The following is a 288,358-nucleotide window of genomic DNA, read 5'->3' as shown; positions in this document are numbered from 1 at the left end:
CATTCGTTGGGGTAAATTTCAAGAGGAGTCATGTCTTCTATAAACTTTTAGGAGTACACGAGTCTCCTATGTATCTCTGGAAATGCTAGGCATTGCTTGAGGAAAGCAAGCAAGCCTCCTTCACATTCCTAGGAGTAACCAAAGCCTCGTCATATTCTATAGAGGATCTTATGTCTTACGCATTTCAAGGGGGGAACAGATTCCTACCACACACTTTTAGTACTGCACATGCCTTTCTAGATTCTGACCAGCCGCTCTGTCTCAATGAAGAGATTTAAGCAGGTGGTTGAAGAAGACTTGGGCCACATGATGGAACGCGTATATGCAGAGGCGCCGACGTAAAGGAAACATTGAAGGGGCTGAATGTTGCTGGTCGTCCCGTATATACGTGACTTGAGTGCGTACGCAGGAGGAGGAAGATACATTGCATTGTTTTTTCAGAAATTATTGGGAGTGTGGGAGGCGCTCTCTCTCTCTCTCTCTCTCTCTCTCTCTGAGCCCTTTGCGAAATTTATTACGAAGGCTCAAATTGCCTCAGCCCCTAGGTTCCGGCGCCTATGCGTGTATGTGCTGTGAATCTAATGTGAAGTTTTGTACTTGTGTTATGCATATTATAGTGCTACTATCTGCCACAAATTTTTCAAATTATGAGTGAAGTGTGATGATTGAATAACTGTACAGTTTTAGGCCGGTTGCTCTCTTCGGCGAGACTCTCTAATGGGGAGATTGGCTCGCATTCGCGCCTCGAAGTTGGGAACCACAGAAAAAACCACTTTTGTCCACCACCAGACCAATCGAGATACCCTAGGGCAGCGGTTCTCAATCTTTTCTGATTCGCGGAGCCTTTTCCAGTACATAATTTTTATATCGGAGCCCTGTTTGACTCGAGGAGCCCTTTTTTGTATATAATTATTATGGCGGAACCCCGTAGGCCTCTTTTTTTCATTTATATCTGTCAAATTTACTTATTTATTTTATTTTCCTTGAGTCACCGCGGAGCCTCTGGAAAGTACACACGGAGCACCGGTTGAGAACCGCTGCCCTAGGGGATATAAACCGGTTCGTCTCAGCTACTTCTGTCCAAACCAAATCAAACCATTCCACCACTTTTGTCCCATCAAGTTCTTTGGTTTATTGTGTAGGGGCCATGGGCTTCATCGATATATCACATGTGGCCACCGCAGTGTGAACAATCGAAGACACCTGTCTGAATCTGAATTACAATTGAATGTAAAATCAGCAACTAATTAATCAATTCTCATCTTAAATTACTATACACTTAATTTTCTACAATATATCTCTACTATAATCTCCACTTAAGTTTTCGACGATCATCAATGAATGCCTATATCATATGCAGCACAATTCTTCAGCCCCCCCCCCCACACCATCGAACAGATGGAAATCTGCATGACTGTAGTAGCGTCGTCACCCACCGCTAGTGACAGCCACTACGAAGTCACCGATCAATGAATGATCGGGACTAAATGGGCATCGGGTGAAGGAAGGAACATCCATTCCATGGATTCATGAACGTCCTTCTCTCTATGTCCCAATCCTTTTCCGGTTGTCCATTTGTAAAAACCCCTTTGCTTTATATTTCACTCCTGTACTTCGGGGAGCCCCCCCCCCCCTCCTATTCATTGGGAAGAGAACCCTTTACTTCCTACCAGAATGGTGTTTTAATAGAGAAAAGGACGGCCATCCGGAAGTTCCGAACTGAAAGGAACTGAGTCAACAGGACAGCTTCATCTCCTAGTACTGTACTTGTGGTCTTCAGTCTTCTCGATGGTCATTGACAGCATGGAGGGCATATTGATTCCTATGATAAATTTAATGAATAAATTTCCTATAAGGCTCCTTACATGCGGATGCGGTCGGGATCCGTATGCCTGTTCACACGAGCACATATTTTTGGGCGTTTCTCCCGCATCTTTAGACTCATTTTGTTTTTCCCCAGTGAACGCTGTACGTGGATTTTATATAGTATTAAACTTTTTTCAAAGTTTTATTTTATTATTTAATAACAAAATTGTGAAGTATGGACGAAAAAGGAAAGTTCTCTACTAGTACTAAAAATATTCTTAAAATATTTTAATATAAATTTCTGGCAGGCATTACACATGCGCGCTAATGTTTTTCAATAAAATGTTTCTTCTCAAAACTAAGTTTTTTGTTCAATAAGGAACATTTTTTCAAACATCACTCATTCAAATGTCTTGATACCCTGTGTGTCATAGTGTCTCAACACTGTGTGTCATAGTGTCTCAACACTGTGTGTCATAGTGTCTCAACACTATGGTGTTACATACCGTAAACTGGGGTGACTTTGCGCAGCACCTCCTAGAGATAGAAGACCTTTGCACTGTTTGCAATTAATGTCATTCAGACTACTTATCAAGTTTGCCACATTTTGAAACGCAGCATCCTATTTCGTTTCTTCTTATTTTGGAGTGGAATCTTCCTGATTGGCTCACAAATACCGCATAATGATTGGATGTGGGGGCATAAAAATCGCCAATTTTGAGCCCGATCATTTCTTTTCCTCACAGCGATGATACTGGCACGAGCAGGGAATTTTTTCCCCCTGAATATTCTGAGGGAAAATGGACTACTTACTGACGTCACAAGCTGAGTGCGGAGGTCTTATATCTCTAGGAGGTGCTGCTTTGCGCTGACGATTCACGGATTTTAGGACGCAAGCGCTTCCTGGGAGCGTATGGATAAACAACCGGTTTCAAGAATTTTCATGCTGATTCAAGAGTTGTAGGTGACTCACCGACAGCATTTATTGCATCATCTGCTGTCAGCTGTTGTCTAGAGAATTATTTTTTAGGTTATGATTTACACGAAATTTTTCAAGTGCGTGTAAACCTCTCCTTGTGCAGACAGTGTGTGCTTTGTGGAGCACTAGGTAATTTAATTTTCCTATGTAGAAGTTACTAACGATAAGAAATACCTATTTGAATTGTAAAAATACTACTACTACTAAACCAGGCATGCATCCATATTCCTCTGCGGAACCTCTAACGAATTGGTACATGTTGGAATGTGTGTGTGTGTATGTATAGTGAACCTTCCGTGAAGTTTGTCTCTGGTAATACTCGTTATGAGCACGCGTTTTCTCATTCAAATTAATTCAGAATTACCAAAAATTTTACAAGAAGAATCAGAAAAATTCAAGGAATTTGTTGTTTAGCTCGAGAGATTGCTCTGACATCTGAATTATTTAATATTCAGGATTTCCCAACGAACACATACATCGTAATGCATAAAGAGTGTGTGCGTCCTTCTATACACAGGCGACGATTTACGATGAAACATTACAATTTCTCTTCAGAACTGATACACATATAAAAAAAAATTTATGTTTGAACAATTTCTGGATTCCGATCCAGCCTACAACAATCACATAAAGCTAAACAAAGAACTTTTGTCTATGGTACAGATAACACATAAAATTACCTAGACCAGCGGTTCTCAACTTTTTTGAGAACCGCTGCGGAGCCCTTTTTAGTAAAAAAATTCCATGGCGGAGCCCCGTAGGCCCATTTCTTAGTTGTTCATCGAAGTTACTGATTTATTTTTACAATTTAAAAATATTTATAATTTTTTTTTTAATTTTACTGTTTTTTTTATTTTTCCCAAGCGGCCGCGGAGCCCCTGGAGAGTGCACAAGGAGCTCCAAGGGCTCCACGGAGCACCGGTCAAGAACCGCTGATCTAGACAAAACGACTAGTCTGGACTATAATACCTATGCACATGAGAAATACAATTTCGAATACACTTATGTCAACGAAGGGAAAAGTGTGCCACGACTTTTCCACCGTGACAGCAGGGTATGACAAAGCTCGGGGCCCCACCTGTCACACAGCCCTAAGGGCGGCTCTGCACAAACACGGCTGCTGGGTCAATAAGCCTACCCAGTTAATATCTTAATAAAAATGCTGGTAGCATTCCCCCAAATCAATCGGTCTTTGTCAATTATTTTCCCCAAAGCGGTCATCTTCGCAAAAATTGTAGCAAAAACTATCAAAAGCAAGTAAAGTGTTAAATTCCAACCAAAAAAAACTTGTTCAAAGCAAGTAAAAATGCCAATTGTTTTAAAACGAAATAGCCAAAGGCAAGTAAAGTTATAAATTACAGCCAAAAAATTTTTTTCAAGGGCATGTGAAATTGCCAATTGCAGCAGAATAACAAAAACTATCAAAAGCAAAGTTGTCAATGGCAGCCATAAAATGGCTGTAATTAAAATTATGCTGTTGGCCAATTTTTTTTTGGCTCAGCGAAAAAAAAATTGTCAGTGGTAGGTAGAGTTGTCAATGACAGCCAAAAAAAATTATCAGAGCAAGTAAATAGTTGTTAATTGCAGCCGCGAAAATGTATTAAGGGCAAGTAAAAATGCCAATTGCAGACAAAAAAAATTTCATTGTTAGTGAAAAGTACCAATGGTAGCCAAAAAAAATTCAAAATTTTACCCATGTCTAAAAACTATCTACTGATGCCAGAAATAGCCGTTGGCAATAAGAATGAACGACCAGAAAAAAAAAGCGGGCCGTTCCGCCCAGAAGGTGGAATTGAACCACTCTACCCCTACATAGTTACGAATTTAAAGCCCGCACACTGGACCATCAGAGCTCATTTGTGCAGCGAGCCTAAATTTGTGCCGTTTTAATGCACCAGGCACGGCCCTGGGGCCTCAGGGGAAGAGGGCCCTCACAGGAATCAGAACCGGCTGAAATTTTCGAAAATTCGTCAGGTAGGCCCTCTGGAAAATCACTTATCCCGGGGACCCACGATGCTCTTAAGACGGCCCTGTGGCCTAAACAGTGCCGTCTTAACGCATGGGCCCACCCGGGCGCGGCCCGGGGGCCTCAAGAGAAGAGGGGCCTCACAAAAATGAAGTCCAGTTGAAATTTTCTAGGATTTACCAGATAGGGCCTCCGAAAAACCACTTGGCCCGGGGGCCCATGATACTCTTAAGACGGCCCTGGGCCTAAATGAAACTTATATACATCACACCTATTTCGATATTTATAATTAATTTTTAAATTGCATCTTGCAATTCATCTTTTCAAATTTTTTCCCCAAATTTCCATTAAAACAATGGATTAAATTATCAATAAACTTATTGCGACGTAAAACTGAGAAATGTTCAATTACGCGAAAAGGAAATTTCTTTCTCTTTACATATGCTGCCATCTGTTCCATATTTATACAACGAATAATAGTATTAAGTGCCTTTATCTGATGCTGCCATCTATGTGCGATTCCCATAAACGAAAAGAATTAAAAATTATTATTATTTTTAAATTTATGTTTATCGTAGTTTTGGTCTGCGCCCATTGGGGTGTTTACGTTTTAATAATAATAATAATTCAGGGGGAAGCTTGTGGTATGGCGGTACTTACCAGAGGCATACACCGGGGGGAGAAAAAGGTAACAAGGGGGCTCTTATCTCCCCTTCCCTATCTAGAAGATAAAAAGTTAAAATATATTTAATTATATTATTATATTATTTGCAGTGTTCACAGGGCCACAACTGCGGGGGAGGGGTACAGGCGGGTCTCGTGCCTCGGGTGCTGGACCAGAGAGGGCGCAAATTTTATTCTCAAATCTCTCCTTCAACATCGCAAGGAGGCGCCAAAATGGCCCCGGGTGACCAAGCATTTAGTTGGGCCCTGGCAGTGTTTCCCGAAGTAGGCAAAAGAACGGCTTGGACGGAGGTTTAGGGGATAGAAGCTACGGGTGTAGCATTGGACCCTATGGGTTCTCTTAAGATGGGGCGATGAGACGAAAAAAAATGCTGAAGAAGGCGGCGATGAACAAAAAGTTTGTAAAACATTCTAAAAAGAAAATTCAAATATTTATTTATACAATATCGTTAGGCCGAGGCCTATGCAAGGGAATGCGGTGGTGAAGTTTGACAGAGGAGACGATTGATGTTACAAAGGAAAACAGAAACTGTTGCACAATCAACAATGTTTGATGTGAGGTTGTTACAATCGGTTATTGTTCGAGGAAAGGAACTAAATTTGAAACAATCTGTGGGCAAAAGAAAAAAAAATTAATGCTATTTTAATAAATTTCTGTGAATTCAAATGTTTTTTGAAGGTTAGTAATCCAATAAACAAAACTTCTGTGGAAGAAAATCCTTGTGGCTGCCCGGAGCGGGTCCGGGGCGTTGTGTCAGTGGCATAGACGGCGATATACTTGAAAGTCTGCGGGGGGGGGGGGGAATGATGATTGCGGCGGGAGGCAGCATCATGATATCAATTCATATGTTCGGAAAAATATTAAGAATGAGATCAAGCCAATCCACATTTGACACGGGGGGTGGAGGGATGATGTTCCATGCCCATCCCCCGTATCTCCACTAATGTTCGGGAGGGAGAGCTATTTGTTGTGTAGGTTCGCGTTGGACTCTTTTACTTTACAGGGACAGACAAAATTTCTCCATATTATTCGGCTCTTGGGAAGGGCCAAAGCCCTCTTCTCGATCATCGCTTATACCATGATGCTTATATTTTAAAGATGTATTTTTTTAAGATTTGCAGTGCTCAGAGCCGCCGCTATGGTTTCCAACATGCACCAGTTTGTTTTAAGCTCCGCAGAGGAATATGGACGAGTTGCATGTCATATAGGTACCGAAACCTAGAGGCTGAGGCCATTTGAGCCCCTCCAAAAAATTTTGTAAGGGGGCTGAGCACCCCCAATAATTTCTGAAAAAAAAACAATGCAATGCACCTTCCCTTTCCTGCATACGTGCTTAAGTCCCGTATATAAAAAAGGGGGGGGGGGACCAGCAACTTTCAGTCTCTCCCCCCCCCCCATAATGTTTACTTCATGTTGGCGCCTCTGTGAGTGGTTTACTGGTACAACTACTAGTGTTCAGGGTCTGTCCCTTATAAGTTCGGTAACTGAGGAAAGTACGAAATCCTCCCCGTATATAATATTGAGGCAGAGGCGTACGTAGGGAGGAAAAGGAAAGGGTATATGGCCTATGCCTGAAATACAAAAACCAGCTAATTTTAGCGAAATGAAATATTGTGACCCTGTTTAATGCCTCGTTTGGCCATACTTGAAACAGACTTTGGCGATGATTACACTGAAGGGACATATACATTTTTTTTATTCAGAAATGATTAGCCCTTAGAAATTAGCTAACATCATCGTGCAGAATTAAATTTTAAAGTAATTAAATTCCTCCAAATAATTCAGAATGGTTGCGGCAAGCATATTGCTATGACATGTAAACAATAGATGGCGCACATGTCTCTAATGACATTTGCTACTACTTTCGATTTGGACTTCCGCTGAACGTAGACGGAAAGAAAACTAGCCTAATGCGATTGGGAGAATTTCCTCCTCCCCGTACACTGCTGCGCCTTTCTAGGAGCTACAAGAACACTCGAGAAATTTCTCTGAGCTTATAAAAAGGGATACTATGTAGTACGACAGAAGCAAGGATAATAGAGAGAATCTACAAGAAGCCAGTTGTGATTGAACTTTGCGAGAAAGGTGTTCGTTCTCTGATTAGCTTGTAAATACTTGTAAATAGCTGTTCTGTGAATAAATCTGTGTTTGTCCGTCGAACCACTTCTTGTTTTGCAATCTCGAAGTCTTGTGGAAATTGTCCGGAGCAATTTGGTGTTAGAAGTGGGATAATACAAGGACTTGAATGTTGAAAACACGAGGGATGGAGATGGACGAGATACAACAACAGCTGAATCAGCTGATGTCTGTGATAGGCCAGATGAAATCAGGCATCGAAGAGAAGATCCAATCAACGAGCTCATCCATCAAAGATGATGTCACCAACTCCATTGCCGCTGTCAATGTCTCCATCACTGACGTGAAAGAAGATTTCACGAACTCTATTGCTGAAGTCAGAGAAGATGTCGCAGGCGTAAAGGGAAGACATCGCTATTGCTGGAGAAAAGAGCGCCACTGCCATCGCTGAAGTAAAACAAGAGCTTTCACAGGAGATGAACTCAGGCGTATAGCCGTGCTTTTTTGGAATTTTGGGTATATCCACCGTCGATTATTCAATTGCAATAATGGCCTGTTGATTATCGCTTCTCTGGTGGATTCATCGAAGGACGTCGTCCCTGTCAATATTAGCGTAACTAGTCAATATTAGCGACATGTCGAAGGAGGTTCGGAAGGGCGAAGAGATCGCTGTGTCCCCGTCACGTGTGTGGTTCGTGACTCGTCGGGAAATCAACCAGAGGACTCCGGAAGTTTGTTCAAGAACCTGATACGAGTCGCCCAGCTGGATCCTGACCAGAGAAGAAATGCTCAGTCGACAATAGAAAAATTCCGAGATGTTTTCTCTACGTCATCAGCTGATCTTGGCCGAACCAGCTTGGCGCAACATAACATCGACACTGGGACCATTCACCAATAAAACAACATCCTAGAAGACTGCTGATGACGTAGAGAAAACATCTCGGAATTTTTCGATTGTCGACCGTTTGCCAAGCAAGAAGAAGTTGGTAAACTGTTACAGGAGATGCAAGTCAACAACATCATCAAGCCATCAACGAGTCCATGGGCATCGCCGATCGTGCTGATGAGAAAGAATGACGGTTCCACACCATTCTGTGTCGACTATAGAAGATTGAACGACGTCACCAAGAAAGACAGTTATCCGGTGCCAAGGATCGATGACACTCTTGACACGCTTTCCGTACATCAGTGGTTCTCTACCCTGGCCCTAAAGAATGGATATTGGCAAGTGGAAATACACCGGGACGATCGAGAAAAGACGGCCTTTACGACCGGACAAGAACTGTGGCAGTTCAAGGTAAAGCCGTTCGGCCTGTGCAACGCCCCAACTAGTTTCGAACGACTGATGAAGACCGTTTTACATGGACTGTCTTACGAATCGTGTCTCGTGTACTTTGACGACATAATCATTGTGGGGAGGACATACTCGGAACATCTAGAGAATTTGAGCAAAGTCCTTCAGAAGCTGAGAGATGCCAAGTAGAAATTGAGCTCGAAAAAGTGTCGTCTGTTTAGACACGAAGTCACCTACTTGGGTCACATCATCTCCCGAGAATGAATAAAGACAGATCCACAGAAGACCAAAGCCGTAGAAAACTGGAAGCGACCATAGAACGTGCACGAGCTTTGGGGCTTTGCCCATATTACCGGAAATTTGTCCAAGGCTTCTCTAAGATAACGAGATCCCTCCACCGTCTCACTGAAGCCAAGCCAAAATTCCTGTTGACTGACGAGTGTGAAAGGGCTATTACGTCTTTGAAACAAGCCCATCGTCTCCAATATTGGCGTTCCCACGAACGGAGAGAGAGAGACGCAAGTAACAACGGGATTGTGGAGCTGTTCGATCGCAAGAACTGGACGGCAAAGAACACGTCATTGCCTACTTGAGCAAGAGTTTGTCCAATCCCGAAAGGAATTATTGCGTCACGGGGAAAGAGATGCTTGCAACCATCAAAGCCGACAAGCATTTCTATCACTATCTCTACCATCCGAAATTTCTCCTTCTCACGGATCACGCCTCCTTGTTCCTGCTGGCCTACTGAACTGCCGTCCACGAGAGCACTGGATTCTCACCAGCATAGATGCTGATGCGACGAGATCTTCGACTGCCTGCTGTTTGGGCGACCACCAGCAGATGATCCTCATCCACATGAATAATACATCCAGGAACTCCAGGAGCGCCTCAAGGATGTACATCGATTCGCCAGAGACAGGATCAAAATTGGCTCCGAAAAGATGAAGAACCGTTACGATGCGAAGGCCACGTCTCATGACTTCAAGGAAGGAGACCTCGTCTCAGTGATGGGGTCACCTCTTCCAGCAAAATTTCCCTTCTGACTAAATTTTTCCCCACGCATTCCGAAAAATGTGCTGCCATCTAGTGGGAAAAATACGTAATCAAGTATTTTACAATAGAAAAGTGTGGCGCTGCATTTATTTTTTTCAAAAAATTCTTTTGTTTGATATGAACTCGCAAAATTTCCCACAAATGCAACGAAATTTTCCACTTCGTCAAATTTTGGTCAATTTTTCCCACGAATATGGGAAATGTCCCATGAGACCATCACTGCCTCGTCTGGCTCTGGAACCCGAAGCGCCGGAAAGGACTGTGCCCGAAACTTCAGTTGTCATGGTGTTGTGAAGTCTCCTACCTTCCCCGCCAACAAGCCTACGTGCCATCGCCAAGAGGCTGTGTTGGCGCAAATAAAAAACCTGTTCTGAAGAACGAGCATGAAGAAAAAGGGAATAATACAAGTTTTTCGGTCTTCTGGCAGGTTCCTACAGCGATCGAGCGAGGTCGTCTTTACCTCGGCTCTGGTAATTGAGACGATGTACAGTGATAAGGGGAACCATGCTCTATAATCCTAAAATGTAAAACCAGGCATAACGCTACCGTAAATACAGGAAATAAAATATGGAAGTGGGTGAACATCCGATATTCACACAAAGGGACTGAATTATCTCAAAAAATGAGATTCCAAAAAAAATGTTTATATCAAAAGTAGTCGTTACTGAGAAATCCATGTCCAAAATGTAGGTCACTCATAAAATATGATTTCATTCCATTGTCGAATCATCCACAGGTTCCCATTGTTGTTGAAACATGAAACAACAATGTCTATATTCAAATAATAGATCTAAGAATTCAATCAAACTGTTGGGAAAAAACAACAATAACGCATAAGTATATAAAAATGGGGGAAAATCTTCTGAAAATTCAGATTGAATTTAATTTTCTCCGAATGAATTTGAAATGGGAGGGCAGATTGAAATTGAAAGTAAATCAAAATTAAAAGCAAATTGAAATCCTAGTTCTAAGAGGCTTTCATGCGGCTAACTTTATGTACAACCAACTGGGTTGATTGCCAACAACAATTAACCAAGAGGGTATCTTGGTCAATTCTAAGGCGAAAAAAAAGCGGCGTGGTTTGTGGGCTGGCACCTTAGAATGGCTCAATTTGACTGGTTTACGTGAGATTCTGTTAACTAGGAAAGTGGGTGGGCTTGGGATAGCGTGGAAACTATTTCAGAACCAAACCAGCGCGACTCTCACGTCGGTTTTGCATTGTTAGTTGTAGTAACGCAGTTGCATTTAAAATCGTGCTCTAACATGAAAAGTAAATTGGATAGAGTTGTTGGAGATCAGAGGCGGGTGTGGGAAGGCCATCCCACAACTCTCATCTCAAGTTGGGCGCACGTGACAAGAGTCTGAGGACGTGGTCGTGGGATTTTTTTAAGGTGATTCGAGTCAGTAACAAAACAACAACTTTTCATGTTAAAGTAGATCTTGTGCAATTGTTTAAAATAAATAGTCAAAATAAAATAAAAAAAAAATTAGAATTTAATTTGGGAGGGACTTGTTTTCATATTCATAATGGACATTCATATAAAGATTTTCCCCATAAAATCGGGTGACCAAAAAAAAACATCCTAACTGAAAAATTTGACGTAGATGTAGTTTGGTTTCTTAGATTTGTCAAAGAGTCGGATTTTTTTTAATACCCGGAAAAAAAAATTAACTAAGCGCCATATACGACAAAAGCATGCAAAATATCGCGTGAGAGAGAAAACCCTTTACACTGCTACTATATTTTGGTTGTTCTAAAAGATCTGAAAGAAGATGGAAATCAACAACTAGCTTATGGAAAACATTCTTTGTAATAGTGTTTCAGAATTGTATTTTACTGTGTGTGTTTGAAAGACTGCGAGATGTTGACGTTAGTGAAGTAGTTCTACGTGTACAATGAATTGGCTGCAGAAGCGTTACTAAAAATTTAGAAAGAAAAATTAAATCGAGGAATGGTCGGGTGCAATAACTGACTCGGGCTCGAAAAGATAAAACAATGATTTGATGAAATTGGTGGCTCTCCTATCCTTTGGAAGTCCACTTGATTTTTTTTTTGAATGGAAACCCGGCACGCGACTAATGGGAAAATGAACAAAGAGAAGTGAAACGGCGGATCACTCAATGCCCGATTTAACCGATGTTAGGGCCCGGTTCTGGGTCGCAGCTCGGCGATAGTAAAACATTTACTTAGAGCAGGGATCTTCAACACATGGCCAGTGTGCTAAATGTGGCCGTCCGAGCGATTTTCTGTGGTCCGCTGACAATTTTTAGGAAATGGCTACTTTACATAGAAAAACTAATAAATTCCAAAAAAAAAAAAAAAAAAAAAACCCTTTAAAGAGGTCTGGCCACTGAAAATATCTATTGTTCTATTTAAAACTGTGAGATACTTTCCAACTTCAATAGTAACGGTATGTGCTTCATACATTAAAAAGACTGTCAGAGAATCTGGAGCCAAAACACTTTTTTTTGAAGCCTATGTTTTCATTTTGGCTGCATATTTTGAGAGGCCAAATTCGGCATTCAAAAGTTATACATATTTACGGAACTTGCAACAATGCTTAAGAACACCTTAGTCAAAGAAACAATTTTAGAATAACTGAAAAAATGATTTCATAATTTATGAAAAATCTATAACTAAGTCAGAAATAGTAACAGAATTACTGAAATGAATAAATGCAGAATTATGTTGAGTAATTACAGGATTGTAAAGAGTGATTTGAGATAGATAAATATCATCTTCTTGTCGCATTGCCTTGATAAATTCAAAAAAAAAAAAGGTACGCTGATAAAAAATTAAAATTAGAAAATGGGAAAAGTGGAGACCAAATTCCCTGTAGCACGGGATCCGACTGGTGTTCCCTCGAGAAATTTCTCTGAGCTTATAAAAAGGGATACTATGTAGTACGACAGAAGCAAGGATAATAGAGAGACTACAAGAAGCCAGTTGTGATTGAACTTTGCGAGAAAGGTGTTCGTTCTCTGATTAGCTTGTAAATACTTGTAAATAGCTGTTCTGTGAATAAATCTGTGTTTGTCCGTCGAACCACTTCTTGTTTTGCAATCTCGAAGTCTTGTGGAAATTGTCCGGAGCAATTTGGTGTTAGAAGTGGGATAATACAAGGACTTGAATGTTGAAAACACGAGGGATGGAGATGGACGAGATACAACAACAGCTGAATCAGCTGATGTCTGTGATAGGACAGATGAAATCAGGCATCGAAGAGAAGATCCAATCAACGAGCTCATCCATCAAAGATGATGTCACCAACTCCATTGCCGCTGTCAATGTCTCCATCACTGACGTGAAAGAAGATTTCACGAACTCTATTGCTGAAGTCAGAGAAGATGTCGCAGGCGTAAAGGGAAGACATCGCTATTGCTGGAGAAAAGAGCGCCACTGCCATCGCTGAAGTAAAACAAGAGCTTTCACAGGAGATGAACTCAGGCGTATAGCCGTGCTTTTTTGGAATTTTGGGTATATCCACCGTCGATTATTCAATTGCAATAATGGCCTGTTGATTATCGCTTCTCTGGTGGATTCATCGAAGGACGTCGTCCCTGTCAATATTAGCGTAACTAGTCAATATTAGCGACATGTCGAAGGAGGTTCGGAAGGGCGAAGAGATCGATGTGTCCCCGTCACGTGTGTGGTTCGTGACTCGTCGGGAAATCAACCAGAGGACTCCGGAAGTTTGTTCAAGAACCTGATACGAGTCGCCCAGCTGGATCCTGACCAGAGAAGAAATGCTCAGTCGACAATAGAAAAATTCCGAGATGTTTTCTCTACGTCATCAGCTGATCTTGGCCGAACCAGCTTGGCGCAACATAACATCGACACTGGGACCATTCACCAATAAAACAACATCCTAGAAGACTGCTGATGACGTAGAGAAAACATCTCGGAATTTTTCGATTGTCGACCGTTTGCCAAGCAAGAAGAAGTTGGTAAACTGTTACAGGAGATGCAAGTCAACAACATCATCAAGCCATCAACGAGTCCATGGGCATCGCCGATCGTGCTGATGAGAAAGAATGACGGTTCCACACCATTCTGTGTCGACTATAGAAGATTGAACGACGTCACCAAGAAAGACAGTTATCCGGTGCCAAGGATCGATGACACTCTTGACACGCTTTCCGTACATCAGTGGTTCTCTACCCTGGCCCTAAAGAATGGATATTGGCAAGTGGAAATACACCGGGACGATCGAGAAAAGACGGCCTTTACGACCGGACAAGAACTGTGGCAGTTCAAGGTAAAGCCGTTCGGCCTGTGCAACGCCCCAACTAGTTTCGAACGACTGATGAAGACCGTTTTACATGGACTGTCTTACGAATCGTGTCTCGTGTACTTTGACGACATAATCATTGTGGGGAGGACATACTCGGAACATCTAGAGAATTTGAGCAAAGTCCTTCAGAAGCTGAGAGATGCCAAGTAGAAATTGAGCTCGAAAAAGTGTCGTCTGTTTAGACACGAAGTCACCTACTTGGGTCACATCATCTCCCGAGAATGAATAAAGACAGATCCACAGAAGACCAAAGCCGTAGAAAACTGGAAGCGACCATAGAACGTGCACGAGCTTTGGGGCTTTGCCCATATTACCGGAAATTTGTCCAAGGCTTCTCTAAGATAACGAGATCCCTCCACCGTCTCACTGAAGCCAAGCCAAAATTCCTGTTGACTGACGAGTGTGAAAGGGCTATTACGTCTTTGAAACAAGCCCATCGTCTCCAATATTGGCGTTCCCACGAACGGAGAGAGAGAGACGCAAGTAACAACGGGATTGTGGAGCTGTTCGATCGCAAGAACTGGACGGCAAAGAACACGTCATTGCCTACTTGAGCAAGAGTTTGTCCAATCCCGAAAGGAATTATTGCGTCACGGGGAAAGAGATGCTTGCAACCATCAAAGCCGACAAGCATTTCTATCACTATCTCTACCATCCGAAATTTCTCCTTCTCACGGATCACGCCTCCTTGTTCCTGCTGGCCTACTGAACTGCCGTCCACGAGAGCACTGGATTCTCACCAGCATAGATGCTGATGCGACGAGATCTTCGACTGCCTGCTGTTTGGGCGACCACCAGCAGATGATCCTCATCCACATGAATAATACATCCAGGAACTCCAGGAGCGCCTCAAGGATGTACATCGATTCGCCAGAGACAGGATCAAAATTGGCTCCGAAAAGATGAAGAACCGTTACGATGCGAAGGCCACGTCTCATGACTTCAAGGAAGGAGACCTCGTCTCAGTGATGGGGTCACCTCTTCCAGCAAAATTTCCCTTCTGACTAAATTTTTCCCCACGCATTCCGAAAAATGTGCTGCCATCTAGTGGGAAAAATACGTAATCAAGTATTTTACAATAGAAAAGTGTGGCGCTGCATTTATTTTTTTCAAAAAATTCTTTTGTTTGATATGAACTCGCAAAATTTCCCACAAATGCAACGAAATTTTCCACTTCGTCAAATTTTGGTCAATTTTTCCCACGAATATGGGAAATGTCCCATGAGACCATCACTGCCTCGTCTGGCTCTGGAACCCGAAGCGCCGGAAAGGACTGTGCCCGAAACTTCAGTTGTCATGGTGTTGTGAAGTCTCCTACCTTCCCCGCCAACAAGCCTACGTGCCATCGCCAAGAGGCTGTGTTGGCGCAAATAAAAAACCTGTTCTGAAGAACGAGCATGAAGAAAAAGGGAATAATACAAGTTTTTCGGTCTTCTGGCAGGTTCCTACAGCGATCGAGCGAGGTCGTCTTTACCTCGGCTCTGGTAATTGAGACGATGTACAGTGATAAGGGGAACCATGCTCTATAATCCTAAAATGTAAAACCAGGCATAACGCTACCGTAAATACAGGAAATAAAATATGGAAGTGGGTGAACATCCGATATTCACACAAAGGGACTGAATTATCTCAAAAAATGAGATTCCAAAAAAAATGTTTATATCAAAAGTAGTCGTTACTGAGAAATCCATGTCCAAAATGTAGGTCACTCATAAAATATGATTTCATTCCATTGTCGAATCATCCACAGGTTCCCATTGTTGTTGAAACATGAAACAACAATGTCTATATTCAAATAATAGATCTAAGAATTCAATCAAACTGTTGGGAAAAAACAACAATAACGCATAAGTATATAAAAATGGGGGAAAATCTTCTGAAAATTCAGATTGAATTTAATTTTCTCCGAATGAATTTGAAATGGGAGGGCAGATTGAAATTGAAAGTAAATCAAAATTAAAAGCAAATTGAAATCCTAGTTCTAAGAGGCTTTCATGCGGCTAACTTTATGTACAACCAACTGGGTTGATTGCCAACAACAATTAACCAAGAGGGTATCTTGGTCAATTCTAAGGCGAAAAAAAAGCGGCGTGGTTTGTGGGCTGGCACCTTAGAATGGCTCAATTTGACTGGTTTACGTGAGATTCTGTTAACTAGGAAAGTGGGTGGGCTTGGGATAGCGTGGAAACTATTTCAGAACCAAACCAGCGCGACTCTCACGTCGGTTTTGCATTGTTAGTTGTAGTAACGCAGTTGCATTTAAAATCGTGCTCTAACATGAAAAGTAAATTGGATAGAGTTGTTGGAGATCAGAGGCGGGTGTGGGAAGGCCATCCCACAACTCTCATCTCAAGTTGGGCGCACGTGACAAGAGTCTGAGGACGTGGTCGTGGGATTTTTTTAAGGTGATTCGAGTCAGTAACAAAACAACAACTTTTCATGTTAAAGTAGATCTTGTGCAATTGTTTAAAATAAATAGTCAAAATAAAATAAAAAAAAAATTAGAATTTAATTTGGGAGGGACTTGTTTTCATATTCATAATGGACATTCATATAAAGATTTTCCCCATAAAATCGGGTGACCAAAAAAAAACATCCTAACTGAAAAATTTGACGTAGATGTAGTTTGGTTTCTTAGATTTGTCAAAGAGTCGGATTTTTTTTAATACCCGGAAAAAAAAATTAACTAAGCGCCATATACGACAAAAGCATGCAAAATATCGCGTGAGAGAGAAAACCCTTTACACTGCTACTATATTTTGGTTGTTCTAAAAGATCTGAAAGAAGATGGAAATCAACAACTAGCTTATGGAAAACATTCTTTGTAATAGTGTTTCAGAATTGTATTTTACTGTGTGTGTTTGAAAGACTGCGAGATGTTGACGTTAGTGAAGTAGTTCTACGTGTACAATGAATTGGCTGCAGAAGCGTTACTAAAAATTTAGAAAGAAAAATTAAATCGAGGAATGGTCGGGTGCAATAACTGACTCGGGCTCGAAAAGATAAAACAATGATTTGATGAAATTGGTGGCTCTCCTATCCTTTGGAAGTCCACTTGATTTTTTTTTTGAATGGAAACCCGGCACGCGACTAATGGGAAAATGAACAAAGAGAAGTGAAACGGCGGATCACTCAATGCCCGATTTAACCGATGTTAGGGCCCGGTTCTGGGTCGCAGCTCGGCGATAGTAAAACATTTACTTAGAGCAGGGATCTTCAACACATGGCCAGTGTGCTAAATGTGGCCGTCCGAGCGATTTTCTGTGGTCCGCTGACAATTTTTAGGAAATGGCTACTTTACATAGAAAAACTAATAAATTCCAAAAAAAAAAAAAAAAAAAAACCCTTTAAAGAGGTCTGGCCACTGAAAATATCTATTGTTCTATTTAAAACTGTGAGATACTTTCCAACTTCAATAGTAACGGTATGTGCTTCATACATTAAAAAGACTGTCAGAGAATCTGGAGCCAAAACACTTTTTTTTGAAGCCTATGTTTTCATTTTGGCTGCATATTTTGAGAGGCCAAATTCGGCATTCAAAAGTTATACATATTTACGGAACTTGCAACAATGCTTAAGAACACCTTAGTCAAAGAAACAATTTTAGAATAACTGAAAAAATGATTTCATAATTTATGAAAAATCTATAACTAAGTCAGAAATAGTAACAGAATTACTGAAATGAATAAATGCAGAATTATGTTGAGTAATTACAGGATTGTAAAGAGTGATTTGAGATAGATAAATATCATCTTCTTGTCGCATTGCCTTGATAAATTCAAAAAAAAAAAAGGTACGCTGATAAAAAATTAAAATTAGAAAATGGGAAAAGTGGAGACCAAATTCCCTGTAGCACGGGATCCGACTGGTGTTCCCTCGAGAAATTTCTCTGAGCTTATAAAAAGGGATACTATGTAGTACGACAGAAGCAAGGATAATAGAGAGACTACAAGAAGCCAGTTGTGATTGAACTTTGCGAGAAAGGTGTTCGTTCTCTGATTAGCTTGTAAATACTTGTAAATAGCTGTTCTGTGAATAAATCTGTGTTTGTCCGTCGAACCACTTCTTGTTTTGCAATCTCGAAGTCTTGTGGAAATTGTCCGGAGCAATTTGGTGTTAGAAGTGGGATAATACAAGGACTTGAATGTTGAAAACACGAGGGATGGAGATGGACGAGATACAACAACAGCTGAATCAGCTGATGTCTGTGATAGGACAGATGAAATCAGGCATCGAAGAGAAGATCCAATCAACGAGCTCATCCATCAAAGATGATGTCACCAACTCCATTGCCGCTGTCAATGTCTCCATCACTGACGTGAAAGAAGATTTCACGAACTCTATTGCTGAAGTCAGAGAAGATGTCGCAGGCGTAAAGGGAAGACATCGCTATTGCTGGAGAAAAGAGCGCCACTGCCATCGCTGAAGTAAAACAAGAGCTTTCACAGGAGATGAACTCAGGCGTATAGCCGTGCTTTTTTGGAATTTTGGGTATATCCACCGTCGATTATTCAATTGCAATAATGGCCTGTTGATTATCGCTTCTCTGGTGGATTCATCGAAGGACGTCGTCCCTGTCAATATTAGCGTAACTAGTCAATATTAGCGACATGTCGAAGGAGGTTCGGAAGGGCGAAGAGATCGATGTGTCCCCGTCACGTGTGTGGTTCGTGACTCGTCGGGAAATCAACCAGAGGACTCCGGAAGTTTGTTCAAGAACCTGATACGAGTCGCCCAGCTGGATCCTGACCAGAGAAGAAATGCTCAGTCGACAATAGAAAAATTCCGAGATGTTTTCTCTACGTCATCAGCTGATCTTGGCCGAACCAGCTTGGCGCAACATAACATCGACACTGGGACCATTCACCAATAAAACAACATCCTAGAAGACTGCTGATGACGTAGAGAAAACATCTCGGAATTTTTCGATTGTCGACCGTTTGCCAAGCAAGAAGAAGTTGGTAAACTGTTACAGGAGATGCAAGTCAACAACATCATCAAGCCATCAACGAGTCCATGGGCATCGCCGATCGTGCTGATGAGAAAGAATGACGGTTCCACACCATTCTGTGTCGACTATAGAAGATTGAACGACGTCACCAAGAAAGACAGTTATCCGGTGCCAAGGATCGATGACACTCTTGACACGCTTTCCGTACATCAGTGGTTCTCTACCCTGGCCCTAAAGAATGGATATTGGCAAGTGGAAATACACCGGGACGATCGAGAAAAGACGGCCTTTACGACCGGACAAGAACTGTGGCAGTTCAAGGTAAAGCCGTTCGGCCTGTGCAACGCCCCAACTAGTTTCGAACGACTGATGAAGACCGTTTTACATGGACTGTCTTACGAATCGTGTCTCGTGTACTTTGACGACATAATCATTGTGGGGAGGACATACTCGGAACATCTAGAGAATTTGAGCAAAGTCCTTCAGAAGCTGAGAGATGCCAAGTAGAAATTGAGCTCGAAAAAGTGTCGTCTGTTTAGACACGAAGTCACCTACTTGGGTCACATCATCTCCCGAGAATGAATAAAGACAGATCCACAGAAGACCAAAGCCGTAGAAAACTGGAAGCGACCATAGAACGTGCACGAGCTTTGGGGCTTTGCCCATATTACCGGAAATTTGTCCAAGGCTTCTCTAAGATAACGAGATCCCTCCACCGTCTCACTGAAGCCAAGCCAAAATTCCTGTTGACTGACGAGTGTGAAAGGGCTATTACGTCTTTGAAACAAGCCCATCGTCTCCAATATTGGCGTTCCCACGAACGGAGAGAGAGAGACGCAAGTAACAACGGGATTGTGGAGCTGTTCGATCGCAAGAACTGGACGGCAAAGAACACGTCATTGCCTACTTGAGCAAGAGTTTGTCCAATCCCGAAAGGAATTATTGCGTCACGGGGAAAGAGATGCTTGCAACCATCAAAGCCGACAAGCATTTCTATCACTATCTCTACCATCCGAAATTTCTCCTTCTCACGGATCACGCCTCCTTGTTCCTGCTGGCCTACTGAACTGCCGTCCACGAGAGCACTGGATTCTCACCAGCATAGATGCTGATGCGACGAGATCTTCGACTGCCTGCTGTTTGGGCGACCACCAGCAGATGATCCTCATCCACATGAATAATACATCCAGGAACTCCAGGAGCGCCTCAAGGATGTACATCGATTCGCCAGAGACAGGATCAAAATTGGCTCCGAAAAGATGAAGAACCGTTACGATGCGAAGGCCATGTCTCATGACTTCAAGGAAGGAGACCTCGTCTCAGTGATGGGGTCACCTCTTCCAGCAAAATTTCCCTTCTGACTAAATTTTTCCCCCACGCATTCCGAAAAATGTGCTGCCATCTAGTGGGAAAAATACGTAATCAAGTATTTTACAATAGAAAAGTGTGGCGCTGCATTTATTTTTATTTTTTTCAAAAAATTCTTTTGTTTGATATGAACTCGCAAAATTTCCCACAAATGCAACGAAATTTTCCACTTCGTCAAATTTTGGTCAATTTTTCCCACGAATATGGGAAATGTCCCATGAGACCATCACTGCCTCGTCTGGCTCTGGAACCCGAAGCGCCGGAAAGGACTGTGCCCGAAACTTCAGATGTCATGGTGTTGTGAAGTCTCCTACCTTCCCCGCCAACAAGCCTACGTGCCATCGCCAAGAGGCTGTGTTGGCGCAAATAAAAAACCGGTTCTGAAGAACGAACATGAAGAAAAAGGGAATAATACAAGTTTTTCGGTCTTCTGGCAGGTTCCTACAGCGATCGAGCGAGGTCGTCTTTACCTCGGCTCTGGTAATTGAGACGATGTACAGTGATAAGGGGAACCATGCTCTATAATCCTAAAATGTAAAACCAGGCATAACGCTACCGTAAATACAGGAAATAAAATATGGAACTGGGTGAACATCCCATATTCACACAAAGGGACTGAATTATCTCAGAAAATGAGATTCCAAAAAAAATGTTTATATCAAAAGTAGTCGTTACTGAGAAATCCATGTCCAAAATGTAGGTCACTCATAAAATATGATTTCATTCCATTGTCGAATCATCCACAGGTTCCCATTGTTGTTGAAACATGAAACAACAATGTCTATATTCAAATAATAGATCTAAGAATTCAATCAAACTGTTGGGAAAAAACAACAATAACGCATAAGTATATAAAAATGGGGGAAAATCTTCTGAAAATTCAGATTGAATTTAATTTTCTCCGAATGAATTTGAAATGGGAGGGCAGATTGAAATTGAAAGTAAATCAAAATTAAAAGCAAATTGAAATCCTAGTTCTAAGAGGCTTTCATGCGGCTAACTTTATGTACAACCAACTGGGTTGATTGCCAACAACAATTAACCAAGAGGGTATCTTGGTCAATTCTAAGGCGAAAAAAAAGCGGCGTGGTTTGTGGGCTGGCACCTTAGAATGGCTCAATTTGACTGGTTTACGTGAGATTCTGTTAACTAGGAAAGTGGGTGGGCTTGGGATAGCGTGGAAACTATTTCAGAACCAAACCAGCGCGACTCTCACGTCGGTTTTGCATTGTTAGTTGTAGTAACGCAGTTGCATTTAAAATCGTGCTCTAACATGAAAAGTAAATTGGATAGAGTTGTTGGAGATCAGAGGCGGGTGTGGGAAGGCCATCCCACAACTCTCATCTCAAGTTGGGCGCACGTGACAAGAGTCTGAGGACGTGGTCGTGGGATTTTTTTAAGGTGATTCGAGTCAGTAACAAAACAACAACTTTTCATGTTAAAGTAGATCTTGTGCAATTGTTTAAAATAAATAGTCAAAATAAAATAAAAAAAAAAATTAGAATTTAATTTGGGAGGGACTTGTTTTCATATTCATAATGGACATTCATATAAAGATTTTCCCCATAAAATCGGGTGACCAAAAAAAAATATCCTAACTGAAAAATTTGACGTAGATGTAGTTTGGTTTCTTAGATTTGTCAAAGAGTCGGATTTTTTTTAATACCCGGAAAAAAAATTAACTAAACGCCATATACGACAAAAGCATGCAAAATATCGCGTGAGAGAGAAAACCCTTTACACTGCTACTATATTTTGGTTGTTCTAAAAGATCTGAAAGAAGATGGAAATCAACAACTAGCTTATGGAAAACATTCTTTGTAATAGTGTTTCAGAATTGTATTTTACTGTGTGTGTTTGAAAGACTGCGAGACGTTGACGTTTGTGAAGTAGTTCTACGTGTACAATGAATTGGCTGCAGAAGCGTTACTAAAAATTTAGAAAGAAAAATTAAATCGAGGAATGGTCGGGTGCAATAACTGACTCGGGCTCGAAAAGATAAAACAATGATTTGATGAAATTGGTGGCTCTCCTATCCTTTGGAAGTCCACTTGATTTTTTTTTTGAATGGAAACCCGGCACGCGACTAATGGGAAAATGAACAAAGAGAAGTGAAACGGCGGATCACTCAATGCCCGATTTAACCGATGTTAGGGCCCGGTTCTGGGTCGCAGCTCGGCGATAGTAAAACATTTACTTAGAGCAGGGATCTTCAACACATGGCCAGTGTGCTAAATGTGGCCGTCCGAGCTATTTTCTGTGGTCCGCTGACAATTTTTAGGAAATGGCTACTTTACATAGAAAAACTAATAAATTCCAAAAAAAAAAAAAAAAAAAACACCTTTAAAGAGGTCTGGCCACTGAAAATATGTATTGTTCTTATTTAAAACTGTGAGATACTTTCCAACTTCAATAGTAACGGTATGTGCTTCATACATTAAAAAGACTGTCAGAGAATCTGGAGCCAAAACACTTTTTTTTGAAGCCTATGTTTTCATTTTGGCTGCATATTTTGAGAGGCCAAATTCGGCATTCAAAAGTTATACATATTTACAGAACTTACAACAATGCTTAAGAACACCTTAGTCAAAGAAATAATTTTAGAATAACTGAAAAAATGATTTCATAATTTATGAAAAATCTATAACTAAGTCAGAAATAGTAACAGAATTACTGAAATGAATAAATGCAGAATTATGTTGAGTAATTACAGGATTGTAAAGAGTGATTTGAGATAGATAAATATCATCTTCTTGTCGCATTGCCTTGATAAATTCAAAAAAAAAAAAAGGTACGCTGATAAAAAATTAAAATTAGAAAATGGGAAAAGTGGAGACCAAATTCCCTGTAGCACGGGATTCCGACTGGTGTTCCCTCGAGAAATTTCTCTGAGCTTATAAAAAGGGATACTATGTAGTACGACAGAAGCAAGGATAATAGAGAGAATCTACAAGAAGCCAGTTGTGATTCAACTTTGCGAGAAAGGTGTTCGTTCTCTGATTAGCTTGTAAATACTTGTAAATAGCTGTTCTGTGAATAAATCTGTGTTTGTCCGTCGAACCACTTCTTGTTTTGCAATCTCGAAGTCTTGTGGAAATTGTCCGGAGCAATTTGGTGTTAGAAGTGGGATAATTCAAGGACTTGAATGTTGAAAACACGAGGGATGGAGATGGAAGAGATACAACAACAGCTGAATCAGCTGATGTCTGTGATAGGCCAGATGAAATCAGGCATCGAAGAGAAGATCCAATCAACGAGCTCATCCATCAAAGATGATGTCACCAACTCCATTGCCGCTGTCAATGTCTCCATCACTGACGTGAAAGAAGATTTCACGAACTCTATTGCTGAAGTCAGAGAAGATGTCGCCGGCGTAAAGGGAAGACATCGCTATTGCTGGAGAAAAGAGCGCCACTGCCATCGCTGAAGTAAAACAAGAGCTTTCACAGGAGATGAACTCCGTCACTTAGAGGGTGAGCGTGGTGGAGGGAGCAATGAACGCGGTCGACGTCGAAGCGAATACCAGATCTGGAAAAGAAAATTCAAGAGCCGATGTTCTCCGCGGGCGCTCAACAGGTCCTGCCAGCCATTGCTGACGTCACCCGACCTAACATCAAGCCCTCGACGTATGACGGGAGGACATCGTGGTTGATTTACAAGACCCAGTTCCAGATTATCGCCTCTGCGAACGGATGGAACTGTATACTCAAGACCTTTCAGCTAGCCGCCGCACTCTGAGGTGATGCTGCCGAGGTTCCACAGACGCTCGCAGCCGAGGACCTAACTAGTTATGCAGCCCTGACAAATGCGCTCGAACATGGGATTTCTCGCATGGCATGGAAAGATGGAGGTTCGGCGAAAATTACCTCAAGGACTTCCACACGCTGTAACTGAAGACCAGGGAGCAGAAAGCTCGCGAGACATTACAAGAGCTGGCTATGGCTCTCGCAGCTGGCATATCCCGATTGTCCGCCGGACATCAAAGACGGATTGACGTTCGTCGATTCCGTCAAGGTCCCCGACATCCAGCAGGCGCTGCGTCTGGGCGGGTACAAGGACGTGAAAAGTGCCCTCGTCTACGCCATGAAGTTCGACGCAGCCCATCAACTTCGAGACGAGAGCGGCGAGTGGTGCGCGGCACAGTTGCAGAGGACGCTACGACAGACATCATCAAAGAGTTGAAAGAACTTGTGAAAAGTGCCAAAAATGACCCGAGAAAATCGGAAGGACAAGACCCTGGTCTGCTGGTGATGTCATGAGGAAGGCCACCTACAAATGTCCAATGGCAGTTCCCAAGAGAGAGGACACTTCCCGAAGCTTCGAGCCGTTAAACTGAAACGCGGCCATCTCGCGGGGCGGAGGTCGTTGCAAGGAGGAGATGCCCCATCAAGTCATATCTCACAGCTGAGTGGCGGAGCCCATGGAATATACGTTGAAGGTGAAACTGACGTGTTTCCTTGCCGGATGGTCATCGACACCGGAGCCAATGTGAGCATCGTCTGGACCGATGTGGCTCAAAAATTCCTACAACGACTCCTTTCTTTCAAGCCGAGCACAACTCAGGTCTATCTATGGACCATCTGTAGGAAGCTGTTGAGCAGCCGCTGAAAAGGAAGAAATGTAACGTGACTTTGTGCTCGAGCGAACGAGCGATTTGTAAGAACGTCAAGCTTTAAAAAAAAGAAAGTATGAGAAGTAGTATGGCAGAGATTGAATTAAGGGATGGTAGAGGACAGTAGTCGTATTTAGGCTACGCTTGTTAATGTTCTGAATTCGAATAAAGTCTGGTTCTTTTGAAAACGTTAGTAAAATCCCGGAATACTTGAATTGAAGCCGCGGCCATTTTCCTTAGGAGCCAACAGATTTATCAGAAGCGGGATTCGAAACCGGACTGCGATAGAAGAAAATGTCATTTCTCGTGAGAGGACGAAAGAAAGACTTGGAGATGCTGGCATTGGAGTTAGGAGAGAAGCCGTCTTCAGATGACAGAGTCGCCGATCTGAAGAATCTCATCGTCATGTCCAAGAACTATGAAGAGGACTTTGTTAGAGGACTCCTCGAACAGATCATCGAAACCCGTCAAGAAGAAGCCGAAGCTCTGCGACGGAAAGAAGAAGCCGAAGCTCTGCGACAGAAAGAAGAAGCCGAAGCTCTGCGACGGAAAGAAGAAGCTCTGCGACAGAAGAAAGAAGATGAAGCTCAGCGACAGGAACGAGAGGCCGAGCGGCAGTTCGAACTGGAGCGTCTTCGGATAACATGTGCGGCGTCGCGAAATATCGATGATGACACCGAAAGTCATCGCATCGTACCGTGTGATTTGACCAAGAAGATACAGAAGTTCGACGCGGATAACGGGGATTTGAGTCTGTATTTACAGTACTTCGAATGCCAGGCCGAACTTGCGAGAGTACCAGAGGAACAATGGGTTACTAGCTTATTAGTGTTACTGCCTTACGAAGTGTCCGAATTCGTGATCCGTGAACCCAAAGAGAGGATTAACGACTATGGTTTCGTCAAGGGACTGTTGCTGAATCGATTCAAGCTGACGACAGAGAAGATACGGCAAAAGTTTATCCAGCACTCCCGACGTCTGAAGTCTACTTGGAAGGACTTTGGATATGAATTGAATGTCTTCTTCTCCGAGTGGCTATCTCTTCTGAATGTTACCGAGTTTGAATCATTGAAGAAACTGATCGTCACAGAACAGATGAAATCGCGGGTACCGACGAAAATTCGTGAACATTTCATCGATCAGTGGTCTAGTTTTGTGAACCCTGATGAATTAGCGAAGAAGCTCGATGAATACGAAGTCGTGAGATCCGAGATCGAGGATGTAAAAAGTCACAAGTTCACCGGGACTGATGAACGAAGATCCGGATTTTGGGATGACCAAAGGGTAGATGCTCACCGAAGAACCGTTGCTCAGGATCGAATTGTGCACGTGGATCCAAGGAGAGACATGATGATGGGAACGACTTTGAACCGGAACAATCGACCTCGTATGAGTGAAGTTCGTGACGGCGAGGGACAACGTGTCAGGCCAACGGTTCCGAGAGAAAATAAGCGGCAGGAATGGGAGCCCAGATGTTTTTCGTGTGGATACCTGGGTCATGTGTCGCGTGATTGTCCAAGAAAGAAGAATTTAACATGCCGCCTGTGTGGTGTGGCCGGTCATATTCAAAAGCACTGTGATCAGACTACAACGAAGAAAGTCAACTTGGCAGCAAATGGTTGTGCTGATTGTTACGAAGGAAACTGCATCAAAAATGCTAGGATCAATGATGGGCGTCTCATCTCATGTTTGATCGACACTGGAAGTAGTGTGACATTGTTGAAGAAGTCCGTAGCGGAGGATATGAAGCTCAAGTATGTGCCGAAATCAGAAGAATTATTCGGTTATGGAGATCTGGTGAAGCCATCAGCAGTTGCACTTGGGAAACTTAACGTGGATTTGGAAGTGGATGGTGCAAAGTCAGCTGTGGATGTGTTGGTCGTCGATGATAATGCACAGTCGTATGATTTGATAGTTGGACGGAACTATCTGATGTCGCCGGAAATTGAGTTTGCCGGGAGTGGAGGAAGACTGCGCGTGTGGCACGCAAGTGAGTTGCCATGTGTTCGAGATGTCGGAGTCGAGGAGAAAAGGATAGAGCTGATGACCATGAATCCAGAAGAAGTTGACGGTGCAACGATGGAGGTCATCGATGCCAGAACAGAAGATGTGGAGGACGGACTGGTGCTGATGAAAGGAAGCCAAGGAAATACTGATGTCTTGCTAGAAGTCGTGAAGGGGAAAACGAAGGTTCCTATTTTGAATTTAGGGAAACATGTTGTGAAGTTTGGTGAAGGACAGTGTATCGGTCGTGCGTCAATCGTTGTTGATAAACTGAGCATGAAGGAATTAGAAGAATCTGATGAAGCTGTAGGAAACCCCGAAGTCAGAAACTCTTTTGTGTGTGATGAGCTACGTGAAAACTTGGATGTTCTGGTGGATGAAGAAGTGAGTCCTTCGACTGATTGCTGCGTGAGTGAGGTCGTCATAGGATCGAGGGACATTGAAGTAATCTGTGAGGATGATATCATTTCAAGTGTGGCCTTGAAGGATGAACTGTGTGATGAATTACAGTCTCGCGATAAGAAATTTGCTAATGTGGGTACTACGTGTGAGGGACGAGGACGTAAGAGAAGAGGAATTCGTTTAGATGAGATAAAGTTCGACGATTCAACTGAGAAAGAAGAAAAGCGTGAAGTTTGGTCATTGGTGAATGAGTATAGAGATGTTTTTGCATTGTCCATTGAGGAACTTGGGTGTACATCGTTGACTAAGATGGACATTAAGGAAGTGGAAGGCAGCAAACCTATTTGTGCACCGCCGTATAGAACAAGTTTGTCTGAGAGGACGGCAATCAGCGATATCGTGAAAGAATGGAAAGATAATGGTATAGTTACAGAAACTAGGTCACCGTATGCTAGTCCAGTATTATTGGTGAAGAAAAAGACAGGTGAAAACCGATTAGTTGTGGACTACCGTCGATTGAATAATCAGACAGTGAAAGACAAATTCCCATTGCCACGAATCGATGATTTACTGGAAAATTTGGCTGGGTGTAAAGTTTTTACGACGTTGGATCTAGCTCATGGATACTTGCAGATACCGCTAACGGAGGAAGCGAAGTTGAAAACAGCATTCATCACTCCAGATGAAACAGGACAGTTTGAACGTATGATATTCGGGTTAGCAAATGCACCAGCAGAGTTTCAAAGACTGATGTGTCAAATGTTGGGTCCACTCATGAACACTAAGGTCTTATGCTATCTCGATGATATCTTGATACCAGCGAAGGATTGGACAGATATGATGGAGCGAATTAGAGAAGTGTTTGAAAGACTGAGAACAGCCGGATTGACGCTGAAGTTGACAAAATGTGAATTCGGGAAAAGAGAACTGGAGTTCTTAGGATTCGTTGTCAATGCAGAAGGCATTCAGCCAGGTTCGAGGAAGTTGAAAGCTGTCAAAGACTTTCCGATTCCCGGTAACGTTCATTAACTACGTAGATTTCTAGGATTGACTAGTTATTTTAGAAGATTCATAAAAAACTATGCACAGAAAGCTGATCCATTGACACGATTGACTCGAAAGAACGAAGAGTTTACTTGGAAAGAGGAACAGACAAGAGCTTTTGAAGAACTGAAGTATGCGTTGATCTGCCAACCCATACTATCACACTATGATGCGAGAGCGGAAACCGAAGTCCATTGTGACGCGAGCTCAATTGGGTTAGCGGGAATGTTGTTGCAGAAAGGGACGAACGGCAAGTGGCATCTAGTATATTGTGTGAGCAAGAAGACCACTGAAACTGAGAGTAAATATCACTCGAGTAAATTGGAATTGATGGCGATTGTTTGGACGTTGGATAGATTGCGACAATTCTTAATTGGGATCAAGTTCACTATCGTCACTGATTGTCAAGCTTTGGTCTACATGAATACAAAGAAATGCATGAATCCACAGATAACCAGATGGTTTGATCTAATTCAAGAATATGACTTCGAGGTGAAACATCGATCAGGATCAAAAATGGCACATATAGACGCACTTAGTAGAGCACCTATTGCAGAGTCAAAAGATACTCTAGACTCATTTATCGATCAGAAATTAGAGATATGCTTAACTCTCACTGAGGAAGATCAAATCCTAATGATCCAGCATACAGATGAAGAACTGAAGAAAAAGATAGAAATATTACAGAAAAACGATACGGACCGGAACAAGGAGGAAAAACAATTAGTTCTTGGGTACGAGCTGAAGAATAACCGACTCTTCAGGAAGGTGGACGATAAAGAAAAATTGAAACTACTGTATGTAATTCCGAAGTGCATGCGGAAAGGTACTGTAATCAAATTTCATGATCTTATGGGGCATTTCGCCACAGACAGAACAGTTGGGAAGATCAAGGAAATGTACTGGTTCCCATACATGAAACGCTATGTAAAACGTCATATAGCTATGTGTCTGGAATGTTTGGTCGATAAGTTACCGGCAGGTAAGCAACAGGGATTGCTGCACGCAATCGAACCCGGAAAAAGACCGTTTGCAGTGATACATATGGATCATCTGGGACCTTTTGTCAAAAGTTCGAAGAGAAATCAGGAGCTACTAGTGATCATTGACAACCTTACCAGATTCGTACGATTATTTCCAGTTAGAAATACTTCAACTACTTGTGTAATGAAATCGGTCGACATCTTTGTGAATGACTTTGGACTACCGGACCGAATTATAAGCGATCGTGGTTCTTGTTTTACGTCACAGCAGTTTGAAAAGTACTGCAAGGATAACGGAATTCACCATACGCTCAATTCAACGAAACACCCTAGAGCAAATGGGATGGTCGAAAGAGCAAATAGGACTATATTGTCGTCGATAACTACAGGTATGGAGAGCAGAGACCATAAGGACTGGGACGTGAAAATCAAGTTGGTAGAACGAAATCTGAACAACTTTGTGAACAAGTCATCTGGTAAGACACCATTTGAGATGTTGCATGGATATTCTCCAAGATTCAATGATGGAATGTTGAGACGGTTAGCAGATGAGGAGAATAACTCGTGGATGGATCCAGAGGAAGTAAGAAAAGAAGCTCGAGATATAATCGTGGAGAATCAAAGAAAAATGAAGAGCACCTTCGATAAGCGCAGATGTGCTACAATAGTGTTCGAACCAGGCGAGGTTGTTGTTATGAAGAAAAATCCGAGAGCCATGGGGCAACCGACGAAGACTCAACCGAAGTATAGAGGACCGATGACTGTCACTGCTGTATTACCGAATGACACGTATCGGGTGACTGAATTGGAATCAACAGTGAAAGGTCATCTGTACACGACAACAGCGCACGTGAGCCAACTAAAAGCTTGGAGGTGTGAGTCTGAGTCCGATGATGAAGACATTTCAGTGCAAGAAAAAGATGAGCCAGTGTTACCAAGACGTAATCCGAAGAGGTCGACATGTAAAGACCAGTACTGTGGGGCAATCGGGACGATTGCAGGTCAGGATTGCCGAGTGTAGGAAGCTGTTGAGCAGCCGCTGAAAAGGAAGAAATGTAACGTGACTTTGTGCTCGAGCGAACGAGCGATTTGTAAGAACGTCAAGCTTTAAAAAAAAGAAAGTATGAGAAGTAGTATGGCAGAGATTGAATTAAGGGATGGTAGAGGACAGTAGTCGTATTTAGGCTACGCTTGTTAATGTTCTGAATTCGAATAAAGTCTGGTTCTTTTGAAAACGTTAGTAAAATCCCGGAATACTTGAATTGAAGCCGCGGCCATTTTCCTTAGGAGCCAACACATCTATGGACGATTTACTACCTAAATCGTGTGTGTACCTAGCAGTCTGAATGTGTATGTTACGCTGTTGTGGGCGCGACGTTGTTCAGTAGGCTCGCTCACATTTAGAATATAGCGATTGTTAATTATTTACATGTTTTATTTACAATTTATATAACTATTACAAACTCAACAGCGGGAGCGTGTGGCAGACGTAAGGATATGCCGAATGTAAACAAAAACAATGATAGTCGGCTTTGACTACATAAAAATACACGTGTTGCCACACTGACATAAATAATAATAATAAAAAAGAATGATAATAAACAGTTGAAGAAGGGTCGCTACATGACCCCCTCCCAGTCGAGAGGATCATAGGCTCTCGACGAATTATAAGTTGAAACGCACTTTCTTTCCGGAACGCAGTTCCATTTCTTTTTGGCCTGAGGGTACAGTCTTCCGTGGGATCGAAATTATGTCCTTTGGCTTCATTAAGAAGGCAGGTTTCAGTCTGTCAACACTTATAGTAGTGACACGGTCCGGGAACTGCAATGTGAAATGTCTATCACCTCTGCTGATGACCGCGTAAGGGCCATCATAAGGCGGCCGCAAAGTAGGCTTAACTGCGTCACATCGCACAAAAACATGAGAACAGTCATCTAGAGCTGGATGCCAGAAGATTTTGTGCGAGCCATGTGTGGTTGTAGGAACTGGACGAATTTGCGACATAGTGTTGCGAAGGGTTTCCACAAATTCATCGGGCGGAACATCGTTGGAGAGCTGGAAAAACTCCCCAGGTAAGCGAAGTGGCGTCCCATAGACGAGTTCTGCTGACGAAGCTCCGATGTCCTCCTTTACACACGAGCGGATACCTAGAAGAACGCTAGGAAGCATGTTGGTCCAGTGGTCAGTTTCGAGGCAGCGTAACGCTGTCTTCAGGTCACGATGAAAACGTTCAACACAACCATTTGCGGCCGGATGATATGGTGTGGTACGAATTCTGTTAATACCAAGAATTGTAGCAAGGGCTCGAAACAAGGAACTTTCAAACTGTCGACCTTGATCACTGGTGATGGTTTCAGGGGTACCGAAACGGCTGATCCAACCTGAAAAGAAACATCTTGCAACAGTTTCTGCTGTCATGTCCTCCATGGGAATAACTTCCGGCCATCGAGTGAAACGATCCACTATTGTTAGGCAGTACCGGAATCCACGGGATGGTGGGAGTGGTCCCACAATATCTATGTGTAGATGTCCAAAACGTTTATCACACAACGGGAATTTTCCAAGTGGCGCTTTGGTGTGTTTGATGATTTTAGATTTTTGGCATGAAAGACAAGTCTTGCACCATTCTGTGCAGTCTTTCTTCATCTCTTTCCAAACGAAACGACTGCAGAGCAAGTTTTCAGTAGCTCGTTTACCAGGATGATTCAAGTTGTGGACAGTGCTGAATGCTTGAAGTCTGAATGGTTCAGGAATGTAAGGTCTAACCTTTCCAGTTGAAACGTCGCATAAAATTTCAATTTCGCTGTTGATCAGCATGGGTTTGAACTCTAAGCTAGTAGAAGTGCGAAGTTGTTCCAACTCTTCATCTTCCCTTTGAGCTTTGGCAATTTCCTTATAATCGAGAGGAGAAGGAAATTCGATCGAACTGATACGGGAAAAAGCGTCAGCAACAACATTTTCAACACCAGATATATGACGAATATCGGTGGAGTATTGCGATATAAAGTCCAGATACCTTATCTGCCTGGCTGAGTTGTTCTTACTGATGTGACTGAAGGCATAGGACAATGGTTTATGGTCACTAAAAATTATAAAGTGCCGTCCTTCTAATAGGTATAAAAAATGCTTTATAGCAGCGTATATGGCTAATAGTTCTCTGTCGAAAGCACTGTAGTTCTGCTCAGATTTTGACAATTTACGAGAGAAAAATGCGATGGGTTGCCAGTCATTTCCAACTCGTTGTTGTAGGGCACCTCCAATCGCATAGTCGGATCCATCGACCATCAGAGCCAACGCAGAATTTTGCTGTGGATATGACAAAAGGGTTATATTAGCCAAATCAGTCTTGCAATTTTCAAAAGCGATTTTGGATTCTTCAGTCCATTGAATGAGACGTTTATCGTGCCTTTTGCTATCTTTAAGGTACGCGTTGAGCAAAATTTGCTTTTTCGCGGCGTTTGGAATGAAGCGTCTGTAAAAATTAAGCATTCCGAGAAATCGGCGCAGCTCTTGAATGGTCTGCGGTTGTGGATAGTTCAGGATAGCTTCAACTTTCTTTTCCAATGGTTTGATACCGTGCTCATTTACAGTATGTCCTAAAAATGCTACTTCAGATTTTCCGAAAATGCACTTATCAATATTCAAGACAATTCCGAATTCGGAGAATTTCTCGAAAATGCATCGTAAGTGAACGAGATGTTCCTCGGGAGACGTCGAAGCGATGAGTACATCATCCAAGTAAGGAAAACAAAAGTCAAATTCTTGAAGTACAGAGTTCATGAACCTTTGTAGTGTTTGACCGGCATTGCACAAACCGAAAGGCATGTAAAGAAACTCGTACAGTCCGAATGGAGTGATGACTGCCGTCTTCTCAATGTGTGCTGGCTGTACAGGAATCTGGTAGTAGGCTTTAACCAAGTCAAGGGTACTAAATATCGTTTTTCCAGCGAGAAAATTAGCAAAGTCATGCACGTGTGGAATTGGGTAGCGGTCGGGTTTCGTTCTGGCATTTAACATGCGATAATCCCCGCAACAACGCCATCCTCCATCTGCTTTCGCAACCATATGCAAAGGGCTGGCCCAATTGCTTTTGGAGGGCCGACACCAACCTTGACTTTCCATGTAAGCGAATTCGCGTTTAGCGATAGTAAGCTTGTCTTGCGCCAAACGTCTGGCCTTGGCAAACACAGGTGGGCCTGTCGTCTCGATAAAATGAGTAACGTTATGTTTAACGGACTTGGTCGAGAAATTTATCTTAGTCAGTTCGGGAAATTTGGATAACAGCTTATGATAATCAGTAGTATCATGCATAGCAAATGTCACACCAGTGGAAGGTACTTCTGCCTTGGATCCGGATATGGACATTTTTGAATCGTGTGAAACTAATCGACATTTGTTCATGTCAACCAAAAAGCTGTATCGACTAAGAAAATCAGCGCCTAGGATTGGCTTATTGATTGAGGCCACAACAAATTTCCAAACGAAATTCTTATGCAGACCAAAGTCCAAGTTCAGTATCTTAGTACCAAATGTAGGAATTTGAGTGCCATTAGCAGCAGTTAACTGAAATGAATTGGTTTTGTTTGACAATTCAGATTTTTCAGCGGGTAACACAGATACCGATGCTCCAGTATCAACAAGGAAGTGCAATCCGTTTTTACGATCATACACAAATAGGCGACTTGCAATATTAGCATTTTCGCTGTGCGCCCCCAACGAATGCTCTACTCGTTTTTTGAGCGCTTGTAAGAGCAGGGCGCTGTGCACTTGTGCGCTTTTTCTCTGAATTTCCTGTGGTACCAGCATATTTGAGATGTTTGTCCCGCTGGGAGAGATTGGCGAGACCTAGATCGCGAACGATAACGAAAACGCTGACCATGAGGTTTAGTTTCTAATCTAGACAGGCGAGTGCAGATCTGATCTAATCTGGTATCGATTGGACACGGTTGGACTGAACTGACTTCCGTGGGCTTGGTAACGTCCAATATGCCGTCTGCCATCTCCGCAAGCTTCGGCAAGTCGTCAGTGCTTACGGCTAATATCTGCTGAACAGCTACTGGCAATTGTTGTAACCACAAGGTTTTCAAAATTTTATCATCAAAATGCTTGCCAGCTAAATCGCGCATCTCCAAGAGCAAACGTGACGGGCGCTTGTCACCCAAAACTAGGCCTTGCAAAAGAGCCTTTAACTTAGAAGATTCGGAATCGGCATACTGGGATATCAACCGCTCTTTCAGGGCATCATAGCTATTTTGAGTCGGTGGATTCATTAAGATATCCGAAATGGCCGAGAGTTCCTGCTGATCTAAACTAGTAACTACATAGTTAAATTTCGTCGAGTCAGCGATAATTCTGGAGAGCAAAAATTGCGATTCGATCTGTTTGAACCATAATTCAGGGCGATTTCGCCAGAACGGAGGCATTTTTACCGCGACTGGGTTGATTTCCATCGATTCGGGTTGAGTCGTTGACATCGTGGCGCTTGCGACACAAATCAAGAAAAGTTCAAAAAGAGCCTACCGTATGCTTGACAACATCTTCAGAAGGTGAGATGACCGCATCTGTTTTCATCGGAAACCGTAAAACGCCGGTAGCCGAAAACGCAAGTTCACGGTCGTAGCACAAACAACGTGGTCGGGAAAGGGAAACAGCAACTTGCATCTCACATGTTCAAAAAAAAAACAGGTCACCACTGTTACGCTGTTGTGGGCGCGACGTTGTTCAGTAGGCTCGCTCACATTTAGAATATAGCGATTGTTAATTATTTACATGTTTTATTTACAATTTATATAACTATTACAAACTCAACAGCGGGAGCGTGTGGCAGACGTAAGGATATGCCGAATGTAAACAAAAACAATGATAGTCGGCTTTGACTACATAAAAATACACATGTTGCCACACTGACATAAATAATAATAATAAAAAAGAATGATAATAAACAGTTGAAGAAGGGTCGCTACATGTATGTAGTGTTGTGTTGGATTTTTCAGTGCTGCCATCTATATTTCAGACGTGAAGTGAGTGATATGTTATGATTGAATTACATTTGCGCTGTTTGTAGGTCTGTTGCTCTCTGTGGCGAGACTTTGTAAATGGGAGATCGAGCCTTGAAGTTGGGAACCACAAAAAACCAACTTCAGCCGACCACCACTCAGGTGACGGTGGGGTTCGAACCCGGGACTTCGCGACGCCAGTCTGTCACCATGACCACTCGACCACCACAGCGGCACAATGACTCCTATACGTGGCACCTTCACTGACGATACAGACCGTTACTGGTAAAAAGGTGACCGTGCATGGGAAGATGGAAGCCTCGGTGAAATTGGCTGTTCGGGACTTCATGATTCTGCCAAGAATGGAGAACAAGCCAACGAGGGAAGACGCGTGGTCCAGGACCTGGCCTGGCCACGGAGGAGGGCTCACCCGAGCCAACAAGAAAAGACGCGTGGGCCAGGACCATGCCACGGTGGAGGCTCCCCGAGCCAACAAGCCAATGAGGGAAAACGTGGTTCAGGACCTGGCGCTTGGCCACGGAGAAAAACAAAGGGCTCAAGCTCAATAAAGCTAAAAAAGACATCAGAAGAGCTCATCGGAATAAATTGTATAATAGAAATATTTAAATCTGTATATTATTATTTTTTTTTAATATTGTGTTTTTATATTCAATGTTCATGTATTTTACATTTTTATATGCATAATAAAGCACCCGACATCGCCCAGCCCCCCTCATCCGGGGCAATGGCTAAAATTGACAATGGTCGATAGAGCCTGGGCGGTGCACGGAATGAAATTAAAATGCCAAGAATGGAGAGCATCATCCATGGCACAGCTGGGACGACCCGGGACTTTCAGCTTGGACGACCCGGGACTCTCAGCTTGGACTGGTGGATTTTCCAAGCGAAAACAATAATGGCTTAGAAATGAATTACCTTTTTGGTTTGACAAGAGTCTTGTCTACAACAGCGAGTAACTCCCGCTATAAGGAGTTTTTCAATACTCTCTTTCTTCTTTGTTTCTGCTACTGATGAAGGAACTTCATATAGTTCCGAAAGGCGTATAACCGTGCTTTTTTGGAATTTTGGGTATATCCACCGTCGATTATTCAATAGCAATAATGACCTGTTGATTATGGATTCTCTGGTGGATTGTTTATTTTGTCGTTTGAAGATTTTACATTTCTTAAATAATAACTAAAATGTTATGTGAATAAATTTCACGCGTAGTTCAAAAAATGCGACAGACTAAAAGTTTATTCAGTTCAAATATTTATTCATATCAAGATATCGATCGCATGCTCGATAAGTTTATACATTTGTCTGGAATTTAAATTAATTCCTTTTATCGTCGGTGTGTTATTGACAAAAACACGAATGTCATAAATTGCATTACATTTCGTGAAAAAAACACCATCACCAAGAGGTTGGGAACGAGAACAGTTTTCTCTAAATTTGAAGCTGGGGTCGTCGTACACATTCAATGCAAGGCTAGATAAAGTGATAATCACGATGAACTCCAACGATGATCCCGATCAAGGCTTTCCCGGTCTCTTCGCGGCTAAAAAATTTTTTCTGGGCCGTCACAGCGCTATCCTTTGGCACGTCTTGCATAACTCTGTACTTATCACGATCTCCACTGGAAGTGACAAATGCTAGCGGGATTTCAGCAATTAATATGCTTCATTATGAAAAATCGACGTCATCTTTCTAGTGTTAAACTGTATTTACGTTGAATTGGGTATGAAAACCGTGTCTCCGACATGTCTCAATGAATAAAATTTTCATAACTTAAGAAAATATTCATTTCCTGCCGTTTTATGAAATATCAATGTTTCTCACATTTCTGCTGAAAAGATTTGTAATGTTTATCAATCCGGGAGGTTACTACGGCTTACGTACTATAAAATATTATATCTGTATGTTTATTCGAGTTTTTTTTTTCATGAATTTTATGTTCCTTAGCAGACATTGTTACCACGAGAGGCGTGTTTTTTTCGAATAGTGATGAGAATAAGAAAAGGCTAAAAATAAACTACGGTATCCGATATGATGGGTGCCAACTAAAGAGTGGACACGACATTTTAACTTTTATTCTTTCTCGCACCAATTTTCTCAGAAGAATCAATAAAATAATAATACTTTTATAAAAAAAAAGGGATAAATAACGTGAAAAAATTTTAAAACTCATAAAAATTGATAAAAATGTTAAAACTCATAAAAATTTTAAAAATGTTAAAACTAAGAAAAATGTTAAAAATCTTAAAACTCAGAAAAATGATAAATCTTAAAACTCAGAAAAATGATAAAAATGTTAAAACTGATAAAAATGATTCAAAAAAAATAATCCACAATGAATTTTTAGCCAGCAAGACTTCAAAATGAAAGTCCTTTTTTACTGTTTCTAAATCGCATGTTATATCGTGACTTAGAACGTGACCTACGTGAGTGACACTTATTACTTTCAAAGGGCACGCTTAGAATGATCAACTGAACACATTATTCCTCCCTAACTATTCAGTGTGAATCCATTGTTTCTTTCATAAAAGTTCTCACAGTGAATGCTTTCCAAAATCAGTTTTTGGTTTCCAATCTTTAATTCCGACATATTCAATTTCTCGAGATGAACGAATTCTCAGCTGTTTTCTCTCATTCACACAATTTACTATCTTTTACTAATTTTAACATATTCTATTCCAAATGAAATTAAATTTATTATTTTTATCTATACAGAAAAAAATTGAATTATGAGAAACATGTATACCATCTAGAGAAAAATGCCTGTACCGACGATTAAAAAAATTACATTGTTATTAAGGGATAAATGAAATATTTACAAAATTAACAAAAAAAATATAAAAAAACACAAGACAAAGTTACTGATGTCAAATAAAAAACAAACACAGAAAAAACACATACAAACACAATATATAAGGGAAAATTCTTAATTTATGTTGAAAAATGCAAGAGAAACACGACAATTTTACGTTCACATAAAATTCCAAGATTTAACGAAATGAAATGATTTTTTCAGCTGTTGTCGTAAAGTACTCCGGATATCACCTTCCGATAGTTTGGTGCTCAATAGCTCTGATAGTTTGGTTCAGAAGGTGCTTCCGAAAGCACCTTCTGAGTTTGTGACGTTGTGTGATTTTTTTGATTTGCTTAAAGTCCTAGCGTCCCGCCCCTCGGGGCATACGCTGGAGTTCTGACGATCAAAGTTACACCTGCATTCCCGCTCATTTAGGGTAAAAGTAAAATTTCCCAAAAATTGGTTCGATTCAGATCAGTTATTTTTGCTACCATCCGCTCTTCTTCATTTCGCCGCCCCTGCCCAGTTCTCCCACCTCCAGCTTGTCTTCTTCCTTCCCTATATCACTTTATTTGAAAAATGTACATATATATCTATACACACACACATATACGTTATAATATACAAAGTCATGTATGTAGAAAGTGCGTGTACCCGAAACCTGAAACCTTGATTGGTGGAATCGGGCTGCCAACTATAATTTTATATGGTGCATACCCCCTGGATCGTGACCCTGCCTGTCCGAGACAGTAGTGCAATTTATGTCCTATAGTATTATGTAGAAAAGAAAGAAATATTATAGAAAAGAAATCTAAATTACACAGCATTTTTTTTTCAAAAAGGAGTCACATCAGGGCCAATAGTGTGTGGTTAGAACCACTATAATGAAAATACACTAGAAATTTTGTACATTGTACATCACAAGGAAAAATAATAGAAAAATACATAATATTTGGATACAAAATACGAGGAAAAGAAAGAAAAATTATATGAAACTACATACAGAATTGAGTTTGATTAAAACAAAATAACATACAGTACTTACTTATTTACAAGACTACTTGTTTACAATACTTACTTATGGGAAGTATTGTAACTTCCCATAGTTGAAGTATAAGGGATTTTTCATTATCACGATTCTGCTTTTTCATTATCAGTATGTACTAATCCATTGAGGCCATGGATTGAAGACATTCTGTTGGCCTTAGGTGTGCAGAATTCGGAATGAATCATCTTCACAGATTGCTTCTTCAATGAAGTTCACGAATCTTTGACTTTTTAAATCAGAAATTTAAAAAGTGAAAAAAATATCTTGAAAATGTCTAAAATTGCTCCGGAATTCAGAAAAAAAAATGCCCTAACAGTGAAAAAAAGCAGAAAAATGCAAAAGATGCAAAAAATGTAAATGTCATTGGGGCCCTGTTGATAACCCTAACTAAACGTATATCATTATAGCTTAGGGTTATCATACATCCTCCTTTAAGAGGGAATGTCCTTCTTTCTTTATATCTTTTCAAGCGCCCTCCTACGTTTTAGAAAATTCGCCCTTTTGTCCTCCTTTTAAGGTTTCCTGAATTATTTTTATTTCTTTTCTAAGGAAAAAGCCACAAAAAATTCCCACTCAGACACCAGGGCCGTCTTAAGGGCATCATGGGATCCCTGGCCAAGTGATTTTTCTGAGGCCCCTGCCTGGCCAATTTTCGAAAATTTCAACCGGTCCCGTTATTGTCAGGCTCCCCTTCTCTTGAGACCCCCGGGCCATTTCCTTGCATTAAGATACACACACACACACACGGCACTGTCTAAAACATATATCTCTTCACTGACATGAATGTTTTTGTGGTTTTTTTTTCCGCCGACGCCTGACCGATAGCAGGGCCGTTTTAAGAGCATCATAGGCCCCAGATCAAGTGATTTTTTTTGTTGAGGCCCCCGAGCAGTGGGACCTCGGGTGGGCCCACACGTTAAGACGGCATTGCCGATAGCCATAGAAATTCCGTGAATATTTTTCTGGTTTTGCATTTTTCAGCTGTTCTAGTTGAAAATTATTGTTGTAGCTGGTTTTATTAGTATAGTGGCGCCAACTGTTGCATAAATTAGGAAAAGTGACGTTATTGAAGGTGCACTAAGGCAGTGGTTCTCAACCTTTCGATGCCCGAGGCCCGGGCCGGTTAATTTCTTCCCTGTCACACACACACACACACACACACTACTAATGGGGAATAAATGGGGGGAAATGAGACAGTGTATCATTTACTGCCCAGTTTGACTGATGTCGGGGCCCAGCTCCGGGCCGCGGCCCAGTAATTGAGTTGAATTGAATTGAGCCGCGGCCCCGCTGTTGAGAAATACTGCACTAAGGTGTCTTCCACTCTCAGTTTTCGAATCTTATAACAAGAGACCGGATAATACGATAATACATATGTGCATATACATTCGCATATTTTGACTTTTTTTTAGGCATTAATGCATATACAGTCGAATCCCGTTATAACAAACACCAAGAGACCGGAGGAATCACTTCGTTAAAACGAAATTTCGTTATAAAGGAATTCCAGGTTACACAGCATTGTTCCTATGTAAACTTATTTGGGGGATTAGAAAAGTGTTCGTTAAAACGAGATTTTCGTTATAACGGTATTCGTTAAAACGGGATTCGGCTGTAAAAATTTAGTGAACTAATACATATTTACAAAGTATTTTACGAATATTAACCGTTTTATTGTAAGGTCATTTCTAGAGATATGTCAAAGTGTCAAATTTTTTTTTAGAAATAGTGTCAAAATTCATTTGTAACTGCTATTTTCGTTATTGAGCAACTGCAACAAAATGCCTGAATAAAAAATATGTAGAAGTTATTTTCATATGCGGTATATACGTATATATGCATATTTTGACAATTTCAATGCATATTTTGACAATTTCAATGCATATTTTGACAATTTCAATGCATATTTTGACAATTTCAATGCATATTTTGACAATTTCAATGCATATTTTGACATTTTAAGTGCACATTTCGGCACTATAAGTACTTATTTTTGCAATTTCAAGTGAATATTTTTGAATTTTTTAAGTGCATAATTGCATATTTTTAGTGCATATAATCCGAGCTCTCTACTTACGTTACAACCCTATAGCTCAGTGTTTCCCAAAGTGGGCAATATCTCCCCCTGGTGGGCGATGGAGAGGTCCAGGGGGGGGGGCGACAGAAGCTACAAGTGTAACACAGGATCCCAAGGGCGTAGCGGGGGGGGGGGAACCAGAAATGTGAGAAAATGACCGAAAAAAGGGAAAAAGATGGCCAAATCCATTGTTCTGTCACTTTGGTCCCCCCCCCCCCCAAAATGAAAGTGGTCCCCCACCCCCGAACGAAATTTCTGGCTACGCCCCTGCAGGATCCTATGGGTTTTCTTGAGTTGGGGGCGATGAGAGAAAAAAATTTCTGAAGAAGGGGGCGATGGGGGACAAAAAGTTTGGGAAGCTATGCTATAGCTTTACTAACAAAAATCTGATTAATACATACAATACATGAGAGTGCTGCCATCTGCTTTTTATTGGATGATACTGGAAAAAGTAGAAGGTTTTTTTTCCGTATTTCATGTTGATGCTGCCATCTAATGTTTTTTTTATGAAATTACAGATTTCATTTTTTTTTTAAAATCCTGCACTGAGATTGCAAAATTTCAATTTTTTTTTAAATTTAAATTTCACGATGACAAATTTGTAAACAATATTTTGCCAGCATGTGATACCGTAGCTTTTCGACTGATAAAACAAGGTTCCTTAGGATGGGGTTTTTCGCGGGCCCGGCTAGATTTTTCACACAGAACCCTCCTCTATATTAAATTTATATTGTGAAAAACAAAAAATGACGAAAACCGTATCAGGACCCCGGGCTGCAGCTCTGTCAGTCCCACTCATGTGAGGGGTCATGTCCATAAGCGACCCCCCACCTTATGATATTTTGTATAGTACAATAAATTTTGAAAGTAAGTAGGATATATGTAGGCTGTTTATTTCCGGCTAAGTACGGGACTACCATAGCATGACTTTGACTAAGGGGACCCATGATGTTGAGACGGTCCTGAATAGAACTCGGATTAGCGGGGAGCTCAATAAATTCTTGGCGAGTGGTCTGGAGACCAATCTTATTTGCAAAATTTTCATTCAGTATAAATTCACTGAAAAAAATCAATTCAATACGTATAAAGGATCTTGCTTCTAGATGTGGGTCGAAGACTCTGGGTAAGACAGGGGAGCCACGAGAAAAAAAATATGCTTCAAAGGGGGCCCACGGGCAAAACAAGGTTAAGAAACGCTGGTCTAACGCAGTGATTCCCAACGTAGGCGTTAACGCTCCCTGGGGGGGAGATGGAATGTTCCAAGGGGCGGAAGAAGCTACGAGTGTAACATGGGATCCTATGGGTTAGATTGCGGTGGGGAGGGCGGTGGAAGAAAAAAATTTCTGAAGAAGTGGGCGATGTGTGGGACAAAAGTGGTTGGGAAAAATAAAACGCAAAAACGCACTAGCGCGTTTCGAAACGCCCGCTCCGCAAACGTTGAAACGGCATTCCTGTTGAAATTTACCGGGAGAAAATGATCACCATGCATGCAAATGTAATCTGGGGGAGAAGAAGAAACTGTATGCAAATCTGCGTCAGCCCTGTGAAGTTATTCCGGTGCGTGCAACACCGTTCTATAATTACAGTTGTAGCGTACGGGATAATAGCGCACTTTGGTAATACTGAAAATTGTAATTTATTAAAATTATTTTTTCATCATTAAAATGATCTTGTGATTCATAAAAATTGTGTTTTTAACGTATACGTTATTCTTGTGTTTTCCCCTCGTATTCTTGGTTTTACTGTGTTGCGCCCTGTAGCCCGTTTACTTTTCATTCCAGACCATGCATTCTTTGATGAAAATTGTTTGTTTTTGTTTGTACAACCACCTCTTAAAGTTTTCTCCCATCTTTTCCGAATCGCCCTGTATATACAGGGTGCATAGGTAACAGGGCTTACGCTATTTTACTGGCGAACTGTTGGTCCTAGAGGCATACTTCCAATTAGAAAAAGTATTCAAATAACGTGTAGTACTCAGATATGGCATTCATGTTGCAAGGGCTAAAAAAGTTGGTAAAATGAGAAAATTGACTTTTCATATAGACACCCTGTCCTCTTATACCGAATAAAAATAGTTGTTGCCGTGTCTCTCCCGATGCCAAAAAAAATGTTACGCTTTTAAGTGCATTATTCACCGAGATATTTCAATTCCAAAATCGAGAAAAGACAGGAAAGAAGACAAAAATAACGTAAAATGCATTGTCTATGCAGACCGTTCTTTCCCAACTTTCCCCAATTTTTGAAATCAAATATCTCAGCGAATATTGAACTTATAAACGTGGCTAAAAGAGACTGCGCAACAACTTTCTATTATGGTTTTTGGGAACAAGATGTCCATATAAAACGGTGGTTTCCAACCGGGGATACGGAAGAACATTTTTGGGGGTGCGAGATGGATACAAAACTACAATACTGATTTTTCAGGAAAATTAAAATGATGATGATAATTGAATTTTTTAATTCCTAAAAAAAATATTAATCATACCAATGCTTTGACGTATCATCTTCTGACGTGTGCTCGCATGAATTTTGCTTTGCAAAAGTTTATTTTCCGATTAGTGATCGTACTTGTTTTCCATTTCGGTTGAGAGAAAATAGCATTATTTTGCTTAAAATATTGCGTGGCTCGTTTACATTGGTACCTCTTGTTATAATCATGTTTTGTTTAGATTTGATACTGTCGTGAACACATGCGACTGAGGAGGAATATCAAAAAATTCAGTCAAGTGTCAAAGAAGATTAATTTATAAGTGCGGCTGTGTGTGTGGAATCAATACAAGTAAAGAACTATTCAATAAATAATTTTTCCCAAACGTCAAAAAAATGCTAAAAAATAGCAAGATTTCGTGAATAGCATATCTGAGTACTGCAAGTTATTTGGAAACTTTTTCCAATTGGAAGTATTCCTCCAGGATCAACGGTTTGCCAGTGAAGTGTCATACGTAATACATATAAACACATAAATTTTTATCAACTCTGAAATTGCTTTCCCCATTAAGTATGAATCTTCTTTGAGAGATTGTTAAAATATTTTTCATTAATTCCGAAAATATTTATTTCAACAATTATGAAATAATAATAATAATAATACGAAATAATTTCTAAAACTTATTTTGGAAATATTTTTCATTGATATTCTGAAAATATTTTTCCCCATTTACCGTTTAACTTGATACTGTTTCCTTACGAACAGTGGCGTATTTACGGGGTGGGGGGCAGCTTAGCGTGCTATAGCCCAGGGTGTCAAGTTATGAGGTACGGCCAACTTTAGGAATGAGTGGCTAAGAAAATTGGTACATAACGGGGGAAGGACGGCAGAATTTTGTAACCATGAATCCGCTTTTGCCCGGAGAGACTAGGTCAGTGAGTGACTTAGAGAGTTTGTAAGCATGTGAAGTAAACAAAAGAGTAGGGCAAGCAATGAGTGAGTAAAAAAGTGACCTGGAGCGTGGGCAAGCATGTGAATGATAAAAGTGTGCGAACATGAGAGTGGCCTTGAGAATGTGTGAGCTTGAGAGTGATTGAAGTGAGTATGAGTATGGGAGCATGACAGTACAGTACGCAAGCATGTGAGTTACCAAAAGAAGGACTTGGAGACACGGGAATATTTACAGGCGGGAGGCTAAATAAGCTATAGCACAGGGTAGCGATTTCGAAGAACGAGTGGTCAAGAAAATTTAACTAGAATGCGAGAAGGGCGGCAAAACCGTAAATACGCCTCTGCTTACGAAACCGTTGAACTCATAATCAACCGAATAATCACTAAAAAAAAAAAAAAGTTCCTCATGTAACATCACACGCTTTACTCACGAATCTCACGCAACATTTATTAACGACCCACGTCGCATCTTATTTCAATCATGTTGCTCTACACATGATCACACTCTTATCTCTTTTTTCGGTACCTTCCAAAAGAGATAACACACGACAGAAATAATAATAATAATAATAATAATAATAATCTGAAATTCAATTCCTTATGATGCCACTCACACTTAAAGAAAAATAGCATCGGAACGTGAAATTCATTCCGACATCATGTATCTCCATAGATTAGAAAACCTCCATAAGGAATCGCGATACTGTGCGATACGCAGTACGTACATAGTATGTTAGTATCCTATGTATTTACAAGGTTCGTCTTATCTGTGTAACATTCAAGAGTAGAAAAATAAAATAATACATATCAAGGAAAAAGAAAAAGATGTCTTCATAACTCAGATAAGAAAGTTTCCTTTCTTTTTCTTTCGGTTGGCTTTAAGACGGATACGGGGTTTTCTTATTATTTGGTGTGTTCTGTGCGTAAATGTCCGTTACTTCTACGATTCTTCAAGGTCAAATTTATTACATTTTTTTTTCCCCTTGATGTCATTTCCAACGGAAGAGACACGTAACATGTGATCTGCTTTCTTATATTTCATTTTATTATTATTATTATTATTTTTGAATTGCTTCTTGGTGGTATGTTGTAGTGAAAATTTATGACCGATCAGACAAATTGCTTGTCGTGTCGTGGGAATAAATAGGAGAGGAAATAAAAGGGGAGCAATGGACGGTTGTGTGCTCTATGTTTTTATGTCGTGCATGACGTCATTGGATTGAAAGTGACGTGTCACGTGATGGAAGAACGGAAAGAGATAGAGAAAATCGATAGGAATTAATCGATTGGAATCACGCGTTTATTTGAGATTTCATTGAGTGGTGACTAAGGTGAAGATATACGGCAGACTTTAGTGATCGATGAGCTGAGGTTCCGTGATTTAGAGACCACAAATGTGTCTTCAGAAGAATCTTTCCTGGCACGGAGTTGATGCTTGAACTTATGGAAGATAGATGGCGTCCCGAAAACGAATGAGGTGGCTTGGACATCGACTGCAAAGAGACAGTCTGCCCAACTCAAAAATGTGCACTGAATGAAGTTGTGTGTTGCCTTTGTATTAACAGGACGTGTCCTTAGATACCGGGATAATAGGATAGAAGGACTTGTTATAAATTTCCATTATCGAGGGAATAAAATTTAAAGAAAATAAGGTGGGGGTGGGGAATGGACGTTATATTTTTTTGTCATGACGTCATTGATTGAAAGGGATTTGTCACGTGATGGAAGATTGGAGAGAGAGCGAAAAATCGAAATTCGATTCGAATCATGCAGTTAATTTCGATTTGTGGGAAGTGGTAACTCAGTCTGAGGGGTCGTTCAAGTATTATGTCAGCAAATTTTTAGCTATTTTTGACCTCCCCCATGTCAGCGAAAGTCAGCAAAACTCTGACCCCCCGTCAGCGAAATTTCGTCATCAACTCTGCCTTCTAACGCATATTGGTGAGATCAGAGACGTACGTGGGGGAAGATGCATGGGGGCTCGTGCCCCCCCCCCCCCCGAAGATTAGAGAAAAAAAGTTTTTTTTTTAAAAAATTAAGATTTCTTAAGAAAATATCTTTATATGTTATTATAATCAATATCTATTAATTTCAATGCTATTTGAAGGCAAAGAACCCAAAATTTATCTTTAAGAAATTCATTGCGACCCACCCTCTAAGCCATACATGGTAAATCCTTTTCCCGCGGACCACATGTGGCTCTAGGTGTTATCTGATGTGGCCTACCCCCTCAACCCTAATTTTGTAAAAATGAACTACGCGGCACATTTGCAGATCCGCTTAAGTGACCCGTGGCACAATTCCAGAGCATTTAAGCGGCCAGTGGCACATTCACAGATGACTTGAGTGACCCGTGACACAGTTACAAAAAACTTATGCTATCCATAGCATATTTAGGGATCCCTTGAGTGACATGTGGCACAGTTTTAGAGCACTTGAGCGGCAACCAGTGCCGTTCCACATCACTTAAGTTACCCGTGGCCCAGATTAGTTAAGTGATCCGCGGCATAATTACGGATCACTTGAAGGATGCGTGACACGGTTCCAGATGACAGATATCACTGAAGTGACTCTGTAAGGTACTTATCACAGCGGGATTGTTAGACCGAGTAAGATGACTTTAAGGATATTTCATATTTCCATAAAGGGTGTTTGATGACGTAAGCATTATCCAACCCCCCCCCCCCCATCTTGTCACCAAAAATCAGCAAACTGGAACCTCCCCTCATTGATGCTGACGTAATACTTGAATGACCCCTAAGACATAGAACCGAATTTAGCAATGGATGTTCTGAAGTTCCGTGAGATTTAAAGACCGACTTTTGTAGAATCTTCACTCTGGCTGAACTTGTGGAAGAGTGAAGCATAGAGGAAGGACTTGCGTCCTTCGTCTATGCTTGTTGCCGTTCGTTGACGCGTTCTTGATGAATACGCCGAATCTCCATCCTTGTCTCTCAGCGTCTTCAGTGATTTGTCATGCAGAGAACTGGCAGGCCTTTCTTTCTTTCTAAATACTTAGTTGAATTAGCTAGACCATAGTTTCCCAAACTTTTCGTTCAATCAAAAATTATTAGAAATTTTTTTCTCTCATCGCCCCCCAACTGAACCGAACCCATAGGATCCCATGTTAAATCCGTAACTTCTATCGCCCCCCCCCGCACCATTCCATCGCCCACCAGGCGACGATATTGCCCACTTTGGGAAACACTGAGCTAGACGCTGGACTTTTATAGGGCTACTCAATGCTTTATTTTTCCATAGATAAGCTTGTTGTGGCTGCAAGACCTTAGGGAGAGCGTAGGATTTGGGGGATCTGGTCCACCCCGGAATGTGAGAAAATGACTGAAATAAGTAGAAAAGATGGCCAAATCTATTATTGTACCACTTTGCCCCCCCCCCAACGAAATGTCTGGCTACGGGACATTGTACGGGCTGTGTGGTTGTACTTTGCCAAAATGGAATTGTTGAGTTTTGGGCATTCCGTCACGTGGTGAAGCAGCTATATATACACTAGCTGCTTCATCATCTACAGCTTACTATGGAGCGAAGAGGTACAAGTTACAAGAATTGCGACTAGGAAGAAAAAAATGCATATAGGGCAGGATGTCCGCACATAGTAAAAGAGGAGGATAGAGAAAGTGGCCGGAGGGGTTCTGAAATTTAAGGGTGTGATGATGATGATGATCCTTCTGCATAAGAGGGAAGGGGGAAAAGGGCGAAATGGACCAACCAGCAGAAAGCGCGTAGGATGAGAACAAAACATGTTTGTTTTACACCGCTCGTACTCGAGAAGCAGGGGGAAAAAAGAAACAGGCAACTAGACAAGGTGCGCGATTTGAACAAACCTATTTGTTTTCACCTGGATCTGCTGATTGGTCCATTTTTTCCTTTTTTTCCCCTTTCCTTCTTCTGTGGAAGGATAATCATCACCACACCCTTAAATTTCAGAACCCCTCCTGCCATTTTCTCTCTCACTCTCCTCCCCCCTCCACTTCTACTATGTGCGGACCTTACTTCCCCCACCCCTTTGCATTTTTTTCTTCCTAGTTCCAATTCTTGTGACTCGTAACCTTTCGCTTCACTGTGAGCGCAGCCAAAACCCGAGGCTCATCCCCCCCCCACCAGTGAATTTCCATGTTCTCATTAATCTCCCCACCAAGTTTGGTGTTATTCTACTAGTGAGATCAAGATACAGGCGGCTCACAGCAGTGGCAGTTCAACACAAACACACTGCATGTAAAGTAGCTATATGCACATTTCAATTCAGTCGCAAAATTTACCTCAAGCAATTTAAATAAATTGATTTTTAGTTTCGACTTGATGTTAATTAGGTCATTAACCGGTTATATCAGCTATAAATAATTGTTATAACAGAGACGGATGCAAAAGACACTCTTTTTTTATGTATGAGTGAATTATATCGTATGAAATAGTCGCGACGTTGTCTGACGGAACATTTTGTCCGCAGACATCAAGACGGAGACATTTTGGCTCGATCGATATGTTTAATCAGTTTCCTTTTTTTTACCCTTTTTACTCAAAGTTGGCATAACATACTGGAATTCCAGAGAGAAGATGAGATCAGCCATGATTCTCGATAAGATATGCTGATCTTACGAAACCTTAATTCTGTGGTGTTTGGTCAGAACATGATATCTCCAAAAAATGGCTTTTTGATCTAAAAGTAAGTGTTGCTAATTATAACTAATTAGAAATGAGATAAATGCACAAATACGTGCGTACGACTAAACAAAATGTATGATATTTTCATTTGTATTTGTGCGTATGCTTTAATTTTGATTTTTAAGTGGCAATGAAACTGCTTCTTATACCTCAAAACTGTGATTTTGATCAAACACCACAGATAAGAGCTTGAAAGGAATTAGATCTGGAAGAATCGGTAATTTCACCGGTATTAATTATAAAAATGATGTACTTAAAAAAACGGTACGTAAAAGGGCTTTATATGAAGAATGTCTAAAAGAACTAATTCTATGGTTGAGTCTGAAGTTGAAATTAAGTGTTATAAGATATCAGCAAAAGAAAAAGTTCACTGATAAAAATTGCGAGAAATATAAAAATTTACAAATTTTTACTGCCTCTAATCAAAAAAACGTCAAATTATAATACTTCTTACTGTTTGTATTGTATCAAAAAAGTTTTATTACGTGAGATTTGGGTGCAAATTCGAGGAGATATATCAGTGATTTTTTTTTTTCATTTTTTCAGTAAAAATATAATGGTCAAAATTTATCAGGACTTTAAGGTGGTGGATTTTTACCCAAATATTACGGGGGTAAATATTTTCTCTGTGTGGATACACTATAATTTTGTGTCGTTCCATAAAAATTAATACGTTGCAGTATATTTTAAACGAAATTTCAAGGCCCTTAGAGGTCGGGGGTTCTTGAAAATTTTATGCGTTCGTACTGAGAATGATTTCTGCAGGGTAAATGCACGTTTCTCCTTATTCCGTAAATGTAGAGAACATATATTTGCTGATTAACCAAAAAACATTTGACCCCCCCCCCCCTTCCCCCATCTAATCGTAGAAGCATTTAGGTAGTCGGCTTTGTCCAGGAATTCCCGGAACAAAAATCTGGACTCGTGCCTCTGAGAATGAAATTCAAAAATCTGAGAAAAGTTGGGAAATCAAAGCGTGAATGAGGGAAAGGAGCGTTTTCCGTCAGTTTTTACTGCTGTTTCATTACTTTTCTCCAACTTTTGAATTAAAAAATACCTCAGCGAATATTGCACTTAGAAACATGGAAGCTTTTATGTTGGCCTCAGGAGATACATCAACCACTGCCAATTCATGATCGTCATCATTAAGACATTCTCAAAGCATAATAATATATTACGTTATAAAAAAATATCTAAATGAAGTAAAGTATAATCAGATGGGATCATCCATAACTTTAACCGATGCTCCGCTGGTCTAAGGCCGGGATTATACTACAAAAGTTTGATAAAATCTCTTTTGTAAAACTTGAAAAATTCAACCAATAAAGCTCATAGGTTACATTCAAGCAAATGCGATCGATAATCTTATTGTTTGAATTTTTTAAATTTTATAAAAGAACTTTTAGAAAACTAATATAGTGTAATCCCGGCCTAATGCATATCACGAATTACAATATTTATTTTAACGTACAATACATTTCACGGATCCTTGAGAAAGTGTAGAATTGGAAAAATAAACTAGAATTTTGTCAACTGAAAGAAAGAAATTGATCAAGAACTGAAGGAAGGGGCTTTCTTTTTCGTCACACATTTGATTTCGCTACAGGAGGGCCATTGCAAAAGCAGCTCCACACGTCCATGGATCACAGCGAATAACTACGGACTGATTGCGACATTAAGTACGGAAATGCTTATCAACTAGGGAGTGGGGAGAGAACACCTTCAAGCCTCTTACATAGTCTTGTAGCCTGATAGCGATAACTTACGGGGGGAAAAATTAAGTTTGCTTAAAGTTTAGCTCCAGAATGCGCACGAAAACATTCGACGGGGAAAATATATATATATATATATATATATATATATATATATAAAATATCGTTATTTGAAGTACCGATAACAAAAAACTAATTTTTCCCCATGTTATGCAAAAATAATAACAGTAGGCCTACCTGAATGATAACATTATCCGTGTTTCTAATAACATTCATTGTTTATAGTGGCGTATTTCCACAGGGACTTAGCGGGCTATATATAGCCCAGGGCTGCAAGTTCGGAGAGGCGGCAAATTTGAAGAAGATCGAGTTGCCAAGAAAATTATTATCATGGGAGTAGCGCCGCAAAATTTTCAAATACTACCATAAATCCGTCTCTTTCCAGACATCGAGTGACCGAACGAGTGACCTGGAGAGTTTGCAAGCATTGTGAGTGAACAAAAGAATGTGAGTGCATGTGAATGATGAAAAGAGTGACCTAAAATGTGTGTTAGCATCTGAATGCTGAAAAGAGTGACCTAAAATGCGTGTTAGCATCTGAATGCTGAAAAGAGTGACCTAAAATGTGTGTTAGCATCTGAATGCTGAAAAGAGTGACCTAAAATGTGTGTTAGCATCTGAATGCTGAAAAGAGTGATCTATAGATGGCGTGTTAGCACCTGAATGATGAAAAGTGTGACCTAGATAGTGTGTGAGCATATAAATGAAGAAAAGCGTGACCTAGAAAGCGAGGAACCGGGTCACTTAACGACCAAAAGAGTGACCTAGTGAGTGTGAGTATGAGAAAACCCAGAGAGCGTGTGAGTATAAGAGTGACATATAGATTAAAGAACCATGTGATTGATCAAAAGAGTGACCTAGAGAAATGTGAGTATGAGAAAACCCAGAGAGCGTGTGAGTATAAGAGTGACATATAGATTAAAGAACCAAGTCAATAAGTGACCAAAAGAATGATCTAGAGAGTGTGCAAGCATGTGAGCGACCAAAAGAGTAGTCTAGGGAGTTTAAGAGCATGCGAATAATCAAAAGAGTAATGATCACCTAGAGCAAGTGCAAGCTTGTGAGTGACCAAAACAATACGCAAGCATGCGAGTGACCAAAACAGTAGGGCGCGGTAGCCCAGGTCGATAAGATACTCGCCTAAAGTACCAAAGGATGTGCAGAGGTGTCGCGAATTCAATACCCGGTTCGTCCTTGTCAGAAAACTTTCCTGACACAGGGGTACAACAGAAACGGCGACATGACCGCAGAAAAAATAAAAAAATTCCTATTGCAGGAAGTCCCCCCATCCAGGGTTTAGCGCACCAACCCCCTCGACGAGCATAAAAAACAAGCCTGCCGTTCGGAATCGGCAATAGATTGTAGGTCGTGTGTGTCAATTAGCCCTCGTGTGCAGAAAATGACCGTGGTGCGACAAAAATGACCAAAACAGTATGCAAGCGACCAAGAAACTACGCAAACATGCGAGTGACCAATAGAGCGCGCAAGCAGGCGAGTGACCAATAGAGAAGACGGACGTATTAACAGTGGTGGGGGCCAAGCGGGTTGAAATTCGAGGAATGAGTGGGGTCAAAAAAAAAAAAAAATGGACAAAGATGGCAAAATTTGCTTAGCCCGTAATGCGATTAAAACCACAAACACGCTTTTGATTATAATGACACTTATATTATAATGAACTTCTGGTCTTTTCATCATGAAAAAAAAAAGAAACATAATAGAAAATAAAGGAAAATATATATAACTCGTATTTATTTATTTAGTTTATCAATGTCTCTCTTTTCTCTGTTAGTATGTATGCATCGTGTGCCAATCACGATTTTCCTCTTAAGTGTTACGCATTTTTGTTCTATTTTACGATCAAAGGGCTTTGTTCGAGAGACCAGCCTTTTAATGAAGGAAAAAAAAAACATAAAATAAACACTTTGCTCGCTCAGCGTGTGCAAAAGACAATGCTCTACAGCAAAAGAGAACGTGTTGTGAAGTGACTGCGTGTAAAAAAAAAAAAGGCTATATCTCTGTTTTTTTCCATACGTGTATTTTGTTAAGATAAGGCCTCTCAGCCTAAAAGCCGTCAGTTACTTCTCAAAACGGAAGGTGTTACATCTGTCACCATTTTAAGAGCATGTGTTTTTTTTTTTTTCTCCTTCTTAATTTTATTTAGCTCCAGATAAGGATCTGAGTCCTTGTTTGAGGTATGCTAAGAATCTAGAATATCGCTGGTTTTTTTTTGAAACGGTTTCATCTGAGAGCAGTAACTTATTACGTCAGCGAAATCTTTAAGGGATGTGTCCACGGGACTAAATAATAATATTTCGGGACCCCTCCGTTTTTGATCGGCTGTGCCGTGATGTATGGGAGGGATTCTTGAACTGTAGTCTGTTAATGTTTCTCGACCAGGAGCCGTACGGCCCTCTTTAACTCCTGAGATACTTCTGAGGAGGGAGACGTCTGAAAATGTAGTTGAAGGGGAGCCACGACGGGTTGCTTGGGAGGGGCACAAAGCGCCATGGGGGAAAAAAATTCAGAAATGAAGAAATGAACCTACAAATTAAATATGATGGGGGGAAAACTGTGATACTTTCAGAATTAAGCCCATATAGCCAGGGCCGTCTTAAACGCATGTGCTCTCTCGGACAAAATCCGGGGCCTTGAGGGAGCAGGGGGAGCTTCACGATAATGAGAGTTTCGACAACTTTTTCCTCTAGAGTAAGTATTAGAGTAAGTAAATTTGTATACAGATACTCCCACCAAGGGAAGAGGGGTCCCTGACGCTGCTAAAATGGCCCTTCATAGAACCATGGAAATATGGATCTATCCAGGCATGACCCTGAGATTGATGTCAATGATTGATCCAACATGATGAGATCTGGTAGCGTGATTTGCTAGAGTAACTAAATACAATCAAGCGATTTTTTTCAGTTAAGTAAGAGGCTCTAGACCCATTTTGCCCGAGTGTCCGTAGAGGTGGAAGAGCATTACATAGAACACACCGCCAAAAAAAAAAAAAAATCCCATCGCACAGGGGTTGACCTTGCTCATGAAATTTTTACTTCAATATTAATTTGCTCAAAAATAAAAAAAATCAATAATAAGAAGGGCCTCGGTAATTGGGTGAGAGCGTGGGAATAAGAGAAGGGGGACCACGAGAAAACGATATGATCCAAAATGGGCCATGGCGAAAAAAGGTTCAGAAACACTTCTTAGAGTCCCGTGTCTTTCTTAGGAGTTCCTGTAGAGGAGTTTATCCCCCAGCTGCCCTTGAGGTGTGCGACAACTGCGATCGCACAGTGCCTCACGATTTGAGGGGCTCGTACTCGACTACTACGCGTGCAAATTTTTCTTCTGTAATAACAAACAAGGTGGCCGCTCCCCTGCTATGAAAAATATTACAAAAGTCAATGAAGAGCTATGCAAGACCTCTTCATAACGTAAACACAGACTGAAAATTCGTCCGCGCAGAAGAGGGTCAGATAATAATAGGGCTTTCCAAATCGCGGACACCATTGGAGCTATAAAATCCAGTACACTTATATATAACAAATCTTAAAATACCAATAACTTTCATGTGCTCTTAAAGAATTTTCAATTAAATCCCCGAAGATTAATTTTTCTCAAAATTAACTTCAGTGCATCTACTAACACGAAAAGGGCGCCATTAAGTGTAGGGCCCGTCTTAGAACCATCATACCCCCCGCCCTCTCAACAAAGTGATTTTTCCGGAGGTCTCCTTACCTGGCTAGAAGTAAAAGCTTACTAATTCACACGCATTCGGAAATTTTTGAAAGTCGGGTGTACGTTAGACATTGTAAGTATGCAGTCCTAAGAACTGCTAATTCAGTGTAGCTTTTTATAGCGAACATGATGAGAAACACAATGCATGAATGAAGCATTAGAAGGTATACTCATAGAAATTTAAAAGCAACTTCAATTTCGACAATAGTTAATGCCGTTATCAAACTTGGACCGGGAATAATAGCATTTATGATGAAACGTTCGGTGTTATACGTGATACTTGGTTTTTCGGTTTGGCCTTAACATTGGCACATCTGCACCTGATAAAAAATCAACCACTAAGTAGTTTGTCCAGATCTAGATTTCTCTTGGAAATCGATCGCTTCCCTTACAAGAACGAGATATCTCGTCGTAGGATAGATGGAGGAGAAATAAATATAAAAGTTCTTATTCTTCTCTTCCTCTCTCATCATTGCGGGGTTCCGTTCGTTGACAGTAGAACGGAATTTAATTTTTTTTTTTTTAAATTTGTACCTAAGCATTAAGCATTATTACTAATTATCCTTTCTTCCCTTGTTCTCTTGTTAGCGATGTGCAAATATATATGTTTTGAAGTGAAAATCGTGTGTGTGTGTATGTGTGCGTGCGTGCGTGTGTGCGTGCGTGTGTGTGTGTGCGCGTGCGTGCGATGTAAGAGACGATTTAACACGTTCCAACAAACATATTTTTAAAAACTCTCACACATCCACATACTTTCAAAGAAATTTAACCAATACTTACAGTGGCTCTCAAACTTTGGTCTCCCGTGGCTCCCTTGTCCAATTCCTGGTTCATCTGTGGTTCTCCTGAATAGTTTAGTAGGTATTTTAACACTTATAAAAGAACTACTTCCAAGCCTAAATAATCATTATCACACAAATCAATATCTCTGGCTCACCACGACGCCCCCTGGAGCCGCGACACACAGTTTGGGAAACTTTGCAACACTTAGAGTTAAAGGGAAAAAAATAAAATCAAAATATCTACTTTTTTTTTTTTTCATGAATGTTGTGAATAAGTTGAAAATTTTAATTCCTAAGAAATATTTAGAAATTAAAACAAAAATATTTAGTATTTACAAACTACACGAAGTTGCTAGTTTTATAGCCAAATATAAACGGACTTATCAGAACATTGAAACGAAAGCCAAGTGGGACGTAAAATGAGAATTAGAAGCTCATTAATCTCGTTTGTACCTTACGTAAGGGCACACACGAATATCGAAACTCACGAAGTGTTTTTAATTTCCTGTGAATATTTCTCCTATATATTGCTTTGGATTTCATTTACTTAGTGTTATATGCAAAAACAGTTTTTCTCCGATTTCTCGTCCGATTCCAGTTAATTACTCAGTCACAACTCTTGCGTTTGAGCTCAAAACAGTAAGAGGATGAAGCTGACTTGCCCCTTAGGGGTGTAAAACAGGTACGTTCGCACCGGGCCCCATGGTTTGGGCTCTCCTCGCACCCTCACTTACAGTAAAGTGAAAAAATATGCACATATTCTGTATACATGAAATGTATATTTTCAATTCTAGGATTTTTATCTCTGATTCGGTGCTGTTTTTCTCATCAAATCTGAATTTTTATCTCTCTCATTATGATTTTTTTCCTTTCATTAATTATGAATTTCAATAAATTCTGGGGTCATTTTTTCTGAATTTTTAATAATTGTGTGATTTTTTTTTTCATCAATTCTAAATTTTTATATCTATCATCCTGTGTTTTCTTTCTGTATTTTATTATGTATGTCACGAGAATAGATCCTAATTTTTATAAATGAAAATCACCGATTGTTCATACTTTGCAATTAAATTAACTTCTATGAACTTGCTGTGGTGCCACCTTTTCCAGCAATGATACAAATTTTTCATCCGCATCATGTGATCATTTTTACGAAATCTAATGGCTAATAAGACCAGGAAATAAGCCGGTATAAAGGAATAGATAAACAGATTCATGTTGCGTTAGATGAGATTCAAATTCAAAACTCTGAAAGTTGATATGCTAACCACGCTTTTCAGCCGACTCTAAAACTACTAAGACATTTTTTTTGGACTGAAGTTCAATGACTGATATTTCACCACCGAGTCTGTTACCACTTTGTCAAAGCACTGTTAATTTATGCCCAGGGATGGGCTGATTAAGCCGTGCCCGTAGATTAATGATGGGAGATCCTTTTCCCTATTCAAAAAACCTTTTTCCCACTTGAAGCTCGGATAACCCGAGAAAAAGGGCGGTGGTTTGGTCGTTTGGCGCGATTCTTCAAATCTTGGCGATTCCATATCAGCATGAGAAACTGACGTCTCAAATAAAGGTTGGCGAATTCCCTGGGAGCCGCGAAGCCCACTTTGAGAAACACTGTTCTACAGGGTCTTCTTTTGTAGCAGTTTCCCTGTATATTTCATCGAGAAAAATTCAGTAAGTAGAGATGCGGGATCAATCACCAGAGAAGTTGCCCAAAATGCTATAATTTTGTTATTTTGAGTATTAGATGATCAATATTCATTTTTATTTCTTTCAATTGAAAATCGAATGGCATAATTTAACATCAAATATCCAATTTCAAAGTTTTTTTCCCCCATGCATAGGGCAAATTAATTATGACAGGATCCCATAGTATGAAATCTATTCCGAAAAGCTATGCTCTTACCATGATTTAGTTGGAAGATTGCAATAATTTGGAAACTGAGTTCAGTATTATTTACACCACGCTCCCCATGGTCAAATTATATCGTACGTTAACTGCTGAATTCATCGAGAAATGTATGGTGATGATGCAAAAGCTGACGAGATCCACATGCTACTCCAGAATTCATTACTTTAAAAATATGAAAGCAGCTCGTCTCGAAAATGACCATATGAATAACATTAACAGCGGCATATTTCGGTCGTGACCCGACATCACGTGACCACAGTCTTGGCTTGATTGTTTGTTTTATTTAGTTTCTAAAGAGGGATTAAGAATGTTTCAATGCCAGATATAAAATATTTTGCCAAAATATGACCCAAATTTCAAACAGATTTTTTCTATTTACTCCCGTTATATTGAAAGTTTTGAATGAACGTTTTTCGAAATTTGGGGAAAAAAAGATGAAATATAAGAGAGAAATAAAAATTCCTTTATATATTTTTCCCACCACGCCCTAATTATAATATCGATATTTTAGCCGTGGTCAGTTTTTTTGGCACGATAATATCTCATTTACTCAGCAGACCGAAATCGGGGATTTTAAGTGCCGTATTTGATATATCGCATGTTATCAACCCAATAATTATGTTGATGATGGAGGAAATTATAGCCTTCTATGGGTGTTTAGTTTTTCGATAACATCAATATAATTTCTACATGCGTATTATTATATATGCTATTTCGGAATTACATACAAAAATATTTCAAGTTTTTTGAAAATAAACTCGCTTGCAGAGATATTTTCACACGTATAGAAATGTACATACTGTATTTGTTTCTGTATAAACGGGTTTGAGTTTCCATAAGGACACTACATCTTGGTCAATATGAAACATTTAAAAGTTATTCAAAACGTTCTACCGCCTCGCCTCTGCAGGCAATAGAAATTAATTGATACGACAGTTTGAAAAATATAGAAATTATGTTGACAATGGTTTGCTTGTAAAAATACAGTCGGATCCCGTTATAACGAACTCCAAGAGACCAGAGAAATCACTCCGTTATAACGAAATATCGTCATAAATTAATTCTAAATTTTCTCATTGTTTTTATGTAAACTTGTCTGGGCTTTGGAAAAGTGTTTTTTAAAACGTGTTTTTTTTTCGCTATAACGGTGTTCGTTTAAACGGGATTCGACTGTAATAATAAATTCATGGATGGTGAAATTTGGAAAATTACAAAACTAATTGTGCAATGAATTAGGATAGAAAATATGTTCGGTACTAATTATTGTTTCATGATTTTTTTCCCATTATTATTATTATTATTGATTATATTGATCGATAGTTACAGATACATTGTTGCTTTGCTTTTTTACTAATTCCGTTCAATTAAGTTTTGACGTTGATGCCAGATCTTATTTTTGTCAATTCTAAAATATATTAAAACCTAATTTTAATTTTATTTTTTACTTATTTTAGATTAGGTAATAAATTGTTTTAATCAATTTTTTTCTATCTTTCTTTAGTTCAATTTGATTTTTTAGTTTTAAAATTTATTAATTAGTTTTTCAATTCAAAAATCTTGATTCCTTTAAGTTGCAAAATTTAAAATTTCTGATTTCGAAATTTTCTTATTTTCTATATATCTATAACTTTCTATTTTTCATTTACTAATTTTCATTCTATTTCCCATTTTCAGAGTTAGTTTCCGTACGTTTTTGTAAACATTTTCATTTTCATGAATTAAATTTTTTTTCATTTTTATGAATTCAAAATTTTTTATTTTTATGAATTCAATTTTTTTTTATTTTTATGAATTCAATTTTTTTTCATTTTTATGAATTCAATTTTTTTTCATTTTTATGAATTCAATTTTTTTTCATTTTTATGAATTCAATTTTTTTTCATTTTTATGAATTCAATTTATTTTTAATTTTTATGAATTAAATTTATTTTCATTCTTATATGTATTTGAATTTTTTATTTTCTCAATTTTTTTTCATTTCTGAATTTTATTTCTTCAATCTCGAACTTTCTAACTTTTCTACATTCCATTTAATTTAAATCTAATTTAAATTTAAATTTTACCCAAACATTTTTTTTTTAGTTTCTGAATTTATTTTTTTTTCCATTTCTATTTCCATTATTTTTTCATTTTTGAATTCGATTTTTTAAATCTCTAAAATATTTTTTTAAAATTTCTAAATTTAAAATTTTTAATTTCCAAACTTAATTTTTTGAATTTCTAAATTTTTATTTTTCTGTTTTCCAATTAATTTTTATTTATTATTTTTCCTTTAAATTTAGTATTATTTATGTATTTAATTTTAAAATTACTGTTTTTTTTGTTAGTTCCTCAATTTTTTTTTTCTGTTTCGAAATTTAATTATTTTCAATCTCTTAATTTGTATATGCTAACTAGGGTTTGTGAAGCGAATGAATCGGTTGGTGAGATTTTAATTTTCAATTTTCAATATACTGTATTCAAGTTTCAGTTCCTTACTTTTCAATTTTTTCAAGATCATTTTTAAAATATTTCAAAAATTTTAGAAGTCTTAAATTTTATTTCTTTCTAAAACTATTTCGACTTTTCGAGTGGAGTCTTGGTCAGATTATTCAAGGCTGTATGCTGTTTGAGGTGAGCCCTTGATAAAAAAGAGCATTTCGTGATTTTCGCTCGTCCGTTCATAGATGGCGCTAATCGCTGATCATCTTATCAAGAGGAGGGGGATAAGGAGTTCTTTTTTGCGTAAAGGCCTATGGAGGTTGAAATTTATTCCCGCCACACAGAGAGAGAAGTGAAAGAGAGTTGTGATCAGTTCAACTCTTTTTCTCGAGCAGTTTCAGTGTCCAGGCTAATATCATTTTTTTTTGTCCCGTCAAAGTCTTCACAACTTGATTGGCTAGATGAAAGAATGATCCTCTCGACAGCTACTGGAGCTATCATTTAATACGACTCCGTATTTCTGCTCGTAAATTTTTCCAGTGTGTTTGTCACAAACGATAATAATATATATATATATTTAATACTGGTGTGACTAATTACATTTATTACGGAAATGACAATGTCAAAAGTCAATGTCTCGTTTCGACTACGTTCACTTGGATTCCATGAATGTTTTTTCTGAATATTATTGGATCATATTAAGGGATATTATCGACTGAATTTCAGGTAAGTTCAATTTTTTTTTCATTTACTAAAAAAATTGAATTTTTCTAAATTTTACCTTACCGGAATTTTGTATGATTGTTTTATGGTTTTGTTTAGTTTGACGGTTTTTAGTTCTGATGAAATTAAATTAAGATATTTTCTCTCTCTCTCTCCCCCATTGAATGATTTAAATAGTGACTAGAAAATTTCCTATTTAAGAAATTCAGCTTATTTACGTAAAAATCATTCATGTGAAGTTTTTGTTAAAGCTACTACAACATTCGTCATTTATTTGATCTATTTGTGTGATTGATGTCGCATATTTATAAAGTGCCCGATTTGGCTATGGGGGGCGGGGGCAGTTACTAAATTAAAATTAATATCCTTAAATTTAGGGTGTTAATTCCCCACTCAGTGTTATCATTGGGAAATCGGGCCAAGCGTGTTTGGTGTTGTTTAGGTACTTTTTTCATTTTATTAAAATTTCATTTAATTCAGATTTCAATAAAAATTTGTACGAAGTTGATTCCAATCAACCGATTATAACCAATACGAATCATCGAAAATTAACCCTATAAGCCCTTCACGGGAAATCGATGTTTACCCCGCGAGAGACGGATGATGTTGAAGGAATAATAGCTGTAAAAAAAGCACATGGCGGTGTTTACGATGTCAGACATGCAATTCAGTACAGATAAAGTACGGTATTCATTAATTAGTGCCACTAGTGCTTAATTATTCAACTTATTAAGGACTTATCAACGATATCATGTTTTACGTCACTAATGATCGCATCAATGGCAATTTATATTAATATGCAAACTGGAAAAAATAGTAATTTTTTTTCTGAAGTGTTCACGTTCATTGCCGGGACTAAGGCATAAGCACTCAACCCATGGCCGTCTTAAGAGCATCATGGGCCCCCCCCCCGGGCCAAGTGATTTTTTTGAGGCCCTGCAAGGCAAATTCTCAAATTCCAACCAGATTTAATTTTTATGAAACCCCCTCTTACCTAGAGGCCCCCCGGCTGTGCCCGGGTGGGCTCATGCCTTAAGACGGCACTGCCCATGGCTCGCAGTTCATATGTGGCTTTTGGAGTCATCTGATGGGGCCCGTGACCTCAAATCTATTTTTGTAAAAATTAACGAAGAGGGACATTCACAGATTACTTAAGTGTCTGTGGAACATTACAGATCCCACTGGTATCCTCAGTTCCAGAACACTCAAGTGGCTCACGGCACATTTACAGATCACTTAACCCTTTAAGTGGTGTATGAAATTTTCCTGATCCGTATAACTTTCGCATTGGAAATAAAAGCGCGTTAAGAACACGAGATTTTTCGGAGTGACCAAAATAAAGCAGGTCAAGTTTCACGAGATATCTCGGGATTGCCGCTGTAAGGGTTAGCGACCCTCAACACCTTCCCAGATCGCATCAGTAAACTGCGGCACAGTTCCAGATCCCTTTTTAAGTGACTTGAGGTGCAGTTGCACATATGTTCCACATTGCCACATATACTCGCGGCGCAGTGCCAGATCATTCAACTATCACATCCCCAGATCATTAAAAGGACTGGAAGCATATTTAAAGACCACTAGTGGCCCGCGGCATAGATCACTTTAGCGGCCCGCCACATATTTATAGATCACTTAAGTGATTTGCGGTGCAGTTTCACACACACGTCACTTAAGTGACCCGCGTCAAATCTACAGATCACTAACGTGGCTCGCGGCGCATCAGATCAATTAAGTGGCCCATAGCATATCACCTAATTGGCCCGTCACACGTTCTCAAACCAATGAAGTGGCCCGCCCTCTCCCGAAGGTAAAGCACTATCGGACTAACGAAATGTCCGACAACTTTCGACCGCGGATGAATCCGAAACGAACTGATGTATTTGAAAGGCTGAAACGTGGGAAATTCCACCGCAATTTACAACCAAACGGGATGAGTATGGGAAAAGGCACCACGGCGCTTAGTTAACTCGACGATTTATTTGACGGGGAGACCATCTTAAAATCTCTTATTTATGGTGCAGTTTAACTGAAGAAAATTAAGTCGTTTCTATGCTTATAGCCCGCGTTTATTAGGACATTATATTGCCATGATTTATGCGCTCAGTTAACGGGCGCGAATTTTATTATTCTCCCTATGAAGGATTTATTCCTCGATGACCTTGTTGAAAATGAGTTTCCCAGTTGAGTCGAGATATTTCATTTCTTAGTCGAGTACATCCATTTTTTACCCTACATTGTATGTACTTTGACTTTATTATACCGTAGTGAAGTGAACCATAAGAAATTATTCATCAGGTTATTTGAAATCGATTCAATACTGTCGCATTCAGTTAGCAGCGACTTCTCCAATTACATAGTCAAACTTGTTTATCACTACGGCTTGGATATAGATCTATTTCCAATAGAGTAATTGTTCCTAAACTGTGGCACGCGTACCCCTGTGGGCATAGGCGTACCTAGGATTTTCTCACGGGAGAATTCCATCTTTTCTTTCCGAAGGGATGCCTTTTTTACGTTCTTCTTGCTGTGTAAAAAAGTAAATAAATGAATATGATATCTCTCTCTCGTGGTGGAGCTTGCGTACGCCAGTACCTGTGGGTATGACATAGACCAGGGGTTCTCAAACTGTACGACTCCAACCTTCATTGGGAAGCAGTGTCCCTGACAAAGGTTTTTCGAAGAGGCTCTCTTTGTTAAACGGCCCTGGGCAGCCGCGGATAAGCGTTGATTAGGGGAAGGGGCGCAGCGGATGGGAAAAGTTTGAGAATCCCTGGCATCGCGAAAAATAATCGGTAATGGTGGAAAAAATTAATAACGCGAAAAAGTTAGTTACTGAATTGAAAAATGTTCAAGGGTTCACTTAAGCTTCCTATGTATTTCTATGTATGCGCAAGGCTCCAAGGTATTTCTGGAAGAATGCATGCTTTTTTAAAATTTCTGTGGGGTTATGTAACTCCTCTTACGCATTTCTAGGACACGCATTTGTTTTACCATAAAAGTGTGCTAACCGCTCTCCAGAGAATAAATAACACTATTCCCGGACTACCGTTAAACCTCGTGTTTAACGTCGATGAAATGCAATGACTTCGAACAGAACGAAATATTTTCAGTACTTTTGAACTATTACTGTATTCTCCCTAATAATTCTTGCAATTGGAGCTCAAAGTTTGTCGGCCTTTTCTTGTGATAACTACGGGAATAAATATGGGATTCTCACGGTTGAATTACCATAGGATTCGCCGCAACTAAACACTTTGCCAGCAGGCCCGTCCTTTGGAGGGCGGGGGGGGGGGGCCGTTGCCCCCTTGTCTTTTGAAAATACACTAAAAATGGTGTGTGTATACATATATTGAGTAAGTGTTCTTTGCCCCCCCCCCCGGAAAAAGTGGAAATGACCGCCCTGTTTGCTAGCCATTTAGGTACCTCTGTGATATAGAAGGAGCAGTTAAAGGGTGAATTCGGCGCCCCTTCAGTCCAGTGCCTGGGGGGCCAATCCCTCCCCCTTGTTGTGGCCCTGATGTATGATAGTTATTCAAATGGGCATCAGCAAAATTCTTGAAGCTGTGGATCCCTATCCTATTTCTTTTTCGGTATCCATAGTAAAATCCAGGAATCGAATTCCAACATTCTTTTTTTCAGAACATTCGTTATCTCTTCAAGCTTTATCTTTTATAGGAAGGGATTTCTGAAATTCAGATCAGATGCGTTTTTAAGGAATAGAGCCCTTGTTTTTTTTTGCATATAGAATTCAGAACGAATTATCGATGAATTGATGTTTTGAAATGCATTGTTTAGTTTCTAACGAGGGAGCATTCCTTGATCCCAGATCTACGGACCACAATTTGAGAATCTTTAAATTAGATTCGAGTATGGCTTGATGCACTTGTCATCGGAAGAGAAGCAGTTCGAAATACAAATTATTATCCTTTTTAGACACAAATGATATATATGAGGTGCTAAAGTTGCGTAATATATTTTAATATACAGGGCGTACCATAAATTCGTAAATAGCTTAAAAATTCCTAAGAATTGAAGGAATCTGTATATTTGCATGCGGTTTGTGAAAAAGTTCTCACGAAAATGGATGATTTTTTACAGAAAAATTTTTTTTGTCGATAGAGGGTCATTGAAACCAGTTCGGTAAGAGTGACGTAACCTGAATTTTTCTTCAATCAATTCTGAGTCCGAAACGTTCGTAAAGCATCAGCTGGCGATTCGTGGCTGAGGTACAACAATTCCACCAATAATGTTTCATCAACCAATGTTAGAATGACAATGGAAACCTTACGTAATCGCAGCTGGAAAATTCAGAAATGAGATGCCAATCGTACACCCTGTATCTTATAGGACTCCGATTATTATATTTCCAGCGATTTCTTTCGAGAAGTACCCTCTATCGACAAAAGTTTGAAGCAATTTTTTTTCTTTCACCCAAAAAAATACCATTTGCTGAGAGTAACGTCAACCGCATTCCAATATACAGGTTCCTTTAGTTCTTATGAATTTCAAACTATGCATTTACGAATTTATGAGACACTGTATTTGCAAGATATTAGCATGAAAATTTTCTTGAATTTCACATGTATTTGATTCTTAATTTAAAATGTTTCAAACTAGCAATATCAATGGACGTGACAATTGTGACCCATAAAGCTCTTTCCATTTAAGAATATTAATCTGATATCCAGTTTTATCTGTAACTACAGTGGCTTTAATATATTGGGCTTGTCAGACTGAAACCGATTAAGAGAGGCTCCCAATGGGATTCATTTTATGACAGAGTCCTAAAAATCCATAATGCACTTCAACGCTTCCTTATGGTTTAGTAGTAAAGAAAAAGGTGGCGGAAAATTAGAGCGATTCTCATTTCCTTGATTCAGAGTTAAATGTACCGAAATATTGATAAGACTGTCCGTAATTGACCATTAATGACAAAGATGTGGAAATGGGTTTAAAAGGAATGCGCTATTACGTATACTGACGCTAATGTCTAAGAGAAATTAAGATTTTTTTTTCTGCATTTTTTTTTTCTCATGATTTGGTGATTTTTTTGAGTCGAGAAATAATTATAAATCAAACCTAACCTAAATCGAATAAATTTAGATAATTTTTTTATCTAAGAAAAATATTAGTTTTGGGCGATTTATTTTTATGGCCATATTGTATCAATGATTAAATTAATTTTTTTATGATTTTTTTTAAACTTCAGAGAAAAATGCTCTCAAATTAGAAGTCGGAAATATATATATATACAGAATATGTATCGATAGTTACGATACCGTATTTTTTTTAATCCGATCTCTCTTTTGAATCAGCACTATTAAAAGGAAAAGGTTGAGAGGCATATTTTTGCAGAAACTTAAATAATTTCTAACCATTAAGGATTATTTTGAGTTTGCAACTGGCAGCAAATTTGTATCGATAAAAATGATGCAATAAATATAGTAATTAATACTACTTTTCCTCAATAAACATTGAACGCTAAAATAATCAAATTTTTTTACAATAAATAATCAACAGTGATTTACTACAATAAATAATCAACAGTGATTTACTACAATAAATAATCAACAGTGATTTACTACAATAAATAATCAACAGTGATTTACTACAATAAATTATCAACAGTGATTTACTACAATAAATAATCAACAGTGATTTACTACAATAAATAATCAACAGTGATTTACTACAATAAATAATCAACAGTGATTTACTACAATAAATAATCAAGTGATTTACTACAATAAATAATCAACAGTGATTTACTACAATAAATAATCAACAGTGATTTACTACAATAAATAATCAACAGTGATTTACTATAGTAAATGCCACAGGTTTTCCGAAAAAAAAAAATCGATAACTACTTTTTCTACAATGAATAATCGCATTGCTTTTCTCATTGAATAATCGCATTGCTTTTCTCATTGAATAATCGCATTGGTTCTTTTTTAATAATCGCATTGGTTTTTTTTTTAAATAATCGCATTGGTTTTTTTTTAAATAATCGACATTACTTTCCTAAAAAATTCATCTACATTTTTTTTTCTTTAAAAAATATTGTTACTGTTTTTTTAAAATAAACGGTCAACGCCGATTTTCTATAATAATCAAAATTTCTTTAATACATAAATAAAATTGCTTTTCTACAATAAATAAAAAAAATTGTCTAGAATAAATGATCAAAAATTATTTTCTACAATAATAGCTTATAATAAAATGATTATTCATTTGTTATTTATTGTTGTAGAAAAGCAACACTTTTTTCACAGTAGATAATGAAAAATATTAGCCTGCAATAAATGACCATTGCCTTTTCCGCAATAAGTAATCAATTACGTTTTTCTATGAAAACAATAATCCAAACTGTTTTTCCTAACATTAATAATCAACTATGATTTTCTAAACAAAAAATCCGATGTTTTTTAACTAACCACAACTTTTTCAATAATACATTTTCCCAATTAATTTATTGCTTCATCAGCAATTCTCTCCTTATAATGCGTATGAAATAAATATCTAGCAAGATTCCGAAAAACGCAATGAATCTGGAAAGGAAAGAAAAAGCTTAAATTATATATGTTGTAGTGAACGTAATTTAGATAAGCAAGAAACAAATGCAATTGGAAAAGTACAAAGAAATGAAGCGTAAAACTTTTTAATTTGATAAATTTTATAAACAGGCGTATATGAAAAATAAGATACAGGTATAAATTCGATTTTGAGTAATAAAAATGTTTGAATAAAATTTTTTGATTAGTATATATGACCATAAATTGATTCTATCTTTATCTTTGATTCTATCTGAAGTTAGAAATGAAATAAAAAATTTAAGTATTTAATAAATTCTCGATTCTTATATCCATATAACGGTTTATAATTTAGTTATAGTTAATTAATAATTAAAATTCTCTGATATGAAATTTTTCTTAGTTTCAGTTTTTCTCAGAACTGCATAAATATTACAAATGAAATAATCAATGCACATGAAGTGAAAATGATTAATTAATTGAACCGAAATTACAGTTAAACTCAGTTATAACGACATCTCTGCTATTACGTCGATAATTGTCGGTCCGGACTGATTCACATAAACTAATGAGAATTAAAATATTTATTGTTTCAATATTTAATATTTTTATTTTCTATAAAGATATTTTATAGAAAATAAAAAATTTAAATAAAACTTTCTTATAACGTCGATGAGAAGCATGACCTCGGATATAACGAAAATTTTTTTGTCACTTTTGCTTCCGTTTCAGTGAAGTTTTCCAAAGAAATTCGTAATGTTCGAGCTGATCACATCCAGGGAATGTATGTTATTCTATTTATACCTATCGTTGAAATCTTAACAGCATTTTGACATCTTAAACAGCATTTCGACTCGCTCAATTACAAGACCACAATACGAAACATTTCCGTACTTTACCCTTACTGTCTATTTTTTATAAAAATGTTCCTTTTTCTTCAACGTAGCTTCCTTTTGTAAATCGAGATCACGCTAGAATAAGAAATGTCGATAATTTTCATAATTTATAGATCTTGTTCTTGTTATGATGAATATGACTATAAATTTTTGTCTCACATACACGCCAAGTTTTCCCCATGAAATACATTTTAGCAGACTTAACTATAGTACTGTTTTTTTTTTCGCCAAGTGTTGTTTATAAAAAATATTTGGTGACATGTTTGGCGAGAATTGATGTCTCGTATTAATTATCCCTATTTCTCAGGATCAAATCGGTCACACCCCTGATCATAAATGAGAACTTCATGCAAAGTATTTGATTGCTTGTATTTTTCGTCAAGAAAGGTCATGGAAATGTCAGTCTCGGTTATAACGACAAAAATTTCGTGGAATTTCCAATATCGTTATAACTGAGTTGGACTGTATTTTTCGAATTGAAAAAATCGATATTTTGATAAATATTGTCTCTAATAGGATAATTTCAAAAATTTTGGCTTTTTTTCATTATTCATCAAGTGATAACACAAAGTTGATGCAACAGCCAAAAAACGGGATTTTTAAGATAACAATCGCCACTGTATTATTATTATATATATATTTAAAGGTCGTTTTTCGGCGCCAAAGTTCGTCGTCCAATTTTTCTTTTTATTGCATTACTGCCGCTACTATTACTAACTGCGTATATCAGGCTTCATTGTATCATAGGCCGCTGCTGTCTACAAGTGGCTCAGTAGCGCGTAAATCATCGTCAGCTCTCTGCACATCATTTCTAGTTCGTTCATTTTTATATGGCTGCCAGACACACATACTGAAGGGAGAAAAAAAAAATTACTTACCCTTGCGTCATTTTCTTTTTCATCCCTTTCCAATGGCGTATATTTATATATGTTGGGAATTTCTAGAGCTCATGCGTTATGTATTCGCGCGCAATCTCTTTCTCGTGTGTGTTTTATATTATATATTGGCGTGGCCGATGGCTTCGGGCTACGAAAGAATCCGGCAAGGCCTTTCTCTCTCGTTTCCAGGTACGATAAATAAGCCAAAGAAAAGAAAAATGGTATTCGTCTCACGTGTCTCTGAAGCGTCTAGTAATGTCAACAACGGCTTCGCTCATTTGTCATCTTGTGTATAATTCTATCTTTCAGATGACATGCTCTTCTTCTCTTTGTTCCCGTCTTTATGGGGACCCTTCGTAGTCTGAATTACACCTCTGAATTGTTTTTTTTTTTTCCTTTAATAATAATAATATACCGCGTATATAGATCTTTATTTCACGGTAGCCGTCTATTGACTCTCAGCCATTGATTCATAGGATTCTGTTACAGAAGAGAGCAAGGTAACGTGCGATTTCAACTGGTTCAACCGGTGGAAAGTGAATCGAATTTCGAATGATTCAGGGCCGTTCTGTGACGTTCGGACTCGTTTATATAGATCCTAGGTGTGGATTCATTAGCCCTCTGAATCGAACGCTATTTATTACAGTACTAGCTGTTACCCAAGGATTTGTTCGCGTGGATTTGGTAACCTGAAAATTGCTCGGCAATGATTTCCTCTATAACATTTGGACCCCCCCCCCCCCTCCTTTAGGAGTTGAATTTAGAAAAAATCTCGTCTTAGTGAATCTCTATATTATAAAATATAATACTGGCCGAATTTCATATATACAGCTTCAGCGGTTTTGGCTACTACTACTGAAACACGCATGCACCTCGTCCATATTCCTCTGAGGAATTTCTAACGAATTGGTGGTACATGTTGCAATGTGTGTGCAGTGAACCTGACGTGAAGTTTGCTTGTGTGTAATGCTTGTTCTGTGTAGTGCTTCCATCCGCCATCAATTTTTCCAACCATGTATGAAGTGTAATGATTGAATAATAGTATTGTTGTGCGTGTGTAGGACTGTTGCGCTCTGTGGCGAGACCCTTTAACGGGGAGATCGGCTCACACTAGTGCCTCGAAGTTGGGAACCACAGAAAACCAACTTCAGCCAACCACCACTATGGCGACGGTGGGGTCGAATCCTGGTCCTCACGATGCCAGTCCGTCACTATGACCACTCGACCACCATTGCGGCAACGGCTTTGGCTCGGCGATGATGAATGAACCGGTCAGGGCATGTTATTTTATATGCAGGGAACATAGGTAACAGTACAAATGACATTTTACTGGTGCCCCATTCATCCTAGAGGCATAGTTCCAATTAAAAAAAGTATCCAAATAACACGTAGTACTCGCATATGCCATTCATGTTTCAAGGGATTGTATAGTTATTAAAATGAAAAAAATAAGTTTTTGAGCACAGGGTGTCCCCGTATAGTTATTTTTATTTTATTTTAATAACTATGCAATCCCTTGAAACATGAATGCCATATCTGAGTACTATGTTATTTAAATACTTTCTCTAATTGGAGGTATGCCTCTAGGATCAACGGTTTACCTAGAAAAGGTTGGGAGACACTGGTTAGCGTATCATCATTCAGATTCTCGTCCGGAAATGCTTGTGCCAGTCCTGCACATAAGTCAATGACAGCGCATGTTCTCCAACTCCTCCTGCCACTAAGAAAAAAAAAAAAGATGAACACCACGTTGCTCTTCTTTACTCACAACAGTCTTTTCTGACGCAGATGAAAAAAAAAAAACAACCGATCGTCTATTGGACGATACTGTCCGCCGATAACGTGTAAATATCACGTGATTCCGCGTTACTACAATTGGGCAAGCCCTTTCTGCAGATGGGGGTTGTCTTCCTTACCTCCCGCTCTACCTCTACAAAATGTTCCGCCACACTCAAAGAAATAAATCAAATTACAATAACTGTTGCATTGAAATACATATCGTGATATATATAGCTTTTTTGAAATAAATTTTAAAATATTTCAAAATTTTACTCACAGATGGCGCTGTATCAGAAACTAGATATAAAACACAAATGCGACTCGAAGATCGTGCATAATTGAGGGACGATTTTTGTGTGGCATAAAACAGGATTCCGATGTGAGAAATCCTTCTATAGCTCGACCTAAAGCGCTTAGAGAAGATTTCTCAAGGAGTCCTACATCGACGTAGGACTCCTTGAGAAATCTTATCTAAGCCCTTTAAGCCGAGCTACAGAAGAATTTCTCATATCGGAATCCTGTTTTATGCCACGCAAATCGTTCTTTAATTATTGAGTATCATCGATTTCAACCCACGTTATTTGCTGAAATTGATTGCGGAAGAGTCCCCATTACTTCCGTGATTTTTGTCTTCAATTTTTTGATGTAGGTTACACGTGAGGCGTGGACTGTCTTTGATATATCCCCACAGGAAGAAATCAAGCTGTTTCAAATCTGGATACCGAAATGGCCCTAACAAAGGTCCATCCATAGGTGCCGGAACCTAAGGGCTGAGGTCATAAGAGCTCCCCCTCTCTCCAATAATTTCTGAAAAAAAAAACAATGGAATTCACTTTCCCTCTCCTGTGCACTTGCTTGAGTCCCGTATATACGGGACGACCAGAAACTTTCAGCCCCCCCCCCCGCAATGTTTTCTTCATGTCAGCGCGTCTCTGGCTCCATCATATCCAATCAAACGGCCAGGAAGCTCCTCATTGATCTGTTGTCATCTTCACTATTTATGCCGCATGTAATTTTTTGGTGATGCAGCGCTATCTATGTGTGGAATTTTGAACATTCCTCTGGGAATTTCTAATTAATAAGTACATGTAAAAATCGTGCTATATGTAACTATATATGCATAGTCCTAACATATTTATGTTATTAAAGTTATGATTGTTAATTTTTATATGGTGCTACTATATGTTCACATATTTTAAAGTAATGGAAATATTGATTTTTACTGGACTAAACATTAATAATATTTTATTGAAAGTTCTAAGCCAATAATTGTTTCCAGTGTTAGTTCTTAAGCTCTCACTCTGTCATGGCTCAAATTAATTTCCTTAGTGGAGGAATAATAACGGAGAAAGTCACAAAAGTCACATTTTACTGGCGCACACTGGGTATTTGTCGGATGCAGCTGGCCAAAAATATTTTCCTATCGATAAAGTGGTGTAAAGCTTATTAGTTTACAGTAAGCCAATTAGTTTAATATATTATACTTTTGAAGTAATGTTTCTTTGGAAAATATACTTTTTTTTATATGTTGCTGTGCCCAAAGCCCGAAGATGGTCACTTCGAAAACTGGCCGGCCCAATTGATCCTGCCAATGTCCGAAATTCAGGCATTCGCCACGCTTTGACATCCCTATATCGTTCCCTATGATTCGTGCCATAGCTAGCCATAACTATTATGGTTAGCAAAGGCAACCCTAATGTTCAAAGGAATCTGAATATCGATATCTTAATGATCCATGTATAGGGACGTGAAAGAATCGACGAATAAAAGATTGTGGTGGATTTATCAAAATTCGGGCTTTCGTCGGCCCGAATTTTGAACATTTGCTTTGTCAATTGGGCTGTCCAGTTCGCGAAGTTGCCAACCTCGGGATTTGGCAGTAACCACCTATACAGGGTGTATGAAAAGCATTGTAACATGTAAGGCTAACGTTAATTATAATGATACTCTAGTCACTAGAGTCTAGTGATTAATGCTCTGGTTGCAATAGTATTCTATTTATAGAGTATATGAATATAGAATGATAGAATTATATGAATTAACTCAAAAACTAAGATTTGTGATATAAAGCGTAATTTTTTTTTTTTTTCAAAAATTGTAGATGTATCGCGTTTTAAACATTTTTTTGTGTGTTTTGTAACTCCTGATATCGACAAGATATCTCAGTGCATTTGCAAAAATTGACAATCGAAACAAACTTGCTGGAGATGACCACCTCACTAATATTTGAATTTAATTATAAATGGATGCATATTTTGGGAGAATTTACAGAGACGTGGTTAGAAGTCGATTTTTTTGATCAGTGAAAGATTGTCTCCAAAAATCACGTTTTTGTTCTTCTGAATTAGTTTCCTAAACTTTTTGTTCCATCGCACTCTTCAGAGTTTTTTATCTTTCATCGCCCCCAACTCATACGAACCTTGCTATACTCGTATCCCCCCCCCCCTCGGACTATTCCATCGCCCACTTTTTGGGAAACACTATTCTGAATGATCGTCTTTATAGGTAAAGTTGTTCTCGACAAAATTTAGTTTCTTGTCTAATTTGGGCAAATGATTTTTACTCATAAGGTTAAAGAGGTCTCGTCTTGACATAATTTTCACTCCATGTGGCCTAAAATATGTATTGATCATAGATAATTTTTGTCGCAATACGGTCATTTTCTGCACACGACGTCTAATTAGACCGGGGCCTACAATTTATTGCCGATTCCGAACGGCAGACTTTTTTTATATACTCATCGAGAGGTTGGTATGCTAACCACTGAGACTCCCTGCGGTAACAATTTTTTTCTGCGGTCATGCCGCCGTTTCTGTTGTACCCCTGTATCAGGAAAGTTTCCTGATAAGACGAACCGGGTATCGAACACGCGACACCTCTGAACATCCTTTGGTACTTTAGGTGGGTATCTTATCGACCTGGGCTACCGCGCCCTTAAAATAGAATATATAACTGTATTACCCAGGATGACTTGTCAGACTCTATGCATACATCTGATTTCTGTACAGTCCATTTATGAATAGTGCTCGGTAGTTAAGGGAAACGTTGTGGGACCCCTTAGCCTGTCTTTTATAAGCACTTCGGATTAATTCGTTAATCGAGAGCAACGGATGGCCTTTGGACCTGCCAAATCAAGAGATTTCCAGATTTCTTTTACAATGAATTTTTACTATGTCAGTATCGTGCATTCCTTCCTGTTTTTTCCCAACACCTTCTACTCCGCGCGGAGCTTTGACGTCACTGAAGTCGTCCATTTCACCTGTAGCCATTGGGTATACTGCAAAAAAGGTAAAGATTTCGCATACGTCATTCTGCTTTTTCCAATGGCTACAGGTGAAATGGACGACTTCAGTGACGTCAAAGCCCCGCGCGGAGGCTTTCTGTTCTAGCCAGTGTTGTCTCTGCGGGGAGATAAAAACCATAGACTATCATTAGGCAGAATACGACACGACATGAGGTTTAATTCCATATGCATAGGTGTAGGAAACAGAATTACGCAATGCACTGATGGCCGTGTCGGTGAGCTAGAAACCCAGGTCCCAAATACTTCCTGGGCCGTTAATTTATACGTTTTGGAGGAAGTCGGCATGAAAAAGACATGTGTAAACCTTGAATGCACAGAAATGCTGAGAAAATCTCAAACAGAATAATGCATACACTGCCAATGTATCATGTACATCTTCACGTACAAAAGAAAAATAATATAAGCGGTCTTTTTGTATGCAAACAACAAATATGGCCCCCCGCTCTGTCCCTTGTGGGATATAAGCAGGCTACCTTGCGGCTGGGCCATGCTGGAAAAAAGAAAAAGCCCCGCTATCCACCAAGACCACGGGGCGACCTCCGACCCACGCAAAGGACCTATAGACACTAACACCAAACATGACCCAGCTCTGAAGCAGATTACCTAGGTCTTTTTGTATGACTTTGGAGGGGACTGGAGATCATTAATTGGTCTCAGAATTCATCATTGATTATGATGAAATGATAACTATATGGGGGAAAGCACGAAATTAAAATAATGTTTATATTGATTCTAATAAATTGGTTTTTATTCATATTTTCGTACGCGGAGACGTTATTTAGCTCTTACATGGCCCTTAAAAATTGTTCCGTGCAGAAAATAACTCGTGAGCCAAAATTTTGTGCTCCCTGAAACACGTGAATGAATGAATAACCCTGAAACACAGTCAGGCCCGCTTGATCGGATATCAACAATTCCAGCACGCAATATCCGATTATGCAGAGAACAATTCAATTGTCATTTTACAACGTAAATAGTTTGTATGTTGAAGACTGATTAACTTGAATACTTGTAGGCCAGTACCAAATCTTTTTTTTTTTTCTTTCAATTTCAACTTAATATACTTTTCAATTAATTCCAAATGTTTCATTTGATAAAAGCATTATGCATATGGTGGTTGATGTATATTAACAGTCAACGTGCGAAGCGTAATATTCGATTAAGCGGAGAAAAGTCGTTGAAATTACCATAACTATTGAGCGGGGAACTTTAATATTGTCTCTATGGGAGAGATTTTGGTGGAGGAGGATTTTTATCCGTTCAAGCGGGGGCATATCCGGACGTCCGATTAAGTGGGTTCGACTGTATCTGAGATTTAGTCTATATAGCACTGATTCACAAAGTTGTGCGTCGTGGCTCCTTGGGCATCGAAGACTACACGTACAGTCGAATACTGTGCATGTATTGATATGTGTGTAAACATGGCACAGTGCAATTAAACTTTATCCGGCTATTAACACAACTGTCAATACCATAAGGGCGGTATTCACCGATATGGTTTAAACTATAGTCACAATTTTTTGATGAGAGATCGACACGGATTGGTTAAATTGAGGTTTTCTAACCAATCTATATTGATCTCTTATCCAAAAATTGTGAGTACAGTTTAATCCATGTCGGTGAATACGGCCCTTAGAGCGCTATCATGGAATCCAGAGGAGGATCAGAACCACTGTCATATTAGTGGAAAATTCCATAATTCGTGACATAAGATGAAGAACAAAAATTAATTATTCTCACGCCAGAAATCTACAAATAAATCGTTACATTGGAACGCTTTTGGCGAGAGACGGCGACAACGTGATTTATGTCGCATTCCGTGGAGCCTTATCGCGACAAGACAATTAACGTCGCGTGTAACCTCACTGAATCTTTCTAGAAAGATTCCATTTTTAAATCCAGGGAAAAATACACATTCATATTAGACATTTCTAATTAATTCTACACATCACAATACCAAAAAGTAAACAAGTACAAATATTTTCTGGAGTCTTATTGTACAAAGAAAAACAGTAAAAATAAACGAAAGTTATCTCAGAAGATAAGACAGACGAGATAAATTTACATATTGAATAATATAAAAACCAAAAAAACATTGTTGAAAGAGAAGGAAAGGTCGAGACATTACATACAAAAAAAACCAACTCTTATTCGGAATGTGTTTGCGTGTCTTTGTGTTGGGTCACGCTTTCCTTCGAATTGCGTTACGTGACGTGAAAGCCTAAAAATTTCCGAAAGTGTTATTTGATATTTGCGCGAAAAGTCCGATTCCTCGTTTTGCTCTTCTCTTGTTACCTTTCGTTTCGCGTTAACGTTTTCTTGAGATATGGATGAGAATCACGGCCGATGGGACATCAAGGTCGTATGCCATTAAAATGCTCTTTCCTTCCCTTCCCGAAATGATTCTATAATGGCTATGCAATCGCATAACTACCAAGTTATTTCATTCCACTTTTCAAAATGATTCCACGGTAAGATAATTTGAGGTTTTTCTTTCAGTTTTTTGAGGTGGATTAATATTTTTTAACTATATAAGTTCCTAAAAAGTAATTACTAACGTATTAATTACTGTAATTAAAATATTTATAATAAATTTTGGTCATGAATCACTCGATCACGAACAAGCATCGCAACCCAAACCCATCGCGTACATTAACATGGGCTCCGTTCTCAATTGTGCACGACTCCTGAAGATGCTCGGTATTAGATCGGGAAAAACTTTGAATAAAAATCTTGATTCACGACGACGGCGTTATTAGTTTCTCTAGTTTTCTACGAAAAATATAAAAACTAATAACCTTGTCATGTATATAAAATCATTTCAGAGGGAAAACCGATAGGATCCTCTGCTATACTCATAGCTTCTACCGGCCCCTCGCCCCAGACCATTCCATTGCCCACTTTGGGGAAACACTGTTCAAAAAAAAAAATTTTTGACCTCAGAAGAGACAGGTCAACAACTTCCAAAGTGGGTTTTTGAGGACACTGTGTCCATATAAAAAATTAGTTTTAGTCTTTTAATAATTATGCCGTGAATGCAACCTTGCAATATGAATGACATATCTGACATCTACATCTAAAAATAAGCATTGTTTGGTAACAATCAAGAAATAAGCATTGTTTGGTAACAATCAAGAAATAAGCATTGTTTGGTAACAATCAAGAAATAAGCATTGTTTGGTAACAATCAAGAAATGAGCATTGTTCGGTAACAATCAAGAAATGAGCATTGTTTGGTAACAATCAAGAAATAAGCATTGTTCGGTAACAATTAAAAAATTCTTTGTTCGGTAATGGTTAGGAGTTTCCAAGTAACAATTACAAAGCCAATTTGTGGGGCTCTCACGGTATTTGGTCTGTCGGGATCTCGGTATTGTTGAGAATGTGGTGTGTCCAGATATCTGTATTGTCGAGAATCTGGTCTGTTGGGATTTCGGCATGTGTCAAGATTTTTTCTGTCGGTATATTATCCGAGACCCGAGTGAATTTATAGATCTCAAACAATACTTTAAAGAAACTGTACTTTTACGGAATTTGGTTTGTCAGGCTTTAGGGTGTCGAGATTTCAGTATTGATAAGATTCTGTCTGTTGTGGTACAATATCCCACACCCGCTTATTTATAAATCTGAAACAATATTTAAAAAAATGAAGGCTTTGAGGGAATTTGGTCTGTCGGCATTTCGGTATTGTCACGATTTTGTCTGTTAGAATATCCTAGAATCACTAAAATTTCTAAATATACCTCAAAAAATATATTTTAAAATATTCTGAAAATTGTTTTTTCAAGCATCGAAACAGTTTTTTCATGCCTTTATCGCCAATGAAAGTAGACGACGTTTAATTTTACTCAATCACAGAAATTAACTTTTGAAGTAATAAAGTTTAGTTTTGAAAAATCAGACTTGTCATTTTCACTTGGAAATGTAAAAGCCAGATGGCAGAACCAGTAGAACACGACACACACACACACAGCATATATGAATTAGTTACACATACACTCAGAACGCACATTCCGGCAGGTACCAAGTCGTTAGAAATTCCTTAGAGGAAAGTTTAAGAGGTGCGTAGTATTGTCTAGTAGTAGTAGTAGTAAGTTTTGCTTGAAAATCTATGCAAAAAAAAAATAATAAATATTGCATGTATTACACCGTATTCCCGGGCAACAGTATATTGGGAGCTCTCGTTCATAAGGCTATCCGTTTTTTGACTTGTAAGGCAGAGAGGATCAGGATTTCCTTCCAATTTTTTAGACTCGCTCTGGTGCGGGACACTTCAGGAGTGACACGAAGTTGAGGCCTACATGGCCCCATATATATATGTTTAGATAATTTTGATTTCAGTGGTGTCATTTGTAATAGCTTTTGTTTATAAATAATCAACCAATCATGAAATAAGCGGTCTCTGAATTTGCATCACTCCTATAAATGTTCGGCTTTAGAGGGAACAAAAATGTTGAATGGAAATCCTAATCCACATTAATTATTAAGCATTACGACCCGGGAAATTAACAGCCTTATGGATGGCGGCCACGAAAGCCTCACGAGATTCTACGACTGCTCCGTAATGGGACTCGGAACTCCTAGCCATTGGTTCTTTGCCAAATCGTGTGACTGAAATGCTGTCCATTTTTTAATATCGATATCTCAGGAAATCAGCATTGGTAACTACAGATAGATGCCGTTCGGGCAAATTAAACGATACCCCCACTAGTGTGAGTACAGGGCGGTCATAATTAAAATGTTCAGAGCCATCTGTAGCTCATGCTTCGGGCAAACGTTGTGACAGTGCGATGACACTTTGTTATTTTTAAATTCTTCCACTCCCCCCTTCCGCATTCCATGATGATCGATGCATGATGATTTGGAAGCAAGAAATGTCAATAATTGACTCCATGTTGTTGCTAAACGATTCCGTAGTCATATGGTCTTCATCACACATGCATGTTATTATCCCAGTGGAAAAATTAACGCGAAAAAATGCTCTTCATAACGTAATCAAATATTGTCTAGACCATATGTGTTCTAGATTTGATACGCATTCAATGGGTACTCTGTATTTTTTTTTTTCCTATAACGTATAGAAATGTGTTATGAGAATATTTTCTCTTCCGCTACTACACGTCAAGCTGTCACAGAGTGAAGACGAGTCGCACGAGTCATCTTCATGGTGGTCTCCAACATGATTGACATTGTCAATTAAGAACGCTTCGTCTTTTTCCCCCCGTATTGAAGAGCTTCAAACTTTTTGGCTGTTTTTTTTTTTCTACACCAGAATTTGCCAATGGCGACGCGTTGAAATCGTAATTACTGGTATAATTTGACATTGGCCAGATGTATTGTATCTCCAATAGAAATGTTATGATGGCTTATCTCTTCATGAAAAAAAAAAATCAAGTCAGGAATTGCACAAATAGCCTTAAAAATCGGAACGTTGGACAACCAAAATGAACGTTTCCATCAAGAATTGCTCAACCTTCAGAAGAGTGCGGGCCCAATTCATCGGTTTGGAATCGTGTCGCGGGCCACTTTAGTGATCTGTAAATGCGCTACGGATATGGAAATGTGCGATGGGCCACTTAAGTGATCTACAAATGTGACGTGGGCCACTCTATTGATCTCGAAATGTGACGCGAGTAACTTGAGTGATGTGGAACCGTATCGCGAGTCACTTTAAATTATCTTGAACAGTGTAGCGAATCAGTCAAGTGATCTGTAAATGTCCCGCTTAGTTTTTTTTTTACAAAATTAGGTTTGAGAGAGAGAGAGAGATAGCGCGGGCCGCATCCAATTACTTCGAGGGCCACATTTGGCTCACGGGCCATCGGTAATTGAGCATTTGTGGTTTAAATCGTTTTCTAATCTGATTCAATTTTGTGGGAAATAAGTAAGAGACGTGTCAAGGATTAGTGGTTCATATTTGTTTTAAATAACGCAATCCTCACTCATTTCCCAAGAGATCCTTATGATCCGTCCAGGGAATGTTATTCAAATTATACAGTATTTTGGACGTTAATTGTTCTGCATCTGCAATTCGGTAAAATTAGATGACCATTATATGTTCGCCAACTAATAACAGTAATTTTCAACAAATAAGTTCAGCACTTTTTGATTTTTCTCAGAGACAGTTTCTTTGGAGTTAGCGGCACCAAATCAATTTTAGTTTCTGGTAAATTAGCCGAGCCGATATCACTATATGGCGATGTGGCCTGGGTATCTCTCGGTTTGACGGTCAATAAGCCGCTTATATCCTCTACGGCAGTGGTTCTCAACCTTTGGAAGCCCGCGGCCCGGTTTCATTCATTTTTAATAGTGGAAGACCCGATCAAATACATGATTAACGGTACATGAATGGGGGAAAAGGAAACGGCAGATCAGTCGCGGCCCGGTATGCATGATGTCACGGCCCAGTACCGGGCCGCGGCCCGGCGGTTGAGAAACACTGCTCTAGGGGAAAAGCGGGGGCCACGGTTGGTCTGGAGGTCAATAAGCCGGATTCAGAAAAGTGACCTGATGGAGGAAAGATAGTCATAGAAATGCCACAGCTTCGTATAAGCCGCTCGTAATTTTCAAATTTTCATTCAACAATGAAAAAAATAATAAAAACGGTTTTTTTTGCATTTGACTTGACATAATTATTAATTTTATAGTATAATGGACTATTGAACATTAGACAAAATGTTTCCTTAATTAGGCATTACCCTCTGAAGTTAAAAATACTGAAAAGAATTCATTAGAACCCTTGCAAGTCAAAATGACGAAACGAAATTGTTGAATAGGACCCGGATTTTTATTAGCCGCAAGAAAAATTCACTTTTAAATTATGCAAGCCGTGGCTTGATTACGAGACATTACGATTATTAAAGTAATAAATAAAGCACATTTATTTAAATTACTTAAATTTGTGAATTTTATATTGTAATTTAGTTGCACTCGTAAGTGCGAGAAATTGTCTTCGATAATAAGCGAAAAGTAGAGCTGTAATTATTTTTTAATCGCTATTTCTTAATTTACTCAACGTCTCATTCAACGTTCTGATAATAAATTGATTTTGTTTCAGTTCGTTTATTCAATGCGTATTTTAAATGACATTTATTTTGAAATATCGAAATTTTGGTGGTATCAGGAATTTGGTCTGTCGAGATTTCGGTATTGATAGGATTCGGTCTGTCGGGATTTTGACATTGTCGAGAATTTTGTCGATCTTGATTCCGGTATTGTCGAAAATTTCATCGATTGTAATTTCGGTATTGTCCAAACTTTGGTCCATCGGGATTTCGGTATTGTTGAGGATCTGGTTTTCCTGGATTTCGGTACGGTCGAAAATTTATTGTCAGGAATTCGGTTTTGTTGAGATTCGGTCTGCCAGTGTAATATCGTAGGCCAGCTTAAATTTCTATTATCTCAAAAAATTATTAAAAAAAACTTTTTACAAATATATAAAGGGGTAATATATTCTTTTATTGCCAATGAAAATAGAACGATGGCTATTTTTCACGAATTGCAGATATTAACTACAATTGTAAGGCTATATTGCGTATAGTATTTGCTGTAAGGTTCTATTTGAAAACATATGCAAAAAAAGATCGTACGTCCATTTCACCGTATTCCCGGGCTACAGAAAACGTTTTTCTTACAAATATAACGTAAGTTAGAGGAAGAGTAATAACAAGATATTTCCAAGACACTTGTCAGCGATGCCATTGTGTCTTCCATTTCTTTTACCTCAATCTCCAATGCAGTAAATGCACATCTCTGACCGACGCCTCTCTTAAAAAATATATATATAACTGGGGTATATGTTCTCTGGCAGCGGAGAGCTGAACAATCGGACCTTCATAAATCCAAGCACCTACAGCGTTTTAAGACAGTTTTGCCCTTGTGGGAAAAAGAAAATATCCGTGTATATAAATGTATAAAAACCCGTGTAAAAGATGTTCACGGGGGTTGTTGTATGCGAGTTCGGTGTACTTGAACACCCGTACTCTCATTGAGAGACAACCAAGGGCGTTGTTGTTGGTCTCTTGGAATAGCTTCGCTCACATAAAGCGTTAAAAAGGTACAGGTGCCGGCGTCGGCATTTTTTCTGGGAAACTTTTTTTTCAGAGATATAATGCACAATGTGTTACTCAGTGTGTGATATTCTTGTACTACGCCCCATTTAACGAATGATAAATTTTATTCGTTATGAGAGCGTGTTCTTCTCTGAGAAATGTGTCGTATATAAAATATAGTTTTGGTGTCTACTTCCTCATATATATATAAGATCATCTTTTACTAGTATACTCCCATTAATTTTGTTTTTTCCTTGGCTGAGATAGACTTTTTCGTTGAATTGAGTTGTAATATGGTGACCTTATAGTGATAGGCAATGTTATTTTTGAGCTGTCATCGAGTTCCGAGCGTTAAAATGAGTCAATTGACTGCCTTTTGTGGATTTTCGTTAGTTTCTACTTATTGAATATGTGTGGGGTGTTTTAAAGAGGGCAACTGGAGTCCCGAATACGGATCCTCCCACCCTTCAAATTAATGAAGACTCATTTTGTTTTTGCTATTTTATGTTAGTGTGCGCAGAGTCATAATTTAGATATTTTTCGGCATTTCTGTGTGTTCTTGTGTAAATCTTTCTAAATTCTTACTACTCCCAAAGATATATATCCAAAGTTTCCCGACTTACGAACAGCGGGAAAGCATCGTCGATAAGTCGAAATAAATTTTGGATAAAAACTGGAAGGATGTGTGTCAGTCTGGTTGAAACATTTTTGTGAAATACCATCAAAGGACTATTTATTATTCACCAACCTCATCAAACCTCTCAGTTTGTAACGCTAAAGAAATTCAAATGTTCGTAGGTCAGGAGTGACTGAATTTATTACACCACAGAGGGATCACCAGGCCTAAAAAATGTGTTTCGGCTTCGAATCTATAGCCATTTGCTAATTCCTTCCATTTCCTTCAGATCAAAAGAAATTAAACAAGTGTAAAGATTTAAAAAAAAAAAGTGACGTGACAGTTTGGGCTGCCATGAAATTGGTCAGTGGTTTCAAGAGATATATCAGAAATTCAACCGCAGGGTCCACAACCGCAGAATTCCGCAGCGTAAATACTTATTTTGAGGTGTGGCTAGCCCAGTGAGAGTATTTCAACGGCCGATTTTGCGTATTCCACAACCGGTTTTTGAGCGGGAGAGTTTTGCGGGCGTGGACCTGGCTTAGACCATAGCCTGACCTTTGTTCCCCCTGTAATGTCCGTTTATATGAGAGGTTTCAAAGTACTATTTTCTTCTTTTGAAGCATCCAAAGACCGATTTTTACTTTTTCTGCTTTTCCCAGAGCCTTTCGTCTGCCATTCCCTAAGACTGAGGAAAAAAATGTTTTGTTAGTCAGCGAATATGTAGTCGTTCTCCGCTTGATCGAATAGACAGTTAGACGCGGTTAACGGATCGACAGATACCCCGCTTAAACGGATAAAATCCTCTTGCACCAAAATTTCTCCCATAGAGACAATGTTAATTACCCCTCTTATATAATATGCTCATTTCAACGACTTTCCCCCCGCTTAATCTGATATTACGCTTTACACATCAACTGTTAATACACACCAACCACTATACACATAACGCTTTTATTGTATGAAACATTTAGAATTAATGAAAAATATGTTAGTGGGTAAAGATAAATACATTTGAGAGTATATATAAGTACTAGCCTCCAAGTATTCAAGTTCTCTTCCCAATACGTACATTTATTTTATTTTTGTTGTCTGTTGAGTCAATAGAGAGCGCTAACTTTCCTAATGAAAAGTGAAAATCATAGGTACATGTATTGTGATCATTGTAATGAAATATAATTTTCATTTCTGATGCCTGATTTATTCGAGAAAGTTTATCAATATTGATATTTCATCAGTTTTCAATATACAAACTAACTAACGTTGTAAAATGGCAATGGCGTTGTTCCCGTCTTAATCAGATATTGTGTATATAGAAACGTCCTCTCCACTTGTCAATACAAGATTCATCGAAAGACTGGTTATTTGTGGAGATGAAGATTACAAGGAAGAAAATTCATCACTGCCCCCACGGGGACTCGAACCCCGGTCTCTCGCTTGCCGGACGAGTGCTCTACCATCTAAGCTATGGAAGCAGATAGAATATTTCAACCTTGGAGCGTATATATGTTGAAAGGCACTGTACATGGACGGTGGGGGTAGTGATGAATTTTCTTCCTTGTAATCTTCATCTCCACAAATAACCAGTCTTTCGATGAATCTTGTACAGATATTGTGTGTTGGAATCGTTCATATCCGATTAAGCGGGGTCGACCATACATCGTATAAATTTGTGGACAACTAAAAAGGCCCCCAACTTTCCCTTGTAGTAATCAGGACGAGGGGATTCACTGCCTTAAGAGATTAACCTTATGTTCGACACGGTAATAGGACGATGGTTTTTTACCGGTTTGTCACGATATTTCAAGCTGCCACCGAGATGTTAAATTTTCCAATCTAGTTCCCAAGGATGCCATGAATCTTAAAAAGTTTAAGAATCTTTACATTAGCACAATCCAAAGTCACAGGGTACTCACACTCGGTAAGAATGAGGTCAATGATACGTTACCATTGTTTCAATTCATTTGTTCCATTATTAAAAGAAACAATGTCGTCAGTGTTTAGGTTCACGTAACTGTTGAAATGATTCTTCTGTTCCCGGCCACACCGTTTGAGATCTCTAGCGTCATTTTTTTAGAGAAAAAACTCGATAGGAATGATGATGATGGTTGATGTTACGGTATGCGAAACGGGACTCCCCAGGAGCAGCAACACAATGTTTCTCCTTGAACATGACGTTTTGAATGATGCGGACGGTATCTAGCATTTTGATCTATGTCTTGTACCAAAAGGAAAAACGTGGAAGGCAGTTGACACGGTATGAAAATATGCCTGTCGTTGGAAAAAATGGCGTCTATAAATAATCAGCTCAACACTAGATGCAACGCTAAGCGAGTGCATTTTTTTTATGAACTCGTGCCAAGATTTTGGAATTCCTTCTCTGCGTAAAGTGACTACTTCGTCAAAATTGTAAGATTTGCGATAACTATCTTAACTAATGAGATAAGGTTGAACGCGTGCGAGAAATATTCGGAATTATCCGTCACATCCTGACGTTTATTAACGAGCGATTCCCCCTAGTTGCATTTATAACTCTAAAATAGTCTGTCACAGACTCACTGACAATTTCTGATGATGATGAAAATTGTCCAATGAACATAAAACACTCCTTCAAAGTAGACTTCGCGCTGGTCACTCAGCGGTAAACGTCACTAATGATTCATGAGGAAATTTTTGATGGCCTATTGTAGTTTCCCAAACTTTTTGTTCCATCGTTCCCCTTCTTCAGAATTTAGTTTTTTCTCTCATCGCCCCTCAACTCAAGCGAGCCCATAGGATGGTATACCCGTAGCTTCTACCGGCCCCCTGGATCATTCCATCGCCCACTTTGGGAAACACTAGTCTGTTGAGAGAATTTTGATATTTCTTGAACTCTACCACTTTTTCTTGATTCTTTTTTTTTTTGCGTCACCAATACGGGATGAAAGAAAAACTACTAGTGTATTTCAAAGGAAAACTAGAGCTTTCTGATTATTTCATAGATGTTCTTGTTTTTTCATTAAAAAACATCTTAGTGGTCCACCAGATTGTGAGGTCAGCGGTTAGTATGGTTTGATGATTGTGAGCTTAGCATGCTGCGTTGTAATTTAGTGGTCCATTGGAGTCAACATTGTAAACTTAGTTGACTTCAGGAAAGTGTTAGCTTGGTTGCCTACACGATTGGAAGGTCTGAGCTTAAAAAGCCACGTTGGGAGGCGAATGCAATATTGTGAGCTCTGTGGTCTGAAAGATTCGAGATTTTGGGCTCCGCGGTCCACTTGATTCGAAATTGTAAACTCAGTGGTCCGAGAGATTCAGAATTTCGAGCGCAGTTATTCCCAGGATTCGAAGTCTGTGAGTTTATTTGCCTGTAGAAGTTTCTGAGCAGAGTCGCCAGCTGGTTAAAAATTCTGTGAGCTCGGTTGCAGCACACAGGAATCAAAGTCTGTGAGCTAATTGAATAATTAGGTCACGTCGTGATTCAGTGATCCGGTGTATGCGAAATCGTGAACTCGGTGGTCTGAAAGATACGAAAATCTGGCTCAGTGGTCCACGGGATTCAAAATTGTGAACTGAGTGGCCCGTGCGATTCAGAACTGCGAGCGCCATGGTCCCAATGGTTCAAAGTCTGAGTTGAACGAGCCACGTTATGATTTAGTGGTTCATTAGAGCCAAAATTGTAAGCTTAGGTGCCTGCAGGATTCAAAATTGTGATCTCAGTGAGCTAGAGGAGCCAAATTGGAAATTGAATGATCCGTGAGATTCAGAACTGCGAGCGCAACGGTCCACAGGATTCAAGGTCTGTGGGATTAGTGGCCCATTGGAGTCAAAATTGTGAGCTTTGTGGACCTCAGGATTTACGCCGCCTGAAAGTCGAGTGGTTAGGGAACTAACCTCTCACTTTTTCAGGTCTGGGTGTGAATCCCGGTTCAGGCATGGATCTCTAATAACCATAACGAATTACCTGAACGGATCATGCCGAACCTTTTGGGAATACGTTAATACCCTTGGCTCATGGTATTCAAAGTTCTGAGCTCGGTGGTACTACGGGATTCAAAATTGTGAGCTGAATGGTCTGTGGGATTCAGAATTGCGAACTGATTTGTCAGTGGGGTTCGAAATTGAGATTCTGCAGGAACAAAGCCGCAAATAGGGGGGAGGGAGAGCAGGCGGGTCTAGTGTCTCAGGCGCTGGACCAGAAGGGGTGCCGAATTCACCTTTTAAGGGGGTTGGTGCACGCAGATTTTCCAAAAAAATTTGTCAATTTTTCAATACCATGAAATTTTCTGCGTTCAAGTTTTTGTTTTACCTGTACTAGAAATATTTAAAAAATATTGTAATATAACCTGCTGGCAGGCATTACACATGCTAATGTTGTTCACTAAAATACGTTTTTCTCGAAACCAAGTATTTTTACATAAGGAACATTTTTTCGAACACCACTCATTCAAATGTCTTGAAACTATGTGTGTGTCTCAACACTACGGTGTTACATACGTTAACACGAGGACTTTAGGATTTCAATAGTTGGTTATTTTTTTTCTTGAACTGTAACTTTAACAACATGAAACTTTTTCAAAAATCACCAAAATTTACCCATATTTTGAGCCATAATTTTTTGTAATAACTTCGCTAAAAAATCCTCATGCTTAAGTATGTAGCACCATAGTGTTGAGAGACACAAAGTTTCAAGGCATTTGAATGAGTAGTGCTCGAAAAAATGTTTCTTATCTAAAACAAAAAACTTAGTTTTGAGGAAAACGCATTTTAGTGAACAACATTAGCATGTGTAATGCCTGCCAGCAGGTTATATCAAAATATTTTAAAAATATTTCTATTACAGGTAGAACAAAAACTTTAACAACACAGTTATAGACGCATAAAATTTCATAGTATTTAAAAATTGAAAAATTCGTTTTTTGAAAAATTTGCGTGCACCAACCCGCTTAACTGCTGCTTTTACATGGCAAGGGGCGCCAGAATGCCTGTATGCCAAGTCTGACAAAGTATCTAGTTGCGGCCCTGTGCAGGAATCAAAAGTATGAGTTCAGTGTTTCGGAAGGTTTGAGATTTCTTATAATCACCAAAACTCGATCTAAATATGTGTGGTCCTGCTAGTCGTCGTCTTCCGGATAAAAATGATTTCCTGACTCGATAGAACCCTTGCCGTTTAGAACTGTTACGCTTTTCTTTTCAGTGAATTCGTAGATGTTATCTGATTGCTTTGGATAATGGATCAAGAAATGTCTTAATGGGCTTATTAGCCTTTGTTAGAACAGTAATCATGTGTGTGCATCGGACATTCTACAATTCAAGAAAAGAGATGCTCAATCAACGTGATTAGACGTGTCTTTGTTCAATGGTTCTTTCTCTTGATGCCATCGATGAAATGTCTAGTTAACATGCTCCGAAATAGTTAAATTTTTCTCTGATTGGCTCATTAACTCATGCTGGCACAAGCGAAGCAATTAAGCAGATCATTATTCCCGTGTATATCGTTATTTTATCTCCGATGGCTGTTTCTAAGGGAGACATTTATTCAAAAACAGCAAAATCTTGAACTTTTCCGCGTTCATTCATCTGGATGCATACATTTTCTAAAATGATGTGCCGCCATTCAACCTCGTGTACCAAGAAAAAAAGATGCCGCATACTTATTTAGCGGCTATTCAGTTATTGTACCTCTATAAAGAAATATATACGTCTGTCCAAGTCAAACGTCGTGACCAGAATAAAGCTGAGCGCCTGCGTGTAAACGCTCTGTAAGCTCTGTACACGGCTGTGTAAGGCCGCTGGCAAACGATGGAGGAGTAAGATCGATGACGATGTCACGATAAGGCCGCTGGCAAAATATGAGTGTATAAGGTGATTATATATAGCAAACTACGGCTATATAATGCCACTGAAAAACTATGACTATGCAAATTCAACGGAAAATGATTGTTGAGAAAGATCAGAAGGGAAACTACGACTACACAAGGCTGCTGGCAAGCAATAGCTGAGAAATGCCGTTAGCAAACTATGACTATATAAGGCCCACTGGGCGAACGATAGTTGAGTGTGGCCGCTAGGAAACTGTGACAATACAAGGCTACTACTAGCGTTTAGCCGTGCATATACCTCGTACACGATCCTTTGCGGAATTTCTAAAGAATCTGTGAACATGCCAGAACGTGTGTTGTGAATGTGTATACAAGGTCACTGGCAAACTGTGGCCTCTATAAGGCCACTTACAAAACGCTGGCTTTTTAGAAACACTGGCAAGGTAGAAGAACCACGGTAGAATGCTAGCTACAGCGGAGGATCCACGACGGTCAAAAGCTTAAGAATCACTATTCTATTTGAGAAACAAAAAGATATTCCAAAGCTATAAGCAGGCGTGTGGATTCAGTCATAATGCGGCCGGCATGTGATATAAGCCTATTTCTCTATCAAAAAAAAAAAAAACAACCTAAAACAAAACGAATTGGACGAAGAAAAAGAAAATACACTAATTGTGAGTAATTATGGCATTTGAAGCAATTTGTTTCTCCGTAGTTTCAATTCGAATCGCCATAGCACATTTTCTTGCCGTTGAGGTCAGATGGCCACGTGACCATTTCATTCATTGTAAAACATAGAGATGATGATACGAGTCGGAAAGAAGAGAGAGGAAAGAAAAAAAAAAAGCTAAAAAAAAAGGATAGCCCAAGGTTGCGTCGTATAACCACTTCTTTTTTTTTTTCTTTACCCTGCCTTGAGGAACCACCCAGGTTGTCAAGAGCATCTCTCTCATCCAAGCCCTATTATTTTCGGCGGCACTGACTTGTCAACGCCGGTTCAAACGCAGCTTAAAAACCAGATAATGAGAAGCGATGCCACAGCGTACGTAAGGGAGAAAAAAAAAAAAAAAAAGTGAAACACCTCTTAAATTAGTAGAAAAGTCGCGATTCGATACATATATATTCGCCCTGTCGTATTCTGGTGGTGTATTTTTATTAGACTTTTTATAGAGCTCATTGCGGCTACTTTCAGACGCTCGGACACATTTTAACACTTTGAGCGGCACATTCGAAATACCATACTTTTTTTTTCAATGAAGTTTGCCCTTTTCCGATTTTCAGCAAGTGCAAACAAGGGATATAAGGAAAAGTTTTCCACTGAGAAACGAACTATACAAACTATCACGGCTTGTCAATGCTAAAGTAAGATGATTTTAATGAGGCGAGATATCTCGTCAATGCCACTTAATGGATTAATGAAAAACGTGGTATGGGTAAATGAGAAACAAAATTCTACCAAACAACTGCTCATACGTCAGTAAGGCTCATTCAGTGCAGGTACATCCGAAATGTACGGTGAAACGAAAACGACCATAAAATGAATCTAACAAAGAATATGGTCCATAAACGGCCCTTATTTCTCTCACAGCGTGATTTCATACTGGAAAAGGGTCAGGTGCTGAGTTCCCGTAGCCACATGTGACACAACAGTTCATTTTTCATCTATGCCTGTTGCAGTAATTAAAACTCTCAGTTCCTCAATAGTTCTCTGAAGGCAAAATAGAATTGTTATTGCCTTCCCTAGGGTGTCCCAGACATATTTAATATGGTTTAGGTGCGAGATCTGGCTGGTCAATTCATCTCGTATCTAATGATTTTCCAAGATAATGACGACCAGGTGAATCTTATGTGCATGATCTTTGTCATCGAACCGAATGTCAACGGTGGCCCCGAAAAGTGTAATGTATATTATCTATACCCGATTCTCAATATGTCTGGGATCCTCTTCGAAGGGTTTTGGAGTTAGCCATCCTTCTCTGAGGCTGGAAAATTGCGTTGCTGAAGGAGTGGAATCCCACTGCCATGTGGAATCATCAACTGTCTCATTACCAGTATGAAGCAGCGCTGAGAGAGTTGTATGGCCATAAGAAGGGACCCTACCCCTCTCGTATGAGTTATGTTCATAGGTAGAGATAGACTTGAAAGTCTGGGAGGGGGTGGCAGTATATGAATATGTCAGTTCATATATACGCATATACATTAGATCAGTAGGCTCCACCTTTGACACTTGACGGGGGGGACAATGCCCCCATTGCCCCCCCCCCCCCGTATCTCCGCGCATGGTTATGTTCGATCATTCAAAGTAGTTTTCAGACATACCCAGGACTGACACTAATTGCTTGGTCAGCTGGGGCAAGTACGCATTTTTTACGCCGTCTTGTAATGTTGAAGAGGAGGTTAAAGTTTAAACTAAAATTTGCGCCCCCGCGGATCAAACACCCGGTTTACTATATCCGACTGCTTTCCCCTGGTTGCGGGCCTGGGAATACCTGCACTGAATGAGCCTTACTCACGTACCATGACTGTTGTACGCTAGAATTTATTCTTATATAACTGTATTCATACAGAATTTCATTTAAAATGTGTCCGTTAGTCTTATAGAAATTCGCAAAAAAAATTTTCAAAATTCTGTGAGTTTTTAGGACTAGTGTAGATCGATATCGTTACAAGGTTGCCAAGAACCCGTATTTTCCTGTGAAAAAAAAAAAAATCTCCGAAATGGTCTTGTAAAATGATCCACAAGATTAATGACACCATCAAAGGAATGTCGCACAACGATGAAATCCGAGAAACTACGGGAAAACTCGAGAATATTTTCTAAGGACTGCGACTAAATTTATGTCCAACGTGTTTCATCAGGAACGTCAACAACTTGGAAAAAAACGACCGTACTCTATGTAATTGGGGAGGAGGACGCCATCCCTACCAGGTATCAATTTCTCTTGGTATTCCTTCCCCCCCCCCCCATTCAGAGTTAATTTGATATATCTTCGACCATTAAAAAAATTGAAAGATAATAATGAAACACTATAGAATACATGTTATAACTATGTAGTGCCATCTAGGGACCATTATGGACGTGTCAAGAACAAATTTTGACAGAACATAACAGATATTTTCTCTTCTTTTCTTTGAGGTTATTGTAGCAGTTGCCACAGACAGATTTAGTGCCACGTGGCTGTCACAGAGAGGGCAGAGGTCTGCCATAGTACTATATTATGCTCACTTTCATCCTACCCTTCAGAGGAATATATGAGAAGACATCAAAAACCGAAAGAACAAACTCGTTGTTAAAGAAGTCTTCAAAGCCCATTGTAGTGGAAACGTGCAATGAAAATGGCGATATTCATCTTTCGTTTTCTGTGAGATTTTCCTTTGGTGTTTGCCGCCATGTTGGATGTTTTTCCCCTTATTGTACAGGTTTCATCAACTTTTTCCATGTATTTAATCTAAACCGGAAATTCGAAAATCCAGGGACATGTCGCTGTCATAACCCTCATTCCCTCCTTATAACGTCATTATTAATGTTGACAGTCCCGACATTTTCTGGCAATGTTCAGATGTTGCTTCGCTGAGCATATGGCTTTCAGATGCGCATAGCACACACCCCACCCCCCTCCCATTAATGCAATTATGGAACTATTGCTATCCAATGACTATCAGATGAAGATACTTCTTGCGCATGGGCTGTTTCTTCCAATTAGTATTTCAATGTCACCAAATGACTCACTCAAGTAGGATTTTGGAAATTATAAACTAGATATCTTTATCATAATCGCTGTTTGGACCATCCAAAAGTACTTTTGACAGCATTGTGCTGGAGGTGTCGGTATTTCCGATTAAAGTTGTACTCAAAAATGCTAATAATTTTAACATTTGGCAATATTGCAATGTCAATATCGCAATATGGGTGCTATTCCTTTGGTGCTTAAAATATGAACGGTGCTCGTGACTCGAAAAGAAGACATTGAGAGGACATATTTTAGGGTCTCCAGGAATGACGGAAACTGCGAAAAGCAATTGAATGTTTTCTGTAGGGAATCTCTGTATTGCCGAGAACCTATTATTTCGAGATCTGGGTATTGTCGAGAATCTGGTTTGTCGTAATTTCAGTATTGCCAAGCTTTTGTCTGTTGTCATAATGTCCGAGACCTGCTTAAATTTTTATATTTCAAAGACTATTGAAAATTATTAAGGCTTTCATGGAACTTTGTTTGTCAGGGTTTCAGTACGGTGGAAAATCTCGTGTGTCGAGATCTTGAGATTATAGAGTGTATTGGCCTGTCGAGGTCTCAGTATTGTCGAGAATCCTTTGTGCCAGGATCTTGGTATTGTTGAAACTGTGTATCTCGGTAATACCGAGATCCACCAACCGTGACACCCGCTCCGACCCCTAGCGGGTATAAAACTGGTTCGTCTCGGGAGACGTAGGCCACGACCGTAGCCGAGAACCCGATGCGTCGGGATCTCGGTATTTTTGAGAACCTAGAGTGCGTCGGGATCTGGGTAACGTTTGAAATCTGATCTTTTGAGATCTCGGTAGAATCAAGATTTCGTTTGCCGGTATAATCTTCCAGACAATCTCGAAGACGGAATCTCGATATTGTCGAGAATGGTTTATTGGGATCTCGGTATAGTCGAAAATGTTTTTCCATAATACATTTTAAATAACAGTAGCTGAAAATCACGAGGAGGAAGTGATAACGGAAAAGAGAACGGTGGGAGAGGGATGTAATTTATAAAAAAAAATGCAATTAAGGATGAATTGGTAAAGGTAAAAATTCGTTTGGGGGTGGTGAATTCCGAAAGGGAAGAGATGGCCAACAGAAAATGACCAACATGTTAAATACTCTCACATAATATTATAACAAATCTTAAAAAAAGTACATGAAATGTGTCTGAAGACGATAGCGGCTAATGAGGTAGTTGACAGAGTAATTGAAACTGTTAGAGAAAAAATATTCCTTTTGCAAATCCTGCTTCCGACATATCTGAGGTTCTCACATTCGATGCCAAAAAATCGTGCATAAACATTGTCTTAGAAACAATTTGATAAAATACACACCATAAACAAAATACCTTTTTAAAACTACAGGAAATACAAGTGATGTAATTGCTGAATACACCTCCAATACATTTTCAGATTTATGGCCTTCGTATTCATTCCAGATTCATGTTTACATGACTGGCAAACATTCAACCTCAACGGTACCGATTACATCTCCAAGGAACACACATCGTAGATGTTTTGAATACATAATAACACACGATATATCATAATTTTCATACTCTTCATCAAATAAATGAGCACACACGTATGCCAGTGCGTACGGAAGCATATTATTCATAATTTTTTTTTAGATATTTTACCTGCCTTGTAATGATGCCATCAACAAGTCCCTTGAACCCTCGAGGGTTCCGGCCAGCAATCTACGAAAGCTTTCGAATAACATTCGTGCAGAAATTTCAATCAAGATCTCGAGGATTCTGAATTCAACTCTCTCTCGGGTTATAAGCTATCGAGAATTTATCGAATACAGATCACTAAATATCCCTCTTGATTATAGTATACACAAGAAAAAAAAAATGGACTGTACGAGTAAAAAAAAACCATGTATTCCGTGACCAAATCTAGCTTTCTCCGTACGTGAGGATGTGGATATCTCTCCAAAGTCTAGACGATCAGAGATACTATTTAGCTTCTTATAATATACTATACTTATATTACTATTTTCTTCTATGTCCAGTGAGGTAGATGATAATTTTCACAGTTCATGTGCCTATTTTACGGACCGACAATTAATTACAAGCTGGTTACGATCTGATCATTTTATGAATGTTCTTTTCTTCATTTTAATGTCTCGAACGTGTCATTATCACACAAGCTATAGTGAAAAAGAAAATAAGTAGAGAGTTGTCTATACTAGTTAAACACTGGTTTTGATGATGGTTGGTTTCTCTCTCCTTCCTTAACGATTAGCTACTTTTTTTTTGTCTTACTTCACGCCTTTTGAAGGATGTTGAACTTATTTTTCCCAGATGGTTCTGAGGAGATAGAATATATATAATATTTTGATCGAGTTCATTAGCATGTTAATGATGTGAATATATTTAGAATGAAGGTCTGAAATACAGGGTGGGAAAAAAGTCCGTAGAAACTTTAAAAATGCATAAAAACCGGAAAAAAACCGAAATAAAAAACGGTTTGCAGGGTTAGCATCGCTAGGTCACGAATTTTTTTAAGACTGGAAAAAACTTAGCCGATAGGTGGCGCTGGTACAACTGACTTCGATGGAAATATGTAAATGAAACAAGAACTTGCGCTCCTAATTCACAACCAGTTCACCGTTGAAAACCGTGTATGTGAGCAGGGATGCTGAGTGCGAAGGATATTTGTTGGTGAAGTCGTTTTACGTGAACCAGGACCAACCGTGTGGTGGTCATGTGGAACACATACTGTTATTTGCGTATCTTTTCTTTGACCTGTGTACGTCAGCACCACCTATCAGCTGTTATTTGTTAATTTTTTTTCCTATCTTAAAAAATTTCTCGTGACCTAGCAATGCCAACCCTGCAAACTGTTTTTTAGTTCGGTTATTTTTCCGGTTTTTTTTTAATTCTTAAATTTTCTACGAACTGTTTGCCAACCCTGTATTTAGATGTATTTTGAGAAAGTTTCAATAAATATTATCGAAATTTTAAATTTGATCAGTCTCATGTATGTTTACAAAAAGAAAGTATTTTTTTATTAATTCGATCCAAATCACACACAGAAACTGTTGGATATTAGATACTAGCCGTTTATCGAGTAATTCACGCAGGTTATCGGTTCGTAAAATTTGATAAGCATTCACTTAATTCTGTCACGTTCAGATATTATTCACGTTTTTTCTTCAATAGATAGACTTAAAATATCACAGTATTGTCCAGATTCTTATGAATGCGTTGATTCCCCCCCCCCCTATACCAGTGATTCTCAACGTGGACGTTAGCGCCCCCTTGGGGGCGATGATAAGTTCTAGGGGGACGGTAGAAGCTATGAGCATAACATGGGATCCTATGGATTATGTTGCGTTGGGGGGCGATGTGAGAACAAAATTAATGAAGAAGGGGGCGATGAGACAAAAAAGGTTGGGAAACTGTGCCCTATACCATCGCCTTAACAGAAAGTGAAAGAATCATTTTTAGACCAGTGTTCTTTTAACTTTTGCGGACAATGTAAAGTACTTAAACAAATTCGTGAACCTGCGGAAACAGGAGAAATGATTTGCTGCCAATCAGAAAATAAATTAGGTGAATAATTTGCATCAGTAAAAAAATAGGAGAAATAATTTCCAAACCGAAAAATAATTGCGAATAATCCCTCTTCTAAAGCCAGAAAGCGATTATTTTTTCAAAAATTTTCAGTAACAATACCCTAAGATTCCGTCAATCTTCTTTTACTGATACGGGTGTCCTCAAAGGAATGGTTTACTATATTTGCGGAACCGGTTAAAAATAAATATCAGGAACATTGTCGAAAATTTATGTGGGCGATCGTTTGCTGACAGTCGGAAATGCATGCAGAAATAATTTGCGCCGTCACAGGAGAATAATTAACAAATAGGAGACTTTGCTAACAAATTAATTAAAAACTAAAAATTGGCGGGATTTAACAAAATTTTTATGTATTCAGTTCATCGCAAATGTCCGTGATTCATATATGATATGGCTTCACTATGAACTAGTTTTCTTCCCACACAATACTTCCAAACACGCTCTTCAACTGACTTACATTAAATACACCTTTATAGGCTGTTTAATTGTTTGTTAGCCCGTTTGTAATGCCATCATCAGCCCTCAGGGCTGGGCATGGAGGTGGGTGTAAATGATTCTGGTTTGGATAATAAACTTTTTTATGTAGCTGATTGTTATGTAAAAGACGAGAGTGATGAGGAATTTAATAGTTTGCATGATAAATAAAAAACTACTTTTTACTATCTTAAAATAAATAATTTTGATAATTTTTCTTTTCAAAACTTAAAATTATATACGGCTATATTAAGTGAACCGAATGTTTCACAGGCCGGTGGGAAATTCCCACAGACTAAGAAAAATACACACTTAAAGAAGACGCAAAGGATAATCCAGCATCTCCTCGAGATAGGCCTCTCCGCAGTCTGCTTGTGACGTCAGTAAGTAGTCCATTTTCCCTCAGAATTATTCAGGGGAAAAAAATCCCTGCTCGTGCCAGTATGAACGTTGTGTGGAAAAGAAATGATCGGGCTCAGAACTGCGATTTCTATGCGCTACATCCAATCAGTATGCGATATTTGTGAGCCAATCAGGAAGATTCTACGCCAAAATAAAAAGAAACGAAACGGTGCTGTCTTTTAAAATGTGGCAAACTTGCCAGGTAGTCTGAATGTTGTTTACGGCAAACAGTACAGAGGCTTTCTATCTCTAGGAGGTGCTGGATAGACGTGTCCGCTTGATACAAGTCCATTCCGACCGCTACACTAGTCACATGCACAGTGTCCGCCAATACGTTGTGAATCACATGAGTGATTCACGTGTCAAGATTCAATTTTACTCCTCCCAATTTCGTTGAGGAGTGAAAATACTCCAAATTTTAGGTACTTTTTTACCAGAGTTATTATTTTTTTTTACAAACTTGCCCCTTAAAATTTTGGAGAGGAGGGAAATATTACTCTTCCAAAATTATTTTTTCGGATAACGCTGCATGCACATATGTGGAAAGTACTAGAATACGAACGGTTCAGGAATCGATCATCGATTATATACCATTTTTTTTCCAGTCATCAACACCACCCAATTCGAATTATCATCATGCGCTTCCGATCGAACAACAAATTACCCGAATTTATCATTTTTCGGTATCGATACATGTAGATAGATCCATCAAAACATTTATATAAACACACAACATAAATAAAAATAATCTCCACCAGATAATCCACTCATCAATTCCGTTTGTCATTTCACTGATATATCGATACATCCATCTTTCAAAGAAAAATGTCCAATCAGCAACTTTTACTCTTATTCTATATCCCCCATCTTGAAGATCATGACCCTTCGGTCTTGTATCATAAAGCAATAATGAAAGGCTTTAATGAAGCCTGTTGATAATATCAGCGTTTTCTACAGAAATAAACAAACTACTTTATTCGTACTTTTTTTATTATTATTTCATTTCAAAATGGCCGCCTCATCAATCGGCACTACAATGTTATCTGTCAGGCTCATAAATATTAGAAATAAAATAAAAATACTAATAATAATCCGAGGTCATACGCATAAATTATCCATGTTGTTACTTTAAACGTATCCGTTTATTTACGATTCAAAATTCAACCCGAATTGGATTATTCAAGCTGCTATGGGATTATTGATATTAAATACGGCGTTTATCATCACGTTTTTTCAAGTAAGATTATGCCAAAGAGTTCTTTTCTCGAGGACTTACAGCTCGAACTTTGACCGCATGCGACAAAAGGATTGAGAATGATGGCGGCTGTGTGTAGAGGTTTCTTATATATATTTCTTGAGACGATTGTTCTTGGCTTTTAGCCAATTTTTTTTTTTTTAAGAATGCTGACATTTTTCTTTATCCTACTTAAAACCTTTTGGAGAAAGAAGGCCTTGTAACACTAAAGAAAAAGTGAACACACCCACATGGCTGATTCTTCGCTGATGGGAAAAGATACATAAATTATACAATTTACTGAATATACTTTTTCGTTGGAGTATCCTATAATCGATCGAAAATACTATCGATGAAGCTCTTGTCTGTAGCAATATATTTTATTGTAACTTGACATTGAAATTTTATCTTTATTCGGTGTATTTATTACCGCAGTTTTCTGTGTTTAGCTCGCTCCCATGGAGAGAAAATGCCCACTGAAACTAAAGTATTTATTATACAGCCCACATTTGCTGGTTTTTAACATTTTTACCTTATAAATTTGCAGGAAGGTGATGTCGGATGTGTTAGCGTTTTACCAAGTGTTCGAAAGGGGAAAAAAATATATATCAGTGGAAAGAGGAAAGTTTTGCTATGAAGTTTTTCCGGAAATGATTGTTAGGAGATATAATCGAAATGCGATAACGGCCCGAAACAAAAATTAATGAATTAGTGAAATTTTCATTCCGTTATTGCGAGGAATATTAATCTTGTAACAATTGAAGAAAAATTCGCTGAGATATCGGTGATTAAAATTCTCTATTTTTGCCACTTTTCGCTTCTCAAATGGATTTCAAGACTTCGGAACGGCGGATTTAAATTAAAAAAATTTGAAAATCGAGAATTTTCATCAATATCTCAGCGATTTCTCGCTCAGTGTTACGAAATAATTTTTTCCGGAATCATAAGAGGTTTTTTTTTGTGAGTTTACTTATTCAATTTTTTGTTTGGAGGCAGTTTGAAAACTTCAATTTTTGTATTTTAATAAGTAACGTATATACCAAATGCTATATACGTTACTTGGACTATGGAAGAAAGATAACTGCGGTATAATAAAAGCCCCATTTGTTCAGTTAGTGGTCAAAAAATGAAGTATTTTTTTATTGAATTTCTTCCCTTGGTCCATATATGACATGTACCAAGTTTCAACAGAATGGCGCTATATACGTCTGAGCAGTGCTCGCCAATACGCATCTAATTGTGTGAATCACGCATCAAAATTCAACTGAAATTCGTCGAGGAGTGAAAATACTTTAAAATTTAGGTAATTTTTATCAAATAGTCATTTCTCACTAATGAAAGAAAAAAAAAACATACTTTTCACTAAAACATCCCTTAAAACTTTAGAGGGGGTTGAAGTTACTCTTCAAAATTATATTTTCAGCTATCACTGTGTAGTGTCAGTTTATTCATAACCACCCTGCACTTACAAGCATAAAGTGAATTTCTTTCCATCTTGGACTTATAAAATCCTTTGATGTTTATATCAATTTAACACATCAATATTTCACGTAAAATATCTTTAAAATGCAGTATACCGAAACCACGTTCATTACATAACTCAAAGAACAATATTGCAGGATTACATAGATCTTTCAGGAAAATCTGAAAATTGATGGGCCGTCACGATTACTCACCGTATATCAAGCTCTAAATATCACATGAGATATCGATTTGTCTAGGAATTTTATAGCTGAGAGAAAATCCTTAATTCTTAATAAAATATTATATATAAGTCTAGATTAGTCTTCGCAAAAAAAAAAGAGACAAAAATAAGGGATTGGCTCATTTGCATAATGTTGCAACTGCCGTTGATACATAGTCTGTATAAGGCGACATCACTGAAAAAAAAATTATGTACATCGTTTGTGACCCTGCGTGCCATAAAAGTCTTTATCATTAATTTATGCGTGCGATAAACATTTGGTTTTTTTGTTTCCAGTTTCTTTTTTAAACTTATTTATACGTCATGTTTCAAAAGAGAAGTTTGTCGCGTCCCCTGTTTTGCGATTCTTTGCATGTTTTTCCCCTTTCAAAAGTGATATCTTCCAGAAGATCTTATTTTTATGAGATTAAAATAATAATAAAACTGAGATGTTTTCGCGGATGTGTCTGAGAGACTTCTTTTCCATCTCATTCTTATTTAGTGATTTTTTTTTTCTTTCCCAGAGAGTCATAAATGCCCGAATTTTATCGCTCCAAGACCCAAGGATGACTTTTTATTTCTTCAAAGAAGTCGTTTGATTTCCGTACGCGTGATCGTCTTTTTCTTATAATGTAATAATAAGGGAAGTGTCTCTGGTGTAAAAACTATGGCGCCGTTTTGGGATGCGTCTGGAATTAATTCGATTAAACGTTTGTGGTTTCTGGAGATACATGTGTTTCTTTTCATGAATTAAAAAGCTACAGGAAGCTATACGCTGTTTGAATCATTTCAAAATAATCGATTGGAGGTTTTATTCGTGTTTGTAAATCAATCGTTATATCATAGATTTAATTTTCAAATGCTAAACTTTGATTTAATATGAGCACTGAAATATACTGAAAATTTAATGGAAATTTTTTACGAGGGTGGGGTTTTTTCCCCGAAGAATTTCAGCTTGATTTTTTTTTTAAATTTAATATCAATAATTTATGAATGTCCGTTTTGATTTTCAAAATTTTTGTCTTTCGAATTTGTGTTTTTAAATGTTTTTTCGGATTTGAGTTTTCAAATATTTTTCCAATTTCAGATTTTGAATACTTTTTTGCAATTTTAGTTTTAAAATAATATTCTAGTACGAGTTGAAATAGCGTTTGTCAATTCTTTGATCTTGTAAAAAGTTGGGAATTCTCACGTTCTTTAGTAATTGAAGACTTTTGAAATTGAATTTTTTAAACATTTTTATAATTTATGAATACAGATTTTTATAATTTATGAATACAGATTTTTGTAATTTATGAATACAGATTTTTGTAATTTATGAATACAGATTTTTATAATTTATGAATACAGATTTTTATAATTTATGAATACAGATTTTTGTAATTTATGAATACAGATTTTTGTAATTTATGAATACAGATTTTTGTAATTTATGAATACAGATTTTTGTAATTTATGAATACAGATTTTTGTAATTTATGAATACAGATTTTTGTAATTTATGAATACAGATTTTTGTAATTTATGAATACAGATTTTTGTAATTTATGAATACAGATTTTTATAATTTATGAATACAGATTTTTGTAATTTATGAATACAGATTTTTGTAATTTATGAATACAGATTTTTGTAATTTATGAATACAGATTTTTGTAATTTATGAATACAGATTTTTGTAATTTATGAATACAGATTTTTGTAATTTATGAATACAGATTTTTGTAATTTATGAATACAGATTTCAAAATTTTATAATTTGGAAATATTTGAATATTAGAATTTTAAATTCTGAAAAAATTGAATTTTATAATTCTGAAGAAATTGAATTTTATAATTTGGAAATATTTGAATTTCATGATTAGGAAATATCTTAATTCAGGGATTTTTAAACATTCTGATAACTAAGATATTTTTGTTCCATAGTACTTTATAAAAGTTTTTTTCATCTATTTACGTAATATAGAGTTTTCACATTTGGAGGGCTAAGTCAATCAGTGTAAGTGACGTTCTTCTGAAAATGATTTGCGTATTGCAAGTATCTCTTCATTGTTGCAATTTTCAGTTGCCAAAGCAATCAAGTCGCTATCCTTATATTGAATAGCATATACCACCTGAGAATTTTTTTACCCCCATTTCTAAAAGATCCTTTTATATCATTTTAATGCTTATTGATTTACACTGACTGCCTTCCGAACCCTCTATTTCTACGAATTTTAGCTAATTTTTTTTTAAATTTTATAGCTTAAGAATTTTTTTAAATATTTATGAATATTCCCTTAAGTTCAATTTTTTTCAACTTTTCTCTTTCAACTATTGCATTTTTGAAATTTTAATTTTTTTGTACATTATTTGACGTGTTACATACATCGCACTACCGTAGTTATGACACAAACATTATGCCATCAAATCAATGTCTCTTTCCTTGTGATAACGTTCTTCAAAAGATCAGGCGAAGATCTCAAAATCCAAAAAAACATCTTGAAAAGGGAGCCCAAATCCTATTTTTTTCAACAAAAAAAATTCCCTTGTACCAAATTCTTTTAAAAATACCCCGTTGCTTTCATAAAAAAGGGGTAAATGATATATTTCTACACGCCGGGATCTTATCTCAAAAGATTGTTACCTTACATCACGTCCGTAAATAGAGGAAAAAAAGCAGTAAAACGTGATATTTCATCGACGCTCACATTTTTTTGCTCTCGTATATCTCAGTAAACGGAGGGCAAATACACGACACGTCACCTGTCTAGTCATTTCCCGAACTTCAACAACACCGTCCCGTTCCCGAGATTTCGTGACAGCACTAGTCATACTTGCCATTGCAAACCATTTTTTCTTCTACTCTTCACCGAGCTAATTCCTTATAATGTCAACCGCATATGTGTACACGTCAAGGCAAAAGCTGTCCTATTCCTCTTGACACGACCTAGACAGTGACACATCTCCTGGAGTATCAGTCTGGATATTCCAATTCAAAACCATTTTCCTGTTCACTAGAAGAACCAGCGGAAAGCTCATTTCTGGATCGAGAACGAAGCAAAAAAGGTTACGTTAGATTTAAAAAAAATGTATAGGCCTATATATATTATTTGGATACAGACCCGACACGAAGCTGCTGCTTAAGAAAACGTTATTGAAGAAAAGCCTGCGTGCTTTTTCTTTTAAGAACCTAATAACTTAATCCCTCTGAGAAGTAGGCTCGAATTATATCTTGTCTGATGTAGAGACCATAAGGTCAGGTTAATTTTCTCTTCAGCTTCGTATGTCTAGTCAAAGGTTATGGGCGTGATCTACGAAGGCGGTTTCCAGCGATTATTTAATCGTCTAGGCATTTAAAGAAAAATAATCGCGTATGCTTATAGAAATTAGGAATGACGTAGAGAGCGTTCTTCGGATGGTTCCACAGTCTATTTCCGTCCCAAAATAGTTTCCGATCAAAATCTCCATTAGCATGTTTCTCAAAAAATATAGAACCTTTCTGGGAGGTCTCGAGTATCTTTTTTAAAACGTGAAAATATATCAATGCATGCAAATAAGTCATTTACATAGCTACTATGCCGTTTCATATACAGTAGACGTATTAGAATCACCAATCGTGTTAGCATTCGAGTGTTTTCATCATTTTCGCAAAGTATGGAATGGACCAATTTCATAACATGGGAAAAATTCGTTTATAGTTATCGGTACTTCAGTTTTTTGCATATTTTGGAACAAAGGCTGAACCAGACTTATTTCCCCCCCCCCCCATGAACAATTATCAACCTTTGAGACTATGTAAGAGGCCAGAGAATTTGTACCACCACCCCTCCCTTGTTTAGACACATTACCGTTCTCTGTTCTCCTATTCGGGAAGTAACAGCAGCCCTACCTTCTATAGGTGGTGTTCATGGGGATCTTTCGATTGCACTCAAAACGGAAGGTTTGAATTTTTGCGTGTTCCCGAAATAGCTCGATTGTCCTCGGCCTAAATTTCATCAATGTAGGTGATGGAAAGGGGGGGGGGATTCAATTTTGAAACATTTAATTTAAGTAACTATTTTATGCAAAATTTATGCGCAATTCGGTTGAGAAAATGGAAAACGGAACAAAATGCATTGACACGCGTGCCAAAAAAAGCGTTTTTGTTAGCGTCTTCTGCTGTTGACTTGAAACATTAATTTCTGAATTCAAGAATATTATAGAAATACGTTTATCTCATTATTTTTTTGGGCAAAAAATATTTATGTCACTATTTTTAGTAAAACTTATTAAAATCTAGCTGTCATAGAAAAATTTAATATCGGTTAATAACTTTTTATAATTCTTTATAATGGATTTCATTTATTTTTTAATTTAATGTAGTTTTGTTTGCGTACGGAAATGTAATCGACCCACTGTAAACGCGGGGGTACACGAAAACCGCTAATAAACGAAACCGTTAGTTTTTTTTGTACGACGCGTACTTACTTCGTTCATTGAACATCATGGGGAAGGGCAGGGTGACGCAGAGGTAGAAGGGAATGTAAAAGAGGGTACAGCGATGTTTTCTGAAAGAACATCGTGATTTCCGTTTGCAGTTTCCACATCAAATATGTTGACAAGGCTTCCTCTACTTATTTTTCTACATGTGAAGAACATACCATCTATGTCATGAAAATAATCTATTGCTGATTTGAACTTGCGAAGCCCTTCCACCAGGTTACTTGTGGCGAACTTGTCTTTTACTTGTCTTATCTTGATCTGGTACCGCTTCAGTTTCAGGACCAGTCAGCTGCATCAATTCCTCCTCGGTCAATCCAGTATCAAAAGAACTTGGAATGGCATGCATTCACTCTCAAGGTACCTCCTGACTTCTGGAATGAAATACCGATTAAACCAATATATAAAATTGTATTCGTCGTCCAAGTATTTTTATTGTTCGTTCAAAATATTGGGAGCTTTCGCTTATCCTTCCCTTCAATGGTCACGGATTCGCAGAGTTGAATGTGACGGTGGGCTTTATCATGTATCCACACGCATTTGCACAAAACAACATAGTAAGTCTATCTCTAGTTGCCGTAAAACCAGGAGATCACTTTTCTTCTTTTGCTTAACTTTGCGGCATTTTCTTCCAAAATAGTGCAGTTCCGTTAGCTCTAAACACCACCTGAGGTGCATAACCCTCACTTATTCTTTGCAAAGTCTTTGGAAATTTTCTACCTTGATTGCCAGTGATTTTTACATTGCGTGATCTGAATCGTTTCTTAAACTTATGAAACCAACCTTTACTGGCGCAAAATTCTGATGAAATAGATGTTTCACAAGCCCTTTCCTTAATAGAAGGTAAATTTTTTCGTCTTTTGTCTTATAATATTACAATCAACTGAAATACCTTCTTGTAGCTATCTTGTACCCACAAAATCAGCATTTTCTGTATGAGAAACACATGGATTCTGTTGGCGATGCAAAGTTTTCGCTGCCACAGGTGCAGCTACAGCCACGACTGATCGAATTTCAGATTTCATTTTCTTGATATATCTCGCCCACAATACCTCCATGATCACCGTAGATCTTCCGTCGTGGCGGGACCACAGCAGGTATCGACTTACTTTCGCAAAGCATAGTCAATATATCAAATTTTTCTTGTCAAGTTTTCACTTTTTTCTCTCCAAAGCATTATCGGTAGAACTAGAAGAATGAGCCATCCTAAAAAGGCATAACTCAAATTTTTGTAAACAAAACACACGAATGACGATTGTTGGGTTGCCAGAAATTTTTTCCCAATAAAGGGGAAAAACCGCGAATACGGAAACAGCGAATTTGAGGGGCCGACTGCAAATTAGTTTCGTTTTTTAGCGTCATCTATCTTTGACTTTGAATATTATTCTTCTAATTTTACACATAAATTTTTTCATTTTATTCACTTTTCTCCTGTTTTTTCCCTCATCTAAGGAATTAATTTATAGTTTACAAAATAATTGATTATTTTCATAAATTGTGCTCACTTATGAAATAATCGGATACAATGAGATATCGGTTTGTACGATGTTCTTCCTCCACCGTGAGCTTGAACCATTAAAATAACGATGAAAAACTTAAGCAATTTGATGGTCTTTCTAAATTTCGGGGTGAGGGCAATCGACTCATTTTTTGTGAAGAACTATTCATCGTGAGGATAATCGACCTACACCCGTGTTGGTAGCAGCAACCGGTATAATCCATGCACGCATGGGGTACTTTAGCGATGGTCTACCAAAAGTAAACAATAGTAAAATAAAAATAAATAAAGTGAAATAAAGTAAAGAATAATAAAGTTAAAAAAAAGAAATCCCTTCCTTCAGTTTTTAGTCAGTTTCTTTCAGTTGACTAAATTCAGTCGAATGACTTGGACAGGGGAACTACGGAACGTATCGTACATTGAAAGATTTATCGCTGAATAATAAAATATGGCTGAAAAATAATTTTTCAGCCATATGCTATTATTCAGCGATAATTCCATAATAAACGCATGATTTTAGTTTAAAACAAAAATATCCTATTTTAGAGCAACATGAAAGCGGAAACGGCACGATTGAACATTTTGCAACTATTCTTTGTATAAAGAAAAACAGACTTGTTTTCATTCAATCAACGGGACGTATGGTCATCAGATTTGATTTTCGATTTCTCTCGAATATAGGCAATAATATGTAGGCTCGAATATAACAATCGGCTATTGTTATCAGGTACTCCGAGCTCTGATGTCATCACATTAAGGGGCTTGTACTGTACAGTGTAAAATATTATGAAATTGTCATAGCTGTGTCATTTGACTTTTTCTTTTTCAAAATTCTCATTAACTCTGGTGCTTATTGAGTTACACGAAGTCATTTCACTCATTCTGAGGTTTCAAAATCCAGGGATTGACGGACGAGAAATTTCTTTCAAGAACTGGATTGAAATTGCAGATCCTGATCTAATTTGTTCCTTGAAGAATAGCTATATCGCAGAAGTTAAGAGTAAACTATAGTAGACCAACATGATATATAAAATTGAATATATTATGTTATGCGGCAAATGTGATAAACCCGGTTATTATACATATTAACTGTTACACTGGGGAATTATGCATAACCGCAGATAAATTTTAATTATTAAATTTATCAAGGGCACTTGGGTAATATGCATAATATCCGGTAAAAGAGAGAATTTTTTAGTATTTATCTTTTTTTTTCACCTACGACGCTCGGGTATCCTGTATATTCGCAGGTAAAAGCGATAAATTTATCGAACTACCAAGACGATTGGTAAGTATGCATAATAACCGATTTATCACATTTACCGAAACATACAAAACAAAATGGCAAAAAAAGGACACCGTAATTCACTTAATTGCGTATCTTTAGCAAGAGAAAGTTTTAAGAATCTGCCTACTTGAAATACTAGCTGAGATTTTTAACAATCACCTAACTCTCCTATCTGCCATTGTCACAGCATTGGAGGAAGAATTTCATGTTCCATGCCTTCATTAAATTCGCTTACGAAATCCACCAACTCCCACGCACAACGATGATCAGTGAGCCAAGAAATCTTCAGCTCTAATGAGTCTCCAGGAACAAACACAATGACGGGATTTCCACTGATCTGGTGTATGAATACTCTGTGACCTCTCCTGAATTTACTACATTCCTCCCTCTTCGCTGCATGCGTCCAGGATTAATTTGTTAAGCATGTTATTTAACGAGATTCCAGAAGTTAATGTTTCCAGCGGAATATCCCACTCACTGAATATTTAGGCTTTGATTATGCCAGTATAATGATCTCTCTGCAAATTCACGCTATCCAGGTTGGATATTAGATGAACTGAAATTTAAATTTTTTCCCCATCGATTGAGAAAGTGGTTTTCCTACCTTTTACTATGCGTGTATGAATGATGTACTACTTGGGACGTCAAAGGATCTCATGGAAATGCGTACGCGACTTGAGTAACCCTGATAAACACGTGTGTGACTTAGTCACTACAGAAATGAGTACTCAGCTTGCACACATGATAATAATGCTTACGCAAGTTGCAAACACAATGAAAATCCGTACATGACCTTGTAATGACAAGGAAATGCGTATGTGAGTAGCCTATGTAACTTGCGGACTAAATAAAAATGCGTATGTGACTTGTGGACGATTGAAACGTGAATGTGACTCTCTTCTAGAAATGCGTATGTGACTGGAGGACCCAATGAAAATGCATGTGTAAATGTGACTTGAGGACACAACAAAACTGCGTATGTAGACTCATCTCAAACTTGACGTTTTAAATTTATCACTTATCCTGTCATTACTAATTATTTTTCACATGCCTCATGAATGACCAATCACGTAATTTTAAGGGTATTCGCGCCACACAATTGAGAAGATACAAGGTCAAGTTTAGAGGAGGTGTATAATTGACATACCTATCTTTCCCTTGTAATGTTAGTAAGTAATAAATTCACTTTATCTCCCTCCCCCAAGATTCCAAGTCATTATGTCTTGGACAGTGCATCATACTAGAACGTTCAGTAATTTTGAACAATCAATGTAGTACAGGCCTGTATAACAATGAAGAAGATTTAGGAATCCGACAAAAAAAAAATATAAGAAAGGAAGACACAGGAAAGAACATTTAGAAATCTTGGAATAGCCGACATGTAAACAGATCATCAAAACCAACAGCTTTCAAATTCTTTTGCTAAAGCAATTAACATAGGCTTTTTTATTTTTTGTTTTCGTGTTTTTGGTTTTCTACATGAACAAACAAACAGCAACAACAACAACAAGAAGAAATCTTCATGACAAGATCATTTAAAAGAGTTTGAAGAAGAATAAGAAAAGAAAATTGTCCTTTAGTTGATGAGTTTTCAACCCACGCTTTCAGAGATGCATCAAGTTTTCGACAACTCAGTGAAATTTACACTCCCTCTACACGTTTTCTTTTTTTTTTTGCGCTGCTCAACCACCAAACATTCATCCATCCCATCATTGACTACTACTGTTGTGCATTCTAACATATCTGGCTTCTCGGAAGGTTGAAAAGAAAACTTTAAGAAGGGAAAAAAAAAAAATGGCTGTGCTGCATCATTCTACGAGAGTCAAAAGCAATGATGTAGGTTGTTGTTATGACAAGACGTCAATTTATCTTCTTGAAGAAAAAGAAACCGAAATTGTCATTTTTGCCGCTCATTTCCAGTAGCTTAAGTATGTGTGCCTTTGGATAATTTAGGAATAATATTTTCTTCAAGGTTAAAAAAAACATATATTTTTTGAAGATTTTAATTTTTCCGTATCCTTGACAATGACTTCAGTCAATCGGGCGTCCCGAGCACTGGCAAGAGTCCTGTCTAATGGTCATTTCTCATCGAGAAAAACTGGGCATCAAGATGACCAAAATAGGGATAATAAAATATTACGGCAAGCAAAATAACGATATTGACAGTAACTGAAATGAGCACTCTCGGTTGCAAATGAACGAAATTCTGACAATGTAAGATGCGTTCAAAGTCTTGAAATTACATAATTATTGCACAGATACACAATTAAAATTACAAAATAAATATTTTAAAATTTATATGCTAAATTTTCATTTTTTTTTTTTTTTGGAAAAACTCATCCTTTGATGTCTGGTGGGTTTTGTTGAGTATTCAAACTCCTTCAAACATTGGCCGCATGCGACTAGCAAGCCAGCTGTTGGACACCTCTGGTGTATATATATATATATATATATACATATCATTGGATGAATATCCCTGGATAATTTTTGGAGATTTTTTTATTTCATTCTTCACATACTTCAGCATTGACATCAGCAGATTCACTGCACAATTCCTTTAATACAATTTTGTGACGCACACGAAAACCGACCAACCGTTTGATGCTTTGAAGTGGATGAGGCAGAGTACTTTTGCAGTTTCTCGAGCTTTTTCTTGTAGAATCGGGTCGCGAATGCAGGCGAATTATCGCTCTTTGCTCAATCAAACCAATCGTACACAACTGCGTCTACGGCAAGTTCTTCAGTTTTCAGAAGTTTTTCAGCCATTCTTCTTCCCAATGGTCCTTTTGCTTCGAAACGGAACATATCTGTGTCTTCATTGCAAGAGCATGAACTCCCATTTTACGTTTTTTCACTGTATGCGATGACATCAATTTATTTTATTTTCGTAAGAAAAACTTAAACACTTTTAGTGATAAAGAGTGACGATTACTAGAGCTCATGAACAACGGAAAATCACGTATAAAATACACGAGCATGAATAGAAAACTGACATCTGAATTGTCAAACATTAGCAAACTTCAAGGCAAAATTTCATTGGAAAGTAGCCAAAATATGGATAAACTACGGATTAGAACTTGTGCTGACATCTAGTGAACATACTTAGAACCAAATTCGCAACTATTTGTGTCCGTGCAGGGGTTTTCAGTCCAAATACATTATTAATATTTATTTATTATATTAGTCGGAATATATTATTTAAATATACTTTTTCTCGTGATATTTTTATTTGGCCGTAAAACAGTGAAGACTACATCTGAGGGGTTACCATTTAGAAGGGATTTACTGTAGCAGTATTTGTAATTAGGGGTCATTCAAGTATTACGTCAGCATCGAGGGGGTTTCGGATTTGCTGGCTTTTGATGACAAGGGGGTCAAAAATGCCTGAAAATCTGCTTACGTAATACTTGAATGGCCCCTTACATTGCTGCACACAGGCTTCGTAGAGTCACATTACTTTGAGAATATTCATCAAAAATACTAATATCCCTTCCCGTTTTCCATCTATATTCAGTTCACGCAACACTAGCAACAATTTAAAATCGTATCCAATTCCTAGAAAGAACGTAACACACGCACAACTCGATGGTGTACTTTGTTCCGCCAAATGAAAAATTCACGCTTTAATATCGAATTATGTGTGGTTAACCCTCCCTTCCCCCTGCGCATTGAATATTCTTGGAAAAATCCTGTGCAGATTCTAGTGAAAATCACTGAACAGTTTGTTTTTTTTCCTTTTACCGGTTAAATTATTAAACGAGCTTTCGGGAAGTGCGTATCGATTCTTACGTTTTTTTTTGGTTCGATGTCTATGGGCACGAGGATGCTCCAATACACCTAGATTCTATGGGTTGAAGCTTTGATGTTTTTCTCTCAGTCGTCGAGTTTCAGTTGATGATAGAACGTGACGCCGCGACTAAAGGAAGACGTATTTACCATGTGCTGTTGATACAGATGGTTGAGAAGCTTATACGAGGTTATAAGGTGAATGATTTTTCCACTTGTTCTTTTGACTTATTTAACCGGTGGGAAAAACGTTTTATACAGGCAGAATGTTAGAAAGAAATCGAACTTTACATTTTGTTTCATAAAGACAATATGGCCAACAATTTTACGGGACATTCCTGAGTTTAAACATATTTTACATTGATAGAAATATATTTTATCCATTTTTTATCGCTGAAATAAAGCTTATCTGAATTGGTAACAGTCACTGGTGTCACGTCGATTAAGATGATTTTACATAATTTACGGGAAATATTCTGATAATTGTGGCCATAAATACGAGCATTCATCACTCTTTTTTTTGTGGAATAGATTTCAATTTACAGCAGATTTACTCTAGCGCTTTGTTTCCCCTTCATTTGGCGATGACCTCGTCACACAATTATGGTCGTCTAATTTCCTATGTTATTCTCGATGAACACTATGGTCACCCCATTTTTCCCCCCACTGGAATAGTAACGTGTGTCGTAGAGTGAATTCGGCATTCCGAGCTTCCATTAAATCCGCTCGTGAAAATCTCGGATCCACCACGTCCTACGCACAATGATTATTAGTGACCCCAGAACTTCAGCTCTAATGAGGAAAAACATAATCACGGGATTTCCCCTGATCTGGAGTTTGAATGCCCTCTGATGCATTGATTGATCGAACGCCAGGACCGACTAACACCGGATTTATCTCGTTGCGCGATCTCCTCCAGAATCTGTCACGAAGTCGGGCTGGAACAAAGTGTGGTGCATAACAGCCCGAGTGCGTATCTAGTGTTGTGTTTGCTGCCATCTATACTCCAGAAGGGAAGGGAGTGAAGTGCAATCATTGAATTATTTGTACCGTTGTTGGCATGTTCTCTCTGGCGGGACTTTTTAACGGAGAGATCGGCTCGAAGTTGGGAACCACAGAAAACCCACTTCAGCCGACCACCATTGTGACTCCGGTGAGGTTCGAACCCGGATCCTCACGATGATGACCACTCGAACACAACAGCGGCTGCCCTTTGATTCACTACATTCTTCCCTTGTGCTCTATTACACCTTCAATATCAATGTATTGCATTTTACGGGATAAGCTAATATTGTCAGTGGAATATGCGACCCATTCACATTTAGGCCAGTGTAATGATCTCTAAGTTCACGTTACCCATGATGGACATTAGACGAACTGAAAATTACTTTATCTATAGTAGGTGAATATTATGATACTTTCTTTTCTAAAGTAGTGGTTCCCTACCTTTCATAGTATGGTGAGGGTACCTGTAGTGTGTCGAAATACATTAGGAATTTCGCATTTTCCCGTGTATTTGCCTTCTTCGTTGTTGTACTTTTATGTTTATATCAGACAAAATATTATTTACTCTTTCATGTGGTCGTACCCCATTTGAACGCCTCTGAGCGGTCAACTCATAAAAGGGCTGATTTTCTTTTTTCTGGTCCGGAATTTTTCAATAATAAATTATCACAAAAAATGAGTAACTTTGCCTGGTTTTTAATTTATACAAAAATTGCAACGTTTTTAAGACAAATAAATTCAATTGGTCGAATGGTCGACGCGTTTCGTCATCAGGACCTCGTGGTCAGAACTCACACGAATGAAGAGTGATGTTTACGTCTGGTCGTCCGAAGAGTTCGCCTTTGTATTTGCTGCGTCCGAGTGGTCTTTGGATGCGAATTGGGGAGCCATCTGTTGTAAAGTGTTGAAAGTTTTTTCACGACTGAGGTTAATAAAGCCTGTCCAAGCTGACGAAATAGGTGGTGTGTTTCTTCCATCATTAACGAGGAAATTCTGGCATGTTCTGATGAAGTATCCCTCGAGAAAATTCAATTCCGAATTGTGTGTTGCTTTTTTAAAAACAAATGCTTTGTCAAAATCAAAATGATGTGAATGTTGCCAACAGTATTGGGCAGTGTCCGGATAATTCGGCTATTGCCCAACACTGCTGGCAACATTCACATCATTTTGATTTTGACAAAGCATTTGTTTTTAAAAAAGCAACACACAATTCGGAATTGAATTTTCTCGAGGGATACTTCATCAGAACATGCCAGAATTTCCTCGTTAATGATGGAAGAAACACACCACCTATTTCGTCAGCTTGGACAGGCTTTATTAACCTCAGTCGTGAAAAAACTTTCAACACTTTACAACAGATGGCTCCCCAATTCACATCCAAAGACCACTCGGACGCAGCAAATACAAAGGCGAACTCTTCGGACGACCAGACGTAAACATCACTCTTCATTCGTGTGAGTTCTGACCACGAGGTCCTGATGACGGCTCTCCATTGAAGAGCCGAAACGCGTCGACCATTCGACCAATTGAATTTATTTGTCTTAAAAACGTGGCAATTTTTGTATAAACAATAATAAATTGTTTCCCTTATATTAAATGGACTTAAGAAAGATATTACTGTAATTATATTAATATTCTTAAAACATTCACCTTCGATGAGAGGCTATGACTGTATTTTTTTACGGATTATATCCACAGTTAGACGGCCTTATATCAGTAGACATCCGTATACAAACGTTCGGATTGCAGTCACAGTGTTACAGCAATCCAAATGTTTAGCTGGATTGTAATCAAGAACATGAGAAGTTTATTCCTTATCGGTTATAGAGAACTAGTGTTTCCCAAATAGTGTCCCATAGGTCCTTAAAATGCCGTGAGATCAGTCTGATAAAATTAAATGGTATTCAGCTGCTCAATTGATAATTCAAAATTTGATAATGCAATATGCGAGGAAATATCCAAATTGCATACGCATTTCCATTATGTTCGAAGTCCCATATGCATTTCTAGAGGTATGAAAGATAGTCGTACACGCATTTCTAGAGGTATGACAGCCGTACGCGCATTTCTGGAAGTAAGACAGTCACATACGAATTTCTATTGTGCCCGCAAGTCACGCATATCTAGAAGTATGACAACAGCTCTATACGAATTTTCATAGCTTCCACAAGTCACGTATTTCCACGTGTCCTTAAGCCACATAGTCGCAGTCGCACTTCCGTTTTGTCCATAAAGCTGGGATTACACTATAAAAGTTTTCTAAAAGTTATTTCATAAAATTTGAAAAATTTTGCCTGTAAGATTATGGGTTGCATTTGCTCGAATGTGACCTATGAGCTTTATTGGCTGGATTTTTCAATTTTATATCAAATTTTTATATTGTAATCCCAGCCTAAGACACATACTCAAATACGCATTTCCCTTGTGTTCACAAGTCACGTGCGGATTTTCATTATCTCCGGAATAACGCACGCATTTCCAACGTATCTGCATGTCGAATACGCATTTCCATCAGGTCGGCAATTCACATACGCGTATTCCAGGGGAAAGGTGACTAAAGAAAAGAGGATTCGTCGTCCATCATGAGCGAAGAACAGTTTTGCCCCTCCTAGTAATGTCTCGGAAATCGTTCCGACAGAAGCGGATCAGGAACAGCGATTGGCTATAGCAATAACACTAGTGTCACACTCAAGAGTGTGACACTAGTGTTAGTTCCGCCGGCCGTAGATATATGAATATATTCATGATATATTCATTGAATGGTAATTGAGCTCTACAGAACGTCGTAAACTTGATCTTATTGCTTTTGATCATTTCTCTCATCCGTATGTAAGACCAAGAGTGCCGCAAAAATATAGTGGAACCAATTTCGTGACTTACTCTTTGGTGTCTAATAGTAATTTAGTATTCAACCAATGTTCTTCGAGACTGGCAGGGGTCCCGCGAGGTATTCATAATTCCTCAAGTTGCGGTGACCATAAAGATTTTGGGAATCCCTGATAACTTTCTGGAAAACTGCCTAGAACTTTTCCAGTGATAGACAGACCACAGGTCATATGCAAAACATGCCACCCAGCTGCAGCTTCTAGTTGGTCTGAGCCAATGATGAAATGAAGCGACATCGATACAATGTTGCTAACAAATATTTTCCGACCCGACTTTTTAGTAACGTTAAAGTATTTAATAGATTTCATTTCTCGCCAAACCCTTTTATCATTCGAATTAATAAACATTTTCTATTAATATTATGCCATATATTTCGTGCATGTGCAGATAAATCGCCTTATTGCAAGTGCTTTCTTTTCTACGCCAAAGGAGGCAGGTCACTGATGTGTTCTTTTATTACGAAAAAAATGTGTTATACAATGGCTTGTGTGGCAAGTCGAATTGTGACATTTAACCTCTCCCTTTTCTATATATATTATATATAAAAAAGATTCTTTTATAGTTATTATACGTGGGTGGATGTTGAATACATAAGAGATATTTACGAGATTTCTTAAAGGGGGCATAACATTTCAGAGTTTTTCCTCTCAACGTTTCATTGTATATCCGCAAACACGAGGGCACCAAAAAAAGTCACACCTTTTCTATTATAGTTGCAGTTCTTCTATGTTTGGGTCCATGCTTTTTTTCCCATTTGGTATACGTGATGCTTGCCCTTGTTTACTGATTTGTTAGGCTAAGGCAGTGATTTTTGACGTTTCATTCTTCCACGAATTCTTGAGAATGCATTGAAAGTTAGCGTTACCTTTAGAAAAGCGTAAGAGGAGTTCGTATCCGTTATAAATGTTTAGAAGGTTTGCAGACCCTTAAATATACGTAGGCAACTTGAATATGTCTAGAAATGCGCGGGAGATGATATGCGTACTGTTTTGCTACATCAGAGATATACGTACTATTTTTCTACATTTTCGCAAGATGTGCGTACTATTTGTATTCGTTTGGTTTGCTTACTATTTTGCTACATATGAGTACTAGTTTCATACTATTTTTTTAATGCTATATGACAATTGTTTGGTCTTTTTATTACTTTGCTCGGTTTATCCGCTTTTGTTGGTTATTTATCGCTCATCTCTTAAAAAAACACCCGTCTCGTACTCCGAGGGGTACGTGACTTTCGTTGTATGCATCAATTCACGACAGTCAGACTACATCTAGACAGTTGTGGAAAGAATGTGTGAGGTGATTAAATAATTCTAACATCCTGAATCGTCAATCGAACCGGCTAATGAATCGCCTTCAAATCTTCAAGAACCGATATGGAATCTGCACCATACAATTACAAACACGAAGCATAATAAGTGATACTTCGGAGACACCTCGGAGCTATTCATTCTTTTTAAATTTCCAAAACAGCTTTAGACGTGATGCTTGCCCTTGTTTACTGATTTGTTAGGCTAGGGAAGTGGTTTTTGACGTTTCATTCTTCCAGCGTACGTTCTTGAGAATGCATTGAAAGTTAGCTTCACCCCTAGAAAAGCGTAAGAGGAGTTCGTATCCGTTATAAATGTTTAGAAGGCTTGCAGACCCTTAAATACGTAGGCAACTTTAGTACGTCTAGAAATGCGCAGGAGACTTGCGTATCTCTAGAGAAATTCTAGATTAGTGTCCACGTACTTCTATGATATGCGTACTATATTTTGGTACGTTAGATATGCGCACTGTTTTGCTACGTTAGAGATATGCGTACTTAATATGCTTACTATTTTGCTAAATTTTCGCTTTTCAATTGGCCATTTTCAGTCGATTCAGGGATTTCCCCTTTTTTTACCCAGATAGCGCACATTCTCTCTTATTTCACCTGCACAAACCTGTTGTTTCTCTGCGCACAGAATTTCGATATCGGTGCGGAATGACACATAACATGCTACCTTATTCAATATAGATTTTTTTTTTTCTGTGCAACAAAAAAAATCTCTCTACATAGAAGCGTTCTTATTCCAAGACTCTAAAACGTCCATGATTTGTAAACTAATTCACAATGAAAAAATGGTGCCTTTCTTGGTTACTTTTGTCCTTAACCAATGAACAGGTCAAAATAAACTTTTATATCGGCAAAAATATGCCTTATTAAAAATAACTATACTGCGCAGTGTTCAACACGCCATCTAGAGGCGTGATTCACGCATCAAAATTCGATTTCACTCCTTCAAATTTTATTGAAAAGTAAAAATAATTTTTCTATAATTTTTTTAGGTTTTCTTTTAATAGTTATTTCGCGTTTTTTTTTTTTGTGGGGAAAAAGTCCCCCCCCCCTTTTTACGAAACTAACCCTTAAAATTTCGGGAGTGAAATTACTCTTGAATATTAATTTATCGGATAATACTATAAATCGGTATCATGCATCATGGATGAATCATCATTGAACTGGAGCTCCAGCTATTTGATAAAAATTTGTGACCGAAAAATTTTCGATTAGTGCGACGCATAGAAAAATAAATTACTATGATATTAATAAATATATACTTCATGGGCTATATATTAATAGTTTAATTATCAAATTTACTTCGAAATTTTAACTGTTTTTGTTTGTGTATTTTAAAGTGAAGCAAACTTCTAATTTTGTAATTGTAAGTCTAATCGAAAGGCAAAAAAGAAATAAAGACAGAAGGTTACATTTCGCTTTACTGTTACTTTACATCACGCAAACAACTATTAAAATTTCAAAGCAGAATTGATAATTAAACTAATATTATTATAAATATTTAATATCGTATCATATCCTATAGTGCTGCACACCAACCAAAAATCAGTCACAATTTTTATCGGTTAATTATAACAATTGTGTTTTTTCCATGATAGATGGCAGCAAAAGATCTAGTTCAATAATGTTTTTTTACTTGTTATGTACAGCAGTGTTATCCAATGAAGTACTTTTGGAAAATAATTTCACTCCTTTTTAAGGGGTAGTTTATGAAAAAGAAAATTATTTCGAACATAAATAACTATTAAAAGATAAACGTAAAATTTTAAGTACAGTAAAACTCCCTCTTAACGGTCATCCCCATTTACAATCAAAAATCAAATAACGTTTATCCCTTGTATAATACAAATACAACGCCACAACAGGCGAAATGCCCAACGAGGTGGCTGAGAAAAATATACCCATAACAGATATAGATGACTTGCATTTTTAATTGGGTTGCTGTATTTTTGAAATGTATTTAAAAACAATATATATACATGATGAAATATTATACAATGCCCATAAAGAATACTTAGTAATAAAAGTATGCGTTTCGAGTCCCCCGATTAACTGTCACCCCACTTTTACGGACGAATTGTTTTATCCCGCCAAAGAGGGTTTTACTTGAGTATTTTTACTCTTCCATAAAATTTGGTGGAGTAAAATCGAATTTTGATTCCTGAATCACACATCTAGATGATTTGAGAGTTAAAAAATAATAATGCTTTAATGACTGTAAAACCAAATACAGTTCCACCGTATTTTGCACAGAAGTTTTAGTCACCGAAACTTGGTAGAAAATTTGAGAAATCAATCATCATGTAGTAAATTGGAAACCTTAGTGGAAAAGTTCTCATTTCACTTTGATAATAACCGCTTCGTGAAGGTGACCAAACGTATGAGTAGGGGTCAGTGAGTTGGCCTGGATAAGCAGAAGGTCATCGACAACGGTTAATGCGTTCGCCCCGATCTTATAGCTGCACGCGCTACGATGTTATAACAGCATCTCTTCTATATTAATACGGTTCCAGCAGCACCACACCCCGATTCAATCATCAAGTTCTTGTGTCTTTTTTTTTCTTTCTTTCTTGTGGTTCCATCCACCTGGAACCCATATTGGTACACCCACAGTGGACTCTTCATTAAAACGAGTCGGCCGATCTCTCTTTCTCAATGAACCACACGCACATAGAGAAAAAGAAGGGTCGTTTTCTTTTCTCAAAAAAGCAACGAACGATATATTTTCATGTCAGTGACATTGCCGGTTTCATTTTTTCTGCGAGATGATGTGCTTTTGGGGAGAAGGGAGAAGATAATCTTCTATACATTGGTTAATTTGCCCGAGGCAAATAAACGGGTGGGGTGAATGACGCCCACGCCAGGGCCCCATTTCACTCAAGATGGCCGTTATCTCTTCTTTTCTAATAATTCTTGGACTTGGTTTATTTTTCTTGCTTTCGTTTTCTTTTTACTGGGAAAAACAAATGCAATTACGAACTGAAGAACATTGACACGAAATATGGTCACATTTTGGGATACCACACTCGGAAGCGTATTTTCAGGGCAGCTTAGCGGGCTACAGCTCAGGGCGAATAATTCGGGGAATGAGTGGTCAAGATAATTAGAATGGGAAGAGGGCAGCGAAATTTTTATAGGTCACAAGCTGTAAAACACCGCTGCCTAGAGAGTGAGTGACTATCATATGAAAAAAAAGGTGTGGAAGCATATGAACGACATGGAGAGTCATGGCTTCCCCACATCCTGAAGTAGGTTCCCTAAACTGGGATATTTAGTGGGCCCCCCCCCCCCCGAATTAGACTTTCCACAGTCCCGTCATATAGTGAATTTATAACGTAAAAAACAAAAACGATGGTAATTTGCCCAGGGCTGGAGCACCGTCAGCCTCTCCTTTGTGGGGGGAGGGGGCATGAGGAGAGTAACCTAAAGCATGTGCAAACATTTGAGCGATCAAAACAGCGTGCAAGTATGTGGAAGACCGAACCAGTGAGTGATTGAACTAAAGATTGATCTAAAGCTCGAGGGATCAGGTCCAGTGGATTCAGAAATATGGCTGGAAGTGCATCTTTACCCCGGGAATTGACAGCCACCACCACAATAACAAATGGATATCATACAGGGTGGGCAAAAAGTCCGTAGAAAGTTTAAAAATTCATAAAAACCGGAAAAACAACCGAAATAAAAAATGGTTTGCAGGGTTAGCATCGCTAGGTCACGAGAATTTTTAAGACAGGAAAAAGAATAACTCAAAAACAACCAATAGGTGGCGCTGACGTACACAAGTCAAAGAAAAGATACGCAAATAACGAACAGAATGCCTCTAAATCATTTATTATAGCAGTATGTGTTCTCCACATGATCACCACCACCACAGGGTATGACACATTACAGGCGAGTCACAAATCCAGCAACGGCATAATGCAGCAGGTACACATACACGGTCTACAACGATGAACTGCTTGTGGATTAGGAGCGCAAGTTCTTTTAACTGCCTCATTTGCATATTTCCATCGAAGTCGCACGTACCAGTGCCACCTATCGGCTGTTTTTCCCTGTCTAAAAAAATTCTCGTGACCTAACCCTGTAAACCGTTTATTTCGGTTAATTTTATTTTAAAGTTTCTACGAACTTTTTGCTCACCCTGTATATCGATGATAATTCATGCTAACTGATATGATGCAATATGAATAAATGACCGTCACCATACAATGAGTAGGATGCTGGAGATGCAACATATTAATAGCGGTGTAATTAATGCTATATGAATATGATTATGTATAGGTAAAAATAATAATGAATATTTAAGTTCAAGTTGAATATTAGAGAATATAATATGTGTAAGTGATGAAGTATTTACAATGACATACGCAGTGTATCAATTCTGACAGTACCAGAAGAGAGAAATTAGCCGTATAATTCATGTCAAAGATCCGGAACATTGGGTCTGGACATCTCCAGAAAATTTTTAGGCTTTTGAAGTCTAAAAGTGACTGCTATTATAATTGGAGATTTCACGAAGATTATTCATACTGTTGTGAAGAGAATTATAGTAGTTTCTGGAGAGCCTTCTGAGATAATCCATGATTGTTTCAATCTTGGTATTTCTGCGTATATGCCTATTTCTCATGAACCAGGGGGACCTGGTGAAACTTCGGAGTGTTACGTTTTAGAATCGTTCAAGAGCAATAATTTTAGGATTTCTAGCATACACCCAGGCAGGAGCTGCGTAAAGCATTGTAGCACGTATGATCAATTTATACAAAATTGTTTGTTGTTGATAGAAAGAGGGCCGTATTACGCCTATAAATTTTGCTAAGGGCCCCTTTGGCCTAGTCGTGTTAATAATTCCTTAAAAGTCTTACCTAAGTTCCTCCTAAAAAAGTGTCTCAGCATTCTTACACGAATAATTGAATTTTTAGACATAATACCAACCAAAGATACATAAATGAGGAGGGAGAGGCATAAACTATCCGAGTCGAAAGGAACAGAATTCAGAATTTTCAGTCTTCGGCAATCTTTAAATGATATTTAGGGAAGAAAAATAACCATGTCTTCGATGCAAGAAAAACATAGTGAAAGAAATAAGTACGTCTGGGAGAGCGAAAGAGAGATCTTGTCGATTACTTACTACATGCTGAGGAAGAAAAGAATCAAGAGCCGAGAATCACCAGGCCTATCAAGGACGGAAGCGTTTTTCAGAAGAGTTGCACAAAACTTCTCTGATTTCATCGAATAAGAAGGGATTCGGCAACCATGAGTCCAGCTGTTGGAAGCAGTAATGGCAATACGGGCGTCTCTTCTTCTCGTTGTTCAAGAGCAAAGAAAAGAAATAAATACGCTGTGTGTGTGTGTGAGAGAGAGAGAGGATTTGTCATTAGGGCTAAACGTGAAGGTTGCATTCTTTCGGCAGCAATTAGAAGCACTCGAGTTTTTACGTTAATATCTCTTATATGCATCTTTTTAAAAAACATTAGGGCAATTGGTAGTCTTAATTTTTCTTTGTGCTTCTCCCTCGGCTGTTTGTTTCAGACTATGGCAGTAAGCTAAGGAGATATCGACGTGGTAATGGGAGCGGTTTGCAGTCAATAGGCTCGAATAATGACTCGTTGATCAGCTAAGTGATCAGATGTCAGATATTCAAACCGTCAAATAGGTATTGCACTAGTGTAAGCTCACCGAGGCGGGCCATTTCCTTGGGGAAGATGCAAACCATCGATTGTCTCTCTCTCTGGGAAGTCATGTTTGTAATTGCGTCAAGCTCAGATTCGACAGACCCGAGTCAATTTTAAATGTTAGTAAAATGCCGCATTCCCGCATGTTTGTGAGGATACCGAAATAAAGGTATACCTTCATCAGTATTGTATAATTCCCAGCAACCGAGGGTTATTACCTGAAATTTACTTTACTACTTATTGGCTTTTGATCTGCGAATCCCGTTTTGATTCACCCACGTTTGCATGAAAAACGAAATTTAAACCAAATATCTATGGAATTAACATCGGTGCAAAGCCGCCCTCGGCGGTGTGCATTAAATACTGTTGTACTGGGCCCCTAAATTACGGTAATAAAAGTGAAATAAATTTATCAAATATATTTCTTGTAGTAAACAAGGTGTTTCTGAGCTTTAGCTATGGACTTTTAAATTGGTTTTATCATAAATTCTGAATTTCCATCAATTCAAAATCGATTTGTTTCATCAAATTTCAAAATCGATTTCTTTCATCAATTTTCCAAATCAATTTCATTAATTCAGAATTGATGCTGGAATTATTTCTTTCGATCATTTTTCGTATTTTTAGTTCATCAGTTCTAAATTTTTGTTTGTTTCGAATTTTCATTCAATAAATTGTTTTATTAATTTACTTTTTTTTGTAGCGATATTTTTCAGCATTTCTGTAAATTCTACAATGATTTAGAGTAGGGTTGGGAATCGATTAAAATATTTTTAACTTTTTTAATCAAAATTTTAATGGAATTTTAATCAAACTATATTAATATATTAATTGATGCTATAAAAATATTTTTCATTCCGTGCACCTATTCGACAGATGTAAACAAATGTGGGAATATGCAGATTAAGAAGTTAATTCAATAAATTAACTGTGCCCAGTTGAAGCGATTTAAAATGCTTAACATTTTAAAATTCTGGAGTTTCTTTCGTTGAATCTTTTTTTCCTTTTAATTTTTATTCTAGATCAGTCACTGATTTCGACACTACTTTCAAACTATATTATTGTTTATTATAGTATTTATACTGTTGCTTGTTTCACTACATAGATACTCCCCCAAATGGTACATGCGAGGAGAGGAGCTGATGCTGTCAAGAAAATAGGAAAAACTACTATTCGTAGTGGAGACAATAAATCTTAATCTTGAACTGAATTTGAAACTGAAAAACTGAAGTCATATCAGCTTTCGTGGAATCGAATCGCATTTCATCATGCAAAAAAAAATGTGATCCAAATATTTTTAAATAGTGTCACTTATCCAAAATACTACACGTAGGTACATAATTTAATACCTCCAATCGGTTTCATTGAACAAATCAAGTTAAATTTCAAACTTTTAAGCAGATTTTAATAGCAGTTTAAACGAGTCGATTTACTCAATTAAAATTATTAATTTCAATTAACAATCATTGACCGATCTGATTAATCTGACCAGCCCTAATTAAGAGTTTTCAGGGATCTAAAGACCCCAATTTTTTTTGTTTTTTAAAATTTTTAGATGAGGATTACCCTCCCCCACAAAATATACAATAAATTGTTAATTTTCCTATTAATTTGGCGCTGGGCCTCGCGTCTGATATGAGCAGCCTTGCATTGATGAACTTGCATTCAAAGAAATTCTAATCATCAAGATTGATTTATATCGCCGGCCTTCAAGTAGAAGTCATCAAGTGTAGTTTTGAGATTTTGTCAATTCAAACTTTTGAATCGTTATAAAAAATAGTGAAACTTATTTTAAAGAATTTTCAACTCCTGCAGTAGATTCAAAGATATTTAGATAGCTGGTTCGTGGTTCATATCGTGATATTCTCAATTGCCAGTTCTAATTAACTGCAGTAGTACGTCAAAAGTTTTTCGTAGACTTGGTGACATTTGCTTCAACGCCGACGATATGCACAATTTATTTAATACTATTTTGAACAATTTTCTTTCAAAACTATCAATATGAAACCTTCTGCAATGCTGTATTTGATTCCATCAAGTATCTAAATATATTCAGAGTTTTTGTATAAGTTTATGTGGTTGCGAGAAAACACTTTAGACATTTCCGGATTCCACACAAGACTGTAGCGTGTTTGAACAACATGCCGCTAACGATCACATAAGAGGCTATTTCGAGAATTATAACAGCTGTACATTCTGCGGTCCCGCTTTCTTATGCTAATTGAAAGAATGGCTGTATATGCTATTCCGTTAAGTATGTTTAACCAACTACTGTTAATACAGCGAGTCGCTCACTTCAACAGAAAAAAGCATAGGATGATAATATTTACTCTCAAACGAGCACAACCGAGGCGTATATCTCATTTACATAAGGTTCACGGTTTCACAAAATCTCAGCGAATTTTATATGCTCTATTATAAGTGTGTGTGTGTGGATAAAATGTCACAAACTACCCGTCCTTGAGAGGTTCTCCGACTGCCTCCCTGTTCATGAAAGCAAACAGTCCAAGGACTTTTATTCACATTGAACGAAGAAACTGATCTCTCTCGTGTGTGTTGTTTGCGCACTTCTACATTGTAGTATGTTATGTTAATAAATAACTCATACACACACGCACGCGCGAAAACCAAGATGTAGAGAAGACACCGAGAGAGAGATGGCGGAATACAACGCGAGAACCAGCTGAGATATTAGATTTAATGCTGATAAAACTAGTCTCTTGCCCTTCGTGAGCACCCACGGATTTCTTTTTTCAATGCGAGAGGCAAAAAGAAGTTCAAGCAGTAGTTTCCAAGAGAAAAATTTATGTTGCGTGCTAGTCCATGCAGCCAGCATTAGCAAAACGATAGGTGCTTGAAATGCAAGTAGGAAGCAAGTCGTCATGGGATACTCCGTGTGTGGTATACTATAATAAAATACCATAACCGAGCATTGCCGGAATTTATTTAGAAATTTGACTCTGGAAACTCTCTTACGAAATTTTTTCGGTCCCTTGCGGTATTCCTGTACTTTTTTGTGATGCTTTTAATGTCTGATAATTCTGTGTTCTAGATAGTTCTTGTGCCTATTAAGGCCTTTTATTTCCGACTTATATGGCTGGATGCGCCGTATCTGCCCGTGTGGAAAGGAAGAGCCTAAAAATTGGGGTCGTTTAGATCCCCGTAAAGCTCTTAAGTGAATTTCAGGGGTGGCCTTTTTGAAGAGGTTAGGGCGAGAAAAAGATCTGGTGTAAGCAATATATACACGATGAAAGTGATCTTCACTTTTGTCTAAGCTCGTGCCAGACTGAGTCGAAAACATAGAGGATGGGAATCTTCCGCTCTTCTGGCATGTTAGAGATTTCTGTGAGATTCAGCCCGCAAAGCATTATGGTCCTATACAAATTTATTTAGTTTTTAAAAATGACCCTCTCTCTGTAAGGATTTTTCTAGGTTAGGTTTTGAACGATCATCAAATAATGTTTTCAGCTTTTAAAGATGGTGCTGCGATAACTTGTTCAGCTTTTAAATTGTTTTGCAAGGATTTATTACATCGTTTAAATCAGTGATTCCCAACGTGGGCGTTAACACCCCCCCCCCCGGGGACGATGGAATGTTCCGGGGGGGGGCGGTAGACGCTACGAGTATAACAGGATTCTATGGATTAGATGGCGTTGGGGGGGGGGGCGATGGGAGGAAAAAAATTCTGAAGAAAGGGGCGATGGGGAAAAAAATGTTGGGAAACTTTTAAATAGTCCTGTAAAAATTTATTCACGCGTTAAAATAGCACTGCGAGAATTTGCTCAGCTTCTAAATGGTTTTTCAAGAATTAATCGTGCTATTAAAGGTTTTGCAAGAATTTTTTTCAGCTTTTAAATGGTTCCCTAAGAATTTATTCAGCTTTGTGCTGAGGGACAGAAGCCTCTCTCTTCCCCCCCCCCCCCCCCAACAATTCAGATTTTAAAAGATTCTCAAAGAAATTCCTCTGTTAAACTATTTTGAAAGAATTTATATTGTTGTTAAATATTTCTGCAAAAATTTATTCAGTTTTTAGATTGTTCTGAAAGGATTCAGCTTTTGAATTGTTCTTGAAAAAAAAACAAAAAAACACGCAGCAAGCTATTATGCGGTTTTCCAAAAATTGATTCAGTTTTCAAAACGTCTCCCAAAGAAGAAATGCAGCTTTTTAAAGGTTCTTGTAGAATTCATAAAAATTTTAAAGGCTTCTCAGAAACTATCCAGTTGTTAATTTTTTTATTCCATGAATTTTTTCAACTTTTAAATGATTTTATAAAACATTGTTCAGTTGTTTCAAATGGCCATGAAGAAACAATTTTCCACTTTTGAAAGGTTCAGCAGGAATATATTTTGCTTTTTAATGGTTCTGTGAGGAATTACTAGTTTTCAAATGGTTCCGCAGGGATTGATTAAGCTTTTATGCGCCCCTTTCTCCGAAAATTGGTTCAGCTTTCAAAAGTTCCAACTATTCAAAAGTTGGAACTTTTGAAAGCTGAACCAATTTTTGGAGAAAGGAGCGCATAAAAGCTGAATAGTTCTCAAAGCTTTTGCCCAGCTGTTATGTTTCTCCAAGAATTGCCGAAGACGGGCCGCAGGTCACTGAAGTGATCTGGAGATGTGCCGCGGACTACTTAAACAATCTCCCGAGCAAGGCCGCAATGTACCTTCTAGGAGCCCCGGGCAGACATTTTCTTTGGGCCCTTTGAAAAGGAAAAATTATACAAAATAAGTATACATATTTTGTGAGGCTCCCATGCGGCTCGGGGAACCGGGCTAATGCCTCGGTTGCCCCAGCCTTGTCACGGCCTTGGTCTCAAGTCACCTGAGTGATCTGTATATGTGCTGCGTGTCACTTAAGTGATCTGGAAGTTTGTTGCGGGTCATTTAAGTGAACTGAAACAGCTCCCCAAGCCAGTTAAGTGATGTGGAACTGCATCGCCTATTATTTGACTGATTTCGAAATGTACCGTTTAGATCATTTTTACAAAATTGGGCTTAATGTCACAGCGCAGGCCACATCAAATGACCCCGAGGCCCACATTATGCCCGCGGGCCATGGATTGGGCATGCACGCTTTAAATACTAGTATAAGCTAAACATACTAGAGCGCGATAACTTATGAAGCCGTTATAACCTAGCGGACGGATGATTAACGTTCCAGCCTCCGATTCGAGAGCTTAGACTTCAAAGCTCGGCAAGGGCATGGGAGTTTCTAAACCCGATTCCTAACGGCTCTAAAGTACGTCTGGGATCAAGTTGTGACATGATCGTGTTACAACGTAATGAAATGACAACTACTTGTACGCTTTTTTTGTAAAGTAGATGGCGTCTTCCTAAAGTTCCAATAACCGTTAACGAGGGGAGAACGTATTGATGATTTTGGTCGTGTGGGTCGTCCTTGACCATTTAGAACCGCCGGCAAATTCTTGAATGACGATCTTTTTTTTAAATTTAGGCTTAAAATCTTTTCGGATTATTCTTAATTATTATCACCCGAAGCCGTAACTGAATTTTGAAGTACCCGGTGTCCGTATTCAAGAGTAGAAAATCACAAATTTCACTTGAGTGTTGACTAGAGAGAGGGCGAGTGAGCAATTATGGTGCATGAATAGCATTAGAGCAATCGACAAAGGTTGTCATTGTGTTCGTTGGCGATGTTAACGTGAGTCAAGTGTGCGTGTACTCTTGACACTTATATTCAGCTCGCTTTACATCTAACGGATGTATGAAGCTTTTGTGGTACGCTTTTCTCCTCTCATCAAGAGGCATCTTCCGTTAGATGAGCGGAATACTTATTTCATCCTGTTCAAGAAACTTCTTGCAGATTTTTCTTAGAAAAATTCCATTTCGGTCGCTATATGTTTAGTAACACACTGTCCATTTCTGTATTTTCTGTTCTTTCTTAACTATTTATTAGCTTTTCTTTATATTCTGCCGTATACCCCTTATCTTAAACACATAGTCTTTTCTTCCAAGAGCCTGATTATAACCGAAATCGATTACAACGACGTTGAATATCTATCCCAAGAAATTTTGAGGTTATAACCAGGGTCGACGTTCTCAAAAAGTTTTTGGACAATCAAAAAAAAAAAAAGTAATCAGATGCAATCAAATACTGAGTATGTGAATATGTTATTCCAATTAGGGTGGTCACAATGTCGATCTAGAAAAATAGAATTTGTATGATAAATGCGGGGAATGATAAATTTTTGCCAAAAAATGTTGCCAGGTATCGCTAAAATTGTCACATATTGCTTATTATTACGTGGCCCTGCGCGTGAAATGCAGTGCTACAGCACAGCCAGCCTTCAGTGATTCAACCCGGGTCGTCTTTTGCATATGCAAAAAATCGATGATATCCGGTTCGGGCACTGCTGAATCGGGTATCATCGATTCCAGCACGCAATATTCGATTAAGCAGGAGAACAATTTAACTGCTATTTTACAACGTCAGTATATTTTGTTTTTTGAATACTGATGAGGGGTCAATATTAATAAAGATTCTCGAATAAATCCAGAATAAATACAAGAACAAAATGAAAATTAAATTACAATGACATAATACCTAAGATTTTTACTTTTCATTAGGAAAGTTAGCACTCGCTCTCTATTGGCTCAGCGGAGAACAAAAATAAAATATAATTAAATATACGTATTGAATACAACTTGAATACTTGGAAGTCAGTACCTTACTCTCAAATGTATTGAACTTGGTAACACATTTTCCATTCCACTCTGCTTGTAATTGTGGAGCTTCTAGATCCCCACTGGCATTATGCAACGCAGTGTCCAAAGACGGTCCAGTTCCACTTTGGTAAAGATGCCAGAATCTCATACCTTGGCCTGGAAGATTAGGACCCTTCGTAGTCCTACCAACTTCCGCCGCCTGATAGGTCTTGTCAGGTTTCTGGAGTAGAACTTGCATCAGATGCACGACAATACCAGAGGAGCACGCGAACCGAGAGGAGGCACCGACCCGACGTATGTACCATCAAGGGAATGCTGCGGTCAGGTGAGGGAGTCAGTGCCGTCTTAATGCATGGGCCCACCCGGGCAGGGCCTCAAGAGAAGAGAGACCTCACAAAAATGAGATCTGGTTGAAATTTTCTAGGATTTACCAGGTAGGGCCTCAGAAAAACCACTTGACCCATGATGCTCTTAAGACGGTCCTGGAGGGAGTACGACTTGGGGCCAAGACTCAACATGGGCGAAGATACGGGGGGGGAAAGCATTGCCCCCCCCCCCAGCTTGAAATATGGAGTCGACTGATCTAGTGTATATATCATGTATTGACATCATCGTGCCCCACCCCCGATAAACTTCCAAATCTATTCAGCCTATGAGACTGAGAGGAGTTACTGACGTCACATACCCGCTCTCGCAAGAGTGCAGCAGTCAGGCGAGGACTTACAACTTGCGGCCTAGACGCTGGCGGACCTATGACTACTGAAGACCGATGTCGACAATCGAACTGATGTGGCAGCTGAACAATGTAAAAACATGGATGACTGTGATTAGCTGATCCACTCCGATTCGGAAATTTATATTGATTATTGACAATCATTAGATTAACTGACGATTGCTAGATTCTTTGAGATTATATTTGAGGACTATAAGCCATCATCTTATAACATTGCTTACAATTTTGATTGCTCATTGACGTTTATTGTTTAGATTTTAATTATCTGTTATATGATTTCATATTGATGATCGTTTTTAAGCATTTTTTTTAATTTTTTGTTGCCTTCGTCTGAGGCGACAATGTTTTGTTTAATAAAACTTTCCGGATACACCCATCCTTCGGGAACGGTTCGATATCACTCTAAGATGGGAAGCGGGGTGTGTCCAGTCTTCAAAGGTGAAAGCCCATGAAGGTAGAGCCCCCCCCCCCCCCGCGTCTGTTGAAAGCGTCCTTTATGTGTGAGGAAACTCTGCGCATAACTGAGTATCAAATCCTCTTCTAAACATACGCTATACACACACACACATCAAGAATTTACATTTACACCGAAATTTCTCACCAGAATCCACCACTAGTTCATTCCATGGTTAACGACCGACCCCATAACAATCATGAATAACCCGACAGTAAGTAGCAGTAAAAAAAAAACAAAAAAAAACCTGATCATACTTTTAAATAAATTACCATATTTCAACGTTTTTTTAACATCAGATTATTATTATTCAAAGCATAAAAACATCATCGCATACATGTAAGCCATCTTTCTTTCCCTAGTTGTTGCTGTTAACCGTTTAGTAAACCAGCTATAGGGTTAGGTTGATGACTTGTGATGGGAACCGAAGATTACTGTGTACTTTCCTTACATTATATATATTTATTTTTTATTCTTTATTATTATCTTTTACGATATAGGTTTTTTTTTTTTACGTAATTTTACGGCTCGAGATCTCGACCACATACCTGTATGAGAAAAAACGGGAGGACCCATTAACGATAATTATAGAGCGATATCTCGTGCCTTCTATTTTGTTTTTTTTGTGTGTCCATGATACTGTATGTAGTATGTATAATACCGGTAACCCCCTCCATCCTTCTGGTGAATTATTGTAATCTCCTACGTCTTTTATATGAGAAAAACCTGTAAACTACTGGTTGAAGGTAATAATAATGATAAACGCGTCGTGACTCTCGGTACGTTCGGATATTCCATGCACGTCCGACATATTAGGGCTCATGTTGAGAAGTATTTTATTTCTTACTCTCTTGATCACAATCATGAATTATCAAACAATGTCTTGACGTCTTAATATCTCCGTTCTTGTATTCTTATATTGTTATTATTTGCGTTTAAATGTTGGAAAGATATTAATTATGTCTCCCTATTTTTTTTTTTTTTTCTGTTGTGATGGTTATTAATTATTTGGTTTTTTTTTTGTGATGAGAAAATATTGTGGGTTTTTCTTATTTTTTTTTACAAGTACTTAAACGATCGTTTTGATCACTTTGGGAAGAGAATTGTGGTCTTACAAAATCACGTTTTCAATAAAATTTTCTATCGGTTGGGATCATGATCGTGGATTTTTTTTTTCTCTCTTTAATGTTCGATCGATCGGGGTTTTCAACACGGCGTCTTATCAGTTATTGAATGGATGGATTTATGTTGTTTTTTTTTTCTACTTATATTTAGAGGTATGTGAAATGTTGGAACAGATTTATGATCGTTATTGATGGCTATTTTGTGATCGGATGGTCGTATTGTTTTTAGCTTGAACGTGATTCGATTTTGTTGTTTTTTTATTGCACTTGTATATTTGCTGTTTTTGATGCCGGAAGTCTGGTCCGTTCCCGAAGTGGCCGGCCACTTTGCAAAGTTGTCCAGGCTTGAGGCTTTGATCATAATTTTCTTAATGTAAGTACATGCTCTTACATTGATTCGCTCAACTGTGTAGAGACAGTCGTGAACAAATCACCACTCTCTATCGGCATCATCCCGAGTCCACACTTAATTTCGGTCTACAGCGCAGATTGAGAAGTTCCAGCACACATGATTTGTTGCTAGAATGTCAATAAGCTATAGACGATAGCGGAACATTGCCTATAGACACATGGTACGCGATTTTGTCTGCGGATGGGGACATACCCTTAACTACGTCCACAATCATAGACAAAATCACGCGACAGTCTGTAGAGAAATGATTGCTCACAAATCTGAATATGACAACTTTGTCGCGCGTCCACGCAAACAAAATGTCGTACCACTCATCTCAAGTTTTTCTCCCAAAGTAATAGGCCATGGACGTGCGATTTTGGTCTATGAGAAGTTGCAGAACATCAGATTTGTTAAGTGTCTAGAATCGGGAACATTGTCTATTGACTGGTGAGCGATTTCGGCTATGAAATGGGGGGGTAAGCAATATTCTTCGGCCGATATTACACTATAAAAGTTATTTTTATAAAACTTAAAAACACTAAGCGTATCAGTTACATTCGACCGAACGTAACCAATAAGCTTATTGACTTTCAAGTTTTGTAAAAGATCTTTTATCAAACTTTTGTGTAATCCCGGTCTTAGACTTTAATAGTTTTCCCCTTTATTTCTACTCCATTTTCTCCATATTTCCTTCCAATATATCTCTCTTCGACTTCAGCAGGTACAGTAAAAGCTGTCAACTTGAACACCTCTAACTTGGACGGATTTTAAGGGAGCTATAGATGTCTGACTTAGGCAGGTTTTACTGCAATATTAGAATTGACTTAAAACCCAGTATTTTTTAATAAAGTATTTCAATCGGCACATTATAATGCCAGAGATGAATGGCATGTAGCAACTGATAGTTATTTCTATCAAGTGCGTCACGGCAATTTAAGATGCTACTACTAAACCACACATGCACCTCGTCCATATTCTTCTGCGGAACTTCTAACGAATTGGAAATTTATATTGCTGCCAAATCACCTTGAGGATTCTCGTGAGTACCGTGAGAATAGGCGATGGTAGACTTGAAAGGCTGGGGAGCATGATGATGATAATGTGGTCAATCAGATATAATGCATGCTTATACACTATATCAGTTGGTTCCACCATTGACGCTGGGCTGGGGCAATGCCCCATGCTCCACCCCTCGTATATCCGCCCCTAACCGTGAACATAATTTTGAACGGAAATTAAAAACTGTTCAAAATACAATTATTTAATGATAGAAGATACCTTTTCATTTAGAAGATACTTTATAATAAAGTATTCTGAATGAATATCAGAATACTTTACATTATGGAAATAAAGGAACAATATTGTTTGCAGATATATTTTTACCAATTCCAATAATTTGATAAAAATCTGAAGTTCAAGAAATATTTTAATGCAAAAAAGTCGGCACAACTTAATCAGATAAACGGATACCCCGCTTAAACGAATAAAATCTTTCCGGCACCAAAAATTTTCCCATATACAATGCTAAAGTTCCCAGCTTAATATGGTAATTTCAACGACTTTTCCCCGCTTAATCGATCGAATATTATGCTTCATACGTCAACTGCCAATACATATCAACCACTGTACACATAATGTTTTACATTAAATATTTGGAATTAATGGAAAATATGTTATACTGGGTAAAGATAAATACATTTGGGAGTAGGTACTAGCCTCCAAGCATTAAAGTTGTCTTCAATACGTACATTTAATTTTTTTTTTCTTCGTTTAGCCAATAGAGGGCGATAACTTTCCTAATGAAAAGTAACTAACTTGGGTATTTTGACCATTGTAATTAAATATAATTTTTCATTTTTGATGTCTGACAACTGACATATGACATATTGAATGTTTCCCGCATAATCGAATACCCTGCTTAATCGGATATTGTGTGCTGAAATCGTTTATATCCGATTAAACAAGGCCGATTATATACAGTTTTAAATGTATTAATTGACTGACATAACAGAACAAACAATTTTTTTATGAGTTTTTTTTATCTCCTGGATGTGAAGTATTATCGAAAAATAGTACAGGGAAAAAATTCAAATTAAACAATGACGTAAGCTTTCCCAACCGATCATGTCGTAATTATTGGACAGGACAATATTTATACGGCGGTACCATGATCCAGAGACAGACTAAAAATCTATGATTCATAGAAAGGCAGAAGCTAATAATTTGCAATAGTTTTCAGATTCGCCCCCACAATAAACATCCACAGCCGTAACCAATCCGATACGGAAGCAATAGATAATCACACTATTGCTAATTTTTGAATGAATTAGGGGAAAAAACTCGTTATTTAATCGAGAACATTGTATCTCCGTGGAATTGGTTATTGCTATTGAAATTTTTGTAAATTTCGATCCAAACACCTGATAAATATCTGTTAAATTAAAAATTTCAGAACGGACAAAAAATTAAATAGAAGTAATTTGAGATCCGGAATAAACAGCAGAAATCATTAGTGAGAACCGGCAAAAAATGAATACCAAAAATATGGGAAAATATTTTTTTTGACCAGTAGAAAAGTTAGTAAATGAGTGCAATAATTTGCGGGCTGGAAAAAATAAATGGAGTAAATCTTTTCGGGCCGGCAAAACATGAGACAAATAGCTCATGGCTCACTAGCAAAATATTAATGAAGGGGTGAAATAATTTGCAGACAGGAAAAAATAAATAGAATAAATCATTTTGGGGTCCGACAAAAAAAAATAATTTAAGCACCGGCAGAAAATTAATACCATAATTAAGAGAAATAATTTTGTTGACCCGCAAAAAAATTATAAATGGGTAAAATAATTTGCGGACCCGCTGACGGATAAGAAATAAAAACCTAATATACAGAGACAATATAATTAAATTTAAAATTATCTATTGGCAATATGGAAAAATGATTATTAATGCGGTGAAATGTTTCTTTGACCAGTGGGACATTCCCACTGACCGACATCAGTGCACGGACCAGCGGTCGAAGAACAGTTTTAAACCATCTAAGAAGTTCCAAACACGGCGAGCGTGTAATTTTGACCTTTTATAGATTCGACCTTCATGAATTTGGCCAAGAAACATTGTTTTACATCTTTACTCATTTATTAAATAGAGGAACAAAAAACTATAAAGCAGCCACAAAAACGATAGGAAACAAGTCTCGTTAAAACTCCTCCGTCTTCCATCTAGACATAGAGAGAGGGTAATGTAATGTGTGACGATATCTTTTCGGCATCAGTCAAAGTTGGTAACGATACGCAGAAAAAGAGTGAAAATGGGTTACATTCTGTGTAAAAGAGAAGAAGAAAAAAAAATAATACAGAACAACATTGAGATGAGATAAATTCCGAAAAAGAAGCGGATGAGATAGATGTCTTCCTTTCTTATTCCGCCGTTAGGCTTAAGAAGCCCATCCTTTCTGAGGCGATAATAATTCTTTACCCCTTGGAATTATCTTTTCCTTGACTTTTTTTTTGAAATTCCTTCCTTTTGGAGAAAAAAAAACCCACTTTTCTTTGGAGTCTTTTCATCACGTGGATTGGGTGGTTTCTTGATGAAATATTTTGTGGCATTGATTGCATGTTTTTACAACTCGTATGTTCACCGCTACCACCTGAATAAGAAATTTCATTCGACTCTGATCACGAACGTTTACACCTGTAAATTTCGGTCAGCCCATGATGTAGCTCAATAGCTTTCAAATTGTGCGTTATGGTTCCCAGGAGCGTGTTCAAACTCCCTGAAGAGCGTCACGCTGAGGATAGACAAGACTAGGGACCCGTTCTCTGAATGGAAGATACGTATAGGTTCCTCATATGACTATTGGGGGGAAAGAGCACCCGGACTAGGGTGATAGAGCCAAGGATAAATGATTTCTACGGTGAGGGAACCACGGATAAATGATTTGTAGGAAAAAGCCATAAATAAGTAATTTACAGGATGAAGGATAAATGAATTTTATTATGAAAGTGCCCGGATGAATGATTTCTAAGATGAAGAAGCCATGATACAATTATTTACTTTTCCCAGTGTGAGATCGTCACGGATTTCTAGGAATGAGGATCTACGGGTAAATTATTTCTAGTGTGAAAGAGCCATGGATAAATGATTTTCAGTGTAGCAATGGGTAAATGAATCCTAATGTGAAGGAACCATGAATGAATGACTTCTATGGAAGTAAAACAGCCACACAGATAAAAGATTTCTCAGGGGTGAATAAGTCATTGCTAAATGATCCGTAGTGCAAGAGAGCAGCAAGTTAATTAGGTCTCGGGTACGAAACTTCGAATAAAAGATCAATAAATTTGTTAAATGATTTCTTCCAGTCCCAGTGTCTGTCAAGCAACTGCAACGATACGGATTAGTGTCCACTGAGCAAACAAAAAACTAAACGCAATCCTTACAGCCTGCAGCACGAACTCCCCAGCTCGATTTATCGTGGTCCATTACTAGGAATTCTTACAGATTTGCCTTTAAAAAGGAGGATGGAAGCCTTGTACCCTCACGTATAGATTCATTTGGCATATTTCTCAGATAAATCCAGTCACTTCGCCAAGAACCGTCGTTAATGTACGTTATCACAATCGGATAATGACGATTTTTTTAACCCATCAATGGCCAGTATCGTGTCGAAATATCAACTTTAAAATGATTCCAAAATCCATCCCCTGCACCATATTCTAGACAGGAACCGTCGGAGAACGGATCATACTCGTATACATCATGTTCCTGGGTATCAAGAAGACGCACATTAATAGTCTGAAATCCACCCGACCTCAGCATCTCTAATAAAAGTTCCATTGCTGACAGGGCATTCGGAGTGTATATCCGACTCCGCCATGTATCTATATATATAAATAAATATCCATTGCAGGTCACCCGGAAACGTCTTCAGGGAGGACTGCTTTATAGGATGGCATTTCGGCGAGACTTCTAAAGCCATCCGAGCATAAATCACTTGGCATATCCACATACAACAACATATGATGTCTGGCCGCCTGCCGCTGTACATAGATGAGATATATTTTATTATTATTATTGGCTTAGCAAATAAAATGATACGACAAAAGGAATCCTGTTCCGGCGTTTGGATAGTGTCCAGCTACTCAGACACATCTTCTTTGCTTTTCCCTCCTATCTTGATGTCATTAAGGATTTTTGTCGTTGGGAAAAATCTCATCTAATACACACTGACCGACTTTTGACTTGGATTATTAATTTGGAATTTCAAATTCGTAAGGGGTAAGTGGATGTGCCAATTTTTTTAAAGACCTGTATGTGGTTTTTCCGTGCGATCTCTATTGAGTCAATCGTAAAAGTTGGAGGGAAATTCGAGGATTTCCCAGTTTTAGAATTTTCTCTTATACTTTCTCTCTTCGATCGAAACCATCTCGTTTCTAGTTTTGAAAACTTTGGTTATTTTCGGCTTCTTTGTTTGAAATGGGATATTGCGAGTCTATTTGAAATTTATTTACCGATATTATCTCTGGCTACACTTATTATCTGTAATATTATTAAGGGGTTGGATATGGGTGCTCGCGAGTGCAATTGTGCTCACTGAATCACCCTGAAAGTGCTTGTTTCTTGTACCGATATCATGATTTCGTCACCGACATCCAATGTAAACAAAAAAATAAAAAAATGTGCGTAATATTTGTCTTAATCTAAGTATGTGTCACATTTTCCATATGGGTGCGCTTCAGATGCTGAGCACAAACAGCCCTCTTGATTGGAAAGTTCAATTTCCCCCCCCCCCATCAGGTTGGAATGTCTCGGAATTTCATACTTTATTGGAAAATTGAATAGACAAAAAGTGTGTGAAATCTCTGATAATAGCTGCCAATATTATAAATGAACATATACAGGTGTTGTATACATGTTGTAGCTGATATCTTAGCTATGATCACTTCACGGAATTTCTAGACTTCAGGCATTAACCATACATGAAAAAAACCTTTATTTCATATGTTCGTAACAATTTGTATTCCACGGAACCCCCGATAAGATGAATGTCAGGGACCTCCTTTGCCAATAAGATGAAGACTCGGGGCCCCTTGATATAATAATAATCAGTACGAATGCGATATATAAAACAATTTCATCCAAGCTCACAAACTCCTAAAACACCTCCGAAGACCCGTGACTAAGAACCACTGCTTTAGATATCAGTACGGCTGTGATGCTTAGAGCGTCAATTAGAGGATTGATGACACTTTTTTTTTCTTGCAGCTTTTGAGAGTAAATTTTGTGCAGTATGGTGACTGCGTGTCAGTTACTAAAATTTCATTCGTTGCTTCCAAGTTCCTTCAAACTAGACTGCACCCGGCTCCCGAACATTACATCGCATTGATGCCCACCGTTCACACTGGTTTGATGAATACAAATGATGTGTTGTCTCGTCAAGCTGACCCATCTTGTCGAATGTCTAGGCCAATAATACTCTCCTCACCTTTACGGGTCACTGGACATATTTGGTGTCAATAATTGAGTCTTGTAGCTGTCTAAATGCAAATACAAAGGCCACAACAGGCAAAATACCCAATAAGGTGAATGAAAATATATATAAATGTTAAATACAACTATATATAAAATGCAGCAACCCAAAATAAGAGCAATTATCACGAAAAAACGAATACACACTCAAATAAAGCTAATAAAAACTAATGGTTATGATAATAGTATTATGATTATAATATATATTATCGATAGTAGTGCGCTTAATTGTTCCTAAATTTCACGATAATTGACTAGTATTTGAATAACAATCTCTGGTTTATTATGTCAGTTTGAATCACGAATGGAACTTGAGCTTTTTTTTTCTGTGATATAAAGCACTGTATCTAACTCCCATTTGATTCTTCATTTAGGTTTTTATTACTGACACGGCTGAACAATATATTTTCCTCATAAATAGAAATTTAAAAAGCATTCTTCTCCGTTCTGATAATACAGCTCTTCAATAGATCAGGGAGCTTTGCCTTTTAGTAGCAAATTTAAGAATTTGGCGAAATTTTCCGCAGGCCGGCATTAAATTCCCACGGACCACAGATTGAAGAACATTGCCTTATAATACATATTTCACGGAAAATACGCCACCCATTAATTTTTTTTTTTCTGATTCGTATCGATGATGAAAAGGGATGGTCTAAAGATCGTTTTCGAACCGATCTTATCAAAGGCGCTGCACAGCCTCTCCGCCATGATGATCCGGATTTGATTTGAAAGTGCCATTAAAGACAATGGGAAAAATTAATGATGGCGCTAACGAGTAAATTAACGTTCAACAAATTATGAAACTGATAATGGCATGGTATTAGATTATGCCGATAACTATAATACGTTGAAGAAATTACCACTTTAGGGCTGGAAACGGTTCATTCAATGGGTCATTCATCATTATCCTCCCGGCACCACCTCCATCAAGAACATGAGAAATTTCTCGTCTTTTTCTCTTATTTTTTATTGTAGAGATAATTTCGACCTTCACGGTAACTCTAGTAACTGGTCCTGACTGGTGAATGATATTTCAAGATGATTGATGTTGTTATACTTTAAAGTTCAGATGATGTGCGAAAACTAGGTGATGACAATTTTTTGCGAATCTGATGAGTGATAGTGAAAATTCGCGGATTCTCATGTTACATAATGTTTTTTACGTACAATATAGGAATATATATTGCGTTTTTTTATTAACTTATATCATGTATATAAATGTCATTGACTGGTTTACAGTGGAGCGATTTATATATATATTTGATGAAATGTGATATTTTTTTACTTGTGAAGAAACCCCAGAGGCGTATTTACAGGGAGTTGAGCAAGCTGTAGCGCAAAGCGGCAAATTTCAGAAATGTGTGTTCAAGAAAATTAGTGAAAGTGTGACCAAGAGAGTGATGTGCCAGGTCAGTGAGTGACCGAAAGAGTGAGGGTCAGGTTATTTAGTGACCAAAAAGTGAAGGGCTGGGTCATTGAGTGGCCAAAAGAGTAAGAGGTCAGGTCATCGAAGAACCAAAGAAGTGACGAAGAGTGTGTGAGCATGTGAGTGACCGAAAGAAGGACTTGAAGACAAAAGCATATTTACGGAGGATGAGGGGTGGCTAAGCTGGCTATAGTCCAGGGCGCAAATTTTAGGAATGAATGTCAGGGCTTGTTCCTAATAAGGAAACCCTACAAATTCATGTTTGCGCAGGACCCGAGCTTATGAGAAATAGACCCTGATGAGTGGTCAAGAAAATCGGACTAGAGAATAGAATAGGTAAAAGGTAGAAGTTCGTAAAAGACTCACTGGGTGCCTAACGATTCGAGAAGTCCGTTGTACTTCTCAAAGCATAGCCCTTTTAGAAATCGGCTCGAAACGGTCTTTATTTTTTTTGACAAATATTTTTTGCCCAAATTAATCCAGATTATTTTAATATTTTCCAAAAAAAATAAAAATGAATAACAAAATGTATGAAAAGTTTATATTTTATAAATAAATTTTAACGATTTCATCAATCGTTAAAATATTTCTCACATGCGAAGGTTAATTATACCGGGATCTAATAGTTAGAGCAAGTTATACAGGGCGTCCATAACTGAAAGACCCTATTTTAAAGTAGCCTACAAGGGAAACCAGTCATTAAGGAAAGTGTGAAATTTTGTGGAGGATTCGTGAAGTGATAGGAATTTGTTTCAGGGAAAAAAAATTAGTTGCACATGTCGTCACCAGAAGGCGTTTCACTTCGAATGCCTGTAGTAAGCATGTAAATTTATGTGATGTCATGCAGCAGCTGTTATAAAACCTAGAAACATTCGCAGAGATCTTGTTTCTCAATATGTTTACTGCTCATAAAGACGATAAGTTTTAAATATCGGACTTGGAAGAGGATTCGAAAGGTCCAATGAATGTTAAAATTATCCGTACAAACTTTCACTTGTGCAGTGGTTGCTTCCACATGATTATGACGCTCGACTCTGGTTCTCACTGCAGTTTCTAGCTAGTGTTCAGGTCCATTCAGAATCGCCTTGGAACATCCTCTGGACAGACGGAGCGCATTTTCACTTAGATGGTGCAGTCAATACCACAACTGCTGAATTTGGGAACCATAAAATCCGCAAGTTATCTTAGAGGTTTCGTTGCATTCACCAAAAGTGATGGTATGTCGTGGATTTACTGTATCATTTACTCTCGGTCCCTACTTCTACGAGGAATTACGTTCTACAGGTCCAGTGACATGTTCGATCACCGGGAAGCGATAAGCATTACTGTTACAGAACGAGATTGTTCCTGCTCTGCAAGCACGTCACTGCCTTGCAGCAGACACAACCTTTATGCAAGACGAAGCTCCTCCACACATTGCAGTGTGCGTTAAAAATGTCCTTAGAACACATTTTACAGAAGAACGTGTCATCAGCCGGCACTTCCCTAATCTATGGCCTCCTCGGACCTTAATCCACAAGATTTTTCGCTTTGGGGGCATTTGAAACGTCTGGTAAGTCGAGACAATCCAAGAACTTTACCTGACCTTAAAAGACAGCAATTCACACCAACCAAGTGCTGAACATTTCCCCCCGCACACTTCGGTCAGTTGTGGAGCATGCCATTCTGCGTGATTTCACATGGTATCTGAAAATGATGGCCACCATGTGGAACATGTTTTGTTGCAGTAACAATTATAAAAATGTTTAACAATTGTTAACGTTTGCCTGAATGTGTCATTTTTAATAAAACTCCCTCTGGCGACATATGCAACTATTTTTTTCATTTCATGATGAAGTCTTCAAAATTTTCTGATGACCGGTTTCGCCTGTAGGCTACTTAAATATAGGGTCTTTTAATTATGGAAGCCCTGTATTTCCTTGTTTACTCACCGGTCAAGCCCAGACCTGTGGAACTAAAAACTTCCCAGGCGGCTAAAGTTAATTATATTTCAAAACACTTATAAATGTTTATTATGACAATATGTGATTCTAATTTTTTTTTCTTTTTTGCAGGATTTCTTGCCAGAAAATGCCTTGTAAAAAAGGCCTCTCGGATGTAAGAAATTTCTGTTGATCCAGCAGAAGACAACGACGTGCAAGCCCTTTTTAGAAACTGGGCTTGAAAGACTTCAAAATTTGCCGAAGTGAGTTTTATAATAAAATTTATCTACCCCTCCCCCTTTCAAAATTTAATAAAAGGCATTTATAGTATGGTTTCTGCTAATGATTATGCCATGACACATTTAGTTGCCGTTAAGTTGCATCGAGATGAAGTACGACTATTAAAAGATACTAATATTCTGAATGCATTCCCAAGGATGCCACAAAATACTGTATTCAAAATTCTAATCTTCAATCCCAATGGTAACGTGAACGTTAAAAGTTTCAAGTTTCCCGATGCACAAATCTAACAACTTCTGTTTGTTCTTATGGGGAAGGCATAAGATGGTCTTCACAATTGCTACGATTTCTTCTTTCAATAATTGCAGCATGGATCAAAATCTTCTGCAAGCGTTAGTTCCGTTCTGGTCTGTCCCTGGCAATAGTAATATATATACCCCAGGCTACATAGCTCTACAATTTTTTCCCGGCGAGCTACTTAATTTATTCCCGACAAATGGTTCCACAACTTATATAGCCACGGCTGTTCAATTCACCACCGGTCTCATTGTCTCCAATATTTCTACAACTTTTCCCTATCCATTGCTTTTAAATTTGCAGAAATTAACCACTGCTCTTCCTTCGGCCGCCACTTCAGTGTTTGTGAAAACTGTCTTTAACCACAGTTAGAAACCGATTCGGATGACTTCATTTTCCAGCAGGACGGGACATCACCAAACTGGAGCTTGGACGTTCGAGAATTTTTGAACAATCGCATTCCTAAACGATAGATCGGCCGTACGGGAGGGACCTGATGATTCAGTTAGACATCACTGGCCTCCAAGATCAGTGTGCGATTTCTTCTTGTGGGGATTTATAAAAGACTACGTTTGTGTGCCTCCCCTTTCAGCTACGTTAGCCGAACTGAAGATACGCATAACCGTAGCCGTGGAAGCAGTGGATGCAAGCACAGTTTGTAACGAATTTGAATACCGTATAGACATATGCCGTGCATCCCAATGTGGAAATATTGAGCACCTTTAATTTAGTTTGTAAAAACAACTGATTAGCCATGTAATATAAAATTAATCTTAAGTGTCTATGTTCAATATTTTTCGTAGTATACGCATTTCATATCGGGTGATTCTTTTTGAAACACCCTGTATTTTTTGTTTCGAATATCGGACATTCTCACCATGTGGCCAGCCAGTATCGTTCCATGGATGCTAAGTAACGTTCAGAAAAATCTTCCGTAAAGCAGGGTCACGCATTCATTGTTTATAAAATACATGAAGCACACTTTTAGAAGTTAGACAGGTTCTGTCTTCATTTTACGTAAGTTCCGTCTATTTTCCACAGACAGAAGTTTATTATTTCAAGTAGGGATGGGACGAATAGTGATTAGACCCCGAATATCAATTTTCTTCGAATTCATCAAAATTTATAAATATAATTGCCGTTTTTAATTGAAAAGAAAATGATTGGTAATTCTAAGTGATTGATATTGAATCCTAATTATGCAATTTATTATTCAAATAAATATTAAAAAACTGGTAATTTAAATTTTTTTATTGACATGATTCACTGACAATCCAATTTAACGATGATACATTGTATTTTAATAATACTTACAGAATCAATATTTTTTTCAATACTTGTTACAATTTTGCATCTAATTAAGAAAATATCAATCATTATATCTTCTCTTAACAATGCATCACAGCATTAGCGACTTATTTTTTTATTTTACCTCTTTAGATGTTTGCCCCTTTTTTAGTAGCTCAATATGACTCTTGTTTAGGTAGGTACATCCTTCAGTTTAGTGAACTTGCCTCTGTGGTAGTCGAGTGGTCATAGTGACGGACTCGCATCGCGGAGACCCGGGTTCGAGCCCCATCGTCAATACAGTGGTGGTTGGCTGAAGTTGGTTTTGTGTGGTTCCCAACTTCAAGGCGCAAATGCGAGCCGGTCTCCCCGTTAAAAAGTCTCGCCACAGAGAGCAACAGTCCTACAAACAGTACAAATATTCAGTCATTACACTTCACTTCTGAGATATAGTTGGCAGCACTATACAATCATACACATCACTAGATACGCACTAGATACGACACATACTTACACTTCCGGCACAACTCACTAGATAGTAAATTACCCATAGCGATAGACCTGAGTTGTGCTGGGCTTGAAAAAAAAAATTAGTGAACTTGTGCAATTCATGCTCACTTCACCTTACAGCAGTAGGATACTATTTTCATGTGTTTTCCTCACCCTTGAAATTAAACCAGACAAAACCTTTCTCGCTCAAAGGGATATACACCACACAATAATCAGTAAATTTTTAATTTATGAGAAAAATTACTATTAATATATGTATATTTTTAAATTAGTTTGATATACTTAGTTTTAGAGATATTCCAGCAAATACCTAAGCATTATTCGCCCCCATCTCCATAATAACTATAAATAACTATTTATTTTTATTCGATAAACCAAATTGATGGGGGAGTACTGTGTTTTCGAATGGGAGAAGGGGCGATGCTTGCTTTTTTTGAAAGAAAGGTTTCAGCTTCCTCTTCAACCATCCATCTTCGACGTCGTTTTCACTTGTTTGCCCTGTAGCTTCGCAATGTGCTAAAAGAGTGACAGGTCAAACACTAACACACTTTTTTCTTTAGTGGAGGGCCCTGTGTAATAAAAAGAGAAGAGAATCTCCCGTTAGAGAAATACGAGGTGCGCAGCGAAAAAGAACAACATTTCCCCCCGTCGGGAGAAATTAACCTCAAAAGAAACACTTCTTTAACATTATTAACATTTTCTACAGCAAGTATTGAAAGAAATATATTTCCGTGTAATTTCTTTTTTGGTTTTTGTCACAAGAACCAGGCTATTCCGGGAAAAAGAAGTAATTCCGTCTTAATCCAACGTTTTTTAATTTAGTGCTTCGTGTTTTGCACGCGTCTGTTAATGCTTGATGTATATATATGTATGTTGCACGTACAGATATTTATTGCGACCTTGCTTCCTAAACGCGTGCCGTGTTTACCCGTGCCTAAAGATCTATGGACGTCCTTATTAACGTCTTCTTCGAAAGTTTTCTACCAGAGATTTAGAGAGCACAGGAATAACACTATCTCGCGGGGAGTGATGTTAAACCCCTATCTAGGTTTCTTTTGGACTAGTGACGACTCGTGATTTCATTCTGTGTACATATATATATGTCTGCTCTGAGAATTTAGCGGTGGATTTACTTGTAAATTGTCGCTGATATCACCAACGCCTGATGCATTCCCCATACGCTGTGGGGTTAGCGTGATGACTTCAATGCACTTGAAGGACTCGGATAAGTTTGGTTTCTGCTGTGGTATTCTCCGAATGAAAAGTCAGAAATTGTGATCGTCGTCTTCTGTTCTATGATTGTTTCGTCATTACGTAACCGCTTTCCTGTCGTAGACGAGTTAACTAGTCATCATCTAGTCCAGGGTTACGCACAACCTTTTCAGTCCGCTGGCCAGATATGTGGTATTTCTGCCCCTCTCGCGGGCCAGATACTTGTATACTATATAGAATGACCATATAACCTGTCTGTTCGAACCCGGAATCTCGTGATGATGCGGGTCCGTTACTATGACTTCACTCGTGAAGTCGCTGAAGGTGGTCATCTCGCCTATAGGCATTGGATATAGCAGACCGACGCATGCGCCATCTTCACCCTTTTTTTGTAGTACAGTCAAACCTCGTTAATGAGTCACTCTTGGGAGAGCAAAAATATGACTTAGTAAGCGGAGTGACTCGTTAAACGGAGTGAGCCATAGCTTGCCAATTCCTGCCTGAGGACAATTGGGACTTCCAAAAAAGTTATCCGGTAAGCGGAGTGACGTGTTAACCGGGTGACGCACTAACGAGGTTTGACTATATCCAATGGCTGTAGGTGAGATGACTTTCTTCAGTGACGTCACGAGCTGCGAATGGAGGCCTTTTGCTATAGATGGCGTTGACAGACCAGATACAGAGAAATATAAAACTCTACAAAAAAGAACCTCTAGAAAAGAGAGAAAAATCAAGTGAAAAGCAGTTATTTTTAGATATCGCCTACGTGAAGCGCAAGAGGGGATGAGTAGCAACACTATTGTAACTTTTTAAAGATTTCTTGCGGCTTTAATCATGGCCGTAAACAGGATTTTTGCCGCCCGGGAGCAAACACTATTTCGACCCCCCCTCGCACAACTTTAAAATTTGATAATTTCATAACTGTGTTCTTTGTTCCCACCAAAAATTGCCACCTCCCAACTTTTTCCTCCCGGAGCAGTTGCCCCCTGTCCACTTTAGTTACGGCCCTGCTTTAATAATTGGATTCCGCTGCCAATGCTTTTGTTGGTATGCGTTTCTGGGCGAGATGGATGTACTTTAATTTTTGTTGAGGATAACACCTTGGTACCTTTTCCTTGTAACACATAACGATAATCCAGGTTTTAAGTAATCAAATTCTTTTTAAGAACGGGGAAGTGCTAGAAATTAGAATTCTTGATGGCGCAGAAAGATAAAACAGATTTTCACGCAAGAAAACGTTGATTTGTGATGCACCAAAGACAAAACTACCGTTGTATGAAAAATACATCCCGTCTCTGCAGTAAAAATGCTTCTATTTTCGTTGATTTGTGTACATGTACGTGAGGAATCGGACTGGTACCGATTCAACCCAGTTCCACAATTCAAAGAAAAATTTTCTCAAGTGGAGTATATCCGGTGAAAGCCAGTACCAGGACTGTTAAACGGGACTGAACTGCGAACGTGTTTATGCAAATCTTCTCGAAAAAAGAACGAGCTGAAACGATTCCCCCGAGTGCGATGAAACTAAGAATGATTCAGTATCGATATTTAGAGTGTGAAGCACTTGACCAATTCGTCACCACCAGTGAGTGAGTGTCTGCACCTGGCACGAGAGGAAGTTACTGCGTTGCACGAGCGAAATCACTTCGAAAACATGTGAGATTATTCACGGTGATGATATATCCTAGGAAAACCAAGCAACGTTTGCAATATTTAACAACAAAAAACCCTTTTTTCCCCCTTTTAGTAGCGTTCATCATGATGGTCTTGATACCGTGACTCAATTCGAGAATGTTCTGAGCATGTGATTGTGCTGATATCGCTTCAGCTGGGGAATGTTGCATGTTTGTAGCTCATGGAAACGTGATAAGAGGACTAATAAAAATTCGTACAGCATTCCTTGGACAAATGCCAACAAATGGTTCAATAGGTGAAATAGAATCTAGTTCACATAAGAGTGTACAGCCGTCAGGAGAGAGCGGGACACTTGATTGAGGATCTGGAATATCTCCGCAGGTTACTCAAGTGATCTAAAAATTTGCTGCAGGTCACTTACTTAAGGCATCCATATATTTGCCGCACCAATTAGGCAACTGCTCACGAGGCGGATGAATTTCGAAGACTAGTCGCGAGACAGCTGTGTACCATCTATTATTTGTAATCGTTTCCACGGACCAGAGCAGGGGTTTCAGGGTATTCGGGGGTGGGGACACATTCACGCTTCCGGCATAACTCAATCGGTAGTAAATTGCCTATGGCGAGAGAGAACGGAGTTGTGCGCTGGGCTTGAATGAATGAATGTGCCACTGAGCGCTTGAGTAATCTGGTACTGTGCCGCAGGTCACTCAAGTGAAATGTAAATATGCCTCGGGTCACTTAAGTGATCTGAAAATGTGCCGTTGGCCGCTTGAGTGATTTGGCTGAGCCGCAGGTTGCTAAAGTACTATATGGAATTGTGACCCGGTGATCTGTTAATATGCCACGGGTCAATTAAGTGACCCGAGAATGTGCCGCAGGACACTTAAAAGATCTGGAACTTTGCCGTGGGTGACTCAAGTAATCTGAGAATGTGCCGCTGGCCACTCAAGTGCCCATTTTCCCACCTGGAAATAGACCACAGACCACTGAAGTGATCTGGGACTGCACCGTGGGCCACTAAACTGCTCTAGAAAATGTGTTATTAGTTCATTTTTACAAAATTAGCTTCAAGTCGTGCGTCACATCAGATGACTCCGATAGCCGCGTTTTGAACGGCGGGGCATAGGTCGAGAATATATTGTCTAGTAAATAATAATATCCGTTAATTAGAAACCTTGTAAAAATCAGGCAAATATGAAGGCGTGAGTGACCCAAAGGAAGCAATCGAATTGACAATCCTACGACTCGAATTTACGAAATCTCCCCATCATGTAGGCTGGTTTAGACCTACATGTGTACAGTTCTCGCTTCGATCGTTGAACCACATTCGTTCCATATACCAGAGAAAAAGCCTTAAGGGTATGAACCAATTAAATAGTGCCGTGTGTAAATCACCAATCTGAATTCAAATTGTTTTTACGACACAAGAAAGACCATTGATTACATTACGTGATAGCATGCGAGTGGGGGTCCTGTAAAAAAAAGTGATGTATTACGAGAATTAATTGCAGTATTGCTCAAATAAACCCTTCAAGTGAATGGGAATCGTGTTGGTCGAGATTCCCGAACACGAAAGAAGTCAATTTTACTAAATTGTTTTTCTTTCAATCACCACACGATGTACATATTTTTGTTGTTTTTTTTTTCCTACGCATTAAACTGTAGGAACGAGATTTACGGCCTACGTGGATAAGCCCAAGTATCCTTGTGTGATTAGCAACACCGAGTTACGCACTTTCCGGCGTGACCTTTTGGTTGTCATGCACGAGCCGATTTCTCTCATGTTCAGAACCACAATTCTGCCTGCCTACGCGTATTTCACGTCATGGTGTGCGAGCATTTATAGATATTTCAAGTCGGTTGTTTTTTCCTTCTTCTGAGGCCTTGCGTAGGCATTTTGAGTAAAGGTGAGATGTACAAGAAGGAAACGGGTTAAAACTGTGTGTGATCCGTCAGTATTAATAATGGGTGCACAGGCTTATTTTTGGCTTGCCCGCTAGGGATTACTTTCGCACGCCGTACAAGAGCTAAATCACTTGAAGTGTCAAATATGATAGATAGGGAAGCATTCATGCAGTTCATTTGAGCATACCCGATGGACAATTTTCTACGGACATCAATTGGTGTTCGTAGGAAATTGTTTCCATAGTTTCTGCGGACATCAATTGGCATTCATAGAAAATTGTTCCCATAGTTTCTGCGGACATCAATTGGCGTTCGTAGGAAATTGTTTCCATAGTTTCTGCGGACATCAATTGGCATTCATAGAAAATTGTTCCCATAGTTTCTGCGGACATCAATTGGCTTTCGTAGGAAATTGTTCCCATAGTGATCTGTGGATAGGCTGCGGGGCAGCTTAAGTGCTCTGGAACTGTGCCTTAGGCCACTTGAGTGATCAGGAAATGTTCTACAGGCAGCTCTAAATGCTCTGGAACTCCATTTCAGTGATCTGGAAATGTGCCGCAGAGCGTGGCCGGTGTGCGGTCGTGTGGACATCGTGGTGGACTCTCATCGTGAGGATTCAGGTTCGAACCCCTTTTACGCACAGTGGTGGTCAGTTGAAGTTGGTTTTCTGCGGTTTCTAAAGTTCGAGGCGTGAATGCGAACCGGTCTCCCTTTTGAAAAAAGGCCTACAGCTCGATAATGACATGAAAATTCAAGCATTTACCGTCTTTACTTAAAAATATGGAAGGCGGATGGCGGCAGCACCAGCAACAACACGAAACACGCATAATTCTGACAACATAAGGCCACACATACACTCGGAACATTCCTTTCGGCATGTAGCAATTCATTAAAAACTTCGAAGAGGAATGTGTACGAGCTGCATATACGGTTAAGTAGCAGCAGTAGGTCACATAGAGCCCGGATTATATGCACTAAAAAAGTATGTCTTTCCCATAGACGAAATATGATCTAAAATTTTACAAATATGCACTTGATAATGCCAAAATATGCACTTAAAAATCCCAAAATATGACCAAAAAATTCCGAAGTATGTACAAAAAAGGAAAAAATATACATTAGAGAAATGACTGGCAAAAAAAGCAGATGTTTTTAAAATGCATATTTTCTATTTCTTCGTGCATATTCATTTACAGAATATCCCTTTATATGCATATATTGCAAATGCAAATAACTTCTACATAGAGTAGTCTCGTTTATCCGTACCTTCCTTATTATCCGACTTGCCATTGCGAAAAAAAAAAAAAAAAACCGCATCAATCGGCAACAAGAACTGCAAGTTGCGAGCGTGAGCATAGTTTACTTTTCGTTGCCCTCGACTGTACAGTGGCATGCTCGTCTACACTATGACTCGTGTGTCTGCCATTTGCCCCACCCTCACTCACTGTCACTACTCACAGTGCAATTTATCATTGTATGCGGATCGGTTTATCGTCTGTTACGTGCGTATGTGTCTGTGTGTTAATTTGACAATCGCGTGTTGTTTAAAAGTTGCAATTTACGCAAAAATGGGCACAAAAAGAAAGTTGTAAAACATAATTACGTTCGTAATGTGTAAAATTATAGCATAGTTTGACGTTTAATACTAGAAAGACGGACGGGGTTAGGCTTTTTTTCAACACCGCCCTATTACCCGATGTTCTGCCGCCCGTCTATGTTGGATAAGCAAGACTACATCAGCCATCTTCAACCTGTTGCTCACGAGCTCTTCGAAGTACGGAGAGTGCTCAATTCTCGCGTCTGATTTTGTTCTCGCGATCACTTGATCGAAACTTCAATTAAACACCCTATGAAAATTGCATTCAAGGATTATAGTTAAGCAGATTTCAATCCTTTGAGGTATGTCAAAGTTGCCGCGAGGGTGCTCCTCTCTTTGATGGTGGATATAGGCAGTGCTCACGAGACTCGAGAAAAGGTGAACACCCCTGCTCTACGGTATTTTTTATTTAGGCATTTTTAATTTCTAATTAGACTTGGCTGCTTAGTAACGAAACACTTGTAATGGAAGAATTTCAACGCTATTTCTGTAAAAATTGAAGATTGGAATAGCGTTAACAGGAAACTCTTGATATTTGCAAAAAAAAAACGCAACCATCTTTCTCAGTTAATGCACAACTTCCCAGCTCCGGGAAAAATTGATTAATAAACCTTCAAAAATATGCATTTATTCTGAAAATTATTAGATTTTTGTGCATTTTATATTCGCTAATGCTAAAAAATGCCAAAATATGAAAATGCATATAATCCGACTCTAATGATCATACAGAATAGCAATATTGAATTGTTCCAGAATTATCATCCATATTCGAGTTGCAATCGTTCATTGGCCTTCGGTAAGAGTTCACGATGGTTTCAAATCCATTAAAAAAAGCACAACCAAAACTATTTCCTTTTATATTACAGACGAATTAATGCGCTTCAACTTTCTGTAAATGTGAATGGCAACATGAATGGAGTACTCGTCACTCGCACAGATGGATTATGATGGATTACATGTTTATCGGATTATTCTTACGTCGGTCGGCCAATTTTCCAGGGAATTCGCAAGAATTATTGGAATTTCGGGAGTATCTGTATCGATCACGATTTTCCTTTTCTGAAGACGTTTTATAGAATTCGATTTAATCATCCTAATTCATCGAAGATATTTTTGGAACATTCTTATAGGAGATTTTGATTGATGGTTATTTCTCTAAAAAAAGGAAATGTAAATGAAAGAAATGCCACATGTTCTCTGTTGATGAAATAAGATGGCGTACTTTTATTTTGGCTTCGGTGATGCATCAAGTTTTCTTAATGATAAGTATTTTTTTGGCATTGATGAATGCGAAGTCTTTCCTTGATCATTCGAAGAAACTGCAGATGATGAGAAAAAGTACTCTGCATCAATTGAGTCATTACAAAGATTTCGACCGAATCTATTTTATTTAATTTGTCGAATTAAAATTTATTTTGGTTTTTTTAGTGACTGTCTTTCTTTGGGATTATGTACAGTGAAACTCCACCCCCCCCCCAGGCGGCCACCTCTATTCCCCGACCGGTTTTCCTCGGAACGGACAATAGGCTTCATAGACATAATACAAAAATCACCTCCATTCTGCGGCCTGCCTAGATAAGAGTTTAAAAAAAACAAGTTTTTGTGTAATTTTTCTCCTCTTAGTGTATTCGGAGCTGGTAGTTCTTTTTGTATAATCTTTATACATCAGCATAAATATCTTTTCGGATCGATTGGATTTTCTGTTCATGTATGACACTATCAGGTTGGAAACACTTGTAAATAGGATGACAAAGGCTAATTCTATGCGGTTGCTGCTAGCTGGTGAGACAGTTAAAAAATCTACTCCCGGATTGACAGGGTAAACCAGACAAATATAGTCTATGATATTTACTGAATAGGTGAAGGATGTGGAAGTTTCGGCTTTGAGATACTTTCTTCAGAGTTTCAGTAGAATAACAATGAGAGAATAAAAGAAATGTGATGAAAGAATATGTATAGTATTTGCTATAAAGAAAGAACAGATCCCAGATAATACAGAACAAGGAATTTATCGGATGATCTGGTATTTCAAGTTCTGTATTAGATACAGTGAAACTTCCATGTATAATACTGTACATAACTATACCGAACCAAGAAAAATATCTTTGTAGAGGAATTATCTTTAAATCGACAGTCAAAATTATCATCACGTGTCATCAAATTTATGCTGCTGTTGGCAACTTTTCTAAATTGACGTTTTCCGTATCGCCAAAATATGCTCTTTTGGGTATTTATTCGCTGCCAAATATTTTAATTGATTCGCTGGTAAAAGAAATTCAGTTAGATTTGTATTGCTTCTGTAAAGGTGTTTATCGCGATACACTTTGGTGTATCGCACAAAAAGTAGCAATAACGGACACTTTCGGTGACAAGGTGGTGCCCAACACCGATATTATTAGACGTCCTCGGAAGAACTCAAACATGTGGCGCGAGATAGAAAAAATATACTGAAAAGATATTTCGAGCGAAAAATAAATAGAAATATTAAAAGTAGTAGCGGTTTCAAAATCCTCCTAAAAATATTGTTATAGACGGGTTTATCATAGTAAAGGATATCGTTGTATCGAGAGGAGTTTAACATCACAGACTATAGGCTGTTCCAAACAATATTTGAAAAAATACCGTAGTAGAGGGATTTATCGTTATATGGAGTACCGTTGTAGCGAGGTTTCACTGTATATGTATCTGTTTCGTGGGTATTGTAAGTAAATCTAACATAAGATATTTTTGACGTTGAAAACCGTTATTTTTACATTCCCCCTGAAATGTGCTTTTCCTGTCATACAACCCCTATTCAGTGGTCACCTCCGCAAACGGCCACTATTTTGTGGAACGCTGAGTGGCCGTCTTAGAGGAGTTTGACTGTACTTGTAATAACAAACGTGTAGAATCCGGACTATTCGGCCTAATGTGGCGGAAGGGTAGACCGGTTAACATAGAAGCCGGATAGGCAAGAGTTCTATAAATGCTCGATTCCTCCACCATACCATTAAAAACCGTTCCTCTTCATATTTAGTGACCTCTTGGTACAGATCAGTACTTTATACACGAATACAATTTTTCTTTTAATAAATAAATGTATACATAATGAAAATGTTATGTACTGTGCGTTTTAAAAAACTTACTGCAGAGAAAGGAAGTCCTGGAATATAAATATTGTTACATAAATGTATATATATTACAAAAATTATGCACAGTCCTTATTTATTATGTCATTTTTCGCCTGTAAATAGTCCTCTTATGTAAAAATGAAAATTATCACCTCAACAATGGTCTTATAAAAAGGGTATCCCCTCCCTTAACCTTTGTAATATATTCCCATTGGCTATCGAACACGTGACGCGTCCTCAATAACAGCTCTCAAAAAACAAGTGTCTCCTTCCCCCCCCCCCGCAACAATGGCTTTTGTCAGCGTGTATCCTCAATAACGGCTTTCACTCTTGTGCCCATTCAATAATGGTTTTCCAAAACAGTGCGTCCTCTAACAATAGCTTTTGAACGCGTCTTCTCTCTCACGCTTTCAAGCGTGTGCCCCTTTAGCACCTGCTTTCAAATTTGTACCCCTTTAGCACCTGCTTTCAAATTTGTACCCCTTTAGCACCTGCTTTAAAATGTGTGCATCTTAACAATGACTTTCATAGCTGTGCCTGTTAATAATGACTTTCAAACGCATGGCTCTACAATGGCTTTCAATACTTCATGTTCTTTCAAGCCTGTGCCTATTAGAAATGGCTTTCAAGTGTGTGCTGATACAACAATAGCTTTCAAACGTGTGCCCCTCAACAATGGCTTTTGAACGCATTTCAACTCAATGATTGCTTTCGAGCATTCCTTCCTTTAACAATGGTTTGCAAACATGTGCCTATCGACAAGGATTTTCAGAGACGGCAGCCTTTAGACGAGCGTTCTGCTTGCTGCAAATGCTTTGAATTATATTCGGTGTGAAAGTTAAACGTTCACATGATAGTTTCAGTGAAACGTTTTAGAAACTATGGTATGATATTGGAACAAAATTTCGAACGGCTGTTTGATTCACCCATTTAATTATTCGAATGAATTTACATATTATGGACTTTATTGTAAACAAACTGTCTCTAGCCACCTGGCGCAAGAGTGGTTAGTTCAATGATTCACCATTCATATATTTTAGTACGGTAAAATGCAAACACATTCTCTACAAAGTATAGCAGGTAATTAAGTCATACGCTGTTGTAAACGTACGAACTGTAGCAGAAACACTGATCTGAATACTGATGCGATCAGTATTCAGACATAAAATAAGCAAATCAAAGAAGAAAAACCAGTTAAAAGAGCGGGAAATAAATGGAAAGCATGTCTTATCTATTCGTTAGTCTTAAGGAACCGGGATCCGCCATTTCCGCAATTCAACGCGCCTGTCATTTGAGAACGAGACTAAATGAATTAAGCAAATTCTATGCCAATTTGTTTTAATTGAAACCCTTTTTATGTAACCTTCTAACGTGACAGGATCCGTACAAATGAAATGTGTTGATAATGGTTTCAATTTATTCATTATTATCATCACGGACAGGGACCGAACCAAAATGTAGAATTTGTTTGTGGTTAGGTCCGATTAATACAATTCTTAGAAAATGGCAGTTTACGGTGTTTTGGTTCTGTTATCGAAATTAAGTTTCAAGAATTTTCGAGGGCGCTCTTATAAGACACTAAATTCAAGCAAAAATATTTCTGATGACACTCTTATCTTTTATAAATATGATATATTGAGAAAATCTTCCGATAGTCAGCACTACCGTGAGCGAAAATTCATCACCAAATTTCACCTCCCTGCAATTCCCTGACATGATAATCACCGCTTGGAAAATTCACCGACAAGCAACACTTCTGCTACATCAAGAAGTGACATGGTGATTGAATGGATGAGCAGGTGAGTTAGCCAGTGAGTGAATGAATTAGCGAGTGATTAATAAAGTGGTCTGGGAGTTAGTGAGTGAATAGATGAATAAGTAAATGGGTGAGCGAATGAGCCAGTGAATGAGGAGTTGAGCGAGTGAGTCATTCATACGGTCGGTCACTCACTCTTCCTGTCACCCACACATTTACTAGCTCAGTCCGTCTTTAGACACTCACTCACTAGCTTATTCCTTGCTCATCCAGTCACTCAACTCTCTCGATCACTCATTTGCTGGTGATGGACCTGTGAATTGCGTGATAGTGAATTTTCCTCCGGTGAGTTTTTGGCGATGAATTTTCTATATATCCAGCACCACGACTCGAAAAATTGTCCTACCAATGTTGGATATACGACAGTCATGTGATTTGTCAATTCGTCCATGTACCGCCAGATACAATGCCATAATTCATTTTTTATCCACTGTTGGATGTAGATATGTAAATTTAACCATTTTCCCTCTGTCTGATGATTAAGGATAATGCAAGCACTTTGGTCCAAATCTTGTGTGACGTCCCTGACCAAATTCGGCGACGTCCATGGAAGCCGTGCCGCACAGTTTGAAAATCAATAGACCACGTATCATAAGAACAGCATAATAATTATGATACCTGCACAAAATTGAACGTATAGTCCATCCACGAGTCAGGCTAAGGCTTAACCCTCTCAGTGACAATGACGAGATATCTCGCGCAACTTGTGTCAGAATTGCGAAATACAAGACACCATTTCTCTTCCTTGAAACCTGTTTTCGGCAAACCCGAACCCAGAGATTTCTGTAATGCAGGCTTTTTTTTTTCACGAGCATGTTTCTCCCAACCTGTCAGATCAACTGTCAAAGGGCAAAGTTCTCTTGTTAAAAGTTTGGTAACAGAAGAAGAGAGACGGCGTTTGCTTCTTTCTATTTTTTGGGTATTATAGGAATATGCGTACAGTATAAAAAATTGAAAAAAAGCTAGATTATTTTTCTTTCACATTTTTTTTATTGTTCTCGGAGAGTTTGGGTTAGAAAACACTACAACATGTACAAAGTCGAGGAAAAAAATCTAAAAAATGGTGTGACAGTTTTACAGAGGATTCAGTGATTATACCGCGGTGGCAGTTATAATCCGGATCAGTGAAATTTCAAAAACTAATTACAATCGAGTACACTCGCAACCATGGGCGTACGCAGAATTTTCTCAGTGGGGGGGGGGGGGGGTTTCAATTTTTTTTTCATCTTAAGGAAGGGGTTTTTACATTTTTTCCTGCAAAATAACACTATAATCTCGGCTTGAGGGGGAGCTAGAAACCCCCCCCCCCACCCCGACTTTGCGTACGCCAATGCTCAGAACATACCCCAGATATAACATGTACAATCCTTAAAATTTTGTCCCTTAACGTCTATATATTTGTACCTCTGTTATAACATCTCCAAGCTTTAAAACATACACTGTGCATATAACGTACCAAAAGAATGGTCATAACCAAGCAAATAATTTCGATGTAACATACTGCAAAAACAAAATCTTGAAAAATATCAACTAGCAACGGCAGAAAAATTGTTGTAAATCAACTCACTGTTGAAAATGTATGTTAATTAAAGTGTGTATTAGTGAAGTGTACGTATATATGAAATTTATAATCAGTAAATGTTTTTTAAATGTTGCGCAATACTGTCAACTTCAGAGGAAAACCGTCAGCATAAGCTCAAAAAAAACCCTTAACATTTCCAAAAATACATGTTTTATATCTTGTTTTTATAATAAATTTTCAAGAATTTTCAGATATCAGTCAAAAACGATATTCATGGAGTATTACATTTGAATTACGTGCTGTGCATAAGCTTATTTTGTCTACTATAATCTCAATAATCTATTTTATTCATATATGATATTACTACGTAAGCTAATTTCAGGACCTTACTTATATAACATACACATCTCGAATCACCTACGGGGTATGTTATAACCGAACTCGACTGTATATAATTGTTACATCCCCGCTTTCTAAAGGGAATAAATAAGATGAAGAAAACAAATTCCACGTTTATTTTCTTTTGGCAAAATTGCATGAAAGCTGTTCAAAATTCTGCATGACGGTATATTTATGTAATATATATTTTTATATCTCTTTTTCCTCTTTATGATCAAATAATGCTTGACATCCGTTAGACTTTTCTCTCCTATCTCAAGTGTGTAAAAAAGAAGGCTCGAATGTAAATTAGCTAATGACCGTGTTGACAAGTGTTGGGTGTGAATAGAATACGGGGTGGTCTAGCGTGATGCCAGGGAGCAGACATCATAAAGTTCCTGGAACTGAAGTGCCAACGCACTCATCTCTCTCTCTTTTGGTTCATAGAGCGAGCCTCTCAGGAATGGAGGATAGTTTTTTGAATATGAGTTAAGGGAATAGACAGAAAAAAGTGAGTTTTTTTTTTGTATGTGCTTGGATAAGAAGTGGGTGAATTGCCGTGTTGCCAACTCGTCTGGCATAAAAATGACAGTCGTTTCCGAAAATAGACCCGTAGACATCTTTCTCTAATGCCACTATATGCAGGGGGAAGATCTACAGATCAGCAGGAGAGTGGGATCGACGTTGTCATATTTTTCATTTTCCACACTTCCAATGTTCTTCCAGGGTGTGGCTTGTGTTTGCCTTCGTCAGTCAAGATCTGAGGAGATTTTTTTTTTTTTTTTACCCCCGACTTCTCTCATAAGTAGTCGACAACATTCCGTAGATGAGTCTTGATTGACCGTAGATGAGACTTCACATCTAGAATCCGCATGGCCGTTACGTTCAGTGACTCGCAATTGAGACAAGAATTTCCGGAAACGATTTACGTCTTCATATGCTATAAGTTTCCTGTTATGTCTTATGACAGAGGTTCTCGAACTTTTGTCAACCGCGACTCCCTTGCCCAATTCATGGCTCATCTGTGGCTCCCCAGAATAGTTTAGAGCAGAGGTCTTCAACCTTTTTTCTACTAGTGAGTACTGCCTGTACCCATCACCAAAAAGAAGAGCACCTGTACGGGCAAGTTCGACATACGTATGCGTGAAATCGGGAGGATTTTAATCCTTGAATGGAATATGCGCGAGATGTTTGATTGATCAAATGCTCGCAAGCATGAAATCGGACCCGTCCACTCTGGGTGCTTCAGGGAGCACCGTGGTGCTCGCGAGCAACAGGTTGAAAATGCCTGGTTCAGTGCAAGGGTACTCAAACGTTTCAGGAAAGCGGACCACTTCATTGGTTTGAAAATGTGTCGCGGACCACACAAGTGATATGTAAATTTGCAGCGTGCCACTTACAGTAATATGAAACCGCAGCCCAGGTCACTTAAATGATTCGGAAATGTGCCGGGGGTCACTTAAATGATTTGGAAATGTGCCGGGGGTCACTTAAATGATTTGGAAATGTGCCGCGGGTCACTTAATTAGTCTCGGAATGTGTTGCCAGCCACTTAAGTAGTCTGTGAATGTGATGCGGGTCAATAAAATGATTGGAAAATGTGTCACGGTTCACCGAAGTAGTCTAATTAAGTGAATCCCGGCCAATTCTTAATCTGGGAATGTGTTGCTGGTCAATTAAGTAATCTGTAAATGTGCCGCGTGTCACTTGAGTAGTCTGGGAATGTGCCGCGGTATGCTTAAGGAATCTGGTTATGTGCTGCTTAGTTATTTTTTACAAAATTATGTGCATGAGATCGCGGGCCGCATCAGATGACTCCGAGGGTTACATGTTGAGCAAATGTGGATAGTTGATATTTGTACTTATAAAAGAAACAAATAGCCACACAAATCCAGCTCGTCGTGACACTCTTGACAAAAGTTGACGGGAGACACTTTGAGAAACTCTGTCATACGGCATCGACAAACTCCATACAAAGCCTCCCTTATGAGTGTGCTGCAGGTGTGGTTGTACCGGGCCACGCGCTCCAAGAATGCTCCGCACTAATACAAATGAAAGTGAAAACATGCTAAAAATTCTAATGCCCCCCCCCCCCTTTTCATCAAAAATACAGTAGAGGTCTCGCACTAAACGCATTCTGTTTCTTGTTGTGGGACGGAGGGACCAAGAGCACAAATCAAACATCGCATTACTTTTGTTAATTATGAATTTATATAGGTGCTGTGGAATTATTTCTTTCGCAATTTTTGAATCTACACAGATGCTAGAATTATCTATTTTCTCAACTCGATCTACACAGGTGCTGGAAGTATTTCTTTCTTCAACTCTGAATCTACACAGGTGTACCGGAATTATTTCTTTGATTCATTTTGAATCTACACCAGTGATGTATGCAAACAATCATTTTTGGGGGCCAGAAATTGCCGAAACGCGCCCTGTCATTGCGTCTTGTAACGGCGGCCTTGACTCTATACATGCCATGACTGCTGAATTAGTTAAGATATTTTGAGAGTTATAACTAGAACTATAGTTGATGTAGACATCATCTAAGCGAAGGTATCCCATCAATATGTGTTTAAACGACCATTCCCTGGAGCATGCACTTCATTTCCTTGAGCATAAATCAACAGAACTTGAGAGATATGAGAATCTTTTTTTTCTATTCCTTATGACCATTAACCAAGTCACGGAATAGCCAAGTTTTGTTGTATAGCCTACGCGATATTTTTTCCATGAATTACGGCCGCTAGATTGACCACCCGTGGCTCCGTAAACAGGAATGAGTGCTATAAGCCGAAGAATTCTGATACGTCACGTCACCTAGTTATCTAGTTGACAAATTTCGTGCAGGAAATTTCAATCTGGAAAATCTGTGTCCGTGGATGACCTGAAACTATTGTTCGTAACACACAACCAAATGTTTCAGCCGTATCCGGTGCTGTTCAAAGTGTAACTGCATTTTAAGCCGATGCTGGATATTTTCAAGCCATAATATCGTCTCAGTTCGAATATGACGTGGAAGTGAAAAATATTGTAAATAAATGCAATGGGGAATTTAAATATAGGAAAAATGATTTTAAACAGGGGATGCTAGATGACTTTATGGTGACAACAGATAATTCAGGATTCTGGAATGGCCTTGAGTCTGACTCAGGTAGATACATTTTCTCAGGGCGTATAGAGTCTTTAAGACTCCTATAAGCTTTCCTGTTCGATGCCGCTCCGTACGAACTGGATGATGGCCTTGAGTTTAAGTCAACAAAACTTCAGATATCTTTTTTTTTATTTCTTCTGACCATTACCCAAGTTTTATGAGTATCATTATTTCATCATAGCAAAGTTTTCCAGAGTGTCCCATAAATTCGTAAATAGTTAAAAACAAAGTAATTGGTATATTTGAAAGCGATTTGCAAAAAAGAAGTTATTCTCCCGAAAGGGGGATTTGTTTGATACGTAAAAAAAATTAGTTCAAATTTTTGCCGATAGGAAACGCTGCGTGAAAGTAAACCACTGAGAATATGCAAATCAGAGTTCTATAAAATGCAGGGTGTACGATTGATGGCTCTTCTCTGAATCTTCCAGTTCCTGGTGCTTACATGAGGTTTTCATTTTGATATTAACATTGGTAGATAAAGCACTGTCGGTGAAGTTGTTCTCCCTCAGCCACGAATCCAAGTTCGTTGTTTGTTCGTTCAACATTACGGGGGGGGGGGCACTAAATGTATTCTCTCTTCAGGTGACTGTGCCAATTTTTTTTGGTTGCGGCCCTGGTTGTAGGATCTGTTGTAAGACTTTTTCAACTGGGAGATCAATTCAAATTTTTGTCTGAATCTAGAAAACGATAGAAAACCAACTTGTGATGTAATGGTGGCCAACCACTATTGCATCTCTCGAGGGATTCGACCCTAGGTTATCGCGATGTGAATCCCCTCACGATGCTTCCCCCCCCCCATAGTTTCCCTTCAGAAACATAACGAGAGAACAAAAAAATGCGAAATTTCTTTCCCAATAACAAGAAAAGACAATAATTCCTTGTAAGTGAATCTCTGAAGAAGACGCCTACATATTAAAAATTTCGGTAATAAAAATGACCAAAAAAATTATCTATTGCTTGAAAAATTCTTTAAATATGACCAACAGCTCGAAAATGTCCAAAATACGACTTTTCATAGGAAAATATGACATAAAAATCCGAGCCCTAGTCATTACGAACGAAAAAATATTGGGTATTGGACAGAAAGTCGGTCTTTCTTCGATCTCTTGCCAACGCGGCAGACGCCAGAAGCTTCTTTGGATGGTGATATGACGAACCTACGGTGAAGATGATTCTATCTGGCAATATTTTGCACACATATATACTGTACAATCGACAGCTGTACTTAACGTAACGAACCAGCCTTAATGATTTATCAGAATTTGTTTGCAATTCCTTTACTCGAAAATCTCCATAGGTCATGGAAGTTGCTCGTTTCCAGCACCTCGAAGAAAAACGGCATCAAATTACCTATGAATGGCTCAGACCATAGTTTCCCAAACATTTTGTTCTCATTTCACCCCACCGAACTGAGGTCAACGAATAAGATCCTGCACTAAATTCATATCTTCTACCGACGCCTTGGACAATATCGCACACTTTTTCCACCTCACAATTTAATTACGGCCACTACGTAAGTAGCGAAAATTAATAAGAAAAAAGCAACTGATTAATTAATTTGTCAAATTATTTAAAAATATTTTTTTTATAGTTGGAGATTCTTTTTCAACGAAAATATTTCTCAATAGATCTGGAACTTTTTTGAATACTTAAAGCGTTTCCGTATTATTTTATCATACATAAAGGCGTTTCAGTGACAGTCAATTTCACGGTTCTCTTCTTTTCACGTAAAATTTATAACTTTATTCACTAGAGAGAATATAATATATCTATTTCATAACAGTCGATTGAAATTCTTTGGGCATACTAAAGGTACCTGCATATAGTAAGTAGTCCTACATATAACTTCAAGAACATTAGAAAAAACTACCATGAAATTTATATAACGCCCTTTACAACTTTTTGATAAACTTCCGCGCCCTCAGAATGCATGACAACAATTAACCTTAATTCTAGAGAATAATATCATACATGTATATAATGAAATAAAAAAAAGAGAGATTCATACCGTCAGAATCCGGTATAACACGAGCCTATAGGAAAGGAAGAGAAAAAAAATGGCGTCTTTTTTTATATCTATACAATTACTCTTCACCTTTCTGATCTTCGCCTCACCTTTCTTATTTTTTTAATTAATCATAAGTTATATATATTACTATTATTAATATACTACTACTACTATCGGTGTTAGTATCTGTTACGAGGGCCCTTTGAGGTAAGGGGTTACCCAAGATTTCTTTGATTGCTGACCAAGGTGACGCTCAAGTACATGATATTATCAGATAAAGTTGCTATTAGGATCCTAAAAGGTGCGGCTGTGAAATTCCAGTTCTGACGTAATAATACACTACCTTCGAAATGAACGCTATAATAAATATTTGCAGCTATATATATATATATCGTTTCGCTTTGGGAAAGAGTATAACAAGAGTTGGAATTGTCTCTTGGTGGGAAGGAGTGGAAACGCTGTGACAGCAAAATTGGTTCTGCGGACAGTGTTGATCGGCTCGTACCATCTGCTATTTTTTCGCGATTGAATGGGTTATGTGCTCGGAAGCTTGTGTCCACGTTTGTGTATAGATGACCGAGATGTAGTGTTATGGTGATTAATTGATGGTTTTTAGAGAAAGTTAAGTGTTCTCATGCGCGTTTTGATTCATTGTTGAAAGTGAATATGGGCATGAGCAGGTTTGGATAGAACTGGGAAAGATGCCGCCAGTCTAATAATAATATTTGAAACGTTAAACGATATACAGTAGCCGAGAAGTGGCCCCACGGTACATTTCACTCGCCCCCTCCTCAGATAATGAGATTAGAAAAATTACATATCGTTGCTCTCTTATACCGACAGAGTTTGAAAATCTCGCTGTAGAGCAGGACAATCAATTATTTACCTATAACCCACCTTGAAACCGTTACTTCGCTCACACTGTCAAATTTATTTCGATTTCCATGTGTGATAGTATAAAGGGACTTTAGTACAGTCAGCTCTGGATAACTGATTTTTATTGTCCAGCTTCTTCAATAGAAAATCAATTTTAAATTCTTTGGTAGTTCAATTAGTGATTAATGAACTAGGGTTGTTTGATGGTTCCACTCGGTTCAAGTGCACCGAGGGCCTCTAGATAGTTATACCTGGTATTTTTTTCGAGAGTAAGTATGGAGAAAATTTTAGGCAGGTACTTTGATCTGGGGGGAGGGGGGTCAAAGAATATCGCTCTACCTGGGGGGGGGGGAGATGCGTAGTACTGTTAAGATGGCCGAAGAGAGAAGAGAATTTTGAAATCAAGCAATTAATGACTATTAATAAAGACAATTGTGTGCTGTAATTTTTAGTGGAATCGTAAGTCGAAAATATTCAAAATAGTAATGGAAGAGAAGTGTTAGAAAACATTCGAGTTTTAAACATTAAAAAAATTGGATTTATTCAACTGAAAAAAAAATTATATTTTCTAGAAAATTATGATTTATCTAAGTTTTTATGGCCTAATCATCTACAGAAGGTGAAACTCAACACGGGGGCATAGGCCTCGAAAGTGTTTCAGACCTGTGGGTATTCAGAGTGACGAAGAAATTGTCATTTGTGATTTAATTGTGGGTGCTCGAGCACCCACAGTACACCCAGCTCCGGCGCCACTGCTCCGGTATATCGGCATGGGCAATTTACTACCGGAATGAGTTGTTCCTGAAGTGTGCACGTGTACCTAACAGTCTTGAGTGCGTACCTAGACTAATGATTGAACTTCAATGGTACCATCTATTTTTCAAACTATGAGTGAAGTGTGATGATCGAACATTTGTACCGTTGTGGGTCTTTTGCTCTCTGTAGCGAGGCTTTTTAACATGAAGATCGACTCGCATTTGGGCCTCGAAATTCGAACCATAGTAAACCAACTTCAGGTGACGATAACTGTGCCGCCGGTGGGGTCCTTGCGTTGTGAACCCGTCACTATGACTAGACGGCCGCACAGCGGCATCAACTTCTAATATTGGGCAGGAACAGTGATCGCGTAAAAGATTAGAGAGAGACACCCATCCCTCCAACGATCATCCATCCAATATCCATTCTAAATATGAGGAACACGAGCTCGTGATATCACTAACCTTTTCAATTTCATGTCCATTAAATTCCACACGTATAGCATCTCTGTTAACATCGACGTATGTACATGTTTTTTTCAGAATCTAATAATTTGACTACCATAGGCAACCATGCACAAATCGATTGCTCGAACGGACCAATTACTCTCTTCATAACTATATGAACCCGCATTCTTCTATTAGTTGTCCAGACTCATAACTTCCACAACTGAAGACTATTCATAACAGCTGCATGCACATGCGATCCGTAAGTTTGGCACAGCTTGCCGAGGAAGTGCGAGATTACTATCTTTTCAAGGAGGGTTTATACGGCATGGTGACAAGCGAGTCGGAAATCCTCTCATCACCAGATGTCTAAAAAGGAGTTACTAATTAGCAAATGTTTGCGTATCTATCAATTACATCTAGGAAGTAATAATTTGAGTCTCGCAGCTGAAGATAAGAAGTAACTCGCGGATGTTTTTTATGGACAAAAACCTGTCGTCGTTTAGCAGCTGCGGAGGAAAAGCCCTCTATCCACACAACGATATTGTATAACACTTGATAAAAATCTATAGTATCCTAATATGGATCTATATGTAGTATTTTGACCAGTGAATGTGTGTGTGTTAACGCTTTATTTTGATGATACTAGATGACACGCGATCTGTGGATCACTCTCTCTCTCTCCAACGTCTCAGTCAATTAAGGGCGAAACCGCAATACCGTACGTACCATGTTTTCCTATAATGTCGTTATCTCTACATATTTTCTCCGGAGATTCTCTCGGTTGAATTTTAAACGGCTTAGAAAATGAAATCTATATTCATTATTCTCATTATGTTTTGCAAATTAATTGTTTGGGAAGGAAAGCTATTTATGGAATTGATGGACTTTCTCTTAAGGGGGAATGTGGAGAAGATAGCTCTCAAAACTTTGTGAGCGACGTCGGTCATATTAAGTAGCTCAAATCATTGGCGGAAGGTTCTTTCGCTTGACGTTCTAAATATGATAAAGCAGGGAAGATATATTGACTATGAAATGTGCGCTATACTTAAGAGAGAGGAACGATCTTGATATAATTAATACCCGTAACCCGCGATAATACGTAGCTTTAGGTGTTTGGAGCGTCATCTGTTTAGTAGAAGGGGAGTCTGTGATGAATGCTAATTTTCTTTTTAACACTTTGACTACGAGATCCAAAACCAAAAAAATAGACGTGCAAAAATGCTCTCCAACCTTTGACTTGGTTTAGATTTTGGACTCCGACACTCACGAAGTTTGTAAGTGAAACTATATGTTATGGTTTTTTATATGTACCACTATGAAAGCTCGAAGACTGGTAAAAAAATCCTAGGAATTAATCGTGAAAGTGTCCGAGAAAATGCTTGTATACATTCTTAGGTCGGGATTACACTATAAAAGTTTGATGAAAGATCTTTTACAAAACTTGCAATCAAAAGTCTTACTGGTTGTTTTTTCATTCGCTTGAATGTGACCGACAAGCTTTAATAGTTACATTTTTCAAGTTTTGTAAAATAACTTCTCGAAAACTTTTAGAGTGCAATGCCGGCCTGATTTTGGGCTTTGACCTAAATCAATCGGTGAAAGCTAATTTTTTCTTCTAATTTATGTTGAACGCGAGAATTCATTAATTTTCCATTTGCAGCTGATTATTAATTAATTAACGGTAATAATTACTGGGACTTTAGAATATTGACTCTATTGAGAAGTTTTAATATCTTATTAACTTACAATAACCATGTTTTTTTTTAATGTTTCTATTTCAGGTTTTTGTAGTTAGTTTCTGTAAATTGTATGTCCTAGTGGACTTCGGGCTTTTACCGGCCCATAAATTCGTTAATAGTTCAAAAATTCATAAAATTTGAAAGAATTGGTATATTTCAATGTGGTGGTTCCGAAAAAACATTCTGGTGAAATCGACTTGTTTTCCAGTACAGAAAGAAAAGTTCCAATTTTTGTCGATTGGAGTCAATCAATAGAAATAGAGTCCAAATTAGAGTCCCATAGCTCATTTCTTAAATTTTCTGGAACTGGTTTAAATTGTGATGTTGACATTCGTAGATAATGCACTATTGGTGAAGTTGTTTTACCTCGGCCATGAATCACCGACTCAATCTTTGCGAACGTTTCAGACCCAGAAGAGATTGCAGAAAAGTTCAGGCCCAATCACTTCCGATTTTCTTTCATGCAACGGCCTCTATCGACAAAAATTTGACCTAATTTCTTAATACCAAACCCCCAACCGTGAGAATAACTTTTTCGCAAACGGCAATAAATTTTTCAATTAATTCATGAATTTTTTGAACTATTTACGAATTTATGGAACACTCCGTATTCGTTTCATACGCCGTTATTTGAATGACACTCTCTTCAAAAACTGAATTTTTGTCGAAGTTTTTACTCTTTCATGAAATGTTGAATGAACTTTTTGGTTTATAACGTACATGTTTCTGATTCGGCAATTATTTCTTTGCATTTTAATCCAGGTTGTGCAAATGACATTAAGATGCGGGAAATCAAATTCATCTTGAGGTACTTTCTCATAACCATCATTTTGCATTCCTCTGTTAAAGTGAGTAACAATGGCCGTTGATTTCATCAATTTATTTCTTCTGATACTATTTAAATTAATTTCTTCTGATACTATTTAAATTAATTTCTTCTGATACTATTTAAATTAATTTCTTCTGATACTATTTAAATTAATTTCTTCTGATACTATTTAAATTAATTTCTTCTGATACTATTTAAATTAATTTCTTCTGATACTATTTAAATTAATTTCTTCTGATACTATTTAAATTAATTTCTTCTGATACTATTTAAATTAATTTCTTCTGATACTATTTAAATTAATTTCTTCTGATACTATTTAAATTTAGTATCGATTATTTTCAAAAAAATATATTGAGATAGACACTAATTATTATTAGAGCCCGGAAGTACACGCAAAAAGCCATAAATGCCCTTTTCTGCCTATTTCCAATTTTTTTGGTAGAAATGCCTTTTTTTGAAATTTTCATGCCATAAATGCCTATTTTAACATAGTTTTAAATCTATTGCATTTCAGAGGCCATAATCTGTAAAACTTGGATATTTTGAGCATTTGAAACTTCAAACGAATTGGTCTTTTCCGAAATTTTCCAACTCTCAGTATTAATTATCAGAAAGTTCCCCTACTCTTCCAGTCCCATTTAGACTCAAATAAGTGAGCTGAGAGATTGGTCTTTCCATGCATCAACTTTGTTTTTACCGGATGGCGTTAGGTTTCGATGATTTTGTTTCAGATCAACGCAGCCCGTGTTAGAAAGGCAGAGGGAAAACTAGAAATTTTTGTTTCTCTCCACAACGCTTTACATAATGTCCCGGTCAGACATTGGATTGCGCTGTTTATGTATAGCTGGACTGGCCCTATTTCCTTGACAGAAATACGGGAAATTGGGATTTCAAATACGGGAAAATACGGGACATCGCCACAATTATCGCCAAAACTGAACAAAGTTGCCAGATATTGCAGAAATTACGGGAAAAACAATGTGGCGGGAAATGAAGCATTACTGCAAATTGCAGTGGATTAAAATGAATTCCACGAGAAAAAACGTTCACCAAGACAAATGTGGGAGATTATATATTCTTATTTATAGTTATCATAACATAATTTATGAGTTGAAAAATAATTCCAATCTTTGATGAAGAATAAAAATTCAAGTAGGTTTCACGGGTGGGTCATTATGGGTCCTTACCTTTTTTAAGATGGCCACGGATTCACAGTTATATCACATCTGGCCTCATTCTTAAAAAAACGAAGAGATCGATATAAAGGAAAGATAGTTTTCCGGTTATTATGCAAAGGTGAGCTCGGAAAGAGAATTCTGTCTCCGCCGGGAATCAAACCCCCATGTTACAATCCGGACAAGTGCATTACCTTATACACCGCGAGAGACACAACTCTTTTCCCGTTTCTATCTGCTTTCCAAGGTCACCTCGACAAATATATATATATGTGTGTGCCCTGAAAAGTTTTTCCTTGATTATGTGCTGAAAAAAATATCTTGCCGTACTGCCCCCCCCCCCGGGGGTTGATTTGAATGAAAATAAGTGAGGCTGGTAGGCATAATAGTGCGTGAAAAAAGAAAAACAGTTGTATCTCCCGTTGTGTATAAAGTAGTGCGGTCACTCGGATTCCGAAAGGAATGGGATTCGATTCTCAGGACAGGAAACCTGTCCGAGTTTACGTAGGCATAATATCCAGAAAAGTTGATATCCTTGATGAGTTATGGCTCAGAAATTTTTTCTGTCAGTGGGAAGAATAATCCAACCTATACAAATTGTACACAGTTTCACAACCTTTACGTAGAAGGAAGCCTATAATATCCACAACTGCACCAGCCAACTTTCCATGTTAAGCACTAATGAATGAAAGCGGGCTGATTGTCCTTCAAGTTTGAATTAAAAACTCGCTGCTCCTGGATCTTCTTGAATTACCACGCTGGCTCATTCACCATCTTTGTGCAAGAGGGTGGTGCCAATTGAAGTATAATAGAGCTCCATGCTGACGTCAACATTATCGTTATGCTGAATCGTTCTTCCCTATCCTGCTTTTTTTAAACGATTTCCTAGAAGTCACTAGGAGCGTGAAACCTATTTGCTCACATAAGGAGTACGATGATTCCGCTTTCATTTATAGGTGTCCTAGTGTAGCCAATCATAAAAACGTCGCAGTTGACGCCATATTTATTTTATAGACTCTGGTACAGTAGGGTGCACATCATTATCACCGGCGCGATGGCCTTGACGAGGTATGGTGACGCCCCCAGGAGTCTCGGCGCACACTTTAAGAATCATTGCAACAAGTGCTGTGTGTTGTCTTGTTCATTTGACGCATCGCGCTTCAGGACGCACCAACCTTGGCCACCTAAAGGCATCAAATCATTTTTACCTCCCATTTTTCTCATTCTTTCATAATAACAGGTTGGATTATAGCTACGTGTTCATAATTATATGGTGATTATAGTTCGAGAGACATGACCTAGGCAGCAGCTATTCCATTTAGTTCGCAATTCAGTGAGTGCTTAGAGTATATTATTGTTGGGGAGTAAACTAATTACAGGTAAATATTTATTTATTTATTGTCCATCGATTGCCGTTTGAATAGTATCTTTGAAAGGTTGGGTACTCATTCAGAATCAACTCAGAAAATGTAGGTCCGGGTATGATTAACCCTCAGTGGAATATGATCAATGATCGAGACGTGTTTACCGACGCGGTCCGTATTTGCGTATCTTCCTCCATCCTTCTCTCAGGCACCCAGCACACACGAAATACAAAATAATCATTTGCAAGATCACGTGTATGTCTTGACTCGGACTAGATAGTAGTACTGTGAGAAAACCACGACTACACCCACAGATCAAATAGGCAAAGTCAAGGTATAAGGGAGAAACGTTATTCAAGTGACATTCATGGCATGATGGGAAACGAGTTTTGAACTTGATGCGGGTGCTATCTTGGTGGTTCATCGCTCCAATTCCCAGTCTCTCTCCTCTTTTCACTCGTATATTTTCTTTTTACATGCTATACTGTATTACTCCCATCTCATCATGATTCCACTGCTCCTCTTGGAGTTTCTGCAAATATTTTGAAAAGAATCCAAGTGTGTTTGCGTCTCTAAATAAAAATTGTGGTATATTGGGATGGCTATAATGATAATTGGAGTTCAATTGTTATAAGCTGGCTACAGCTGTAACCATCCATTAAAAGCTCAAACCATTCGAATGTCTTGATGAAGTGGTATGAAATAAACCGACTGCGACATTCATAACAAGAGAGCATGTCTTTATACAGGGTGATTCATAATGAAGCATGCAGTTTCCACAAGCTGTAAAACAGTAACAATCGAAGACACGTAAATCTGTGATCCGTTAGGTGTATTCATAAATTTTTTGTCCCACTATTAAAGTAAGTGTAGAAGACAATAGCGAATGTGTCTCATGAAATGTGAGGTGTATATACGCTATATGAACATGGGGGAAAAGAAAGATTCTATAAAAATTAATTTAATTTTTGACCACCAGGTGAAAAAGTGGATCTTTTTATCGCAGTCACATTTTTCCCATGGTCCAAATAACGTTTTTACGAGATATCAATGAAATACATCCACCACAAGGGGTGAAAACCTCTCAATAACGCACAACTATGGTCACAGCTATGAAATACCAATTGAATTTGTTGAAAGAAGAGTAGCGTTACTAAATTTAATGCACAGAAAATCCAAACTTAAACGATTATTTTATTTATATCATTATGTTCAGTAACATAGGCAGTAAGGCCGGTATTACACTATAAAAGTTTGATAAAACCCCTTTTACAAAACTTGAAAAATTCAACCGATAAGATTATCGGTTGCATTTGCTCGAATGTAACCTATGAGCTTTATTGGTTGGTTTTTTCGAGTTTTATAAAAGGGGTTTTATCAAACTTTTATAGTGTGATACCGGGCCTAATTCATATTTTAGGTAGACGTATCCTAAAATCTTTATATCAAGATTGTACATAAGATTGAAAGAAACGCTCCTCGAAATCGTTTTAAAAGCCTACCCGAAAATAGGCCGCCTTGCTATTCAGCGTCATTTACAGCACTCATTGGTTCGACGTGGAAAATTATTGGACTAATTTCCACGTCGGTGTATTTTCTTTTGAGAGAGATTAAGGGGGGGTTCTTGAAATAGTTTCCAAGCTTATTCCCGTTGAGCAGACTAATATCTTGATTATCCTTAAATTTATACACCGAGTTCAGCAAACATCAGCTGTCGCCATAATCTGACAACTCCAACTGGTAAATGATCACCCATAAAAGAAAAGAACCGTTTCTTTACCTTCTCTAACACTTGCTGTTTTTCTTCTCGAGGGCAATCAATCTAGTCTATACTTTTTTAACGTACGTAGGGTACCTAACTTTTGTAGGTAGTGTATCATCATCATGATCATTATTATTACTACTACGATTTTCGGTTGTAAGTAATGATGGCCGGTTCGCGTGCAAAACTTTACAGCCGGTAATCTCTGCCTCGCCCTTTGCAGGACATAAATTATTCAGATTAAAGGTATTTTGTCGCAAACGCATGCTCTTTTTACGACTCTCGCTCCTAGAGACAATTTAGTTGGTCACGTAATGATTTCGGTACGGCCTTTCATACTTACAGAGCTGTTCTATCCGATGTTTTGGACTCATCTCGTTATAAAGAGATGTTATTTTCACCCAGTTCAATAGCTACTAATTAGTCGCAATATTATCCAATTATTAACAGCGGCGAAACGATGAACTTCTCTGCTAATTGTACATAGTACAGATGACTGGATACAAAGCGAAGATAATTGGAAAGAAAAGTCACATTCCTCTGTGGGGAATCGAACCACCAACCTCGCACTTTCCGGCTGTCTATTGCGCGTAATTATCTTACGCTTCGATATCTCCTTGAGATGGAAAGCGGGGTGTGTCCGGTCCTTCAATGTCTATAGCGCAGTCCCGTTTAGCCCAAAGGAACAGTGTTCTGAGGAAAGAAAATGTCTGTTCCTCTGTAGTTTTGCACATTGTGCACTGAATGAATTCATCTTGCCGAAAACATCACCGGGACTCATTAGTTAGAGTAATAAAATTTCATAATTTCTGGCAGAAATTTTCTTTTTCCGCGATTTCAATTTTGTGTGCGCGTGGTTCTCTAGATTTTCTCTGCTTACTAACTGTAGAATATTTTTTTTGGCTCAGTCGAAAGCATGGTATATGGCAAAATAATGTCTCCCCACATCATTCACCCAGGGCCCCTAGGCTGGGATCTTTAGCGGGGTCCCTTCTACAGTGAATTTATAGTGTGAAGAAGCAAAAAATAAATAGAATCGTCTCGGCCTCAGGATGGCACCCTGTGCATGGGTAAAATCGTAAAAAATGAAAGTTCTTGTCGTCGTGGGACATTGTACCAGCGAATGCAATGCAGTAAAAGCGTAAAGATCCATAGAAACGCTAAATTAACTGAATAACGTACGAGACGATGAGCTTCTTCAAAAGTGTACTTGTACTTCTACAAAAAGTGTCTTTTGAATGGTACAAAATAGGTACTGGATAAAACAAACACCATTTCAGAACATTTCTGTGATCAGATGGCAAAATGTAGCAAGTCACTTTTCCCAAAAAATTGACTTCGCATTCTGGTGTCTCGTTAGTCACAATTTTGGAAGATGACAAAGTTTCGTCCCTCTATTTCGGCTTATGAGGAACCAACGGAGGCAAATTGCAATAAGAAAAAAAAGCTACATTATCACATTTTTGCAAAATATTGTTTATAAATTTGCCCACGTGAAATTTTGGAAAAGTGACTTATATTACATTTTGTCATCTGAGCACAGATTTGTTTCCCCTGAATATGAATGTTCGCATGAGAAGACTGCCCATTTCAGCCTGTTTTGCGATCTTGTTAGTCAAATATCTCCATAGCGGTCATTCTAGTGTTTGCATTGTACATTTTGAGCTCGTTTTGGCATTGATGCTTCTAAGCAACTCCCAAATATTCGACTTGTGAGGGGATCGTTAGGTTTATACTATTACCAGCAGAATGGCTCAAAGGTGCATATGCCTCCCTATTTCTTGATAAGCAAGCATAATTTCTTTTACCCTTGCATTTTAGAGGAAAATGGCATGTGTGGAGAAAACATATTGCTGTGCATTCTTCAAAAATTAGCTAATAGTAAGAAGTCAAAACCAATAAAAGTCATTATTACACTATTCAAATCTATGTGAATCGTATAAATACAGTGTGTTCCCTGAAGTGCAACATCCCATATTTTCTTAAATATTGGCAATAAATTTAATTTTGTCACGTATATATATATATTAGTCGATCCCACTTATAACGTTTTCCCACTTAATACGCCTGAATGAGTGACTGAATGAGTGAGTCAGTGAGCAAAGGAGTGGGTTGGTGAGTGAGCAAAGGAGTGAGTTGGTGAGTGATCAACGAAGAGGATGAATAAGCAAGGGAGGGGAAGTGTGCGAGCACTAACACATCCGGTCACTATCTCCCTCAATCACTCATCCGGTCACCAACTCCCTCACTTACTTGTTCAATCACTCCGGTTACTCAATCAGTAGAGCCAAACTGTTTTCGGTGAATAAATTGTTTCTTGGCGAATTTCCTATAGGTGAATTGCACGGCAGTGAATTGTTGGCGGAGAATTTTCCTTAGAATACAACGATTGCTTCCAAGGGCTCCCTAGAATATGGCTATTGGTTCCTGGTCTATATTTAACAATAATATTATTAATCAGTTTCTTATACATAGGCATAATTTTCAGGGATTCCGCAAGAGCGAAAGGTTTGAGAGAAACGCTGTTATAAATATAACCTGTCACACATGGCATTCCTGTATAGCTATACACAGAATGTGTCATGTCATTTGAGGTCACAAATGTCTCACTACAACATAATAACAATTTATAGTCGACAGGTTGTTTAGAGGAAACGACTTTTAGACATTGAGCGGTCGAATTCTAACCTTCCTGGTGTGAGTAGCTCACACTATCATCTCACAAAAGGTCACTATCAAACACAGAAATGTAACATGATCTACACACTTATAAATATTTTTCATTACAGATATTAACATCCGAACATGCTTGATCTTCCTCACAGTAACTATTAATTACTTGGGAAAACCCAATCAACGCCAGGATCGCTCTAACGATGATGTGACAGGCTCATTGACAAAAGTATCGGAATTCTAGCTAATCAGTAAGAAAACAAACTTCTAACATGGTGGCATCCATATCACAACGATGACATATGCTATTATTAGAAGACATTCCTCGAATGTGATAGGTAGTTTAATGGCACGCTGCCAACAGATTTTCCTCGTTTCATGGAGAGACATCGAATGACACTGTTGTCAGATATAAAATTCCAGTTCTGATAAATATTTTGTGTCAATGTTGTTTATGGCAGTGGCGAGGTTGCGTGTGTGTGTGAGTCAGTGATCTATACATGCGGCGATGATCAGGGGAACAATTAAATTTTCTAATTAAATATTTTTTGGAATAAATCTAATAATTTTTACATTTCATTTTTACCACCAACGTATAGGAAACGTGCCTCATTTGTTGAAAGCAAATACTGTTCAATTTAAACAAATGGGAGAACGTAAAAAAAAAATTTCATTTTCATTTCAGTGATTTTTATCATTCAGATGTTTTTTTACAGAACTTATCCGTCCCCACTGGCAGACAGAGTTCGTTTGTTGGCCCGATTCCAAAGCACTTTTCGAGTCCTATTGGACATAATGGAATCCTTGAATCACGGAAAGGAGATTTTCAGCAATTTTCATAAAACTTCGGACGAAGTTCTAGAGAAATGGAATCATTTGAAACAGTGGTTCTAAAACAAAACTTTTCCCACCCCCTATTTCTTTGACATTGTCATCGTTTATCCAGTGTTGTCTACACTGAATGGCACACTTCAACGCCCCTGACGTAGGAGGGCGATATTCCTAAGAGCCACGACGCACACTTTGAGAACCACTTATTTACGTACGGGTAACACGCAATTACATTACATTAACTGAAGTTTGTGTGCGTAGTTCTCGCCGATCCATGCTGTTCTTTTTTTCTGCATGGGCAGGCAAACGGGGCACATGCTCAAGATCTATAAATTGTCAGGGTTCGAAAATTATTGAACATGTTTACTTTCCTCATCTTGTTGATTTCCCTGAATGATGCTTGTAAAGCTGAAGATTGTGACAGATTTCAAAATGAGCTAATATTACGAGACATTTCACAATGCCTTTTGTGAAAGTAATCATAAATATTACATGAACAATATTTTGTAATAAAGTATGCGACCAATTTAAAGTTGATGGTATCGTCTCATAGGTGTCGTGGACATCATACCCCACTCTTGTTTATCTTTACCCGTCTGCTCACCAGTCTTACTGTTGTTTTCGTAGCAAAATTGTTTTATACTATGAATAAATACAAGATGAACGTGGATTTCTCGTTGAGATAGATCACACAATACCCTCTGGATGCGAAGAAATCTTGTAGTTTCAACCCCATACTAAATATGTCGCACTTGCAACGTAACGAGGTCTAAAAAAACTTATTCGCGTTTATACTTGTGACTAAGTCATGTCTTCCGATTTTTTCTTCACGAATTACAATAATTTCAATTCACTGCGATCTTCCGTAGCACTTCATTTCCCGCCATTGGTGATTTGTCAGTAAAAAATGGCAGCTTCGCTTACCTTAGAAAACTTTTTCAGCATTGATTGGCGATGTCCCATATTTCACTGTATGAATTCCTTATTTCACGCATTTTTATCGAGGAAATATGGTCAACAATAGAAGTAGTCAGGGTGCATAGGTAACGGGGCGTATGTCATTTTACTGGCGAACCGTTGATTCCAGAGTCATACTTCCAGTTACACAAAATGTCCGAATAACGTATACTCAGATGTGTCATTCACGTTGCAAAGGGGTTATATAATTGAAATAGAAGAATAACTTTTTATACAAGCCCCAAAACCCAATTAAATAGTTGTCTCCTGTCTCTCTTAACGCCAGCTAGAAAAATTCCGCGTTTCCAAGTGTAACATTCACCGATATACCCAAATTCGAAAAACGGTGAAAAATTGGGAAGAAACATCGTTAAATGCGGGTAAAACGGCTGACCCGGATTTAACGCTGTTATTTTCCTGATTTTTCGCCGTTTTAAAAATTTGAACATCTCAGTGAATATTGTGCTTAGAAACTTGGAATTTTTTCTAGCTGGCATCAAGACAGCTTTATAATTGGGTTTTCGGGCACAGGGTGTCCGTACAATAAGTTAACAATTTTAATAACTATACAACCCCTCGCAACATGAATGGCATATCTGAGTGCTACACTTTATTCGGATATTTTTTCTAATTAGAAGTACGCATCCTAGGATCAACGATTCACCAGTGATTTGCAGAGAGTGATGTTATAGCTATGCACCCAGTAACATGATCGAAGTAATTAGCGATTCCCATGATTGCAGGTACAGATTTATCTCGAGTTAAATTCAGCTTCGTTCGAATAAAACCAGTTATACGTGAAAAAAAAAAAAGAATAAGAGTGTCGCATCTTCAATTGGTTACATCACTGTATCCCTTCAAGTGCCTCATGTCCATATTCGTCTATGATGGGTTATTCACGTCCGTTATCAAGAGTATGTTTAGTCTGTGGTCAAGTAGTATCGCCCGTTTCTAAAATAGTTTACGTTTGTTCCCTATGCGGACAAGTAGCTGCTTTTATTTCCAGTGACAATGGAACCGCTTCATCGGAATAACACGGCGATGTCCGTTTCTTTCTTCCACGCTCTTTAAATCGAATTCCAACGCTACGAAAAAATTACGAACCACGAGTGTTTTTGTAAACCACGAAATTTTCAAGAAAAACGGGAAATAGGTAGTTTTTTGCGTTATTATTTTTTCGTAAAGCTACTTTGTATCCGTGCTCTTGATGATGGCACTCGAACTTCTCTAAGAACTTAGAAGTTCCTGCAGAGAAGGAGGAGGATGATGATGAAGAACGAACGAACGAACGAACTTTGCTTGAACTCTCTCAATGAATGTGTTTATACGAACACTCGTTCGGCTTTCTCAAAAACAAAAAAAAAAAGTTCTCGATGGCGTAATAATGCTCCGGACACTTTTCGGAATATTCCTCCTCAGTAGCGTTTGTCTGCTTTTGTTTTGTGTGTGTGTGTGTGTGTACGTAGTTTAAAAAAACTCTGAAGTTTCTGTTAACTCTCTCTACTTTCCATAAGAGGCCTCATCTGCTTCGTTTCAACCCTCTCGAATGGTTTCTACGAGAGCCTCTAAAATTAGGTTGATTGATTGCTGCTCCCCTTACCCGCGATTCTAGTATTATACCCACTTTTTAGTAACGAAAAGATTCCTTAAGAAAACACTTCTGTGGGATGGTCATTTTTTTTTTTTTTTTTTCAATGACGTCTATAACAGTCCATTAATCCTGTCACTATCTAGATTCGTCAAGTTGAAAAATCTTGTTTCGTCGTGTTCGATCGTGATTGTTCTTTCAGGATTTATTGTGATTGATTGAAATCCGATGCTGCTGCCACATTACGACGCGATTCTTCGCCTTGGATAGGAAACGATATTTCTAATTATCAAGTGGCCTATACGTAAATTTCGCAAAACAAAAAAATCCGAATTTCGGAAGATGAAATTTTCCAAATCGGAAATTTCGCGTTCATTCCCGAAAAAAAAATTCGGGTTAAGAATTTTTTAATCATTCGTAAAAAAAATTTCATTCTCAAACCGAAACAATGTTTTTCAAATCAAAAAATATCTCCCTAATCAACAGCACTAATATTATATTGGATAATTTTTCATTCGGTTGGAACAGAATTATCAAATCTGCCCGTGAACCACGGGTTTACAAACACTGCATTAGCTCATTAAAATTCCTTCATTATTGTTTCTGTACATGTTGCGGAGCAGAGCGTTTCTCAATCTTTGAGCCCAAAGACCAGTAAAACATCTGCTTACAGCATGAATAGCGTGGCCATGTGTCCCGTATTTTAATGAACATTCCCGTATTTTTGTCTGTTCCCCCTGTGTACAATATATTTTGTCCTTTTTTTTTAACGAAGCTTTATTCGAATTTGTAATCATTACATGAAATGGTGAATGAAGATAATTTTCTAGCTTATAACTTATAGCATGATAATTTTTGTTTGCCGAATTACGGAAATGTTTTTGATGACATCCTTTATTTCACCACTCGGCAGCAATTTTCTCCACTTCATTCAGCAATTTCAGCAATAATTAGTGAATTTATTGAATTTCATTTTTTGGCTATAATTTATTCCATATTCAAAATAGCTTTTTACAGGTTTTTTTTAAAATTAGATATAGTTACACTGGATATGAAAATATTTTTATTTGAACCTAATAAGAATATTACTAGTATCAATAAAATCATTCGTTCAGTTAGAATTAAAATTACCAACCTTGCTTGAAGACTACCAGTAGGCTACTATCGTCACGGACCACCTCTGGTCCGCAAACCATTGGTTGAGAAACGTTGATCTAACGCTTGAGCTATTTATTTTTCTTAGGTACGCACTATGCGTACCATCCAGTAAATCTACCTGCTGGTAGTAACTCCTATTATACGCATAAGTAAATGCTTTCCCTGGAATCAGAGTCGCAGAAAAATAGGATTTTATCACGAAATATGTCTATTAAAATCGGATTTTGAAGGGAGAAGAAAGTTTGCTCAAGGAAGAAAGATAAGACCACTTGTGTTCATTCATAAGAAAAAGCTCTCTTTGTTGATCAATGCGGTCCTCTTGTGGCATTTTTCCATCTCTTGTGAGACCACGTGTCAGGTCGGGAGCGAGATGCCATGTAACAGCGATGAAGGGGTTAAGTACGGAAATAAATATCATTTTTCTCTTGCAGTCTTTTCATTCCACAGAATGGTAATATCGCGTGTTTTAGGAATTGAATCCTTAACTTTGAAGTGACATAACTTGGAAGCAGTAATGAATACAAAGACGAAACAAGTGGTAGGTTGGATGGGCAGGCCCGGAATTTTGAAAACACCGGTTTGAAAAACTAATTACAAATTTTATTTACAGATGTCATCACAGTCATTATCTCACGACTTCTTCCTGCGCCAGGGCTGCCCGTATCAGGTGCGAAAATAATTTCAGGTCTCCTTATTCCTGATTTTATATATTTTGTGAGGAGGGAACCACAAAAGAGATTCATGCACTAACACAGAATATACAGAAATGATGAAAACTATCTACTCACTATTGAAAATACAAAATTAATGACAAAAAAAATTCCAGAATCGATGAAAACTCGGAACTAATGAGAGAAATAATTCCAGAATTGAGTTAAAAGCGGTCAATCAGACCTTGGTCTAAGGCAGCGGTCCTCAACTTTTATTGAATCTCAGGCCCCCTTCTTAGTATATAATTTCTATGGCGGAGCCCCCGTTCTCTTATCGAATTTACTTATTCACTTTATTTTAGTGACCACGGAATCCCAAGGACCCGCAGAGCACCGGTTGAGAACCGCTGGTCTAAGGCCGGGATTACACTATAAAATTTTGATAAAAGTTATTTTATCAAACTCGAAAAATGCAGCCAATAACATTACTGGTTGCTCTTTGCTCGAGTGCAACCAAACAGCTTATTGGTTGTGTTTTTCGAGTTCGATAAAAGAACTTTTACCAAAATTTTATAATATAATATCTGCTTAAGGCCGGGGTTACACTATGAAAGTTTTAGAAAAGCTATTTTATAAAACTTGAAAAAATGCGAGCAATAAGCTAATTGGTTACATTCGAGCAAATGCAATCGATCAGTTTATTGGTTGTATTTTTCAAGTTTTATAAAAGCACTTTTAAAAACTTTTATAGTGAAATCCCGGCTAAGGCTGGTAATAAAACTTTCATAACATTTCATTTATAAAACTTGAAAAATTCAACCAATAAAAATATCGGTTGCATTTTCTCGAATGTAACCGATAACCTTATTGGTTAAATTATTCAAGTTTTATAAATTAACTTTTATGAAACTTCTATAGTGTAATCCAGGCTTAAGGGATTTTCGTCCTAACGAAGAAAGTAAAGTACGAAGCCTTTCTCACTTGTCACAGAAATCTACGCAGCCTTAAAAGATGCCCGACACAGATGTGAGCGAAGCTTCAGAAAGGAAATATCTTAGACCATGACCTAATAGTCCGGAAACAGCTTGCAACTCATCGAACGCCGGCCATTGAAGCCTCAGACAATAATTCCAGAATTGATGGAAATTCAGAACTAATGGGAGAAATAATTCCCGAATTAACAAAAAAAAATTCCAGAACGAATTCCTCTTTACTTTTGGCATGCCATTGCTGGGCAAAGCAACCAGAGCGAAGACCGTTTCGAATCTATCATTTTGTGATTTGGCTAGGGTTACCAGGTTCGCAAACTGAGAAAGGAGGACGCCCGTGCACGCACCCTTGGTGACGTCATTTATCTCAATTTTTGCAAAAATGGCACCAGTATTCCGACCAATAAAACCGGCCGAAATAATTTTTCCCATCTCTAAAACAGAAACACTAGATAAAGCAGAAACAGAAAAACTTCTGGGAATTTCGATGGCTTTTGGTGAATGCGTGTGGGGGGAAAAAACCACAAACACTCTTATCAATGAAGAAATATGTATTTCAAAGTGGAGAAAGCAAAGTTTTCCCCTAACAAGTATAATTCCGGAAACCTGAAAAGTAAGGCAAAAGTGCGAATTTTTTCCGAAACGTAGGACGACGCTTGAAACTACATCAAAAAGGAGGACATGTCCTCGTAAAGAAGGATGGTTGGGACCCTAGATTTGACCCAGTTCACGTAGGGCAATATCACCCGTTTAAAAGACGTTGCACAGAGATTGTGGCACTATCTATTGGTCAAAGATGTTACTAATTTCACAAACCGGCGTATTTGAAATTCCAGGTCTTCCCATTAAACGAACTGCTTGTTTCTCTACTTTCTACCTTACACCATTTCAAAGTTGGAAAGTACTTTCTGAAACGCCATAGTCAACAAGCATTATTTTTCGAGTGAATACTGTGTGATCAAGAAATGGTTTCGAATTTTCTTGACTTCGAAGGTGATGAGAATTATCAAATTTCTTCTATTTTGATTATTAAAGTTATCTTGATTAGATACGAGTTCATACTCGGTCTGTATCCTCATGATGAATCATGCTATTCGTCCGTACCGTGTTTAGAGAGAAGGTCACGCAGGGTGGCAGCAGTGACATATGGTCTTTCCTGTGAAAATAACTTTTACTTTTGTAGCAAGCATGTATTATGCCCGAGCACGTTCCGCGACACATGGCGCTGAGGGAAAAATTACGACTTGTTATAAGACAGAGTATAAAAAAAACGTGTGGGATAACAAGATATAAATATACACAGAAGTCTCGTATGACTTTGAATTACAATAAATCTTTGCAAGACATTTTGCCAAAATTTATAGGCGAGAGGCACAAAAATGTCAAAATATTTTATGTGCAGTGCTAAAATTATTTCCGAATTATGTAAGGAAATGGTCATATTCTATCAATTTATTTTCTTATTTTAATCAATTTGGATGATACAGTATTACTTATTCGGAATAGGCCCCTTGATGCAAAACAAAATGCGGGACAACTTCTATTCGATCAGCTAAAAAAAATATATGGAGGCACATAATGATATTCATTATCATGCCCTAGAGCAGTGCTTCCCCGAACGAGAAATGTCGCTCTCTGGGGAGGAAGGAGTGATGGGGTGGTCCATTGGGGCGATATAAGATCCTGTGCGTGGGGTTGGCTAAAGTTAGGGCGATGAGAAATGTCAGAAAAGAGCGGTAGAACAAGAAATTTTTTTGGAAAAACTTTTCTAAATTATGAACATGTGTCTAAAGTTTCTTGCTTGTATCTGCAATAGATGGCGCCACTGCAATAACTGAATTTTCCGTATCCTTATGTTGATTTGTTAGCACGGGAGACTATTCTATAAGCCCCTCATATTAATTGATTACGTAATCATTTCAAGCTACCGCGTACATGAATCTTCAAATGATGAATTCTCTGAGAGATCTAGTTAATTCGATATCCAAAAATAAAATTACATTACATGTTGGCATTGAAATATTTCCTTATCAAATACGGTTTGCATCTTTATTTTTTTAGCCCAAAAAAGAAAGTGCCAGAAAATTTTAAGTATTTTGCGTTATATACCCTACTAAATTCATTTTCTTAGCGCACCAATGTTTTCGAATCGGTAGATTGATGAAGAGGCTATCAGCTGAGCCTACGTTCAGCGGGGAATCGTTCCATTTTTAAATTTTCAAGGTAAAATACGGGACAATCCCGTTTGGATAAATACATTTCGCAACCCTGATTGTCATCATAAAAACTAATTTAAACAGGAACATTTAGATTTTCGTACTTGTATATATTTTTTCTTGAAAATTAGTAAATCAATGAAAATTAACTTGGGCATGAAATAACGCCTTTCAGTCAACTAAAAGACCTTGTCTAGTTCACCAAACACTGAAATTAGGGGCCGTTCAAGTATTACATAAGCAAATTTTTAGCCATTTTTAACCCCCGCCCTCCCTTGTCAGCTAAATTTCGTCATCACTGTCCCCCTACCTCCTAACGCATATTGGTGGGATCAGAAACGTACGAGGGATGGGGCATGGGGGCTCGTACGCCCCCCCCCCAGACGAAAAATTATTTTTTAATTCAAAAAATATTTTAAAATTCATCGCGACCCACCCTGCAAGCCATATATGATAAACTCTTGACCCGCGGACCAAAATGTGGCCCTGAAGGTTATCTGATGTGGCTTGCCCCCCCCCCCAAACCTAATTTTGTAAAAATGAACTAAGCGGCACATTAACAAATCGCTTAAATAACCTGTGGCACATGTTCAGATCACTGAAATAGGCCTCAACGATCACTTTCACGTTCAAAGATCACCTAAGTAACCCACGACACAGTTGCAGAACACTTAAACGATCCGTGGCACATTTAGAGATCTCTTAAGTGACATGTGGCAGAGTTTTAGAGCACTTAAGCGGCCCCCAGTGTGGTTCTACATCGCTGAAATTACCCGCGAAACATTTCCAGATTACTTAAGTGATCCGGGGTATAATTACGGATCACTTGAGTGATGTGTGGTATAGTTCCAGAGCACTTGAAGGATCCGTTAAACATTTGGAGATTATTAAAGTGGCTCTGTAGGGGACTTATCAGTAGGTATGATGTTAGTTCAGGTGCCCAATCGAAAGGTTTTTTTTCCTTTTTGGCGAATAATATGCCATTGAGAATATTTCATATTTTCATAAAGGGTGGTTGATGACGTAAGCATCATCCAACCCCCCCCCCCCTTGTCATCAAAAGTCAGCAAATCGGAAATCCCCTCTCTCCCCCCACCTCCATCGATTCTGACGTAATACTTGAATAACCCCTTATGAGACGCTTTATCTGTAGCGCAACTCGCAATACTTATCAACGTGGTATCAAGACACAACCGAGAAAACTCTACTCAATTAGCCGTTGGTGCCATAAATAAGAACATTCTATTGGAGAAAGAATAATTTCCTTTTGCACCCAATAAAATACATCCCTGCGTGAAATCAAGGAAAGAATAAGAAGAATATTCTTTTTAGAATGAATTCGTCTCAAGAAAGAAACCTTCAAAAAGAAAACCTTTGGTGTCGCTTCTGATACCTATAGCAACGGGGGGCCCCCCATACTTGCTTCTAAATCACCCACTACGGGGGGTTCAGCTGTAACTCCAGAGAGCGAGAGAGGTGTCGGGATGGAAGCGAGTCTGGGCCATTAAAGGTCCGCAGGAGGCTGCTGATGAGGCTGGTATAAATCTTGTTTAGGTTTGTAGACAGCGATCTATGTTCCTTGCTCAGCTTCACTTACTCGGCTTGATTTTTTTTCCCTTGTCTTAAGGGAAAACCTATTATTTTTTGTATCAAAAGTAATTAAGATATCTGAAAGGCTTTATATTTCCCCACAAACTAAAATTGGTTCTTTATACAAGAGCAAAATTATATAAAGGAACTTCCCCTTGGCGGACCCTTCTCTGATCTCCGGTAACGTGGAATAGGGCTTTAATTTAAATAGGGCACTCTCACAGTTAGCGGACAGTAAAATCGGGAGAATTCAAATTTATTAGTTTTTGGTCATAAACCGAGAATTTACCATGTTCAACTAAATTATGTTTAATATCAAGTTCGTGTTAGTGAATAAGTCGTAATTAACTGAACATAACTGTTGTCCAAGATAGCGAATTTGAATGGTAATGTTGGTTTCATTGATTTATCCGTGTAAGAAAGCCAACATTACACATCTGATAATGTTATGAACGTTTTTATCTTCACACTTATTTTAATTTTTATTGCAAAATATGTGTAATACACGTATCATGTACGGGTGAAAATAATTGTGTGTGTGTTTCTATGAGGAGAAGAAAGATTATAAATTTCAATCTATATTTATATCAGATTTGCCAACTTTATTTGGGAATTATGCATAACCACCAGTAAAGTGATGAATGTAATGATTTTTTTGAACTGTCTTTAAATCGAGACTATCGGTGATTATGCATAGCCACTGGTGTATCACTTTTACACAGTAACATGTACATTTTAAGATTAAAATGTATGGGAACCAATTGCGACCAAAGTTGAACGTTGCACGTATGTGAAAGTCAAAAAAGTTAAATAAATGAGGTTCCACTATATATCGTACCTCCCCATTAGTGAACACTCCCCATTAGCGGACAAAATTTTTTGGTCCCATTAGTGTCCGTTATTTAGAGGTTCTAATGTATGCATGGATTTTTTTGAGGGGGGCGGGGTGGATAAAATATCGATGTTTTACATCAGGGGTCTTCAAACTTTCATACATGGTGAATCAAACAAACTTCCCGCGGGCCACCTACTCATGTAAATTAGAAACCTCTCAATTACAGGGGGCCCGCGAGTGAAACAGAGACAAAAATAATTGAGACATGTATTCTGCAATTTATTTTATTAATTATCAATTTTGATTAGTTCTGAAATCATTTTTCTCACTAATTCTGAAAAGTTTTTGATAAATTAATCTCGATTAATTTAATCAGTAATTTATTTCTGTAATTCTGAAATTATTTCCCTTCTCAACATATCTTGAAATCATCTCTTTCAATATTACGCATAAGTTTGTTTTTTCACAAATTCTGAAATTATTTGTTTCAACTGTTCTCAAATTATTTCTTGCAATAATTTTGAGTTTTTATAAATTTTATTCCCGAATTATTTTTCATTTATTTCACAATTATGTCTCTCATTAATCCCGAAATTGTTTCGTTGATAAATTCTAGAATTGATCAATGTTTGCAATCATTTTCTGAAAATGATTTGCAGGTCACGAGGAAGATCTCTGAGGATCGAATGCGGCCCGCGGCCCCTTGTGTTGTCGAACTCCGGTTCTGCATTGTTTTATACGATCGAGTCGCGTTAAATGTGACCACCAGCAGATATAAGAGATTATAATTTTGTACCATGAGTGTCTCCAACCTTCCAGACATAGTGGGCCAAATTAAAACTTTTGACGAAGTTCACGAGTTTTTGTCTCACTGTGGTACTTAGAATTGTAAGATTCATAAGAGTTTGATGCAGTGGTTCTAAAAATTTGTCCCGGCTCTTGGGGGGGGGGGGTTATCACTGACTTTTGTCAGAGGCGTCGCGAGGAGCTGGTGATTTTGATGTAAGCGCATTTACTATTTTGAAGTGGTTTTTCTAGCCACAGTTGAATGATGACAAAGCCAGGGTAAGCAAGAGTTTGAGAACCACTGGCTTGAGGGGTCTCGTACCTTTTAACATGGTAAAAAAAACTTACTTATGTGGAAATATTATTAAAAGTATTATTTATGCATTGATTTAGTTCAAACTTTTACCACGTAAATTTGATTTCAAATGCTATCCAATGTCGGTACAAATTTTTACATATCTTAAATACTTAATGTTTTACGAGTTCTCAAAAAAAGACATTAAAAAACAGCTTGTGCGCATGATAAAATAGCATGAAATGAATATAATTGAATGAAAAATAATTCAAAAATTAAAACATTCAGTTCATAAAATTATGGAAAAGATTGAGATTTGATCGACTCAATCTTATTCAAAATTAAATTTAAAATTAAAAAAAAAATTCAACCAAGAATTTATGAATGAATCTCAAATATTTTTAATGACTGAACAGTTTCCTTTATTTTGAATTAAGTTTTATTCAATTTCGTTGTTGCTATATTATTTTATTATTCGTGAAAGCAGTTCCTAATGCGGGTTTTTTTTGAAAATTTGTAAAAAATTAAGTATTGAAGAAATGAAAAAAAAATATTACTGGTATGTAATAGCATGCACAATCAAATACATGTGGTAAAAATGTGAAATAAACCAATGGATAAATAATATTTAAATAATATGCTGTATTTCTACATAGTTTTTTTTATAATATTTAGGAGACCCATAATATATAACTAGAGTCTTCACAGACTGGCTAACGGGGTCCCTTAAAAATTGAAGACTGAAATTGCTACTTCAATTTTGAAATTACTTATTTAATTAAGCTTAGGAATTCTTTAAACTTTAATTCAGCTTAGGCATACTGGAGAATTAAATATGAAAAAAAAAAATAGAATGCATATATGTGATCTCAATCTTTGCTGAAAATAGTGAAAATAAATTTACGTATTATATCTTCTTTGTATGAGATATGCACATTCACTATTTCAAATCCTAATGGAATGTCTTTTCTGTATGGCTTCTGTGAAGCCTTCAAATATACAATATGCATACAGCCCCTCTTTTTTGATCTTCATTGACCACAATAAGCTCAACGCTAATGCAAATAGGGTTGGATTTTTGACGCTTGCAGATGGCTCGAGATCAAGACCTTTTCAACTCGAACCGAGCCTGTCTTTACGAAAGCGAATAACCTTTCCGTCATCGCCCTCTACGGGAGATATCATTTGTATTTGGCAAAAGAAAAAGGATGATTTATCACCTTTAAACGTAAGAAATTCGGAAATAACATTACAGAATCATGAAATATATATATATATTTATTTATTTCAATGCGTGTAAGAAACATGAATTCCCTAATAGATTGTGTAAAAAGACTTTGCCCTATGGAGCCACAAATCACGCACGGAAATGACCTCTTCTGTTCATCGAGCAGCTTGCGGAATGCCCTCCCCTCCTTCCACCTCCTTGCTTAATTAAGTTTACAGTGAATGATTTAATTGGTTTTGATTAATATATAGAGTTAAGGGACGATATCGTAGTCATAATATATTTAATTTCCTTAACGACCACATATCATTTTAAAAATTAATTTAATGACGATATTTAGTTTTTTCTGATGACAAAATTAATGATAGGTTGTTAAATTAAATGAAAATGAAAATTATTAATAAAAAAAATTTATTGTGTTAATAAACAATAATTCAATAAGAAAGGGCAAATTCGAAGAGAAATATGCGAAATACTTCACAAATGTTTACTGAAGTGTCCTATACATTGACTGCTGCAAATTTTGCTCAAGTGCCAGATCACTGATTACACATCTGATTTTCCTCTTCATAATCATTGAAGGCAACATTTTGTCGGGGCCACCGAATTCACTTATTGTTTATTAAATTAAAGGTGGAACGAGGAATTGCAGGTGTACGACTCAAAATAGATGCATTCCCCCTTCTGTCAGTAAATTTAGCAAATAGATTGTATGAGAATAGATTTGTTTATATCGAATTTTTTCAAACGCATCAGAATCACTCGAAGACTTAAGATTGTATATATATTATATTTATGGAATCACCGGTTGCTTGTACTGCATTTCTTTAGAATTTTATGAAACGAGCTTCAGTCTTACTGGGTGTCCCATTTATCCGTGAATTGTTTAAAAATTCTTAGAAATTGAAAGAATTGGTATATTTTTCAGTGTGGCTTACGGAAAGTTATTCTTACGAAGGGGGAATGTTTTGGAAAAGTTCAAATTTCTGTCAATAGAGGGCGCTGAAAGCAAATCACTGGAAATATGCAAATCCTATACGAGTTCTATAAAATACCTGGTGTATGATTAACAGCTCATTTCTGAGTTACTGCCACTTGCGTAATGTGCCAATTTTATATTGGATGAAGCAGCTTTGGTGAAGTTGTTTTACCTCATCCACGAATCGCCAGCTGAAGCTTTAAGAACGTTTCGAACACAGAATAGATTGAAGAAAGTTTCGGTACTAATCGTCAATGATTTGCTTTTGTGTAACGCTTTCTATCAACAAAAATGGAAACTAAATTTATTTCCGACAAAAAAAAAGAAATCTCCTTTCGTGAGAGTAACTTTTTCTTAATCGGTATTCGAATATGCCAATTCCTCTAATTTTCATGAACGAATCCATGACACACCCTGTACATACGTAAATACGACACTTGCATTGGCGAAATTATCTTCCACAGAAAAGCATCGTATATACGTACATAGTAACGACTGACAGCTCCTCGTACTTTTTCGTGGCCTCTAATCGTTGGGGTTTTCAGACAGAAATATAACGGCGGAAACTGGAGATTCTCCGGAACCAAAGCTTTATCGGATTTTCAAAGAATATTATTGAAAGGAAGAGAAAAAAAAACACATTCTTTATCCCCGAAACCATTTTTTTTTTGAATAAAGGAAGCAAAAACATGGAATTATTGAGGGTAAAATCGGGGATCGGTTAAGACACGAAAAGAGGTTAGTGGTTTAAAGATTTCTCACACACATTTTATGTGTGTGAAAATTACCCACGAGAAAAGATAAAAGCTTCCCTTTTTTTCGCATAATTCCTTTAGAGATTTAGAGAGCACGTTTTCTATAGGCATTCAGGAATGCGGTGTGATAAAATAGACCGTTTTCTGTTCATTTAACACTAAAGATATACTGAAAATTATTCCATAAATATTCAATATGCGCTTCGGAAAACTAGATTTTGATTTTCCTCCCTCTCGTTAATGACCACCATGGATCATTACACATCAACTTTCATTGGGAAATTCAAAAGAGGGTTTCACGATATTTTAAACTGAAATAATTCCATGGGCATTTTTTTTTAAATATACAATGAACCCTCGGTTTACAAATTTAATTCTTTCCTGAAAACCGTTCGTAAACTGAATCGTTTGCAAACCGAAATAGTCTTCCGATGAGGAATCAATGTAAAGTGGATGAATTGGTTCCTTGGACCCCGAAGATTTGTAGAGTCAATTTTTACAGCATTGCTTTCCGCTCAAGTGCATAACGTTAAAACTAATTTCAATAATCATACCGACTCTGGAAATACTTAGCCCAAGAGGGAAACAATCCCAACCTTAAAATATAACGGGCTCATATCTTATATTAGGGCAAAGCCGAACCCTGTCTAATCTCATTAATTCCATCTATTCATCTGAGTGCCATCGCCTTCGAAATTCCTGCCTGAAAAGCAATCTGTCCGTAATGCCTTTGAAACCGAATCCGTAATGTTCGCCGGTGTAAGTTATTTGCTGCCAAGCTTTATCGATAAGCCAAATGAGCAATGCAGGGCATTAAACGATGTTTCCAGAAGTCAGTGAGTGTTGATTCTTTGTCAGGGATTATTGAAAAACATCTCTCTGAAAAGTTTATTTGATGAAAAGCTTCTAAAAGTATGAAATGAGACGTGCTGATCCATGGGAGCTGGATAAGAGGAGTTGCATTTGCTGGGAGGGAACCTCAATGTGGACGAGAACTTCTCGATTTATCTATTGTTCCTTCGGATTTGGTATAAATTTTTCGGTGATGTTTTCGTAACCCGAATCAATTTTTGTTATTTTTAAACCGAATTGCACGCAAAGGAAGGCGTTCGTAAATCGAGGGTTTGTTTGTAAATCAAAAATAGATTTTTCAAGCAAGAACCGTATGGCAACATCTTTTCAATTCGTTTATATACGTAAATTCGAATAGTGCAGTATCTTTCGGTATCAGATGCACAATTTTGAATTGGAATGGTAGCGTTCGCATTTTGCACCTGTGGGAACACGCGTACTGCTGCCACTTATCGAATAAAAACAAAACTATCTGTTATAATTCGGCATCAAAATTGGTTGCTGGTTTAAAACGAGTATGCAGCATGAAAATAAACAATATATGGTATGATGTAATGCACAGTCGGCCCCGCTTAATCAGATATCAACGACTCCAGCACACGATATCCGATTAATCGGCGAACAATTCAATTGCCATTTTACAACATTAGTATAGATTGCATACAGGAAACTGATAAAGGATACGTATATTAACAAAGCTTCTGGAATAAATTAGACATCAAAAAATGATATGAAAACTTTATTTCATTACAACAATCAAACAACACCTAAGATTTTTACTTTCAGTATCAAAGATAGCGCCTTCTATAATGGCTCAACTGAGAACAAAAATAATATAATTAAATTCAAGCATTGAAATAAACTTGAATACTTGAGAGCATACCTACTCTCAAATGTATTCATCTTAACCTAGTAACACATTTTTTATTAGTTCCAAATGCTTGATGCAATAAAAACATTACGTGTATAGTGGTTAATGTGTATTAGCAGTTGACGTGTGAAGCTTAATATTTGATTAAGCGGGGAAAAGTCGTTGAATTATATTAAGCGGGGACCTTCAGCATTGCGTTATGAGTGAAATTTTGGTGAAGGAAAATTGTATCATTTCACAAGTGGAGGTACCCGTTAGCCAATTGTAGCTGGTGTGAATTTTATACTCCATAATACTGGTTGATATGTTTTTATGTACGCCTCACAGCTTCAGCTCTATATTACTTCATTATATTATTATGGTACGTTGTATATTATAATATATATGTTATACTTTTTGGTATTTCAAATATAAATATACGTAGTTAACTTAATCGGGCAATAGGATATTTTATGTAATTTTTTTATTTCTTGTAAGCTGGTAGCAATGCTTCCGCTGCAACAATGAGCTCTATTATTATACACGGGGGAAAAACAACGTTGTACTCCTGCTCTCCACCTACCAAATATATATACAAAGCTTTTCTCACAATTCTGAAAGTAAAATTAAAGGCTGGAATCAAACTAAAGTTTTTATGGAAGTAATTTTATAAAACTTGAAAATTCAAACAATATAATCGTATTAGTTACATTCGAGCGAATGTAATAAATAGGCTTATTGATTCTTTTTTTCTTCAAGTTTTGTAAAAGATCTTTCATCAATTTCTTGTAGTGTAATCCCGGCCTGACCCAGTCTTATCAATTTTTACATATTTTTTTTCGGCCTTAAATGAGCTGTCATATATGAATGATTGAATAATCAGCATTTTCAAAAATGACTGCGGCTGGTAAGTCACTACGCCTACCACAGCGCCCTGTTGTGGCCAAGCAAGACAGGCGAGGGTAGCCTTTACCACTTATCAATCCTCCATTCTCATGTTATCGTTCATCGGGACAAATGCATTTATTCTCGAAGCGCTCTTCTGACAGACTCAAAATCACGAATTCTGTGTTTGGTTTCGATTAATAGGTCAATCGATCACTATAGGGCGCGACTTATTCCACCATATGTCACGTGTCTATGATAGATGCTTGTATTCGAGATAGACGTATCTTAACATCACAGTTTAGTGCGCATATTCCATAAAATAAATAATTCCATCATCAATAGGAAGACTTTTCTCCGCTGTGTGTCTTCTCTCTTCTTTACTCCCCCCCAAACAAAATGTATTATCAAATAGTTATGTAAAAATGTTTGTGTCGTTGTGTGCCTTCCATAAATCGTACCATGCTGTTTTTTTTGTTTAGGCACCATATTTTAGACTCGGTCTCCCGGGGTGAAATGAAGAGTTAGAGGGATGTTTACATGTCCCTAAAACATGATTTTACTGATAAAAACATCAAGTGAAAATACCAGTCATTTCTCACAAGTCATTCGTGAGGGGGATGCTTATAGTAACTTTTCCCGACCTTTCTGGGTGGTCAGGTGCTTACGGTGAACGTAAAGAACCAATATTTTGTCTGAATTTGGTTTATGAAATCGTGATAGAATCTGAAAGTAGCTCTCTTTCTATCTGAAATTAATGGTAGTTGAATATAGTGTATATTTTTGTGTCCGCATTCTCGTATATGTAGGACGAAGATTTATGATACGCTCCTGGAAGGACACTAAAGACACGGATTTGTCATCTTTTAAATTTAGATTGTTTCGTGGATTTTTCATAGTACATTCTGTCCTTAAGGGTGTGCGACAAGTGCGGCCGCAACGGGCTCTTAACTTTGAGGAGACCTGAATTAGAGATAATGGAATATGTATATGAAGATTTTTAACAGCTGGCTGATGCGAAGATATATTTTGGAAAGAGAAAATTCAACTGTGCCCTTGCGGGGAATCGAACCCACGTGCTTTCACGTTCCGGCTGAACGCCCTAGAACACTAGACTCAAAGGCAACGAATCGCTCTTTCTTGGAGGTCTTTCCTTGGAGCTCGTGTGCACTGAACGGGACCGTACATGGACGGTCGGATCTAAGCACAGAGTAATAATAATATATATATCTTAATATAATTATATGTTTAGTCTATGGATCTAAGTCATGCCAATGCTCACAACTGCCGACACTGCCACCAGATGGTGAGTTATCCGAGGATGATGTCACTCTCCGCTATCCATACAAATGTTTTTAACAACCCGATGGAGGAGGATAAAGATAAGATATTTTCCCTAACAAACTTGAAGCGACCACTAATAGACACCACCTTCATTTCGAACCCATCTCATCAATGGCCGTAAATTGCAATATAGCGATACGGCCAGAGTTGGTTTTCGGTGAAATAGCAGTGTAAAGTACCTCCGGGAAAAGTTGTGTGCGATTTATTACGTAAAATTCAGCAATAAAGTTGGGGGGAAATGTTACTTGAAGATGAATATTCCCTGCATCATCTTGTATGGAAAAAAAATTTGAAGTGGATTATTTCTTCACATACACACGAAAAAAATTTAAAATTTGAAGGAAAAAAAATTTACTGGCATTTATAATTTTTCTATGAACTTTTTGAGTATCAAAAATGCAAAAAACATTTCGAAATTCCAAAAAATGAATGCTCATTTCTGAAAAAGGTAAAATGGAGTTAGTAGAAATGGAGGGTCCAGTAGCGTACGCAGGCTTTTCTTGGAGGGGAGGTGAATTTTTTCCCCTCAGAGATGGGCGTCTCTCTGATCAAAATGAGGGTGGTTTGAAACAACCCCACTCTCTTGCGTGCATCAGCCGGAGGGCCAATCAGAAAACCTGATCTACCCTGGTGGACCTGTGTGCATATGGTTGTTATCGCGAGGTCTTAAGCTTACTGTCCCTTATAACAAACACATTCATAAATTGATAAAATATCAGGATAAAAATTTGGTGTGCAGCTATATAGTTGAAATGAAATACATTATGTATATTCAATATGATTTATTCCTTTTTTACGGCTTTTGATATTCTGTGGCCCTGTGCGGCAGCTCTTCCGCACTTGCCCAAGCCCGACCGGGCTCTCATTGTCGATTTACTCACGTTACGGCCTATGTCCGAAGTCTAGGCCCTTCGTTAAATTTAGTGGAAATCGTCGGCTGAACTTTAGTCGCAAAAATCGGCAGGTAAAACTTTGAAATTAAGGCAGAGATGGAAATTTTTCTTATTTCACTTTAATATGCGATATTTTTAGTGTAAAAATACAACATTCTAATTGATTCTAATGTCTTTTTCCTTCAAAATAAAATTTTTGTAGATTTTTTTTTTCAAAAATTAACCGATTTACGCATTCGATATTTTTTTTTATTCATAAGGGCATACACAATGCGGATCATCAGTCACACAAGGCACTATCCTTCCAATCTAGTCACAGGAGCAATGTTGGTAACGTGTCTACGCAGCTGTATGGGCCATGGTCGGAATGGTCTCATTGCAGTCAATCCTGCGGAACCGGCATCAGCAGGAGGACGAGATCGTGTGACATGAAGTAAATTATATACCGTTAATTTTTATTGCAACGATTCAATGTGTAGCGTTTTCTATAATTTACGACACAGTATAATTGACGTATAAAAATATTTATTCCAGTGTAGCAAGATCGATATACAGGGACGAAAATCTATGTCCTCGAGAATCTGTAGAACATAAAATTTGCAATTTACAGGTAAATTATTATATTATTTCATTTAATTTGATAACAGTGTTTAACACAAATGCGCAAAATCGCCAGTGGTTACGGACGGACGGACGGAGCCTCGTCCATTATGAAAGTTCACCTTTTCTCCATTGAACAACTTCATCCGTTCGAGAACTTGTGATCGCTTACGACATTCCGACCATACGCAAATTTCTGTTAATGTCATATTAACGGTGGTCGGAAAGCAAATAACTTGCCTCATAACTGCGTGTGAGGAAAATTCATCGTCAACAATTCACCGCTGGAAAAAATCACAGATGCAATTCACCGCTGGGAAAATTCAGACATAACATTTCACCGCTAGGAAAATTTATCTCCAACAATTTACCTCCACGCGATTCATTGCTGGGAAAATTCATCGACAAGCAATTCAGCGGAAAGTTACATAATGAGTCACGCATTTGGTCACTCAATCATACTGTCATAATAATTGTTTATTTTTATAATAATTATTGTTTATTTTTATAATAATTATTGTTTATTTTTATAATAATTATTGTTTGTTGGTGAATTGCTGTCTGTAAATTTTCCGTAGACTCTCATTTCTCACGCGATTCCGTCACACGAAACGTACCACGTACTGCCGACGTAATTCAAAATGGCCTTTGTTCACGAGCAAGAAATTTCGGTGTAGTCGCTGCACATGTGTAAATTTGGGAATTGCTTCTAATGCCGGGATTACACTATAAAAGTTTCCTAAAATTCCTTTTATAAAATTTGAAAAATCCAACCAGTAAGATTGTCGATTGCATTTGTTCGAATATAACCCATGAGCTAGCTTTATTGGCTGGATTTTTCAAATGATTTTTCAAAAGGATTTTACCAAACTACATATTACTGTGTCCTTATATAAGTGTTGACGGACGAATCCAAGTCAAAAGATGTCTTTCGTACACACGAAGCTAGAATGATTTAGTATAAAATTAGTGCAATTTAAAGCTTTGCAATTAATTTTTTGCTATACATTAATAATGAACTTTTTTCCGTATACATATATATATATTGATTTTTTTTTTTTTTTTGCTGGACATGAAACACTAGACGTGTTTCACATTTCCCCGTGAAACACTAAATATCTAGTGCTGACAAGGCGGCAGACATCAAAGATGACTCCAAGAACAAAGAGTCTTTTCAACGCATCCCATTTTAGATTCATTGGAAACTAAGTAGCGTTTGCGAGAAGAGCTACCACTAAAACTCCTCACCACGCAAAGCAAAAAAATAAATATTTTCTTTCTCTTTCTGCATCATACGCAAAATCTGTCGCCATTTTTCTCTCTTCTCTACAATAGCACAGCGCTAGTGTCACCTTATTTGGCCTTACATCCCACATTAAGTGTGGCGATTTCAACAATCACTTTAATATCATGAATACATATCACCGATGACAATAATATTTGCTTTTTTTTGCGAATAACTAAGAGGCATGTAAGTGGCTACTAAGTAGCTTGTCATCACGAATAGCTTGTCTTTGATCGGATCTATCTGGAAATGTTTATTTGCCACTTCAATGATTATCCCTTGATCTTACCGCTTCATTGGAATTCATATGCCACTTGCTTTTCTAAGGCAGTGACCAAATACTTGAATCATTGAGATGAATGCAAAATGTGGTTGAACCTTGTAGGGCCATATTTCGGGGTATAGACGTGGTATCACGAACATATTAAAAATCAAAATTAGCATACTTATCATTGCACTAAAGAATGGCGTCACTCTCCGTTGTCCATATGAAGGTTATTTTAACAGCTGACTGATGCAAAGATGAAATTTCTCTTTCCTAAATTCCTCTTCGCATCAGCCAGTTGTTAAAAACCGTGGTATATCAGTACACACTGAAAAGTATCTGAGATACTTACGTCGTGTTCCGCAACGTTAATTACACAAGCTTGAAAACGATTAACCGGAACACCTAATTGAAATATTTTACTACTACAACTGAACAATGATTCAGCATTGATCAACATTACGTCAACTTGAAACATGTTTCACAGTGATAAAAAAATAATTCATACTCGTAAGCCACTCGAAATTAAATAATACAAAATAAAGCCACACAATACACTCACTCACCAGCCTCTACTCTTAGCCGCCGTGCGGTCGTGTGGGCATCATGATGGGATCATATCGGGAGGATCAAGGTTCGAATCCCCATTGACAACATATGATGGTCGGATGAAGCTGGTTTTCCAACGATTTTTTTTCCTTAGCCAGGGATAATTATCACATCGAGTCTGACATCCCGAGACTCTCCAAGACTGTCCATCAATTTGGGAAAGAGCGCAAACCACATCCTAAAATGTTCTCTCTGGGCGATCAGAAGCCATGTCTGTCTGTGGCTTTCCAACTTCGAGGCGCGAATGCAAGAGATCTATTATTGGAAAATGTGTCTCCAATCAGAGAGCAATTAGGACTACAGCATTTAAAAGAAACCTGCCCAGTCTTCTTCCCAATACAGAAGATATCCATCCATACCAACCTTGACCCCGCTCTGTCACCATAGCGGATAATCCAGATAACAGATAATCTGAGAGATAATCCAGAAGACAGCATTTCCTGAACAGTTACAGACATTAAGGAAATACCTATATAGATAAACCGTACACCATCCCGATCCATTACTTAAGCGACCGATTGCCATTGAAGGCATGTATTAAGGAAGTAGACGTATTCTGGATATTATGCTGAGGTGAACTTGGAAAGAAATATCGTCTAGTGTCCGCGGGGGGAAGGACCAGATGACTGTTCTTTCCGAGTTGACCTTGTCATAATATCCAGAAAAGGTCTATTTCCTTGCTGTATTGAGCTGAGAAAAAAAAACGTCTCACTTATAGCCATTCTTCAGAATCGAAGTTAAAGTCCTCATACACGGCACATTCGGACATGCGCCGATTCTTCAAAAGTTTTTCAAAGGAATATTTACGATGTGCATGTGCGGTTTGATGGTAGTAGCCTCTGCTCTTGGCTGGAAAACTCAAAGAATTCGTGTCGGTGTTTGCCGGGAAGAAGCACTTAGCCAAGTGTTAAGAAGTGTGCGTGATATGCCTAGATTTCGGGTAATTTGTCTGAAGTGCTACTTTCTAATTGGTCAGATTAGTTATTTGACGACTTGTTTAAGCGTGTGAAAATATTTGAGACGCCAATGTCTTGAAGCCATTGTGACGACGTGGGACTAAGGAAAAAAGCAGGTTATTGCGTTTGGCCTATACAACACCTTCTATTACAGAAAGCCTCCGCGCGAAGGTTTGAAGCTTTTGGCAGTATATCCAATGACTATAGGTGAAATGGACGACTTCAGCGAATTCACGACCTTCATAGTATATATGTTCGATATATACGAGAGATTCAAATGCATATTTGCAGATATTTCCTTAAAAAAGTCAGTGGGGCCACGACGAAAAGCTCCGAGGAGCACATTTGGTTCGAGGCATGGGTGGAGATACAGGGGGGGGGGGGGATACGGGAGGGGGCGCGTGAGGGGGTTGCCCCCCCCAGCGTCAAAGGTGGAGTCGACTGATCAAATGTATATATGTATCAACATCATCATCGTGCCCCTCCCAGACACTTCCAAGTCTATCTCCGCCTATGGCTCGAGGCCATACGTTGAAGACCCCCTGATCTAGAGTTTCATTGCTCTCTTTCGGAAAAGCTTACTTTCGAAAATTTGCTACCTACCTTGCAAATATCTACTCTTGAAAATCATCGGAATGAATATACTCTATTTCATCATCGGCTGTTGATTGAAAGATGCAGTTATCCCGCGAATATACTCCTTTGTCCACCGGCGTAGACGACGGATGAAAACAGATCACCAGCCATTTACGTACCGAAATACTTCGAGAATACTTGGTGCAAGGAACGGAACATTGCAAAAAAATCACCAAAAAAGAACGTTTCGTATATTTGAACATTTTTTTGACACTCCAAGCCATTATTGAACTATCATGGCTGTAATATCTCCAAGCGTGTAACGAACTTCGAAATTTAAAAAGTAAATGTGAACAAAGAAGGTAACAAGTAGAAGAATCCAATCAATCATCAAACATTTTGGGGCACTGTGTAAACCAGTGTCAAGTACGGTTATGAGTCAAGGTATGCATGCATCTAACAATGTGTCATATTCTTCTTTTATTGAATATACTAGAAATTAGTTATTGTTGAATGAAGTGGGGGAGGGGAATAGGAGACAAAATGACGTATTTGCTAAGTGAGGTAAGTATACAAGTTGTAACAGTAGTAGTGAGTATGGTCGTGTGTGTGTGTGTGTGTATATATGCAACAGTAAAAAAGCCCAAGGAGAGACGGGACAGGACACAAAAAAGCCAACAGGCTTAAGCACCCACTCAATAATGTGATAGAATAAGGTTTTCTTTTCTCTCTCTCTTGGATGTCGGTCCTGCACCGGATGATGGATCATCCTGTACACACACGAGAAGAATGGGGATGACAAAACAGAATAGAAGAAGAAAAAAAGTACATTCCCAACCATTTTTCATTTTATTTTTAGAGGACCAAGGCAAAGAGTAAGGGGGGAAACGGTACTTTTTTGGCACTTGTGAACTTAAACCACCATTTGTAACTTTCTTGTCAAGTGTTTTGATATGAAGTGTACCACCCGGAAAAGCCCTCTTCCACCAATCATATCTTTTGTCATACGAAACCGGCTTTCACTCATACTTCGACAGTATACACCGTAAGGGAGAGAGATTCTTTTCTATACTAAATAGAGGGCCTGGGAACCTAGGAAGGAGGGAGGGGCCCCCCTTGTGCTCCTCGTCCAGGAATAATTTCATACTAACAATAGGTTCCAACTATGTACTGTATATCACGAGGAATATTATATTGATTATGATTTTGAGCTATTGAACTCCAGCGATAATATTTCATTATTAGACATACATAGTTGATGGTCATCCTGTGTCCCGTAGGAAATATGAAGATATGGGATTTGATCAATGAACATCGATAGGGATTGAATATTAGTATAAATTTTGATATTTTTTATCAATTTACATCGATATTTTTATGGGAGTTTTTTCAGCTACCTCGTTGGACATTTTGCCTTTGGTGGCATTTGCATTTGTAATTTATCCAATTTCGTTTATTATTTCTTTAAAATTTTAATTTTTTATAAAGTTTGAAAATTAACATTATATTTTTTTTACTTCTTTTTTTTCCATTATTCAATATTCAATTTTATTTTTCTTCAAATCGTTTTATCGAATTTTTTTTCAATATTAATAATTATCAATATTGAATTACTTTTTTTTATATTATCAATATAATATTAACACTCAATCATTTTTTTAATTGACTTATTGAATTTTATTTTATTTTTTCGATATTAATAATTTTATCAACATTTAATTGTGATTTTATTGAATATTTTATCAATATATTAATTTTATCAACATTCAATTATTACTTTATTGAATATTTTATCAATATATTAATAATTTTATCAACATTCAATTGTTATTTTATTGAATATTTTATCAATATATTAATAATTTTATCAACATTCAATTGTTACTTTATTGAACATTTTATCAATATATTAATAATTTTATCAACATTCAATTGTTATTTTATTGAATATTTTATCAATATATTAATAATTTTATCAACATTCAATTGTTATTTTATTGAATATATTATCAATATATTAATAATTTTATCAACATTCAATTGTTATTTTATTGAATATTTTATCAAAATATTAATAATTTTAACATTCAGTTATTTTTTAAATGTTTTATTTTTATGAATTTATTCAATTTTTTTCCTTTGTTCAATTTTTACATTAAATTATAATTTTTTAATATTTTTATCAATTTCATTTAATGTTGTATTTTTAATTTTTTTTCATTTTTATCAATATGAATTCAGTTTTATTCATTTAATTTTTTTTATCAAGTTCAACATTAAATTTTTTTTCGATGTTTCTTCAATGAAAATCACATGCGATTGATACGGTAATTTTAGATACATTACTTATACATAATTTTTTTTTCTGCACTGACAGTTTTGTCCGCCTGGTACCCCCGACATGAGAGAATCATTATGTTCCCGGTACAACGGCAGGCTTGTTGCTGGTCAGCGAGCGAAATCATGGATACCAGTACATCAAGGTAATACTTTCCAAATTCATAAAAATTTAAATTTACATGCATAAATATTCAAATACACTAAATACTATAATAATTTCTGTGGTAATTTATTTGCGAATTAAAAGAAATTGATAGCGATATGAAAGGAAAAGAAAATTCGATTCAGTTCTCATACCGATTCAATACCCGATACCCCCGATTTTAGAGCAAACCCAGTTTTGAGCCGGATTTCAATGATTTAAGATTTGATTGAGCAAACTTTCTATTTTGGTACAATCAAATACCTCTTGACGGGACAAAAAAATCTGCCCGCAAAAGAGGGGTGACCGTAAGTCGGATTTGAAATGCATACTTTTAGTATACAGGGTGTCCCGTAAGTCCTAATGCGGCCTTTATCTCATCAACCGTTCATTATAAAGATGTGGTTCTAATTTAATGTGCTTAGGAATTGCCCTAAACCAATTCTAAGAGCGAAAATACAGTGCGTCACAAAATAAGAAAATCCAAATTTTGATATAAACATCCAGTAATCAAAATCCCAATTGCAAGACTGTTGTCCTGTCTCTTCTGAGACCAACAGAAGAAATTCTAGATTTCTGAGTGCAATGTTCGATGAGATATTTTAGTTCAAAAATCGGAGAAATGTTTGGAAAGAAAAGCAAACTAACGGACAATGCTTTTTTTCCCAATTTTTCTCTTATTTTTTAATTTAAATGGCTTTTCCAATATTGCGCAATTGAAAACATGGGTTTTTTTTGTTGGCCTTAGGAGAGCTGGGGCAAAAACTTTCTCATTGAAAGATGGGGAACGTATAAAAAGATGATTTTTCTTCTAATCTTGTGACTCACTGTATTTTCAATGTCGATACTGGTACAGCAGGATTTTTGAACACCTTTTAAGCATCTTTTGAATTAGAATTAAAACTATACAGGGTCAAAACTTTAAAAAGGAAAAAAACAGGAAAAATAAGCGAAATAAAAAACGGTTTTAAGGGTTGGCATCGCTAGGTCACGCTAATTTTTTTAAAACAGGAACAAACTCAAAAGCAGCTGATAGGTGGCGCTGGTGTAAGCGACTTCGGTGGAAATATGCAAATGACACGGTTATAAGAACTTGCGCTCCTAATCCGCAATCGGTTCACCGTTGTAAACCGTGTGTATGGACCTGCTGCACGCTGCCGTTGCTGGATTTGTGACTCGCCTGTAATGTGTTATCCCCTGTGGTGGTGGTCATGTGGAACACATACTGCTGTAATAAACGATTGGGAGGCATTCTGTTCGTTATTTGCGTATATTTTCTTTGACTTTTGTGCGTCAGCATCACCTATCGGTTGTTTTTTTAATTATTTTTTTCCATCTTAAAAAAAAAATTCCCGTGACCAAGCGATGCTAACCCTGCAAACCGTTTTTTATTTCGGTTTTTATTTATTTATTAAAGTTTTTACGGACTCTTTGCCGACTTTTACTTCCCCCTCACAGAGAAGTGATGTTAGACGTCACTTTGTGATGGCTTTTCTGATTGTTCTGGGGTTGTGGCTACTGCTGTTGCGACCTTTGTGTGGTGGCTCTCCCATTCTGCATGCTGAAAGGCTTTTCCAGCATCACTTCTTAACCGCTTATATCCCCCTTTGGGGACAGAGTGGGAGTCATGTTCTGGTTTGGTGGTGTGTTGGTTGATGAGATAAAGGCCTAATTAGGACTTCTAGAACACCCTGTGAATACAAGAAAAATTACATGACCCTAAATCATGGGTGACCGTTAAGGGGGGGGGGGATTTTACTGTATTACTACATGTTCAATCAGGTGTTAATCAGGGTTAATTCTGTAGGACGAAGAACTAGTTATTTCTCAAATTCTTCGAAATGGATGGTGACGTTAAATCGATGTTCCAAGTGTATATTAATAATCTGATAACCAGATCTGTGGAAAGTCTTAAAGCAGAAAAAAAAAGCAAATTTAATCGTTATAATATGTACATCAACTCGACATCATTCAACTCCGAAAACGCACGGAGCTAATGAACGAGTGGTAAAACCAGCCGCCATCTTGGTTTATAACCCGACAGTCACGATCGACGTCACACTTAAAAAAAAGCTGGTAACCGCTGACATTTTGATTAAGTGTTTCCGTAAGATATGCTGTAAGAAAAAAACATATATATTATATAGAAAATGATTACTTATATGTGTTTTCTTTTCCATCTCCTCGTGAGCAATAACACTATTTATTTTTTGCCATTTTGTATTATTGTATATATTATTTCCTTGATCTTTATCTTATCTCCCATCCCCCTTTTTTTTCTTTTAATCTTTATGCCGATGATTGTATATATATATATATTGGATCCAGGATCTAACCCTTGTGAATTGAGATGCGAGGCTAAGCAGGAGAGATTGGTTTATGGGTTCGGTAAGGTCGAAGATGGTACGCCTTGCAGCGGAGGATTGTGCGTCGACGGCAGGTGTTTGGTAGGTACGATTGGCCTCTGCCTAATATACATATCTGTTGAAGCCTTGTGAAAGATGTGGGGGTTTTCTGTCACTGTTTTTAAATACCAGAATCAAATCTGTTTGACGAGTTTTCTTGTGGCAGGGAATATGTTCGATAACGCTATTAGACGTTTGGCGTGGCTTTATATCGCCAAAGAGATGATGACTAGGGCTCAGATTTTTATGGCTTAAAAAAATCTTGAAAATATGCAAGCATTTATGACCTAAAAAACAAAAATATGGAATTAAAGTACAAATATCACCTTATAATATTTCTATTATTTCAGTTATTGTTTCTTTTCTTAAGTGGAAAAATTCATCAGTTGTTTGCCATTCAATTACCTTACCAAATGCAAATGGCGCGCCAACCTCTCGATGAGTATAAAAAAACAAGCCGGCCGTTCGGAATCGGCAATAAATTGTAGGTCCCGGTCTAATTATCCCTTGTGTGCAGAAAATGGCCGTGGCGCGACAAAAATGATCAATGACCCAATGCAAATCAAAACTACGCCTACTTTATGCACAATAACTGTTCTTTAGTATGTGATAGAATCGCACTAAATTTTTTAAAAGACGCAGTTTCAAATGTATAGAAAACCCCTGCCATAGTTCAGTTTCTTCTGAAATATATTTTAAAAAAAACTATCTCTCAAAGATGCTTTTTTTTAAATTTTACTTCGCGTCAGTAAAAATCGCACGTGTGGTTGGTCTAAATATGGGTTTTTAGTTATTTTTCCACCTGTCACACGTTTTATAATTTTTCGCTTTTTATCGCACCTAAAAGTGCTTTTTTATATCATATTTTATTAATAACGCAAGAAATTATTTTTGGTTATTTTTTACTTACACGCCATCTTCTTAACAATTGAACCTGCAGGGGGGGGGGGGGGGGCTAACTTGATGGAAGTGCTGTTAGGGAGAAGAAAATGGCTACACTGAGTGAAAGCTGGCTTTATTTCTGATTGATTTCTTGATTATTTCTGATTGATTTCTTGATTATTTCTGATTGATTTCTTGATTATTTCTGATTGATTTCTTGATTATTTCTGATTGATTTCTTGATTATTTCTGATTGATTTCTTGATTATTTCTGATTGATTTCTTGATTATTTTTGATTGATTTCTTGATTATTTCTGAAGGGTGACTACTACTTAGACCTATTGCAAAAACTACGATTTTAAGTACTTTGGTACTAATTAATTTTGTTGCAAAATATACTGAATATTTTGAGCAGGTTTTTGGTTTCTTTCCTATCTCTATCCTTACATGTGTTAGGTTGTATTAAATTATCGAAATCTTGAAAAGAGAGGTACATATAGCTGGTCAGAACTGGATTCGCGTAGCTCATATATTTGAACCTTATATTCTTAGGCCGGCATTGCACTATAAAAGTTTGATAAAAGTACTTTTATAAAAGTTTAAAAATGCAACCATTAAGAGCATTAGTAACATTCTAGCAAATGCAATCGATCACCTTATTGGTTGTATTTATGGAGTTTTATAAATGAACTTTTATAGTGTATTCCCGGCCTAACAGATATTATCATAGCATTTCATGCCTGGTGGTTCTGATTAAAGTATCCCTCTAGCGAGAGAAATATTTTAATAAACAGCAATGTATTCAATTAACACATTGTTTACGGGTTACGAATTTACTCGTGGTTGTCATACCAATACGTAACCACTGTGGTGAGTGAGCTGTACCTGAAAAATCCTGTCTACAATGTATTGATACCTATTTTAGACTGTTGGAGCATGTGTTTTTTTTTTTTTTTGGAAGGAGAAATAGTTCTAAGAATGACCGATAGGAGCAGTTATATGGTGCTGCGGAAAGTTATCAGTGACGAAATGTGGTGCATCAAAATTTTTGTTAAACAGGAGAACTGGTTCGATTAATCGACGGTCGATCAATTTTCGATCGAAGTCAAAAATTTCAGTTGAGTTAATCAATTCGATCGATCCGATTAAAATTTTTATTAAAAGTTTTTAATTTAAGTTGATTTGTTTGACTAAACCAGTGTTTCTCAACCGGTGCTCCGTGGAGCCCTTGGGGCTCCTTGTGCACTCTGCAGGGGCTCCGCGGCCGCTCGATCCGATTAAAATTTTTATTAAAAGTTTTTAATTTAAGTTGATTTGTTTGACTAAACCAGTGTTTCTCAACCGGTGCTCCGTGGAGCCCTTGGGGCTCCTTGTGCACTCTGCAGGGGCTCCGCGGCCGCTCGAGGAAAATAGAAAAAAAAAGTAAAATTTTGGAATAATAATAATTATAAATATTTTAAATAGTAAAAATAAAATCGGTAACTGTGATGAATAATTAAAAAATTGGCCTGCGGGGCTCCACCATAGAACTTTTCTACTTAAGAGGGCTCCGCCAGTCAAAAAAGGTTCAGAACCGCTGAACTAAACTGATTATGCGTCTTAAATTATGTTCCTATTCATACCATTCCAGATGAGTGACCGTATTTTAATATATTTTGGTCAAATCTTTTTGACACTTGAAAATATAAATCAATACAACAAAAACTAGAATTGATTTCGGTTTCAAATCGAGTTTCGTGGGAGTTCATATTTAACGACAGAATCGTCGTCGCGATCGTCAAGGAATGCCATCCAACCATTTTTTTGATATCTTGGCTTCCCGGGTAAAAAAACGAACTACAGTAGAGCATCAATTATCAGAATACCGATCAACCGCAAACCGTTCCAGTCGGCAAATTCAAATTTGCTTGCCAGGTAGAAGTTCCACTAGCGGCCGCAAGGCTTTTAAATGAAGCGAAACTTTGGACTTCTTTTCCTAAACCGTAGGCCTACTTTAATCGTCATTTTGAACTAGGCTACTCAGTTTGTGTTATTTATAAGACGTGATACAAAATATATACAGTTTTGTGTTTAATATCACTGTTTCTTTGTTTCATATTGCTCCTATGGCATTGATATAATTGTTTTCCGTGATTGATCGGTTATCCGAACACCCCCCATGTCCCCAGTTGTTTCGGATAATCGATGCTCTAGTGTACATATATTATGTAAATTTCATCCCAAATCGTAATAACCGGTATGAAAAATTCATATTCATATATTGGATGCGTAAAAAAACAAACACGGATAAATCGTGTTTATAAGTGCTTACAAACATTTTCATGGTATAAATTCAAATTATTTTTTCACAATAATGAAGTTAAGAACGTCATGAAAAAGTAACAATTTTCTAATTTTCCCGAATTGATATTCAGAATAACCCAATGTAGTTTTTAGAACGAGCTCCAGTTAAAGCCGTCCACGTGTCTCCAGCCACGAAAAACGAAAGCATCCTTAACCTTTTAACACGTTATAATATATATGTGAGCGCATGTTCGTATGTATGAACTACAATCGAGAAGACATGGACGCTGAAAGCAAATAAGGAAGTTAGCAGAGAACCCAGTGATGTTAAACATTTACTCGGTTAGCTATTTCTTTTTTAACATGGTTTTATTGAAATAAGCGGCAGGTGCCTCTTTTACTAGTAACGAATTCAAGTAACGTGCGACGACGTCTGGTTCCAGTCACGACTCACTAGTAATGGTTTTTTTGGTTTTTTTTACTCGGTTTTTCTATTTGTGTTTGACTGTCTAGTCAGCTCAAATATTAAAAAAAAATAAATTCTAATATTTTTTTTTCTGCATCATTACATGCATAGAAAATCGGCTGTGACGACAGGCTTGGATCTTCCACCGAAGCAGATATGTGCGGAATGTGCGGTGGCAGGAACGAATCCTGCGTCCATTACAAGGATCTATTCCTCGGTCAACCTGAAGTGCATCACACTGATGGTAATTGAACGGATATCGGATAAAAAAATTTGATTTGTCATGTGCGTAAATGCATGCATTTGCACGGTTTAATCACATTTCAAGTATACCGATGTTTAAAATTAAGTTTTTTTTTAAATTTATCAAAAAATTACGGAGAGTTTTTCCAGAATACGGTAGAAATGGTGGAAGAAATGATTTAGGATTTAATGGAAATTCAGTATTTATGGGGAAAATACTTTTAGATAGCAATGGATATTCAGGATACATAAAAATAAAAATTTCAGAAACAATGGAAAATTAGAACTAAACGAAAGAAATAATTTCGGAAATCTACGAAAGAAATGATTCGAAATCAATAAAAATCCAGAATTGATGTGAAAAATAATTTCGGCATTAACCCATTTTTGACTGACGTTGCATTTGCGCAACGCCTTGCTTTTTTTTCAATGAATTTTTATTCAAATTTTTTTATTAAATTAACATTTTCGAAAATAAAAAGGTTCAATGAGTGCCATAGTATTTTTTAAATTTTGTTCACAAAGAAATTTAATTTTTTTAGGCCTTTTTAAAAGTTAAATTTTTTTTTTCTAATTTTATCCTGATTTTCCATGTGGACTTTTTTTTTTCACGACCATGAACAGAAATAAATTTTCTAAAAATAGAAAAAAAGTATTTTTTCTTAAATTTTTTTGTCACACGATACATAAGGTTTCCCAGTATCATAATCACTAATTACTGTAATTGAATTAAGTTAATTTATATCAATTAGAAAGTTTAATATTTGTAAATTTACATTAATTATAAAGAAAAATATGTTAAATTAATAGCCAATTTTTAAAAGCTTCTTAAATGTTATTTAATTAACAAGTTATCATATTTAAAAAATTGTGCAATTTGGTCATGAATTTGAGAGGCGTTTAAAAATGGGTCAAGGGGAATTCAGATGTGATAGCGAAAAAGAAATCTGGGAATGAATTAAAATTCAAAATGGAATTATTTTGGAATCGATGAAAATTCAAAATTTATGTATGCAATAAATAGATGCGAAATCGATGAAAATTCAGAACAAATGCATTAAATAATTTCGGAATCGATGAATATTTAAAATAAATGAAAGTAATAGTTTCAAAAACCAATAGAAATCCAGAAATGATGAAAGAAATAATTTTGGCATCAATGGGAATTCAGAATTTATGGGGAAAATAATTTTGGAATTTATTTCAATTCAAAATTGTGATAAAAAAAAATCTGGCATATCACAATTAAAATTCAAAATCAATGTAATAAACACTTTCGGAATGAAATAAATTTCAGAATTCTTGAAAGAAATTTTAGAATTCACACAAAGTAGGAATTCGTGAAAAAAGAAATGATCTCGGAAACGTTGAGAATTGAAAATTGACAAAGTAATTAATATATAGGAATTAATAGAATTTAGATTCAATAAAATAGTTTCGAAACCCAAAAAAAACCTGAATTTATGAAAGAAGTAATTTTGAAAATCAATGGGGAGAGAGAGAGAAATCCCAGAATAAGTATGTAATAATTTTAAGAATCAATTTAAAAATTTATAATTCATTAAACAAATTTTGAGAAGTGATCAAAAATAATTTCGGAATTTTTGAAGATTCAGAATTAATGTAAGAAATAATTTTGTAATCGATGAAAAAATTTCAGAATTCATGAAAGAAATAATTTCAAAATTTAATTAAACTCAAAATAAATGAATGTTCATTATTTTTTTTCTTGAGGGAGGTCTCAAGCCGCTACAGAGCATATGCACTTTGTACAGCGATGTTCATATATTATAGTAAAATTTGATGATTAATTGGTGAATGATATAAATTTTGATTGTTTTTGCCGTTGAATTTTTTTTTAAATTCCAGATCGACGGAGGAATTATTACGACGTCCTGATTTTGCCTGTAGGTGCGAGAAATTTCTTGATCAGTCAACATATCGGAGAAAATATACTTGGTAATAAATAGTTTTTCTAATAGTTTCAAAATGCATTCAAATTTACAAGAATTATCTTCTTGTTTTTCTAAAGTAAGGGTCGTATGGTAATATGATTTTAAATTACGTGCGTTCGTAATTTTGTACATGCCTGATGGCTACCAATATATACTGCACGTATAGTAACGCCATTTTGAATCACTTCTTTTTTAAATATTACCCTCAGAGGCAGATTTATGGTTTGCCGCCCTTCTCCCATAACTCAAATTTACCGCCCTTGGCTATAGTGACTCTAGCCCGTTCAGCCCCGCACACCTCTGTCTCGAAGTCACTTCCATTATTCCTTACATGCTTCTACACTTTCTTGGTTTCTCTTTCGGTCGTTCACTGACGTGGTTTATTGCTCTCTTGGTCAGGGGTTTCCAACGTAAAGTTTCTCGTGGAACCCTTGATAGTTATAAGACTGTTCTGCGGAGCCCATGGTGGTGATGAGGCATTTCTACGTAACTCAAACATTTGAATATTTAAACAAAAGAAAAATAAGTCCCTACTACCGTCCCAAAAGCATCATAGTCCCAGGGCAGAACGAAAGAGGGATTAAGCACCACCACTGATAAAACATATTTGTCATAAAACATTGTGCCAGATCATATCGTGGAAATCCCTATGCAATAAATGGTCCCCGAGTGACCTCCACAAGAATGGGGGAAGGGGTCTCACAGAGCTCTAGCCTGGACGCTCGAGATGATTCTCCCTCATATCATTTTTGTTTTTCACTACAAATTCATTATCGATGGGCCTGTTAAGTCTAACATGGGGTCCTGCTAAAGAGCCCAGCCTACATACTGCAAGATGTGGAGGCCAGGGGTTCCCCGTGCTGTGCCCGGATGGGACTCAAGTGCTTAGATGACTCTGGGTGTCCTGTAAAGTACACATAAATTCTGCAATCCAAGAATACTTTTAGTGAATAAAAATTTCCAAAAAACGAATCAAGATGTTTGATTATAACCATCACCACACCGAAGGAAAAAATCTCGTACAAGGAGACTAGCATCATTTCTGTTGAAGAATATATCAATCAGGGCCATAACTAGAGGGTGGCGTGGAGGGGGGGGGAACTCGTCCGGGTGGCAAAATTTAGGAAGGTGGCAGTTTTAGTCGGGAACAAAAGAATATCGTTACAAAATTATATGATTTTAAAGGTGTTGGGACGGCAAAAATCTTAGTTACGGTCTTGATGCTAATCATTGAATAATAGGGGTAATCATCCAATACCGCCTATAGAAGGCCTCCACACGAAGCTTGTGACGTCACAGAAGGTCATTTCACCTATAGCCATTGAATATACTTCAAATAAATGTAAAGATATCGCATGCGTTTGCCTGCTACATCGAATGGCAATAGATGAAATAGCCTTCTGCAGTGACATCACGAGCTTCGTGCGGAGGCCTTCTTTTATGTAGGTGGTGTTGGGTCATCCGACTCGTTGGCGAATATCTTCTGAGTATGAAATCAAGCATCCATCATCAATGAAGGGAGAACCATGACATCTCCCCCAAGGGTAGGCCTGGCAGGGCTCTAACGCGGGGACCCGGAATAAATCTTACTATTTTTTTCTTTTTTTATACTATAAATTCATTGTAGAAGAGGTCCACCAAATATCTGTCCGGAAAGCCTGGCTGTAGGTTGGGGGGGGGGGGGGCATGGGTGAACACCGAGATTTTAAGGGAAAATTAAAAACTTTATTTTTGCATTAAATGTGTGCTCTGTTTTTTCCCCCACATAGTGGGCGCATTCGCTTTTATTTCACCTGAACAGACCTGTTGTTTCCCTGCACACAGAATTTTGATATCTCGATATCTGTGCGCAAAACGACAAAAATGAATGCTACCTTTACAATATAGGGAATTTTTCTCTGATCAGCAAAAAAGCTCTGTATACACGGAAGCGTTCTCAGTCACTTTTAGACTGTAAACGTCCATGCTTTGCAAGATTATTCACCATGATAAATGGTGCCATTCCTGTTACTTTTGTCCATAACCAATAAATGGGTAAAATAAATTTTTATCAGTAAAAATGTGCCTTCTCTGGAAAATATTGAAAATAAGCGTGCAGAGTACAGTATATATATATATATATATATATATATATACATACAGGGTGATCAGCGAATAAGCCCTTATTTCAAAATTAAATATCTCTACAACAAAGATCAATAGAATTATGCGGTAAACGGTACGTTTATTAGCAAAACTGTAAGAATGTTGTACAGCAATTTCGAAAATTTAGTTTTTTTTTAATTTTTTAAAATTAAAAAAAAACAAAACTGCGGATTTTGGTTTTCCGAAAATCCTCAATTGTGTGAAGAGAAACCACTGCATTCGCCTAAAGTTACTGCATGCGCCATGTGTGCTGACCACAGAGTAATAATACTATTTATATCTTAAGTCTATGGTGCTGACAAATTGTTCCAAAATTTTAACGTAACGTTCAGTAGTAATCGTTTCTCGCACGAAGAAGGAGCCGATAATGCCTCTGGCGCATACCGTAGCCCATGCAGTAACTTTAGGCGAATGCAGTGATTTCTCTTCACACAAATGAGGATTTTCGAAACCCCAAAATCTCCAGTTTTTTTTTTTTTTTTTAATTTTTAAAAATTTAAAAAAAAACTAAATTTTCGAAATTTCTGTACAACATTCTTACAGTTTTGCTAATAAACGTACCGTTTACCGCATAATTCTATTGATCTTTGTTGTAGAGATATTTAATTTTTAAATAAGGGCTTATTCTCTGATCACCCTGTATATATATAAAACATTATTGAACTGGAACTACTGTTGTCACCTATCAAATGAAAAATACAACCGATTCTTCGATTGAAATTGTGATGACCGGTTTTTGATTAGTGTACTGCATTGAAAAACTTGATGTAATATGAAATTGACAAATATTTTTTGAGCAATAATATCAGTCGAATTGTCAAGTTTGGCTCAAAACTTTAACAGTTGATGTTTGCATACGGTAAACTAACATTAGTAAGACGATCAAAAAAAAAAGTAATTCAAAATGTTTTCCCTTTTTGAAATTGTAATTGCGTAATATATCGACTTTTTCCATGTGGTGTATTAATCAAAAACAGGTTATCAATTTTAATCGAAGAAGGCTACAGTAGTAGTTCCAGTTAAGTGATGTTTCTTACATTTAATATTAATACAGGGTGAAATTCCCTTTCCAACATTTTCCTGGCAAACCGTATACTCAGTGTAACTTCCAATTATAAAAAGTATGTGGAAATAACGTGTAGAACTTGGATACATCATTCATGTAGCTGGGGGATGTAAAGTTATCAAAATAAAATAAATGCTTTTAATATTCCGGAGGTATCCTTCCACTATTAAGAGGTATCCCATGACTTTTGGCACTTCAGTGTATGAGTATTAGTAACGAGAAAGTTTTCTACTTCGAAAGCTCCCGGCGTTCCGGGATTTTTAAGGGTTCCGTTGCGTTTGATCATGTGGAAATCCAAAAATGCTGTCACGGAACCCTAGACACCCTTGTTCTAGGTTACTTTTCTAATCAATTCCATGATCACACACACTCTAAAACACTCGCTATCCCCGTTTCTCTCTCTAGGCCGCACTTTATGTTGCTCACTGATCTGATCTCTAGGTCACTATTGAAAATTCAAATTTTTGCAGACTGTTTTGGTCATTCACATCCTTGCACACGCGTTAGGTCACTATTTTGGTCACAGACTTACCTGGTCCTCACTCTCTGGTCAGTCATTGAACATGGTTCCTCACTATACGTCACTCATTGATCTGGTAACTTGCTCTCTAGGTCATTCTTTTTGTTAATCACGTACGTTGGCGTAAGCAAAGGCCCCCCCCCCCCCCGCGCCCATCGTTAGCCAAGATAATGGTGGTGTACATTTTCAGTATTTAACGTGTGAAGAGAAAAAGATGTGGTCCCCACCCTCCCTTTCTGACGAAATCCTGCGTGTGCTACTGTTCACGTGCTTGCACTGTTTCGGCCGCTCACATGCTTCAAACGCTTTAGGTCCCTCACTGACCTAGGCAGAGGTGTTATGGTTTTGCAGACAGGGGATTTTGTTTAACCCACATTCTACTAATTTTCTTGGCTACAGCATTCTTCACATTTGTCATCCTGAGCTATGTGCGCCTGCTAAGCCACCCCTGTATATACGGTGATAATTGTTCTCAGAGGCACCGGCATGAAGCAAACGTTGGAGGGGCTGAAAGTTTGCTGGTCGTCCCGTATATACGGGTGTGCGTACGCAGGAGAGGAAGGGTTTTTGCATTGTTTTTTCAGAAATTATTGGGGGGGAGGGGTTCCAAATGGCTTAAGCTCCTAGGTTCCGGCACCTATGATTGTCCTATAATCCAACGTAAGTCTGCCGAATTGTGTTGAATGGCCGCCACTTTATCTTTAAACAGCATTTTCTGTAAAAATTAACCTCGTTTTTACTCAATTCAAAAAATCAATGTGAAGATTTGTGAGCACTTATACTATTTAATATGTACTAACGTTCATCTACGCTGATTCCTATGTAATTATCTTACGATATATTTTTTTTCTTCAAGCTATGCGGGACAGAAACATAGCAGTTTTATTACACCAGTCCGAAAACCTCTCGAAGAAAGAGCACAAAATTGCTGGTACCGTGTTAACTCGTTCTGTAGAAGACTCGAACAACACTGAGGTATATCGTGCTCCTGGACCAACCACGCTTGAGCTTTATGTGCTGGTAGGTTTGTGTCTGAAACCTATTTTTTTATTTATAGAGAAATCATTTGGATTTCTCAAGTATATATTTACCTATATACGACTCCCAGATTTCACTGATTAGAGTGATCAAATTTCATTGATACCAAATCGCGAGATCCAGTGAAATGACATATGACGAATTTCGTCATATGTCATTAATTCCAGCTCAATATCGCCAGTTATGGGCAAAAAATGTTTCGAATTATGGCCCCCTTAAAATCTCTGGTTTGGTCTGGTCACTTGGTAATTATCTTACTCCAGACATTTTTGTGCAAGTATAGCTTTAGACTGAATAAATAACTGGCACTGTAATGTGTATTTCTAGGTTTTACTTCGTAGTAGGAACTATGGCATCCGATACGAGTACTGGCTTCCAAGGGAACGGAGCCCTGATCAAAATTTCCACACGACGAGAGCACCACCTTTTTACGAATCCGACGTGCCAAATACAAGTCAACATATTCGAACGTCGCATAAATCCTTTTGGACACCCGCAACGAGGCCTACCACAGCTTCACCTGTTTACTATAGAACAGCTGCTCCGGGTCATCAAGACAAAATATCTGCGAATTACGGCAAATCCTCGCCCTCTTTCAACACACATCCGACTTCACCGAAGTACCTTCCGATCTACGGCCCCAAGAGGAAAGCCCCGCTGTTTTCCGCGAGGTCTTTCGCGACCTCATTGACCACGAAGCAATATCCATCAACGAGGAACCCGATAGATTCTGACGGCAGCAACCTTCTCCCATCTGATACCGAAGACGACCAGTTCTCAGCAAGGAATGGCTTAATAGCTCCATTTTTTCCGAATTACAGGACACAAAAGCCAGCCTACAACTATTACGAGAAGTTCCGAAACAGTACTTTCCGCTCCCCGGTCAATGTATACCGTCAGAAACCAGATCTAGTCTCGTTGCATCAACAAACCCAGCGGGACTCCAGCGATCCTAATGCCAAATCGTCGCAGGAATCATCTGCTCCTGGTGGCAAGAAGAAGAAGGCGACGTACCACCGCAACGAATCGAAGAACGACGTGGCGTACAGAGATGCCAACGTCCATAACTTTGGGGTTAGGAAGCCTAACCCACGCTGGGAGTACAAATTTAACGGGCAGGCCAATAAAAACGGTTCGTTCACGACCAAGTACGAGAGCCACCATCAATATTCGACCACTGCTGTGTCTATAGCCGTGCTCCCACTGCCGGGAAATGAAACCAAATTAAGGCGAGACAAGAAGATCGCAGGTAAGGAATCGTTTCAAGTACCGTTACTTGTTAATGGACTTTTTTTTTAGGTAGTTAGCCTCATAGACGACGGCTCACGTACCATTTTGATCTCTTTTTTTCCCTTTTAATTCTGTTAAAACATACCCAATTAATCTTGTCATGTATTACGAGCGCACAACCCATTCAATCCCCCCAATAAGGATTTCGAAATCGGTCAAGTCAATGTTTTATCTCCCATCCGCTGAAATTAGGTAAATGCAAGCTCTGAACCATCTGGATCAGAGGTCTTAAATGTTGGCCACGTATGGCTCTCAGAAATGGGCCGCCGACAATTCTGCGATGTTTGGTCAGAACAAAACTCCAAAATCACATTTTTGAGATATAAGCATTTTCATTGTCATTTAAAAATCAGAAATAAAGCATACACACAAATGCAAATGAAAACATCATAGGTCAGCATGTTGTTTTGCCGTACGCACGTATTTGTGCATTTATCTCTCTTTAAATTAGTTATAATTAGCAAGACTTATTTTTAGATCTAAAAGCCATGTTTGCAGATATTCTCTGACCAAACACCCCACAATTTGGAGGAGAAAATTATGTAGCAACTTGACATTGAACGGCGATGTCGAAAAATGCCGATGAGACTACTATTCCTTCTATTTTACCATACATGCACCTCGTACGCATCTGCGGAATTTTTAACGAATTGGCTTCATACCGGAATGTGTGTTGTGAGTGTATGTTTACCGTATTCGTGTCGGAATTGTGCTTGTTGAGTGTTCTTGCTGGTGCTGTCATTTGTCTTCCATGTTTTGAAGTGAAGATGGTTAAATGCTTGAGTTTTCGTGTTTTGCAAATAGTGACCCGTGTTGGTCTGCTGTCATACCTGCTCTCTTTGAAGAAAAAAAAAGACACTTTTTTCAAATGGGAGACAGGCTCACTTAAATGTCGACAAAATTCTGTGTGTGGTGTTTGATAAGAACATAACTCCAGTCATAGTTTTGAGGTATAAGTATTTTCATTGTCACTTAAAAATCAAAAATAAAGCATATGTACAAATACAAATTAAAATATTTACAATGCATCAGCATGTTTAGCCGTACGCGCGTATTTGTGCATTTACCTCACTTGTAATCAGCTGTAATTAACAAGACTTACTTTTAGATCAAAAAGCCATTTTCGGGAGATATCATTTTGTGACTAAGCACCACAGAATTGCAGATCAGGGCTTATCAGATTATCTGCTAGTAGGAACACTATGGCTGACTATACTTCATTGAGGCAAAGTGGGACATCCAGCCAATCATCGAAAATTGTAACACCCAAAAATGAGTGAAAGTGCCATTCATAATTCTAGTCAAAGCGAAATCCCACCAAGTAGAATTCATCAATTCGGGACTAGAAATGGGAAAGAGATAGCCAGCTTAGCAGCAGAAGCAAGTTCTTCACTGGCCAGAATTTCCAAATTTTTCAGGGCCTCTCTAAAGTTGAACCTTTCCATAAAGGACACACACTTAGGACCAAAGTTTTGTATGCTAACGAGGAGTGCCCGTTAATGTTAGTAAAATACATTGAAGCCCAATTCATATTTTTCAAAAAATCGTCCGTTAACAGGGAGTGTCCGTTATGGGAGGTTTTACTGTATAGGTAATTTACAGGGCCAAAAAAAAAAAACCTGATTCTTTGATTCTTGCCTGGAATTTCAGATCTGATGTTTTCTAAGGTTCCTCCACTTTTGCATTATTGAGCGGAATTAGAACTTCTAAACTTACTCAATATAGATGTAAATATGCTCCCCCTTGCGTTACCAGACATGGGAGGGGAGGGGGTCTAACCGGGCCATAACCAAGTCGTCAAGTTCGGATTCTGGATAAATTCGTTTGAGGGGATGAGTGGTAACCCTATTATTCATATTCACAATTGTAAGATGTTTAGTGGCCCGTGAACTTTACTGAAATTTCTATTGTGTCCCACAATGTCTGACCCTCACCCGATCTAAATTAAAACTAATGTGATTTTTTCCCCTTCAAATAATTTCAGGTAAATCAGAACATCATTCGAAAGCTTCGTCTTCACGTGGTGGAGGAGGTCAGACCACAGGTAACAGAATTTTTTCATATTTTTCTGAGTGACTCTTTCCTGAAAAATCGCATAAGTAAAAAAAAAAAATCTAATAGTAATTTCGTAAATTTCGTTTATTCTCAATAGGTGCTTGCGGCCCTTGCCATAAAGTGAAGAACCAAGCCAGGCATTTCTGCACTAGTGATTTTGGTATGAATTACCTCGCATTTAATTTCATTTATCGCAATGGAAGTTTATACAGGGTGTCCTGTAAGTACTATCACGACCTTTATCTCAACAACCGTCCATCGTAGAGATGTGATTCCAATTTTAAATATTACCCTGTACCAGTTTTGAGAGGGAAAACACAGTGTGTAAAACGAAATTGAGAAAAAACCTAAATTTTTATACGGTCCCCTGTCCTCTAACTTCCAATGAAAAAGTTGTTGCCGTGTTTTTCTGTAGCCCAACAAAAAAAAAAATGCAAGTTTTCAAGTGCAATATGTGCCGAGGTATTTGCATTCAATAATCGGGAAAAAGTTGGGAAGAAATTGTTGTCCGTTAGTTTTTCTTTTCCATTTCATCATTTTTCTTCGATTTTTGAATTAAAATACCTCAGCGAATATTGCACTTAGAAATGGAATTTTTTCTGTTGGCCTCATGAGATACAGGGCAACAACTTTCTAATTGGAAGTTAGACTTATTGGTGGGTGGTTCCACAGAAACTTGCACTGCGACCAGAGGCCTATTATACTATCCCCAAAACAAAGTACTTAGAAAGTACCCAGTACTGTTTCCAAGCTTAGCGCCATCAGTATACCAAATAAGATTTCTATCACTGAGGGAGCAATGCCCGTCTTCCCTAGAAGGGAATTGAACAATATAGGGCTTATTGAATGCAAATTTGGAAAGCATGCCATCACTTGGCATGTTGGGATATAGATTCTGTGTAACATTTACATCAAGACCACCCCCATGATAATTACTGTGAGTACTCTTTCCAATGACCCAAATTCTTGAATGTTTTCATACAGATGATTGCTTCAGCCTCCATACGCACGTGTAGAGGATACATCCCGAGTAAAAGTTTGAATGCTTCAGTAGGCGTGGTTTTCATACAGTCAGAGCTAGCCATGCAAACCATTCTTTATAGTTTAGCCAAGTCTGACTTAACCGTATTGTACCTTGTTCTGGACCACCAGACAACAGAACCATAAGTAATAATAGGAGATATGAATCACTGAGTAGATCCAGTGGTTAGCTCTAAGATTTAATCCCCATGTTCTTCCAATGGCATTTCCTGCAGGCCCAAAAAGCTCTCTTAGCTTTGTTCAGACAAAACTCAAGGTGCTTCTTCCAGGTCAGTTTCTGATCTAGGAACACACCTAGAAATTTAACCTCACTGGTATATTCAATAGTTTGACCAAAAAATTTGATGCTCTTCAAAGAAATGTCAATTTTCTGGTATAAGCAACCATGGTGGTATTTTATGGGTTAACAAAGTTTTTCCACTGTCACACCACTTTTCGACCTTCCTAAGGGCATCAGACATAATACTAGATACAATATCAATGTTCTTGCCCCTAGTGACAATTACAACATCATCAGCATAGCCAATGCAAGCCATTCCAGATTTAACCATTTTCTCCAGAAGTGAGTCCACAACTAGGCACCACAAGATAAGAGAGAGTCCGCCTTCCTGCGGGCATAATTGGAAGTTAAAAGACAAGGGGATCGTATAAAAATTTAGATTTTTTTTTGTTACACACTGTATTTTCACTCTCAAAACTGGTGCAGGGTAATTTTTGAAGGCCTTTTGAGCATTTTTTTAAGTTTGAACGTTGCCTCTGCGATGGACGGTTGATAGGATGAAGGCCGCATTAGCATTTACAGGACACCCTATGTCAGTGTTTCCCAAAGTGGGCAATATCGCCCCCGGTGGGCGATGGAATGGTCCGGGGGGGGCGATAGAAGCTACGGATTTAACATAGGATCCTATGGGTTCACTTGAGTTGGGGGGCAGTGAGAGAGATATTTCTGAAGGGGGCGATGGAATGAAAAGTTTGGGAAACTATGCCCTATATGATAACTTTTCATATACAGAATCAAAAATTCGTTCCAAAATAATAATTTTGGACAAGGGGTTGTAGAACACATTGAAATCTTGTCAAGAGATGCATATTTGGAAATTGAACATGAAGGTAAGTTACTTGAGGACGCTGCAATGACACTTTGCTCTTGATGAAACGGAGCTTGCTGTGCCCTCTACCCTCTAGTGTGCTAATGTTTCTTTTCTGAACATGCATCCTATGAGAAAAATCGTTTTCTCGACTTGTTTTACCACGTCTGAAATAATGGTGGCCAACCTTTCAATGGCAAGTGTCAGGACCAGAATTATTGGCCACTCTCCAGCATAAGAGTTTAGAGCTTCCCACGTTTTACTGGTGTCACACGTTGACTAGCTCTTTCTTAGATTGTGGCCAACACGGTTCTGAAGTTCTCTAAGAGAAGCCCCTTCTCCTTTCTTGAATGAGGCCACTGGAGTAGACTTTTAGCCGGTTCCTACGAGATTAGAGTGGGGGAAAAAATTAAAATTATTTTGAGATTCCTGTGCTTATAGGCTACAGCCCCGTCAACCTTCTTGGCTACGATTATAGTTAATGCACTTGAAAATGCGGGCGGACTGATCTTCGGTTTGGGGGTGGGGGGAGGTTCTGCATCTTTGCCGAGGCCGACTTATCCACCATCTTTTTGTGATGTGTGACGTCAGTATTACCGCTTCAGCTAATCGTTGTTCTCTATCCCGCTTTTTTGGAGAGTTAAGAGTTAATTAATCTCATCAAGATCATGGATCCCCTAAAACTTCTCCTATTATGCCGCTGTAGTGGCTAAGTGATCATAGTGACGGACTCGCATCGTTAGGGTACCCGGGTTAGAACCCTACCGGATCCACAGTAGTGCTCTGTTGAAATTGGTTTGCGGCGATTCCCAAGTTCAAGGCACGAATGAGACCTGATCTTCCTGCTAAAAAGTCTCGCACTATAACAAGCATCACACAGAAACAACTTCCAGTTAGGTTCACAACACGAATATACGCATTCCGACGGGTACCAATTCGTTAGAAGTTCCACAGAGGGATATGGACGAGGTGCATGTGTTTAGTAGTGTAATACCCCTCTAAGGACTCTAAACGGATCCGTGGAACACTGGTTAAGAACCACTGATCTCTAGATTAATGCATTACCTTCCGACATAAGCATAACATAAGCATTTTTCCCAAAAGTAGGTAGAATATTCGATTTTAAACAGGATTGCACTGTTTCTGATCCTAAATTAGCGAATCTGTGCCAAAATTGGTGACTTTCTAGGCTGACCATATTTCCTCGAGAGAAATACGGGAAATTGGAATTCCAAATACGGGACATCGCCGATAAATCGCTAAGAACAACGCCAAAAGTGCACAAAGTTGCCAAATATAGCTGGAATTACAGAAAAATCGAAATGGTGGGAAACGAATCGTTACTGCAAATTGCAGTGCATTAAAATGAATTCCACGAAATAAAATGCTCAATAAGACAAATGTTAATACAAGATTCATCGAAAGACTGGTTATTTGTGGAGATGAAGATTACAAGGAAGAAAATTCTTCTTGTATTGACAAGTGGAGAGGACGTTTCTATATGCAAGACAAATGTTATTATTAATGTTCTTATTTATAGTTGTAATTATCATAATATAATTTGAGATGAAAAATAATTTCAATCGTTGACTTCAATAAAGAATAAAAATCCAAGAAGGCGTCATGTAAAAAACGGGAAAAACCGGGACGGCCAGAAAAAGAAATAAAACCGGGACTGCCCGGGAAATACGGGACGTATGGTCACCCTACGACTTACGAACAGGATCTGCTCCGAGCATCGTCCGTAAGTAGAGGAGTGGCTGTACATATTCATAATCTTGCTACTTTTATCCTTGGCGTATTAAATATCTTAAATAATCACCCAAAAAAAAATAATAATCCTCTATTGATTATTTAGAAAACAATCTGAATATCTATCGAGAAAAATTTTCCCCAGTAATTGACTATAAAGGAAAAAAATTACTTCACAAATTAATTTCTCCCTTTAATCTCCCCATGAATAAATAAGAAACAAAGCAATGAAATAGTCAACATAAATCTACATATCAAAAAAATAAAATACCCATATTAAGATACCTGTATCAGTTGCAAGTCAAATAACAACGTGTTATCATGACATGTAAATTGCATGTTACCCATGAGACGATGCACAGCAGCAACTTGAGAACAGGTTTGGGGAGGGAGGGGGCGGGCTTGTTTTCTTTGATTTGATGAGATTTGATGGATGAGTTTTTATTATTTCTTACCCCGTGTTGTCAATCAGGATGTTATTTCTCTTAATGGCGGCTCTTCCTCCGATTAGAGACGAGAGGGGGGGGGGAGAAGAATCGTTTTGTACTGATTAAAATAATTCGAGGAAATGGAAGCGATTGCATTCCCAAACTATAGATATCAGGTTCGATTTAGGGGTGGTACGGATGGAGACAGAAGTATGTATTTAAGCAAATATTGCCTCTAGGGAAAAGTTGACCATTTTCCTCAACCGGTTTCAGTCGGGAAAGAAATATCAAACCATCAATTACGTATCGGGCTCTGAACATTTCTGCGTCTTCGTTGATAGAAGACGAGAGCAACTGCCAAACCCCGAAGTGCGGCGGCCATTTCCTGAAGTGGCAGAGAGTCTAAGTCCGATTTGCAGAAATGATTCGAGCTTTTGCCGGCCAATTCGCGATGAGGCCGGGGATCCCTGGCGAAAGTTCGATGTGCTGATGTTAGACGGCAAATCCTTTTTTTCTTCATCGCCAACGTGTGATACATGGGTACATGGCAAACGGGGGTATGACATTTTACTGGCGAACCGTTGATCTTAGAGGTATACTTCCAATTAGAAAAAGTTTCCAAGTAACGGTTAGTACTCAGAAATGTCATTCGTGTTGTTAGGGGTTGTACAATTATTGTGAAATAAAAAAAATACTCTTTATACAGGCCCCGAGTGCCCAAAAACCCATAACAAAGTTGTTGCCCTTACTTTTCTGATGCCACCAGTTAAAAATATTCCATGTTTCTGAGTCCAATGTTCACCGAGATATTCTAAAAACAGAGACAAGTTGGGGGAAAAACAGCGTTAAATGCGGGTAAAACCGTTTTTCCGCATTTAGAGCTGTCCCCCCCCCGCCTTTTCCCTCCGTTCTTCGAATTGGAATATCTCAGTGAATATTGCACTTAATAACATGAAATTTTTTTTGTTGGCATCATAAGAAACAGGGCAACAACTTAAGGTTTAAGGGCACACGGGTCCTGTATGAAAAGTTATTTTTTAATTTCAATAACTGTACAAACCCCCTATCCCCTACAGATGAATGACTAAGTACTAAACTTTATTTCGAAACTTTTTCGAATCAGAAGTATACCTCTAGGATCAGCGGTTAACCAGTAAAATGTCATTCCTCTGTTTGCTGTGCACCCTGTGTATAGTACCTGTATTAGATTATCTACGAGAAAGAGAGAGAGGAAAAAAACTACAAAAAATATCTTAAACATGTAGTTTTTCTTGTCAAATTTTGAAGAAAAAAAAATTGTTACCGCATCGTGATATGATGCCGTTGCTAACGTGACCTTAATTATAACGAAAAAATACGCAAACTTGGCGTAATCGTCTTTTGTTATCGAATTTTACGGCCAGAGATCCCTGACCACTTCGAGAACTAGCTGTCCAAAGCCAGAAATTCGGACGAGTCAAATGTCTAGATAACGAAATCGGCCATTTCGAGATCTGGCCGGCTAAATCCGGGATGTGGCAGTAACATATAAATTCTAAATAGAGTAGAACCTCAATTCAGTTGACAAAGGAGGAGTCCATTCATCTTTTTTTAAACACAAAATATCGGAATTATTTAGAAAGAAAAGAAGGGCAAAATATTTATACAAATTTATAAATTCATCTTTAAATGCTTTTGATGAAATTTCGGTTGTTGATATTTCCGCGATTACGGCATCGGAAATTCGTTTCATAAATTTCAGATACAAAGTTTAAAACAAAACCATAATTTTTCGTAATAATAAAATGATTGCAAATCCTATAACTGAGGATTCTCCCCTTTGTCTACTCTAATCTAATTATTCTGTGTGAATGGTATATGGTCGGGATTACGATCGGTTTCATGTATATATTACAAACGTGGCGAAAAAAGTATTCGATTATATGTAAACTCTTCCAATGGTACGTTGGAAAAGCAAAAAAAAAAAAAAACTTTTTTCCCCAGTAAAAAATGTTGGTAAAATCAATGTCTAAATACGGAATAAATGACAAAAAGAAATCATAAATTTATGAACTGGCAACACTAGGCTGACCATATTTCCTGGAGAGAAATACGGGACATCGGGATTCCAAATACGGGACATCGCCAATTACCGCCAAAAACGACGCCAAACCCAAACAAAGTTGCCAAATATTGTTGAAATTACAGAAAAATCACAATGGCGGGAAACGATGCATTACTGAGAATTGCAGTGGATTAAAATGTATTCCTCGAAAAAAAACGTTTACCAAGTCAAATGTGGGAGATTAATATCCCATATATAGTTGTAACTATCATAAAATAATTTGAGTTGAAAAACAATTTCAATCTTCTACTTCAATAAAGAATAAAAATTCAAGTAGGCTTCGTGTAAAATACGGGAAAAACCGGGACACTTTTGCTAAAAAGTCGGGACGGCCAAAGCAAGAGAAAATACCGGGACTGTCTCGGGAAATACGGGACGTATGGTCACCCTAGGCAACACCCGAATACCCGGGAAAACTTTTCGATCAATACTTTGGTGGTTGGAGTGTGTTCGATCACTCGTTTAAAAACTACTCAGTGCGCTATAAGTCGAACTCAGATAACTCGAATATCTGTTTAAGAACAAGTTTTCACTTCCCAAAGAACCTTTTCCTTATATTAGTGCTCAAATTTTTCCCTGTCAAAGTTTTTGGGAATGAGAGAAATTTAAAACATAGCAAGCATTTAGTAATATAGAATATTTACTAAATGCTATGCCACTTTTTCCACTGTGAATACCACAAATTATAGCTCCAAATATTAACATTTTCACGAGACTGCCACGTTTTTTTTTTTACCATTGCTCCCCTTTAGGCTGCTCAAGACGTCCCGTAGGTGTAGGCTGACCATATTTCCTTGGAAGAAATACTTGAAATTGGGACTCCAAATACGGGACATCGCCAATTATTGCCAAAAGTAAACAAAATTGCCAAATATTTGAGTAATGACTAAAAAAATCAAAATGGCGGGAAATAAAGCATTACTGCAAATTGCAGTGGATTTAAATGAATTCCACGAAATAAAACGTTCATCAAGACAAATGTGAGAGATTAATATTCTTATTTATAATTGTAATTATCGTATTATAATTTATGAGAGAGAAAATAATTTCATGATTTGACTTCAATAAAGAATAAAAATTCAAGTAAGCTTCGTGTAAAAAACGGGAAAAACCGGGACAGTTTCACTAAAAAGTCGGGATGCCCAAAACAACAAAAAAAAAAACCCGGAAATGTCCCGATAAATACTGGACGTATGGTCACTTTACGTAGGAGGGACTCACAATTTGAAATCTTCGTGTCCGGAATGTTTAGGGTGACCATACGTCCCGTATTTCCAGGGACAGTCGTGGTATTTTCTGTTTTTTTGGCTGTCCCGGCTTTTTGGCAAAAGTGTCCCGGTTGAAAGTCAAAGTTTGATATTATTTTTCAACTTATAAATGAGAATATTAATCTCCCACATTTGTCTCAGTGAACGTTTTTCCCCGTGGAATTCATTTTACTCCACTGCAATTAGCAGTAATGCTGCATTTCCCGCCATTGTGATTTTCCGTTATATCAACAATATCTGGCAATTTTGTTCTGTTTTGGTGTCATTTTTGGCTATAATTGGCGATGTCCCGTATTTTGAATCCCAATTGCCCGTATTTCTCTCGAGGAAATATGGTCACCCTAGGAATGTTTCATTTCAAACTAAAGAATTTGACCTACATTTTTTTTTGCCTTCCTTTCGGATTTTTTTTTTCTTTTAATTTTGAACTCTCATATTCGGCTTAATTTTGAAATTAAATTTCTTTTGTGTGCTAATAGCGTCAACTTATGTGAAACTTTCATGTATGTGTGTTATTTTTTTTTTACAATATGCAATAAAAGTGGCGCTATCTAGTGAGTTTTAGTTAAAGCTTATTTAGTATATAGTGCGCAATAGGTTGAAAAGATGGCAGCACGTGTATAATGCTAGATATATATTAAACAATTTACACGTGCTTTTCCTATCATTTTTTTTCCGACTTTTATGGATTTTTGTTCCCCACTAACATGGGGAGGGTGGGCATTATTCCCCCCGCATAAGGTGGAGTCAACTGATCTAATGTATATATAAATTGACATCATCGTGCCCATAGACTTGAAGTCTGGGGGGTCACGATGATGTCAATGCATATATGACTATGGGGGGCAATGCCCCCCTCGTATCTCCACCCGTGACCGTGTCCCCCGGACTTCCAAGTCTATCTCCGCCTATGCCCAGTAAGTCGATTTATTAACACGCACGTCTATTGCATTTATGGTTAGGGTAAAAAACTAAAATTTCATTGTTTTTCCAAAGCAATCCAATTATGTGTTTCGGACAGGGCCGGTCCTAGAAATTCTGCCGCCCTTGAGATAAGGCTATCTGAAAATAATTTTCCCTTTTGTCAGCTCTATTACCTTGATACAGTGGTTCTCAAAGTGTTAGTCACGATCCCCCTTTGGCCGGGGGGGGACGTTACGTTGATGATATAAGATGCCACGACCGAATTTCCTTAATAAAAACGTCCTGAGGAGAGTAAAAACACTGTCTATCAAATTAATTTGATTACTCTTTTCTGAAGTAGGAGGGTGGTCCGAGGGTGTGCGCATCTGCTTACATTTTTTTTCCTATGGGTTTGGAAAAAATGTCTGCCCTTCAAAGGATTAATTGAGCTATTTAGCACATATTTATCATATGAAGCAATTAAAAGTCTACATAAAATTTACTGAAAATAATTTGAATAAAAATCTTAAGTAACACGTAAATGGGTTTTTGACACTTTTATGAGAAAATTAATATACATACATTTATTCTGAATCCAAAGGCAACATTTATTTATTGAATATCCAAAAATCGCACTCCTCATCTCCGCGTTGTGCTGCTTATATGTTACGTTGCGAAGCATAACGGTAGTTTCATGGCCCCCACATAGAAGGGGCTGGCAGGACTCTAGCCCTGGGGCCCGGGACGGTTCTCGCCATTTTTCTTTCTCACGCTATAAATTAACTACAAAAGGGGCCCGCAAAAGATCCCAGCCTAGGGGCTCCACTACAGGATGTGGGGGGCCATGGGTAAGTTCTTCCTGTCTTTTATACTTTTCTGCCGTATTTTCCAGTGAAGTGAAATCCCTGAGTTCATACATTTGTGACCAAAGACGTACGCAGGAGAGAACATGTCGGGGGCGGGGGGGGGCCGTGGCCTGCCTAAGACCATCAAAAATTGAAAATATTTTCAAATATTTTTTTGTAAAAAAATTAAAATATCGAAGGCTAATATCCCATAGAGGCGGAGATAGACTTGGAAGTCTGGGGAGGGGGGGAAAGCACGATGATGATGTCAATTCATCTATACATATAAATCTGAATGTCCAGCACTGTCAACGGAGGCTCTGTTTGATAATTCCCGTCGCAGTGCAGGTTCTGTGTGTGTATATTGCATATTCTGAAAAGGAAATTGAAACAAAACTGCCCAGCACAGTGGACGGAGACTGTTTCTTCATGTCCCGTCACATTGGAGGCGCTGTGTATATATATTTTGTATATATTGTGTATTTAGACCATTCTCAAATCTCTCCTACTTCAGCCAGCTTCTTTCTTGCCCACAAGTCTTTTCCCCATTTCTTTCGAAATCCCTGTCTGCGGTCTCCGGCCCTTATGTGCCACTAAGCACACGTGCAATTTTTCTCCCTAGTCAATTGGTTCAGCTGCCCATTGCAGTAAAATATCTTGTACGTTGCATCGAGTTGGCTGTGCTCATGGGGAGAACGACGCGAGTGATTCGAAACTTGCGAGCAAGGGGAGCCAGCACTATAAATCTTTGCTAACTTTTGCGATAAAACTCTGCCTCTTTTGAGGTAACGGAAGTAAGGGGTTGCATCAGTCCGCGGGGTTGTGAGTGGTTCTATCTATACATATATGCATTAGATCAGTCGACTTCAGCTTTGATGATGGTAGGGGCAATGCCCCCCCCCCCCGTATCTCCGCGTATGAAATACCTTTATATCGGAGTAATTCAAAAGTGAATGCCCAGCACTGTCAACGGAAGGTTTGTTTGATTATTCCCATAGCAGTAGAGGCTGTGTGTGTGTGTAAATTGCATATTCTGTAAAAGGAAAAGGTGACAAAACTGACCAGCACTGTGGACGGGGGCTTTGTCTCCCGTCACAGTGGTGGGGGAGGGGGCACAGTATATATTTTGCATGTATTGTGTATTCAGACCATTCGAAACTTCTACCTCAAAATGCCAACTTCATCTTACTTGTCACCCGTCTTCTCCTCACTTCTTTTGAAATCACAAGCTGCGGTCTCCAGCCCTTATGCGCCACTGGGCGCACGTGCAATATTTCTCCCAGGTCATTGGGCTCAGCTATCAATTTTAGCCAAATGGCTTGTATGTTACATCGACTTGATGACTGTCTTCAAGGGAGAACGACGCGAGTGATTCGATGCTTGCGAGCATGGGGAGCCACCACTATAAATCTTTGCTAACTTTTCCGACACAACTCTGCCTCTTTTGAGGTAACGGAAGTAAGGTGCTTTGCATCAGTCCGGGGGTTGTGAGCGGTTCCATCTATAGGTCGCATTATTATGACGAGTGATGATTCGAATCACGAAACACTTGTCACAAATTATTTCTCCCGAATTACAAATAAATTGTCAAGATTATTGAATTTTTAATTTTTTAAAATAATTTGTTCCAGTTATTCGAGCTTCAGTCTTGGGCTACGAGTTCCTCCACGGCGAGACGAGGTACGAGCTGCAGGTCCTGCAGTCCTTCAAGAACACCTTCTCCCTACTACCGAGGGAATACGTCTGGTCACCAGACACCTGCCGTTGCCCCAGACTGCGGATCGGCAAGGAATACGTGATCATGGGACGGTCCGACAACAGCTTCCGTCGCAACGAGAGTCGGCTATTGGTCGAGAGGCACAGTTTCGTAAGGACTTACAGCTTGAAGCACGACCGCAGGTTGCTGAAGCTGCGCAAGAACCAAGCGAGGAAATGCTCTTCGAAAATCTCATAGCATCGAACTCTCAAAAAAAAAACCACCAAGATTACCGGACATTTATATAATAAATAGCTATTGTTAAAGGGTGGAAAAGAAAACGCTTTATTTTAAATATTTCACATCAACAAGGACCACAAAAAATAAATAAATAAGGACCTGGAAGGGAAGTCCTTGAAGCTTCAGTTTTCTTCAAAACCCGTTGGAACATCCAGCTTTGCTTTGATTGTATCATAAAAGGACTTACCAGGGCAAGACCTTGGAGAATACGCAGGTAGTAATCCTGTAGGAATTTTGTTTTAACATCGGTGCCATATTGGAATTTAATTAATATATATATATATTTGTTTTAAATCCAGTCACAATTTGAAAAATTTATTTTAACATTTTGAGTCGGTTCAGAATAATTATCTACGTACTTAAAATAATGACCGAAAATTATAAAAATAACTAACATTACGAATTTTAACGGAAATTTTTTTCAATAATTATTAGAATATTCTGAGGTTGTATGAATTTTTAATATAGTTGGAAAATTTATTAAAAAAATACGATCATTCTGTATATAATTTATTGAAATATTATCCTATATATATATTTGTTTGTATGTGTTCGTATCATTATTTGTCGCTTGTAAATTGCTAAATTACACAAGTTTGCCAAAATTTTCCCCCCCATATATGTAAATTTTCTTTTTCCTCGTGAAAAATTGCGTATTTTAAAATCTAGCAAGCCCCACCCCCCTTCTTTTCTTGAAAGATTTATATTACGTGCGTGCTAGTCGTATGTTCGTGTGTCAGTCCTGTGTGTGTGTATGTTTTGTGTATTATTATGTGTATAAAATTCTGGAATTGATGTCTTTATATCTCCTGCATGAATTGATATTAAAAAATGCGAATATTTGTTGCATTGCTCTTTTCTTTTCAATACACAGGAAGATTATAATTAACGTTCCCGTACTCTGAGTAGTTTTTTTTCAAAACTGCTTATCCGAATACAGCCAAATTTTTAGAATGGCTTAATGAGACCATGGGATAGAGATAGTTATGAAAAAAAAAATAATAATTCAATTTTCGGCCACCAGGTGAAAAGTGCTTTTTTTTTTATTGAATTTTCATTTTTCCCCCATGGACCTATATAGCGTACATACAATTTTCAATGGGGAACGGCCGATACATAGGTCGGAGCAGTATATATATATCGACGAGTGCTATATTGGTCTGAGCAGTCAGTATACTGAAACTACTCGGACCTATATAGCGCCCGTTCTGGTAGACGTACGCTAGCTGGGCCATGGAAAAAATGTAAAATGCCATAACAGAACGCCACTTTTTAACATGGTGGTCGAAAATTTATCATTTTTTTCGCAAATGTGTCTCTCTCCCACGGTCTCATTAAGATACCTTAAAAGTTTGGCTCTATTCGGGTAAGCAGCTTCTGAGGAAAAACTACTCTAAGTACGGGAACTTTAATTATAATCACTCCTTATTGGCACCACACGGAATTCCACACTGAACAAATCCTTATACAAATACAACGCCACAACAGGCAAATTGCCCAACGAGGTGGCTGACTTAAGAACATCATGGATCCCCGAGCCATTTTTTGGAGGCCCTACCTACTACTGCTACACCGCGGAACCCCCAACGAATCGGTACATGCGGGAATGTACGTGTAACGTCTTAACTCGTTGAGAGGCATTAACTAGATATCTTTCCACTTTAGAAACCTCATATTTTGTGAAGTTGGTTTCTTCTCAATTGAACAATCTTCAGCCCGGTTAGTTTGCACCTACTGAAAATTGGATGAAGTCTATGTCATTGGAAAAGATATAACATCTTGAAGTGGGGGTCTAGTGATTTATTTCTCTGTGCGCACAGCTTCAAGGGTGAGGAAAAAAAAAAAAATAGAAGGCCGCAAACACAAAAATTCATGAAACTTACCTCAAGTTAACAGTTAGGTTCGGTTCTGGCACAACACCCACGGTTACTATGATTTTGTTTACCGCATGATTTCAACTATATTTGGTCTGCCGAATGAGGTGTTTTGGATTACGTGATATTTTGAGGGACATGCAAGATAACTAATATGGCGACTTCCTGTGCGATTCATGAAAAACAAATCTAAATTAAAGAAACAGAAATTAATCGTTTTTTCTTTTTTAATGGAAGCTAGAAATTTTGAACTTTTTTCAATTTCAAGTTATCGATCTGCCTGTTTTCTCTTCAAAAAATACTTAATTACATCGAAGAACCGCAGCATTAATCTATATGGGCCTATAATTAATTTAAAACATCCCTAAACTACATATGGATTTGATGCAATTGAATAATATGAGACGACCACGGAGACATTAATTCTCATTTTCCCGCTTGAGAAGTTATAAATAAAAATTTGAAATGTTATTGCATGAATATCCACCTCAAAACCGGTATGAAGCAGAAAAAAAAGGAATTTCTGGTATCGTACCACAAACAGTTGTTTTTCCTTGCTGCATACCGGTGTGAATTCTACGGTCTATAATAGCTGTTAATATTTTTGATGTGTTGAATACGGGAACAGTTGAACTTAAAACTACCGGGCAATGAGGGATATTTGGCTGCAAAAAAATCTGAGACTTTTTATATGATAGGGGTTCTGGGGTGCAACACTAGTATAACGGCCGTATTCACCAACACAGTTTCAACTGCGATCGCAGGTTAAACGATCAGCGATCGACACGGATTGGTTAAAATCCTCAATTTAACCAATCCGTTTCGATCTTCAATCCTTCCACCTGCGATTGCAGTTGAAACTGTGTTGGTGAATACGGCCGTTAATCTACCAGCAAAAATACCCGATGTTGCCAGAGTTTTCTCCCTATAAGAGCATTTTTCTAGGAAACATTCCAAAAGTCATCGTTGAGGTCTCGAACCAGTTCTGACGAACTTTGAAAGTCTATCGTTCAAGTCTAGTTCTATTTGGCGTATGTGCAAAATTTGGAGGAGATCGATCTAAATTAAATTTGTTAAGAGAACAAGTCAAAATCGATTATACGGTATAACAGATTAAAAAGTGGTTTTTAAAATCTTTTTTTTTTTACTGAATTGCACCTCCAGTGAACTTTTATTCACGTTTTCACATCCCCAATAAAAAAAACTTAGATTTGCGAAAAAGTCAGTTTTTCTCAAAGTGCGTCGCATTGAGTTCAAGCGGTTCTCTTTGTTAGACTATACTGGGAGTCGCTGCTATAAGTCAATGGTTCTTGACCAGGGTTCCACGAACCTCTTGGGAATCCTTGAGCGGAAAATAAACTTATTACAAAGATATTTCTCGGTCTAATGACATCTAGGAAAGAGTATTATTGGATATTATTTCGCTCGCGCGATGCAGACTTCGAAAAGAAAAAGTTTGTTTCTCCACGGGGAATCTAACCCGATTAATCAAAAATCGATCATTAATTAATTTGTATGGACCAGAAGTATAGATAATTGCCATTGTTTTTTTTATAATGTGGTTCGAATGAATATATTGTAGAATTTTTTAAAATGCCAAACTGGGATTGAGAGTGACGCTTTACTCTTCTTTCCCAGAAATACGGTACATATGTTAACATGTACAAACTACTAATTTAAAAGATAGATGGCAACACCTCGCTCACACCGATTTCCAGACACTTATTTAGGTGCTGCCATCTAGCCTTTTTATCTGCAGTGGATATAACGTTGACAATTATTGTTGCGAGACATCTTTTGCGTCTCGCGTAACATTTATACGCATTTCAAAAGAATTCATTGGCATTATTTATTAATGAAACTCGAAAGCTTTTTAACAGTTGTTAAAAAAAAAGTCATTTTTTTATTATTAATTATTCATTTAATATAACGAATAATTTTATGGAAATTTCACACAATTCCACTTTTTCTGCCAGTTAGTCTGTCTCCTCTCAGGCACGTGTAGTTCTGCACATTTAACCTTTTATACGGCTTGAGAAATGTTTGATATACCAGCTGTATGTCTTCGTCTGATAGTAGCTCCGAGTTCTGCAAAATCTTTAACAAGTCCATCTGCATTCCAATGCAGAAGAGTTAATGGCTTATTGTCCATTTGATTGCTTGGTTATTGCAGGTTACCTACTATTACAGTGTCAACGTCTTTTTTTATTAAAATTATTTTCACTTGGTTAAAAGCTGCTTCCAAAATATTCACTTTAGATTGTCGGTCATTGGAGCAGTTTAATTCAGTTAAAAACAGTTCCATACAATCTTCATTATTTCTTTCACAGGGATACCATTTGATGCATTTTTGATTAGGTCCAATGTATCTCTCACATTGCCGTCCGTCCTTCCACCCTCGGTGTGACCATTTGCCACTCGTGTTTTTTAGTTGGAGCCTGAAGGATTCTGTGTGGCTTCACTGCCGAAATATATCAAGTCATCGTTTTATTTCCTCTTCCTAAAGAAATTAGAGAAGTAGTAAAAGATGTTTTAACTTCTGAAAATTGTTGAGAATGTAAATCAGTATAACTAATATTGTATTGTAGAAGTGAGAAGATTTTATGTATAAAGGGTTTTATATATAACATAAAAAAAACCACCAATGGGGTTGTCTTTAAGCAACCATTTTGCCATTGACTGATCAATATTTTTACCTAAGTAGAGAAACAAAGACGGAGAAGACGAGACCTCTGTGTTTTCCGTACTTCGCATCATCTAGCAGTGTTAGCCTATTTAAACATGTAGACGCCAATAATTTCATTCCTGCAATTTTCTCGAGCGACCGTATGTTCTGCCGTGGTACATCTTTGACAGATAGTATGCCGTTTTCCCAACATCAGCAAACGCTTATTTTCCTATAAAGTTGAATTACAAAAATTGTCATTCATTTCACATGTTTGTCATATTAACATCTCTTTTTTTCGGCGATACATGTTTGAGTCACTGACTCGTACGGTAGATCTCTAACCACCTCAATATTTCAGCAAATTCGTTTTAATCTGCAGTTTTTGTTTCACGTTTGATAGTAACTGTTTTCGCAAGAATTAGGGCCCTTCAGTATTTTCCCGTATTCATTATCCGTATGGCTAGCCTTCAGTATACACCCGAAGGTTTTGAAATAGACTATCAAAACTATAAGGACAAGTATAGTGATCAGGAAGAAAAATATCAAGGCTCTTCTAGATGGATTATGAACGCAAAATCATGCATGAAATATTACAATGTATGAATTGGGTAATTAATGGCATGAATGCGTCAAGAACGAACGGTATAATTATGTCTAACCAAAAATATGCAATTATTTTGTATTAATTCATGCTCTGGGGCAGTAGCTCTCAAAGTGTACATCGCGACTTCTTGGGGCGCCGCGTGAGCTGGAGCCTATCCAATGCCATAAAGCGGTTCCTTGTTAGACTATTTTTAAGCGGCTGTAGCGTCTTAACGGGTAGATCCTCCGCTGCTACAAATTTTTACGCACGAAAATTCGAGATTTTCTGTTTATAAATGCAGAGTGTACCATAAATTCCTAAATGATGCAAAAAATTCGTAAAAAACGAAGGAATTGGTAAGTATTGAATGCGTTTGCGAAAAAGTTATCATGAAGGGGATTTGGTGTTTTCTTGTTATTGGCGCTTAATTAAGGTTTGCATTGTGATGTAGATAACTAGATTATTCTTACGCGGCTCCCTTTCCCTGGTGGACAAGAAAGTCGCTTATCTAGGGTGTGTTTAAGCAATGAAATTAGGCGCTGGTAGTCCAGGTTAATAACATACTCACCTAAAGTACCGAAGTATGCTTAGAAGTGCCACGAGTTTGATACCCAGTTCATCATTGTCAGAAACTTTCCACAGCGGCACAACAGGAACGGCGACATGATCACAGAAAAAGATTGCTACCGCAGTTATTTCCCACACGGAGGGGGTTAGCGAACCAATCTCTCGGTGAGTATAAAAAAAATCTGCCGTTCGGAATCGGCAATATATTGAACGTCCCGGTCTAATTAGCCCTCGTGTGCAGAAAATGACCGTGGTGCGACAAAATATGATCAAACAGTGAAGCTGTCATTCATTTCAAATCAATTTGAAAATTTAAGCATTTTTCCTTCATAATCATCCATATTTGATGTTTTTAGGAAGTACACAAATTGGAAAATATAAAGTAAAATGAGATTAAATACTGAAATTTTCTTCACGCACACACACATCAAAAACCATCCGTATATGTGTGATTCTCCTCAAAGTGCATCATATTCAACCTAACGTTCAACTGCAGTTGAATACAATGATATAACAGAATTTCCAGCTGTAACTAGTATTTTTCAGAATTTAATTTGAATAAAATCACGAAGAAAGGAAATTGAACATTGTATAACAACGAACTAGAGAATTTCTGCTAATGATAAAGAGAGAGCGCGATGTACGTGCGTTGCGTTATTTCTTCGTTAACTAACTTATAAAAGGAATCACGGTTTGCGTTTCGGAATTTTGAACATTAAAGTGATCAAAGAAACTCTTTCCAAACGCTTTTCCATAAGAAATATTCTTTAAAGTTCAAGTCTCTACCTATACGTCTATATGGCTCGAAAATTCTCGCTTAAAGTTGTATAGAACGCTTTGAAGTAGGTCTATTCATTTTCATTGGTATATACATAGGTTGCATCGATTGCCAAGCGGAGTATAAATATCTGCAGCCAATTATAATCGTCAGCAGAAATTGGTTGATTTGAAATTTTGGATAATTGGAATATTTTTCGAATTCCCTCGTTTAGTGATTTAAATAATAGTATAAAATCAATAAATGGACGATTCCCATAAAGATTAACGTTGATGAACATGAAACGACATCCGGATCAAACAGAGAAATCTTTCAGCACTTCTTTTGATCATTTGCTGTGGTTTCTTTCTTTTTTAAAAATTTTTTATAAAAATCAAAGCTTAGAGTCATCGTTTATGGAATTGTTTATGTTTTTTCTATCGACAATTTGATTTGTGATTGTGGGCCATTGAACAGTTTTTGTTCATTGTACAAAACAACATTGGAATTAGATGCCTTAGATATCATTTAAATATGTTCTAATTTAATTTGACATGTTTTTTTTTCTTTTTTTTCTTAGTATATAGGGTATCCTGTAAGTGCTAATGCGGTCTTTATCTCATCAACCATCTGTCATAGATGTATGGTTTCAATTTAAAACATGCTCAAAAGGCGTTCAAAAATTACCCTGTGCAATTTTTAAGAGTGGAAATGCAGTTACTAAGTAAACAAATCTCAATTTTTATACGGTCATGAAATTATGATTATTTTTCAATGGTAATTTGTATTACTTCGTGGAAAGGACAGCTTAAATAAGGCACAGGAGCGTTGTGTCTGTTAGTTTTTGCTGTTCTCTCATAACCTTTCTCTGATTTTTGGACCAAGGAGACGATGTCCCATACTCGTTGTTACAATAAATAGGTTTATAAAAAACAGTACCGCAGGGGTTCTTAACCTATTCTTATATATAGCATAGCCTAACAAAACCGTGGTTCACAGGGCTTTCAAGATGGGTCGTTCAAATCCACTGACAGCTAGGGTCTCTTGAGCTATGTATCCCGAGCAAAGGGGAGTGCGAGTTGAGTCGTACAAATCCTCTTAAAGCTAGGGATTCTTTTTCTATTGGTCATAACCCGAGCTTAATTCGTATAGCTTCCGAGATGGATGGTATAAATACTCTTACAGCTAGTGATTCTTGAGCTATGGGGGCACAACCAAGCTTGATTCACCGGGGCTTCCGACGAGATAGGTCGTTCAAATCCACTAACAGCTAGGGGTTCTTGAGCTATGAGTAAGTACTTCAACTTGATTCGTAGGGGCACTCTTAGATGGGGTCATTCACAACCACTTACAGTCCTGTTATAAATGCACTTATTGCGTCACTGGTTTCTCTAATTTCGCAGAAAAACACAGTTCCATGGGTCGCGTAGCTGATCTTGTTGTTTGTTTTTACATATTAATAATATTTATTTATTCACATCTCAACAGAGGCAAGCATTGCCCAATTATAGAGATGGACCAGAGAAGAAAGACATGAAGGGCAAAAAATATAGAATACAAATACAGAAGAGGAAATACAACAAAATACAAAAAAAACACAAGAAACAACAATGAGTGCAACAATGAGAAATACATACGGAAAAGCGTAATAACATGAACATTCAATACCCACATATAACTTTTATGAAAGTCTCGTATAGTTGAATTGAACATATCGGGTTTTGCACATCGCACTGATTATATATATTGCACATATTAAAAATAGGGGACCGTCACAAAGTATTTGTTCGAGGTTTAGGTAGAATTTTTAATATAGACCTACTATATATATATGTACACCAAATTAAAAAAAAAATCACATGTTAATGATATAAATGATAAATATGGAGCTATATAGCACATGAATTTGTACTGCATTTATGGAAGGTCATTTAAAGCTACGATTTAATTAAGCATAATGTTTGAGAGGAGATATAGGAGGAGAGCATAATGGGGGAGATTATAAATGAGACTCAATGTTAGTGAGTTCGAGCAGATAAAGTTTTAGGCATTTTTTTCAAGGAAGTAAAAAATGCAGAAGTTTCAGTGATTTCTGTGGGTGGATTGTTATAGAATTTTAGAATCAGAAAAATGAGCTTTTTTAAGAATATTTTCATGAACTAATGGAAGTGAGTAGATGGCATTTAGACGAGCACATGTACGGGATACGTTAAGGGGTAAGGAGTATTAGCGTGTTTTTATCATTAATAAGGATTTATGAATATGGAGGTAACGCGCAATGGGAGAAATTCTTAATTGATGAAATTGATCAAACAGGGAGATGACATATTCAATAGTGATGCACCTGATAGCTTTATTTTAAAGAGAAATAATAGGCTTAATAATATTAGTTGGATAATCTCCTCCCCCAAACTGAGAGACCATACATTAAATATGAATGACACATTGAATAATAAACTGTTAATGATACGTAATTAATTATTATAATTATAATTATCATAACATAATTTATATGTCATGAAAATAAACTAATTTTCGATTTCAAAAAACTCATGTAAGCTTCGTTGAAAATATGGACGGAAACGAATCATTTTCTGAAAAAGTTGTCATCCAAAATCACGGGAAGGCAACATATAATACAAGTTGTATGTTTGTTCACCCCCCCCCCCCCCATTTATACAAGTTTCTGGCCCCGCGAGTGACACAAATACCGCATATCTGGCCCGTGGACTGAAAAAGGTTGTGCACACCTGAAATATGAGGTATTTTCACATGCAATTTTGACTCCATTTTTTTATTGAATCGTTCGGTCACGATCGGTTTTATTTGGTTACCACCTGCCTTGTGAAAACAGAAGGTGTTGGGTTATCTGTGCTTTATTACTAAGACCTGTATTTTTAGGTTCCACTCGCTTCTTAAAAGACCACCCATTTATTTAATGAAGTGCTAAAAAGCAAACTAAGTATTATTACCGCTATGTCCAAGTTTTGTTTTGGGGTCCGACCACGCGAGGTCGCGTGTAGCCTTGGAATCTCGGAATTCTACTACTAGATGCCATTATTGGAACTAGCAGCTACTTCGGCTACCTACCAATTAAAGCCTCATTGTGGTAATAGTTTGATCGTTTTTGTCGCACCACGGTCATTTTATGCACAACGAGAGTGACCGGAACTTACAGCAGGAAGGGACTAGAATCACGCGTGTCTTTTACGAATTTCGAAAATCTAAATTTTTCGAATCGGACGTTAATAAGTCCAAATACCCCCGATGGGGGGTATTTGGACATCAATTGGTCATCAATGATGTTAAGAGAATCCCGATGGCCCAAACGAATGTGCTCCAAGATAAACACTTTGAATCGTAGTGTTATATCGAACCACTGGAAGAATATGTACATATGTAATTATCTAGATTAACCCAGGCTCCTAGTGGTCAAATATACATTTAGAATAAAGCGATGACTCATGAAAAGAAAGAATCAGTTAAATTTCAATAGCATTTAATATTTAACCAAATGATCATATGAAAAGAACGAGTTATATTTGCACAAATAAAAGTCAATTAAAAAATCCATTTCCACGATACCAAAATCTGCATAATACATAGACAGAATACTATATGTTCAATTATAATAATTTTAACTTGATGTTGGAATAACTCTCTTTTAATCACTTTTTATACCTAATTTCGCCATCTGCCCCCTGTTAATTCCTCCTAATTTAGGTTTTAACTGAACCTCTACAATTCATAGCAATTTGATACCCTATTCAGACCCGAAGCTCCAGAAACAGCTAAAAAATACATATTTCTCGATTTTATGTGTTTCTTTAGTGTTTGTAGACTGTAATAGAAGAGAAAATTTTTCTGAAGTAGGTCGGGATAGAGGGAGGGTTGGTTAGAGAAATTTTAGGTATGTATGTCTTACATATGTATATCTCAGGATTCAAATGAGTAAAAACACTTAATATTTTAACCATAGTGAAATGTATACTTATTGCAGTTGACACTCGATACAACGACCCCTTCGTCCCGTCAAAAATAGACGTTATACTGGGAGGGTCGTAATATCGACAGTAAAACATATTTGATAGTTGTTCTGTGAAAACCTCTAGTACTTAGATGGAAGAGGTGACTAGATATTTATGACTTATCCTACCGATCGTTGTAATGGAATGGTCGCTATAACTCGTGGGTCGTTATAACGAGTGTCGACTCTATTCACAAATTTAAAAAACACAACATTATATGAAATTAACTGACAACAGGCACCGGGAATTTACATGTGTTAGTTTTATTACGCAGTGCCAATTTCAAATATAACAAATATATAGTACATCACAAATGGTATACTTTTCGAAACAATTGTTTTTTCAAAACACACAAATACATTTGACATTTTGTACAGATCACCCTGGTTCTTGATTTGCATCCTGGTAATCTGAATTTCGATGCATTTTTATCGTCCATGTATCGGAGAAAGTGATTCACTCCATCCAGGCGAACATCTTTCATGCGTTGGGAACAACTTTTCCAACTTTTCACTGCTTTCGCTCAGTGCATCTCTAGAACATTCCAAAAGTGGAGACCTTCTTCTACGTGAAATTATAATTTCTTCACACTTACAAACTGCTATATATATAATGCAACAACCATTCTATACCCAATTCAAGAGTTATCGGAACTTATTGTACTTATTTTGTGATACTTAACATGCATCACCCAACAATTTGAAGTAACAAGATCGACAAAGTGAGCCAAAACTAATAGGTCATTTGTTTGTCCTTAGCAACATCCGTAATATGCCAAGTATCTACCGCACAGATCTATTCCTCCCATGGAATGCGTTATAGGCTTATTTTTCAATATGAGTTCCTTGGCTTTTTTTATTTGAGTGGCTCATCATCTGAACCACATTCTTTAGAGTCATCTTCCTCACTAAAATCTCTAGGCCAGTCATTATCACTGTCATTAGAAACATGTGAAAGATCACTGTATTGCAGAACAGATTTTTTCATCACGACTCAAAAAAAAATCCAAATAAATAAAATACACGCACTTGACACACGATTCTAGTAACTAATATATAAAGTGTGCACAATGTATATGAATTTTTATTTAAAAAGGCATCGCAATGATAACAGAAAGTTGAGATAAAAAATTCATGGGCAGAGAAAAAGAGAAACTCATCTACTTTTCAAATTACTTTACATACTTATATCATAATTTTTCATTTCATGTAATTAGTGTTATAGTATATGTAATATAATTACTACTTTTATTTTCATGTTATGATTTTTTTAAGTATTTTTTTCAAAAAATCATGACTATGCCTAACCAATATCTGTAAAAAGAGTAAGGTAATTACTAGTGAAAACTTTTTACTTAAGTTTATTTCTTAAGGTAATATGAATATTTCGCCAACAAACATAAGTCCTTTCGTCACTCACATGTGTCTCCAAAAACAATGTTTTTCCTCAAAACAGTGGCTACAGAAATACTAAAAATCCCACATGAAACACTTTGGTGTGAACACGTTTAAATTTACCGCTCAACGCCGAAGGTACACATGCGTGAACATTCATTCAATTCAATGTGCTGCGTTAAAAAAAGATTTAAACTAGAAAAAATTATTTTCAACATCCCCCTACATTTGGTTAATTTGGTTATCTCAAAATGTATCATTTTTAACATAGTCTACCAAACTTTTTGTTCCATCTCCCCCTTCATCAGAATTTTTTTCCTCTCATCACCCCCCCCCCCCCAACTCAAGTAAACCCATAGGATCCTATGTTAACTCAGTAGGTTCTATCGCCCCCTTGGACCGTTCCATCGCCCACCAGGGGGCGATATTGCCCACTTTGGAAAACACTGATTTTTAACTATTAAATTCTTGAAAATAAATTGAAAATTACTTAATTTCTCGAGTACGCTTCGTCACCGAAAATTTGTCAACCTGCCTTAGTGTGTTTTTTCGCTTCTTTTCTCAGGTAATATCATTACGAGTCACATTCTACCCGAATCGATAAGAAGCCTAAACTTCCAGGTATGTATTAGAAAGGTTAGAATGCAGAATTATCTACGATACAATTAGAAACAGGAGATCGTATAAAGTTCCACACACATATGTGTACCTCTGGAGCGGATTGGCTATAGCACAGCTGTGGGCTGTGCCAGATGAGGTCTTAATTTCAACGCCTTATTAAAATACTTTTATGTGACAATTTACTGCTGCACAGAAATAGACTGTGCCCGATCAAGCTTTAATTCCAGCAATAGAACCAGCCAAGGCCGTTGCGAGGCGGGGGGACTTGAGGGTCTAGCAACTCTCCCCCGAAATATCAGAAAATAATCAAAAAAAGGGAAAAAGATGGAAAAATCTATTGTTCTATCACTTTGCCTGGCACCACCCAAATCCGTACGACAGTGAATTGCGACATCGGAATAGGCTGGTTCCAGGGGGCAAAGTCTTAACCCAACCACATAAGATTAAAGATCTCGATGGGGCAATATACTGCTTCGCAGAAGTGAACAGTACCAAACAAGCTTTGAATTGCGACCAAGCACCAGCATCTCACCCATAGGCGGGAATAGACTTGGAAGTCTGGAGTGGGGGGGGGGGGGCGGAGCACGATGATGATGATGTCAATTATATATACATATATACATTAGATCAGTCTACTCCCCCTCTGACGCTGGTGGGGCAATGCCAATCCCCCACGCTCCTCCGTATCTCCGCCCATGATCTCACCATGTGTGGTTGTTTACTACTCCTACTACTACTTTACCTTACGTGCACCTCGAATTAAGATTCATTTGGGGAATTTCTAACGAATCAGTTTCATGCAGGAGCTTGTGAATATATGCATTTATGTTGTCTGTGCTTAGCTTGTTTCGAAATACACTGGTGCTGCCACCTGGCAAATGCCCGAATGTTCCTGTTAAGTGAGTATTGTGTTGAAACCTGCCTGCTCTCTGCGAAGAGGCTTTTTTAAATGGGTGAGACTCGCATTCTCGGTTGGAAGTTTGAAAACCACAGAAAAACAACTTTAGCCGATTACGACTGAGCTGCGAACGGGATTCGAATGCAGCAATTCACTACCGTAAGTCTCGGAATTCCACTAAAAAGTATGTAACAGTTTAGTGCTGTGTGGAAGTGGATCGTGCCAAAAATCAAGTCTTTAATTCCTTTCTTTTTCAAACCAAGTAGAACTCCTGCCTATCGGCATGGGCAATTTACTGCCGATTGAGTTATGCCGGAAGTGTGTGTACCTAACATCTCGAGTACGTATCTAAATACTGTGTATGAATTTTTCAGTGTTGCCATCTATCATTAAAATTGTGATTGAAGTTGAGGATCAAGTCGAAATTCCGACCGTAGAACCAACATATCACATGTGGTAATTTACTGCCGCATATGCGCTGTGCCAGATTGAGTACGAGATCCAACGGATCCGCTTAGATACCGATGTGACAATATATGTGTGTACAGTGCCGGATCAACTTTATTTTCGTCAACACAACCAGAATATTTCTATGTAACAATTTATCGTCGCACAGATATGGGCTGTGCTAGGCAGAGTCTAAATTCCAACCACAGCACTATGATAATAAGTAGGGCTCGGATTTCTATGTCTTTGCTTATTTTATTTATTTATTTTGCATATTTCGCTATTTTTACGTCATGGAGCATATTTTCAAAATTTTAAAGCATATTTTGTATACTTCATGATTTTCGATATAAATCATGGTGACACTGAATTGTCAGAGCATAAAAGTACTAGCCCTTCAAGAACACTGGTGTGTGGCTGTAAATAGATTAATCATCTGAATCGATGTCAGTGATGGTAACTCGTGGGAAAAATTCGTTAAAATTGGTAAATGGGAGGGATTTTTTAGCGTTTGTGGGAAATTTTGAGAGATTTTATAAAATAAAAAAATATTAATTGTTTTTTATTTATTTATTTTTAATTTTTTGTTTTTCTACAGCTAAGAATACTCTACTTGGCTACGTATTTTTACCTATAGATAGCAGCACATTAATCCTGAATTTTTAGGGGAAAAACTTGCTCAAAAGGGAAATTTTGGCTCGATGAGATTAGTTAGTAAAACTAAGAACTAAGAATTTCTGTAAGTAATGGTTCAAAATAGTTTAGACAGCATCAACACTTGTCATTAGCATATTCTTTTGCAAAACTAATGTTATTTGAGATAGGGGTGAAAATTTGTTTAGGAAATATTTTTCGTTTTTTATTGCATACTTACAGCTTTTTAAAATCATATTTCATAGAGAATTTTTTTGAAGTTTTTAGAGCATAAAAATCCTAGCCCTAATAATAAGTAATGAAATTTAATGTTGTGTAGAAGTGGATTTGTGCCAGATCGCGTTTCCTGTTTCGGCCACATAACCACCATTTTTATTCCCAATTGTCAATTTCTTAGCGAAATGTGGGCTGTGCGAGACTAAGTAAGAGTTCCTTCCACAGCACCAGGATAATATACGGAAATTTACTGTTGTGCAAAAGTGAACTGCGCCAGGCAGGGCCGCAACTAGTAGAAATTGTAGAAGGAGCATTAAAAGAGTGAATTTAGCTTCCCTCCTCCTCTTGTCCACAGCGCCCGGATCACCAGACACCCCCCCCCCCCTGCTCCTCCCTAGTTGCTGTCCCGGTGTCAGACAAAGTCTTAATTTTCACAAGGGCTTGAACATAATCGAATGCAGCAATTAGTATCGTAGAACTATGGGCAGAGCCAGAGCAAATCTGAATGGCGACCACATGACACTAATATTTCATCACGTAGCAATCTACTACCATGCGACCCACCTTGATAGGGCTTGCGAGAAAATCTTCTGCCGTATATAGGATGTTCGTAAACTATTTATAAAAAATCCGAGGGGGTTATAGCAAGCCTGTCATTTGGATGGGGCAACTCTCCCCCCCCCCCGGCTTTTGAAAATACACTAAAAATGGTGTATTTATATATATAATTATAAATACATTGAGTACATGTTCTTTACCCCCCCCCCCCCCCCCCCTGGAAAAAGTTAAAATGACGGCCCTGTGTGATAGTAACCATCAAGACGAACAATATTTTCAATGGAACGTTATCCACTGTCGGAAAGCGAAAAGTAGATTGTCCACGTTTAATTTTCAACAGTGAAAAGAAGAGCAGACGGAATCAAAATTTGCAATTTGCACAATCCCATATAGATCAGGGAAAGACTCAATGTAAAGTGACGTTCAAGGGTGCCGTTGCACACTCCACATCCCCGGCATAGGAGAAATGACGTAAGAACTGAGAACTTATACTTCTTGGAACAAAGTTTCGCTTTTTTTGACAGTGGGTGAAGTGGGACCAGAGGTTCCGTATTGTTCATCTCAACGGGTACTATCTCACCCCTCCAATTTTTCCTAGAAAAGTGGAGGTTTTCCTAACAGGTTACGAATACCCTTTACATGGGATGCTTTCATGCCCTATTAGGATGGTTCGAGTAAAGCTTGAGTGTTGTGAGAGATGTCGCAAGCGAAATCTAAATTCAAAAACCACACTAGTAAAGTATCGTTACGTAGCAAAGTGCTTCTGAGTATATGTGGACTGCGCCGGATCAAGTCTGAATTCTCCAACCACAGCAACGAAATATCACAAGGTGGTAATTCCCTCCCGCGTAAAAGTGGACTGTGAGGTGTGTTATTTGGTTCTCAATAAATCCTCACGGGACTCGCGAGCCCCACCCTCCCCGACATTATAAGCGCCAAAACCTATCAGGACACCACAGCAACATCATAGAGACATCAGAATCAACCCGTACATTTATTTCTCCTCCGCTGATAATCACGACAATAATAACCGTTCGTATCAAGAAATTTCTAACTGCATCGAAATACAGTGTATTTTCAGCATTACGCGTTCCATAGTCAAAGAAAATCCATTAAATTAAAAAAAAAAAACTTGACTTAATATTTACCCAATTTTATTTCCCTTGCACTAAAATTACTGCCCTTAAAATAAGGCACGCGAAAGCAAAAAAAAAATAACAATAATGCGCAAGGAGAAGTGCGTTTTCGGCCAAAATAAAAACACAGTACGTATCGAAACAGTCGCAAAACAGTATTTGGCAACCATGCCAACCCGAGTCCTTTTTTGCATATCGACCACCAAAATAAAATGGAAAAAAAAATACAGGAGAAACACATTCTTTCGCAGATCGCGTGACAACCTCCAGAAATGTGTATTAGAATAAAGAAGCGTATTTTCATGTACATTTTACTTTTACTTCTCTTTATTTTTTCCACGTTATTTAGTCCAATTGACGCCATACTTGTTTTTATTTTGTGCTTTGCACGGAAAAATATATTTTTTTTTCCTCCCTCCTTCTCCTTCATATATTATCATTACTATTATCCCGCAATATATAAATTACCGGCAAAGAAAGAGACGATAGAGTATTGCTCTTTGGAAATTTAACGATCGGGTGTTTGAACTTTAATATTTTGTGCCGATGTATCGATTCATTATTATTATTAGGACAGTAATGAGTCGGGAAAAAAAGGACTCGTTAAATCTTGGTGTTTATGGAGTGGAAGTTAAACACCGAAATCTTTACTCGATTTTTGGTGTATATTACCGTGGTTTTTCCGGTAAAGTGTTGGAATCCGGTTTATGTAAAAGGCTAACGTTATCTTGGATTTCAGACCTTATACTGTATGTGTTCGACAGATTTGAAGGTTTGTCGGTAAATCACAGTGCATCAAGGTGGATTGAAAGAATAATAATGATTGGTAAATTTTATGACCCGTTTTAAGCTGTGTGGTTCACGGAACCTTTGCCGGTCACTCACTTGATCACTCGTATGGTCACTTGATAATTCTTACTGTCACACACTTGGTTATTATTACGGTCACTCATATGATCATTCACTTGGTCACTCATACGATCATTCAATTGGTCACTCATACGATCATTCAATTGGTCACTCATACGATCATTCAATTGGTCACTCATATGGTCACTCACTTTGTCATTATTACGGTTACTCATATGGTTACTCACTATATCACTCATACAGTGAACCACACTGTAATTCACTTGGAAACTAAAATAAGCACCCACTCATTCGGTCACCCATATGGTCAATCACTCAGTTACTCCCTTGGACACTCATACCGTCACTCACCTGGTCACTTATACAATCATTCATATGTTCAATCACTCGGTCACAATCAGAATTATTCACTTGGTCACTTACACGGTCAATCACTCGGTTACTCACTTGGTCACTCATACAGTGAATCACTCGGTTACTCACTTGGTCACTCATACAGTGAATCACTCGGTTACTCACTTGGTCACTCATACAGTGAATCACTCGGTCACTCATGTGGTTAATCGCTTGGTCACTGATACGGTCAATCACTCAGTCACTCTTTTTGGAACTCGTACAAGTAATCACTGGGTCATTTATTTGGTCACGCATAAGGTAAATCGCTCGGTCACTCATGTGGTAAATCATTTCGTCACTCATACGATCAGTCACTTAATCACTGTCTTGGTCACTCATACGCTCAATCAATCAGTCGCTCACTTGGAAACTCACACAAGCATTCAGTCAGTCACTCACTCACTTGATCTCTCATACGGTCAATCACTCAGTAACTCTCTTGGACACTCATACGGTCAATCACTCAGTAACTCTCTTGGACACTCATACGGTCAACCACTCAATCATTCACTTGGATACTCATACCGCCACTCACCTGGTCACTCATACAGTCATTCATATGGTCAATCACTCTTTCACTCACTTGGACACACACATACAGTCACTAACTCATACAGTCAATTCCACGCTCATAGATACTGTCGCTCACGTGGTCAGTCATTCTGTCACTAACTTAGTCATTTATATGGTCGCTAACTCACTCCTAAAGCCGATTTCACACTCACTTAATCACTCACATGGTCACTCGCCCACTTATATGGTCACTCACACAGTCAGTCACTCATGCGTTCAGAGCAGGTAAAATATCGGGTACGAAAATTTCGGGGGCGAAACGTGTCAGGGCGAAATTTCCGGATACCAAGATCTGTGGTGGTCGAGTGGTCATAGTGACGGACTAGCATCGTGAGGCTTGAACCCCACTGGTGCTCCAGTCGTGTCGACTGAAATTGGTTTTCTCTGGTTCCTAACTTCGAAGCGCGAGCTTCGACCCCATCTGCCCGTTAAAACGTCTCACAGCAGAGAGCAACAGGCTTACAACGGTGTATTATTCAATCGTTACACTTCACGCATGGTTAGAAAAAATGGATGGCGGATGGCAGCACAATAATAGACATTACACCGAGACAAACTTCATGTTAGGTTCCCAACACGTACACGCACATCCCAGCATGCATGAATTCGTAAGAAATTCCACAAAGGAATATGAACGAGGTGCAAGTGGGGTTTAGTAGTAGTAGTTTTATATCCCCTAGGGGGACAGAGCGGGGGCCACAGCTGGTCTGGAGGTTTAGTAGTAGTCGAGTTGCTAGTAATAGTGGTCAAGTGCTCATAGTGACGGACTCACATCGCGAGGACCCGGATTCGAACCCCCACCGGCGCCTCAGTGGTGTCTGCTGAAGGTTGTTTTCACTGGTTCCTCTTTTAGAAGAGCGAATTCGAATTGATCTCCCCGTAAATAAGTCTCACCACAAGAGCAACAGGCCCGCAACAGTGCAAATCTCCAATCATTACACTTCACTTGTACTTCAGATTGCAGAATACAGAATGAACCTAGCACGTCCAGGCTCTATCGCTATTGCAATTTAAGCACAGTGGTCATAAGACCGCGGACGTGCCGGGAAAACCTACCGGAGCACTCCAAGCCAACCCCCCCCCCAGGGCACCCCTCACAAACTCCACCCTGCCTCATTCACATTCCCAAACCAACAATACAACCAACAAAACCAACTAGCCCAGCATCTCCGCCCGGCATCACCAGGACGTTCGCGCCCCCAACCCCAACTAAACATCCTCGGCCTAGTCCCACAACAGCCGCCACCCGACCACCCAAAAACCCACTTCACTCCCCACGACCGAATTCTCCCGCCCCCAGAACCATCCCGTCCCTTCCGGAGCTTCATTTTAAGTCAAAACAATAAATAGTAACAAACAAAACATATTTGCAGACATCTGGATGCTTCACGACACTGACTTCAGATTGCAGCACTCTCTATAACTACATTAAGCAGAAACTAACTTCTAACGTTAAGTTAGGTTCACTATACATACACACACACACACATTCCAACATGTGCCAATTCGTTAGAAGATCCGCAGATGAATATGGACGAGGTGCATGTGTGGTTTAGCAGTAGTAGTAGTTGTCAAGTTTGCTCAGTAAACTTTCGAATGCTATGGGAAATACAGTGAAATACACAATAAAAGCCGCTATCCGTTGTTGAAGAAACCCGAAAAAAACTTCAGTAACCTCTTAACGAAGCCGAACTGATACATAAGAGGTGGGGAAGTCCGAAAGGATACAACTATACTTTTAATAATAATAATAATAACAGTAGTAGTAGTAGTAGTAGTAGTAGTAGTAGTGGTAATGATGATGATGGAATTTGGAAACACCCCCCCCCCCCCTAGAAAAAGCCTCCCCCCCCCCTCTTGCTGTTAGAAGAGAGGATTTTTACTTTTTTTTTAAATTGAAGAATGTGGTCTACGTCAGTGGTTCTGAACCTGGGACAATATGGCCCCTTTGGGGTCCTGAGATATTATTATAAGGGTGGGGGGGAGGACATGGGTAAAATTCAGATGCAAGGGTGAGACACGACAAGTGATGAAAGAGAGGTGGCACAGAGAGCTGTGACGAATTAGAGCTTTTAAGTGAAAATGTTACTGCTTTCAGAGGTTTCCATAGACCCAGAGCCATCTTTACCTACCCGGGGGCCCCTCATATCTATAAGGGCATATATGGTGGGGTTTGGTTCTATGATTTTCGAATGTAAATATGTAAGCTATTACTTTTCTAGTTAAGTGTAGGGGGAGCCCTAGAAAATCACTTTGGGGAACAAGTATGTTTAGACGGCCATACATAAAACTCCCTCAAGAAGGAAGCTCACTGAACTTTTGTCAAGGGAAGGGGAGGACCCGACTTCATGTGTCGGGGAGATTCTATTGTAGGTTCGTTGGATCATCCCATATTTTGCACAAACCTATTTCGCACTCTACCGCATACGGCAAAGCCGTATAGGATAAGATAAGTAGCCGTGTAGGTCTAGTGGTCATAGTGGAGGACCCGGGTTCGAACCCCCCCCCCCCGGCCCCAGCTTCACAGTGGTGATCAACTGAAGTCGGCTTTCTGAGGTTCTCAATATCGGGTCGCAAAGGTGATTCGATCTGCCAGTTAAAAGTCTCACCACAGAGCGCAACGGGACTACAACGGCAGATGTGTTCAGTCACTACGCTTAACTCACAATTTAAAAAAATATATAGCAGCACTGAAAAATGTCAGAAACGTTACTACAGATACCATTAAGATGCTCCAGACTCTGTCACGAAGCTAGGCTGGAAGAGAGTCCAGTGGCAGAGTCCCGGCGTTCATTCATTCGCATATGGCAAACGTTTCAAACGTTTTAGTTCACTCGGGTACGGTACAATAAAGTAATTTCTATAATGGGCACAAAGCTGTATATATTGAAGAATTCATTCTCCATTGCCATCTTCGCTAACTGCATATAAATTACAGCGCAGAGTAAATAATTCGGAAAGAATCACGAAGCTGCTATGAAATTGAACGGCTAAGGACAATTTCAAATTTGCCGAATCTTTAGCTATTTCGCTGAAGATATATCTAAGCACACTCATAATCATAGTATTGCTGCTTACAACGTTCGATACCGATGTACGCTTTTTAGTATAATTCACCGAAACATATCATAAATCCACGAGTATGCGTAAATGTGTTTTCCCACGTTGGTGATTTTTGTCGCACCCCGGTCATTTTCTGCACACGAGGGAAAATTAGACCGGGACCTACAATTTATCGCGATTCCGAACCGCAGCGTTTGCCATACTGATCGAGAGGTTGGTGCGCTAACCCCCTGATGTGGGACTCCCTGCGGTAGCAGTCTTTTCTATAGTCATGTCACTGTTTCTGTTGTGCCCCTGCGTCAGTCAAGTACTCTCACAAGGACGATCCGGGTACCGATATCACGACACCTCTCAACAAACATCCTTCGGTACTTTAGGCGAGTATCTTATCGACCTGGGGCTACCGCTCTCTTTTCAGACATTGCGATTTATATATTTCTCAACTGTTTAATTTCTTTAACCATTTTTCAACTTAACTTCATTTACAGCATCGCAACAACTAAAAATTCAGTGAATTCCAAACTTTCCTTGGCCGTCTGATGTCATACTGGAGGGGAGGAGGGAGGGCACGGACCCCTGTGCCTCCCCCAATATTAGGGGGGGGGATTAATATTCCGGTTAAGAAATTAAAATATCGAAAGCAAATACCGTTTATACAGTCGAATCCCGTTATAACGAACTTCAAGAGACCGGAGAAATGACTTCGTTATAAAGGAATTTCAGGTTGTTTGCATTGTTCCTATGTAAACTTATTTGAGGGATTAGAAAAGTGTTCGTTAAAACGATATTTTCGCTATAACGGTATTCGTTAAAACGGGATTCGACTGTATACTACTGTATATTAACCAATTTCTGTTAATTTAAATGCTTTTTGAAGGATGGTAAATCAAAATTTTCCGGGAAGAAAATTTCTGTTCCTCCCCCAAAACATTTTGTGCCCCCCTCAAAAAATCGATCCTGCCTACGCCCCTGTTAGAATGGATATGATTGTTAGTATATTTGACATTATAAGCAGCAATCTTCGTAGAACTAGAAGAACGTAATACACCGAAGGAAAAAAAAATCAAATATGAAATTATACTTCATTTCTTGAAAATTAATAAAAAAATGAGAACTCAAATATATAAATACGAATCCATTTTTCCACTCGATGGGGGGAAATCTCTCGAAATTGAAAGATTACGTCCGGAATAAGATTGGTGTAATAAAAATAATTGCCCCCAACACATTATGCGGCGGTTAGGCTGACATTATTACCTACGAGATAGCAAATGAGTCTGGGTAAGAAGAAGAAAACTTTCTGGAGATAGGGAAAATTGTATTTTTTTCCCCCCTTATATGAAATACCATTCCCTTGATCATATAACATCCACTAAGATGCTACTACATGCATACAAGGAATTGGCATAGACTCAGTCTAAGTAAGGAACGGAGGCATATATGTCTTGGTGAATAGTAGCTTCTCTCGGCTCCCCCAAAACTGTAGTCTTCGGGTACAATATATATATATTTTTTCCTCTTGTTTCGGGAGTTGGGCGCCTAACTCCCGAAAACTACTGCAGTGTTTCACTAGTTGCCAAGACAACGAACGGCCGCTCCTGGACTCACCCTACACACCCCTTCGAGGCCAGAAGGAGATATTCCCCCTGTTCTCATTCAGGTTTCGAAGGGGGGTGTCCTTTTCTTGGCAACTTATCTCTTCGCCATTTTTTACCCATTCTCCAGCCAAACGATACGTAGTGTTTATGTGTTTTTTTTCTCTCTATTATTTTTGTGTTTCTTTTTGCACTCCCCGTACATGATGGTTTCTTCCGGTTTGATCATCCAGCACGTACAGGCTTCATTTCTTGGTGAAGTTGACCCTTGGGAAATGTTTCGTCTAATAGGAGTTCGAAGACTTCTCTGCGTATTCTTTTGTTCAACCATCTTAAATGGAGTTATGAGAGATTGCATAAGACAACGTCGGTTGAACGGGAAAGGATTTTATTCGTAAAATCTCGAGGATATTTATGAAATTTTTTGCATCTTATATATAAATGCTTCCAATATTTAAAATGGTACTTCCATTACAATCATATTAACAGGGTTGTCTCTAAACACATCGGTGCAAACGGGAACGACATGGGAGACTTAATATTAATGAGACCAAATGTCCAATTTGTTTTAAATCATAATATTGATATGCATGATTAAAAATTTTGTTGTGGTAATCAAATCAATTTGAGTTCAAATCTGGCAGGGCAACACCCTGTATAGATAAGGCAGTGTTTCTCAAAATGTGCGTCTCGGCGAGCTAGAGACATTGATTTGTGTGCTTATTTATGCTTTGAGGTGGTTCTTTTGCATAGGAAAATATCTACCCAACTATTCTGGGGAGCTTTTGAGATGACCCTACCCTTAAGTAGATTAACTATTCATACTCTAGAGTAGCGATTTTTTACTGAGGTATCTCGACAGGCTATGAATGCACGTCAGCGGCCGAGAAGAGTGTATCTCGACAGTTAGGGGTCATATGGCCTTCTCCGTGGCTCTGAGGTATTCTAAAGGGGACATAAGGGCAAATAAAATTACAGAGGAGCCATATAGCAGGTGATTAAGGAAACTGTGGAAACAAAAACACAGATGTGAAACATTTAGTGAAAAATAATTTTTGTGCTTTTAGCATCAAGTAGAAATCCCTAGGAATTTCGCTCGTGGAACTCCCCACACACCAAGAAGAGGCTGGATTGAAGGGGTCTGGAGTTCACCCTTTAATTTACAATTTTTGTACGACGTAAATTGCTTAAAGAGGCTGATAGACACATTTTCTACGTGCAGAGCGCGAAAAGAGAATAAAATAGCTTTGTTCGACGCAAACCGCAAACTAGACAACGACAAGATGCCTGGAAGATCAGCGCGGGAACGTCGGTAAATTTCGAGAATTGCGTTAGTCCATTGTAAGACATTTTATTACTTTTTCACGCTCCGTGAGTGTCTAATCAGCCTCTTTATTTGAACCTGACAGACGTTGTTTAAGCCTTTGTAATAGCCATGAGGGCAGATCTTGGTGCAGCATTCTTCTCATTCGGCATATATTCATTTATAAGACAATTTAATTAAGACAGAACGGCAGAAAAAGAAAACGTGGCCTAAAAAGAGCCACGGACGAAAAAGGTTTCGAACCAATGAAGGTCTAGACCTAGACCAATACCATCTTAACTCACAGGCCCTCTCAGGCTAGGATTTAGTGCTCTAAGTTTCAAAAGTAGTTGTATAAAGTGGCATGGTGGTGGTTCTAGCCAGGCAGGAGCCCCATGACCTCGCTGGCCCGGAAGGGGGAGGTGGGGTTAGGGGCTCATAATGCATCAGAAACGGCCCTGAAATAGACATTAAAACCTTCCTCACTCTCCGTTCCTCAACAAACCGGCCCTTCCCAGAGGTGGATCTTTCATAGCTGTGACCCTTCAGAGACAGACTTCTTCAACAGTTTCACTGTTGCTCCTAATTACACGGTGAACGTTGGCCAAACACCGAGAAATCCAGTTACCTTTTGCGCTATGATGTAGTCTCTCGCTATATTTTCGCTCTAATATCCGCCTTCACATGGAATACATTTTCATGGAAGTTTTTGAACTTCTTCAGGAACCTCGGGGAATCATCGACCCGTTTTTAAAAATCAAGTGGATGGAGTACAACTAAAGTGTAAGATAGGGAGGTCGAGGTGAAAGAGAGTGAACAATAGCGAGATATTAGAAATGAAAATCGTGAATGGGTGAGAAAGAAGATGTGACGGAATAAAAAGAAAGATATTATATATATATATATAAAAGAGTAAGAAAGGGAGAGAGATTTAAAGCTAGAGTGAGAGAGAGATTTTAAAATACAGAAAAGTTATGAAAGATAGAAACTAAAACAGAATAATAGTGAGCCTAAAAACGCATGCATAGACTGGAAAACATCATGAAAAAATGAATAAAGGTAGAATGGAGTAAACAGTGATATAATATAAAGAGAAGAAGGAAAGCAGGCAAAGAAAATAAGAAGATCAAGGAGACAGACAAAAGAAAAAGATAACAAATAAAATAATAAACAGAAGGATTAAGAAAGATAATTTTAAAATAATAGAGAGAAAGATAAATGATAAAAAAAAGATAAATGTTTCTATAATTAGCTTTAGGTAGAGAGAGAGTTTTAGTTAGGACGGTAGAGATAAAATGATAAACAGGAATTGAAAGATAAATAAAGACATTTTAATAGATGAAAGGAGAGATAAAAAATAATAGATGAAGAAAAGAACCAATCAAAAAAATCATTAAGAAATAAAGAGAGAGAGAGAGATAAATAGTAAACGATTAAAAGATAAAAAAAAGAGATTATGAAACATAGGCAAATTGTGAAAAATATTGAAATAAAGGAGGCAAATTGAGTGAAATATTGAAAAAAGAAGGGGAATTGAGTGAAATATTGAGAAACAAAGACAAATTAGAAGAAAGATTGAGAGACAGATATATTAAGAGAGAGATTAAGGCACAAATAGATTGAGATAAGTGGCAATTAAGAGAGCGAGAGAGACTAGAAGTAAGAGGTCACCAGTTTACGAGAAAGGCACATAAGAGGGAGAATTAAAGGGATTAAGAAATAGAGAGAAAGTGACAAAGATAAAATTTAACGGAGAGTAAAAGCTGCAAAATAATGAATGAGAGATTGAATGAGCGAGAAAATATATGCATATCTATACTATAAAAACAGGCGGTTTTGAAACATTTAAATGATTCTAGAAATTTTAAGTAGAAAAATTCGATTAAACCTTTATATCCGATATTGTGAAAAGTGGAATAAGAAGATATCATATAAAATTAAAATAAAACTATAAATATAATGATAATAATATAAATAGTTATCCTGTAAATTATTTGGTAGATCATTTTAGTTCTAAGACAAAAAGAACAGGAGCAATGAAACAATTACTTAGTTCAAAACAAATTACCAAACCTGGTGCCGTCATGATATCAAGGGTTAAAATCAGAAAAAACAAAATAGATGCAAAATTTTAGATTTTAATTCAGAAATTTTAGATATCTCAAAGAAAAGCAAAGTATATTTTTGAAGCTCAGGAGAACCACAATGGATGAAAATTCGGAAAACCTGGCTTTAGGAGAAAATTTGAGAACGGGGTAGCAAACGAAATGTAATATGATTTTCATCACGTGTTCTACCTTATAACAACACCATTATAAACGAATTGACGTTGGCTTTCTCGACGATTTCGTTCAACCTATTTCTTCAAGAAATAAATAAATTCTGATAGCCATACATTAAATTTTTTCTTGTTTTTTTGAAGAAAACAAACTTTCTGTTCGTGTTTTTTAGAGATAAAAATGTCCCGTAATCAACTTACAACTATAACTTCGAGAGGAGTATTAAAAGAGAAAAGAACAAAAATAAATAAAATTGTCTAATCCTCGGTATAATCTTCTTAAAACCAGTGATGGTAATCTCTTCTTCTGCAACAAGATTTCGCAGAATTAAAAAAAAACGTCCATGGCAGAAATGGGATTAGGAAAATTTCAAGAATTTAATCGGAATCGGCTTAAAAGCGACATCCCCTGATGCGATTATATAAGATGTTCATTCGGCGGATATTTTTCTTATGATTTTGAAAACATTCATGAGAAAATTTTTAAAAAATATCAATCGAATATATTGCTTAATTCTATACCAGATGCAATTATTCTCGGAATGATAAATGAACGATTGTGATGTTTTATCTTATAAGTTCTATTTCATGATGGATTGGTTTCAATCATGATCTAAATTTTATCTTTTTTGCCCACCTTCTAATTGTTTTTCTCTCGGTTACTTTTTAAGCCAATCCGTATATCATATATATTATATGTATAGGTTCTAAGTCCATACTGGTTTGTTTCAGCTCCCTGCAAGGGGGAATGAGGCTCAGGGATGATGGATGAAAAATTGATGTAAATAGATTAATTCTTGGGAATTATTCCAGAGTTGAAATTGTTTTTGGTATTTATTTGAACTTTTCCCTTTTTTTGGATTTTTTTTTTCAAACTTTTTGCATGGCTTCAATATTTTTTTTTTCATTTTTAAATCTACTTTTTAAATTTTTTTCCCATTTTTTAAAATTTTGTATTTCTTTGAAGTTTTTGTTTGTATTTCTTTTTTGCATAATTTTTCTACTTCTTTCAAGTTTTTTTCTAATTTTTTCCAAATTCTTCGCATGTTTTTCTAATTCTTCTTAATTATTTCCAAATTCTTTTTATCTATCATTTCCAAATTCTTTTTATCTATAATTTCTATAATTTCTATAAATTTCTTTTTCTATAATTTCTATAAATTTCTTTATCTATAATTTCTATAATTTCTATAAATTTCTTTATCTATAATTTCTAAATTTCTTTATCTATAATTTCTACATTTCTTTATCTATAATTTCTAAATTTCTTTATCTATAATTTCTAAATTTCTTTATCTATAATTTCTAAATTTCTTTATCTATAATTTCTAAATTTCTTTATCTATAATTTCTAAATTTCTTTATCTATAATTTCTAAATTTCTTTATCTATAATTTCTAAATTTCTTTATCTATAATTTACAAATTCTTGTTCTCTTTTTTTAATTTCTCATTTCTCTCTGTTTTAATTTTTTTAGCTTTGTTTAATTTATTTTTCTTTATTTTCTAACTTTACTTCTCTGTTTGTTTTTCCGTATTTTTTCCGGTTTCCATATTTTCATTTTCTTCCATTTCCTGTTTTTTAATCTGAGCTTTTTCAGCATTTTTTAATTGTTTCAAGTTTTTTTCTTTTTCTATTTTTATTAGTTTCTTTTTTTTATATTCTTCATGTTTGAATTTTTATTTAACAATTTTAGTTTTTATCACTGTTTTGGCTTCTCATTCTTCTAAAATTATTTTAAAACATCCCGATTATTTTAAACTCTTTTAATAAAAATTAACGGTTATATAAAGTATTTTTAACAATATTTCCTGATCTAGTAAAGTACATTACTTCGTTTTTGCACGGATTCATTTTCAGTCTATCCTTTTCTTCAAATTATTAAGTTTAGTTTTTTTATTATTTCATTGCTATTTTTTTCCTCGTCTACATTTTTTATCAATAGCTCCGCAAATGAATCTAACGAATATTTTGATTAGCTCGGAGTAATTTAATATATTCAAATTTTTCATGTAAAAAAGGTCATGAGACTACATTGACAGACGTGGCTTGAAGGATACTTCCCTATATACAAAATGGTGACAGTAATCGCATCGAAACAATGGTGATCCGTCATTTTATGTCATCGTAAGAAGAACAAAATACAATGTCACGTAGAAGAGCCTGGATAAAGAACATCTTCCATCTTCATACGTCCATTTGCTCTATTTTCAAGAGGACATCGCGATACTTAAACAGAGCCAATTAATTAGTACACACAGTAAAATACTCTTCTATTATTTTACTTCCATACTATTTAGGCTTCAAGCAGTATGTCCAGATCTTTCACGAGACTCTAGTTGTACCACAATAAAGAAATTGGAAAATCCTTTATATTCGTATAATAAAGTAAGAAATAAATTTTTAATTAATTTTAATGTTTTATATTGCATTGAAATGTACGCAAATTATATAAGAATTTTTTTTTATTCCATGCTGGTCATAGAAATCGATGTGTATTAATCATTGATTTAAATTAAATATAATACTTTCACGAAATAATTTAAAAAGATTGGAAAAAATATACATTTCGCATCGTTTTTAAAAAACTATTTTCAAATTTATGTGCTTATTTAAGTAGTTAGGATTGGTTTTTTTTTTGCCTTCAAATATTCAGATTTGTAATTAGAAAATATTTAATCTCGAAAATAAGTCTATTGTTATACTATATATAAAAGGTGAAAAACCTTCTATAACGTTACTCTGCGAACCAAGGAAAAATATCGTTGTAGTGGGATTATCGTTGTATTGACAGGACGCAATTTAACATTAGAGTATAGGCATTTTTTTAAATTTAAATATGGCAAAGCACAAACTCATGTACAGGCACAAACATAATAATACAAACACATAAACGTAAAAAACATACACTTTGTAACCTCAAGGGACTAGAAAGTCCTTCCATTAGTTTAAAGTTACAATTTCGAATAGTTTCAAACAACAGCTTATATAAAGATCAGACACGTCATATTGTATATTTATTCATGTATTTACGATTTCAGTATACTGTATATTATAATTTTTCAAAATTTTTGTTCCATCGCCCCTCTAACTCAAGCAAACCTATAAAATCCTATGTTATACTCGAAGCTTCTATCGCCCTCCTGGACCATTCCAACAGCCATCAGAGGATGGCTGTTGGAATATTTCCCACTTTGGGAAACACTGCTGTATGTAATTAACCTACTCATTCTGATGATCATATAATTCTATAATTAAATTACCTATTGTGAAAAATCAGTGTAATGCAGTATAAACATTACACTTATATTTACAAACACGCGTATCTATACGTATTCTACACTAGACCATCTTAAAAGTATCATGCCCCCCCCCCCCTCGGATCAAGTGATTTTTCTGAGGCCCTACGAGGCAAATTTACTGGCTTACTCTCGATAATTTCAACCAGATCTCTTTTTCTAAGCCCCTCCTCCTTCTCTTGAGGTCTCCTATGCTGAACCCATGCGTTAAGATACCACTGATCCCACATATTTCACATATATATATATGTATAAATATTCGCTAAACACAATATATGATTTTTTAAAACTTTTTTTATGTCTAATTACAATGCATTTGTCATAATCGTTTCGTAATCAATATTTTAACAAAGTGAAAAAATAAATAATTTATGTTTTTTTGTAATGTTTAATTGATATCCAAACAAGACGAAAAATATCTTGTAGAGGAATTTGTCGTTATAACGAGTACCGTTGAGCCTTGAACCTTCACTCGTATATCGGGGTAAAGCATGTCAAAGACCTGGAACATTGGGTCTGGACATCAACATTTTTAGGGTTTTTTAAGTCTAAAAGTAGCAGTGCTATTATCCTGTAATTGGAAATTTCACGCAGGTGTTCATAATCATGGAGAGGATCAAAGTCGTTTCTGGAGAGCCTTTTGGCATAATCCATGATTTTTCAATCTTGGTATCTCTGCGTATATGCCTATTTTCGATGAACCAAGGGGGACCTGGTAAAACTTCGGTGTGTCACGTTTTGGAAATGTTCAAGAGCAATAATATTAGGATTTCTAACATACATTTAGGCAGGAGCTGCGTAAAGTAATGTAGGACGTATGTGATCAATTTATACAAAATGAGTTTGTTGTTGATTGAAAGAGGACCGTATTAGGCCTGTAAATTTTTCTAAGGTCTCCTCTGGCTCGTTTGGCTTTTTTAATAACTTCAGAACAGTAATAGACGAACGAAAGGCGTTTATCAAAAATTACACCAAAGTGTTTATGTGTATCAGGTGGATGAATAATGTTTCCTTGCACGTTTATAAATGCATTTGAGGGAAGCTCAGTTTTTTCAGTTTCCCATATAAAAACAGTTTTTTTCAGCATTCAATTGAGCCCGACTTCGAAGATACCACTCTTCAACTTTTCATATCATCTCTTGAAGATTTGATAAGGCTTTCTTTGCCTTTTTATCGGTACAAATTATATGACACCATCATCAACATAAGTATCGTTATAGCGAGGTTTCACTGCAACTTTCAAGTGATAATAGTTCAATAAAAAAAAATTAGCCACTTCTTTCAATATAGTTGAAGATTTAATTATAATTACATAATTAATTTACGTAATGGGGATATTTTATTTCATCTAATTGGCATTATTTAGTTACTGTTAGAATACATTACTCAATTTGGGTATTTTAAATATTGTATTATAAAAAATAAAATATTTACATTCTTATGCACACATATATAGGAAATAGGCACACATATAAGGGAAATATTTGTTATACTAATTATTGTAATTAAAAGAGCTTCTATTCCATGTTTCGTTCCTCTATATTTCTATAACAACAAAGACGCCAAGATGAAATAATATATGTATATTAAAGAACGAAGCCAAATTTTTCCAATAAGTTCAACAATAATTGACATTTTTCCCCCGTTATTGTTAATATTTATCAGGGATTTATGTACGAGGAAAAATATTTTAATTTCTGTTATAACACGGATATTTTGAAGATAGGGCGAAAAAAGATTTTCCCATCGAAATTTTTTTGGCGACAAAAGTAGTTTTTCCGCGTCGGAGGTGTTTAGCAACCCTTTTCTCCGGAATCGAGAATCGCGCAGTTGTGTGTTTTACGGAGAAAACCGCCGCAATAGACATCCTCGGCCAAGAGAACCACCACCACCACTCTTTAAACTACGCCTTGTTCTCGCTCTCTATTTGGGGGTTATAATTTTCCATTTGAAAACTTCACTGGAAAATTTTGCAACCCGGACAGTTTTGTGCCCTCTCGTCGTCGTCGTCTTCTCTGGATCTCTTCAGGTCTCTTATTGTAAACGTTAATAAGAGACGAAATTTTAAAAAAAAAAAATTCATAAGAATCAAAAGGAATCTTCTAAGTTCCTGCCTTTACGTTTTACTTGCCTTAGAATTCGCCTTTTTACATGCCTTTTGCCGGCCCAAGTGATTTATCAAGCAATCGAAGTGGTGAGTGAATGTTAAATTACTTCTTTCTCTCTCTCTCCCTCTTTCTCGGCTGTAAAATTCGCATGTACGCAGTCACGTGGTTGATGGTGCGTGTTTATCTCCGTCTCGCTCACTTTTTTTTGAAATATTTCAATGACAGTACAATGATACCGAATATGAGCGTCATCGAATTTTACCGCTGTGATGAGTATCATTAAAACGTTTGATATTTATGACATATATGACCTTGACTGATAAACCGTGTACAGACGACGTGATTTTTATTATATTTTATTATAGTGCGGACGTAAAAATCTGCCAATTTCATATAAAATTGAGAATATTAAATAACTCTTAAATAAATATTTGAAGCAGACATTTTAGCTTTAAAAAGTTGTTAGAGAAAATGTAATAAGATAACGTTTGTGACGATATAGAAAGAAAAATCTGAAAATGTCGGTATTATCGGAGTATGCGTGTGTATTAATGTTACGGCACTTTTTGTTGAAAAATTTTAATATCAACGGATGTGTAATTTTTTTATATTTTTTTAATGAAAATTACAAAGATATGTTTTAAAAAATCATTTGGAATTCTGTAGAATGGGAGAACTACAGCAATGTGCCGTTCTATCCGTTCTTTCAACCATTAAAATAATTCAGTTTTTCTCAAGTATAATCGTATACGTTATATAATATTAGTAATTTCATAGTTATGATATTCATTCGATAGTGAATGTGATATTTTTCGTGGTTTTTATAGCACTATAGAGTTAGTTAATGTAAATTTTTGAGATTTTATAACTTTGAATGGCATTTTAATGTGACTGTGCAATTGAAAAATTTAGAATGTCAAATATTCAATTAGATAAACTTAAATTCCACCGATATAGAAATAGTTTCATTCTTCCAATAGACTTTTCTATACGTAGATATTTATGTCTCTATGGTTTATCAAACCTTACCTAATTAATTCTAAAAAGGAAATCTGATACTCTGTAGAATATTTCTTGAGATGCCAATAACTATAAATTTTATTTGAAAATTTTCGATTAAGTCACAACCTAATCAGCTATAAATTTTTTAAAAATGTACTGATTATAAAATTAACTTTATAATTGGTGATTCAATTTCACTCTCAGCATCTAATAAATGATGATTGGGTAATCAACGTAAAGCTTGGCAATAAAAAATTATTTGAAATGTGTTATATATATGTATTTAAGAAGTTATTCATTAGGTTCTGAACGCGATAAATGAAAAATTACCTGAAATGTATCATATTCAACGTTCTTTGAACCATTGAAGCCGAATATGAAATTAATTGCTTGTTAAATTATTGAATTTATATAATTATATAGCACTGATACCCAGTTTCTGCAAGATTTGAAATTGCGGGAACTTTTCCTTCATGTTATATTGATTATTATATTTTGGAATTTGAGCTATGAAACTTAAAGTACTACAATAGAACATTTCCATGTACTCAATTTTAATGAAAGAGAATCATGACTTTTATAATTTCTAACGAAAAATTTGCAGTCTCATCTGTCTGGATTAAGATTACCTTCAATAGGTCATTATTGTTGTAAGTCTCGGTTACAAGCGATTTTTTCACGTATATCGATTTTTCCATCAGCTGACTTGTCACACCCTTCATAACCGATAGATTTCTTTTATATAAAATACTTGATTTATATTCCAAAGTAAAACTCACAGTTTCAAAATTATACGCACCTTTAATTACATCCATTTTTTCAAAAGCAATATTGGAAATTTCTAAAAATTGAACATTGTAAGGAATTTAAAAAAAAAGCACACACACACACATACACAAAAATATACATTATTTTTAATCAATTAATAACTTTAGTTCACAAATATATTTAGTGTATGAATGTGGTTTAATGAAATCATGTCAATATTACAGCTATGAAATTTACGATAGAAGTCAGAAAATAAAATTATTTAAATTTGGATACATTTAGCTTTTAAAAAGAAAAACAAGAAGCCATTGATCATAAAACATAGGTAAATATTTATTATATACTATAAGTACTAAACAACAGAAATTGGTTTGACGCATTGGTAGCACTTGGAGTAACGAAAGCCATTGCAAAATCATCTGAATATTTATATCAAAAATTATTACTTCAGTGCTTCTTAATACTCGAGTTACAGAGAAAATTCGCAGTTTAATTAAAAACTATTATAATTTGAATATTACTTATATTGGTAATTAAAGGAAATTTAATCATGCGTTTGTTAATTCAGTTAACAGTACTTAATGGGTACACTTTCTCGGAAGTTTTTTTAAATTATCTTCCCAAAGCGCAAACTTATTTTACGATTAATGATGCTTTCAAATCAGCATGTTTCCCTGCATGGTGTAACCATGGCCCCCACATCCTGGAGCAGGGCCCCTAGACCTTTGGTGGGGCCAAATACCATCCTTTCACGGGCCTCCTCTATAGTTAATTTATAGCATGAAAAAAGAAATGATGACAATCATCCCGGAACCCAGGTCTGGAGCCCTGTCAGCCTCACCCTTGTGGGGGGCCATGGTTGTAACCAATGTCCGAAGTGCTAAAACTTCTAACATCGGTTAAAACATATGTAGCCTTTTGCCGATGTCAGAACTTGCAGCACTTCGGATATTGGTTGTAAACTTTCATACGCAGAATACGTTATTTAAAAGTATCATAAATCAGAATTGGATGAAAAAATAACACATACAGCTTATTCATATTTTACCGGAAATACCAATAAGAATTCACAAAAATAGTTCTGAAATGTCTTACAAATGAAATTGGAAATTATAGTCACATTCTGGTTTTTTAATATTTTCACATTGAGGACAAAACTTGACCATATTCTGCCACCAAGAATTTAAAACATACAACTCTACGGAAAAATCCTGACATAATGTGATCACATAATTATTTTCTAGCCTACATCAGGGTTGTTCACTCGTTTGGATGAGATATATTTGTGACAGAAAATATGCTCACTCTTGAGCCATATTTGTGATGGAAAAGCTCTTTTAGGACACATTTGAAGTATTAAAAGAATCCTCACATGTTTTGTGCATTGCCAAGCTCTACAGTGACCACAAGAGAACCCCCAACAGGAAACACGCGCAGCTACGAAGTACATGTCATGCGGTTTCGAAACTCATATAATTGGAGGCTTGATTTAGCACGGACGTTCTGCACAACACCGGTTAATTTATCTAATTTATTTTATAATGATCTATAATCGTTCAGGCTGTTGGGCATAGCCGATTCTCAAATTCTGGCACCATGAAATTATTCAGGCCACACATGATATACTATACGCACATGCACACGACACTTTCCGTCATGCAGCAATTCGTTGGAAGTTCCCCCAGAGAGATGTTTACGAGGTACGTTGTAGTTGTTTCTAAGCGTAAATGTGCCCCTTTGAATGAACTGATAATAGCAAAATAATACGTTACAGAAAAATATAGAACACACATAGCGTACAATTGACGAAATTGGCTCTAGCGCGACCTATTCAGTCAATCGACATCAGCTGAACAGAGCCCCGAGAGCTGCAATAAAATTCCTTGTTTGAAGCATTTTTAAAAAGTTTCTGTCATAATGCCCTCTTTGCAATGAAGTTTTTTTTTTGCCAGCAGAGGGCACTGTTTGAATTGTCATGCCTTTTCGGAATACCGCAAATGCGCTTATCGTGTAGAAAATTATGTGAAAAAATCTGCCATGTTGAGAAACACAATTACTAGGATGGATGTTTCACCATACATGCCATTTATGAGTGTAAATGTGTCACTTGCGACAATGTATTCTTTGACGAAAAACGATTTAGTGGGTTTTATCATCTACTGAAAAAAAGTTTGCATCATCAGCACCGCTTGCGTACTTGTAATATGACAGAAGTAATAATAGGAAGAAGCATGTTGGAAACGATTATTTAGGAATAACTTTCAGAACTTACACACACATTATTGCTGAAGGAAAATCCACTAGACGTGTTTTAAGCACAACTTCAGACATTTATTTACGACTTCGATTGCAGTTTCCAGCCTAATTTTCTTGTATTGTTCAAGGGGGTGTCACGATCCCTAATATCGATTTTTCAAAAATCTCTTTAAAATATATTTCCTTTAACTACAAATCAAATACAAGAAGTTTCGTATCAATCGGTTAATTAGTTCTTTCAAAATAATAGAAAGAAGAAATAAATTATAGTGTAAAGGTATACAAGGAAAAAAAACACTGAACGCGCTCTTCTCAGATAGCAGTTTTTGATCTGCAAGATTGAAAAGAACCTACTGCACCAAAACTTCTGAAATTTTACAGAAATCCTTATACGACATGTGTTAGTAAGACCAACCTCAAAAGTAGATCGTTAGAATTTTAAAAAAATACATAAATTTAAAAAAAATCTGAATTCAACATTTTTATAAAAATACTTCCCATTAGTCACAATTGCAAAACCTGAAGTATATCTTACTGAACCATGTTGAACATTTCTGCAAAATTTCTGAATTTTTAGTGCAGTTAGTTTGCATTTAATCCTACTTATGAACTCAAAAACTGCAATCTGAAGAAATCGTGTTCAAAATGTTTTTTTTTCCCGCATATACTTTTAGGCCGGTATTAGACTATAAAAGTTTGATAAAATCTCTTATAATAAACTTAAAAATCCAACCGTGCAGCCGATGAGCTGATTGGTTGAATTTTTCAAGTTCGAATAAAAGGACTTTTAGAAAACTTTTATATTGTAATCCCGGTCCTACACTATAATTTATAAATTTTTTCTCTTATTTTGAAAGAACAAATTAACCGATTGACACGAAATTTTTTGCATTTCATTTGAAATTGAATGAAATGGTATTGTTTTTTAGTCATTTTTTAAAAAATCGACATCAGGGGGTCGTGACACTCCTTAATTAATATAGAATGCGAAAAACTTTCGGCAGAGATAGATAAAAAATTGTGAATTTATAGAAAATTGAGATCGAAACTCAAAAAAATGAATTTAATTCCTTAATTTTCATAAAAATTATCATTATTTTAAGGAAAAAACATTGTTATCAAATTCATTACGTTGAAGTAGCATTAGGAATGTCGGAGCATGACCGAGTTATAACTGGAATATTTTTCGGTAAATACAGGGGAAATGAAAAGCTCCCTCGTGGCGAGAATTTCATTGGTCTAGTCACACAATCATGGGGGAAAAAAAATACTGTATCTGTTTTTTTTTTTGAGAGTTTAAAGGAGGAAAAAGGGGAGAAAACAAGTAATTTGCTGGTTTCTATAGAGATTCGCGTGACTTGAGATTCCGCTGTGAGTTCTACTCCCAGCAATCATGCAAATAATTTTGAGCTAGTCAACGCCTTATATTTATTGATCCCACGGCCCCATTCCAAGGGTTTTGCCGCAGCGGTCTCTCCCCCCCCCCTCGTCTTCCCCTATGTGACAATGGTCACTGGCTAAACACAATCGTGACACATTACGCTTGTGTACCTTTTAATGTATAATGCACATTAAAACGCATCGACCGTGAATGATTCGTTTGATTCATTACTGATATTGAGTACAGTAGAATCTCGATTATCCGGCCGTGCGCGCTGATCCGGCTCCATCCAGTAATCCGACGTTTTCTAGGTGGGTTTTCTGCGGGTATAGAAGAGGAAAACATGCCGCTGTATGTCGGTGCGCAGAAGCTTATATTATTTAAGTGGTCTTTTTCAATTGTCTTCCAGTAATCCAGTGCCGTGGTCTGATATGTGTCGGATTACCGGGAATATACTGTACATAAATATGTGGTGTGTTGCACAAAAAGTGTCTGAACCGAATAGAAATTCTAAGGTTCATTTAAAAAAATTTGAAAAGGCGTGAAAAATTATCAGAAAACAGAGTATAGGTGTTCTGTGATAGTTGAGGCCGCGCTCCCTGAAAATTATTATTGGGGCACCTCTCCATTATAATGAAGAACATTTACCCCGTAACAATTAAATGGGAATTCAATGGGATTCAATTCTTTATTTATACGAATTTTCATGCACTGAAATTACTGTCTCGGAAATTTTTGTCTCAAAAAATTTCAGAAAAGATACCAAAGCATCAAAATTCAGGATTGTCAATAAATTTTTATGCGATTGTTAGTAGTGGTGAGGTTCGTTTTTAGGAGAAAAGTGTACTTTTCCGCCGCTCATCCGTATTAGTCCGGGATTACACTATAAAAGTTTTAGAAAAAGTTATTTTATAGGACTTCAAAATACAACCAATAAACGCCTTGAGAATGTAACCGTAATATAATACGCTTATTGATTGTTTTTTGTAAGTTTTGTAAAAAGATCTTTTGCCAATCTTTTACAGTGTAATCGAGGCCTTAGCAGTGCCGTCCTCTCAACGAGTTCGAGGTCCGGTAGCCCAAAACAGCTTCAGAATCCCCTACAGCCCCGATTTTAAATATATAGGCATCCAATGATTCAATCTGGATTACAGAATGCACAGAACTGCTGAGAAAACTCCTGCACAAAATAATGGAAGTTCTGTATCAATGCAGGAATTAATTTTAGAATTAATTAAAATTCTGGATATATGAATGAAAGAATTAATTCCGTGCAATTAGTATTCAGAATCAATTAAAGGAATAAAGTTTTGAATTATTGAAATTTGAAGTCAGAATAAGTGAAAAATTCATAATGGATGAAAATTCAGAATTGAAAAAAAAAAGAAATAACTTTAGAATTTGTGAAAATTAATAATCGATGAAAAAAGAAATAATTTTAGACAAAGTTTAGAATGAGTGAAAATTCAGAATTGATGCCAAATTATATCAGAGTGAGTAAAACTTCAGAATCGATGAAAGGAGTTACATGAGAATTAGTGAAAAAACTTCATTGATGATAAAAACAATTTTAGAATTGATGAAAACTCAAAATTAAAGAGAAAAATTATTTTAGAATTAGTTAGAACTGTGAGAATCGTTGTGAGAGAAAAAAGTAATTTTAGAATCAAGTAGAAATTAGGATTAGATGAATGAAATAATTTTAAAATTAGTGAAGATTCAGAATTGGGGAAAATTATTTTAGAATGAGTGAAAATTCAGAATTGGGGAAAATTATTTTAGAATTAGTAAAAATTCTGAATAGACAGAAGAAAATGTCTCAGAGTTGAAAAAAATAATTTTACTATTATATTGAAAGAAATAATTTCGAAAAATTCATGAAACAAATAATTTCGAAAAATTCATGAAACAAATAATTTCGTAAAATTCATGAAACAAATAATTTCGAAAAATTCATGAAACAATCGAAAAATTCATGAAACAATCGAAAAATTCATGAAACAATCGAAAAATTCATGAAACAATCGAAAAATTCATGAAACAAATAATTTCGAAAAATTCATGAAATAACTAATTTCATAATTATTAAAGAAAATAATTCCAAACCCAGTTGGCCCACTCGCTATGACTACGGCCACTGCTTAAATAACATATACACAAATCGAACTCTATATTTTCCCAATTTATTTTATCGTCAAAAACTTAAGACCTACATACACTGACGTAACGTGATTACCACGTGACGTCAGAGACGTTGTGAATTCCGATTCGTGGAAATTCAGAACGTATCTATGCAGTGCGTTTCGGCCTTTAATAAACTATTCATCTACGGTCCCAAATAGCTGCAGTCATTGCAACTTGGTGCTCAAATCCTAGATCGGACGGGGTTTGAACAGTTTTGATTGCTCCGTAATGCGGAATTCACCAGAATGATGGCCGACTCGTGGCTCGGACACGGTGCGGTAATATTGACCTTCAGGGCAAAAACACGTGCCAAATGGTGTCTACATATGCGGGGTGATTCCATAATTTCCCTTGCAGCATTTTACTGGCGAACTGTTGATCCTGGAGTCATATTTCATTTTAGAAAAGTATCCAGATAACGTGTAGAACCCAGGTACGTCATTCATATTGAAAGGTGTTGTATAGTTATCAAAATGAAAAAAAAAATGCATCTTAACATTCGCCCTGTGCTGGAATATCCAATTAGAAACTTCTTGCCCTGGCTCTTCTGAGGACAAAAAGAAATGCAACATTTCGAAGTGTAATTATTCGCTGAATTAAAAAATTGAAGAAAAGTTAGGAAAGAACAGCATAAGTGAGGGAGAAAAGCGTTATCCGTTAGTTTATAATGCAATTCTTCCCCAATTTTTAAATTCAATTATCTCAGCGAAGAAACGTGCATTTTTTTTTTAGTTCACATCAGGAGATACAGGGCAACACCTGTCTGATCGGGGTTTCTTGGCATACACGCGGACGGTATACATATATATTTTTAATTTTAATAACTAAACAACCCCTTGCAACATGAATGACACATCTGAAAATATATCATGGTATTTGTATTCAAATAACGTGTAGTACTCACGCGTTATTTGGATTAATATTTTTGCCTAAGTGGTCGCATGCTTCTAGAATCAACTGTTGTCCATTAAAATACGGAAGGGGAATTACGGAATCAAACTATAATACATACGCTATTAAATTCGTCATGTCTTCCTACACTGTTCGCATCTCCACCATTGCGGTGAACAAAAAAAAAACAGAAATTGGTTACAAATCCTTACGTCAATGTCTTCACATCTACGAATTTTTAGTGGTTTTCCTCCATTACATACACCGTGTTTTAAATCATAACCCCACAAATCGAAACTTTTTTGTGTTATCGGTAGAGGACATACAACAATCAACAATTAATTCACTACAACTAACTGAGTAATATTATTACACGGTAATATTCGTCTCTTAAATCATAACGTTCCTCGGAATCGTATGACCTCTGTGTATGTCTGTTTTATGTCACAGAGGACATTACCAAGAAATAGACCGGATCACAATGGCCGTATTTATTTTTTCACTTGAATGGAATTACTCGTACATACATGGCTTTCCTTCCCGAGGGAATAATTCCCGAAAAAAAAAAATAAGTCCCGGTGGACAATATTTCCTCTTATTCATCAGATTAAAAAAAAACCTTAAATACGTACGTGTGGTATCTTGGTATTATTGAAGTAAAGAATAACTAACCTACACATGTGAAGACATCACAGGAATAGTTTATTATTTAAAAACCATTCCATTTGCCTGGTTATAAAAATTTGTTTATGTTTACACTGTCGGACATATTTTTTAGAAGATTTTCGGGATTAGTTAGTTCTGTTTTGAAGATTATTAACATTCCAGTCCTCACAATGTATTTTAGGAAAAGTATTCTAATCTCCTTTTAAGGCATCCCTTTTAACTATCAACATACTTTGATGGCCTTGCCTTTTTTTTCAAAGAAATTTTTTAAGATGAAGTTCTTAAAATGGCGCATAGCCATTAAGCGTACGTATATACTAGGTGTCCTGTAAGTGCTAATGCAGCCAGCCTTTATCTCATCAACCGTCAGTCGTAGGGGTATAGTTTCAATTTAAAAAAAACGCTCAAAAGGCGTTCAAAATTTACCCGTTACCAGTTTTGAGAGGGAAAATACAGTGTGTGACGAAATAAAAATAAAAATCGTAATTTTTTTACAGTCCCTCCTGTCTTCTAATTTCCAATTAGAAAGTTGTTGTTCAGTCTCTCCTAAGCCCAAAAAAAATTTCCCCCATGCTTCTAAGTGCAATATTCGCCGAGATATGGGAATTTCAAATTTAGAGACATTAGGGGGAAATGATAGTATAAATGAGGGAAAGGAGGGTTGTGTGTTACAGCGAAAATCTCGTTTTAACGAACACTTTTCCAATCCCCCAGATAAGTTTACGTAGGAACAATGCAAAAACCTGTCATTCGTTTAAAACGAAATTTCGTTATAACGAAGTGATTTTTCCGGTCTCTTGGAGTTCGTTATAACGGAATTCGACTGTATTATAATTTCGATAATTTTTCCCCCAGTTCTTATTGCGCTGTGACATTCCTATTTTATTTTTCACACTATTATAGTTTTTATAATATTTTACACAATTCTTAGATCGGGTTTACACTATAAAAGTTTGATAAAAGCTCCTTTATAAAACTTAAAATGCAACCAGTAACTAACGAATAGGCATATTGATTGTTTTTTCCTTCAAATTTTGTAAAAGATCTTTGATTTAACTTTTATAGTGTAATCCCAACCTTATTTCCATAATCGTTCACATTTCCCACGCTATTATAATTTTATAATTTTTTTATAGACTTCATATTGTTATGACAGGTCTCATATTTCGCAAGCTATTATAATTTCGATAAGTTTTTATACCGCTCTTATTTTTGTGACAGGTCACATTCCCCTCATTATTATAATTTGATTTGGATAAATTTTTGCTTCATTTCTTAATTACCATGGCAGGTCCCACATTTCCCTCATCATTATAATTTCTATAAATTTTTTACAGACTTCATATTGTCATGACAGGTCTCACATTTCGCAAGCTATTATAATTTCGATGAGTTTTAACACCGCTGTTACTGTTGTGACAGGTCACATTTCCCGCATTATTATAATTTGATTCGGATAAATTTTTGCTTCATTTCTTAATTACCATGGCAGGTCCCACATTTCCCCTCATCATTATAATTTCTATAAATTTTTTACAGACTTCATATTGTCATGACAGGTCTCACATTTCGCAAGCCATTATAATTTCGATAAGTTTTAGCACCGCTCTTATTGTTGTGACAGGTCACATTTCCCTTATTATTATAATTTCGATAATTTTTTCCCCCTAGTTTTCTTATTTCCATGGCAGTCCCATTTCATTTCCCACGCTTATAATTTTCATAAAATTTTAAACAGTTCTTATTGTCATGACAGGTTACATTACCCACACGGTTATAATTCAATCAGCGCACAATTTCGGTCTTTTTACCAATCCCCCAAAAGACTAATTACGCCTCACACATAAAATAATGAAATAAACAACAAATTTTTCGAATTATTTACATTTTTGGAAATTTTCTCATTCAGGAAAATTCAATTCATCCCTGGCGAGTTTTCTTCAAAAAAAAAAACAGTTAAAAATAAACAAAAACAAAATTTTCTCAATAAAATTAAAAAACACCGATCGATTTTTATAGCAAAAAAGGAAGTAGAAAATTGGGTGCCGGTATTTTATTTGATTTTCACTATAATAAGTAAACCGATTAAATAAATTGTAATACTCGTATCGGATCGATCGATTAATCTCCGATCAGGTGCATAGAGTGAAGTGCTTCGCTGTTTCCTCACGGTTCGTCGCATTCCAATAAGTTACCCATGAATTGTGCCGACATGAAAGGAGATTTTTTGATAGCTCGTCCCTCAGCCTCGCAACTGCTGTCCCGTACATATAATTACAAGTTGGAAATTAATCGTATGAGTTATTCAATCATTTTATTTATTTATTTTTCCTCTTTGATGAATGTTGATAGGTTCCGATACGTTTAATCGATCCTTTATTTTGTTTTTGTCAGTCGCTAGGTGAGGAGCGATGCGATATCCGATTATATGAAATTTAAGCTGCGTCATACACTGCCTGGATTAAAAAGAGAGGCGTAACCTATTTTACTGCACTTGGCTGTGCAAGCCTTCAGGAAGAATTGTGAAAACCGTGGGTGTTTCTATAAAGGAAATACCTCTCAAGCACAGTGTAGGAAAATGAAATCATTCGAAATGAAATCATCGATTATCATTCATAATTAGAGATACGTAAATTTCGCAAAAAAAAAAGAAATTCAAAATCAAATTTTGCAATCATTCGCAAAAAATAATTCAAATCAAAAATTTAAAAAAAATCGGCCGTATTACTGAAAAGTGTTAAAGTACTTAGTTGAAATCTAACATTGTAATAATATATATCGCTAGTTTTTCCCCCTAATTTAACCTTTTTCAAATACTTTTTATAGTATCTTTTTCCGAAATTACAAAAAATTTGCATATGCAGTCCAGTACACTTATAACTAGGATATAACATAAACCACAGATACGGTTGTGTAATCCTTAAAATTGGCCCATTCACGTCTATATATTTTTACCTCTGTTATAACATACCCTGCTTAAAACATATACTGTGGATATAACAACCCAAAAAAAGGGCTTAGCAAGAAAATAATCCGGATATAATATACTGCAAAAACCCTAGAAAAATATAGTCGAAAATAGCCTTTTATGTATACCATTTATTGTATGCGGTTGTATCTTGACGTTTTCTATCAAGAGACCTTAATTTTTTCAATAATTTTTCATTGCCCGAATAGTTACACTTCTCATCAACAGATGAACCTGAATATTCTTTTAACTTTAGCGTTATCTGTCGATGATAAATGTAACTATTTCGGTAATAAATTGTTTTTACTTCTAATAAAATCCTGTCTTTCTGTGCGAAACTGGATCGTCTATGCTTTTCTAATTATTGAGTTTTCACTTGTTTTTATTACTTTGTAATCTTTAAATTCGTGGCGTGATGAAACAATTGTTGCACATGAACTCCGTCACCGTTGAAAATCTATGCTAATTCAAGTGTGTTATTCATTGGTGAGTTGTATGTAAAATCCAGAAACATCAGTGGGTTATTTTTTTCAGAATTTTTAAATTGTACAATACTGTCAACTTTTCAAAGGAAAACTATAGGAATAAACTCAAGAAAAAAAAAATTCAAATTTTTCCAAAAATGTCTGCATGTTGTTGTATATCTTGCGTTTTCTAATAAATTTCCGAAACTTGTCAGATATCAATCAAAAACTATATTATATTTCAATTATATGCTGCATAAACTTAATTTGACCACGACAATCTCAATAGTGCATATATGTTGTTGGTACGTAATAAGCTAACTTCAATACCTCCCTTATAACGTACACGTCGGTTATTACATACACTTCTCGAATTACCTAGAGGGGGTATGTTTACTGTACCGAACTGACTGTATTTACATCTAACACAACGTCAGAGCGAAAACAAGTGATGCTTGTGGTTTCCCTTTCCAGCACGCTTACAAGTACTGACCAAAATTACGACTTTTCCACTTCAAAAAGTGTAAATTACCTAGATTTCGCAAAAAGTAGTAAAAATCAAATTTCATCATTTTTTCGTCAAAATTAGCAACTTTCGCATTTACCGTATTTATTTCGTAAATTTCGAATTTATCGCGATTATTTTGTAAATACGAAATTTACGTATCCCTATTCATAATATAAGAAATCGAAACACCAAATAGTAATTTCAAGTCTAATATAACCCCTTCTTCAGTGGAAAATGGTCTCATATAGCGCACACCACTCGCTAGAATAAAAGCATGCGATCGTATACAAGGTCGGCGCTCGATACTGATGTGATGATGTTGGACCAACAATCACAACTTTAACTCTGTTAAAATCACCCAAACATGTTCTGCACCCCTCGACTTAGAATTCTTTGAAGTGCTTCATATTCATAGCCACATAAAAATTCTTCTTTTTTGGTAAACGGTTTCTCCAGCACTTCATATTTCTCCAATATTTTAGCTGAAACCTTAAAGTTGTCCTTCCTGGCCACCCCATCAATGTTCACTTCGTCTAATATGATCGTAATTCTATCATCATCACCACCACCATTATGACTCGGCCTGCTATAAGACCACGTGATTTTATTCTAGAGAGCGTTCTGCGCTATACGAGACCATTTTCCGCTAAATAAGAGGCTTATTTTAGTCTTGAAACAGCTACTTGGTGTATCAATTTTTTTGCATTTTGTATGATAATAGTTCGATTTCATTTTTCTGATATTGATTCTGTCGTTCGAGACTAGGATATACAATATATTGAAATCTGTTGAGTATTTTAGCATGCTTAGTGATTTACCTGAAGACGATGACATGTTCCAAAATGACGATGCCATGATGTATTTCCCCTGAAACTTTAAAAAGTGGCTGAAAGAGCACGCGTCCTCATTCGGACACTTGGATTTGTGTGTCTTACTATCACATTCACTTATTCTGATCAATGTACGTAATGTCTATACTATAGACAGTAGATACACTACCCACATAAAAAGAAGTGCCGAATATATTCAACAATTTTTAGGATCGCCTTTAAGAAGATTTAAACGCATATTTTCGTTGCATTAGTTTTGTGTGGGTGCACAAATGTTTCGAAACTCATTTTTAACCAGATACGCATCAATGTTCTGGGTGGTTGAGTCTTTTTGCAAGTTTGGGCCGTAGTCTTTCTGCTCATCTTATTGACGTTTCAAGCTTCCATTGCGTATACCTTCCCTATTATTTCATCTATATTATCATCTATATTCTTCCTTTTTCTCAATCTCTTGGGTCGTACCAGTTCCTTTATGAAACCTCTTCGTACACCTTTCTCTCAATTCTTTAACCTGTAAAAAGAAAGTTTTCCGAATGGTTTACCTGCCTTCAAACTAATTCAGTAGAACTTGGACATCATCCTGGACACCTACTCTTCTATATTTGACGATTTGGAATGAATCCGGCTGCTGTACTGTTACAGACACACGTCATGCACACAATACTCTGTACCTTGAACCAGAGGCGTACGTAGGATTGATTTTTGGGAAGAATCAATGAATTTTTAACAATTTTTTTTGAGTAACACCTTCAAAAAAAACATAAATTAATAGAAGTTGATAAAAATAGCATATATTCGATGTATTCAATATCAATATTTCAAATTTTTTGTGAAAATAAAAAAAAATTAAATTTTTCGTTGGCTTGGTAGGGGGGCACTCCCCATTCACGCTCTGCGTACCCCATGCCTTGTACACTTCTCTAACTTGAACACTGAGCCCTCTCTATAGACGAGCACATCACTTTGCCTGCTGAATGAATGAATGAATGCTGAAGTGCTAGATACAATTTTATCAAAGTGTTGAAGGGAGGGTAGGTTTCTCTACTTTTGAGATGCATCTAAGAAGCAGGTATATTGAAATATCTTGATTTTCGAACTGAAAAATAGTAAATTTTGTGATGTTTTTCCAATTATATTTAGACTTTAAAATTAAAATTAAAAATTATACATCCCCTCACATTACCGCTTTCTTTTTGCATTTATAAATTTTTAATTATATAATAATAGTGTGATCTATATAATTGTACTATTCCTGCTAGTACGATTGCAAATTTCAATTTTTTCACCATGAGGAGCACAAGTTTGCGGAAATCATCATTAAAAAAGGAAAAACGAATTTATTTCACGGTTCGCCGAATAAAAAGTGTTTCAGAAAAATTGCAGAGGAATTTGGAATTTCAAAAATCAACTGTGCCAAATGTAACCAAGGACTTCAATAATGAAGGTAAGGAAGGAAAAAGGTGCTACGTATAACGAAAAAGAATGCGTTTAACTCTAAATTATAATAAATGATAGAGTTTTAAAATTGTTTTCGATCCTGTCAGAGTAAAAATATGCCGATCAGCAGTCGATGCTCCACGATAAAACACACAAGAAATATTGCTAAATAATCACAAATGAATACATATTTCACATTTTCAAGTGAAGAAAATTAAAATATACTTATATATACACACTAATAAATAAAATCACGTGTTACATACGTTCACCTCCTAAGTATTTCACAGCAGCACACACACAAAAAAAAAGTCAATTTAATGAGTGAATATGGATTAGCCCTTGGGGGAAAAGTGTGGAGAAAGGTTGAATAACCTGGGTTAAAGGCTATAAGTCAATGTTTCTTAACCTTTTTTGCCCGTGGCCCCCTTTGAACCATATTTTTTCTCGTGGCTCCCCTATCTTACCCCCAGAGTTTTCAACTGTCATCTAGAAGCAAGACACTTTATACGTATTGAAATGATTTTTTTCAGTGAATTTATACTGAACGAAACTTTTGCAAAGAAAATTGGCCTCCAGACCACTGGCCTAGAATTTATTGAGCTCCCCGCTAGTCCGAGTTCTATCAGGACCGTCTCAATATCATCGGGCCACCCTCCTTAGGCAAAGTGATGCTATGGTAGTCTCATACTTAAGCTGGAAATAAACAGCATACATATTTCCCATTTATTTTCAAAATTAATTGTACTATGCAAAATATCATAAGGTGGGGTCACTTATGGGCATGAGGCCCACACAAGAGTGGGACTGACAGAGCTACAGCCCGGGGCCTAATATGGTTTTAATCTTCTTCTTTCATACAATAAATTTCATATAGGGAAGGGGGTCTGAAAAATTTAGCCGGGGACTTGAGAAAAACCCCATCCTAGGGAACTTGTTGCAAAATGTAGGCGGTGAGGCCTGGGTGGGTCCATGCCCTAAAGAAAGCCCTGGTTTTATGGGTGGTTTTGTTGGATTCTCTCTCTCTCTCACTGTAAGTGTTAGTCACTAATATAAAAACTTTATTTCTTCACACCTTAATGTTTCTTCTCAGCTCTCCAAACCACCTGTCATGGCTCCTTTCTCCATTTTCTTCCGTGGCCCCCTTGAAGTATCCCAGTACCACAAGGGGGTCATATGGCCCCAGGTTGAGAACCACTGCTATAAGTGATGCCATAAAACATTTCACCACGCATTTTCAACTTTTTCAATTTGATACATTTTAATAAAATCGTATGTTTCCAACTTGAACATGTTTCACTGTATATCTTTGATTCCTATATATATGAAAAGATTTCCTCTTTTTGGTACAATGACTTTTAGTGTTCATTTTCACTATTTTGGTGCATTTCATCTCTCTCAAACGACGTTAGACAAGAGTTTTAAGTACTTAGTAGCTTCGTTAACATCAACTTCCAGCATTTTTGCAAATATTTAGTTATTTTCATGAGCTTTCCCAGATTCTTACTCCTTCAAGGCATCTTTAATTTTTATCACAGAAATTTTCTTCGGTGGAGATTTTCAACGGGCGAGCATTACGACTTTGGACACTGACTTGCATCATCACCACTGTCTACATTTGCCGTTGTTTTAAGGTGTTCTAGCTTCTTTTCCATTTCGGTTTTCTAGAAGCTAATATAGTTAGTCATTCTTATCTTTAATTCCCCACTCGTGGTGTTGTTGTTCTCACTTTTAAGTTTAATTGCTTGGTACACAGTTCTGATGTGACACGATACAGCGACATTTGCGCTTCCTTTGCAAGGGTATCATAACGCTTCTCAATTTCCTTTCTTGGCCTAAATTTTGTCTCTATGCTTTTTTATATAAGCCGAATAATTTTCCATATTACTTGATAAAGGAGTATGGTATTTACATAATATTCTTTAAGGTATCAACTTAAGGGGAGTCACGACCAAGACTGTAACTAGGATTTTTGCCACCTGAGGAAAACATGGATTTTGCAGCCCCCCCCCCCCAACTTTAAAATTCGAGTTTCATAAGGTGTTTTTTGTTCCCACTAAAATCTGCCGCCCCCTAAATTTTGCAGCTCGGGGCAGTTGCCTCCCTGCTCTCCTCCAGTTCCAACCCTGGTCACGACCCCTGAAGTCGATTTTTAAAAATGGCTTTAGAAAATATTTCATACAACTGCAAATCAAATGCAAAAAATTTCGTGTCAATTAATTAATTATTTCTTTGAAAATAAAAGTATTAATGTAAATGCATACAAAAAAGAACACTTTGAACGCGATTTTCTCAGATTGTAGTTTTTGAGCTTATCCGTAAGATAAAAAAAAAACAAAAACTACCGCAATAAGAATTCTGAAATTTTGCAGAAATGTTTATTCGACATGTGTTTGTAAAATGAACTTGGATATCTGACCATTCGATTTTGGGACAACTTTGGACGTTTATTGGACTCGATTAAAGTATTCGGCCTAATTTTCATGTGCAGTTTAAAGGGTGTCACGGCCCCTGATGTCGACTTTTCAAAATTACTTACAAACATATTTCCTTCTATTTCACTTCAAATTCAAAAAAATTCGTAATATCGGTTAATTTTTTCTTTCGTAATAAAAGAAAGAGATAATGAATTATAGTGCAAAGGTATACAAGACATTTTGAGCGCAATTTTCTCGGATTGAAGTTTTTTAACTCATCGTAAGATTAACAAAAAACTACAATGTACACCAAAAATTCTGAAACTTTATAAGAATATTTATACGACATCCGTAATTAAAATTTACCTCAAAAGCAGATATCTGACCATTCGTTAGAAGTTTTAAAGTTTGAAATAATATATATATATATATAAATTTCAATATGCATAGTCCTATCTATATTTTAAAATACTTCCCATTGGTCAATTGTTAAATCGGATGATCATTTTACTAACACGCATTAAATTGACATTTCTGCAAAATTTTAGAGGTTTTGGGTACAGCCGGGTTTTTTTCTGTTTTTTTTAAATCTTACGGGCAATTTGAAAAAATGGCGTTCAAAATGTTTTTCTCTTGTAAACATTACACTATAATTCATTATATTTATTTCTTTTATTTTGAAAGAATAAGAAAAATCTATTTACGCACACACACACAGGAACTATTTTTTGCATTTGATTGTGCAATTGAATGAAATATATATTCAGGGGCCGCGACACCCCTTAAATCACAGTCCATCCTGTTGATGTGTATTTTGTTTGGCATAATGCTAATTGTATAGCGATTCCGTCGCTTTTAGCGAGCAGGAGTTTCGTGGTAGCTCGGATTTAACGAGCGATTTAAAAGGTGAACTTGAAAAATTAATACGTGAAAGAACCACAGATCTGTTTAAATTTCTTTCACCGCTCGATAATATGGCGATAATGATATTTTAGGAGGGGTGACTGTTAATCAAATGGTTGAATTGAAGCTTATCACCCTTCAAGGTTTGTTGTCAACGAACAGAAACACGCAACACTTCGCTCAAAAGAGAGGAATGAGAATGGAAGATGAAGACAAGAAACTGACTAATCAAAATTTTAAAAATTGCTAATTAAGCCCTTGTTCAACTTCCAATGTGTTCGAGCGTGAGGATCATTGATAGGCTTTTATTTTTACCCGTGCGTTGCGTTCTACACGGGGTTGCTAATGAATGGAATAACTCACTCCCCGAGGTCGTGAATTCTAACACAATAAGTAGGATATACATATTGTGATAAATCTAGAAGCTATCCATACTCATATAAGACAACCATAAAATTTTTTATGGGCAGTGTATCATATATTGTTAATAATATATATATATATATATATATATATATATATATATATATATATATATATATATATATATATATATCAACCATTCCAGGGTGCATAAGCACCTTCGGATTGGATTGGCGTTTTTTATTTTTTTATTGGTGCAAAGTCAGTCTAGGTTATGCTGCGCCAATGATCAAGCAGTAAAATAGCGTGTGCCCTGCAACCTCGAATGGCTGTTGCACTTATTTCAGGAAATCCTTCTGAAAAATATATTTACTTTTTGGTGAAATGCTGTTGCGCACACTCTCTAAAAACACCCCCCTACTGCATTTGCAAATGTGATTCGACGGCACATTCTGTGACCGAAATTGCTTGTTTAGAAGTCTTATATCTTCCACTCTTCCACTCCACAATCAGAGCAACTCAATTTTTTGAGAAAAGTGACTTGTGACATTTTGCCATCTGATCACAGAATTATTCTATCCGGTCTCTAATTTATAAAAGTTCCCCCCCGCTGAGAGCAGGCAGACCTGTTATATCTCAAGATAGTGACATAACATGAAAAATTCAAGCATTTAACATTCCCATTTCAAAATATGGAACACAGATGGCAGCTGGAGCATTAACTCAAAACAAGCGCAGCTCTAACAACACAAACATGTAAGAGGCCATGCATAAACAAACACTCACACAACACCTTCCGACATGTACCGATCCGTTAGAAATTCTAGAGACGAATGTTATATACGAGGTCAAGTAGTAATTAGTAAGGGGCCATTCAAGTATTACGTCAGCAAATTTTTCGCCAATTTTGACCTCCTCCCTTCCTGTCAGCAAAAGTCAGCAACTTAGAATATCTCATATCTTCAAAAAAAGGTGGTTGATGACGTAAGCAACCTTCAAACCCCCCTCCCTCCTTGTCATCAAAAGTCAGCAAACCAGAAACTCCCCCCCCCCTCCCCTTGATACTGACGTAATACTTGAATGACCCCTAAATAAGTAATAACAAAATCTCCAAGAACAGTTTTCAAGTACATATTGAAAATGTAGGATCGAAAATTTCACCGAGTTTATCGATGTGTATACATACTTGATAATAAAGCAGTAATAGGAATTATACTACATAACATCGAAAAAAAAATCAACAGTAATAATGTTTCAATTTTTTGCTTTAAATTATAATGTTAAAATATTTTTTCTTTAGCTAATGAAAAGTTTTTCTGACGCTGAAAAATTCATATTTTAGAGTAAATAAGAGGCTATAATAATTTATTTCAATTATCTACGAATTCTTCGAGTGAAAAGAAATAGTGAATTCGACGGAAAAACATATACATATTTTGAATTTTCAACGTAATTACATACTGAAGTTTCGAGTTGCGTCGTGTCAAGGCATCATTTTGATTGAGAATCGAAATTTAGAAGCGTTTTTCGTTGCTTTGTTAATTAACAAACAATTTATTGTGTCTTAGATTTAAAACGTGGTTGAGCTTCTTTTTAGAGCAGGCTCGAACATTAGGTTTCGTAAAGATATGAGATTGCATGAAGGTAATTGATTAATTATGGAATACATGAGGTTTTCAAAAAATATGCAATACAAAAATTAGGAATTTTTAAGGAAGAAAAATTATTTCAGTATCACCAGAGAGTGATTGCGACAGAGTGATTATAATTCAACTTCCCTTACGCTGAGTAGTCTTTCTCAAAACCTACTCATCCGAATTCAGACATATTTTCGGGATATCTTAGTGGGAGAGAGATTTATGCAATAAAAAATAATTCAATTTTTGACAACCAGGTGAATAAGTGTAGCTTTTTTTATTGAATTCTCCTTCTTTCCATGATCCATACAGAGTACACATATCAAGTTTCGATGGAATACCTTCATCAGAACAGGCGTGTTTTAGGTCAGAGTAGTGTCAGTATGTTGACGGACGCTGCATAAGTCTGAGCAGTGTCAGTATACTGAAAATACTCAGTCCTATGTAGCGCCCGTTCTGGTGGACGTATTCCATTGAACCTCGGTAAAAAAAGAAAATCCAATAAAAAACCTCCACTTATTCACCAGGTGGTCATAAATTGAACTATTTTTCATTGCATAAATCTCTCTCCCATGGTCTCATAAAGATATCCTGAATTTTGGTTGTGTTCGGGATGAGTACGGGAACATTAATTATAATCACCCTGTATGCATAATTTACATAATTTGTGATCATTTTACTGTGTATCTATTAATTTCGTAACACTCATTCCATATTTATTTGCTGACATTTTGTTTGCATTTATTTATTTGCAATAATTTAATTTGTAATTTATTTTATTATAAATAAAAATTATTAAAATAATTCTATTTTTTCATATTTATTAAATTTTACTTTTTCATCTATATTTACTTCTATTTTTTCATATTAATTTTACCTTATTTCTTCGTATTTCATTCTTGCATTTATTGGTTATAACCAATTTTTTATACTCCATGATACCAGTTCATTCAGATAATGCTTATTTCACATTTATTTGTTGATATTTAGTATGTTCACATTAATTTTACTTGTTCATATTTATTTTATAGTATATTTTCATGTTTATTTATTATTTACTTCAATTCTCCGTATTTAGTTACTATTTGTATGTATTCATCATAATCAATTTTTTTATAATTCATTATAATCAATTTATCAACTATTTATATTTATTCATATACAACTCTAGAAGGCGTTAATTATCTTTAAAGACAAAGACATGTAAACAAGAAAATATCATATTCTATGTGATATCAGTGTAATCAAATAAGGTTGAGTTGTATCGAATTTTTGTATACAGACAAAATGGCAATTTTATATGGAGACTCGAATGTATTTCATTAAAAATCATTTGAATGGGGAAAATACAATGTCAATCTTACATCCCATGAATCATATCACCAAAAAAATTGTTTACTTTTCAATACTGTAATGAAAAAGTTATCAAATATTTTAATCGATCGTATAATTAAAAATTAAGAATGCAAAAAAGGAAATTTTTAACACTTTAACTAACCCAAATGTACACCAGTTTATCGAACCCGGAATCAAATTACGTATCAAAATATATAAATATCACGAATAACACTTCAATTATTTAATTAATTATCAGAATTTGATATTTCAACTAACCCTCATCACGATAATTATTGATTAATTTCGAATGAACCCGTTTCCCGCGAGTGGCAGAAAATATACGTCGTAAATGGGGTCACGTAAGTCATTTTATTTATGGATACTGTCGAGATAAATTTTTTAATGGGAAAAAATGCTTTATGGTGGCAATTTTTTATTACTTGGTAAAGATGTGTATAGGAATCGGAGATCCTTACGAATGAGAGCAGAGAATGCCTTGAAGGTATTCGATAAGCAGCGCTTCGACAGATCGAATAAAATATGTTTCCGCATTCTCATTTCAATATTTTAGCTTCTTGAATTTCACTAAAGTAGTAGCAAAAAACTAAATATATATATATATATCCCTTAAAATGTTCTTTTCTAACAATTTTCTTTTTTTTAAGGCGGAAAAAAATCCTTTTCTCAAGTCATTTTTTTTCCCCTCGCTTTTCTCTTCCGAAATCTTAAGGATCCTTTTGAAATAAGAGACTTTTCCTCCAGTTTTCGAGAAAAGGATGAGTTTATTTTTCTTCTTCTTCTTATTATTATTATTGCTTTTCTTTCAGAAGAAATCTCGGTTGTGTTTCAAGGAATAGTCGAGAAAACATAATTTATAATATTTATATGATTGGTGAAATTTCGATTCTATTTTTCCGGAAAAAATAACTATATTATGCGGAATCCGTGTTTTGTTTTTGTTTTTTTCGTTGGATTCTTTGAAGAAATGTAAAGAAAAGAATATTTAATTTTATGCAATTAACTAGAATATTGAAACATTATCATGAAGTAAATCATTCACCTCCATATAGAAAAATAAATAGTTTTAATAGTTTCAATTAAGTGTGTGAATAATTAAAAAAAAAAATCACGACCGGTAATTATATCTTATTAAGTGTTAACTGAATTTATTGTAATTAATATATAGCCATTTAATTTTAATTTCTGCATCAATAGATGTCTATTAATAATTATAACACCAACCGATGTATCGGATATGATTCCGTAAAGAATATTAATAATAATTACCATATGTTTTAAGAAATAGAAATCATCAATTATTCTAAACTGATTCTGAGTAAAAACTATTTTATTGTTCATTTTTTTTCCTCTTTTATTAATACTTTTTCTGAACTTGAATTTATTTCTTGTATACTGATTTATAGTAATTTTTTTTGTTAATTTACTAATTAAAAATTGTATTCTGAATATACAGTATGAACAAGTACAATACGATAAAACCGCTACTACATTTCGATATGTTTCACCAAAGTTTTCGCATTTTTTAGAACCGAATACATAAATGCCACGAATGATACCATAAATATTATAAAATAGTAATATGTTGGGTTTAGTTAGCGTTGTGGTGTAATACAATGAATGAAGCTTTAATTATTCTAGAGGGCTACCTAATATTTCAGACTCACAAACTGCCACCTGATGGCGAGAAAATTTAATTGTTGCAAATAATTTTTTTTAATTATTTAATTTAAAGAACTCCTTTTCTCAGAGCTGTCGGGTTCGAAGCCTTTACTTCGTTTATAAGATGATCGTTTTACGTTGAAAAGACAGACTACTGTATTATGCACACACCAAGCTGGTGGCGTGTTGCTCCACCTTCAGCTGGAATAACAGCAACCTGTAGTAGTGGTAATGATCTGATTAGGTCAGGGAGTTCTCTTCAGAAGTGAGTGCCACGACCTATGAGGCTTCAAAATGTCGATTTTTCAAAAATGGTTTTAAAAGATATTTGATTCGATTGGAAATGAAATGCAAAAATTTTCGTGTCAATCGGTTAGTTTGTTCTTTCAAAATAGTAGAAAGAAGTAGCGAATGGTGGTGTTAAAATATTCAAGAAACGAACTTTCAACGTGCTTTCTAGGTCAAATTTGTGAAGTTTCTGCTACCCATCGGCAACACTGAAAAAAATAGTGCACCAAATACTCTTAAATTTTGCAGTAGGAATGTTCATTCGACATGTGTTAGTAAAATCAACCTCCGATTAATAATTAGTCGTTTCTGAAAAAATGACTTCAGGGGGTCCTGCCACCCCCTTAACCTTTTACGTACGACCCTTGGACTCTATGAACCAATGGGATGAAAGCCTAGCACCGTGTTTGAAGGTCATGGACCCCTTTAAAGAATAATATTCTCAGCACATAATAATGTGAAAACAAAAATTTAATTGTTTTCTCATTCATGCTCACGGATCCCCTATAATCCCTCAAAGGACCTCCAAGGGATTCGTGGACCCACACTCGGACATTTAATTTTTTCTCCTTGATGTTTTCATTATGTTTTCTGATGTTCCCATGTTTCTTCATTATTAAGAACCACTGCATTAGTCGCTGGAACTGAGATAGTGGTAATGCTGCTATAGGAATCCAGAAACGACTGCCACAACATAAAAATGGTGTTTAAAGCATTAAAAAAAAAAAAAAAAAGTCGTTTTCGCAGCAGCACCCGGGGGTTCAGAGTTCTAGGAGATCCGGGGGCGGGGGCCCAGGGGATATGGAGAAGCACACTCACACTTCCTTCACAACTCAATCGGTAGTAAATTATTTATGGCGATAGAGCGGAGTTGAATTTGGTTTGAATTAATGAATGAAATGCCATGAGAGTTACTAACAAAGGTCTTCAGATGAACGAGCATTATTAATGACTTTCAAGAAATTGACACACCTCCACTATTTGCTCAGTATAACAAAGGTGAATACGTAGCTTCTTTACGTTATGCCTACATTTCAACCATATGCGTAATCTTCGATCAACATAAAAACGTAGAAGAAAAAAAAAGATAAGCTAACATGTTTTTGGAAAAAAATTTCTAAACATGAGTCAATTTGGAATAATATAATAAAAATATGTGCATTGAAGAGTAAAGTACATGGACAATTCGGTTTTTTATATCCCCCTAATAATGAACTTAGAATTTGCTGTTTCTCATAAACCACAATTTTACCATAAATATCAATAAGTGAACTGCAATATTTACGATATTATTTATTTAGAAAAAAAAGGGGGATTCCTAATGTAACCCGAATATGCATAATGATAGAGAATTGTTTTCATGAACTCATCGTGTATTGATATTTTTGAATAATTCAGCAGAAATGATGATTATTGAGAGTCGATCAGAAGAGTTTGCCGCAATACTAGTGCCTGTCATATTTGATATTCTAATACCCGTCCGCACTATTCACAAACACATTGCCAGTACCGTCTTGTGCGTGTTTGCATAAATGTACGGGCAAACGACAATAATAATAATATTATTATTAAAAAATGAAAATAAAAAAATAAAAACTTATGTACACCCTAAAAATTTCCTGCCATTTCGTCTCTGTTTTTCCCAGTACCTGCTTAGTAACCGTCGTAAGGAGTACGGTGGGTATGGGGTAGTCCAATGGTGTGTGTGTAGTAGAAAGAACGGGTAACAACGGGGTAGCAGCAGCAGCAGCAGCAAGCAAAGCAAAGCAAGCAAGGCAGTGGACGATTTTTGGAGCTTTTCCAAGTTGGCCCGAACCAGAGAATCAATACGGAGTTGGGAACCGCCCGTGGACCCTTGTAGTGTTCCCCCGACTAGTCAAGTCTTGTGCGCTTTTGCCTTACTCCCGAAAGGCGCGTGGGCCGGACTTAAAGCGCCAGGTTCGGTGTAGGGCAGGCATGTTCGGGTGCTGATGCACATTTTCTTGATAACCAAGACTTTTTTGAACGGAGATGGGGAAATAAAAAACAATATTTAAAAAAAAAAACAGTAATAATAATAAAATAATAATAATAATAATACATGAGGGGGGAAAAATAAGAAAAAATAAATAAATAGGAGAGGCTAACGGCTTTCTCCCTCTCTCCCGGAATCGATTCGAAATGTCTGGCTTGAAGTCAAATACGATATATATACATGTAATGATGAAGAGGAAAGCGGAGAACTTCTTGAATAAAAATGAACAAAATTCGAGAGTGTGTGTGTGTGTGTGCGAGAAAGAGAGCAACTTACCGTATGCGGTTCTCGATGGAGAGAAATATAGTATGATATCTCTCTCGCTCTCTCTAAGAGGGTGGACAATCCGTTAGAGGATGGTCAAACCGTATTTTGGCCAGTGATGGAATTGTGTAATACGTCTTCACCATCACCGACTACAAGATAGATAGATAGTCATTAATATTATGAACGCTAACAGCACTGACTACCAATTACTTTCGAACTGAGTTTAAACTTTTCCGTTAAGACAGAAAAATTTAGAAACATTGCAATGCATTTTTTATTATCATCTCTACTGTAGAATTTTCCAAACCGGCTATAGGAAAAATCTCATTTAACCTTTAAAATCTCAATTTTTTTCGGGCAGATAATTTATTTAATAGTTAATGAATGATAAGAAAACAAAGTGTGAAAAATCGTTTAAGGGAGTTAAACAAGGGAGTTGTTTAAGGGAGTTCTTTGGTGCTTTGGGAGTATTTGGTGCACTATTTTTTTTCAGTGTTGCCGATGGGCAGCAGAAACTTCACAAATTTGACCTAGAAAGACACGTTGAAAGTTCGTTTCTTGAATATTTTAACACCACCATTCGCTACTTCTTTCTACTATTTTGGAGGAATCGTTTAAGGGAGTTGAAAAATCCTTAAGGGTGCATGCATATTTTCCAAAAAAAAACCACATTTTCGAATTTTTCAATTTTTAAATACTATGAAATTTTCTGCGTCTTACTGTGTTCAAGTTTTAGTTCTACCTGTGATAGGAATATTTTTAAAAAATATTTTAGCATAAACTGCCGGCAGGCATTAAGTTATATATGCTAATGTTTTCCACTAAAATGCTCTTTTCTCAAACCTAAGTTTTTTGTTGGATAAGGAACATTTCTTCGAACACCACTCATTCAAATGTCTTGAAACTTTGCGAGAGTCTCAACACTATGGTGCTACATACTTTAAAATGAGGAGTTTTCATTAAAATTTAGTTTTTCATTAAAATTTAGTTTTTCATTAAAATTTAGTTTTTCATTAAAATTTAATCTTTTTTAATTTATTGCACAAAATATGAATAAATTTTGGTGACTTGAAGAAGTTGCATGTTCTTGAAGTTAAAATTCGGCAAAAAGTAACCCTCAATTAATACCTTAGATACCCGTGCATAAAAAGATTCATAGTATTTGAGAAAAAAAATTGAGTGCCTAAAACTGAATAGAAAAATTTTAAATGTTCCTTAAAGGAAGGTGATTTTTCCCTTAGGAAAGCAGGGGAAGACAAGATCATGCACTAATCCCCCACCCTAAAAAATCTGTCTCCAATTGTATTGCTTATACAGGACCATAGAGACGCCGTGTAGAACCTCAGAAATCTTCCATAAAATTAATGTATCAAATTAATTTTACATTCCAAATATGTAACTACCTGCTTTGCGATTTGAACTACAGTAAAAAAGAAATGCAAACAGAACATTTTAACAAATTATCGAAACCACAGCCACACAAACAAAGAATTGTTTTCTTTGATTGGGACATCTACCAGCAAATTGAAAATATAAAATGGGAAGAAGACGACCTCAGGTTATGTGTGCAAAGTCGATTCTGAATTTTTATCTTCAAATTAGCTGCGGTAATGAACGCGTCTAAGGCCGGGATTAGACTATAAAAGTTTTGTAAAAGTGTTTTTATAAAACTTGAAAAACGCAACCAATAACCTGATCGGTTGGGTTTGCTCGAATGTAATCGACCAGCTTATTGGTTGTGTTTTTCAAGTTTTATAAAAGCATTTTTACAAAACTTTTATAGTGTAATCCCGGCCTTAAGCACCCTTTGCATATATACAAAGCTACGCATTTAAGGGTTAAGCTTAGTAGGGTCATTTTAATCACTGGTAAATTATGATTCCATTGAAAGCGTACTTGTTATGTAAATATTTTTTATTACATCTTGTTGTGAATTAATTTCAGGGAAACTGTATTTAAGGGGGAGGGGGGAGGCTGGTGCACGATTTTGGCTTCCCATGCTTTCCTATGGGAAAAATCTTCCTTTAAGGAGCATTTAAAATTATTCTATTCGCTTTAAGCACTCAATTTTTCACTCTCAAATACTAGGATATTTTTACATAATTTAACACGAGCATTTAGGGTGTTATATAATTGTTTGAAATTTTTTTTTATTGAATTTTAACTTCAACAACATGCAACTTTTCAAAAATCTCCAAAATTTAATCATATTTTATGCCAGAAATTTTTTTTTAAAAATTTCAATAGAAATTCTTCGTGTTAAATTATGTAACACCATAGCGTTGAGAGACATACAAAGTTTCAAGACATTTGAATGAGTGGTGTTCGAAAAAATGTTCCTTATCTAACAAAAAATTCAGTTTTGGGGCAGGCCGTCATTTAGGGGGGGGGGGGGCAGGAGCGGTCGTTGCCCCCCCCCCCCCCCGGCTTTTGAAAATACACTAAAAATGTTATATATATATACAAATATATATATACATATGCATTGAGTACATGTATTTTGCCCCCCCCATCCTGGAAAAAGTTGAAATGACGGCCCTGTGTTTTGAGGAAAAGAGCTTTTTAGTGGAAAACATTAGCATATATATATAATGCCTGTCAGCAGTTTATATTAAAATATTTCTAGTACAGTTAGAACAAAAACCTGAACATAATTGAACGCAGAAAGTTTCA

The 288,358-nt window shown here is 37.4% G+C and overlaps 2 protein-coding genes and 1 non-coding gene across 9 annotated transcripts in view; 2 read left to right on the top strand and 1 right to left on the bottom strand.

Moving 5' to 3' along the window:
* Positions 1-60,473: 60,473 nt before the first annotated feature.
* LOC149088027 (uncharacterized) lies at positions 60,474-228,379 on the top strand. Its single transcript, XM_089243973.1, has 14 exons — positions 60,474-60,861; positions 141,142-141,272; positions 166,266-166,351; positions 193,251-193,423; positions 193,525-193,600; positions 199,659-199,764; positions 202,092-202,210; positions 205,912-206,044; positions 207,913-208,002; positions 212,586-212,749; positions 213,095-214,016; positions 216,042-216,101; positions 216,210-216,272; positions 227,173-228,379. Exons 3-14 carry the CDS (start codon positions 166,286-166,288, stop codon positions 227,493-227,495), a joined length of 2,295 nt encoding a protein of 764 aa, XP_089100099.1. The 5' UTR covers positions 60,474-60,861; positions 141,142-141,272; positions 166,266-166,285; the 3' UTR covers positions 227,496-228,379.
* TRNAA-GGC (transfer RNA alanine (anticodon GGC)) lies at positions 84,319-84,390 on the bottom strand. Its single transcript has one exon. It is a non-coding gene; the product is annotated as a tRNA-Ala (tRNA).
* A 30,782-nt stretch (positions 228,380-259,161) lies between the features above and the next one.
* Positions 259,162-288,358, top strand: part of LOC149088024 (sodium channel protein para-like) — a 270,116-nt gene continuing 240,919 nt past the window's right edge. For all 7 annotated transcript variants that reach the window (XM_089243934.1, XM_089243917.1, XM_089243900.1 and 4 more), the window contains exon 1: positions 259,162-259,509. The gene's annotated coding sequence lies outside the window, so the exon portion shown is untranslated. The remainder of the gene's footprint in view (positions 259,510-288,358) is intronic.

The sequence above is a fragment of the Pholcus phalangioides genome, unplaced genomic scaffold, assembly GCF_987345545.1.
Source record: "Pholcus phalangioides strain wild (caught in Gottingen) unplaced genomic scaffold, Ppha-v1.0 ptg000003l_1, whole genome shotgun sequence".
NCBI lineage: Eukaryota > Metazoa > Arthropoda > Arachnida > Araneae > Pholcidae > Pholcus > Pholcus phalangioides.
The sequence above is the reverse complement of the archived record's forward strand: the minus strand, read 5'-3'. Positions and strand labels throughout refer to the sequence as shown.

What these genes read in the sequence shown, in the direction of transcription:
- LOC149088027 (XM_089243973.1), top strand. Translation starts at nt 166,286, where the DNA reads ATGCGGGAAATCAAATTCATCTTGAGGTACTTTCTCATAACCATCATT. An exon ending in GCGTCGACGGCAGGTGTTTG is followed by an intron (nt 202,211 to 205,911) that starts GTAGGTACGATT and finishes TTACATGCATAG; the next exon opens with AAAATCGGCTGTGACGACAG. An exon ending in TGGAGGAGGTCAGACCACAG is followed by an intron (nt 216,102 to 216,209) that starts GTAACAGAATTT and finishes TATTCTCAATAG; the next exon opens with GTGCTTGCGGCCCTTGCCAT.